Source organism: Populus nigra, chromosome 4 (genome assembly GCF_951802175.1).
Source record: "Populus nigra chromosome 4, ddPopNigr1.1, whole genome shotgun sequence".
Classification (NCBI taxonomy): Eukaryota; Viridiplantae; Streptophyta; class Magnoliopsida; order Malpighiales; family Salicaceae; genus Populus; species Populus nigra.
This window is the reverse complement of record NC_084855.1, coordinates 11,824,440-12,065,406: the sequence shown is the minus strand read 5'-3', so window position 1 is coordinate 12,065,406 and position 240,967 is coordinate 11,824,440. Positions and strand designations below refer to the sequence as shown.

Sequence of the window (240,967 nt, the reverse complement as noted above, 5' to 3'; positions counted from 1 at the left end):
TCAGCAACACACAACGCCCTAGCTTTACCAATATTGGCTGCTACTAGCACTCGTAGGCAATTACACCACCATGAGGATTATGGGCAAAATGACCTCCAAAAGAGTGTTTTGCCTCAATGTTTGCAAAGTCCTTCTAGAGGTCATTACGCCATCATGATACGTTCATGCACAGTAGGAACTCTAGATGTGTCCCTTCAAACAATCATGGGATGAACATCAATTACCAATCATGTTGTTCCACGCTAAAATCCATAGGCTCCTTGGATTTTAACACACAAAAGACTAAGAGACAGTATGTATTTAAGAATACCCAATAGAATGTCTATAGCCCTTATCAGGTGAAGGGTTTTTCCTTGTCCAAATACGTATTGAACACTCAATTCTCTATGGACTACAGTTCTATAAAAATAAGTCTGGACAGCTATGATGGCATTGCTGGCCCGAGAGAGCGTGTGCAAAATGTGTATAATAACTTAGATTTGATCATAAAAAAAAAACTCAATGTACAAAATCCTCCCTATAACATTTCGAGGCTCTGCTCATGCCAGGTATAATAATTTAGAACCAGGCTCCATTAAAAGGTTCGGTGACCTTTGCGCCAACCTAGTCATACGCTTCAACACCAGTATACCTACCAAGAAAAGCTTCACGAAGTTATTTGGTGTTACCCAATAAAAGAGTAAGTCCACACAGATATATTTCAAAAGATTCAATGAGGAGATGCTCAAAGTGGTAAAGTTGCTTGAACCAATAACCTTAAAAGCCTTGATAAGAAGGGTAAGAGAACATATGCTCTAGAGAAAACTTTATGTTGTACTACAAAAAAAGGTGAAGAAAGTCATGGAAAATTATATATAGGTAGAAGATGTTAATGTGTTACGACATAGGCCTCCTTGTTTTTACAAGGAAAACCAAAATGAAAGACCTTTAAAGAAAAATCATTCTCCTAGTAGTAAATGAAAGCTCGAGGAAGAACCATAAGGGACCAACCCATGAGTGCATGATGTATCCTAAGGATCTACCACTCCCTTGAATCAAGACGGGATCACCCATTCAAAATTATCAGGGAAGTTAAGGCAAACACTTACCACCTCTAAGATATATTCCTCATAAGAATCTCCCTCATGTTAGGCACTTAAATCACCTCAAGATACACTATCCTTGATGGGAATAAGTTTATTTTTGAAATAAAGATATTATCTCTGACATAGTATCTACAAATCTCCAGTTGGGCTCTTAGACCTCATGAAATCTTCATGGATTGATCTCAGATCTTTCACCTCTCTAATACAATCTCGAAATGACATGACCCTCTAGTAGGGCTCCCGGATCTCACAAAATCTCCAAGGATTGATCTTAGATCCCTCAACTCTTCAGTGTAGTCTCATATTGGCACGAATCTTTAGTAGGGCTCCCGAGCCTCACAAAATCCCCCGGGATTGGTATCAAATCTCCAACCTCTACAGTGTAATCTTGGACTGGAACGACTCTCTAGTAGGGCTTCTATGCCCACAAAATCTCTATGGATTGATCTAAAATCTCACATCTTCTATATAGTCTAGGACTAGCACGACTTGCTAATAGGACTCTCAGGCTTTACATTATCTCCAGGGATAATCTTAAATCTCCCACTCTCAGGTAAGATCATTCTTCATTGGAGGGCTTCCACGCCATATAACAATACTAAAGAGACCATAAACCTCTCACACTTCAATGCGACCACTCTTTAGTAGGGAGGATTTCACACCTCATGATTTCGCTAAAAGGGTCATATACCTCCTACACTCCAATATGACTACTCTTCAGTGGGGGGCTCTAACACCCTAGGCCATCGCTAAGAAGGTTACATACCTCCACCATTTTAATGTAACCACTTTCTAGTAGGGGGATCCCAAGCCTGACGCCATCATCATGGAAGCTAAAAGCCCCCCACTCTTCAGTAAGACCATTCTATAGTGGTGAGCTCCTAAGTTATATCCTCGTAAAGAAAGCCACAAACCTCCCACTATAGTGTGATCTCTTTTCGGTAGGGGTTTTCAAGCCCCTCACCGTTGACTTGGAGGCCACGAACCTCCCTCTCTCCAATACGATCTTGAATCAGTATGGGGCTTCTAAACCTCACTCTATCACAAGGAGCAACCCTCAATGGGTTACCCTTAGTCTTTTAGAATATTTTAAGTATAGGCTCACCTTCCTTAAGTTTTCTTAACCTTTTAAAAAATTTTCTAAATACAAGCTCCTCCTTTATAGGATTTCCCTCGCCTCTTCAAACATAGGTTCACGCCCCTACACACGGGCTCTCTAGTAAATTACTCTAGAGTTTCCACCTCTCTTCTTATACAAAGAGAATACGATAAACTTGTCATGCTGGGTTTTTTTACAAGTCTTTGCATATAAATGTTACAAAAACTGAGGATACTAGTAAACTAAAATTTAACGGGTCCAAAAAAACTTCATAGGCTCAAATATTAAAAAACACGAGCCCAGACAACGTGTCTAAGCCTAACTACCCATGGGCTCAGCCTCCAAGTTGAGCCTACAACACTGGGCTCAAACCTCTGATTGAGCACGGCGAGCTAGGCTCAACAATAATGGGTCCACGTTATGCCCGAGCACAAAACACTAGGCCCAGACAACATTTAGGCCCAACAACAATAGGTCCAGACAACGCCTCGACCTAAGAACATTGAGCCCATGTAGCGCTTCTGGACCTTTTTTTTTACCTTAACAGGCTTAGGTAGCTTACTTGAGCTTAACACTCTCTTGGGAGTTTTTCCAGGACCCACGCGGGTCTCTAGATAATTTTTCGGGACACCCATGCAAATCCTATGATATTTTATATTGATTCAATATGTATTATTTGAGTAAAATAAAACTCAAAATACCACATTAATTTATAGGAGTGAAATGACTCTTCAACCCTTTCTCTCCACACAAAAAAAAAAACAAGACTTATAGGCTTATAAATACCGCATGAATCCACCAAATTCAAGGTTCACAATCTCTCCATTCTTAATATTTTTAGTATATATATTTTCAGAGCCTATCTCTTTAAAATATCAATACGCTTTTTCTTTCTATAATATTATTGATTTAAGCATCCGAGAGTTCTCGCATCCATAAAAAATCCATTTTGCAGGCACTAACTACAAGTCACTTTAGCTTACTGGGCACCAACTACATGGGCTTTTTATATCAAACTAAACACCTTGGTTAGAAAAAATAATTAAGATTACTAGAACTAAATAATGAATCTATTATCCAATCACATAAACCTTATTCCAAACTACTTTAGATTTTAGCACATCATTACAAAAATTAAGAATAATTCGAGGGATTATTTGAAAGTTGTCGTTCAGTTTGCGTTTATATGATAGATGCATCACACAAATAAAAAGGATAATTAACAAGCAAAACTTATATAGGCCATCAGTAGAACGTAACCAATTGACTGACTCTAAAATTGCAGGAACTTGAAAACAAGCATATAATTGCATGCTTACAATAAGCTTGCAACTTACAGGGGAAGGAAACTAAGTGCTGGAAAAGTCAAAAAGCATAAATCCCAAAACCCTACAACTTAGACATGTTGAAGACATACAGCTAAAAGAAATGACCAATCTTGTTGGCTTTTTAATTATTGATTTCGTTGGCTTTTCTCTTACATGTCCTTGCAATTAAAGCCAATAAAACAAATACCAGCACACTTATTACTGGATGCCCCTAAAAAACTAGAAGGCTGACGTTTGATGCTGCTAAGGACCAATAAAGGTATTCAAGTTGTAAACAAAATCCATACCCTTCCCTCGTACAAACTTGGTTTTCCAGCCCCGAGTTAGTCGGATGACCTGTCAAACCGGGCTAAATTTTAAAACTATTACCCCTAGCAAAATAAATAAAATGATAAAAATAAAAACGTAATGTAAAAAGATCGAGACATAAGGTTGATTCTGATTCATATCGTGTAAATAATTATATAATAATCTGTCCTGTTTTCATTTCATAGACCAGGATGTAAAGTATGCCTTCAATTGTCTTCTATACAACAGGAGGACCGTATCATGCCTTTGTCAAACAAAGCAAGATTGGAAAGAAAGATTAAAACAAAAATGTAATGAAACTTCTTTTACTTTTCAAGAAACGACTATAAACAATGTATTGAACTAAGAAATTGTTCACTGCTGTTGCAGCCACTCCTGAATTGCAGAGCGAAGTGCACGGTTAGGGATAAGATCACGATGTGCGAGCTTAAGGTTGGTCATGGGTGAAGTATCATGTCCGCTGTCCAGCCATCCTTTCAAGGCCTCTGCTTCATAAGTATAACCATCAGCTGCCACATGTGGATCTCGCATTACTTCCTACATGTTTGAGTAAATCATCAATTTGCTGCATCGGAAAATGCAAGCCAGGGAAAAAGGTTCGCAACCCATAGGTGTAGGATGAAACTAGACTTCACAGCTGGCCTATAACAGACATACATGCACTTGCACATGCATACACAGAAATACGAGCTATTAAAACCAGAACTATTACTCTATGATGGAGTATAAAATAATCACAAACTTAATGTAGAATTTCCTTTTGCAAGCTGATGCAGTAAGGGAAACCGAGAACCAAATCATGGAAGAATACAAGGCTAGAATATTTTGTAGCAGGAGGCCGTGTCTAATTATTGTATTATAGAGAAAACAAAAGGTGGACTGGTATGCTTAAGAAGTCCTACTATAAATGACAAATAGCATAATTGCTGTAGATAAATCACTCTTAAGACTTGAAAAGTAAGAGAAATAGATGAACTTACCTGGAAAATGGGGCATATAAAATATGAAGGAGGTTGGAAATGCTCTTCCGAACCAAGCTGGAAAAATGATGAGCCTCCACACGAAGCCTTCATTGGCTCAAGTACCCTCCATACTTCTGATAAAAGATCTGGCCGGTTCTTTCTGCTCATCTCACAGCACCTCAGTGCCAAGTGAGCCAACTGTTCAGCTTGCACAAATGGCCAATCTCCTGCCAAAGGATCCAAGAGGGTTTTCAAGTTTCCTTTATCTAATTCACACTGCACCTCCTTTGTAATACCCAAGGGCTGTCTTGCAGTTAACAATCTTAACAATATAATTCCAAATGAATAAACATCCGACTTTGGAGTTAGCTCTCCAGTGGAAAGAAATTCAGGATCCATATATGAAAAGGTGCCTTTGGGATCAGTTCTGCATATTGCTGTGTTGTTGCTAGAACCTTCCTTGTGATGAAGTAGACGACAGATTCCAAAGTCACTTAGTTTAGTGACAAAATTTTCATCAAGGAGGATGTTAGCAGGCTTAAGGTCACCGTGCACAATGCTGTGTTGTTTACTAGAGTGAAGAAAGATGAGAACCGAGCATAATTCAGCGGCAATGCGTATTCGAGTTTGCCAAGATAAAGGTGGACTGTTGTCCCTGCAGCTCAGTCGGTCTTCGAGGCTTCCATTGGGAAGATACTCATAGATAAGAGTCCAAGCTTCTGGACATGCTCCAATGAGAGTAATAAGATTTGGATGTCTCATCTTGCTCAAAACATCGACCTGATATAAAACCAACAGATGTCGTGCAGCGCAGAAAGTCATAACTAAAAGTGCAGCTGTAGAAACTTAGCAGATAATTATAAAGAGATGTGTCAAGTATAACAAAAATCCTTGATTTTCAGTTCATTTATCTAGTAACTCCAACTCTTATAGAATTTCAACTAGATATAACTTCACACCAGCAGATGGTCCTCTACTAATATTGAATGAAGTGAGCTACAGGGCAAAAATAAACTGAATCAATTGACCAATCATTTATCTAGTATCAGTTGCACTAGCATGCCTGTTGCTAAGATACTACATAGCACAGCAGGACAGTTGTCAACACATGCCGCAATTGCTTTGGGGTGCTAATATTGATGACAATTGCAATGCGGTCTTGCAGGATCACAATGCCAGATACACTCTAAATCTATTGCCAGACCCAGCACAACATAGCAGCTGGGTTGGAATGGGGGAGGCACAGAGAGAGTAAGAGGAGCTGTATAAAATCCCACTCCATATCTCCAGCATCAGAAAACCATACTACATAACTGTAATATTGTTGCTAATTAGCATTTAAATTCAAGCTCAATAGAAAATCAATACCACAACATGCCCTGTGGCTATAAGACATACAGAGATCAACAATTTGAAAAAAATTAAAACAAGCATAGAATGCTACCTCCTGTTGAAATTCCGCAGGACCTTGCAAGCTATTAGAGTGCAGCATCTTTACAGCCACCTGGGTTTGGCGCAACACACCTTTATAAATGCTACCATACCCCCCTTCCCCAATCTTAAGGGATGGATCAAAATGTTGAGTTGCCTCCTCAATTTCTGAGAGAGAGAACTCAGAGAAGAACTGAGACATGTGTGTGCCTGAGGCCTCTGTTTGACTTCTCCTCAGCTCCTCAACTTCTTTCAGTGCATTGTCACGCTCCTTCTGCAGTTCATCCTGTTCTTTCTTGTAATTTTGCAAAAGTCCCACAGCAGAGATGATTTTCTGCTCCAACTCCTTTACCATCTGATCAGATTCTTTGATTTGCTTCTCCAACAATGATTTCTGATCCTCGGCAATGCGAAGTTCTTCCATGATTTCATCACATTCTCTATTTATCCTTTCAAGTTCTTCCTTTTCTTTTGCTAGTTCTTCCTCAACTTCTTTCCTTCGTTTTGACTCCTCTGTATACAAGTTTTCTGATGCTTTGGCCTGTGAATAAGAATCATGATCGGCAATTAGCATGTATTAGTTTAAGTTTATAAAGTCACATTTATGTTTTCATAAAATACAGGCTTAAAACTTTGATTTCTAGCAGATTGATGACTAATTACACAGAGAAACCAATGAGGAAATGGGATCATAAAAATGGTGCAGTTTATCCTGTCAGTTTATCATTTAAATATTGGCTAATGTTTTGGACTATCCAGCACAAACCATAAAATGCATCAACCTTTCTACTACAATTTTTTCAAATTAGAGGAATTAAAATCCATCCCTTTTCATGATAATTAACGTCTAAAATGCAATCATCTTCCTTTAACAGAATGGAGGGAAAAGGTGGTTATGAATAAATTATACCTTGCGTGTGGCCTCAAATGCGTATTTTTCTGCTTTTGCACGCCTGACTGCCTCTTCAAATGCTTCACGCCTTGAATTTTCAGCATCAGACATTGCTTTTTCAAGTTGATCATACAGAGGATCCTCTGTACTACCATCCTGCAAGAATCCATCAATTTCTAAGTACTCAAAAAAATAAAAGCTAAAAATACATAGGAACTCTTTGAGACATTGCATTAACTTAGGTAACTAGCTACACTTGGAACATGGAGAGGTTGCATGATTTTAAATGTGTATTATCATAAAATGATTGCAAGTACCAGTACACTGGGAGGGGATGACTGGCAAAGATCCTCCTTGTGCTGAGGCAGTGTACTCAACTCTGACCCAGTCTCACTCTCTTCAGTTCCTACAAATGGAACCAAAGCAACATTGACCATTCCACGGGAAGTGCATGATGAGAGAGCTGAATTTTGGGAAGCGCTCCTTGACAACACGTCATATTCTTCAGAACTCCCATCTGCATCTGACCTGCTTGATGGAGTTGATGGCCCCCCATCTGGTGAAGCAGGAGTTGATAATCTTCCTCCACGTCCATTAACATTCATAGATCTTACCCTTCGGACTAAATCTTGAGCTGGATTGGTGAGTTTCACAAAATGGTTCTGGCCAAGGGCAATAGACTGTGATCTCATATGACTTAATTGTCCAGCTTCAGTATGTGGACTTGTTTGCTGTGATGAAGATCCAACATCCGTACCAGTTCCATCCGGGGCACCTTCCCTGTTTTTGACAAGAACGACAATTATGGCCATAGATCATCACAACCAAAAAACTGTTCGATACTACAGCATTTTACAAGGATGCTTCAGCTGTTAGAAGAGCCCCTTAAAAAAATCATAGCCAAGAAGAAATTTAAGAAGGTTCTCAGTTATTTTTCACTAAATAGAAGCCTCTCCATTGAAAATTATTTTATTCCATTTTCACATACCAATTTCTAGATACGAAACAAATTACTTAAGAACCAAGATAACAAGCATTTCAACAATACCGTGTGTGGATAAGATGCCCCTTGCAAATAAACCATATGTGACAGGAAGCAGGTGCTTTCAGGCAAACAGAGAAGGCCTTCTTAGACTTGATGTCCATCATATTCCTACAACATTTAAGCATCAAGATAAGCGATTTATAAGCTCTACACATATCCGGAACATATAGTTACTCTCTTTAGGAGTTCCATATTTAGACCCCACATATGCAGACTAGTTTCTAATGGTTCTTAGGAGCTTTACTTTGAATGGCGCTTGTCTGCTGCTGCTCCCATAACAAGCTTCTTGATCCCATGCTTAGAAATGAGTTCTAAAATTCCCTTCTCAATAGACTCCATTTCAACATACAGCTTCTCAGCCCGAACCTGAAAAAATAAATATAAAAAGAAAAACTTATGAAAGCGAAAATATTTGAAAAGGAAATCATGCCAACTCAATATTCCAAATTATATGTGCCAGAAGTTCCTTAGTTTTTCACCGGAAGAGGGCATGAACTAAAATATTTCAAGTTTATTCTATAATACTCTTCAAAACTCTTCTTCTTCTCTAGAATACAAGATTTCCACAGTTCAGAAGCGTACTTTAAAAACAATCCAATAACATAACATATGCAGAAGAAGAAACATAAAAAGAAATTTACCCCCATTTTTCGACAGATAGAAAGGTATTCATCTAGCATCTTATGCATCTCTTGCCTTTCAACTTCCCGGTATGCCCTCACTTCCTGTTCTTTTAGTGCACTGGCCCGGAATTTGGTACCCACTACAATCCCAAAACCACAACCATTAACCAATAACAAAAGCAAAAATCAAAAAATAAAATAAAATCCATCCCCATCCCCATCCCCATCCCCATCCCCATCCTTCTTTAAACAACCAAAATCCTTGAAATAGCAAAATTTATCTATAATTTGCATTAAAAAAAAAAGATGAATCATAATAAAAAAAAATAAAATAATATACCAAATTCGTTTCCTTTCATTTTTTGAACTTACTTAACGGAATCATTTGCGACGGTTGGAGAACATGAATGATGCAAATTCTTTTGCCTCCTGAATTCTGTAAAGCCCACAGAAGCATCGATTTACATTCCTTCACGGATTTTCCCACAGCAACAAAGATCTTATCTTCAATTACTCTTGCAACCGGTTCTTCCACAATCTCTCTACCACTTTCCATGTTCCCTGCCACTCTAATTCCACAAACGTCAATGGACTCGCTTGTTGCGTTATCGCAACAGGCACGACTCACCACAGCCATGTTTACACTTATCAAGCAAATCAATCATCGAAAATACAAAAACAAATCAAAAAACAAACCAAATCAAATAAATAAATAAATAAAAAACGAGACAAACTGAATTCGCGCTTAAAATGGCAGAATTTGACCAAAAAATTCAAAGTTTGTGAATGGAAACCCAATTTTGAACAAAGGAATTTGAGAGAGAGGAAACGACAGGGTGATTGTTTTGAGAAGTAAGTGTTAGCTCTTACTAGGCTTCAAAAGGAATTCCTTGTCTTCATCGGTGATGATTTTATTTTTAAAAAGGAAAACCAGTGGATATTCCATTTTTTCAGAAAAAAATTATAATAAAATATTTTAAGCGAAGTTTACATAGGGTAGTAACCATTGTATAGCTTCGCAGCAGGTTCTAATAGTTGCGTGCAGCAGCAGCGTGATCTCTCTCCCCCCAAACTCTAAAGTCTAATCTCTTGTTTCGGTCTCTTCAAAACTTTGTCTCCCAACAGTTTCAGTAACTTCTTCTATCACTGTAGTTCTAGATTTCTCTAAAATTTAACCTGATATTTGCAAGTAGTTTCAATCTGGCCTCTAACTCTTATATGGCCGGTGGAAGCTAATAGCAGTCAAATAAATTATAAAGAAAACTAAACGGATTGGGTTTTACAGTAGCTCTAAATATAAATTATCGTAAATTATGACAGTAAAATTTATTTGGGTATAATATATAATTAAAAGGATTATAGGGGTGTTTTAGTATTTTTAAGTTATTTTTTTTTATTTGAAAAACTTCTAGCACGTGTTACACACATCCCAACAAATAGGCGGTGTCCAGGCTATTAGGGAGGCATATGAGACGTCTTCCGATGGCCAAATCTGGTTATATACTGTCTCGATAGATGTGCAGATATGCCCCTTCCATATGATGTGGTGCGTGTAGACATATCATGGATGGATTGTCTTTAGCGATCGATTGTTCAAGTCTTTCTTTTTTTTCTCTCTCCCGACAACTAAAATGCACAATTATCATCTTTTTTTATTTATTTGCTAGGGTCTGGCAACAATATTAGGCTCAAGAGCTTTAGATCTAGAGATCATGTTTGGTGTCAAACCGGAGCGCGGGCTGGTAGCCATGTTTGGTGCCAGACAACGAGGCATGGGTCTAACATGGTTGAAGACCCAAGCATGGGTCTACTGAGGCCGCTAGACCCAGGGCGCAAGTCTGGCATAACCCCCAGACCCACGGCTCTGGGATCTGACATGGTCGTCAAACTCAAGGGGCTTAAAACATTTTCTATACTTTGTAATAATTTTTACATTTAAAAAATAATAGTATTGACCCGTTGCGGATCGCGAGTCAATATGTATGCAAGAAAAAATAATTTTGAAAACATGATTTAAAAAGTTTTGAGGAAATGACATAGTTTGTAAAGAATCACTGTTGAGAATCATGATTGTTGAATAACTGCTATTTAGAATAACGATTCAAATAAAAATCACAATTTAGAATCGCAGTTTTAATGTAACCATTATTCGTAATAGCGGTTCTTTAACAACCACAATTCAAAATATTGGTTTCATAATAAAATCACGATTCTAAATCGTGTTTACAATGCATTTATAAAACACTTTTTTTTTCTCCATGGTCACAACTCCCAAAAGGGGGAAAAAACCCTAGAAACCAAAAAAAAAAAACCAAGAGAAAACAACCTCCAATCACCCAAAACACTGTCTAATCCTCCACCAAAACACCAGAATCATCTTCTCCTTGTCTACACAAGTATTTCTACCATTTTTTTATAACCGTCGGCCCCAGCTTCTGTGTCCAGCCTCCTCATCGCCACAATCAGTGGAACTGCCACTTGCACGTCATAAAATCAAGGTAAAACATTAGCATTGTCTGTTAGTTTGATGGTTTTAATTATTGAATTGATAAATATTTTGTTTTGATTTAATTAGGTATTTATGTTATGTTTGATAATTAGATAATTTTAGGTCTTGAATGTTGCAATTATGTTTTTATAATACAATTGAAGGGATTTATGAAATCAATTATGCTTGAATTAGAAAAATTGGAGTTTAAATTGATTATTGGGTTAGTTATGATATTTAATTATATTATTTGAATTTATATAAATTTGATTTTAATTGATGCAATTAGACTGGAGTTTGCATTAATTTTTTGTAAAAATTATCATAGTTGTAGATTTTGTTCAATTGAGATTAATTTCTTTTTATTTAATATTCAATTGTCATAATTTATTTTTTATTGTAAAAATTGTTTAATTGATTAGTTGTAAAAAATATCATAATTGAACTTTTAAAATTAATTATTGTTTTATTGCTATTATTATGGTCTATGTAATAACAATTTGTGTTTGTATTGAATTATGAGATAATTTGTTTTTGATTAAATGAGTATTTTTTTTTTATAAAATATATCTTCAAACTTCTTTATATTATGTCATTATGATGTTACTATTATTCCTGGTATGAATAATAGTATCACTTATATTAGCAGAAGTATCGTATTATTGAATGGTACTGGAGGCATGTCATTTGAAGATACCAAAAAAGTTATCCGTGAAAGACTTGACTTGAATTATAATAATGTTGAAATAGATATCACTTTGAAATATCTTGTTAGGAAACATCAATATTTTTCGATACCGATTGCATGAGATGTAGATTTTAGAAATATAATGAAAATGTTTGTCCAAAATAGAACGAACATAATGGATTGTATGTGAGTAGCCGACCTAAACTTAGTAGCTAATATAATATAGAGCATATATATATATATATATATATATATATATATATATATATATATATATATATATATATATATATATATATATATATATATGTTCATATTTGCTCTGTCACTTAGACAATTATTATATTCAGTTAGTGTTGGTACATCTGGGATATTAGAAGATAGGATTATGGGAATTTATGATGAAAATAGGATCAAAATTGTATATTATGATCAGCGTAGGTATAACTCCTCTAATCCCAGTGATAATGAAGATGGGGGTGTCATGAGTTTAGTTGAAACATTAGATAGTGATGACGACGATGACGACGATGATGAGGCCTCATGTTCCAAGATTTGCTCATGATACTAGAGTTGATGACATGGTTTGTAATGATTGGTCTATTTATCATTAAAAAAAATCATCTCGTAGTTGTGATTTGGTTGTTGGATAAATTTTCAGAACTAAAGATGATTTGGTGAATGTTGTCAAGTAATAACACATTACACATTCACTTGAATATCACATTCAACGTTTAAACCAAACATTTCTTCAACTATAATGTGTTCGTCAATGGTATGTATATAAGGAATACCATAAAAAATCATATTCATTTGAGATAACAAAGTTGAAAGATAATCATACATGTACCAATACATACATAAAAAAGACCATCATCAGCTTGATGTTAAATTTATTGCTTCGGCAGTTACAACTCTTATTCAAGATAACCATGCTTGTATTGTTTCCGGATATAAGTAGAAATTAAATTGACTATAAGTTCAAAATTTCTTACTATAAAGCATAGGCTGCAAAACAAAAGATACTTGAGAAACTTTTTAGAGCGCATGAGAACTCATTTGAAATGTTACTTAGATTATTTGTGACTTTACAAGAATTAAATTCTAGAACAGTTGTTGGGTGGAAACATAATGGTGATACAACTATTTTTTAAGGTGTTTTAGAGCTTGTTGAGATGCAATGTTCGGACCATGTAATGCATCAATTTGGCTTTAAGCAACACATCTTGTCTGACATAAATACAAGCAATCAGTTACATTTTATTAGTCATTTGGGTAGATATACTAACTATAATTGGATGATCCACCATCTCTAGCATGTATCAATATGGGATGCATGGAGAAATTTTATTTTTAGAGAGGCGCATCTTGTAATTTCTGATGAGTAATACATGGGCTGGTACTTGAGTATAACACGTCGAATCATTACACCTAACCCAACGCAAGTTCCTCTACGTGAGAAGATGGAGTATGAGCCACATGCACGTCAGATTTAAAATGTTATAAGTATTTGTTACTTTTTATAGGCTTTGACAAAAAAAAATTGTATTTTATTTATGGATTAATAATTTATATTTGCTTCATATTAGGTTGGACAGTTGTTACATGATGATCGATGTGTTGCAACTGATCTTCATGATCTTGACGACAACGATGAACTTGCTTGTTATAATACATCTTCTTGGTTCGAGACATGTTGTACTACACTTGACCAGTTAAGAGAAATTTTAAGCTTAGATGATGTTGTCTCGAAGGATAAGACCACATAGACATGTAAGTCATGTTATTGATGAAGTTGATCCATCCACTCGTCGTTCGCAGAAGACATAGATAGGCTCAGATATATTATTATATTATATATAATTATGTTGTTTTATTTTTCTAGTTAAGAGTTATTTTTATTATCACTACTTTTATAATATTAGTTTTTGTTAATTGTCATGTTGATTTTAAAGTTGTCTTACATATTATGCACTTTCATACTTAGTTTATATTTGGAGTGAACAAAAAAACTGAAAAACCGATTAAACTAAGAAAACAAAAAAAAATAACTGAAAAAACTGAACCATGAAAAAAACTGATTAAACCGATTAGAATATTTAAAAAAATATTTGATTCGATTCGGTTTCGGTTTCATAAGCTTGAAATCAAAAAACCTAACCAAGCTGAACCAAAAAATAAAAAGCCAAACCAAATCGAAACTAAGCCCTTTGAAAAGTAAAAAAAAAACCCAAAAAACAATATAATTTTTTGTTTTAAATATAAAATAATCAAACCGCGCCAAAATCAAACCGAAACAAACAGAACCAAAACCGATTGGTTGGGTTTCAGTTTTCAATATAAAATAATCACACCGAACAAAAACCAGTCGGTTTGAACCTGTTTTGGTTTTATATTTTGTATTTTACAAAATTTCAGTTTGGTTATTTTTATAGGTAAAAACCGAACCGAGTCGAAAATGATCACTCATAATTTATACAAGCATGATTTAATATCGTTAATTAATAAATGAATATGTGAATATGTTATTTAAAATTTCAAATCATCCATCAATAACTTAAAAATACATATAAATAAAAACAAAGTTTAGAAAACACACGTATTAATTTAAGATTATAATTAACAAATAAAAATATAAAATAGCTTTTGTTTCAATTAAGGATTTGAGGTTTGTTAATTTACAAAAAAAAAAAATTGATCTTTGGTCATGGTGGTTTAAACTTTATGATTTTATTTGGTCTTTAATTATAATGGTTTAGACTTTGTTTTACATAAAATTTTAAAATGATTTGTATTGCTTGATACAACCGATAATATTATTAGCAGTTATTAATAAAATCATATATTTCAATAGTGATTGAGTTAAAAATATATTATTTCCCAGATATTTTTCTCTCCAATGCTATTTCTTAAAAACTTTATCGCTAAAATACCCGCAATCCCTTGACATGCGGTCAAGATTGATACCGGAACAATGGGAGAATTCTAAGCTGCAAGGACTGAAATAGAATATTGATAAATTTAAAGGAATTCACAAAATAGTAGATTTGCCTTCCTTCGTGTCGAAGGATATATGAATTAGCGAGTGGGCTCCATTGCAGTTTGAAAATTTGGTACGGTAAGAGCATGAGAGAGGATGCAGTGAGGGGGCACTCACTTAGTTACCGTGGATTCTTTCCCATGATATAATATTAGTAGCATTTTTATTAAACTTGAATGGAAGTTGACCCGGTCAAGAGGTTAAATCCTGAATTATAAGAGTTAGTTTAAATAAAATAAAATAAAATAAAAGTATTTAAGGTTTTACATTTTATGTAAAAAAATTAAAAAATAATATATATAAATATAGGTTGGATATATGTTGTAAATAATAAAATTTAAAAGATTATTTTAAATAATTTATGTAGATTTAGACCATACATATTATAAATAATGAAATTTTAAATATTATTTTAAATTTTTTTTAATTTTATATTGAAAAGATATTATCTTTTTAAAGTTAAAATATTTAAATAAAAAAATCCTTATTTTATATTAAAAATATATAATTTTTTTCTTATCAACATGAAATATATATACCAATAAGCTTAAATCAAACAGATATCTATTAAAAGTTTATATATAACATCCCTGCTAGAAGCTCACAATATTTTCTTATATCTATTTTTTTATATTGTTTTTTTATAAAATAAATCTATAGTTTATTGTTTGAAAAAAATACGATAAAAGAATTCATAAAATTAATTACAAGTAATATAAAAAAAACAAAATATTTCATGCTGGTTAAAATAAATACCCATCTCATAGTAAAAACGGTTAAGTAAAAAATATAAAGATGTGTGCATATAAATTTATACGGGTAATAAAGGTAAATAATTGGAGGTTATCATATCATGCCCCCCATTCGTATTCATGAATAAAACTCTTCCTCCGTATACACATGTCTATACCCATCGATGATTTATGGATATTAAGTTTTTACTTTCATACATTTAGTTACGGTTATTTTTAATAACTGATGTAATTTATTATGTCTGGCCTTTTTCTCTTGTCGCTCAATCTCCACGTGGTAATCATTTATTATTTCACCTTTCTTTCACAATCCTAGTCAATTTTCTTTCACCATCGCCTCTCCTCTCGTGATAGCGAAACTAATTTTTTTAAAAATATATTATTGTTATAGCTACCAGTATATGTTGTTTTGAATTGTATTGGTTATTATTTTTTAAAATATTTTTTATTTTAAAATATATTAAAATAATATTTTTTTATTTTTACATTAGTATATTGGAAGAATCTAAAATCATAAAAAATTAACTTAAAACAAAAAAAAAATTTACAAAAATATTTTTTTGAACACAAAAATAAACACTTGAATTCCACCACCAGCCTCATCATCTATTCCTTCTCCACCTTATTTTTATTACCATTATTCTTGATGAAATTATTTTTTAATTATTATTTTTCTCATATAAAAATGAGGGATTGAAATTTTAAAATTTAATTTATGTTCCTTGCTACTATTCTAAACCCAATATTAAAATTAAAATATAATTTTAATTCTTCTTTGATCCAATTTCTCCATTTTCATTCTAGGCTTTTCGTTTTTGATTAATCAATTATCTCAAGAAAAAAAGGGAAATAAAAAAAATAAAAACAAGAAGAGGAAACTTTAAAGGGAAAGGAAGAATTGTTAATTGTAATCAAAAGAGGGAAAATCTATATTAGCTGAGCAAGGAAGGGCATTGGAAAGTCCTTATTATATATAAATTAATGGCTCAGAAATCGTGCAAAACTATAATAGTTGATTGATCTCGTTATGGCACGACGTGTTTCATTGTGCTCTACGTATTTCCCTATGAGGCAAAACAATGAAATTGTTCCATGATATATAAAATACGGTGAATAAATTTATTATTATGCCATTTGAATGAAATTGACTATAAACTACAACTACTTATTATAAGATTTTTATAGCTAAAATAACAAGAAAAACAACTATTATTTAAATTTAAAGTATCATATTGATTTAGTATAATTTTTATGTTTGTATTTATTTTTATTCAAGCGTCCTAAAGAGATCTTAACTTGTTTATATATTTTACATCATAGAGCATATAACAAGATAACATGTAATTCATTATAATTCATAAAATATCCATAATTAGATATATATTTAAGATTAAAATAAATTTAGTTTGCTTTCGAAAAGAAAAATTATAATACTTATATATTGGAGTTGTTTTGTTTTAAAACCATGAAAACTATAGTTTTTATCAGGTAAATTTTATACGTGATGAAATCATAAATAAGTTAATAAAATGATAAAAAATATTTGATATAAAGTATTATTTATTTAATAATATAATAACTGTAGTTAAATCTATAATATTTAAATTAAAAACTATCAATATTAATATATATCTTTTTTAGTTATTTTATAATCTCAATTTGAAAAACATATTTAACCAAACACATTAAATTATTTTTTATTTAACATTAATTTCAATCACTATTTTAACCAAATATATATAAATATTAAATCATCCTCAACTAAAAATATTTTTTTTAATTATAACAATAAAAACTACCGTATTACCAAAAATATAAAAACAAGAGCACTCTTCAGCATGATTTCGTTGACACGATCTACGATACAATCAACAGAGATCTGTCTATGAATTACGACGCATGGTAATTCCAGCGAGAGTCCACCATGACAAGGATGCGAGGGCGACCTCATTATAATATTTCCAATTGCTACGGGTTGCTGGGAGGAATATTCTGTAGACGGCGTGAGATACTTCTCTGATCTTGCCATTTGTCTGCCACCATCGCTACAGAGTTCACAGTTAAGTGACGTCCATCAAAACGGCTTATTCCATGATCGTTATACTCGGGCTAGTTCCATTTCAAAATCTTGCGATATTAATCCGGTTAATTATAAATAATTTGAAAGGTTGACATGACCAGATATGATATAAACATGACCGAGTTATAATCAAGAAATAATAAATAAATAAAAATATATTGTTTTGATAAAAACAAAAAATAAGCTAGATTATTCTATTACCTCATAAATTGACCCCACAATAGTTATTCTAGTTTTTTATCTGTCAAACTGTGAAGACAGGGAAAAGAATATCAAGAGTTATTTTATTGTGCTAGCTAGCCAGGAGACACAATGGCAATTCAAGATATTACATGGATGAAGAACTTTACATGTAATATATATATATATATATATATATATATATATATATATATATATATGTGGTGATCAATCGCATCTTTATCATGGAATTAAAAGAGGGAAAGGTCTGATATTTTTATCTATATTGTGTTGGAAGAAAAAAAAAATTATATCTAAAACCAAAAGATATCATACTTTCACTGTCCACACTCCCAATTTATTGTGCTTTGCACCATAAATTTATTATTCTACCCTTACCCTACGTGAACAACTTTTGCTTCCTAGAAGGGTGGTTCGGTCTTTCCATGAGGGTTTAAATGTTTTTGCCAAACACACATATCTAAATATATTTTTTTGAGTTCCAAGGAATTAAAAGGCGGAGTTGTGCAATATTCACACAAAATTTTATATGCTTTATTAACATATTTTATGCAAGCATTTAAATTTTATGCAGGTTTGACATTATATTTTTAATCACCATATTTTATGCAAAGTAGGCGTCTCATTTCTTTTTAATTGTTATTTCTTGCGAACATGACATTGACAATTATCAACTTCTTCACCAATGACATGGTTAGACAGTACTATATTCAATGGTGGGTATCAATGTTCCTTCAATCGTGAAACTCTCTCTTTATGTTCTAATATATATGTGGTTAAGATTTATAAATATCTTGGGCCATAGAATAAATATGAAGACCTTTTCAAGACTCTATATTTCACCTTTTGTATTATTTTTATTTTATTTTATATATTTATTGATTTAAGCATATGATTGTTTCTCATCTAACAAAAAAAAAAAAACTTGTTATTCAGGTGAGCTTTCAGCAACCAATCATGCCCAATAACCTGACCCTAACTCGTAAAAAACTCAATTTCTGTATAAAGTATAGTGGTATTAAATACATTGTCTTCCTCTTCAAGTGAAAGCAAGAGTACCCTTGTACATCTACATGAGAAAAAGTCCATCTAGCAATAGTATAATTGGATTTGTCTTGGTTGTGCTGGCACGTTATCATTCATTCTTTTTATAGCGGTTGTGGTTATCAAAACATGTTGAATAAATGCACCATCATTTCCATGTAGTTGCTTCTTCACTAATATTTTCCAGAAATGAGGAATTAGGCTTTGCTTGTTTCGTCTCATGTATGCCTATATTAAACATTTCCTCATTTATATATATTCAAATGTTGATAATTTATATAACTTGACTAAACAAAATGTGGTCTTGAGTTGAGATAACCTCAAAAAGATAAAGTCAAAACAAATTATAAAGCTCGTTTCTCAATTATTTATATCAGATTTAATATTGAACGATAAAATTTATAAAAATTTTAGTTAAAAAAATAAATTAAATAACCTATATTAGTCGTTAAACACTATTTTCAGATCATGAAACTATGATAACTTAATAAAAAATAAATTATAAAATATAAATAGTGATTAGTGTTGTGCGAGGATGGCACAATAAAACTCTTTCCTCTTCTGTTTAGTTAATAATTTTTCTTTCTACGGTAAAAAAAGATGATGAGGTTTGAAACTAGGAAAGTAACTTGCAACTTTCAAGAGAGAACTTGTTTTTACTATAGTCTACCTTTGACATTCACTCTTGAACTTCACTGCAGGTTAGTTTTTATCCTCTCTTTTTTACATTGTTTTATATATATATATATATATATATATATATATATATATATATATATATATATATATATATATATATATTCAAGCAGCTTTCGTGATCAAACAAGTAAAGACTATTTTAAAAAGTCAAAGCAAGTCCTTTCATTCCCAAATAAAGAATCAAACTGCCTTCAGCCAGTTGTTAGCAATTGACCACGCTATCGATGAGCTGAAGGGACCAGCGAGATGTCAGTTTAGATAAAATATATTTTAACAGATAATTTTTTTAATTTGTATATAAACAAAGGAAGCCATAATTAATAAATTGAGAGAAAGAAAAGCATTTTCCACTCAGACGCGGCTTGGCCCTGAGGTCAACTCAGGAAAGAATTGAAGATTACAGCACACAAATGTGCCCGCATCTTTTCTTGCTCCCTAAGATATCACTATCAAAATCCAAGAGGGCTTCAAATTGGAGCTGATATACACGAGAGTGTTCCCCCTCATTTCATTATCATCTTGTTTGAAAAGAATTCTTAAAGGAACGCAATCCTGCACGCGTCTGCAAAGGTAGAATGAATTTAATATTTTTTTTAAATAATCTAAAATAATCCGGGTCAATCTTAAAACTCATCATTCAAGTTACGAGATTGTGTTAATTCATTAAAAAAAATTAAAAAATAAAATCCTTATTCATCCAAAAGTGTAAAATTATAAAATTCTCAGCTTAAATTCTCCATCTACTTTGCAGGCAGTAACAAGGATGCTTACTACTTCTGGCCATACAGTCTTGACAATGATGTCTGCGCAGGCCATGGCCTGTACATTGCACCCGGCCTTGAATTGTAGGAGAGTCAATAAATACTAAATTCTCCATTAATTACATGTACGAAATAGGAATTAATAGCTAAGTTGAATTTTTCCAAAATCCATCCACCGACTGTGTACGTTGCACTGGGCCTTCTCTTCCACGCCATTTTCCAATAATAAAACGACAAAGAAAAAAAAAAGATAAAGAAAAAACTTCCACGAGAGATACGAAAGTTCAACTGCAAAATGTTCAGCTACCGAACCAGTAGGATTCAAGTGGAGCCCAGCATTTCCAGCCGCATCAATCTAATTTCATACCAATCATCCCAATACATATTATCCATTCTCTCAAAGAGTCTTTTACCGCACGGGTCTTCTTCCAGCATGTTTACGAGCGCACTGTAAATTATATTCTTTTAAATTTTAAATTTTTTTTATTAATATTTTTAAATTATTTTGATGCAATGATTTTAAAAATAATTTTTTTAAAATAAAAAAATATTATTTTGATATATTTATAAAAAAAATACTTTAAATCACAATCACTGCCGGAATCAAAAACAACTAAAGGCCTTCAAAAAAAAATCCATCCTAACTAATTAGGTCAAATTTCCAATAAGATAACGTGTACAAGAAAAAAAAATCTCAGTCCAACTTTCATCAAACCTTACAGTATGAGCTAAAGTACTGATTTCAGTCTTTGAGGAAGATGTTCAGCAAGTTGATATATGCATCGTCAACAAAGGCAGCACGATGAAGCAACTTCATTAAATACACCGTAAGTAACTTACATTAAGAAGCCAGAAAGATAACAAACGTAAATGAATCATTGGATGAATCGTTGCTTGGTCTTCATTGAAAACTTGAGTGATTGGAGGATTTCGAAAGAAATTTACACGATAGCAAACATAACCTTTGGAATTACTGGATGGGTCGGTAAGTGTTGAGAAAAGATATTCACCAAAAAAAAAAAACCATTGAAGAAATAATTAATAGCATACTGGGGTGCAGGTTTAAAACCTGTATCCCAACTCCAAATCAGACGAGGAATCAGATCTGCTTGCACGACGGAACACAAAGGTGAAGGGGATTGATGGGTTACGACCCTCACTGAAAACATCGGACCATAATGAGAACGTGCGAGGGGGGCTACGAGGAAGAATTGAGTGGGGACTTCACGAGATCTCAGGAGGATTATAGGTGTTCTACAGTGCGTTAATAGTTGTTTTTTTAAGTAATTTTTATTTAAAAATATATTAAAATAATATTTTTTTATTTTTTTAAAAATAAATTTTGATATTAACATATCAAAATAATTGAAAAATATATAAAAAATAATATTAAGCTAAAAAAATTTAAAATTTTGAATGTTTTAGCATTAGTATATTCGCAAACGCTAAAATCAAGTAGGATAACTCTAGTAATTGAAAGAGATAAAATATAATAAAAAGTTAATTTTATAGTTATTAAACTCATACTGACCTGGAAGATTAATGTGGGACTCGATGGTTGGACCGGTTCAAGTAAGATAAAAAACAGGGATAAGCAAAAATCAGATGAAACCTGGTTGACCCATGACTCGGGCGACCCGGTAAAACCCAGTTGAGACTAGGTTTATTTTTTTTCCTTTCAAATGTGTTTTTTTCCTAACTAGAGATCCTTCTTTTTTTCCTTTCAAATGTGTTATTAATCATTTTCAAAGTTCACTATATAAATACTATAAGAATGTTTTATTTTTTAAATGTAGGATTTGAAGCCCTTTAATATATATACTATATGTTCACATGAAAAAAAAATATTTTTTCAATATGATATTTGAAGCTTTTTAGTATATATACCTTATATTCATAAGAAAAAAATTATATTTTTTCAATGTGAAATAAAAAATCTTTTTTATTTAAATACTTCAATTTTAAAAAATAACATACTAACATAATATTTTTTCAAAGTGGGATACAAAACCTTTTGAAATAATCTTTTAAATTTCATTATTTATAACATGTATAGTCTATATTTACATGGATTGTTTTTTAATTTTTTTATATGAAATATTAAAATTTTAATTATTTTTTTTATTTTTTCCAAGTTGATTTGGGTCAATCCGAGTCAACTTGTATAACCCAGAATTTAATTTTTTAGCAGGGTCAACCCTTGAACCGAGTAAAATAACTATGGTTAATTTATCTTCTAATATACTAATTATGAATAATCAAAACGGCGTGGAAGTTGGAAAGATGCCGTTACGAGAATCATTACATTTCCTTTATGACTATATGGTACAAATAGGTGAAACTAGAGTGGTGAAAGTATCATAAAATTCATACTCATTATTGTATTTTTATATTTGTTTTCATGATTATGTGTTATTATAACATATTCTAAATGGCGTGGAGAGAATCATTACTCTCCCACACCTAAATTACAATGAATTACAATAGTAATTTACAGTGATTTTTCTCTTTTTCTTTTTTTTGCTAACTTTTCTTTTTTTTTTTTTTTTTTCAAAATTTCTTTTTTTTTCAACTTTCCTATTTTTTTTTCTAAATTATTTTTGTTAATTTTACTTTTTAAATATTAACCTGGTTTAAATTTTTACTTTATAATTTTTTTCTTTAAAATACTGTGGATTGCTGCGATGTTTTTCCACATAGTTTTTCTATTTTATTTCTTTATTTTTTAAAATTATATTTGTCGATTTTTTTTAATATTGAGCTGATTGAAAATTTAGTTTTGTAATTTTTTTCTTTAAAACATTGTTGATTATTACGGTGTTTCTCCTCATGGTTTTTTTTTATGATTTTCTTCGAAATTATCCTTTTTTATTTTATTTTTTAATATTAAGCTGATTAAAAATTATAGTTACAATATGTGAGGAAAGTACTGTAATTTTCCTTGAAAATTATTGTTGATTGCTACAGTGTTTTTTCCCACATGGTTTTTTTTCTGTTTTTGTTATGTTTTTTCCTAAAATTATCTTTGTCAATTTTATTTTTTAAATATTAAGCTAGTTAAGAATTGCAATTACAAGTAAATATAAGTTTTTCCTCACAAAACACTATGGATTGATACAATTTTTCCTCACATGGTTTTTTTCCAGTTTCTTTTGTGTTTTTTTTGTGATATATTTTTCTAAAATTATCTTCGTCGATTTTATTTTTTTTAATATTGAGTTGGTTAGAATTTAACTTTGTAATAAAGTTTAATCATGTGGGAAAAACATTGTAACTTTGCTCATAAAACATTGTTGATTGCTACAGTGTCTCTCCGCATGTTTTTTTTGTGTTATAATTTTTTTAAAATTTTATTTTTTTAATATTGAGTTGTTTGTGAATCACAATTACAAGTCATTACAAATAAGGTTAAATCATGTGGGGAAGCACTGTAGCTTTCATCACAAAACACTGTGAATTGCTATAGTGTTTCCAACATGATTTTTTTTCCTTTTTTTAGTGTTTGTTTTGTTATTTTTTTTCTAAAATTATCTCTGTCGATTTTTTTTAATATTGAGCTGATTAAAAATTTAGCTTTGTAATTTTTTTCTTTAAAACATTGTGAATTGTTGCAATGTTTTTTCATGTGATTTTTTTATGATTTTTTTCAAAATTATCTTTGTCAATTTTTTTTTAATATTGAGTTGGTTAAGAATTATAATTACAATAAAGCTAAATCATATGAGAAAAACGTTGTAGTTTTTCTCACAAAACACTGTGGATTGCTACAATATTTCTCTAAATGATTTTTTATTTTATTTTATTGGAAAAAGCGATATAGTTTTCCTCACAAAACATTGTCAATTGCTACAACGTTTTTTCACATGGGTTTTTTTCCTTCCAAAATTATCTTTGTTGGTTTTAAAAAAAAAAATATTAAGTTGGTAGAGAATTTAGCTTTGTATTTTTTTTTCTTTTTATTGACTGAAAAGCTAAATCATGTGGCGAAAGCACTGTATCTTTCCTCACAAAACACTGTAGATTGCTACAAATCATTTTGTTCAATCTCTAAGTTTTTGATCACCAACACAACTTTTTTTTCTGTCATATATGAAATATTTGCTCCATCATACTTTTAATTTTTATTATTTATCTAGCGCTAGTTTACAATTATAACGCTATCAAGTATATTTATTTTATAAGCCCGCGGTAGCGACGATCATTTAATCTCGTTTGCATTATTAGAGATTTTATACTGCATATTTTCATTTCTCCTCCAGTTGTATTCTATTGATTCTTTTGTTCAGCCATGCAATAACATTTCCTCCATCTTCAAAGGCATGGCAAGATCAGCGAAGTCTACACGTAATATCAATTATATATAGAAATATAAACGAAAAGTATATCAACTTTTATACTTCATGTTAGGTGATTTAATTTAAATGAATGAAATGTTAGGTGAGACTGAGGGAGCTATTATCTGTGTCAAAGAACCATCTCAATTCAAAAGCTTAAGCTGGTAGGTGAGGTCCTAGGATATGATTTATATTATTCTCTAACAGATCCCCTCAAGTGAAAGCCCTTTGGGCTTGAAACTTGCACAGGCCCACATTACCTTTGTGCTTAATTTTTATCAAATAAATAGAGATGGTGAGATTCGAACTCGAGACCATTTGGTCATTAAAGCTCTGATACCATGTCAAAGAACCATCTCAACCCAAAAGTTTAAGCTGTTAGGTGAGGTCCTAGGATATAATTTATATTATTCTCTAACAATCTGGTCTAATGATTTTATATATATATATATATATATATATATATATAAAAGAAAACGAGAGAAAAAAAAAGATCTTGAAGATATATATTCCATATAACATTTGCCACAGAGTTAGTCAGTTTAGTTTAGAAATATAATAATAGTTAATTTTTAAAGTGTTTTTTTATTTTGAAATATATTAAATTAATATTTTTTTATTTTAAAAAATTATTTTTAATATCAGCATATTAAAATAATTTAAAAATATTAAAAAAATAAAAATTTAAAACAAAAATTAATTTTTAAAAAAACATTCAAGTATATTACTCACCCCTAGATTTTAATAAAAATAGGTTAAAGGATGATTTCTTGGGCTAGAGGCATTCATGGATGTTGATTTCTTCTTCAGGCTTAAAGCCCAATGTTAAAGAAGAAGAAGATATTTATATGTTATAGATAAATAGTGTTTGAGAGTATAATATGATTGTTTTTTAAAATATTTTTTATTTAGAAATATATTAAAATAATTTTTTATTTTTAATATTAGCACATAAAAACAATAAAAAATAAAAAAAATTAATTTTAAATAAAAAAAATTAAATTTAGTCAATCCCTGTTTGGAATACAATACAAAACAAGGACAAATAATATATTTAATATTGTGGTAACGATTGCTTTTCAAAATATTTTTTGTTTGAAAATATATCAAAATAATATATTTTTTATTTTTGAAAATTTATTTTAAACATTAATATATTAAAATCATTTTAAAACAAAAAAAACAATTTAATTTAAAGTAAATAAGTAATTTTTTTTAAAAAATTAAATGCTTTTGAACATACTCCAAGTTGCCAGCTTCTTTCCCGCCACGTCTCCTATATAAGCATTACGAATTCATTTCACAACTCTATCCCCGCTCATAGTCTCATAACCGATCTCTCTGTCTTGATACTTCATTTGAATTCAAAAATCAATTTCTCGCTTTACCGCCAAACCTAGGACTTCAATCAATCCAATTAGGTTTTCATCCGTCCTCTTCGAAACCTCAAAATCACTGGCACGATCAAATGAAGTTGAAGATCAACAAAGCGTGCGATCTCAGCTCCATTTCGGTCCTTCCTCCTCAATCAAGGTTCGATTTAACTATCACGACTCGCTTCTGTTGGATTCTTTTAAGATTCTCTAAAACCATAGAAATTGAGTTTCTGTTTTGACATGGTCTAGCTTAGCTTAGTTTTTCAGATTTGAAAAATTGAACAACAGAAACAGCGATGTGACTTTGTTTTCTTTTCTTAGATATTCCTCTGTTTTCGCCGTATCCAAACAGAAGGAATCAATTGTTTGATTTCGTTTTCCAGTTCAATTGTTTTGCTCGTATTTAAATGATCTGAAGGAGATTAGCTGCTTTTGATTTCTCTGTGAGATCTGTTTGGATGCTGAGAAAATGTAAACAGAGGAAATCCAAAAACAGCTGCTTAACTTCGTTAATCTCGTTCTTCTTTTAATTTTTCTCACAGAGAGAAACTTCAATATTTTTCTTCTTCGCCTCTGTGTCTAGCCTTAATTTTATACCGATCTTAAAGACCTATTCTATCTGTTGCGAAGAAAAACTGGAGAAGATGAGAATATATGTTTATGTATTGTTAAGATTTTCATTATGTCAGTTAATTAGGTGATTTTTGAATAGGATATGAGAGAAGGTATTTAACGATGTTTTCATTATTTTGATAAAAAAAAATCTAACTAATTGTACTGTTTGTTCTTTTTTCTGATATAAAGGAGATCAAGGTCTATACCTGTTGGACCACAACAAGCATCACAGATTCGATCACAACAATCACAGCAGTCATTTTCACAGGGGTTTTCATCTCAGCATGGCATGTTTTCTCAGATCTCTCAGACTTCTCTTGATGAAGCTCTGACAAATGATCAGGTTGATTCTCATTTCTGATTTCGATTTAATTTGTTTTATGAAAACATGGAGCATTAGAATAATACTAAATTAGAATTCTGTGAATTTTATTAAATTGTTTTCTAGAAATTCAAATATTTGTCCCATTACATTTTATAGTTTTATCAGTGTTAAACTCAATTGAGTCGAGGCTCTTGGTTATGGAAATGGCTAATGTGTGATTTTATATCATTTTATTTCCGAATCTGTTATGAGAGGAGATGAGCCTGAATTATGGAAGCTTTTGGATTTTGAAATTGTGAATCTTAAGGGAGATTTGTTAGGTCAATCAAGCACATTTCTTACTGTTCTTCTGTTATCATGAAAACAATCGTAATTTACCACCATAGGTGATTAGCTGTCAAACTGGCGATCATTTCATTTCTGATAGATATGACAATTATAAGCTGTGAAGATCTAGTTCCTTTAGCTGTTTTGTTGTTCCATGCTCAATGACTATTTTTATACCTAGGCTTGACCTTGTCCTAAGGGTCCTTCCATCTGTTATCCACTCATTTTGCAAAAACGTGACCTGCTGTGCCGGGAGAGGTACGCAGTCACTCAACCATAGGGAGAGGCTCTTATCTGAATACATAGTATGTTTAGATTCGAGGGGTGAGAACCTCCTTCAAAGTGTGTGTTTTGCCTCTTTGGAAACTTCGTTTTCTGATTCCTTTCCTGGGAATAGTTGCCTGGTCCGAACCCCTTTGTAGCTCTTCTTTGCCAAACCTTCGATGGAATAGTGTCTCATGTAATGGCCTTGGACTGTGATGGCATTTGTCAGACAATGTTCTGTGAGTTATTTGTTTATTGTGTATAAAATACAATTGAATATGTGTTCATCATTCCACTTTGTTTCCTTTGTTTTTTGTTCAATTGTTATACAGAGATTCAGTTCACAGGAGCGAGAGAACTCTGTGAAGAAGCCATCTTGCTTACCAGTAATTAGCTATAGACGTGAAGATAGCCAATTACCAATATCTAGATCGTCTTCCAATCTAATACGCAATTGGAGTGCTGCTCCTGTTCCAGATCTTGAATGTAAGTTTCATATGGAGTGAAACAAACTATCAGAAAAGTCTAGTAATTCAACTCTCCCATTCAAGATCTATAAGCAGATCAATTAAGTTCATATTCTTGCATTCATGAATTCTTCATTATGTGGAGTACTAAATTCTTTATTTAACTAAGCAGATCAGATAAATGAAGAACTTCATCACCGGATTGGAATGATGGAAACCTCCTTAACCAAGTTTGGAATGATCTTGGATTCTGTTCAGAGCGATCTTATGCAAGTAAAGAAGGGAATAAAAGAAGTATCACTGGAGAGTGAGTAATATAAACTTTTAACATTTTGGAAATTAGGAGCTTGTGAGAAAACAATTTGGTGGAATCACGACTTGGGATTGTTGTAAAAACCAACTTGGAAATCTAAATTGTTATATCTCCTTCCCTTTAAGTTGAATGGAGCTTGGTAATCTCTTGACTGTTTGTCAAATAACTTAAATTGATATATGTCCCGTAGGGGTATGCACTTGAATTTGGATTTCTATCCTCATGTTGTTCTGTTTACTCTAGTCTTGTCTGGTAGGATTTGGATTAGAACTAAGATATTTAATCTCATTGCACTCAATGTCAAGGTTTTTTAATGTAATTTTTTAAAGTTGGTTTGTCTTCTCAATTTCCTTCAGCGGAAGGCATGCTACAGAAGTTGATTGTCCTTGACACCTCACTGAAGCTAACGGTAACACTGCAACAGACACTTATTTACAACTCTTTTGACTTTAAGCATTAGCAGCCCAATTTTTTGTGTCAATTCAACACTTTTAAACATTTCCGAGATAATGTAAACCAGAATACGGGGCAAGAAGATGTCAAATTCAGCCTTGAGGGGAGCCTGAAATCTTTATCAGAACAACTAAGCAAGGATAGATATCAAGATAATTTGCAGCAGATATTCTTGGTGCTTTCTACCTTACCAAAGCAGATGGAAATGTTTCTGTACAAACTACAAAATGAGCTATGCACAACCTTCACCAAAGAAATTCAGGCACGTATAGTGTTGCAGCAGCAAAGCTAGAACACCTGCAAGAATTCGGAATTTAATAAAAAGCTGCATTCTATTTCTTTGCTCAATATCAATAATACTGAAAAGTCAAGTCTTCTTAAAAGTTTTTGATTATTTACTTATTTCCTGTTTTAAATACTCAATTATGCCTATCAGCCTTCGCTTGTTAATTCCTTCTCACTCCATGATTTCTATACATTTAGGCAATGGCTTGCAGCGTGAAGACCCCCCTCGACCAAAAAAGTCCATCAATCACTGTAGTTCTGCCAAAGGTCTTTACTCTTTGAAGAAAATTCAGGGTTTCTTCTCCGAGAAATTACCAATTGTGATCGTAATTTCTTAGAAAACCTTGTCTCTATTCAAATTTGCAGGTTACCGGGAATCATGTTACTCCACCGAGAAGGACAGAGCCAGTAAAGAAGTATGCAAAGATCTAGTTTTCCTTTATCCAGCTTGGCTTCGTGCTCTCACTGATTCTGTATTGTTCTATGTTTGTTGATTCCAAGTGCCGCGCATAAAACATTTGAAACCATGAGTGCATCCATGTGTGCGAAAAGTGAGAGAAAAGAAGCGCATGGCAGTTCCATACGATGTCGTTGGCATCCTTTGCTTGGATTTGATTAAATGCCTTGGTTTTTTATTGTGTGTGTGTGTGTATCTTCTAGTTGATATATATTGGTTCCTTAGTTCTTAAACGTAATTTTAATACATTCCATCAAAACTAAGAACTCTGAACGGTTTCTCTTGATTCCAGTCCAGCTTTGCCTCCTAAGGTTTCTGTGCATGCAAAAATAGTTCCAAAGATGGAAACAGGAGGTTGGAAGTCTGTAAAGGTGGAACAACGCTCATTTACACGAGCGGCATCCCTCAGGGAGCAGAAACGCAACAAAGTTTCTTCAGATCAACAGGTAGTTGTTAGTGTGCATATTGTTTTGGTCTTCCCAGTATTGCAAGTGAAACACGCTTTCTAGTTCGGATTTGGTGTATATGCTGGCACTTCCTGGTTGATTGGCATGATAAAAATAGCTGAGCAAGTTATATCACTTCAAAAATGGGGAAAAACATGAATGATGCGTTTCATGGAAAAATTTCTGCTTACTGATCCGAAGAAAATTTTCATCTAATATTCAAGGTCAATTTAAATTATTGATCCACGTTGCAGGAAAAACAAAGTAGAGTTATCATTGATTCAGACGAGGAGATCGAGGGAGGTTTTTCTTGCTTGATTGATGTTAAAGAAACAGGTACTCCATGCAAGAAAATTTTCAGGATTGATTTATACTGTTCGTTACTCTTTGCATTAGTCACATGAGAGGTGCACATCATAGCTGCATATGATATATTTAAAACTTAAAAGCCTTTTAGAAGAATTCTAGCTGTTGGATGACAACACTACAAGAGAGCATTATCAATAACTATGCTCAAAGGGTTATTTTAAGAGAACGTAGCACCTAAAAGTGCAATGTTCTTGTTCTGACCTGTGCCCCTTGCTCACACACAGACACTTTAGAACAGCTATTAGATCTGCTATCATTGCTCTAAATGTTACCTGTTTCCCTGTTCAAGGCATCAGAAACCCCATATTGGATGTGTCGAAGGAAGAGACTGCAAGAATTTTGAGAAAAGCTAGGAGGCAAAAGAGAAAATACTGTAATCCTATCATTATTAATTGAAGGTATTCTTGCGCGTTTGTATTTGCTTTATTCCAAGCACACACACTTCCAGTTGTTGCTGATCTTAATCTTCATTGTTAATTAAAATCCTTGCTGTTCGTTTAAAATATCTTCCAAATTGAAGTGTTGGAACAAGAATACAAAATAAACTTGCCTAAAAGGGAATACAGAGTTCGTAGATTTCCTAAATGAATGGCTCCAAGCACGTGACTTTTATAGTGGCGATGCGTCGTCAGACTCAGAAGTTTAAGCTAGAATTATTTTTCATGAAGTAGGCAAGACACAAGGTCTCCAGTGCCACTGTACTGCGGATAAATATTCTTGGTTAACGAGTCCAATAGTTTTGATTTCTCATGTCCCGAAGAGTCAGAAGTTGCCAAGGAATTATTGCTGAAGACCCACCACCACATAGCTGTTCCAGATCAGTCGTATTTTACTACGATCACCATTGGTTCAGTGCATTTTTGCTTCTGTCTACCGTCTCTTAACAACCTTGTCGCCCCGCGTGTTTTTATCAGTTGCATGTGCAGCATTAATCCGGAGAAAAATAAAAACCCATATGCTTCCAATAAGTTGGCCAAGAAGGAAAGAAAAATAATGCACTTTGTAGGACCACGGATCAAGTTACATCATTGCAATCATACTTGAAAAGCAATTAGTAACCAAATTGGAAGGGAAAAAAAAGCGAAAAGAGAAAGAAGAATAGAGGTTGTGAGTTGGGATGCCCTGTTGCCGCGCATCTGCTCGTATATAGAATTGGGTCTGTCTACAATGGGTTTTGTGTGTTATTTCGTGGCTTGGCAATTCAATGTCCATGGACTCTAAAGCACAGGATGTTGCTAGATGCCTCTGTACGGCCTATGACATTTATGAAAAAGGTGAATACCTAAATGGGTCTATAATGTTACTCTCTCTCTCTCTCTCTCTCTCTTCGAATAAGTATGCTGTATGCCCCCTTTTTGTAGAACAACGATTTTTGTTATTGGTTAATTTATTTCGTTTTTTTTTTTTTTGTAATATTCTTACTAGGAAGGGATCGGATGGGGTGGTCAATCATGTTGTTGATGGAGATTATCAAACCATGAGCACGGTACACAATGTCTTATATAAATTCATATTATTTATTAATTTAATACTATAATATCTGTCTTAAAAAAAGCAGGGCACTGGTTGCTTACACCTTCTTTGCTGTTTTTTAAAAGTGGTTGTTTTATTGTTTTTTTAAGTATTTTTTATTTAAAAATATATTAAAATAATAATTTTTTATTTTTAAAAATTATTTTTAACATCAACCCATCAAAATAATTTAAAAATACTAAAAAACTATTAATTTTAAATAAAAAATTTTAAAATTTTTTAAAATACTTTTAAAAAACAAAAACAAACATATCTACAATAAAAATAGTTTCCTGAAGGTCAAAAGATACGATTCTTCAAAGGGCTGCTTGCAAGGGCAGCTCCTGTGGAATAAAATAATGGGTGAGCATGCGTTGTATTATATTTTTCTAATTCTCAAAGGCTATTGCTACCTTGTCTTGTTAGGGAATCAAAACATTAGAAAATGTCTCTAGTCTTGCAAGTCTCTTTCTTTAATGATAATATCGATGTCGTGAGTGAGTGAGCATCTAGCAAAGCACCAAGCTGCTAACTATTAGAGGATGGTAGATCTTCTGGGTGATTTAAGTTCATCTTAAGATGCATGCATAGAAAGAAGCTCTAACTAAAAATATTTTTTAAAAAAATATTCTTTTTCATCAACACCGTCTACCAATCTTTTGACAACACAAGAATAATATCAAGCTAAAAACAAATATAAAACAATTAATTTATCCAACACCCATTAGAATCTTTCATCAAATCTTAGACAAAGATTACAAAAAAAATGAAATCTCACGTGGTTAGAACGGTAGAACAAGTTCAGCATCACCTACAGTGTGATCATGCATGAAGGTTCAAACTTTATTTGATCATATTGAAGCTACTATTTAGAGATAAAATTAAAGAAAGAAGCGGACGAAATGGTGAGTGAATCAAGAGGGAGGCATAAGGATGTCTTGGGGAGAAAAAAATACCAAGAAAGAGAGTTAAATTCATTTTGTATTCTGTCTTTTATTTAAATATAGTATTGATAAAGAAAAAAAATAATGTTTGTGGTTGTTAAGTGAGAATTGAAATCGGTAAGATTTGTGAGTTTCGTAAGAAACCAACATTCTCAAGTTTTATCATATTTATTTCACTAAAAAAATGCCTTTTGTATTGATTTTAATTTTATTTCCATTTAAGTGTCAGTGCAATTTGATTTAAATTACATATATAGCAACAAAATAACTTTCCTGCGTCGAGTAACATCACCCAGAAGATCTACCATGTATAATTTTGTTCTCTCTGTGTTTTTTCTTTGATGGTGAGTTGATACGAGGATAAGGAACCCAATTGTTTTTTTTTTTTTTTCTTGTATATATATCACGAAGGGATTCGATTGTTGAATCACTGGAAGCGTCACGATTCCTCCAGCCCCTAACTTGGCCAACTAATAATCATTTATTTCGTCTCACAGATGTCATCACTTTCTATATTGCAATAAGAGCTTCTTTACAATATTTAGATATTATTTGGAAATATAATAGCTGTAGATTTTTAAAATGTTTTTCGTTCAGAAATATATTAAATTAATATTTTTTAATTTTTTAAAAATTATTTTTAATATTAAAACAAAATTTTAATGAAAACACACAAAATAAAAATAAATTAAAAAACAAAAACAAACCTCTCCGAGTCATTGGCTGGAATTGTTTTTGAGACATTGGGTGTTCAAAAGAGGGAGCATCCAATGGCTGAAGGGTGTGGTTGGAGTGGGAAAAGCCAATATTCTAGTATGGGACAAAATCGACCCACCCACTTTGATTAGATAAAGAAGTTAACTGGCTACTGTCCGGTAAGTGGCACCGGTGAGGTTTTATCTCAGAATCAGGTGGATGATTGGCCTAATCAAGTACCAAGCATCTTCTAGATAAACACTTCACCTTACAATAGACTCCGAATCTTTAGCAGAAGAGATCTGTCCCTTCAGTATTATTAATGTCAGCCTTGGCCGTCTCGTGTAAGATAGACGACATCAACTGTTTATCCTTCCATGGCAGCCACCAATCCATCGAGTGCACATAAAACCTAGCTTAATGTTTTATTATTTAAAATAAAAATTGAATCTAACGACCTAATAAATCCTTACCTGACACTTCCAGCTCAACGACCTAGTGCCAGACATTGGGGTAGGTTTTGTTTGATAGGAAAACAAGATAGCTTAAAATAAACCAAATATATATAAAAATGTTGTTTGTGGTTCACGGGGTAAAAGATTATCATGGAAAAATTATTAATAATCTTGGATGATCAGAATTTCTTTATGTTCTTTATAGTTTCTCTCTTATTCAAATATTTATTTATAATTGTTTTAGATTTTTCAATATATATATAATGGGATTTTTGTCTGCACATAAACCATGGTCATTTTCCATGCTAGTTAAAATATTCGTCACCAATACTTTTCATCTTGATCGAAAGGTGCGGTAAGAGTCATTGGCAACCCTTCTCTTATTTTTATTATAATGATTTTATTTAGGGTTTGTTTGTTTTTATATTTTAAAATTATTTTTAAAAAAATTATTTATTTTTTTGTTTTAAATTAATATTTTCTTATGTTTTGAAATTATTTTGATATAATATTATTAAAAATAATTTTTAAAAAATAAAAAAAATATTATTTTAGTACATAAAAAATATTTTAAAAAATAATTATTACTATATTGGATTATTGGTAAACATTTAAAAATATATTGTGTTGTGGGATCCTTCCTCTGTGCATCTGCATCCCCTTCCAGACCCTCCTCTGCCGATCGTTTCAATAATCTGGGGTATCTTTAAGGACAAGCGAGCGAGCTGCCATTGTAGCAGCATGCATAAACTTGATTAACTCTCAAGCTATACAAGCTTGATTACATGTTCATGCCTGTGGTCCACCTCTGTGGCGGCACCAACACCACCACTTTAATCCTCTCCCTTCAAGACAAAAACATCATCAATTGCTAGTGGAATATCCCATATCTTGATTCGAACTCAACTGGTAACTTTATTATTAGTAAATGGAGGAGTTAGGCTAAGTTATCTATACAGAAGAATGTAGGAGTAATTATTCTTGGTTTAATTCAGTTTTTATTAAAAAAAATTTAATCAAACTGAATTTTTTTTAAAAAAAATCGAAATTGGTTTAAACTGACTGGTTTCGGTTTGGTTTTTTAGGACAAAAACCGATTTAAATTGATTTGGCTTGGTTTTTTCGGTTTGGATTCGGTTTGATTTTTTTAATTTCAAACTTATAAAATCAAAATCAAACTAGTTAGTTTTTTTAAAATTTTAATCAGTTTAATAAATTTTTTATATATATTTTGATTTTTTAATTATTTTTTTTCTAAGTTTTTTAGTTTTTTTTTAGAAATTTGAGTCGAAATATCTTCTTCTTCTTCGCTGTTGTCAAATCCCACCATTAAAGGAAGTATCATCGAAACATCAATGCAGAAGTGCATGTAGTGACGAGACATCGATGGACATGGTAAAGAGGCAAGAACTGCCTTTGTCTCATATGGGCCTTCATTACAAAACATCACTGTTAGAGCTGGTGAGCTGTGGTCCCAGCTGATTTAATCTAGTAGGACCCTATGCTGAACTGTGATTTTAGGCCCAACCGCTCCCCTCGCGTTCTTTATGGACAGAAACTTTGGTATCCTTCGTGGCACTCTGGCATTCTTCCTCTGAGCCCAGGCAACTGATAACCGCCAGTACCTTCTTGTCCTGTTCAACAGTAAACTATGGGTGTCACACCTAATACAAACAGAAACCTTTTGGTGTGGTTGATGTAGTTTATCTTTTTTCTTTTTTTTCAACTATCATATTAGGAGGCCCGCCTTTACCGGCTCCATTTCTTTCCTGTATAACACAGCATTCAAGATCATTTAGGCGGTGGTATCCAATAATAAAAACCTGAAATTAAAAGATTTTTTTTTTTTATAGTTTTAGATTCGAGCCTTATAATTACTTATATAATAGTCATTGAAAATTTATATGATCGTTAACTTCGAGACCCGTGAGATTAATTGATATGCACGCAAGTTGATCCGGACATCCATATTAAACTAAAAAAAAACAGCATTCAAGTAATATTTAAAAATAAAAATAATTAGTATACAAATGGAGAATTAAAAATGATTTGGAAAAAAAAACCTAACTGAATATGGATTAATATTTAAAATTAGTGATTCAAGTTGTAAGACTGAGATTAACTTGTAGAAGAAAAACATGAAAAAATCAAGAAGTAGAATTTTTAATTATATATAAAAAAATAATTAAGGCAAATAACAATCAGAAGAACGATGACTAAATTTAATATAAAAATTAAATGAAAGAAAATGATTACGAACTAAATTCAAAAGGAAAATAAATTGAGAGAATTAAAAAAAATACTAATTAAAAAAATGAAAACCAAAATTGGATAAAAGATTAAATAAAATAAAATATTGAGGGATAAAATTGAAAGAAAAAATATCAAGAAAAATGATAAGAAAATAACAATTAAAAAAATAAAGATCATTTGGATAAAAAATGAAATAAAATAAAATGCTCGTAGAAGAAATTGAAAAAAAAACTTGAAAAAACATTAAAATCAATAAAAATAAATGAGACCAAAAGTAAAATAAATACAAATTGATAAATATAATTAAATTTTAGAAGGTTAAGTGCAAATCCCAAGATTAGAAGAGATTAAAAAAAAAATAGTTTGTTGTACACTAAATCACTATGAATATCACCGCATGTGCCATCCCATCAGCTACGTTATTACTGGACGCTTTATAAGGCATGATAATTGGATGCCTTAGTCACCGTAAGACATTTCATGTGCTACCCGAATGACATAAAGGACGTGCAACGCATGCATCAATAATTTTTTTAATAATAATTTTTATTTGTTAAATTACTAAATAGCCCTAAAGATATCTAAATATAAAAAAAAAACACATTAAAAAGACGAAAACATCCTCTCACGCTAGCCTTAGATTTTTTTTTATTTCAAGGTTAAATTTATCTTAACTGTACTAAAAATATGAAAAAATGAAAAAACTTTTCTTTTCAAGTTCAATATTTCCCGGCTTTTTAAGAGTATTAACATCGGTTTAAAAGGATAAAAAAAGTCCCCAGACAAATGGTCTCATATTGTTTTTTACTTTAAAGGCAACAAAGTAAGTTGACTGTGAAAAATAAAATATTCAGATAAATTTACTCGCTCATGACCCAGGAAAAAAAAAATTTCACCCTTCATAGTTAGAAGAAGGATATTTAAGAGTGTAATAATAGTTATTTTTTAAAATATTTTTTTATTTTAAAATATATTAAAATAACATATTTTTTTATTTTTAAAAATTATTTTTGACATTAGTATACATTAAAATAATCTAAAATCATAAAAAATATATTAATTTAAAGCAAATAAAAAAATAAAAAAATTATGGGTTTCTCTCTTAGTTCTTCAATCTTTTTGAGGTGGATCTTAGGGTTCTTCTCTCTCTTTTTTTTTTAAAAAAAAAAACACAAAAAAAGGTGTTCAATGATTCTTAACAAAGGAAGGCATGCTGAAGATTACAGAGGAAGGTATACTGTAGAATCATTCTGGGTTTCTTCACGCACTGGTATAGATGATCAGGGGAGCACGTAAACGTGACAGGAGCATGGCTTTTGGTCAAAAGTTTATGTGGGCTACAACATATTAATTATTTATTAAATTAATAAGACAAATTCAGGCGGAAATAGAAAATTGAAGGTGATCTTTTTATGCAGATTTGAATCCAGAATAAAACCACCATCATTAATAGTTGACAGAAGTTTTTTGAGTCAAAAACAAGCATCGATCTCACCCGTAACCCTAGCCAGTGCCATCATTATATATTACCTAGCTAGCCACACCATTATACAATATATAATTCCTGCTCTGAAATGTAACAAACACGACTCCACCATCGCTCGACGTTCTCGAGAGAGAGATCAAGGAAGGGACTTTCTTGCATGCAAAATCTCAAAAAAAAAAAAAAAGCCCTTGTTCAAGGACAGACATTGCTGGTTTCAGAAAAGTTTTTCCACAAACCAGCATTGGATAACACTCGTTGATTTCAAAGAAAATACTTATTTTAGTTAGATTTTTTTTTTATTAACTTGGATGTTTGGATCAGCTTGCGCGCACCTCAACTAATTTCATAAACCCTGAAATTAACGACTATGTAAGCCTCTAGTGACTATTATATTAGCAACCACAGAGTTCGAACCTGAGACCATAGAGAAAGCAAACTCCTTGATCCTAAACACTTACCACTGAATCACCTATTAGATGATTAGTTAGATTATTATACTTTCACAGTTTAGACTACCCTTCTTGATAAAATTTAGATCCTCATTTTTTTTTAGTTAGATTTTCAAATTCTAAATATTGTTTAAAAGAAAAATAACATTAATCAAACTATTTTAGTCAGATTTTTTTTATTAACTTGGGTGTTTGGACCAGTTTGCGCGTATCTTGACTAATCATATTAACAATCACAGAACTCGAACATGAAATTATAGGGGGAGCAAACCCATTGGTTCCAAACTTTTACTATTGCACCACCTGCTAGATGCCTAGTTAGATTATTACTTTGACAGTTTAGACTCACCTTCTTGGTAAAATTTAGATCCCCATGCATTCTTTTTAGTTAGATTTTCAAATTCTAAATATTTTTTAAAAGAAAAACAGCATTAATTAAACTATCCTAGTTTGGTATAAAACATAAATTAGAGAAGTGTAATAATTTATTTGGCTGCTTGAATGAAACTCACGTTAAATTGATAAGATTTCCTGATGTCCGAATAAAGCATGGGAAAAATATATTTAAAATTCAAGGACTGCAGAGTCTAATAGTTTATATTTATTAATAAAAATCGTGTCCATTAATTATCGATATCTTGCATATATTTTAAAAAGACAATTAAGTTTTTTCCCCTTGATCTTGCACCCTCAATGAAAAAGTCAAGTGAAGAGCCTAAATAGCTTTTCAGTTAGCGAAAAATCATTCTCACATATCCATCGAAAAGGCTAAAATATTACTTATTTAATCAATTAAACTTTTATTAAAAAGTTAAATATTACATATATTAAAATATATGTAGGATGTTCAGATGATTTTAGAAAAATCATATTTATACTATTTAAAAAATCATATTAACAATTTGAATTTTTTAAATAGCTTTTGATGCTTAAACCTTGGAATTTTAATTGATTAATATAATAAAATATCGGAGGATCTTATTGGTTTCAACAATGCAAGTTGTTGACATGCATGGATCACGCGATAAATAAATAAAAAATAATGCTAAAATGAAAATCTTAGAGCAGTATGACATTTATTAGAAGAGCTATAAAACAATTACTAAAATTATTATTATATTGTTATACAAAGTCTATATACAAATTGTTTTTATTTATTTATTGGATTAAAAAAATACATAATTTTGGTTTACATAAACTCTTTTAATTTATTTACTCATTTGATTCTTCGGACAAGGTATTTTTTTCTCAACATAAAAAAAATGTGGATGTTGTTAACATTTTTAATCAATAAGAAAATTTTTAATTACAAATAAATATTTTTACACATGAGTTCAATAAAATAAATTGAAGTTATATATATGTTAATTGATGATAACAAATATGTTACTTCTAACTAAGAATTAAGTTGAGAAGCTGTGATAAAAATATTATTTATTAAAAGAAAATGGTTAAATACTTATTTCAATTAGGTTTTTAAAGTTTTAATTAATAAAATTAAATTTTATTTTATCAAATTGACCATTAAACTTATATTTACATCTCAAGAGTCTCATATAAAGCCAACCAAAATTAAACATCAAGTCCAATTTTAAATCAATTTAATGTAAAACAATTAAATAAAAATAAAAAATCAAGGAACAAAAAAATTCAAAAAAAAAAGAAAAATATTTATTACAACTTACAGTGGATTGTATTTTTTTATTTTTTATTTTTATTTTTTTTATCTCGCATATTTATGATTATAAACAACATTTCATGGTTTATTTTGCATTTTTATTATTTTTTTTTAATATTGTATTATTTCACTTATTCATAATTATAACCAAATTATAATGAAAAAAAATATTAAAGAAACAAATACAAAAAGATACAAATAATACATATATTATAAACACATTAATTAACCAATCACAATAACTTTGTTTTTACAAATAAAAAAGGGTGTTTAAGGAATTGTAATATTATTTTTTTAAATTTTTTTATTTAAAATATATTAAAATAATATTTTTTTTATTTTTAAAAATATTGATAATATAAGTAAATTAAAAAAATAAAAAATAATTAAATAATTTTTTTTAATGAAACGCATTGCAAACAGTGCCAAAAAAAATGCTGTAAAAAAATTCCATTTTGAGATTTTATTTTCCTTTTATTTTGTCCGTTACTTAACAAAGTTACAAACCTCTCCCTATACTCCACTCCATTCTCATTTTTTCCAGCACCCAGTCACCATACCAATACCATGGGGGCATACTCACAGTTACTCTCTCTCTCTCTAAGACCAAAAAGTAAAGACATGACAACCTCTCTCTAGCATTTTCTCTGCTACCTTGGAAAGTGCAAAGAGAGAGAAAGGCCGAAAAAGTTTATTCTAGAGAGAGAGAAAGTGAAAGATTGCGACTTTGATGATTGTTGAGCGTGGAGGGAGTGTTGCAGCGGAGAAAAAATGGAGAGGGAGACAATAGCGAAAGCATTTCTTGAATACAAAGCTCCCTCTTTCTCTTTGAGGCAGGCATCAGTATCAATCCAAAACCAAACTGTCACGTATTCTCCTTCTCCTTCTTCTAACAAAAACATTGCAAAGCTTTCAGCTTTCTATCACACCTCCGCGTCTACTTTTTCTCAGTCTTTATTGCCTGCCCATATGACACAATTTTTATTTTCCACTCAAAATTATAATCGGTAGGTGGGTGCCAGATAAGAGTTTTATACCCCTCTCCTTTTAGTTGTCGAAAGATAGTTACCCCCTCAGGGAGAGACGAAAAAAGAATTTTTTTTCCTTGATCTGGATTTTCTTTGTTTATTGCTGAATTGGACAGAATTGACTGGCTGCTCTGAGGTTTTAATAGAATTCGAGGAATCTTGACTTGGATGTCGATGGAGAGATTGGCTTTGTGGTTTTCACTGTGAATTGGAGAGAATTGAGGTTCCATGTTGGTATTTCAAGGATTGGAGATATGACTTTGAAGGGGATAAATCATGGAGCTCTTGATCAATTAATGCATAATTAGCCGTTGTGGAGCTGAGTCTTTTTGCATGCTTCAAGGCAAGCTTGCTTGGATTTAGATAGTCTTTGTTTTTTTCGCCGAGTAAAAGTTTGAAGGTGAATTCTTGAGCTGTGATCCACCTCGTGTGCTTTTTACGTGATTGGTCATTTCGTTTAAGGAAAGACCAAAGTTTGAGACTTCAGGCGCTGGTTAAGGAATTAAGGCTTTTAGAGGAAAAGGAAGGCTTTGATACCTTGTCAAGCGAAGAAAGTTTTAACAAGCTTAAACTTGACTCTTCTGGAAGCCTTTTGAGCTGTTGAAATTAGAATTTTTGTCCGTTATATTCTGGCTGTTTACACGGTATCTGGCTGCATTGTTGTTCTTCTTGGCTTTATCGAATCTTAGGTAATTGTTCTATGTATTCCATTCCTTTTTTTTGTATAAATTTATATGCAATATGTGCCGGATACTGAATCTGCTATATTTTTTAGTTTTTCGGGCAGATGTTAAGTCAGTTGATTATTAGCTTGATCTTCTATCTAAATCATTTGTGGATGATCATGAAGATTAAAATAAAAGAAATATAATACTCTGAGTAAAGTTTTGCTTCTGCATGACTGACGATCAATGATAGTGTTATGAGAGGTTGCAGAATTTCTGTTTCAGAACGCTTGTGAACATCTATGGCCTTATGTTTGCTGATAAAATCTGTCTTATCTTTATCTCATTTATCTTGTTCCCTAGTCAATTGTTTATTCCTTAACATGCTTTCTTGTTTGAAAAATGAGAATGTAGTTTATTGCTGAAGAGGTTGAAACAAGAAGCTATTTCATAGTCTACCCCATGTTCATTAAAACCTTTTTCCCACTAGGTGTTTCAGGCATGGTTTTCTTTGCTGTCACAAACTTCAAGGAATAGTGTTTCAAAACTGTCCACCTACTGGCTCACCTGTAAAAAATTATTTTTGCCGTCTCCTATTTTCTGATCTGATGATGCAATTCTACAAATCATCACTGCTGCTTTCTATCACTAAGCAGTGGTTTTAGAGAGTAATCATCACCATCACATGTGCAATATTATAGATGCATGATGCCATACCATATTTACTACCACTTAATTCTTTCATTGTGCTTTGCATTCATTTCCACGATGCTCATTGTCATGGGAGTTTATATATGAGTTTTTGAATTGGAAACAATTCTGGTTGATACTCACTCATTCCCTTCCACAAATGTATCAGTTATCAAGTAGCAATTCCTTTGAGCAAATTTGGATTACAGTCAAAGAATTAGCCATTCACCATGGCAAAAAAATCACAGAGACACCCTGTACGATATGAAAGAGAACAATCAGGCTGCATGTGGGGTTTAATTACTATGTTTGACTTCCGCCATGGTCGTTCAACACAGAAGCTAATTTCAGATAGGAGGCGTGGGACCAGGCATGCTGTTGGTAAGAACTTTCTTTCAGATGCAGATGAATCTGAATAGTTAGCGAACATGTGGATGCATGCAGGGCACACAAATATATCCGCTGAATCTTTTTTGAGTAGAAGGGATGGGTTTGTGCATGCAACATGCACACACTTTTCTTCAGAGTTCTGTTGTTAGCAAATTTCCTTGAATCGAAGTGTATTTGGGAAGTATCAAACATTGGTTGTATCTGTAGTGTTTCTGAATGATTGTCTTCTTGTTAAACTTGTTAATCTGGCTGGCCTTAGCATTGGTCATTGGTCAAAGATAAATTTGTAGTACTCTTGCTTTGAGCTCATGAATTTGCAATGCATTGCAAATCAGTGAATTTCTCTTTTCTTTTGCAGGTACTGGAACTCCAAAGAATAAGGTTGACAATCTTAGTGAAAATTGTCAAGGCATGATTGTAAGTTTTGTCAACTTGTGCGTCCAAACCTAATGTCTTCCAAAATTTGCTTGATATTTGCAAGGTTCCTTACAACTGAACCTGTTTTAAGATGGGTTGAACTATCTGTACATCACTTGATTTTTCCTATTTTAAATATATCAGGATGGTAAGGAGAGCAGAAAAGTAACAGATGATACCAGTAAGCTGAGTGTGAAAAAGCTCATTGAAGAAGAGATGTTCGGTGAGCAAGACATAAAGAAGGAAATAAACAATCCTGGAGTAGAACCAAAACAGTCTAATTCAGAAAATGGAGACCACAGAAGAAGAAAAAGTCGTACAAAAAGTTGTGATATACACATAGAGGATCTTAATGTTTCTGAAAGCTTGGAATCTGAACGGCCCTGCCTTCATAATTTAGAGAAGCAATCTACAGGTAGTCTTGACATAGGTGAAATAATGGAAGACTTCTGCCGCCAGATCCATCAGAAAAGCTTTGGTAATGTAGAGCATGACCAGCTTGATGAAGTTCACCATCAGCTGAACCAGAAGAATCCTGAATTTGAAGAGAAATTGAGTGAGGCGATAAACCTCATAAACGAGAAACTTATTAACTGGAAACACGTTGCTGAAGATGGGAACTTCCACCCATCCAAAGAACTGAGGGATGCACTTCAGATTCTAATTTCTGATGAGGAATTGTTTCCAAAACTCTTACAAGGTCCAAAGTCCATAATGGTGAATCATGTTCTAAGCTTGTGGAATGCTCAGGTAGAGAAAGATGAAGAGTCCAAGTCACTTCCAGGATCGAACTCGTCGGAACAGGGGCTTCATGGCTTCAGACATTCTAATGAGGCAATCCATGGTAAACAGCACAAATTTTTCAGAAGAAAGACCAAATCTCTGGAAAAGAACCCATCAAAGGAAAATAAGGCATCTCAAGCTTCAAATAGAATTGTTATATTAAAGCCTGGCCTGACAAGCATGCTACCACCTAAAAATGAAAGCATCATTGGCTCGTCGCCAAAATCTCAATTCACCATTGGAGTTAAGGTTCCGAATGAGAGATTTGGTTCCAACTTTTCTCTGACTGAAATTAAAAGAAAGTTGAAAAATGCAATGGGAAAGGAAAGGCAGGATACCTCTACTGATGGGACTTCAAAGAGATTTGCTAACAAACAAAAGGCTGTGGGAAATAGTGAGAAAGGATCCAAGGAGAACCTTGGAAGGAGTTCTCCAAGTAAAGACCACTTCTTTATTGAAAAAATTGCTAGACCTCCCATGTTTAGCAAAACGAGAGAGAAGACTGGCAAGTTGAAAGAATATGAAATAAGCATGGAATGTGAGGCCGCTATTTATCCCAAGCATAGGGCATCTAACATCTACATTGAGGCCAAGAAACATCTTTCTGAGATGCTGAGTACTGGCCAGGCGGATGCGGGTTTTTCAAGTGAACAGGTTCCAAAAACCCTCGGCAGGATTCTCTCCCTTCCTGAGTACAGTTTTTCGCCTATTGATAGTCCCGGAAAGGATTGGGAGCAAGGCTTTCTGACAGCACAGATGAGATTTTCTGCTAATGACAAATTCCAGAAACACGAAACCAATGTCAGCCATTTAGGTCAAATAGCATTAAACTCAGAGCCTCAGTCATCTGTTTCCAATGACAGCACCGATTGTAAAGAACAAGCTTCTTCAAACCCAAATGCAAGTGCCTCAAATGAACTTCATGATAAGGAAGACAAAACCTTGTGCTCTGTTGGAGATGAGATGCCTTCTGAAGGTAGTGTTTCTTTATGGTAGGACATGGATAAATATATCACTGTGCTGATAATTTTTCCTAATATTGGCCTTAATGTTTCTGCAGGTGAGGTGGAGGTTTTAAAGAAAACTGAAACTGCAATTGATGAAGAGAGTGATGTCTTAGATACTCTATTTGAACCAAGTAAATCTCCTCTTGACGGAGATGGCCAAAATGGTGATATGTCTGAAGTTTGTGATAAAAAGGAAAATTCAGAATGCTTGGAACATGTAATTTTACTGGTTGCTTATCATTTCCAGTTCTTCATCACATATCTTAACATTTTATCCTAATGATTTTACTTTTCTTTCTCAGGACTCTGAAGAACAACCCCCAACTTCTCCATTAACATCTCCATCCACCTCTTCAAACACCAAAAAACTGGACTGTCTAGAGGGTCCTTCTGAGATACCAGAGCGGCCTAGTCCTATATCTGTTCTTGAGCCTCTTTTCACGGAGGAAGATGTCAGCCCAGCAAGCAGCAGATTTGAACCTGGTAGGTCTTTATAAGAAAAGGTCAATAACTTTCAGCATTTGTTTAGGACTTCTCATCAAGTGGTTTTCAAGCTAATCTTAGTTCATCTCTTATCTATCAGTTGAACTACCAGTGCACCCCTTGAGAATTCAATTTGAAGAACATGAATCTTCAGCTGCAGATCGAATCCCTCTTAAAGCTTCTATAGATGACAAGGAATCGGTATTTGAGTATGTAAAAGCAGTGGTTCAAGCTTCTGGCATGAAGTGGGATGAATTTTATATGAGGTCACATTCTTCAGAACAGCTTCTTGACCAATCAATATTTTTTGAGGTAGAATTCTTTTCCAACCAGCTTTGTTGTGACAAGAAGCTTCTCTTTGATTCTATCAACGAAGTTCTCATGGAGTTATATGGGCGGTATCTTGGTTGCTTCTCTGGGTTGTCATTTGTACAATCTAACATCCGGCCTGTCCCCGACGTGAAAAATGGCATCTGTGAGGTTTGGGAAGGAGTCTCTTGGCATCTCCTCCCATTGCCAATGCCTCATACTTTGGATCAACTTGTCAAGAAAGATATGGCAAAAACTGGAACGTGGATGAACCTTCAATATGATATTGAAACTATCCTTGTTGAAATTGGCGAGGACATTTTTGAAGATTTGATGGAAGAAATTGTTTTTGGAGATCTGATGGAAGAAAATTTATTCATCCATGTAAACGAAAGTTTGGAGGGTGGAAATCAGTTGAGTTGAAGGAAACTGAGAGCAGCATGAGCTCCTAGAAGACATTTTCATGTATTCATTTCTTGACCGACCTTGTGTCTGGATGGGAATGATAGTGAGTCATTGCTTGTGCATCAGGAGGATGAGTAATGCAAACATGGAAGAGCCTTATGTGGCTCTCTTGTTTGACTTGACATGGCACTTCTTTAACTTCGCTATTGAAATCATGTACATAACACTACAGCTTGGAAGCTCGACTAAACACAAATCATGAAAATGAACAAGGAGCCACACTACTTCATGGGCAAAACTCACAAACCCGATGTGCAAGTGTTTTTTGCTACTGTATGAAGACTAGTTTTCACTTGCAGTTTTTGCAACAAGGGCCAAATCAGTGCCCTGCACTCGTTGGGAATAGTAGTGTTCCACATTATAGAATTTTTTAGAAATTTGTGTCTTATTTCTTATATTAGGCTGTGTGCATTTTTCTTCTTCTGGGACTTGTTTCATTTATTCTTCTGTTGAGTTTGTGTTGATGTTTTTTCTTTTGTATTTACAAAGCCGGGGTTGAGTTGTGACCATTTTAGTGGGGAGGGGATTTGACAGTGAGTGTTGTATGCCATAACAAGCCGTGGCTGTTGTGCTAAAAAACAATAATAAATAATACAGAGTACACACTTGATCTAGTTGATTATTGTACTTTGCTCAGGATTATCCTATCTTGAGGTCCTAGTATAATATTCCTGGTCACACATGCTAAAGAGAGATGACATTTTCTTCTTTAATCATTAACCGATGCAAACCATATCATATCAACTCTTTCCTGTCATTCTTTAGCATTCCACCAAAATTCCCAAATCTTATGGTGCGCATATTTAATCTTCCGTGCAGAAATCGCATGTTTGATGTTTCTTCTTCTTCTTCCTTCCTTGGCTTCGGGCCTTTATTTTTGTAACGTGACTGGCAGGTCACATTACTTGACTTAAAACAATAAATCGCACTCCACCTAACTGAATAGGATTTCTGTGGGAATTCTTCTGTTAGAGAGCCTCCAGAATACAGTGGTTAAAATGCCTCATCATGTGCACAAAGAAGCCCGTGCTGTAACTTGCATGATGCCCTATAAACCATTCAAAAGGATTAGGTAACTTCAGGACTAATCAAGACGCCCATCAGGACTTCTCAGCAACCGTTTGCTACGGCCCGCTATTAGATGAGCCTCACAGCTGAGAAAGATAAATTAATGGTTTTAAATTACATTTGTTGTTCTTTCTCGGCAGCGGCATTTGTGTCTGGATGCATTAAAAGCTCTATACGCATGACCAAAGAGGTCCATCTCCTCTCAAACCAGCAGGTAACTTTTTCTCCAGGCTTATATGATCTGTAATAAGATCAGATTCTTCCATTCATAAAACCAAAGAAGTTGCTTTTCCTTGCACTTTCATCATCATGTGTAACTCACCAAATGACCTCTCACCATCATGTCCGGAGCCCTTATGAGTGCAGGCAGAATGGTACACCAACCATCAATATAAGCTGCCGAATCCTGTTACTCTCCTTGCCTAAACTGCTTTGTTGCGATAAGAAAATCAGTATAGCAAGGATAAAAGAAACTATGTCCAGATGTTGTTGGAACTTCTAAAGAAAAAAAAATACCACTCCCCAACTGTTGTGGAGTTTTTTTTTTGGTCTGTAAAAATGTTTTTTAAATTTTTTTCATTTAAAAATACATCAAATTATGTTTTTTTAAGTGTTTTAGATGATTTTAATAAACTATTATCAAAAATTAAAATTAAAATTAAAAAAATCATTTTAATACACTTTCAAAATCTCCATTTCCTTCGTGGAAAGAAACTTCAAACTACGACCACTAATTTTGTGCCCAAAGGCGTGCTTGCTTCCATGAACATGAGTCGCACGTTGAGCTTTCAAATTCGTGACAGAATCTCTGGATTACAGGCAGAGGATCAATAATTATCTCCAGGAGTGCTGAAGTGCTGTTAAGCACATAGTGCAATTTCCACATCGACTTTGTATCCAGCAAAACCAATCAAGTCAAGCACTTTAAGCCATTTGTGCGGATGTTTAAGCCTTCAGCTTAACTTTGCTTTGGGGACATCAAATAAAGGGGGCACTCAACTCTCCACGCGTTCATCGCCCATTCCAACTTGTTGATATATATTCCTTAACTTTGCAAATTTCGGTACCCCAAAATTCGTTAATAAAAGATTAAAAAATATATGCAAGCTAAAAAGAGATATGGATGATTCTAATTAAGCTAAAATCCCTTTGTCTCATTAACGTGATTATTTTTTTATTTTTTTTTTCAGAAATTTTTACTAAAATTTTTATGTTATGATTATTCCAAAAACCAGTTTCTATTCTTAAAAAAATAATATGTTAATAATTATAATATGAGTGTATTAAAAAAAGATAAGAATGATATAATCACAATGCATTGTTGTGATTAACTATTTGCCAGTATTATTAAATTTAGCTTAGTAGGTTAACATTTAAATTTCTAGACTCAAGTACTTGCTTAGTTTAAGTTTCAAATTAAATTGTGTGGGGGTTGTTTTGACGTGATCCAGTTAACTTGGTAGGACCAAAAACAACTTGGATGACCGGTAAAAACATGGTTTGGTTTAAAAAAATCAAAGATGATTTTAAAAATATATATATATTAGAATGAAAACATATTAAATGGACCTGGATTAACCCATCAAACCCATGAACCAGGTCATGAACTTGACTGGGTTTTATAAGTTTCTTTTTTTGAAACTATTTTTTATTAAATTATATGATAACATTAATAGATACCCATGGTAAGTCAACCGAATAATTTAAAAAAAATGATTATGAAAGGTTGTACAAAAAAAAAATGCTTGCTAATATGATGAAAAAAACCTTCTATAATATCATTAAAAAACATTGAATGCTATTTGATAAAATAATATCTAAAATACATTCTTAATTAATTTTATAATTCAATAAAACAATACATCTAACTTATTAAAAAACATATTTTAAAGAAATTTAATTTAATTTTTTGAAAAAAAACATTAAAAAAAAAGTCAGGCATGCAAATCTAGGTGCCTATCGCGACCGCAAAGATAATCAGAAAATCAAGACTGTATATTTTTTTATCAGAAAAACCTATGTTGAGCTTATTCTTACATAAAAACTCTAGAAAACACTTTTGAAACTTCAAGAAACTAATTCTCTAACTTGGTAAAATCTAAATTAGTTAAAGAAAAAATCAAACAAAAAAATCTCTTCCAATCCTGATTTGCTTTTTTAGACGATATAAAAGCAAAAAACTATCTCAATGACACTCATCTCGCTAAAAAGAACATTTTGACACCAAGCTTGTTTATTTTTTCCAATAAAATCTTACTAGCCAATATCTTTCTTGTTTTTGCTGTTTTTTTTTACAACTCTCTCCTTTTTCTCAAGCTTTTTAGGAATAAAATGTGAATAAAATAAAGTTTTGAACTAAACCAGATATTTTTCAAACTAAAGAAACTCAAAAGGATTTATTGGAGAGAATCTAGGGAAAAATGAAGGAAAAACATGCTAACACCATTTTTTTTAAGTGCTCATCCTTTTTTTTTTGTTTAAATTTTGGTCCCTTCTTTTTTAATATTTTTCAAATAATAAAATTGGATTCTTTTTCATAAAATCAAATATCAACCTAATACTATGATTTTTTTTTCAAGATCAAGGTGACTACATAAAAAGAAAATTGAAACAAATTATTAACCACAAATCACAATCAATACACCACTAAAGAATAAAATCGAAAAAAAAAATTGATGACCAAAAGGGAAAAAAGAAGAAGAAAGAGGAGCAAAGTTAACACAATGATTTTTTTAGAAAACAAAAGGGCTGTTATTTTTTTTTGTTTCAATTTTGATCTTTTTATTTTCAATCTTTTTCAGGTGATAAAACTGAATTTTTCTCTCATGAAATCCAACATTAACCTGATGCCAATATTTTTTTTTCAAAACCTTAATAACCATAAAATAACAACCCCACAATCAGTTTAACTCTACAAAACACTCTTTAAAAATAACCAAAACCAAGAGAAAGAACAAAAACACCCCTACACCCTCCCACTCACCAGCACACACATAAATATTCAAATAAACAAAAACACCAAAAAAAAACATATTCACTCTTTAATTCACTATTCATCTTCTTCATCTCCAAACACTTAAACACCAAAAACCATAACCACTCTCTCACTTAACACACAACTTTCGACCAGCCAGCATCTAAACTACAATACATAGCCCCTGAGTCCCTTCGTAGCCGATGCCAACAACAACAACAACTCCTCATAGTGAAGAGAGAAGAGGAGAGAAAGGAAAAGAAGAACTAAAACTTCAATTTAGTTAATCTCTTTTTTTTTGTCGATGATGAGCTACATTGTCGATACCAATAACGAGAGAAAGAGTTGGTCTACCACGTGAGGGTCACACACCTACAAGTCTTGTTAGTGTATGCGAAAAACATGCCAGAAGCTTTGGCTTTCTCAAGTTACGCATGCTAATGCATTGCCATTGTTTTTATGGATTCCAACAGCTTTAAGGACCTTCAACTCCTCCATTGAAGATTGATTTCTAAGATCCTAAACCATAACTTCTTAACCTTATTTTTCATGTTTAGCTTGTATTTTTAATTGAATATTAGACTTTGATTCATGGATTATGTGTTTGACTATAGTATTTGTTTGAACAAGTTTATGGTTTGAATGTGGTTTGTGAATTTGAAAAACTTTATATTGATTTAGGTTCTTATTAGATTAAGTGGTTGAGTTGTTAATGATAAGCTTTAGGGTTGTGTGACTTGACTTGGATAAGGATATTAGATTTGAACATGATTTGTTATGCTTATTTTAGTTTTTAGTACTCGATGAAGTGTGACATCATGTTGAAGAATTACATGATAATTGCTAATGGTTCATTGAGAAACTTAGTATTTAGTGCTTAAAAAGAACTATACGATATAGCTCATCCGCTTTCAAGCAAAAAAATAATAAAAAAGGCACGATCCTAGCCTGCGTATCCTTTATTGTGTGGCTTAATATCCTTTATAAATAGAGTATCGTGTCTTGAAAGTTTAATTTGTTTTTATTTTATTTTTTTATATTTAAATATTGATTTAGACCCTCTCTTTCTTTTCTTAAACGAATGGAATTAACTTTGAATTCTAATAATTAACCACAAAGCGTGGGTGATTAAACTAGTTTAATTATTTGTGGAAAGATTAGAGGGTTGCTGGATTATGTTCATGTGAAATACATGATGCAATAACGAGGAATAATATCACACAGAGCGTGTTGTTCTAACCTAATAATACGCGGCGGTACCCAAAAAAACACAAACAGACGACAAAAATAGCAAGTAAATCACTCGATGCCGTTTTCCCCAAGACAAATGTGAAAATCTACAAGCTTCCTGCTTTCCATGGTGTTCAACAAAGACTTTTAAACCAGCACACATTCTTCCGTAATCAAATTTACAGAAAAATTATTTTATTTCTTAAAATAATATTATTTTTATTTTTAAAATTTATTTTTTAATATTAATACATCAAAATAAACCATACAAAAACACAAAAAATAAAAAAGTAATTCAAAGTTAAAACATTAAAAGTATGGTTAAATTCAACACCAAATATTATGTTTTTTTTTTTAATTTAAAATTAATATTTTTATGTTTTTAAATTATTTTAATATACTAATATTAAAAATATAAATATTATTTGAATATATTTTTAACAATAGAAGGCTCTCAAAATACCAATGAAGTTCGAATGGTAAACATCTTCTTCAGCCAAAACAATTCTCATCTTCCTCGGAGCGAAAAGGAATCTATCACATTTTTCACCACCTGAAAATGCCTGAAACACCAGCGACACTGCTCCCTGGCATTCCTCTTTTAACCTCCCATTCCATTCCACCCCTCCGAGATTCCTCCCCATAAACACTAAAAGTCCCAAGGCTAAACCAGTAAAACCATCTTAAAAAAGAAAGAGAAAAATAATTTTTTAATATTAATTCTCGTATGAACGAGTAGATCGTTTCTGTTTCTACTCTTCTAATTTGTTACACAGGAGACAAGCAACGACATCGTCTTCGTCATCAGCATCATCAAGACAATCAAGAAATAGCTATAAGAGTCAAACCCTCTCCTCTCCTCTCACTTTCTCTCTCTACTCTACTCTGATATATATATATATATATATGTATATATTTATATACATATAAAAGCAGCTATTCTTCTTTCTCTCTCTTCGAATCTTTATTTTCTTTCAAGGTAAGATTTTTTTCACGTACCCTCTTCCTTTCTCTATATTAATCGCAATATCTTTCCTCTTCCTTCAATTTACGAATTTCCCATAATAAACCTAGCTTCCTCAATAGCTTGCTTATCGTGTCCGAGCTTAAGGAATCAGAGTTAGGTGTAAACCCTAGTTTTTGATTTGTGTTCGAAATTAGGGTTTGTTTACTCGTGGATTATGTGATTCCGGGTGCAATTATTGATTTAGATTGATTAAAGGTATTGTTTTTATGGTAATTTGGATTAGATTCGTGGATGTGTTATTGGGTTTTGGATTCATTTTGTGTTTGTTTGGGGTTTTAGTAGCTTGAGGTTGCTGGGTTTAGAGGGAAAGATTGAATTTTGAGTTATCGATGATAGTTTTGAAGCTTAGGTTTTGTAGATCAAAGTAATCAGTTGTTTTGGAGTTATACCACTAAGTTTGCAAGTTTGGTTATTTGATTATGATTCTGAATCAGAGGAAGTAACACATGCTTGCGTCTTTTGTATTTTAAGTTGAAAAGTATATTACTTTGATGTTCATGTCCAACCTTTTGTTCTTAATATTTGATATTAGAAACCCTAGAAATACTTGTTCTGGGACCATTGGATGTGGTTGGGAAGAAGGGGCCTTGGACTGGTTCAAACTAGCTACTTGGAAAAAAGAGATGCTTGCAAGTTGCAACTCCAAAATGCTGACTTAGGTTTTGAAATTTTCAGTTTACTTGGTTATTGGCGAGAACAAGGATTACTTTGGTTTAGTTACCTGATGCTTGATTGTCAGCAATTTAGAGTTCCCAATCTTTATTTTCCCTCCAAAACACCATTTTAAGTTCTGTCTCAAGTTTGTGTTGATCTCAAGATAACCTAGCATGTGATGAAAGCAATCATTTTTTTTTTTATTTTAAATTATATTTCTAGGACATCTTGATTTTCATGGCATCATTTTTCTGTACATTATCATTTTTCTGGATTCATTTAAACCCTATATTATAGATTCTTCGCTTCTTCTTCTTCTTCATGTTTTCCTTTTCCATTTTTTTCAACAGGTCTGTTGTGTCTGCTATGAAAAATAGTTGGCTTCATAGCCACGGGAAGTTGTGCTCATCATCTTACAGTTTGATGCTCGGGAAAAATAGCCTTTTCAATTCAAATTATATGGATGTTGATGGATTTTTACCTATTAACTTGTAGATTTCATGCTTGAGGTCACACAGCTGAGTTTGTCTTTGCATTTCTTTGAATCTGTAGCTTCAGTGTTCTTTTGGCTTTCTATATGTTTTAAATATGTTTTTCTCTATGCAGTTTAGTTACAGAGCTTGTAGGTGTTCAATGTTGGGAGCAGTATGTGGATGTTAGTTTGGAGAAATGCAAAGGTATCATACTGCCGGCTGCACTAGTGCAGTTAACAATAGCTCCATTGGAGGCACATCTTCTAGAGATAGCACGCGGACTGATTCATCTTCATTGGCGTCCAACTTCTCTATAAACCCTAGGTAAATTGGTTTTCAATATCTTTTTGCCCTCCATGAACTGTTGATAATAATTTTGTGGCTCTCGACTCTGAACACAGTCACATTTTCTAGTTACATGTACAATACAATGCACACATGCCTTTGGTCTGTGATAAGTTTTTAAGCGTTGCCTATACCTTTGTACACACCCATACGTTTGAATTTCCATATCAAAATCACTCCTTAGTTCGCAACGCATCTGTGCATGTGTGCGCTTTGTGCTAGCCTCACAAAGAATGGGGCTAGGTATTCAACTCGTTTCGTTATTACATCAGTCAAAACCTAGTTCTCTCATTTTAGTTCAGCTGCATATTAACTGTTAGACATTTAGATTTTTCTCCCATGCTCCTCATTCCTTCTGCTAGTAGGATGCTTGTTCTTTTTTCTTTACAAATAGACACGATTCATTTTTATTATTTTGAAGGGCAAATTTGCTGTTTACTCAAAGTGACGTTTTGTATTGTGTAGGCGGCCACCTCCTCTGATTCCATACAAGTTGAAGTGTGATAAAGAACCTTTGAATTCCCGGTAATTTCATTATTAGCACCACTTACAGTGAAAAAGAAGTAAAATAATATTTGTTGGCACCAATTTTTATTCAGTTAGCTATTTCTTCATTTGTTTGGAATGATGTCAGTTAAGAATTTAAATACTTTCATTATGAGTTTGGATGCTTGCTGTTTAAACTTTTTTTCCTAGTTGATCTTTATTGATTGGTTATGGTTCTTATCCATCATATAATCATCTCCTTTTAAATCGTAGACTTGGCCCCCCTGACTTTCATCCTCAAACTCCAAATTGCCCTGAGGAGACTGTCACTAACGAATATGTTGAGGCTGGATATAAGGATGCAGTTGAAGGACTTGAGGTTATTTTTCATTCATTAATACTTTGCCACAGACAACATGTATAAAAAATGTGGACAACATGCTACATTTTATTGTCCTTGCCATTTGAACTTTTATCGAAAAGTGCGCACATATGCATGATTCTTGTGCTTAATTAAATTAGCATATGAATCTTGATGTTTTCTCAAAAAGAAAAAGAAAGTTTTGATTTTTTTAACTTGTCATAAAAACTGAAATTTTGAACATTGCCCCAAGAAACAAAGAACTTTATTGCTTTTTTCCACTTATGATTTTATCCCTGCTTACATTTTTTAATCTCAAACCTGCAAGAGGAAATCATATTTCACAGATCCCTTTATATTTCCTCGCATAAATGATTGGAACTGTGAGAATCGCGTTGTTAATATGTGCTCATCAAAATTAGATCTTAATGTTTTCATGCAAATATTTACAAGCCTTGATATCTATAATTTATCAATTTTTTATGTTCTGAGCTCTCAGGAAACCAGAGAAATCTTACACACTCAGGCTCAAAGTTTTACCAGTCCTGTTGTCAAAAAATGCAAAGAGGTTATTCACTTCAATTTGGAAGCTATAATGCCTTTTATTTACTTGTTTTTTTTTTTTTTTGTAATTTTACAGGAAGCTACTATGTTTCATTTTTGTTTGCCCATAAAAAGCTTTGGATACTTTCATGCGAAGAGATGATTAACAGTTACTGATAGTGGAATTTTGCTCTTTCAGGCTATCAGAAAATGTATGAGGGCCATTAATGAGTCTCGTGCTCAAAAGCGCAAGGTATGCCTTTCCCCTTTCTAATTATGTGTCATACTTATGAAAGCTTTTTCTGCTTTGAATGCTCTATCTTGCTCCCTATATGTTCATCCCACCAGTAGCTGAAAATGTGTTTTTTTCTTTACTATCTGATCATCTAGTCTTAACATCTATGCTCATTATTACAGGCTGGTCAAGTATATGGCGTGCCTCTTTCTGGGTCATTATTAACTAAGCCTGGTGTATATCCTGAACAAAGATCTTGTGGCGAAGACTTCAAGAAGAAATGGATTGAGGTATATGGTTTCCAAGTTTCTCTAAAAGAAAGTGTGCATACCTGATTGGAAAAGGCACTTGTCAATGGACCTACTATGGCTGAGTTAGCTTCCTAAAAAAACCATGTGGGTGCCTCGAGGAAATGTGATGCAATGTCATTCTTAAACTTATTTGGCTGTGATACACATTTAATTGTTTGGGGGTGGGGTTGCTCCTGAGTTCAAATTTTTAAAAACAAAACTTGCTACCCTTTATTTTGGAGAGTACAAATAACTACGTGCTTGGCCTTTCTCTCAAGTTACGCGTAAAGTGGGACAATTTGTTTTTTAAACATGGAAGATAGTGCATCATGAGTCGAGAGAGGAACGGGTTTGAAATATCATTTTAAATTTTCATATATCACCAATCTCTAACATGCTTTATTATGTATAGCAGTTCTTGATGGCTTGTCATCTTTCTTAACACTTATAATTGGAATAAACTATAGTAATTGAATGTGGGATGTTAAGTCAATAATTAACCTTGTGTAGGCTAGATGTGCAATTGCTTAGTTATTGAAAAGAATTTGTCAATGTTGCCGAGGGAAATTTTACATGTGCACAAGTAAAAATGCTACACATGAACTGGAGTGCCTTCTATTTCTTTTTATGTCTTTTTGGTTGATACAAATACAAATTTTTAGTAGCACTCAATTGTCTCTAATTGATATGTATTATGTAGTTATATTCATGAAAAGCATTGTAAGTATCAAGTAAAATACAAATACAAATTTTGGAGCCCTGTAGGCAGCTTTTGCTGAAAGAAACTGGGAAGAACATCATATTAGCAAATGTGTCTGCATATGACCTTGGAAATTGCCTGTTGTGCTGCATTTTAACACAAGCTTGAAATTTTAGCTGATAACGGTCCTGTTTTCTTAGTCTTTCTTGTAACATTTTTTTTACTTTGTTCTTTATACCAGGGTTTATCACAGCCCCACAAAAGATTGCGTTCTTTGGCCGATCATGTGCCACATGGATATAGGAAGAAATCACTTTTGGAAGTTCTTATCAGGAACAATGTGCCATTATTTCGTGCCACTTGGTTTATTAAAGTAACTTATCTTAATCAGGTAGAGCTGCTTGATTACTAGCACTGGCATACAGATACACTTGCTTATTTCACTATTTTCAAAAGCAGATTATGGTTATATTTTGTAGGTAAAACCGAGTTCTACTAGTATTTCTTCTGGCACACCTGACAAAAGTCAGTTGTCCCGCACAGAGCTCTGGACAAAAGATGTTGTTGATTACTTGCAGTCTCTCCTGGATGAATATTTATCCAGAAACAATCCTCATTCTGCTCCACACAGCAAAGATAGATCACAACAAATGCTTTATACTGGTTCAGTACAGCACAGAAGTGATCCATCATCAGCCATCCTTGATAGTGAAGAGCCTTCCCTGCATTTAAAGTTGTGGTATGTGGCCCGGCTCTTGCACTGGCACCATGCAGAAGGGCTGCTTCTTCCTTCAGTAATCATTGACTGGGTTCTTAGTCAACTACAGGTATATTTTTAGATTAACCATTTTTTTTTATTGTACTTCTTCCAAGGTACAAGATGAACTTTATGCTTTGCATGTTAAGATCACGAGTACTTAATTGGGTTTCATGGCTTTTGGTGGGCTTTATGTGCTCCTGCAGGAAAAGGACTTGCTTGAGATTTTGCAGTTGCTGCTGCCAATCTTATATGGTGTTTTAGAAACTGTTATTCTTTCTCAATCATTTGTGCGCACTCTAGTGGGGGTTGCGGTTCGTTTCATTCATGAACCTTCTCCAGGAGGTTCGGATCTGGTAGATAATTCTCGAAGAGCCTACACAACCTCTGCTTTAATTGAGATGCTTCGGTATCTAATATTAGCTGTGCCGGATACATTTGTCGCTCTGGATTGTTTCCCTTTACCACCAAGTGTAGTGTCTTATGCAGTAAACGATGGGACATTTCTGTCAAAGGCTTCAGAGGATGCAAGAAAGACAAAAGATAATTCAGCTGAAGTTGCTTGTGTTTTCAGAAGTAAAGGGCTTGATGCTCAATATCAATCTTTGTCCTTTGATCGGGTTGTTTCATCCATTCAGAAGCGTGCAGATAACCTTGCCAAGGCTGTTAGCTCTGGCTATCCAGTTCAAAGTGTGGCTAAAGCCTTACAAGCTTTAGATAAAGCTCTTTCACTAGGGGACATTAGAGAGGCTTATGGGTACCTTTTTGAAAATTTTTGCGAGGGAGCTGTTCATGAAAGCTGGATAAAAGAAGTCAGTCCATGCCTGAGATCTTCTTTGAAGTGGCTGAGGGGCGTGAGCTTGTCACTCATTTGCTCTGTATTTTTGCTTTGTGAGTGGGCAACATGTGATTATAGGGATTTTCGGAGTGCCCCACCTCATGAACTGAAATTTACTGGCAGAAAAGATTTTTCTCAGGTTTATATTGCAAGTCGGCTTTTGAAGTCAAAGATACGAGATCTGCAAAGTCCATTTCGACGGAAGAATGAGAAATCCCCTGGAGTGAATAGCCTCGTAAAAGGTCTCAATCAGTCTAATTATTTTGGCAGGATTCCTGTGGGAAATGGATATGAAATTAAAAGCAACTCAAAAACTGTGAGTGGACAAGGTACTAATATGACAAATATATTTGAAAGTCCAGGTCCTTTACATGATATCACAGTGTGCTGGATTGATCAACACGAAGTGTGCAATGTAGAGGGTTTGAAACGTCTTCAGCTACTCATTGTGGAGCTTATACATTCTGGAGTTTTTTCCCCCCAAGTGTATGTGAGGCAGTTGATAATTAGTGGAATAATGGATGCAGCTGGTCCACCAGCTGACCTTGACAGACGAAAGAGACACTATCGAGTCTTGAAACAACTACCTGGGCGCTTTGTCCATGATGTTTTGGAAGACGCAAGGATTGCTGAAGGGTCAGAACTTTCAGAGGCAATGCGTATTTATTCAAATGAACGTCGCCTCCTCCTTCATGGACTTTTTTGTGAACGATATCAAAACTCAGTTAAATCAAATTTATCAGTGAAGAAGCCCAAGCATCATCCACCTATTGCTGGAAAGGATGGTGCTTCCCCATCCTCCTTTGAGCAGTGGAAAAATACCCAGTCCCGCCCTTCAGCAAAAGTGAAGAATGAAGTGGACATCGAGGAACTGAAGGCATCCATATCAGCACTGTTGCAACTCCCAATATGCTCCACATCTTCGGACACGGGACTGGATGAATCTCAAGGGAGTGTTAAGAGGCCTGCTGAGTCAATAGGCAGCAAAATGGATGTAGTAGAAACACCTGGTTGCGAAGACTGTAGAAAGGCAAAGAGACAAAAGTTAAGTGAGGAAAGGAACTCATACCTTCAAGGACATTCTCCTATATCAGATGATGAAGATACCTGGTGGGTACGGAAGGGGGCTAAACCCTTAGATTCCTCTAAGGTTGATCCACCACCAAAGTCATCCAAACAGGTCTCCAAGGGTAGGCAAAAGGTTGTGCGTAAAACTCAAAGCCTGGCTCATTTAGCAGCAGCCAGGATTGAGGGTAGCCAGGGAGCTTCTACAAGTCATTTTTGTGATAATAAGATAAGCTGTCCTCACCACAGAACTGGAATAGAAGGAGATAATCTCAGGTCAATGGATGGGATGGGAACAATGTATGGTGGAGATATTGTTTCAATTGGTAAATCCTTAAAACAACTGCGTCCTGTTGAGAAGAGGACAATTACAGTTTGGTTGATAGCTGTTGTTAGGCAGCTTGTTGAGGAGAATGAAAAGAGTGCTGTCAAGGCCAGCCAATTTTCTAGATCTCTTGTCAATGTAGATGATAGGAGCTCTGTTAGATGGAAGCTTGGCGAGGATGAGCTGTCTGCTATATTGTATTTGATGGATATTTGCTGCGATTTAGTTCCAGCAGCAAAGTTACTGCTCTGGTTGTTGCCGAAGGTCCTTAGCAACCCTAATTCTACAATCCATAGTGGGAGAAATAGTATGATGCTGCCAAGGAATGTGGAAAACCATGCATGTGAAGTGGGAGAGGCATTTTTGTTATCTTCTCTCCGAAGGTTAGACATGCAAAAGTTATGTGGTTACAAAGTTCCAGTTTGTATTATGCTGTTTCTAATATCCATGAAGTGCTTCTTGCTTGTTAATCTGGATAGAATACATCACAGATTATCTGCTTTAACTGCCTTTTGTTGACGTGTTAAGTCTTTATTTGTGGGATCCTGTTTTTGTTAGAGTAATTTATTTTTTAGTTCTTTAGATTCTTTTGTGGCTAAATATTCTTCATACTCATCTATTTCTGTTTTGAAATGGTTTACAGAAAACTACAATGTTGGTTTTACAATGTACGAGAAATAAAGTTTTAACCGCATAAACCTCAGGGCTTAGAAATAAATTACCATTTATTTACTGTTTAGCTATTTTTGCATACTTAAAAGATGTTGTTTTTAATAATTTGTATATGTTGTCTATTGGTTTTGCTTGAATGCAGTAAACTTCTTCTTCTTCTTCTTTTGCTATTTTCACTAGAGTTTTATTTTTAGGGTCCTTCCATTTTGTTCCCATCTCATCTCTGCAGTTGAAATTCAAGCTTGTAGCTATTCATATTTTGTACTGTTTTAAAAAAGCTATGGCCAAACTGTTTTTCTGGAACAAAGAATTTCTGAGCTCTCCAATTCTTTATTTCCTCATTTTTTTTCTGGGAAAGTCTCTCTGGAATCAATACCAAAGAAGTTATGTTTATATATTTTCTTCTTCACTCTGCTTTTAGGTAGTATTATACATGCATCCAGCACATGCATGTTGAACCATCTGCATATTCTTGTAAAGAGCACTGTTTGCATATGCATGTTCCCTACTTTATTAGTTTTTATCCATGGTCTGGCTTGTAAAGTGATGGTTCTTGCAGACTTTTTATGAAGCAATTTTTGTTTTGTTTTTTCTTTTTTGCTATCTGGTAGGATGTCTTGTTCTCCATTTGTGTATTATTCTGTTCCCTCTTTACTATAAATTTTTCTTCCTAAAAAAAATTAAATTTGTAATTGCTCATCACAATGAAAATTTTCAGGTATGAGAACATAATTATTGCAACAGATCTTATTCCTGAAGTCTTGTCAACCACAATGCACCGTGTTGCAGCACTGCTGGCATCCAATGGAAGAATTTCAGGTTCAGCAGCCTTAATTTATTCCCGACATCTTTTGAGGAAATACGGCGATGTGCTGAGTGTTTTAGAATGGGAGAAGAGTTTCAAGGCATCATGCGACAAGAGGCTTCTTTCTGAACTTGAAATCGGACGATCACTGGATGCAGATTTTGGATTTCCACTTGGTGTTCCAGCAGGAGTTGAAGATTTTGATGATTTTTTTCGTCAGAAAATTAGTGGCAGTCGATTATCAAGAGTGGGTATGAGCATGAGAGATGTTGTCCAAAGGAATATTGACGATGCTTTTCACTACTTTGGCAAAGAGAGAAAACTCTTTGGTGCTGGTACAACAAAAGTTCCTGGTATGGAAAAATCTGATGACACATATCAGATAGCTCAACAAATAATCATGGGACTTATGGACTGCATGAGGCAGACTGGTGGTGCTGCTCAAGAAGGTGACCCATCCTTGGTGTCTTCTGCTGTTTCTGCCATAGTCAATAATGTTGGACCAACTATAGCAAAAATGCCTGATTTTTCTCTAGGCAGTAATTATTCAAATGCTTCAGCTGGGACGGGTTTGCTAAATTTTGCTAGGCGCATTTTGCGCATCCACATAAATTGCCTATGTCTACTCAAGGAAGCTCTTGGGGAGCGTCAAAGCCGGGTTTTTGAGGTAGCTCTTGCAACAGAAGCCTCCTCTGCTCTTGCTACAGCATTTGCTCCTGGAAAGGCTTCTCGAAGCCCGTTTCAGCTGTCCCCTGAATCCCATGATTCCAGCGGGAATATCGCTAATGAGATCTTGAACAACTCTGCAAAAGCTGCTGGAAGAACAAAAAGTGCTGCTGCTATTTCTGGACTTGTTGTTGGAGCTATTATCCATGGTGTGACTACTCTGGAGAGAATGGTGACTGTCTTCCGGTTAAAGGAAGGGTTGGATGTAATTCAGTGTATAAGGAATGCAAAATCCAATTCTAATGGTAATGCTCGTTCATTTACTGTTTTTAAGATGGACAACTCAATCGAAGTTTACGTGCATTGGTTTAGGTTACTTGTTGGCAACTGCAGAACTGTATCTGATGGTCTGATTGTAGAGCTCTTGGGTGAACCATCTATAGTTGCTCTTTCAAGGATGCAGCGATTGCTCCCTCTTAGCTTGGTTTTTCCACCTGCCTACTCTATCTTTGCCTTTGTTATTTGGAGACCATTCAGTGCAACTCGTGAAGACATACATCAATTGTATCGCTCTTTGACAATGGCCATCGGTGATGCCATAAAGCACCTGCCTTTTAGGGATGTGTGTTTAAGAGACAGTCAAGGCTTTTATGATCTTATAGCTGCAGATTCCAGTGATGCTGAGTTTGCTGCCATGCTAGAGTTAAATGGTTTGGACATGCGTTTCAAAACCAAGGCCTTTGTTCCGCTCCGAGGAAGGCTTTTTTTAAATGCTATTGTTGATTGTAAATTGCCACACTCGGTATTCGTGCAAGACGATGGAAATAGGGCTTCTGGACATGGTGGATCTAAGGTTCAACATGCAGAGAATGAAATCAAGCTTCTAGATAAGCTTGTGAATGTATTGGATGCACTGCAGCCTGCAAAATTCCATTGGCAGTGGGTTGAACTCAGGTTGCTTTTGAATGAACAAGCCCTCACTGAAAAACTTGAGACTCATGACATTTCCTTAGCAGATGCAATCCGTTCTTCCTCTCCTGGCCCTGAAAAAGAAGCTGCTTCTGAAAATGAAAATAATTTCATTGAAATCATTCTTACAAGGTTATTGGTCAGACCTGATGCTGCTCCACTTTTCTCAGAGCTGGTTCATCTTCTTGGGACGTCTCTAGAGAACTCAATGTTATTGCAGGCCAAATGGTTCTTAGGAGGCCATGACGTTCTTTTTGGACGAAAAACCATTAGACAACGACTTACTAATATCGCCGAGAGTAAAGGTCTTTCAACTAAAGCTCACTTTTGGAAACCTTGGGGCTGGTCCAATTCTGGTTTTGATCCTGTGATGAACAGAGGGGATAAGAAGAAGTTCGAGGTTCCCTCTCTTGAAGAAGGGGAGGTTGTTGAAGAGGGCACTGAGACAAAAAGGTCTGGAAAAGGGTCCTTTCCAGTATTTGAGTCTGAAGGTTCTAGTCTCTTCCAGCCGAATGTGACTGAAAGGGCTCTTGTTGAACTAGTTCTTCCCTGCATAGATCAAGGTTCTGATGACTCTCGCAATACATTCGCTACTGATTTGATCAAGCAGTTGAATAATATTGAGCAGCAAATAAACTCGGTCACTCGTGGTACAAGTAAGCAAACAGGAACAGCATCTTCTGGACTGGAAGGTCCAGCAAATAAAAGTAACAACCGCAAAGGAATAAGAGGCGGCAGTCCTGGATTGGCGAGACGAACTGCAGCAGCTGCAGATTCTACCCTCCCCTCCCCTGCTGCCCTACGAGCTTCTATGTTACTGCGGTTGCAGTTATTGCTAAGGTTGCTTCCTACCATATGCACAAATGGGTAAGCATACAAATATTTCCTGTTCATTTAATATTTCGTAGCTTGCACATTACTTAATTCAAATTATTATGTGTTGATCCTCAACTATTTTTTTTTCTTTATCAATTGTTCTTTCACTCTGTTCTCACATCAGTGTTTCTAGATATTTTGTTTCCTATATTGGTATCCATGAGAATCATTTTACCATGTGGTGTATCATTCCTTTCACCTTTTTCCCACATGCTAAATCCCATACACATGCGTAATGAAATAATTCCTTGAATGAAGACAAATTGGCTTCAGTAATGATTATGCATAGAATTTTATGCTAGTGTAGTAGACTGCACACTAGTGTAGTAGACTGCACAGGCAGACATTTAATTGTCTTATTAAACTGCTGCAGCAGACACTTAATTGTATCATTTCCATTTTCTGGACTTGTCAGTGAGCCATCTGGGCGAAACATGAGACATGTGCTTGCCTCTGTCATACTTCGTCTTCTTGGTAGTAGGGTTGTGCATGAAGATGCAGAACTATCTTTCTATCCTTTGCAAAGCTTCCAATCTAAGGGGGAACTAGAGTCACCGTTGGAAGCTGCTTCTGCAGATTTATCTGGCGAAAGTCTCTTTGACCGGTTACTGTTGGTCCTGCATGGGCTGTTAAGCAGCTCCCGGCCAAGCTGGCTGAAGCCAAGACCTGCCTCCAGCTCCAAGTCAGTCAATGAATCCTCCAAGGATTGTGCTGGATTTGATCGTGACTTGGTGGAAAGTTTGCAGGTTTGTTATCTGATACCCGTGTTTCAATTGACTGCGATGGTGGTGTCAAATATGATCAATTGACTGCTTTGTTGGTGTCAAATATGACTTTCACATATGAATATAGCTACTCTTAAATGTGGGTACTTAATTTGTGTGTCTCAACCCCCATGTGAGATTGGATAAACTTTTTGGATTTGTTTGGATATCTAGGTGACATTTATATCCTCAGTCATATAAAAGATGACCTGTTGAATCTGACTTGTATAGGGAATCTAAATCAATATCTTGATACCAGTGAAATACATTCAGGCTGAATGGTGGTCTATAACCCAAGTAGAACACCACAATTTCAATTTATTCCATCTCAGTTTAAAAAGCCTGTTTCTCCACCTCTCAAGCTCTTGACCTATCTGTACATTAGGGGGAGAACTACTGCTAGAGTACAAGGTCCGGTTTCCAGTTAACCTGTGAAATTTTACATGCTTATCAAGTTTTATGTAGGGTTTAAAGGAACAATCTAATTGACCAACATGAGTTCTTTTTATTTGCCTGCCAAAACCAATGGATGAAAAACCCTTTCTATGCCACTGACAAGATCCTATGATGTGCCTTTTCTTAGTCATTTCAAGTGATTGCAATGCACAATCAAATTGTATGACAGTAAAGGTAGTTGTTTCAACACTTATTGGAGGTTGAGATGCCCTTGAATTGAGTATCCCACAAAAGTATTGATGTGATATCTTTGCTTTTGTTAATGAATCTTCATTTACACATAAAGGATATCCATCATTTGTTGGGGCTGGTTTTAAAAATGTTAGAATGGGCACAAAAAACTCTTTTCATTCCTTTCTCTGGAATCTACATCCAATTTTATTTTCTGTTCTGCTCATCCAATTTCTTTTTCATTCTGCTCTCTCTACCTACAACTAAACTGAACCGTGTCTGTCCCAAATAAGGTGGGGCAGTTTACGTTGATCCAAAATCTCCATTTATTTGTTTTGGGATAAACTCAGAGGTTCTTATTGCTAGATCTCCCTTCACTTCAGCTCCACCATTTGGTTGATCTCTTCTCTCATCTTTGCAAAATACTTAAATTTGATCACTGTTTCTAGTTATTACTTCTTAAAAAAAATTAAAATAAAGGCTCGCTGTTTCTCATCAGTACATCCATGTTTTGATGTTGGATACTTAAAATCAAATAAAAGAAGAGAAAAGAACTAAATGGTTATTTTAGTTTGTCTATGAGGGTATAACCCAACACCCCTATCATTGCTGTGAATGCAGAATGATTTAGATCGTATGAAGCTGCCTGGCACGACTCGACTGCGTATCCAAGCTGCAATGCCAATTCTTCTACCTTCTGTTCGATGCTTTGTCTCTTGCCAGCCATCACCTGTCCCCACAGCTGCTGTTGCTTCACTTCAACCCAGCATTGCAATTTCAGGGGTTTTAAATGGAAATAACTCTCAGAAAAATCCAGCTCCTTTGGCACGCTCTGCAAATAACATATCAACAAAATCCAAGCCACTGCCACTTCCGGTGCCACTGCAACTTGATAATGATATGGAGATTGATCCATGGACATTGTTGGAAGATGGCACTGGGTCTGGCTTATCTTCAAGCAACACTTCTGTGATTGGCAGCAGTGACCATGCTAATCTTCGTGCTTCCAGCTGGCTTAAAGGGGCTGTTAGGGTGAGGCGGACTGACCTCACCTACATTGGTGCTGTGGATGATGACAGCTGACCTCGACTTCATTCTTGATTTTGTTCTTGGAGAGCTCAAACCACCCCCCACCTGACAGCTGACATGAACTTCATTCTTGATTTTGTTCTGGAGTGCTCAAATCCCCCTCAACAAGTAATTTAATGCTTTCACTTGTCACACAGAATTGGCATCAAGTTCTACCACGCTCTTGCCTTTGATGGAAAAGGGAGCTGTTTGTAGGGGCGGTTTTTCAGAGGGGAGGGGTGGGGGTGCAGGATGGAGCGCCGGTGGAAATAGAGAAAGTGATGACGCTCCTACACAGCCTGCCCCACACCAGGTCTTGGTCCTGCTCAACTACTAACCTTTTAATCACCCACAATCTGGGCTGTATTATCCAGGTGCAGTTCAGAGTATTGTTGTATATATGAGATAACTGTTTTTACTTTGCAATTGATCATGGTAAAATATCCTCAAGAATGACCTGTAGCATTTTCATAGGCATCAATCTATTGTTGCAACTCTCTCTCTCTCTCTCTCTCTCTCTCTCTCTCTCTCTCTCATTGTGCTCCTGTTTATTGGCATGTGTTCAATAATTACAATTGTCTATTTGCATGCTCTGATGTGTATAGTGTATTTACTTTTTGTGTTTTAGAAAGGTTGCAATGTCGTGTTTTTGGAACAAATAGCTTTGTTAAAATTTGTATTTGCTGTCACGTTAATCAATCATGCATGTTAGGTTAGGAAGTTTCTGGATTACGTGTTGGATTCTTGCTCATAATTCACCTCATTGTTTATTATTTTACAGAGATCTGGATGATTGTTAGCTGAATTTAAAATTAAATCGAAAATGTTGATTAATATGATGTATTTGCCAGGTTTTGTTGTTCTGTCACACCAATGATTTTTTTGGTTTGAGTATCGGTTATCTTTTTTACTGTGACGAACTGTCAGCAAAAACAACTGGTCTGATGTTCTGTTTTTCCTCAATGCATCTATTTAAGTTTTTTTGTTAATCTATCGACCAATTGATTAAGGGTACCGAAACTTAAAAAAATGGAGATTGGTCGAGGGGATTGACAAGAGGTACCCGGACCTCTGGAGTTCTGAGTCTCTCTGTTGTGAAGTGCTTAGCAAGACTATTTGCTGGCCTGTATCTATTCCCTCCTGCATAGCGCAGAAACCATGGGTCTCTTCGTTTATTGTTGGTGCTTGTTATTTCATGTGTCATTTGTTGGATATTTATGTTCACATCCATGGTCCACTGATTTGTGGATGTACGTGAATGATGCTATATAAATTGTTGATCTCTCAGGGACTGCCTTGCCAATTTCTTCATAAAAGGTCACTGGCCTTTAGCTTCTTAAAAAATGGAAGAACGAAAATTGTATTGTTTTGAAGATCACTTGATCAGTACATGTGCGATTTGTCCATCATTTTCTTCTATCTCTTTTTTTTCTTTTTTTTTTCTTTCCTGCCTGGTTCTGTCCATCTCGCCATGCCAATGAATATGCAACTGATGTGGATGATTATAGTTCATCGATTTCTGTTAATCATCCTACAGACTGAAATGTTACTGGGCTAGCTTAAATATGCGATGTGGTATTTATGCTCATTCAGATTATTCTCTTATTATCTTGGTCATGCTAGCCAAGATTTATATAGCTATCCTCATCAAACGGTTGAGAGTCTATTGAAGGTGAATTAGGATAGAAACATTATTCTGTGTATTGCTATGAAGTTGTAGGATTTCATAGCCTTGTTTCTGACACCAACATGATTGAGCAACACGATACCCACATCTTGCCTCAATCGGAAAAAAGAAGAAGACAGAAACTGTGTTCACTCCCTTTCTTTTTGTTAATTCTGTCTGTTTGTGTTTCCCGGACAGGTTTAATGGAGGAAAAAAAATCGATCCTTTTTTATTTATTATTTATATAAACGCAGCCTTTCATTGTTGCTTCAACAGCTTTATCTGACACCTCCCAAGTCCTGACGGATACTGGACCGGAAGGGTACATGTAGCGCCTCACGCTTTCTTCTTCTAAGGCCCGCATGGTAATATTGACCATCTTGGGCACTTCTGTTCTCCATTGCCAGAGGCGATCGTGGCAGTGAAGCTCCCCATCTCGCATTAACGGCGGTTCTTTCCATGATGTTCTTCTAACTTTTTCCAAGTCCTGAGAAAATAAGCTTCCAGAAAGTGAAGGTTATAAAATTGTCATTCAGTATCTTCCAGTCGATGAATAACACTCATATCTCGTCTCGTAATTAGAAGTAATGCATCTAACGTGGCATTAGTTCAGAGTGCACCTATATTAATGGGGTTTAAGGGCAAACGATCACAGGTTCTTCGCTTAAGAATTTTGAGATTTGCACATTTTTTTAAAAAAATTTCTTCCAGTTTCATTGGTTTCCCCGCTTCAGATCCCACAAATACAGATTATGTAATATCTTTTTTCATATTAATCTATAATTAAATACATCTTGAGATGAAATTGAGAAATATTCTTAACAAAGGAGTTGTAATTTGAGAAGAAATAGAAGTAAAGAATCTGAGTGTAATACAGAAACTGAGGTGTTATTGCTTGCTTCTCTTGTTTTTAAAGTTGTCTTATTTATACAATCTATTCTCCTCTTTCTAACTAACAACTGACTACTAACTAACTAATTTTCACATGTGATTCTCTTCTACTGCTGACTGCTGCCTTTTGTTATTGGTGTACTGCTACAACCTGTTTTATCCACTCTAAGTTGTTCAATCCTCTCTTCTAGTAATTCAATCATCTTTTCTGGCAATTAAGCTCAAGTCCTGGAACACTTCTCTCCCTGTGTAAGATTCTTTTCGTTAAGAATCAAGGCAAGAATTAGGAAATTGATTTGTCAGTTCCTCCAAATCTTCCCACGTATCGTTATCTTTGAGCAAGCTGGACTATTGCATGCATGGCAGAGCTAGGATTATTTGTTAGAGGGCTAAAAAATATAATATTTAAGCTCCTGAATTATTAAATATCTATTGAAGCTTTATTATGTAATCGATTATTTAGAATTTCTTGAGTAGTTTGTCTCTTAATTATCTTTTTAATATAACATGACTAAGTTTTTAAATTTTTCAAGCACCTAGTAGCAAATTTGTAAACTGAATTTGAACCTTTTTTCATATGAGTAAAAAAAACACACCGCTCCCCTTCATTAACTTTCTTCCAACAATTGAATCATTTAATAGTAAATGTGTCTGATCCTGGCTTTGCAGATGGCTTACTTGAAAATAGATAGCAAGGGAAACAAATGCAGTATTTTTCTCTGAATATTCAAGCCATGGATAACTTTTGAACCAATGAGATTGAAATCAACGAGGATGTTTTTTACTAGTCAGCAAATATTCAGACATCAAAGGTTGATATGATCCTAAATTAATGTATGCCCTTCGAATTTCATCTTGTTGATTAACCAGGTATTTCTAAATTTGAGGACGATTGCTTGGATCTCTAATTAAATAAGCAATGTCGATTCTAGTAGGAGGTGATTCACTAATCAATGTAGGTTCTTCATAAACTGAAGCACATTGGGGCTGCTCAACCATAACTTCAACATTACACATTGGAGTTGGTTCACTAGGCTGTGAGTTATCAATATTTTTCCTTTTTTTCTAAAAAAAAGAATCAATTCTTCTTATTTTGTTAATAGTTCAGCCTAAAATCAAAACATATATTGTGAGAAAAAATTGGTAATTTTGATGGCTCTGCTAAAAACAAAACATAAAAAAAATCCAAGTATAATTAAAACAAACCCATAAAATATATCAAATTAATTAGAAAAAAAACATTACTATAACAAGAATTCAAAATATTTTTTTTGGTAAAACTAGCAGATCTGAGAAAAAAAAAGAAGCAAAAATAACATAATTATAAAGAAAACATCATCAAATTCTTAAAAAACATTCAAAAACAAAATAAAAATAAATTTTAAATTTGGGTTATCAGTAATCAATTACCTTATTTTGTTTGATGAAAGATTAATTAATCGGTGAATTTGCCGTCTGCTTTAGCTTTTCCACCTGCTACTTGTATTCTTATGTCTATCTTTTATTTTATGTTAGGGTTTTAAAAAGTTACGGCAACTTTATGTTCTTCTTTCCACGTAGGAGTTAAAACAAAACATAACTAAACTCTACTAATATATTTACTATGGTGAGGGCCTACCTATTTAAAATAAAACACATTCCATCTTCTCACGTTTAATGTCTAGGCCACTGATTGCATGAGCCCCATTGCCTTAACTCGATTGTCTTTCTTTATAATTTTCTTGTTCGAAATGGCTAATGGATATACTTTTACTCTCCATATTCATTTACCTTGGCAATACTAACGAAACTATTGAATTGTTTCCCATTTTTGTTTTTAGCAAAGATATGGAATATAGGGTGGATAATGGAACCTTCTGGTGGTTGAAGCTTGTATACTACCAATCTAATCTCTTGTACAATTATGCATGAACAATACAACCTGGTATTCAACTTAATAAATTTTTTTAAGACCACATTGGTTTGTTTATAAGGTTATAGCTTAAAGTATGCCAGGTCTTTCGCCTCAAATTCCCTTTCATTTCTTTCTTTGTCTGCAATCTGTTTTATTTTGTGTTTAATCGCTTCTAATTATGTCTTTAATTATTGATCCATGTTGAGCTACATATTTCGCAGCCACTGAAGTAATCTCGTGTAATTAATTCCCTATTATAAGGAGGATAACCATATAAAGCTTGAAAATGACTCATATTAATGGTATAATAGAAGTTGGAATTGCACCATCATTGAACTAATGATAACCAATGAAGCCACTTCTTTGAATTGTGCATAGCCATACACCTCAAATAAGTCTTCAAATATTAATTAGACATTTCAATTTTTCCATCAATCCGATGATAATAAGAGCTCATTAACAACTTAACCCCCACAACTTAAACAACTTTTTCCATAATAAGCTGGTGAAGTTCTTATCTTTGTTTATGATAATTGTTGTTGGCAATTCATAGAACTTGTATAAATGATCTAGGAACATCTGAGCCACACCTTGAGCAGTAAAAAAATGTGTTAATACAGTGAAGTATCCATACTTAGTGAATCTTTCAACTATCACCATTACTGTATCATTTCCCTTTGATTATGGTAGCCTTTTTATGAAATCCATTATGATATTCCTGCAAGTCCCCTATAGTGTTGACAAAGGTTGTAGAAAACTAGGATAAGCTACCCTTTCTAACTTAGCTTGCTTGTATACATTACATTCATTCACAAACCTTTTTTTTACCAAAGTCTTTATTGAATGCTTATATAATATAGATTTGAGATTTTTATAAGAATTATATATGTTATTATGATCCTCAATGTATGAATCATGTATAGTACTAAACAAAATATCTCTTAAATTTCTTTCCTTCCTAATTACTATTATATATTTGTACCTAAATGCCTTATGTAAAAACATAATCTGGCTAGCTACTTATATTTAATATCATCTCAGCAATAATTCCTTGCAACTAGGGATCATTGCTATAAGTTTCTTTGACATCATCATAACATGTTGGTATTACTACAAAAATGATTCATAAACTTCCAGTGCTCTTTTGAACTATTATATATTTGACTGTTAAACTCTCATCATAACCAATTCATTTTTATAAGGAATCAACTGCCACACTCTATTTGCCCTTCATATATTAGACATGTTATCTTAGCCTAAACAATTTAGTCAACATTTTCTTTTGTAAATGAGTATGAATATTTTATTTTAAAAGATGTTTTAAACTCTTATGATCAATTTTGATGATGAATTGTTCATGCTTTACATAATATCTTCATCTTTTCACTGCTATCAATATAACCATGTATTCTTTCTCATAAATTGACAATCCTTGATGTTTAGGACCTATTGCCTTGCTAAAAAGGGCAAATGGCCTCCCATTTTAGCTTAAGACTCACCTAATCTTATTAGGCATGCATTAATCTTCAACACAAAGATTCTTTTGAAATTTGAAAAATCTAACATTAGAGTTTTACATAATGCTTTTTTTAGTTTGTAAAAAAGCCTCATAAGCCTTTTTATTCCAGTTGAAATTGTTTTTTTTAATAGTTCAATTAAAGTTTTACAAATAATTCCAAATCCTCATAGGAACCCTCTCAATTCTTTAATTAAGTGTGTAATGGGCCAATTCTTCACAACTTTTTTTTTTAAGATCAGTGGTTATACCTTTTAATAAGATTATATGTCCTAAGTATTCCATTTGTTGCTGATAAAAAAAAACATTTTGATTGCTTAACAAACAACTGATTATCCTTTAAAGTTTCTAGTACCATCTTCAAATAATTGATATATAATTTTAGGACAAAATTATATTTTAGAATATCATTAAAGAATACTCATACAAACTTGCTCAATAATTGTTCCAGTATGTGGTTCATTAAAGCTTGAAATGTGGTGTATTGGTTAAGCCAAAAGACATTACCTTAAACTCATAATGTCCATGACGAGTTCTAAAAGTTGTCTTATGCACATCTTCATGCATTATCACCTAATGATACCTAGATCTTAAATCTAGTTTTGAGAAGAATTGAGAGTCATGTAGTTAATATATTAGGTCATCAAACAATGGAATGCAAAATTTATTCTTTATAATCTAGTCATTGAGTTGTCTATAGTCAAAACAAAACCTCTAAGTGCCATTTTTTTTTACCAATAAAACAAGAGAAACAAATGATGTGCAACTTGGTTGAATAATTCTATTCTGAAACATCTCATTAACCAAACTTTCTATCTTCTTCTTATGCATAAATGAGCCTTAATAGGGTCTACTATGACCAACTTAGCTCCAAGAATTAGAGGAATCTTGTGATTTAGTTGTCTTGTAGGTATGAGGTGCTTTAATTCTAAAAATACTATTTTATAGTATTTGAATAAGGCCTTCACTTCTGAATTCTGCATAACTTGTTTTAGTTCTTTAAACATCTTCATGGAGAAGAACTGTCCACTTAAACCATAAACTGCTTCATTCAAACACTTATATATCTTGTAATTGAGATAATTTATAATCTTGCTTCTTCTACGATTCCTTTCAATCCAATCATTCTTCTTAAATAATAACTTTATTTTAATGAAGTCTAAAAAGATTGGTAAATAGATACTCAGTCAATCAACCTTTAATACCATGTCACATCTACCTAATTTCAATATTCTCAAATATGTTTGAAATTCATATCCTTACATAGACCATATAAACTTGGGATTGTGGGCATTGCACCTGATGGCATTTATATTAGCTACTATTATAGCAAGTATAACTATCCTCTCTATTACTATCTTTATTTCTTTTATAATATATTCATCAATAAAGTTATGTGTGTTGTCACTATCAATTAAAATGATAAGGTCTCTTTCTTGGCAACTACTTCTAAGTAGTGTTACGTATATAACTATAATCTAAGACATTTAAATACAATTCATATTTTTTAACTTTGTTTTTTTCTACTATAATTTCATTACTATTATCCTCCTCGACACCTAAGAATTCTTCCCTATCATCCTCCACTCCTTATATTATGTTTATTCCTTTCATAATATGTTGTTTTTTCAAGGATATATTTCTCTTCACACCTAAAACATTGTTGCAACCTTTTTATTTCCTCATGTAATATTTTAGAAAGTTGTTTTGAACTACATGACACTTTTTCTTTAGAATGATTAAAAGATTTAGGTGGTACATTACCTAATTATCTTTATGTACTATATGATTAAGTAATTATTGGAACAAATATATTCTTCTTAGCTAAAGCATTATTAGGTTTTTCTTTCTATCTAGCTTGATCAAAAGCATATGTTAAAGTTGTTGGTTTAAGAATCTTGAGCATTGGTTTACTACCATCCTTGAGCTTATCGTTGAAGTTGGAAATATAATAGGATTCTGGCATTAATGAATTGAGGGTATTCATCAAAGATTTGAGTTCTTAAAATCTTTTCATATATTTCTCCACCACTTTATAATGTTTTAATTTATTAAACTTTTCCACCACATCATTTCTGCTACCAAACCTTATATAGATTGCCTTGGAAAACTCTTTTTAATTTGTTAGATCATTGCCTCCTAACAAAAGTCCTTTATACGATATTTCAGTCTTCCCTTTAAGATACAAAATAACTATTTCTACCAATTGATACATTGGAGTGAAGTGCATCTTAAATAATTTTTTACACTTTCTAATCCACCCTTTTAGGTTTCTTCCCAAAAAACTGGTAGTTCCACTTTAGATAATGCCACATCGTATCCAATTCTATAATTTTTATGGTTTTTAATGGCTTTACCAAAATTATAACCTTTTTAGCTAGGATTTATTCCTTCAGAAGTTGAACTATCCTTTCTTGCTCTTTTTGCTTCTTAGCTAACCATGAAGGGCTTAAAAATAGTCATCATAACTTCCATTTACAAATTAATATGTTCATCCTTCTTGGTTTGTTCCAACCATTGCTTCTGGTTCTTAGCTATGAAATATTGTAGTTCTTGGTAAATGCTTTGCATTTGTTCATTAAGCCTTCTACTGTGTTCCTCTAATGCTTTGATTTTTTTTTTGTTTTCCACCATGATTTGTTGCAATTTTGTTACTATTGATCTAGTACATGCACATTTGATATCAATTTATTAATAATCTATTAACAAAGGAATTGTAATTTGAGAAGAAATAGAAGAACAAGAGTAGAAGTAAATAATTGAATTGCAATAACTAGATTCATATTGCTTATTTCTCATGTTTTAACAATTGCTTTATTTATATTATCCATTTTCTTTTTTCTAACTACTAACTCCTTGTATGATTCCACTCCAATTTATTTTATCCTTGCTAAGTTGCCCAGTCCTCGCTTCTGACAATTAAGTTCAAGTCCTATAAAATATATTATTGATAATGGCGGCTTTGACGAGACTGCTGAGCATAAGAGGAGTCCACGAGACAACATATATGGCTTCGACTTTTAGGATATTTGAGAGTGTAGTAGTTATTTAAAGTATTGTTTTTTGCTCAAAAATACATAAAATAATTTTAAATAAAAAATTAAAATTTTGATATCAACACATAATAAAAACATTAAAAAATAATTTTAAATAAAAAAATTAAATTTTAACCAATATCTATTTAGGCCAAGGTTGTTAATTACATTCCGTTTCGTCCGGAATGGCCGAAACATTTCATACCAATTCAAAAAACAGAATAATACGGAACAATTTTCATTTCATTTCAAATCTCGGCCCATTCTGGATTTTCCGGTTAATTTCAGCCAGGATGTTCTGATTTCATTTCACATGTTCCGTTCCGGACTTAAAAAGCCATTAAATCAAATTGATATTTTGTTTAAGTTGAATTACTTTAAGTTAAAATTCTATTTAATCTTGATTATTTAGGAATATTTTAAATTTTAAAATTAAATTTGTTTAATATTATGTTTGTATTGTATAATTTATAATTAATTTATTTTGAATTCAAACAATATTTGTTGAATTATGTGTGTGTGTGTAATATAATCCTGAAATGACACCCCAAAATATTCCATTATAATTTAAAAAATTAATTACTTACTGAAATTGACAATCTTGCTTTAAAGCTCACATCCGAAAGAGACAAATTGTAAGAGAACTGGACACAGAAACAGGCAGTTAACACCTAAACGCGTGGTGTGCGACTGGTTGATAGTCCCTTTCTCTGCTTTTCTCTGTTATATTCTGCACTGTACACCCTATGACTTCACTATAGTTACAGCCCTGAAATTACTCCACTATTTCCTACTTGAAAAACCCTAAATCACAATTCACTCAAATCAAGTAAGTTCACCAACTACATAGTTTTCTGATAAGAAAATTGGTAGGTCGTTGATAATTCACCACCAAGTTCCCTGAGTACTTTGTTTGTATTAAGAAAGAAAATCAAGTAGTCATGGAAGAGTCAGGTTTCTGTATTTCTTTTATTGATAAAAGATCTTTGTTTTCTTTCTCTAAAAAGAAAAATTGTGTACAATAACCTTTCTTGATGATTTTTTTTAATGTGGAATGTGAATGATCATTCAGATACAATGGATGATGAGAAGGGAGAGAGTGGTGGTGATAGTCCTGGAGCTAATGATGGCACAAAGAAGAAATTGTCTAAAGATGGGGCTGAAGCACTAAAGAAGTGTTTGGAAGAAAACAAAGGGGACCGTAACAAATGCAAGTCCAAGATTGATGCTCTGCGATCTTCTTCTGCTCCAAGAAAACGACCCTTGCTACCTTTAAGACTCAAGAGCGGTTCATTGACTGATGTGTGAAACAGAGTGGTAGTGGCGGCCCATTAGCATGACTTCTGTTGATATCACTAGATATAAAGGGCGAGGAGGGTTGCCTGAATTGCAGACTTTTATTGGATTGATGATGTAATATAATATGGGTTTCATTACTCCTGTTTTCTTTTATCATCTTTTGCTCTATTTATCTCCATGGATTGCATATCATTTAATGCTGGAAAAACTTGATCTTTACTTTTCTGTTTCAAATTTGTATGTGGGGGAAAAGAACCGTGAATTGAAAGCTCGATTGCACGAAAACAAAATTCTTGAGGTTTCAGAATGAAAATTATCTTAACTGGATGCGGAATGTACATATCTTGCTCAAAAGATCTGAGTCAATACAGAAAATGTTTCCTATGTAAGAACTACTGCCTTCAACTTCTTACACACAATAGTACATGGAATTTCTTAGACTCATCACTCTATTCCTTACAAAACTTGCGCGTTACAGAAAGTTGTTGGACAATGATCTGGGATAGAGCTCCTTGATTAAGATATCTTATATTTCACTGATGTTTGAAACTCATGCGGTGTCTATTGATCTTGAGTTCTCACTGAGTTGTCCACGAAAAGAACATCTTCGATCCAAGCAACAATGTTGAATGCTAACCCTTCTAGAACTCTTGAGTAGCTCTCTAGTGTTGCTTGTCCCACATCCTGCAATATTTATCTTCCCATTTAATTCTGTATTAAAAATTAATAAACTTGATATCGTGCAGTGAGATTAATGATTACTCAACTTACCCGATTGTACTGGATTTTGCAAGTGTCCAAGGATGTTTGTGAAAGTTCAGGGTATCTCTGCTTCAAGCAAAATAGCAAGGTCTCGGCTCTTTCTGCTAGAACATGATTTTTATCAGTTCGGTCAATGTCAGACATGAGATCTTTTACCATGTCCCAAGAGGATTTTGAGTGGCTTAGGCATGCTTTGCGTCTCCATGTGTACATTGAAGCTTCGACTCGGTCTGCAAGCTCAAGTGCTTCATGTTCTGATGCTAAGTTGAGACAGTCAAGGAGATGGTCTGGGGAGAATCCGTCTGCTGTACACAGGTAACGGTAAATCGTGTCCCCCAGACTCGCTCTTCCACTCTGAAATAAAAACATTTTGATATAACATACTGTCAATACTGGAACATGTCTTCGCCGCTATTCTTTAAAGCCTAAATGAATGAGATAATTTCATAGTGCTTTTTCAGAAAATGGAAGCTAGTCATCACCACTCTGAGGACCTCGAAATCTAGAATCATTACATTTTTGTTAAGTTATTTGATTAGCAAGAAGGCTAACCTTTGGAAGAGATGCCATGTAAGAGTGTGGAATTTCCATCTCGGTAAGAATGCTACTGTTAATGGCCATGGCAGCTTTGTGAATTTGATATGCACAGTCACGTTTGTGTCGCAAGTGCTTCCTCGACTTCTCAGAGAGGCCATCTGGTGGGACGCATGGGACTGGCACCCACCACTTCTCCTCTTTGCGCTGAATAACAACTCTGCGAAATGAGCCCGAACAAGTTGAATTCGATGACATGCTTCCTTGTTCTGCATACCAAAATTCTCTATCTTGGAAACTATCCAGTACTTCCTGTCAAGTAAAATCCAAGTTATAATGAATATATGACACTGAAATGAAAACAGAGTTTGCTCTAATCCCTTGCAAAAGAAAGCTTTTCATACTATGAGCATCGCGTCTAGCTTTGTTAATGCCGGAAGGTTGATGTAAATATCTGATCGTGGTCTACTTTCCATCACCTGAAAGACCAATCAATCATGTTAGAGATAAGCGAGGACAAAGTCCTTTGAAATTTGGGTTATAGTTAACGAAACTTCACCTCAAGAGCTGTCCCATCTCGTAAATTCTGAGACTTGGGGATAAATTCTACTATGTAATCACATACGGAAAGAAGGCAATCCATTTCTCTCTTCCACATCGATTTCTTCTCAGGTTTCAGTGGTTCTAATCTCAAATTTTGCCCAAACACAGTTGCTGCAGGAAGCATCAAAGATAAACAATGATGGAGAACTGGATGAAAGAAAGAAAGAACCATATAATTTAATAAATCAAGGTGATGTCATACATACCATAGAGATTGGTTATGGCATTTGATATAGTAACAGCTGTGCAGACACCTTTGCCACTTCCTGACATGTCTTCGCCAAGCAAGAGCTTTGAGAATCTTTCTTTCATCGTCTCAAGTTCTGCCATAATTAAGCAAAAAATTGTTACCGTCTTGCACATTACATGGACAGATTTTTCAGCAAAAAGACAAACTATCATACGTAACCCCACCTAAGTCAACTGATTCTTGATCATCCAACTTGTCATCCACATCTTGCTTCTGTTGCTTCATTTCTAGTCTTCCAAACATAGCCTGATTTTGTGCTCCAGATTTGGTTACTGGCCAGTGAGAAGGAGAAGGTTCACTTGAATAGCTGTTATCATCTATGGGATCAGAAAAGGCTGAGGTCTCTGAATAAGTCCGACCGAACATGAAAGAATCACCACTCATTGTTGAGTACACTGGAGTTTCCACGGTTGATTGATCATTTTGATCCAAAGAAGAAGGTGAGGGTTGATAACTGGGCTCAGAAATTTCGTCAAAATTCGATGAATTATCCATTTAAAGACTAGTACTTGTGGCGTAATTGCTCAGAAATCTGCAAGATAACCATGAAAGTGTTAAGAACTTTGGTTAGTGGGCTCTAGACTTGGGAAACTTCTTTTGATCATTGCCAAAACACAATCCACAGATGGGAATCTAGGAATACTCGAATCCGATACTTTCACCCGGGATTTGGCTTAAAATTCAGAATTTATGATTGAGAGAAGAAGAAGAAGAAAGGATTACAAAGAAAAGAAACAAAAGAGCAGAGAAAGAAAAATAAGCGTTCTCCTTTCTAGCTACAAAAAGCAAAAGGGCTTAATCATAAGTCGTTACGTAATCATGCACTGAATTTTCTGCAAAACTTATAACAGAAGCCAGTCTTTGATAAATTCCATCTTTTAGAATTGAACCAGCAGACATTTGAAAATCGAAAGACAACGGTATATTACAAAAAGCAACGGTCTCATAACAACTCCTTTGCTTTGAACTTACCTTTAATAGGGAAAATTTGAATTTTGTAATAGCTGATGACACTTGCTAGCTAGTAAGCTGAATATTGATGAGTACCGTCTGGAACACTTCCCTACTTCCTATGCTTCTTCTTCTCTTTATTTCTTGTAGCCTTTTCTTTCCAAAAGGTACGCTTTCGCTGGACAAGCACTCATACCTCCGTGTTCTTAAGAGATCAGGGGAAAAAAAAACTTTGACCGTTGGATTGTTGTGTTTCTTGATATGAGATGAAGATTTATATGGTGGACATGAATATTTATGGGTTTGCGGTGCGTTATTATATGGTGCTGAATACATGGTGAATAATAAATGTTGTAAGAGAAATTCAACGAATCATTTTGAGTTATTTTAATGGCAAGTCTACCATCTTGAAGTGCAGGAAATGCCAGGATGAATTTTGATTCGAATCACCTTAGGGGTTATAAAACACTTTTAGGGACATAATTGATCAATTAGGACCATTTTTTTTCCTTTTCTTTTTGGAAAGCGATTTAGACCGTCTGATCTATAATTCAAAAGGAAAGAAAAAATAGAAGAAGAAAGGACAACTTTTCATTCATAATTTTGGGTCATAAATCTGCCATGTGAACCAGAAGCCATGAGATACCGGCAAGAGTTTCTAAAAAATCCATGTTTCCTCCATCGTTTTTTCCCTCCTTGAGATCCCTCAAAGTTGAAAGCCTTTTACTATACGAACTCTAAATCCTACTCTTCATTTGTTTAATGAACGTGCCCTTTTGAAATTTAAAGCTTTTTTTTATTTAATATAATTTTTTATCTAAAAATCACTGACTTCATTATTTGAAAATCTTTAAACCCCACTAAAAAAGATTATTTTGTAGATGTCAGAACTTTTACCATTAATCATATACTTTCTAGGCTATGAAAAATGAAATATTATTATGTATATGTGATTAACTACTCAAAAACCAAATAACCTCATTCTTAAACATCTACATCATTACAGCTCAACTTTATTCCTTAAAAGAAAAAGAAAAAAGAAGGAAAGAAAGAACATGCAACCCTTAGTTGTATACGTTAGAATTTAATAAGAAATAGTTGTTAGCTCGGTCGGAGGTTAGCTTGGAAGAAATGTGGAATACATTAGCCTCTGTATATAATTCATGAACTCTCGCCATCGGTCTAAAGAGAAGCTCGTACCAATTTGAAAAGAAATCCATTTCCTGATAAGATTTTTTTTATTAAACACAGAATTTCTCAAATGGGTCGTGACTCCTGAGAAAGACGTGCATCCCATTTTGCAAATGTGTTCCCTGTTCCATAAGGTTGGCAAAGAAACAAAATCTCAAGATTATCAGGTCAAATATTTCTTTATTAAGCAAATGCATGAACATACTTTTAGGTGCAAAACAACAAGTCTACCTTTCCATTCAAAATTACCAGAAAAAAAAAAGTATTCCTAAGCAAAATTGACCAACCAAGGACTCAATGAAGGTATTGTTGTCCATTCAGCTATTGAACAGGTGCAGGCTACAATTTTCAGACCCGTTGCCCGTAGTCACTAAAAGAAAGTACTCTTACAGAAACGACTATTCAGAAGCTTCTATGTTGACCATATATATAACACGGGGAGAGAACCTGATGTTGCTCAACTTATAAATCAATATAAATTAAAAAAAAATTATAAAGTTAAATTTTTAACTATTTTAATATTAAAAAATAAAATTGATAAAAGTTTTTTAAAAACAATTATAACAAAGAAAAAGGAAAAAAAAATCATGTGTTTTTTTTTAAAAATTAATGTGAAGAAATTCTGTAGCAATCTATTGAGTTTTGTGAGAAAAACAACATGTTTTCCCCACATGTTTTTTTAGCTATCCCCACATATTTTAGCTTTTCTTATTATAACTTATAATATGAAAACTACAATGAGGAACATATTCTGATGAGTTCTGAACAGATTTCCTGGACGGAAACATTTTCCCCATTGATAACCGAAATATGATCCAATTTCCACAGGCTCAATCCATCTTGATTTCGCGAGGAAGTTTTTCCTTGGACTATGATTCAAGATTATGATCTAATTAATTTACTTCTAATCTTCCTGTATTGTTTTTAGTATTTCTCTGAATATGATAAAGCCAGAACCTCCACCATGAAAATTTCCAGAGATTTACAATGGAAAGTCCTCTCTGGGAGTACTTCTTTCTGCCAAAGATGGTGATTTTATGTAAGATCAGTGATCTAATCCACTGATGCATAATTACAAGAAATTGATGGATGTCACATAAAAATGTTTGCTTACATTAGCAATGAATTTGAGTCCAATCTTTATCTCTCCTTTGTTCCTCTACTAATCCCCTCTTTTATTATGCTTCGTAGGTAAATTCTAAATCACAAATGAAACACAAATTAAAAACAACATCAAAATAAAATCAGAAGAAGACAAACTGGTTAGTGGATTGAGAAATCAAGTCTCTACACTACACCTATGAGAGTATTATTAGATGAAATTCCTCATTGCAATTACTTTTAGGGTAGAAAAAACCACCCTGCCATAGTTCTGCTGTAAATCTTATCTATTATTCCTCAGAACAAAAGTTTCATTTACTTTACGACTTACACAAGTATTCACAGTCAAGTTTAAAAGGAGGAAAAGGAAGTTTAAATAAATAGCACTTTGAGTTGTCAAAGGAGTTAAAACAAAATAAGTAGCTAAAGCTGTTTTAAATGAATCCCTAAATTATTGGGCTACGAAGCAATGAAATCAAATCTTGAGTTTCATAAATTGTTACCTGATGACTGTTATGATGAACAACATTTTGTAGTTTCAGAGCAGAGTGAAACTGTAGCCTAACAGAGTTCAAATTTTATGTTTTAAATCATATGCCTAGTGTGGTCTAACATAGAGCTTCCAGAGGTCTTCTTACCCGACCTACAGTTTAATTAACTTCATAGTTTGAATGCATACTGATTGACCAAAGTTATATATTGCATGATAAGTATTACGTAGATTTTTAGGTTTTGTTCTATGTGAAGACTGACACCATTATAATTAGAACCCTTTTCAATGGTCACATACTCAAGTGGATCATCAAGCACCTTTTAATTAACTAACTCTCCCTTACATTTACAGTATACCTCCTTTCTGAACTGATTACTGAAAATTCACCCAACAGAAATACACAATTCAAACCATTTCAAAATTCTCATGACCAAAACAAATGAAGAAACAGTCCAAGATTGTAATTCCAAAATTCATGACCATCATTTTAATATCAGCATCTGAGCAGCATAAATTATACAATCAGGGTGTATAAGAAAAAGCCATTTAACTCTCATCCTTAGAAATTATGAACCATGTAATGAATAGGGAAGAAACATGAAATCAACTGACCAATTACCTGTTGATATTAATGAATTGGAAATGCTTGTGTGGACAATCATTTATCTGCATTCTGCTCTCTACATTAATCTTTTGCCATCTGCCAACATTTTGAGCCTCACCACATAGTCCCATCTACCTCCTTCGCATACAAGTCTAACAAAATCTCAGGATAAATGGTATTTTCTGGGTCCAAGGCACTAAGCCATTTCCCCACAAATTCTGCCACCACATTGACCCACAACTTCTAGATCTACAAATGGCAAGAGGAGATCCCAGATTCTTTTAAAGGCTCCACTGGCATTTTATTTCAAATTCAAGAGCTTCCTCGACCTTTCCTTGCCAAATTAGCAGATCCACCATGCAAGCATAATGTGCAAGTTTTGGAGTACGACCATACTTTTCCTTCAATGAAATAAACAAGTCATGACCCTTACATTCTAGCCCACATGGACGAAGGGCAGATTGAAAAGAGAGAGAAACATCATCATTGAGCTTTACCCCACAATCCAACATGCCTCAAGGCCCTCAAGTCCTCATCCATCTAACCCTTATCCCTTAATTGGTGAACTTCCATTCTCAAAACTCATTCTCAGCACAACCAAGAATCTACAGTCTTCCAAGAAATCAAATCCTTCTTCCAACCTCCCCTAAAAACCCAAATCCAGCCCTCCAATTCCCCACATTTTGCATACACAATGAACATATCGTACATTTGAGAAAGACAATCTATATCAACAACCTACGAATCTCGTTTCCTCAACACAACTCACTAAGATCATCTCAAGCACCAGTAGCCTCCAAACTTTAACTCTGCATTTCTCCTAAACCAATAAATACCATCCTTATACTTCCCATTCTTGACAAAACTCGAAGCCATAGCACTCCACAACACAACATCATATTTCTGTTCTACTTGATCAAATAATATACAAGAACCCCTATTATAAATAAATAAATAAATAACCAAAAAAAACCCAAGTAAAACAGTCAAGACCTGAACTTCAAGCTCGAAACCACATTTAATCAAGAAAAACATGAGAAACTTTTTTAAATTTTGACAATTAAATGAACAAAAAACACCAATCACACTAACTAGAGCCAATAATTTGGCCTGCGGTCACTCAAAAACATCGTTTTGAATAACACAATCGCCTTTCAGGCCTTTTGTTTTCCTAAAAAAAGGGGAAATCTTACATGTTCATGATGGTAAATTGTCGTAAAAATCAATTGGTTATGCATAATAATGGTATTCTTTAAGCGTGGGAGTGAAATAGTAAGAAATTATAGAGTTATCCAGGAGATGGTTTCGCTTGGTGATTTTATCGAACGGTTTGTGTGCGTTACTGGAAAGTTAGCAAGTAAAGCTTCAAGCTAACTTAACGTGACATGAAATGTGAAATCGTTGTGAAGAAATGAAAAGAAGTGAGTGAGTTTTGAATCTGGGCCTTGAGTTCACTGGGCCAATGCCTCAATGGATTTCTGTGCCCTAGAACTAGAACCTATCACTGCTCATGACGGTCGGTAATTAGTTCTTTTTCTGGAAAATCTTTTTGCCCCCCTGTTGAAGAACGAATCACATCCTAGTCATTTTAACAAGCGTTGAAATCATGGATAATCATTTCAAAAAAATAAATAAATATTAAGGTATAGATTTAACGAACACAATCAATTTTTGTGACTTTATTAACAAAACATGGAAAAACACTATAGATAAAGATGCATTTATACACCTAAAAGTATTATTAAATTAAAATCTATTAGGACATTGAAATCTTTCATAAAATATATTAGTTATTATTAAATTAATCAGAAATAAAAAAAATTTCTAATTTGAAAACACAATGCAACAATCAAAATGCTCTTTAAATAAAAAAAATTTAAAACTGACATTCAAGGATTTTTTGTATTTTTACAATAATTTATTATTATTATTATTATTATTATTATTATTATTAGGTAAGTTAAGAGAATATATATATATATATATATAAAGTGGTTTCCATGTGGGAGGCACTCAGCAATCTTCAACAACATGTTTGGCAGCCAAAATCCTCTTTCCATTGTGTCATTGAAAATTTTGTGATAGGGTATTTCTTTTGAGACAGTATGGGTAGTTAGTAGTGACATAATTTATTGTTAAAGAATTTTCTCCTCCTCTTTTCTCTATTCCCCCCATTATTTTACATTGGTCATGTAAAATTTCAGAGTTGTTCTTTGATTTATGGGATTTTCTTTCCGGTCTTTCTTCTTTTGATTTATTTTTTATTCTTGGCAATTTTATAAAATTTTAATTTATTTTCAATTTCATCATTCAATTTTAATTTGTGATATGTTATTATTTCCAATTTGATTCTCATTCATTTGATTTTTATTCAAAGGAGGTGTTTGAGAGTATAGTAGAGGTTGCGGTTTAAAATGTTTTTCACTCAGAAATGCATCAAAATAATATATTTTTTATTTTTTTAAAATTATCTTTGACATCAGCACATTAAAATGATATGAAAATATTAAAAAAATAATTTTAAGCAAAAAAAATATTCAATTTTTTAAAAAACACGGTTTCAACGGTGTTTCTAAACACCGATTTCACCATTTAATAAAAAATAAAATTTATTTTGTATTTCAATTTTGATCCTCATTCTTTTAATTGTGATTTTGTATTTTGAATCCTTTTGTATAATTGATTTTTTTTTCAATTTCGTCATTCAACATTAAATTAAATGAGAATTGAGTTTCATAGTTTTTTTTTATATAAGGTGTTTCAAATCTAATGACTCAAGTTAATACGAGTTAATATTTTTTTTATAAAAAAAATAGCTTTGTGATTTTTTTTATTTTTTCTATCAGGTTATTCCAAACATATGACCTTAGTTACATGTTTGACAGTATAATTCAGGTTAGCTCGACCCAGATTACCGATGTTATAATTTTTCATGCTAACTAGGGTTGACAAGCTTAATTTTTTAGGTCATTTTTAGCACATTTCATCCTCCTATATTGATGGGTTGAGAATTAAGCTGAATAATTTATCTCATTGAAAAAATATATTTTTAACTAAGCTATCATGATTACTTAAAAAAAAAACAATTGTCCATATACTGTTAGTCAGGTTTATGACCTGAGTCACGAGTTTTTCTTTCTTTTTTAAAACATGTTTGCGACACTTGAACATTATATTTTACAAAAAAAAAATGTCTATTCAATCTTCATGTAATTCTTTGATCAGTGTTTCTTATTTCATCAGTTAATGTAATTATTTGATATATCCCTTTCCTCTTCTAGAATTTCTATTTAATTTAACCACTCTTTGATAAGGCTTGATACTTGTTTAATTATTAATTTGTGTTTTGTGATGTAACTTGGTGGGCAGGCATGAATCGCACGTATAGTTTAATCCCTGTCTTATTTCTTTAGTATATCTTCCAGAACATCTGGTTAATTGTCAATGAATTGCTTCCAGCAGAGTACAAGATTTGGTAACTCAAACCGCACTTCATTATCATCCCCTGTAATTACATCCCGTTTCTTGCAAAGACCCGGCTTGCCTGGATCGGAACCCGCGACACACTCAATCGTATGCAGACAGGTTTCGGAATGGAGAAGAATATTAGGGTTAGTGGTGGCAACAAAATCACGTTTTTGTCTTGACCGGTATTTATTAGTTTTATAAGCCCTAGACTCTAGAAGCTTAATGAACAAGCAGATGTGCTGGTAGGCTTTCTGACCAATAATTTTAAGCTCTAGAACCCATGCAAAAACACGGTATAAGAAAATCATCCCATGTGTTCTGGGCACCTCTCTAACAGTCTGTCATTGGTTTTGAGCCTCCATTCATTTCTTCACTTGACAAAAAATAATACTTAGCAACCATTATCATCTCTTTGTTTATACGTAGTCAAACCTTTTGTGGTAGCCTTTGATTCAAACATTATTTTGGTTGATTAAAGCTTAATTTCTTAGACTGGTCAATCAGTAAGAATCAGCTACTTGTCATTTTCATAACTTTCTGTAACAAAAAAAATCAAGTGAATTGCACCTCTAAAGAGCACAGTTTTTGTAGTCGCATCAGTTTATATATATATATATATATATATATATTTATTAGGTGTTGCCCTTCTCTTCTCTCTCTCTCTCTCTCTCTCTTTTCTTTGTCCATTTTCTCTTGATCAACAAGGTTGAAAATGATTTCCCTCTTTCTTCTAACCAATCATTTATTGATATATAGCTCTATCAAACTGGACAAACCAAACATTTTCTCTCCATGTTCTAGGAAAAATGCCTGAGTGCCATTCTGCAGAACTTCCTATTCTAGATATCTCTCAGCCACTACAGCCGTCTGCTCTGGCTTCACTGGCTGAAGCTTGCCAAGAATGGGGATTTTTTCGTATTAGCAACCATGGAATCTCCAAAGAGCTTTACAACAAACTCTATTCACTTTCACAGCAACTCTTCGGCCTCCCTGCTGAGACAAAACTCGAACTTGGTCCCTCTTCTTCCATAAACACTTACACTCCTCATTTCATTGCTTCTCCTTTCTTTGAGTGCCTCCGAGTTTTTGGTCCGAACTTCTTTGCATCTGCCCAGAGTTCCGCAGATACCCTTTTTGGCCACCAGAGTTTTGAATTCAGGTGATATACAAATTGAAACTTCCTTTTCTTTATGCGTTTATATTTTCTGTTCTTTCCTGATTGATTCCATATTTTTTGCGTTTTGTTTTTCTCGTTTCCTTTTCCTTCCTTACAGAGCGGCACTACAAGAATATGGGACCAAGATGACAGAATTATCGAAGAGAATCGTGGAGATTTTATTGATGAGTTTGGGGGAGGGTTTTGACAATAAGTATTATGAGTCAGAATTCAAAAATTGCCATGGTTATCTGAGGATTATTAATTACAATCCTCCGAAAGGTTTGGTAGATGAGGTCGAGGGACTTGGAATGCATACAGACATGAGTTGTGTTACCATCGTATACCAGGATGAAGTCGGTGGTCTGCAGGTGAAATCCAGGGAAGGGAAATGGATGGATATAAGTCCAGGTGAGGAAACCTTGGTGGTAAACATAGGAGATTTGTTGCAAGCTTGGAGCAATGAGAAATTAAGATCATCAGAACACCGAATCGTTTTGAAGAAGCCAGTTAACCGTCTTTCTCTTGCCTTTTTTTGGTGCTTCGAGGATGAGAAGGTCATCATGGCACCAAATAAAGTAGTAGGAGAAGGAAATGCGAGAATCTATGAGCCCTTTGTTTGTTCAGATTATTTGAAGTTCAGAGAGAGCAGTGAAAGAGGGAAGTTTGAAAAGGTTGGCTTCACTGTTAAGGATTTTGCTGGTATTAGTCTCTGAAAGTCATGGCTAAAAAATCCAAGTTCAAGTTCTTCCCCGTGTATGTGGTCATATTATTGGTAATCTTTTATTTCTGAAGTTAGGATCTTAAAATTGGTAGTTTATGTCAGATAGCTCCAGCAATCGGCTTTCTTAACTTTTAAGCTCTTAGTCAGTGAATGGTTTGTCTTGAGGGATTTCAAGTTCGAGGTGAAGAAGCCAACAAAATAGGGGTTAGCTGAGTCTGAGAGCATTGACCTGTTGGTAGTTAATGTCGAAGAGGTTGTACAGTTGGAGTTCCGACTTCCAATTATGTGTTCGTGTATTTTATATAATTCTTGTATTTATGGGTCTATCAATAAATGGAGATACAATAATGGCCAACTCCAAAAGAATCTAGAAGTTTTAATGGATTTGTTCTTGACAGATCATCTGGATATCCAACTTCTATTCCTTCGCGATCAATTAGGTCAGAAATAATTGGCAGGGTTGCCTTAATTCCATAGAAAATTGGGCATCCAAAACCATAATTTTCCTTTATGACATCAACGGATTAATGTCAGAAGAGACGATGCAACTAATTAAGCAGAGAATGATGCCCAGTTTCTAAAGCCAAACCCTACTGTGATCTTTCTATTAATGAGTGAATGATTATGTTTCTTCACACTTGAAAGCATGCCCTTCCGCTCCCAGCAAGATAATATATACTTGCACCCAGTTCGTGGCCTAGCGGTCCTGACAGGGAACTCCCTGCCTCTGCACTCTAGGTTCGAATCGTTGTGTGTACGTCTGTCACTCTCGCGGTACCTTACCTGTCTCTTGGGCTTGCAGAATGTTTAGTGGGTCCGAGGATTAGTTGTGGTGCGCGTTAGCTAGTCTGAACACCCCGGGTTATAAAAAAAAAAAGATAATATATATTTATATTGCATCATATTTTGTTACAATTGATGTGAGAGCCTCCCAACCAAAGCCAATTCAATATTGGTGATGGCCTCTTGCCAAGGTCATCAATTAAAGGGGATGGCCTCAAAGACGAACCCACCCCTACCTTGGCAGGTTTGTGAGGGCTTATCCCAGCTCATCATTCATATGGTGTGGGCTTGGATTAGGCATTGGGAGACTCGACCCTTTCTATTTCATGTCTTGGATGATTTTGTATTTAATGCTAGCATGACTCCTTAACATGATGAGCATATAAAATGATGTTAAGATATACTCATGTTAGAGCTGCTAATCTAAACGTTCCACTTTACATGGTAATAGCGTGATCACTCATAATGACAGTGCAATCACCCATAATGATAACGCAACTGTCTATAATGACAGTACGATAATCTATAACAACAATGCGACCATCCATAACAAAGATAATCATCCTATTTGATTTTGTAATGAGTAGATTCACATGATTCATGAATACATAAAGATTTATAAGTTACTAGGTAATATTCAACAAGCTATGAGCTCATGAACTCACTCACAAACACACAAAGAGATAAAAGGGAGCTCATATCCTTTCTTTCAGTCCTCATCATCTCTAGCTTCTTTCCTACAAACACACATATCATCACAAAGGTTTCTTTTTGCCTATATTAGTATTAACTTAAGCATCAAAAGGTCCCCTAGACTATCAAGGGATTTGTTTTGCAGGTGCTCTTGAGATCCAAGTTCAACAATCACCTTCAACAACTCAATTTGAAAAGCCCATCAACCAACCATGGAAACACTCCTTTAAATTTTTCCTTGACTTTGTTAGTAGCATTGTTTATAGGAATTGAAGAAAAGTCAGTTCAATTCCCAACTTTAAGATATGGGAAAGAAATAGACCTTCTTATCACAGGTATATCAGCTCCATCAAATTTCTAACAACTAATACAAAAATAAAAAATGCTTATGGAGGCTCTATTAGCCACCTAAAAGTAAGTCAAGGCCTTACCTTTTCCTTCATAGATGGCTCCAACATTATCTCTACTAGATGCACCCCTTTAATGCACACAGACAACTCCAACTTGAGAAAGGAGCATGTCAAAATGATGTGTAGGAGAGAAAAAAAATGCCACAATTCACACATCCCATATGAGATCTCTATCTCTAAACAAAATCTTCATGTTTCAATATGAAATCCCTATCTTCATACAAAATATCTATGTATCCAAGTGAAATATCCACACACAAACTCCACGTCTCCAAGTGAAATATCCATACATAAACTCCATCTCTCCATGAAAATTCTTCATATATCTCCCTATGATTTTTCTTTTAGGCATGAACAACCTCTTTGATCATGTGCAACTACCCACCTGTGTATAATATGGTCTTTATTTAGGTATGGGGATGACCGAACCTGAACTAAAGATAGTCTATATGAAAATGATCTCCATGAAAAATCTTTAAAAGTGTCCATACAATGTCTCCAAATAAAGTTCTTTGCCAATCTCCATGAAAAATATCTATAAATCTCCACAAAAAAGTGTTTCAATAAGAAACTCGTGTCTTCATTTAAGCATACTCTCTATTTACACACTATTAGATAACTTTTATCCTTTTAAAATTAAGTTGCATAATATGGAGAAAAATAGGTAGCATAATTAAGCCCAACATAGAAAAAAATAGGTTGGAAAACGAAGCCCATATCGATGATGGAAAATGGCTTAAAATCAATCCCAAAAGAGATGTTTAGTAGGCTCAAACTTGAACCTATTGCAACTTAAACTAAAAAAAGGATGCAGAATTTAAAAGAGAAGAAAGAAAGAAAAATGTAAAAACAAAACAAGAATGAGGCTCCTCCTCAACCAACTTTTAATTGACATGCATAAGATAAAAATGATCGTTCCTTTAAGAATAATCTAATGCCATGAGAAAATCTCTAATTGGCCGCTAGAAGTAGCTATTAGCGTCACGAGTTGATGAGAAACACTAGTCCTCACACTAGCGCTGGGTGTCATGTTCTTGACATATTTTTTCCCTTTTTATTTTATTTTATGATTCCACAATAGCTCTCCAATTTGATTCTAAATCTTGGCCACCTATCAAAATAAAATAAAATAAAAATCCAAACCAACAAGCAAAGTTGGATTAGATTTCAAGAAATAAAAAAATATTCTTCATATTAAGGGCTTACTTAACCAGGTTTTCAACCAACAACCCACTTGTCAATCTCCTTTAATATAAGCACTGAGTATGAGCTACTTCTTAAATGAATTCATCTCCTCTATAACTGATACTTTTACTTGCCTAATTTGCTATAACATTTGTGACACATTTTAGAACTGGGTAATTATCTTTTACTCTTGTGAACTTAATTCAAATGTGATCCCTAACTCTCCTATGAAACGAATTTCTATTTGACCCAGGTCCACTTATATCAACACAAAGACCTAACATCTTATAAATAGATACACGGATGTACAATTATAATAACAATATACATGCAGTAAAGTATACCCATTAAATGCTCATCTAATGGGGACTTTTTGAAAAATAGTTCATATACAACTTTAGTCTTTACATCACCATAAACACAAAGATTTGAATGGGTACTAATTCGGTGGGTTTCCAAATTAAATCCAATTTAATGATGATAAGCCTTTTATCTAAGGCCACCAACAAAAAAAAGGGTGGGCTCAAACTCTAACCCATTTACACTTTGTTGGGTTCGGTAAGAGCTTACTTAATCCTACCATTCATATGGTAAGGGTTAGATTTAGGCTTGAAAGACCTAACCCTTTTCTTTTCATGTCTTGGACAATTTTATATTTAATATTGACATAACTCCTCAATATGATAGGGTATACAAAATGATATTAAGTCATGTTTATGCCAGAACTACTCGCCTGAATGTCTCTTTTTATAAGGTAATAATGTAGCTTTCTATAATAACAGTGCAGTTACCTATAATGATAATGCCACCATCTATAATATAGATAATCATCATCTATGATCACATAACAAGTATATTCATGTGATTCATGGGTATATAAAGGTCTATGAGTTAATGAACAATGAAAGAAAGTTTTGAGCTTAACTTATAAACACACGTAGAGATAAGGGAACTTATATTTTCTCATTTAACCTTTTATCATCTCTTTTATCTTTCCTATTAGTACACACATCACCATAAATGTTTCTCTCTTCCTATATAATTGCTAACTTAAGCATCGAAATATCCTTTAAGCCATCAAAAGTCTCGTTTTGTAGGTGCTCATAAGGCTCAAGTTTAACAACCACCTTCAATGGCTTAATCTTAAAAACTCATCAACTAGTCATGAAAAGGCCAATAATTATTTGATGTTTTCTCAAACTTTTATCAGTGGTTTTGTTTGTGAGAATTGAACAAAAGATAGTTCAATTACCTTTACTTCCTAGCTTTTTTTGTGGTAGACAACAAAAAAAATCTAAGATATTAGAAAATAATAGACCTTCACGTAGTAAGTACATTAGTTCTTCCATATCTCTAACAATTAATATAACAATTGAGGATTCTCATAAAGACTTTATTAACCACTCAAAAGTAACTTAAGATCTCGACCACCTCCAGACCCTAATGCATGTAAACAACTGCAACTTGAGGAAGGAGCATGTTATAATGACATGAAAGAGTGTCACCATCTTTATATCTCACATGAAATCTCCATGTCTCTAAGCAAAATCTCCATGTATCCATAAAAAATCTTCATGTATCTACCTAAAATCTTTATATCTCCACATGTAAACTCCATATCTCTATGAAAAATCCCCACAAGTCTCCAAGTGATTTTTCATTCAAGTATGAACAACCCCTTTATGCATGTAAAACTACCCATCTGGGTATAATACGATCTTTATTCAAGTATAAAGATGACTTAGCTTAAACTCAAGATATTCTTCATGAAAGTTATCTCTATGAAAAAACTCTAAAAGCCTCCATGCAATTTCTCCTAGAAAAGTCCAACAGTGTCCATGAAAAATCTTCATAAGTCTCCATGAGACCATGTCTCTATTCAGGTATACTCTTCATTTAGACACTATTCATTTAGGTAACCTCCATCCTTAAAAAAAATATAAAACCAAGTCCAAGATGTGGGGGGGAAGTTGCAAAACTAAACCCAACATTGGGAAAAGTGATCTAAAAAACCGAGCCCAAATTTCTTTAAAAATAGGCCAAAAATCATGTCTAAATTGACAAAAAAAAATGCCCAAAATAAGTGTTTAATCGACTCAAACCAGAGCTCATTGTAACTAAAACCAAGCCTAAAATTAAAAAAAGATCGCTAAAAATTCAAGCAAGTAAGAAAAAAAAGACATGACCAAAACAATAATGATCTTCCTCCTCCGTTGACTTTTTGTTGACATACACCAGACAATAAAGATTGTTCTTTTAAGAAGAACCTGACACCATAAAAAACTATCCAATTGACCACTAGAAGTAGCTGTGCATTCCATAAGTAAACAAGGAACACTTCTCAATGCATTAGCACATGAGTGGTCATGAGCTTGACATGTTTTCTTTTTCTTGTTCTATTTCAATCCCTAATTCTATAACAACCCTCCAATTCGGTCTCAGATCTTGGTTACCTGTCAAAATCACCTCTATAAAAAGTCCAAACCAAATCAGAGAAAAGCAAAGTCAGCTCAAATTCCAAAAAACAAGAAAAATATTCTTTATCCTGAAGGGCTTCCTTAATCGGGTTCTCAATAAACAATCCCTATACCAATCTTCTCTAGTATAATCACCAAGAACAAGTCACTCCTTAGATGAATTTCTATCCTCTACATCTAATACTCTTATCTACCTAACTTGTTATAATATTAATGACACCTCCTAAAACTGAGTAGTTATCTCTAACTCCTAAGAACTCAATTCAAATGAGACATTTAACTCTTTTATGAATTAGTCTCTTGTTTGGATTGTTTCTTGGACCTAGGTTTAAGTGGATCAAAATAAAGATGCAACACCTCATAAAAAAGTATAAAAAGGCACAATACAATGACAATATACATAAGGTAAAATATACATACTAAATGCCCATCCAAGAAGCACCTTTTGAAAGATAATTCGGATGAAACTCTAAGTTTTTCTATCACCACAAACACAAAGACTTAGGGTTACTAATGTGGTGGGTTTTCAAAATGAAGCCTACTCAATAGTGATGGGCTTCTTGCCTAAAACAACCAACTAAAGAAGGGGGCTCAAACCTGAACCCATTCCTATCCTAGTAGGTTCGATTAAGGATTATCTAAGCCCACCATTCCTGTGGTGTGGAATCAAGTTAGGCCCTAAAAGACTTAACCCTATTTTTCCGTGTCTTGGATGATTTTGTATTTAATGCTAACATGACTCCTCAACATGATGAGACATACAAAATGGTGTTAAGGCATGCTTATGCCAGAGCCACCCATCTAAACACCTGTCTTTACAAAGTGATAATGCAATCACCCACAATGATAATGTGACCATTCGTACTGATAGTACGGCCATCAACATGAGAGTAATCATCCTACATGATTACATAACAAGATTCTTGCATATATAAAAGCTCATGAGTTCCTAGATGATTAACAATAAGTTATGAACTTAATTCACTCACAAAAACATAGAGAAACATAGAGATAAAAGGAGCTTGCATTCTCCCCCAACCTCTCATTATCTCTTGTATCTTTCATGCAAATACACATATCATTGTAAATGTAAATTTTTCTTTTTATCTATATTAATACTAACTTAAATACTAACTAGAGGGTCTCCAGAGCCATCAAAAAACTTGTTTTGCAGGTTCACATAAAGCTCAAATTTAATAACCACGTTAAAACAGCTCAATCTCAAAAACCCAATATATAACTGCCCGTGAAAAGTTTCATATCCTTTGAAGAAGTTTTCTCCACCTTCATTAAGAATCATTTTAATTATTGTACTTTGTTGATCTTTTTAAGGTCCATACCGGTAAAGCTACTCATTGAATTTATTTGGGGGGTCCACGGTGTGGGAACGTGGTGTTTCCTTTTTGTCGACATTTTTGCTGTTTTCTTGAAGAATATGAATGCTTGAAAGAGATGTTAATTATGAATGCTTGAAGTTGGCACTCAGCAACTTGTCTCTGGTTGGGGAAAGCAAATAGAACAATATACTCTCCTACATCAAATTTTAAATTCTGCACCTGGTCAGGTGATATAGGTTATTTACATCTTATTTTACAGGAATATCTGAGATATAATGAATTTTATTTTACTTAAGAATTCTAATTACAGCATTAGTCAAGGTTCCATGTGCCTCTTGTAAAGTAATGTGTTTCAAATGGCTACTAAGATGCTGAAGTGTTGAAGATTTTGGTGCAATGGGATTTCTTTGAGTGTGATTTAGGATGACGATTACTCGAATTTTCTAGCCTATTCTAATTATTCAGGATGTCATCTTGGTTTTTTTTTTTTTTTTTTTTGCCATTTTAACAGGGATACTAGCTCTTCTGATGATGGACTTGGAGAATCAATCGGCAGCACAACAGATAGAACGGTTTCATAAAGAACAACACTTTATTGAAATGAGATCCAAATTGGTAGGAAAATTACGCTGAAAGATTTGATTCCTCCACCACTTCTAACAAGTCACTACTTGATCTAATTAGCAAGCACTAAGGTTGAACATTTGATAATGAAAAGAAGGTTAAGAGGGAAATTGAAGTTATGCAGTTACGAGGCCATGCAGTTACTGCTACATGATACATGAGAATCTAGTAACTAATTTGTACTGAATGGATAAGCCATCCAAGTACTATTTGATATATGACGACTCAAGTCTTGCCGGCAATTTTCCAAAGTGCTTGTTCGATCATCCCTGCTGGTGCAACTGCTGCCCCTCTAAACTGAAACCAAGTTCATAAGAGTTAAGCATTTTTCCAACAAAAAGGCATTGATGTATGTATCAGAAACAACTTCAGTGACAACTGGCTTCTTCTAAAGGCCGTATTTTTTATAATGGTAATAATCTATTTCAGTTTTGGATTATAATACTCATTAGACATCATATTTAATCTCATCGGGAGTCAGTGCACCTCACATTTCTTAGTTATGGATTTCTTAATGCATCTGAAAGACAAAAGATAAGCAGAAAGGTAGCAACTGGATTGATCTTCAGCACAAACCTTAGATTTCAGGGTCAATGCGAAAATGCCATCAAGAGTGGATGACTGGACTGAGTGCACGTCCAACTGCAGTTTGTTGATTTCATCCATGATATCAAGCAACATGTACTCCCTGTAAGGACATCTAATCTCAATAAGAACCTCCTTCTCTTTCGTGCATACTTTCAAATCTAAGGACATCCCATCCTTGGGAGAAACCCCATCAAGCTCTAGTTCAGCTTCATCAATGTCAAGGGCCTTCCTCTTGTTTACCCAAGACCTCTTTCCATTGTCAATCTTCTTGATGTCGTCATTATCTGATGTCTGGTCTCCCATGTCCATGTAACTCCTTCTGTGTCCTGCCTCGTGATCTATCCAGCCTTTGCAAGATTCTAGTTCTGCTACTCTTGATTCAAGCTGTTTCAAGTAATTAATGGTGTCGCTGAGGATTGATTCTTTGTCAATCTGAACAATTATGATCGAGTTTATTAATGAATAGCAACAATAAAAATTCATGTATCAGAATTATGAACTTCTCAGAAATAACATTATTTCAGAGCCAGTTTACAGAATTCAGCATAAAAGTTGTTGAGGAGAAAAGAACATAAATGCTTTGTAGCTAATTAGAAAAACCAGCATAAAATCAGTTGAGCATACATATTTAAAAGTTGGAGATTGGTTTCCAGCTCTCCAAAAATGTATCGCAGTTTCTTACAGCAACACAAGTGTAAAGAATTATGAAAACTCCAATTATTATCGAAGTCTCAATAATAACAAGATTTCCAACAAAGGCAATTTAATTACCTCACTAATAGAAGGAACCATCGACCTCAGTACTATAAATTTGTCATTCACTCTTTGTTTATCTGATTTATAATGCTCCTTGCACGTTTCACAGCCTTCCAATTTCTTGAGGCAATCTGTTCCTCCATTTTCCTTGTCGAACCTAAGAGAGTGGCCACCATATATCAAAGGTACTGCAAATAAAATCTTCTTCAACATATTCTGTTGTACCCGTGGCATAACGCCATCAACTGCTCTTTTCTTCCAGCTAAAAAAACTGGACTTGTGATCTCCACTTCGGAAACATGGATTTTCAATTGATTGACTTGAACTTTTCAGAATAACACACACAGCTCTTCTGTAGTGCAAGTCATCATCAGCTCCAAGATCGAAGGAGCTCAACTTTGTGTGGTTTCCTTCTTGAAATACTTGCGACTGAAGGCGGGTTACATTTTTTTCCTTGGAAGAGAGTACGGCCTTTCCTTGTTTCACTACAGCCTCTGATATGCACTCACTCGAATTCATAGAATCTAGAACATCATCGCTGAATTCATCATCCATGAAATGCCAACTTTGAACTTGAGAAACACCTCCATTTAAACCTTCATGCATGGAGTCTTCAGTCTGGTGATTGCACTCACAGCCATCTGAACAATCATCAGGAGAGTTCCTTTTGAATTCTTCACGCAAATTTCCATGTAAATCGTTAATTCCCTCTTGCTCAAGTTCTATATCGTCTGTTGGGGAGTACAGGTTCTCCAAAGCTAATGAATCAACTATCTCATGGCTGATCTTGGTAGACATTGGGTCTTCATCATCATCTCCATTATGAGCAGCAGAGGAAGATTTCTCAGAGCAATCAGGCTTTGAGAAATCTAACAAGGAAGCTTTGATATGTTGAATGAGACTGGGGTCTTCTGTGACCTTGAAATAAGCCAAGAAGAGAAGCAAGAACGCAATTAAGGCATTTATAAACTGTTTCATTCCATGCATGCTTATATACATATATTCTGAATTAGAAAGTCATTGATCTATTTTTCCAGAGAGGAAATTACCAGCTCAGTTACACCTAGCTCCATCACTCCCTCAAGATAGGGAAAACACACCACGGTCTGCAAAATTGAGGTCACAAGCCCATGTGATGTTAGAGCAGAAAGATAGCACATCTGTATTTGATAATATATGAATTGGGCTATGGGTGTTGAATTTCAAAGCAGGTGAAATGACGGTTTTTAAAAAATCCCCATCAAGGTACATAGCTTCCTCCTTAAATTAGCAAGCAAAGTTGTATATGACAGCAATGTTGAAAGCACTAAGGACGAGGGAAATCTTATCATATGCCAGCCAGGTGCAACATTGCTTCTTGAAGTTTATACTTCAGAAAAGGAATGCATAGCAATGTAAAAAGAATGCACATCTTATTATAGCAGGTTTGAGATTGGCTTATCATGTGACCGCTTGTCTTACTTCAGTAACATGCAAAAAGAACGCATAGCAATGTAAAGCAAAGCAAAATGGCCAAACAGAGAAGGTCAATGCAGGGACATGTATGGGTGGGTGAGTGTGTGCATAGATTAGAATTATGTTTTCTTTTATACGACGACCTTCCCAGCAAAGGCCAAAGCAGGGGCAAGTCTGTGTAAGTGTGTCCATAGCATTCACATGATGTATTCATAAAGAAATAGATCTGTTGTTACCTGAATAGATGCACTCTAAGGTCAGTGATGGTCCGGTCATAGAGAAAACATAACACGGAAAAACAAAAGGTCAGTTTTCCTTCATAGAATATAAGACATTACAGGTATTACGATCAGTTGAAATCTGCATTAAATGTGAAACAGATCTCAACCAGGGAAACCAACCTTTGCAAGCAAAGAGCGAGAGAATACTTTGCTATCTGCATATTGAGCATTGCACAACCAGATGGTCTGTTTATTGGCCAATGCTCTTCCTGGCAACCTGTGCAGCAAATAGAAATAAGAACGACCATCTAATAGCATAATTATATGACAACATTACCCAAATAGAAAATGAGAAGATCCTTGGATCAGTGAAAGACAGATTAGTACCCTTCACCAGGATTGAATACAAAGGACATGCACACCAAGTAATACCACTCCTCATCTGACAGATCCTCAGGAGACAATGCAGGAGAAGACCTCTTAGCCTGCTGGCCAGCATCGCCTCCAAGGAGAGACTTGTAAAGTTCTCGCAATTGCTCACTCCTCTGTAAGCCTATTTTATCAGCTTTAAGTTTCGTGGCTTGAACTTTCCTAGTCTTGATGTCCCCATTGTAGTACCCACCACCCCATTCCAGTACCCTAAAAGAACATGATCACGTTGTATTTTCTCAGCATAAGCATTGAAGGCATAAATGAAAAGCAATCTCAATTAACTTTTCAATGCTGCATTGTGTTACCCAAGAGAAAGGAGGTGTCTTTAAAACTATCCTAGCATTATCTATTTAAAAGAAGAATACTTTCACAGCCCTAATTCTCATACATTCTTCAACAATAAAATCGTTTCTTTTATCAAATTTAAGTAAATGAGGGGTGGGGAGAAAAAGAAAACAAATCTAACGGTTAGTCTATTCACTTCTAGTGGTCAACTTCTACTGCAGCAGCCGATGAGCATATAGCTCAGCTGACAGTAGGATCCCCTCCCTCTGGAGTTCTCGTGTTCTAGCCTCTCCTCTGTACAAAAAAAAAAAAAAAACATCTGCTGCAGCAAACCATAATCTTCTAAGTTCTACTGCGGACAAGGGAAATTTTTTTCTTCTTCTTAATCTTGGATAGGGTATTTTTATCATTAAATGTGAAAACCCAGATATGGAAATCGAGAAATAAGAATAGAGTTGCAACAAAGAATCGTCTGTAAGAAGAAAAGAAGTAGTTTAAAAGTTTAAAGTGAAATAGTTCAACTAATGTACCCTTTCTGTCTGGTTGACAGTGACCAGAAAATTGCGTAGCTCCACTGTACACTCCTCACAGCAATTGCAAGCTGTTTCCTCAGCTTTTCTAGTATTACCTGCTGGCTTTGGACAACATGAGCCATTGCCGAACACAGACCCAACCTCAAACTTACAGAAGTGAAAACACTTCTCTCCAATACATTAGTCAAACAAGAAAGCCTGACTGCTCACTTTTTTTGCGGACCCCAGATGGTTGTTTACTTCCAATAATGCAAAATATTGTTTCGTGGAAATTTGTCAGACAATCATGGCCTTATAACCAATCAAGCTCTTCTTCTTTCTTCTGTTTTTTTATTGGCAAATATGTCTAAGCATGCCAGCAGCACTGTCTTGATAGGTGGCAGTGCCACTATTGTTTTCTTCTCATAAAAAAAAAAATCCCAAAAACTAATAAAAATGGAATGGACTGTGCGTTGTTTTTATCTCAATTAAGGAGGAGTGCCATCTTCTGTGGTTAAAAGATGGCCACAGTGCTGAAATTAATGAGCAATTAATGAGAAGAATCTATCGGCCAAGGTAATTAATCTTTTGTTTAATCTAGAAAAGATCTCCCTTGCCCTTGTTGTTCTTTGATGCGCTATCATGGCATGGAAACGCCATTAAAATACTACCCCACGAAATAAAATAGCTTGTGCTCCGATTACGAAAGGATTTCGCTTGTATATGTTTATCGATTTCTGAGGTTGCAGATTGGATTGGCTTTCTAGCTCGATACCATTGATGGATTTTATAGTTCTGCCCCCTGAGATTCTTCATGGAGTAACTTGTGAATTTGTTTTGATTAAATTAACATTGCTGGTTGCTGTATGTCATAAAATATTAAACCACTACTCTCTCTTTTTTTAAAGATAAACTCAACGTCATAAATCAACTTATTTAATAACTAAGATATTAAATTTTGTATCCAAATTAAAATATATAGTAGAAGTTTTAGAATGTGTTTGGTGCTGTGATAATGGTTGTTTTTTGTTTGAAAATGTATTGAAATTATATTTTTTTTATTTTTTAAAATTAAAACATTAAAACAATATATATATTATTTTTAAAAAATATTTTTAAAACATAAAATAAACAAATTCTTATTATACAATATCTTTTTTATTCGTATTCAGACGTATGAAATAAACTTACTAACAACATCAATGAGTCTCATGAGTTTTTTTCCTCTTTTTTTTTATTTTCAAATAATGAGCAAATCTTTCCTTGATCCTTGGTGCCGATAACCATAACTCGGCGAGTAGTAGCTGAGCCATGTTCATGTGAATTACTATTTTAATGGAGAGACGTTTGCAGATTGATTAGATCAGTGACGCAAAGTCAAAAGAAGAGAAAAACTATTTCCGACTTATTGTGAGTTTCTAAGTAAAAACAAAATAGGTAATTAAACTATATATATTTTCTCCCCTTTACATTTACATTTAGTAATGTTTCACTTCAATTTGTGTAATTTATAACTAGTTTATATGTAAACCCGGTTAATCTAACCGATAATCAACTATTACTATTTTAAAAGAGAATTTTTTATATGAGACTACATGTTTGGTACAACAACAAAGGACTATATCTAAAGCTCAAGAATTAGGTAGGCGATTTACACTTTTATATTTAAGTTGTTCGAGGGTCTAGCTTTGAAATAATTAAAATTCTTTAATTGCTTTTTTATGCATATATATCAATTGTGATGTAATTATCGAACAATTAAAAAGAAAAATCTAAATATTGACTAGTGCTTGAGTAGTACTAGAGGTATCAATTTATCTGACGACTGAGAATTTAAATGATAAATTTACCTTCAAGGAATTAGAATCATCAAAGTGATAGATAACCCAAAAGATGTAATTGGGATAATGAATTTAAATGATATAAAAGAATTAATGATACTATGAGTTAAGATATCATTGGATAACTGAGGATATGAAATTTCTTAAATGTTGGTTAGCGATATTCATAATTTAATAATTATTATACCAAATAGACATATTAATTGTTAAATAGTATTTTTTTTATTGTAATTATTTTTAGCTATAGGATCCTTACAAATTCGAGTTGAACAATAGACTTTTTTGTTATTATTTATGATGGTAGACCTTAATGTTGAATTTAGGAATACTACACACTTATTATGTAATGTAATTTTGATATTGTTTTTTAATATGTAATTAAATCTATTATTAATCATGCTCATATTAATTTAAGTTTTATAGATCATTGTGGTATTTTGTATAATATTATTCTTTTATGTATTAATTAGAAATGTATGGAATTTAATTTATTAATCTATTACAATCTGTTTATATTAAGTTTATAAGATAATTGTACAGAAACCATTTTATGAAATGCAATAAGGGAAAGTCGAAAAAAATGGACATAATCTGCTTTAATCTTGTGTAAAATTAAGATTTGTTCAGGTAAATAATGATGTCGACACTTATAAACATTAAAATTTAATGGAAACTTCATTGAAATTTCAATGTATATATATACATACACACATAAAAAAAAAAGTTTATTTGGTTTCATGTTATTTTATGATCTTGAATGTGTTTATTTGTGTTCTAATTATAGGGTTGTTGTTACATTATATGCTTTTATTGTGGACTGGACATAAATTTTTTGAAATATAAAAAAACACGTTTAATTAAAAATTTTTTGGCATAGTCATTAAACTAGATATAATAGTTTAAACTTAAAAAATTCATACCCAACTTCTTGATTGATATTTAGTTAATTTACTAGCCCCGTGAACAGAGTTATGGACTCTACTAGATCGAATTAGTTTTTTATTTTATTATATGATAGAAAATATCAAAATTAATTTATCATTAACTCAATACTAAAAAATAAAATTCAATTTAAACCCAACACTAAATGATAGATTTGACAAAAAAAAAAAAAAAAAAAAGAACTCCAGAGCTTATTTATGTGTGTGTGTAATATGTTTTATTCAATAATGACATAGTACATGCATGTGTTACTACCATTATCTTCTGTATCAACCCTTTTTTTTTTCTTTCCTTGTTCATCAGGTTTCTCCTTTTGTCATTCTGCAAGGGTATTCTTATCCTTTCATGACTAACACCACATTGTCCAGGGCCTATACCATTAATTACACTTTCCTTTTTGTTTTCATCTCCTGTTTCATTCATCTCTCTCTCTCTCTCTCTCTCTCTCTCTCTCTACGCTCAGGTCGCGCTTGTTTCTCTATCTAAGTTGTTCAGTAGCTATTTGGTTGCTCAATTAGTGATGTTCTCCTACACGGGTTCACCTGGGAATCGGTAAGGAGTGGCCAGATAGGAGCCAGGCGAAGCTATTTTGAAGAACTAAAACAAAAGGAAGGCCGCGCCTGTTAACATCCTCGATGTACATCAAGATTGTAGGGAGGGAAGTGTACCCATGTATTCAGAGATATTGTTCATCGGAATAGGATATATAGTGATGGTTTTGCCTAATCATTTTTCTTTTTAAACTTGATCCATCTACTATCTTTTTCTATTTAATTGAAATAAAAAAAAAACTTGTTTGACTCAGTTGGATCTATAACTTGAATCATATATTTTTCTTTTAAAAAAAAATACATTTGCGATACCTGAATATCATTAATTTCTTATAAAAAAAAAATCCAGCTTTACAGCGAAGCGCAAGCATTAGGCCAAGTAATTTACTAAGAATCTTAGCTACTATTCAAGTGCTTGATATATATTAAAAAGATGACCAAAGAAAAAAAAAGAGTGGACTTACTTTGAATCTTCTATAATTTAGTTATTTTTTATGTTATTTTTATTTTTTAGAAATTACAGTTTATATTTCATAGTTTGTAAGTTGTATAACACTTTACATCTATTTTTTAATTAGTGACTAAAGAGCTTTTATCATGTTAAAATTAAAAAAAAAATACCACTCTTTTTTTACCAAACATAAAACCCTAGCTATCAACCTCCGCCATACTCGTCAAGGTCTAATCTCCCAAAACCAACAAAAACAATTAGATCATCATCAATAATTTCTAAATCTAGCTATGTATCTATTCATCTTAAATATTTGATCAAAACAACAATTGTTTCCCTTAATTTTGTTTTATCTACCCTTAAGAAGTGATCTTTTTCCTGTCATGGTTTCAAAGAAATTGGATTCAAATTATATAATGACTTTCTTTCATGGAAATGTATGATCTTTAATGGACTTCAAATTCAAAAGCTTGAAACTTTAAAGCAAAGATTGAGATTTTTTTCAAGGAGAATTTTGTGGGAAAAATGTATAAATCAGTGGTGTATAGAGGAGATGATATACTGGGAGAAGCAGAAATATATGCACAAGAACAACAACAAGAGAAGAAGAAGAAGAGAACAAGAACAAGAAGACGAGAGTGATTGATGAGATACTGAAGGGAATCAGAATAAGGCATTTCTCACAAACAAGCAAGAGATTTCCATCACTTGCTGAGGCTGGAAGGAGCTATGGATACATTAATTATTGGAGAGGGGCCAAGAGGCTGGAAGAACATGACCATTTTTGTATGCGATATGGTCAAACTCCGAAATAAATAAATAAATTTTGAATTCTTGCAATTAAATTATGAAAACCATATTTTGGCTGCAAGTACGTGTTTAATTGCAAGGAGCTATGGATACGTAATCTGGAGAGGGGCCAAGAGGCGGGAAGAACGTGACCCTATTTTGTGAAAATCGGTTTTTCTTGTCTTTTACCTTGTTTGAACTTGGGACCTCAACAACAATCTGTGTGATCTGTCCCAGTCACGGACGAGGGATTTACGTTTGTGGTCACTTGCACTCCTGGACTTGCTGTTCCTCCTGTATTTCGTATATTCTGTGTTTTTGAAAGTATGTTGTCGGTTATTTTATTTAAAAATATATTAAAATAATAATATTTTTAATATCACTAGATCTAAAAATATTAATTTGAAGTAAATAAAAAAATATTTTTTTTAAAAAAAAACGTTTAAAATGTAAAAAATAAACTTCTCGCGTGAAAACTCTCTTTTTAACGGAGGCTGTGTAGCCAGCTGTCACATTTTCATCATAAGGTTATTGAAGAACGTTCCCACATGAATGCCCAGCTTGTGGGCTTGTCTCCCATTTCAACTCTCAACTGTTGGATTCTTGCCTTTCGCGGCCATTAATCAGCGTTGCATGCCGAATCTTCGGCTGCCCCCCCCTTTTCTTTCTTTCTGGGATCCCACGTTTATGTTTGGGCTCTTTTTTAGACTCGGCCAATGTTTCTCTGGCTCCTTTAATTTTTAAAATTTAGTTGTGATTAAGTAAATTCTCTTTTGGTGTGTTATTTTTTAATTTTACCTCCATTCTTTAAAGAATTAAGTTTTAATATCCTGTATATCTCCCTTTCACATGTTAAAATAATTAACAAAAAATATTAAATTATTTATATTATATTTTAGTTAGCAATTAAAGAGTTATTATATTAAATATTATGTTTTTGCCATCCCTTGCCACCATCCTCCTCCCCTCCTAATATGGCAATCCAATCCAAACTCAAACCTCTACAAAACTTAAAATTTACCAATGAAGATTAAGAATTTACAGCGAAGCTGTGGTTAGCAGAGACAAAGATGAAATATAGAATTCAAGTGACTAAACTACTTATGGCCTGCGTATATATATAGCTGACATATAGATACAGACCCAACATGTGGTTTGTACGCGCCAACACTATAAGCTATATATCTTCTTCTTTTTTTTCAGTTTAATGTGGTTGTTCGAACTAGTTTATGTGTATCTCGATTATATATCACTTTTTGTTCTAGCTGCTTCGATCCGGATCTAGCCGACTCTTCGGTTTTGAACTTCATTATGTGATTTATTTGTTCTTAGAATTATTTGCGGTGTATGTTTTGGGTTTTGGTCAGTGAATGTTCATGTAATTGTTTAGTGTTATTTTTTTTGTCTTGAGTTATTTTCAATGTGTGAATATTTTTTTAGGTTAGATTAAATTTATTTACATTAATTAATTGAGTGATGCTGAGTTATTTGTAACACGTGAATGATATTTTTTAATTTATACATGGACATATTTTTTAGATTATGTTGATACTTGAGCTTCGTTGTGTAATATTGATCTGTCATTCTAGACTTGAGAAAGGTATATTTCTTAAAAGGGTTTGATAAATTAAATTTTATCATCCAAAATATATAGTGATTTTATTGTAAATAAAATTTTATTTTCAACAAAGAGTTAACACGTGAAAGGTATAATTCTTAAAAGGATTATGTGTTGTTTTAGAATTAAAACAACAATAACATCTAAGGGAGAGTGAATTAGGTGTTCTATTAATAATAACAAATATTTTAATTAACTCAATTAAACATAATTAACCAACAATATAATTAAAGTACTTAAATTAGAGAGTATAGGGATAAAAATTACAAACTTGGTTTTTCACGTGGTTCGGCAAGTCTACATCCACACCTCAAACACCAAACCGGTCTTGAGTATTGTATTCTTTATTAGTCAAAGCCAAATATTACAATGTCCTTGATGAATCGTCACCAATCTTTTGTTCAACACTTGAAGAAATACATTTTTCAAGATTTTTTACCTTAATGATATACCTCATCAATGATCAAGAGTTTTTCACTTAAATTCTTGAAGGTTATTGTTACTCATTTTGCGGCCCCACAAAAACAAAAAAAAAACAAAAAAAATATTAGAAGAAAATAAAAAAAAATATATCAATGAGAAGAGCATACAAGAACGCCCAGGAAATTGCCAAAAACTGGTTGAGAAAGATCAAATATACAAGGTTAGAAAAAAATCCGACAGTGTATTTTTGACCGATAAAAGCTCTATTAACAAAGAAAATTCAATTTGAGGAAAATTCAAAATTGGATGTTGAAGGATCCAATTAGAATTTTCAAGGTTTATTTGAATTTATTGAGGACTTAATTGCATGAAAAATTGATTTTTAAAAGTCAATTTAGGCTTTAATTGGAAGAGATTAAAGTCTAGGGGTCGAATTGCAATTTTTAAGAGTTAATTTGGTCAAATTAGAGGCTTAATTACATAAATATTGAAGTTCGATGGGCAATTAGAGACTTGATTAAATAAATCTAAAACCAAGGATCAAACTGGAAAGACACGTGAATATAGGGCTGAAATTGACCAAATCAGGGACTAAATTGAAGAAATTAAAAGTTTGTTAATCAATTAAGAGTCAAATGCAGAAATTCAAAACCAATGACTAAAATGAAAAAGGTAATCAACTTAAGGGCTGATATTTGAGTCTAACAGGGGTTAAGTTTTTTGTGTCAATTAAGAATGAAAGTGACACAATAGGAAGAACAATGATTAAATTAAAACTTTGTCAAATCCCAAATTAAAAACCTTAATTTATAGGGTTTACCCTAGACTGTTCAGCCTCTGTTCATTTTCTTTCTTAGCAGTTCACGATGGTCAGATTGGCACCTTTCAAGAGCTCATTGTGGAGTTTTAGACCTCTAAATGACATGAGATTTTTTTCAAATGGAAGAAAAACATCCATTTTACAATCCTATTTCCATGAATTAGACGTTTACATCACAATTTTTCCATGGAAGTTCCCGACATCTTGTCCCTGATCAGTTATCACTCGATTTTCAGATTTAAGGCTAATCAGGTTGGCACCTTTGAACAAATGAATGTGGAGTTACATAACTTTAAATTGAGCAAAAATGGTTCCAAATGAAAGGTGTGTACCCCTTCTACCAAATTCAGGTAGTCTCAAGTAATGATGACGTCATAATTGCTCCGACGAAGCCTTAAAAGTGAGCAACTCAGTCAGCCCTAACAATGCAACTATCTTGCAAAAAAGGATTTGATTTTCATGTGTTCACATACAATGGCTCCTCAATGGATCCTTATTATGGTTTCACGACACTCCTCTCAAGATTAATAAAGAGAAACTTTATCTCACATTGAAAGAGTATGAGGTTTTGTTGTGCCTTATAATGTGAGGGAAACATAAATGATTTTTATTATTATTTTTGGAATAAAATAATTTAAGTTAATTAATTAAATTTTTAGAATTAATTAATCTAATAATTATACATGACGTCTCTTGCTAAATTGTTCAAATAATTTGAATGAAGAGTTGGCTTTTAAACTCTATAAACATATTGGTCTGAAGAGAAATGCTTTTAAACTCTATAGACATATTGGTATGAAGAAGTGTACCTTTAAACTTTACAGATACATTGGTCTGAAAGAGTGTTATTTTATTTATAAATACCAATTTGATGATTGTCAGAAATTAATTAGAAACAATCTTCTTTTCTCTTTAATTTTTCACTACAAACTCTTTATTTATGTTTATCAGAAATAAAACATAACTTCTTAATAAATTTATTAAAGTTACTGTTTATAAGTTTAACGCTTTGTTGTATCCTAAAAGTATATTACTTTAACCCTCAAAAAAATATTGTGAGAATAATTAATATCTTAAAATTACAGTTTTTATGCTTCAAACCCTAGTTGCTATACCCACTAATATTATAGTTTGTTCATAATATTCAATGTAACATGTTTCATAGTGCAGCTCAATGTAGGCTTTTAATTGTTCTAAATATCCATTTTTTCCATTAAACAATAGCTGCCATTTATTCTTGCGAAGAAGCTCATCTAGTTTTTTTTTTTTTTTTTTAAGATAATCATCCTATGAGTCTTTTTTGTGTTGCTACATTTGACTTCGACAATCTGATTTTATAGATAAAAGAGATAGAAATAATAAAAATAAAATGAACATGTCTTTTTTGTTTTTTCTGTCTTGAAATGATAAAGATTTCCTTTAAAATTATCACATAGACAAATTGAATTTATAATCTTATCTTTATTCTTCAACAAAATAAATTTATGTTATTTTTTATATGTTTTTTTTATCCTATGACACTAACAAAATATAATATTAAAGATTAATATTATTTATTATGGATTAGTTTTGTAAATAATTTCAATCACGATATGAAAATGTTAATAGGATTTGCTAAATTGAATTTGACTAATCATTGACATTATTAGAATGTATGGACATTTCCAGGTGAATAGTGTTATTTTTTATTTTGTTAGAAGGTATTTGAAAGTATGGTAAATATTATTTTTTTATTTGAAAATATATTAAAATAATATTTTTTTATTTTTTAAAATTTATTTTTAAAATCAGCATATTAAAATAATTTAAAAATAATAAAAATTAATTAAAAATAAAAAAATAAAAAATAATAAAAAATAAGTGACACCGCAACTGAAAATAGGTTCAAGTGTCCTCATTTATGATTTATCTATGCAAAACATAATAACCACCTTGTGTTATTTTTATTCTTACCATCATATAGTAACATTGAGCGGAACGGACTGACCGCGTAACTTTTCAGACAATTGTATAAACGGTCTGTAACCATTTTACCACAAATGTAGGTCACGTGATGGGGCCCCTTAAGAACACACTAACATCTCGTGTGTAGTCTAACTCGGCCAACTTTCGGCACGTGCTACTCGTGTCTCCCGCACCCCCTTTCGAGCTTAACTACACACGCCCCATCCGTGTCAAACCAAAACACACACACACACAAAACACGCTCGAGCCTCTCCACACGCGCGAAACCCTAACCCTCGCACGCAAACACACATCTCCACACGCGCCGCCTTACTCTCCCTTTCACATTCACCGTCAGCTACCTCCACTCGCCGGGAAAACCTCGAATTTCTCGCTTTCTTGCGGAACTCTATGTTTAATTAGGCTTTGGAGAGTGGCCGCGAAACGCACCGGAGGTTCTCCGGTGGTCGGCGAAGTTAGGGTTTCAAGAGAGGTAGATGGATCTGTTGTTATGAAGCAGATATAAGGTGAGAAGGTTTGTGAATTTGTTGGCGTAAAAGCTGGAAAAGTAAAATTTGAGTTGGAAATGGAGAAATAGAGGGGAATTTGAAGTATTAGCACGCAAAAGGCGAAGTTTTTGCGGGATTTTTACGCTGAAATGTGCGGAAGACTGTTACAAGAAGGTGATTGTTGAGTTTATTTGTAGTTACAAAGTGCTAATTTTTTATTGAAGTTCTGCTGTTAATTTATAGTGAGACAATTGGTCTCTACTTATTTGGTTGCCGAGAAAGAAATTAATTTTTTGATTATTCTGTTTTTTATTTCTATTTTTCCCTTGACTTGAAGAAACAAAAATAGTTGTCAAAAAAAATAAAATTATTGAAGAACAGAAATGAGAAAACTGACATGTTTATGCCAAATGTAGCGTTAAGGACAATGTAGCGGAGGCATTTGTCTTCTTGACTTGTATGCAGTTGAAAACACTATAAAAGTTTCAAATAAAGGCTTAAATTGTAAAAGAGAACATTCTTTTTCCTTCTTTGTCTATTAATGATTGAGTATATTTGGGTCATAACTCTTTAAGTTTTTCATTGTTGCCAGGGAAGTCGAAAATGAGACTAGCACATGTTTTTTTTTTTAGTTTACTGTCTGCATTATTTGAAAAACGGTAGCTTTTCAGATACATGGATAATCAAAGTGGAAATGATGGCCTTTGTCACCGTAGAAGTATTCAATGACTAAGTCCTAGACATTTGGTTGTGGAAGAGAGAGAATGGCAACGGATATCCAAAAATTAATAGGAACAAGTGAAGAAGATGATGATGAAGAAATGGACATGGACGTTAAAGAGGAAGATGATGAGGATGAAGAAAATGGAGGGAAGAATATTGCTGCACAGATTATGGCAGGAGGGGGTGGAGGGATGACATCAAACAATAGTGATAATCAGTTTCAACATCAACAGCAATTTCAAGAGCAGGTTACCACTCCAGCAGGAGGAGCTCGGAGGTCTAGACCGCTTGAAGAAAAGGAGAGGACGAAGCTAAGAGAGCGACACCGGAGGGCAATCACAGCAAGGATCTTGGCAGGATTAAGGAGGCATGGGAATTACAATCTTAGAGTCAGAGCTGATATAAATGATGTAATTGCTGCTTTGGCTAGGGAAGCTGGCTGGGTTGTTCTTCCAGATGGAACTACCTTCCCTTCAAGATCTCAGGTGCTTATCTCTCAAGTACGAAGCCTTTGTTTGATTTGGTATTTAGATGTTAGTGATAACTGATGAGAATGCGCATTAAATTGTTATTACCCATGGGTTTGAAGAGGTTGGGTTGATCATAGTACCTCTTTTTCATTCCTTGATTCTTGCTTCAAATGGATCTTAGTAAAATCTAGAGGGAATGGCTATGTTCTTTACTTTTTTGCAGCAGGGCTCAAGGCCTGCGGGTGGCACTTCTGCTGCAGTAACATCATCTTCTTCTCATCTGGTGTCACAACAGACTCCACCGGCTTCCCTTAGAGGAGTCTCTCCTGGTTATCAGACCTCAGTTGAGTACAATACATGCAGTATGAAAGGTGTTTTTATGCCCAACCCCTCACCTTATGATCTATCAGCAAGCACTCAGCCACAGATCCCAGCAGTGGCGGGGGAGGGAGGAGAGCAAACAGGGAGCAATCTCCATATTGGTGGCTCCATGGACATCATAAATGACAAGCAGGTACTATGGAATTCTTTTGTACTCTATTTGTGCTGAAATATCCATCTCTGGATATTCTAATAAATGTTGTTTTCAAGTTTAATGTTTGTAACCTCCTAGTGAACTTTGAACGCTGAAAAAATTTGTTCTGCTGCTTTTTTTTTACTCTACGTATATCTTGCACATTACACGTTAGACATAACTAAATTAACCAACCTTTCGATTAGCAGTGGAGCACAATTTTGTACATATGTAGAACTTGTTTTCAGTCAAGGAATCGAGAGTACAAGTTAATTTTCTTACAAAACTTGGTTCTTCTAGACGAGTTTAATTTCATGCATTTTTCAACTCTCTACTCTCTCTTTTTTCATATAGATTGTTGACATACCTCCAATTCCAAAGCTACCAGAGCGAGATTTTGCTGGCACTCCATTCATACCAGTTTATGTGATGTTACCAGTGAGTTAATCAATCCTACTTTTCGAACAGTTAATTTTGGAGATGGGTGCTGTCCTATTTTTATTTCTGCTCAGAGTTAAGACTTTTTATGAAAGATACAATATTTTCACTGATATGTTGTTCTCAATCTAACCTTGATGCCAAATGTGAGATGTATGCAAGTTCTAATCAAATTCATTTTTGTTTGCCATAATTTGTTGGTGTCAGTTGGGTGTCATAAATATGAAATGTGAGCTGGTTGATCCAGATGACCTACTGAAGCAGCTCAAGGTCTTGAAATCTGCCAATGTTGATGGCATTATGGTTGACTGCTGGTGGGGCATAGTAGAGGCTCACACTCCTCAGGAGTATAACTGGAGCGGGTACAGTAGGCTCTTCCAGATGGTGCGTGAACTTAAGCTTAAGTTACAGGTGAGTGCTTTTTGAAACTTGTTATCCTGTATCGTAGCTCATGCTCTCCCTCATTCTGGACATAAAATTAATGCTAATCATTGGTTTTTCTTAGCAACCTCCCTTTCTATGGTACACCACTTCATAGATTGTTTATGAATGCATCCATACATGTGGATGTTGGTGATGTTGATACAATGCCCTGGATTCTGCAATATTATGAGATCAGATATTTTTCAAGTGTGTGGGAAACTGAGCAAGTTGTTGCTGTTGATCATACTGTCAATGATGTGAGCATGTGTGTGACTAAGCATGTTGATGGATCATAGCTGGGAGATTATTCACAGATCAAATTTAAGGACCTTACTATGATGATTTTGATAGGAGCCAATTTCATTAAATTGCAAAACAATATCTTTGGGCTAATGAATGGGCGATGGTTGGGGGACTTAGATGCATAAGACTGAAGTTGTTGAAACTGTCATGAAGCCAGGCACTAATGAAGGTGTGGTCAAGTATACATCCATGTGTTTCAGTGACTTCCTGTCTATGAAGGGAGATGGTTGATTCATTTAGGTTTGAGATTGCAAATCCCCACAGCTTGGGAGCTGATATTGGCTGTGGAGTATTTCATTCTCTTTATTATTATTCCCTGTTTTTTTTTTTAATGTTACAACTAAACAATAATTCTGAGTACAGCCAAATTTATTAACAGGTTATATGATGTTTCTATTAAGAAGGGATGGTGTTTTCACAGGGTTTATTTAACTTTTAAGATTCTAAGAAGCATTGAAATGTTAGTTATGAGTGTATCTTCATCTAAACATGCCATAGCAACTCATTGCTGATTGAGCTGTAGTAGTTTGTCTCAACACTCTTGAAGATTCCTTCTGGATGAGGTCAACTTGTTTTACTGATTTTTTACCTCAGGTTGTGATGTCATTTCATGAATGTGGAGGCAATGTTGGTGATGATGTGTGTATTCCCCTGCCACATTGGGTGGCAGAAATTGGACGAAGTAATCCTGACATTTTCTTCACTGATAGAGAAGGCAGGCGCAACCCAGAATGTCTTTCATGGGGAATCGACAAAGAACGAGTGTTAAGAGGCCGTACTGCTGTTGAGGTACATCCTGCTGTGTCTGTCAGGCCTTATGGAATTCTAAGCTAGTGTATGGTTGATACATATAAGCTTTTCTGTCACTCTTTGCAAGTATCCACATGAATATCTGCTTCTGTGATAATCATTAAATTTTCTTAGACACCTGCATAAGCTAAATACAATGATAAATTGTTCCATTTAATTATATTTTTTAAGTTGCTGTTTTGTTTATGGCTAACATTTTGAATGTATATGATGCTGAATTCAAAACTGGATTTTATGTGTGTTCCTAATTGCAATGATCAGAACATAGGAGATTTGATCTGTTGCTTTCATGTAATTTGGGAATTTGAGCCGGATTATTTTTTGAGGCTAGTAAATTTCGTGTTTTATCTCTATGGTTAACTAATGTAGGTGTACTTTGACTACATGAGAAGCTTCCGAGCAGAATTTGATGAATTTTTTGCTGATGGTATCATCTCCATGGTTGAAGTTGGACTTGGTCCTTGTGGGGAGCTACGGTACCCAGCTTGTCCAGTGAAGCATGGCTGGAGATATCCTGGCATTGGTGAATTTCAGGTTATCTTTTAGCTATGATTTTAGCGATCTTCTTTCTTACTGATGTAAGCTTTCATCATCCACATTTGCTTGCTACAACTTTAGAAGTTACTTTGATCTTTGAGGTTTGCAACACACAAAATCCATACATGCAAACTTGCTGATGGCTTTCAACATTTGCGCTCACAATGCTTCTGGCCTTGAGAGTTGCTGCTCAGGCAGTATGCTCCAGCCACCTGTTTTTCCAACACCATGCAGCCTTTCTTCTTTTCTCTTCTTCAAAATGCAAAAACTGAAAATAGAAGTCAATTTACAATGTCTTTCCAGAGTTCACTTGGACACAAGTTGATTTTCTGATTTGTATGCCCATTTTGTCAAGGTACTTCAGAGAAGTGGAGTTGGACTTGAATGTTAAGCAGAGTTTATAGGTTTTAAGAAAACAGTTGTCTTTAAAATATACTTTGCGATAAGGCTTGTTTTCAATTTTTTATTTTGTAACTAGTAATGAGAAAACAATTATTACCATTAGGTTAATTGGTTGCTCCACGTTATGTGAATTGAGTGCTTGATTCTTTCATCTATTTTCTCAACTTGTCATGTCAATTTATCTTTTGTTATCTCAGCATGGTTAAAAAAAAGGCCCTTATTTGCAGTGTTATGATCAGTATTTGCTGAAAAGCTTAAAGAAGACAGCAGAAGCAAGGGGACATCCTTTCTGGGCTAGGGGACCAGATAATGCTGGTTTCTATAATTCCCAGCCACATGAAACTGGTTTCTTCTGTGATGGAGGGGACTATGATGGGTATTATGGCAGGTTCTTCCTTAATTGGTATACTAGGATTTTAGTTGATCATGGTGATCGGGTACTTTCTTTGGCAAAGTTAGCTTTCGAAGGCACTCAAATTGCTGTGAAGGTGAGTCAGCTTTTCAGAAATTTCTTCTAATTTTTAGGCTTGTTTATCTAAGATTGCTATCTAGAATTGTTTCTGTCTTTCTCTGTTTAACTGCTTTGGTCCTAATTTTATGCTCATTTAAGATATTTGTTCATGCTCACTTCAAAATGCTGAATTTGAAAACTACGTCCAAAAGTTATTTAAATAGCTATGCTTGATCCACTCTGTTTGCTACATTTTAATTGGCGAGCAGCTATCAGGTATTCATTGGTGGTACAAGACAGCCAGTCATGCTGCTGAATTAACTGCTGGGTTCTACAACCCATGCAATCGTGATGGCTATGCTGCAATTGCAGAAATGCTAAAGAAGCATAAAGCTGCTTTAAACTTCTCGTGTTCTGAATCACGGATGGGAGACCAGCAAGCGGACTTTGCAGAGGCACTTGCAGATCCTGAGGGATTAGTATGGCAAGTAAGAAACCTACTGCTCAGCTTCAGCATTTCCTAAATTGAGCCTGTCATTTTAGAAAAATAGGTCGTCTTTATAAAAGCCTGTTTTTTTCGCCTGTAAAAAAATTTTGGATGAACATAATGCTACATCTTTCTTCAGATACGCTGGTTTGAAAGTGTGTCTATGAGCATTCTAACTTTCTATTCAGGTGCTGAATGCTGCGTGGGAAGTTGGCATTCCAATTGCCAGCGAGAACACTCTTCCATGCCATGATAGGGTCACATATAACAAGATTCTGGATAACGCCAAACCATTGAATGATCCAGATGGAAAGCATTTTTTGTCTTTTACTCACCTTAGGCTCAGCCCACTTCTAATGGAGAGACAAACCTTCATGGAATTTGAACGCTTTGTCAAGAGAATGCATGGTAAAGTATTAGAGCAACATGCAATTATTTTTTAAATTTTGACTCTTTTCAATGCTATTAATTTTTTTCCAATGAGTCGTGTCTTCGCAATGCTGTAAATTTTAATCCAATTACCCATGCTAATAAAAAAGAATGAATCCGTTTACCTATTGTGAGCATCTATTTGGTGGGCAGGGAGCTAATAACTGAGGGAAAAGGGTGAAAATAGAGGGTGACTGATTTCTTTATGTAAAGGTTCTGGATGCTTCAATGCTTGCCAGAATCCGAGGAATAACAAATTTGGTGCTACCAGCATGAGTTTCACTGATTTAGGTAATTTGCACCAGTTTTCTGTTTCATAAACCGTGAGATGACTTCAAAAGGTTCCGCCAACAGTGCCCTGTGTGAAGAACAGACAAGTCATAGCCTGGTCTCATTTTCTGGCTAGTAGAACGAAAAAAAAAGAGGGCTTTATTTTCAGGCACAGCGTTCTAGATGAATCTGTTAGATGTTGATAAATAACCAGTCCTTCAAGTTAATGAAGGTTTATCTAGTCACATAAATTCAAAATGGAAGTGGTAGTGAGCCATTTGGTTAGCTCGCTGTTGATGATATTTAGCACTGATGGATGCATTTTCAGTCGCGATTCAATCTGAATGTGTTTGATTTCCATTGCAGGGGAAGCAGTTGTCGAACTCCGGGTATAGCAGGAGGAGGAAGGGCATCCAGATTGAGTAGCATTTGTTTTTCTCCCACATAACAGATGGGGGTTTACCGTTATGTATATCAGTGTAGTAGTAGTTTTTATATGATAACTAGGGAATAGTATTGAAATAGTTCTAACACCTCTGTAAATGAAATCTCAAACTCAAAACAGTCAGGTTCTCCGCTACCGCTAGATTCGAGCTTCCTTTTATGCTTGTGTTGAAACTTTTTGGATGGACAAAACTGAAACTTCTGGTGTGCAGTTCAGAAGCTTGAAATTATTAATTCATTAGCGGTACATCTTTTCCCTTCCCCTTCCATTTATTATTTCCTTATCATTTTCTATCGCATCTTCAATTGTCTTTGTAAGTTCCTCCTCAAGATCCTTCTAGCCAGCTACTGCCAGACCGTCACATTTGCTGAAGGCCAGGTATCTTCGTAATTTCTAGACGTGCTCGCACAACAGGCCGCCGACAAGTTTCTGTTTACAATGATCTCGCCACGCCTGAAGGTGGGCAACATATTCTTTCCTTGTATATTTTATTACCCGTGGTTTAAGCAGACAATCCCACAGGCCATCAAAATACAATCGAATGAGGAATTGAACCTATTTGGTTGACAAATGAAAGAAAGAAATTTGAAGGTAAATTACAAAGAAGAAGAAAAGGAAAGTCTAGGTGGAAGACTTCTTGAACACCATTCGACCTGATTCATCCACATCAAAAAGACGCTCTATAAAGTTGTCCCAACGCTCCCTCATTCTCTTAAACGACAACAACGAACCTGATCCACCTGAGCTGCCAGAACTCTCTCCTTCTTCCACTTCAGCAAAGGTTCCATAAGAAGGAGAGTAGGATGCCTGTGGGATGTCCAGAGCAATAGCTCTCCGAAGTGCTGCCTCGTATTCTTCACTGTGCTCACGTGCAAGAGACTCCTGCCGCTGCATCCGTTGTTGTGCTGGAATTTCCATGATCCGATCCTTCTCCAGCATCAACTGACAGGGAAAACGGTGTTTCAGTTTTGTCAGCAAACGTAGAAGTTAATTCTCAATCCCCGATCATCTAAAATAACAAAGTGAATACACAAGAACCACATGACTGACTGCCTGACACTGCCTTTATAATACATAAACAATGGAGCCACAAGATCCACTTGACTGGCACAGCCTTTATCATATACAATGGAGCTATAGATATGGCAGGTCTCGGGGATTTCATGAGAAACTTGCCACGGATTGGCCTCTACAAACATTCCAGATGCTGCTATTTTTAGCACTACAGAAGTTGTGAAAAAGCTGACTAACCTCCCTAGGCTGGAAACCAAGGTTTTTTTTCTTAAAAATTAAAATGGCTTTACGAGTTTGCTTCATGACTCAAACTAGACCAGTAATGAAAGTAGAGTCTCAATCTTAGCCCCAACTCACACTATAATTGCCAAGGAAGAAGTTAAGACTTACATCAACAGCCCTTTGAGATTCCCTCTCTAACCAGATAATGGTGTGATCAGAAGTCGCGTTGCATGAAAGAACTATGTGCTCGAAGCGCCTGTCCACAGGGACTGCTGTTCTGACAACTGGAGGAAATCTTCCTATCCTGAAACCAGAGTGTAAAGGTACTGTCATTACAATAAGATAATAGTCAATAATCTAAACACAGAACTTCTCATAAATAAACCTCCAGAAATCAAAATTGAGTGGCAACCAGCACATCATGGTGACAACTGACCACTCTTTTGCTCGTGAAGTATTCAATGCTAATAATCAGTTACTCTTTGAGCTACTGTTCCTAGCACATGAATGAAATGCTCCCCTGCATCGGGGAAAACAATGACATCTCAAATGGAAGAGTGCATGCACAGCCCTCAATGAATGTTGGTTTCAGGATTCCTGAGGCATTTTTAATCCATTTTGGCTTTGAGGAAGAGCCTAATAAGTCTGTCTTTGATTGCCTATCAGTATTGCAGGTCAAATTGGTAAGCATAACCCATACCATCATCAAGACTCCTTATTTCTATTTTCGCTCTTCCCCTGCCTATTACTCTTATTTCCCAGCAGGAGAATCCTTCTTTGTATACCCGCATCATCAAGAAGTTCCTTCAGCAAAGGGCATAAAAACACCTGGCCAGCTACTTTGTTAGGTGCACGTAAAATTGCAACAAAATACAGCTAAATTTACCTGAAGGGCTTCCTCTCAACAATATGGTATAGGCGGCCAGGTGCGTATAGCCGCCTTGGATCCTTAAGCATCTTCTCCTCGAGAGTGCAAGTGTCCTTCAAGCACATTAGGCAAAGCAGGCAAGGCAAACTGTCCAAACCACAAAAAATCAGCTTAGTATCTCGTCTAAAATGAACTCCTTGAGAATACATGATCGTTGTAACAAAGACTACATGTGCAAGCATAAGAGTCCATAGATGACTATCAGCGGTTTCCTCAACTAGCCCAATGGAAAAGCTCTGTTTAAGTTTATATGCACAGATGCACTCGTTTGCGAAAAGCATATTGACCAGTTTGATTTTTTCAAAGGTCTCAAATTTCAACTTCTTTTACATTAGAATATATGCCAGGATACCAGATGCCATAAAAGAAAAAAACAATATAACTAGTTATGAAAAAGGTGAGTAAGACATACTATCTTTTACCAGAAAATTGATTTGTAAACATCTTCCAGAGCAGTAGTTGTCCGAGGTAAGAAATCATCCTGGTTCATTCAATAACTCATATTAGAACAGAGCACATACCACTATTCCTAGGCACAGAGAAAGAGAAACTGACATGCTAGAAGTCTAAAGTATTAAGCTCTTTGCTTGTTCCATCAAATTCAGAGTTTGGCAGCAGGTTAAAATTGTAATGAAAAAGACAGATTAAAATGTTAATCCTTCACATAATTAGTTTTCAAACCAGCAGGGTTCCTGATTCTCATAATAAGCTGATGATTTCAACATGCTTTGGTAGCCACTTTGACCAGGTTTTATTCATTTCAGTAAAACCAGAAAATGCTCCTACCACCATTCCCATCAAGACCACTCATCATCATCATTTTTGTTGGTGTTTCCAATCGACTGATGAATTCAAAATTTAAACTTCACCACAATCCATTTAGACAAAATTTAAGCACCTTTACTTGATTTCAAACATAGCTGGAAGCACAGGGAAGTCCTACCTGAAGCACGACAGAATTGATAACATCAGCATATCTCACTGCCAAATTCAGTGACACGCATCTAGCAGGAGCCATGGCAAAGCATCTGATCCTCTTCCTCTCAATGGTCCCCAATTTCTCCCGATTCTGAACAGCATACATTGCTATCAATGACACTATCCCTGCACCTAACGAATGTCCAGCAAAAGTTAACCTATAATCTGGATTCATCTCAACCAAATCCCTCAAAAGCTCACATTCTGCATCAAAAATCCACTTTGCAGCCTTCAATAGCCCATTATGCACGTAACCACCATCAAACTTGGTCTGCCCCAATTTATTATCAAGTAAAACTGCATAATCACTTTCCTTTGCCAAATTAAGCCCTCTAATAGCCAACACTATTTCAACATTATCATGATCCAGGTAAATCATATAAGGAGTAGCACATCCCCCAGTTTCTTCGTAAGTTCTCTTCACAATTACCCAATCAGGGTTAATACCATAGCCACCTGGCGGTGCCCAAAGTGGGTACCGAAGATCATCTTCATAGACTGATAGGATTAGGCGACAAAGACGAGGCACGGGCTCAAATTCTTCAGCTGTGGCTAAGCCCCAGTTCTCACTTTCATGACCAGCGGTGTAAAGGCATTTTTGCCATAGCCAACGAGCACAGCCAAGGCAGTACACACATTCAAGGATTGGAAGGCCACAGAGGATTGACATGGAGGCCTATGATTCAAGAATGATAATATATCCATCAAGAAACATGACTCAAGTGAGACCGACACATCAATGAATACAGGGAACTCAAATTTTGAGGAAAAAACCCAAGTGGGTTTAGAAAACAGTCAGATTATACTTCTTATTGAAGAATCAGTGATCAAAACAACAATATGAAGAAAATATACATACAAGACATATCTCAAAAGCTTAGGAATGAAGTTATTCATCTAAAAAAACTAAGAATATGAGCGACCATCATATATAAAACAAACAACAAACAAACTTAAAAAAAAAACATAAACCCTTATAAAAAGAACACTAAAAAAGTGTTAAATAAAAAGAATTGGTTGGTGTTAGTGTATCATGAGCTGCAAAGAGTTGGGTTCTTTAGAGATGCTACTTTTGATTGGTAGGTTTAGACGACAAATGAAAGGGAGAGAATTAGTAGAACTAAGAAATAAAACACAGCGATGTAGATGGAGATATGAGAGAGACTAGACATCTTATTGGATGGTTTACCAGCTAGTCAAACCCATTTCCCTGTAGAGTGAGTTGGCCTTGCAAGAATCTACTCTGTTTAATGCTTTTAGATGCCCAGTTTTTATTCAAGTTTCATTCTTTAATCATTGGAGCCTGTCCGTCTAGCTGTTTGACCTAACGACCGCTGCTCTTACAGCATTGACGGTTAGGAGGTTCAAGTATTTGGGCATGTCCTAAAGAAGAGGGCCTGATTGATTTGTAACGTGATTGATTTTTTAGAGTGTTTTTATTTAGAAATTAATTTTTAATATTGGTAAATTAAAAGATCTAATAATATTAAAATAAATTAATTTGAAGTAAAAAATAAAATAAAATATTTTAAAATGTTTTCAAAAATGTTTTTAAAATATAAAAACAAACACTATCTTAGTCTAACTAAATGTATTTATTGTTTTTAAAATTAATTTGTTTTTTTATTGAAAAAATAAATCATTCATACTCTAACTAAATGTATTTATTATTTTGATAATCTTCTCTTGTATTTGACTCCAAGATTATATTTGAAAAACAAATGTGAGAGCAACTGTGAAATAACTTGTTAATTATCATATGAGAATCTATATACTTGTCTGGTCTTGATTTATCTGCAATATGTCAATATAGGAGGTGAATAGCATGAAGAACATGTCTTTGATATATCTAGTCGATGTAAGAATTTCAAATTTCTTCTTTTTTACCAAGTGAAAAACTAGGTTAGGAAGAAATAAGTTCAGCTTAATTATCTGGTTGTTAAGAGTTGGATTTAATCATGGGTTTATCCAAAACAAAATAAACTTGGAATATTTTGGTTGAAATTTAAGTGAAAAATCTAAAAAAATCCTATATTCTGATCAATATAAAATTTATTTCACTTTGTTTTATTTTTTAAAAATAATACAAGGTATATCGACGTATTATTCTCACCAGAACAAAATAAAATTAATAACATTGGTTGAAACCATAATCTCACTATTAATTATCATGATATGAGGGGTTGAGATTACTATTTCAGGGGTATATTATATATTTTATCCAGAAATTAAGCAATACCCTCTCAATTTTGACCTTAGAAAAAAAATGAATATTGAATTAAAAGTTTCATTAATAATATATTATCTCCTACTTTCTTGCTTATCTAAATGAATTAATTTTCATTTACTATATCGTAAGAAAATAGTATTTCAATATCCAACAAGTTGAATTAATCATATTTTAGGTTTGAAATCTACATTGAAAAAAAATCAAAATAAAAAAATTATTTTTAATGCATTTATGCATATTTTATAATTTTCATCGTCTTAAAAAAAACTTCAAAAAACAAAAAACCTAAAAATATGCTTTTGAGGCATTTTAGCCATTAACACATCTATTTCATATTTCTTGATTATTTTTTATTATTATTATCAAATTGACGTTGACATTGTTCTTTCAAGAGAAAAAAAAATACAAAACTAAAAAAATAAAAGGTCAGAATAGGGACCAAATGGATAAATAAGCTAAAGTGCAGAAAAAAAAATAAAGAACCAAAATAAAATTAAGTTATTTACAGACAGAGTAACTAAAAAAAGATGACAAAAATATTTAGATATAAATAGAAGGAGAAACCTTAGCCACCATAGAAAAATATAAAGAGGGAACAAAAAAGGGAATATGAAAAACCTAGCTACCCACGACACAAACCAACCCAACAAAAAACCTACCCTCATCTTTTCCACTTATTGTTTTCAACACAAAACCTGAGCCACCATAAAGGACAAAAAATAAAGAGAGGGTGAAAGAAAAAAGAGAAAGTGAGGCTGAAATTTAGAAGGAAAACAACCGTAGAAAACCCTATTCATCTTCTCTCATACCAAAACTCAAAACAAAACCAAGAACCCTAGCCATATCTCAACTAACCTCACCAGATCTCGACCACCATAACAACAACCATGACCAACCACCACCATTTCAGCAACCTTAACCTCTCTCTCTCTCTCTCTCTCCCCTTCATCTATTCACGCTATCTGACCAACTTTTACAACTTCCTATAACGTAAAACATCAAAATAATGAAGGAAAAAAAAATTGTCAGAGATAGAAATAAAATATTATTGAAATTTTCTGGTGCTAAATCTCTCTCACCAATTGACGATGATTAACACCGCTACCACTAGGAGAAAGAAGGGGAAGTGGCGCAGCATGCAAACATATTCATGTGCCTTATCTCCCCACCATTAAGCCTAAAGACATGTCCAAACAATACAACATCATAAGCAAAAAAGGTCAAAATTTCCTGGCCATCAACCTCCTCTTCTAAATAAAGGTGACTTGTACTGTCACTACCAAGAGAAAGTGGTGCATCCTACGAATATAACCATACACCTCCTGTTCCTGCCATTAATTTAAAAGACTTGATGTAATCTGAGTCGTCGCTACTAACTTTTCTAGCATTATTTCACCATTTCCATCTATTGCTTCAACAATTTCTTACCCATCTTAGCCACTCTAAAATATCCATTTCGAATCCTAAATGATTTTCAAATTATTATTTTGGTTTATGATTGATTTGGAGGTGTATTATGAATATTTTTTTTTAGATTGATTGCATATATGTATGTGGGCATTCGAATTGCCCGTGCGCTTAATTTTCATGTATAATGAATGTATATGCATCACAAATGTGTTTTTAAATATTTTTTATTTTTTGTTGTATTTATGCATTTAGGCTGAATCCCTCAACCTTACATCTTACTGATATCTAAATTCTTTGTCATTTATTTGTGTTATTCATGCATGAATTTCACACTCATACATACATTTGCATTAGAATTTATAGCTTGTTTATAAAATTCAATAAAGGTTTAACTCGTATTACAAGGCCTTTTAAAGGTTGATATTCAAATGCTTTTACATGTACTTTTTTTTCCAAACCATGTTTGTTTAATTTCCAAGTAAAACTTTTAATTATCAATATGAACTTATAACAATTCATTACTTTATATGTTGATTGAGAGTAACACCTTATCCTATATTTGGTTTTTAAAAATTAAAACCTTTTTTGTTTTTAAATGCACAAGTCAAATATGCATCAATAATTCCTAACATATATGAACCTTTAAAGTCATTACTTGTAGGTGTTGATAAAGGGTAACAAAATGTTCCATTCATGTGATATAAATAACTTGAATCATGAATAAATTGTCCTCTAATAATACTTATGCATATATAAGTCTTTATCGATTGATATATATATAAGTATTGGTTGAGGAAAATACTTTAAAATTGAATAATAAATATGATTGTTAATACAACAATACATTCTAAGACAAATAAACTCATAAAAATTATTGTCCAACTTTTAGTCCACAAAGGAACATTCGATGCCATTAAATCAAAGATACCCTTGGAATTGAGAATCATAATTTTTTTTTTAGGTTTTTTAATGAGTTCATCATGATTTTATAATTCGAGTCATAAATTTAGCCAATTAATTTGGGTTTATCCTTGTTAGTTTAATATGTTACCATCTCAATACTTTTATAAGAAAATACCATCCAATATATGTCATATTTTGAATTTATGATTACATTTTTCTCTTTTAGAAAACACATTATCAATTCCTATATATATAAATCGACATAATTCCTTCAGATTTATCACTTTTGGTTTTTGTCTATTCAATTATCTTGTACAAACATTCGTATTTCTGTAATTTTTATTTTATTTTAAGCTAACATGAAGCTGACTCTTTTGTTGGGAACAGAAACATAGCTATCTTACACATTATTACACTGTGATGTTATGCGCAGGCACTGGCTGCAGCATCAAAAACAGTTGATTGCCTTAAACTTGTCCATAGCTTGCATGCTTGTTTTCTTCTTGCGGGGGATCTTAACAGTAAGTATAACCCGTGATGCCTAATCTTTGGATAAAAACCATGTGTTACCCTTAGTTTTGTTATGCTCAGAGGTTACCTCCGTTCAATCTTCATGATTCATGATTCATGTAACAATTGCAATATGTCCAAGTAGAAGCAACCACTATTTGTCATACTCTGTTATCCCTTCCTGCTTGGTAGGCTCGTCTTCTCTCTAATAGTATGTGCCACAAGAAATTAGTGAAAATTATCCCACATCCAGTCTCCATCTCAAGTTATCAACAAGTTCTGCAAGAAGCAGTGAAGCAACCTTGTTCTCTAGAGTCTAAAGACAAATTGATCCTATAAGTTCTTCAAATTTCTGACTTTCTTCTTGTTCAGAAAAGAAGAAAATATGTATAACTTACGAAATAAAGGAGAATATAAGTGTACAGTTCAATTGAAATGTTTCTTCGCAGTTCATTGTCAGGTACCGATGATGCTTTTGTTTGCATCAATAATGCCTTTCCCTTTAAAGTCAATATATGTGTGTGTGTGTGTGTGTGTGTGTGTGTGTGTGTGTGTGTGTGTGTGTGTGTGTTTAATCAAGTTTTAGATCATCTTGTCTTACCTTTTCAGTCCATCATCTTTAAGAGAGAGACCTTTATCAAGTTTATGTAGTGATATGTTCAGTCATTACACATGTAATCAATTTGCAATTCCTGTATGCTTCACCATATGCTATAGGTGCTCTTTGAGATGGGTTGGGCATTCTTACTATAGAATACATGCACAAGCTCAGTGGAGGTTTTGAAAAAACCTGACCCAGCATTCGTGGTTTTGAAATGAAGCATAGAGGATAGCGGTAGTAGATTGTACCCTGCCAAGTCAGTTATTTGAGAAGAGGGAACCTTGCCATAAGTTCTTCTTTTAAAGAGAAAATAAATGGGTTGCATAATATATTTCCTTCTTCTGACGTTTTTTTGGGCTCACTTTCCTGCTGATGGAGCATGACAGCTAAACTGATATTACATGTGGTTTATGTTTGTCCATACTCTTTTATTGCCAATTATATACACAGTTCAACGAATACGTGATGGGAAAAGCTTTGCTACCCGAAAAGCTGATGCAGTACAGAAAGGAAATATTGCATTCACATTGATGGCTTCATTTCAGGTTAATCCTGCTGTCTTTGTTTTGCACCTAATCTGTATTCTGACAAACATTTTCAGTGAGATGGATTTGGCAATGGTCATCGATTCTGTGGCCACAATGCGAATTGTTAGGTTGTTACTTGGGTATGTTTTTGAAGGGAAGAAATGCAACCTATGCTAGAAAGTTGGTGGATACAATATTGAAAATACCGGATAGCTACATTAGCACTCTGCTATGTTCTTCAAGAGCTTTCGACATTTATTGAATTTTCTGTTTTAGCATGGTAAGGTTTTTAAGCTAGCTGAAATCACCCCCTGTCCAAACTTGCTTGAAATCGCGAATAATTGGAAAAGACAACCGAGTTGAAGCTGTTAAACTTTGATCCTGAATCTTTGATATTAGTTTTGTTATCAATAGAAACTTAAAAGGAAGATTTAAGCATCATTACTTTCATTAATTTATAAGGAATTAAAATAGAATTAGATGTATACCGTGTTAAATAATAAAGAGTCCCTGTGGAAGAGGGAATGTTACTCATCTCCACCGCACCAATCACTCCGTTACTTATTTCTAGCAACCATTTTCTTTGCTGAGCTTGCCGCTCTTGCCTAAGTTTGTTGTTGTGGAGATGTGGCAGAACCGGCTAATTTCGTGATTGGGACTAGAGGAAATCTTTTGTTTCTAGCAGGGTTTTTTTAGTAAGATGATCCGCCATGGGGTAGGTTTTAATTGAATGCTAGAATCCTAAGGGAAACTTTTATGCCCAGTGGTTATGGCCCTGTGGCACCATAGTGATTCTAAAGGTGTGAGTGTAAATCTGGGATCAATGCTTAAGATTCTGAAGCTGAAACGTGGCAGATTTTTGAGGAATAAACCTCGCTCGAATGAGGAAAAACATGATATTTACCTTTAATCAGTGATTTGGAAGTTATAATTGAAGCTTTTCGAGATTTGTAATTGGATTAGCAGGTAGGAGAAGTGATCAATCAGTGGCAGGGAAACTAGACAGCTCCTGATCTGGGAAACTAGGATCTGAAGTTGTATAAATACTGCATTTTTTATTCATTTTGTAGTATAAATTGAGGGCTTCTAAGTAAATAATTTGTAAATACTGTCGAGTTTAATGAGTTTCTCTATAACAACATATTGGGAACTTCCATAAATCTCTTTGATGGTGTCTTAAAGCTGCTATTGGCTGTGTGTTTTCTTCTTGTTCTTTCGATAGCAATCTCCAGCTCAATTCTGCTGATAGCTGCCTCCACATGCAGCTTGCACAGAGGCTGCACACAACAGGTGCTAATTACATCTTGAACTTGGACAGGACAGTAAACCCTCCCCTGAGAAAGGTATTTCTTTTACGCCTATGATGAAAATTGATTTTATAAGAATTGTTCAAGCTAATATTTCATTATCAGTCATACCTGGTGCAGTTCTTTGCTTAAAAGACATTGCCCTTTTCCCTTAATTTCTGCCTGTCTTACAAAACTTTCAGCAAATAAACTTATATTTCTGACGTCCTTGATTACGAGCTTAAGAGATCGCCTTGTAAGATTTTTATTTTTTTTTGCAATCATTCAAGAATGAAACTGATGTTGGGTTAAGTTAATTTTACAGAAAGAAGAACACATGTTTGTCCACCAGCTATTACCAATACCAGTTGTGCCAGAACAGGAGCTGGTAAGTTGAATGTGCTTGTACGTTATTAAACTTTTCCCCTCAATGATTTTTTAAAAAAAACAACAAAAAACATTAATATTAAATATATTAAAATACAAATAGATTGTTAAAAATAACTTTTTTTCATTGAATACATTAAATATATATTAATATTAAATATATTAAAATACATAAGAAACCATGTTTATTACACTATTAAAAAACCATATCAACAATTTAACTCTTCTAAATAACATTGGCCAATTAAAAATGCTATTATATTTTTAAAGTTATTTTGGAATTGCCTATGATGTCTCGGGTATACAGCCAAACCAACTACACAGACTACAAGAATGCATTCAATCCGCCATTTTTCCGACAGGCAAATCAATTGTTTGAAGATCACAATCATGTCCAGACAGCCTGAATGTAGCTGATAGGTAAATGAGAATCTTAGTAACACAGGTGGCAAGTCAATAGCTTATCCCATCTTGCAATTAAATAATTATTGCATCAAGTCGATGCAAGATGTCTTGCTGGAAAGCTATCAACACCTATCCTCCACATTAAAATTGATGCTTTCGGGTAATTGTAGTACAGGGAAAACACCTAAATCCAGGACTGTTAGGCTACTTTGGTTAGCAAGCCCTTCCTTTCCGCAGCAGGATCATGGATCTATTGTACAAATAGAAGACAATCATACGCAACTCTAGTCATTCACCTTGAAATTAACACCAAATGCTAAAACTACAGCAAACTCAGCTTGTCTTTTTCTTTTTAAAAGCCGGATGTATGCTTCCATTGTAGGAATCTAGTTTGTTAATCCTAGAAATACAATCTTTCATCCTCTTTAAAACTACAGGCATTGTAGAGACATTGCTAGAAATTTTCTCTTTCAACAAATGTACTTTCTCGGCAGTCTTCCGGTCTTCTTTTGTTAGTAATGCCGCTCTACTGGATTTGTCCTGTCCTCCTGAATCTCCATAATGTTATGATATCGTCAGTGCAACAATCACAATAAAAAATCTATAAATTTAGAACAAGGTGTCAAAAAAGATCTCAGTATTTTAACTTGAAATTTACATAATCTTATACTATGTTATATTATTAACTAATTTTAATTAAAAATAAAAAGTAAAATTCAAACTTATGATTATTTAATCATTAAAAATTTAATATTATGAAAAAGAACCATCTCAAATAAAAAGCTTAAACTATAAAGTAGATAAAAAGTTTAAACTATAAAGTAAGGTAGTTTAAGCTATTAAATAAAATATAGATTATATTATTCCCTACCAAGATAGCTCTAAAGCCTTGAATGCAAACATCGTCATGTCACTTTCTCAAGTTAAAAGTAAAGGAACAAGGAAAACCGGAAAACACAGTTCGTTCTTTAGGATGAAAAAGAATTGCAATCAAACAATTGCGCCGATGAACCTCCAAAGAGTAAATATAAGTGCAGTATTGGACGAAGACAACAAGCTTCAAATTATATCATTTCCTATCATGCTAGTGTTATATTCTATACTTATCACACTAACGAACCAAAGATGTGAAAATCTGACTACCTCTATTTCCATAGAAATCAGCAGAAAACCACAAACTTCATCTTCATTCAGCTCTTAGAACAATGTCTGCCTTCCTAGCTTCCTTAGCTTTCCAATTTACATAGAATCCCTCTAAAAATTATTTCCTCTTGATTGGAAAAAAAAGGGAAGAGCTGAAAGAACCACAGTGCATTGCTCGATATAATTCAACACAGCTTGTAGACGGCACATCCATTGGCCTAAAGCTAAAATTATTCATTAACGTTAGGCAATGCAGCATGAATTAACTGATCTCAAATATCAACTTGAATTAATTAATTAATTAAGTCGTCGTCAATTAAATTACACGACAATCATAATAATAATACTTCCATGATACTTGTAAATGGCATATCATTCGAGTCCATACCTAAAATTAAAATCTTTAACTGACCTTGAGCAACGGTTTACGACCTAATCTTTTACGTACTAATACAAAATAACATTAAAATTAAGCTGGCCCAACAACACATTAACACTTCTAATCAACAAATTTTGCAATTAAGTTAAACTTCAAAAGAAACAGCACACAAATCACCAAATATTTGAGCACCCAAAAACACTAGCACACAATTTTCACTTTCTTAACCCAGATTACATTTCAAACCCTAAAAGAGAAGACGATAACTAACTAACCTGGGTTAAGTTCACCGGAGGGCCCAGGATTCGAGCCGGAATCGCAATCAGGTAAGATGGGTCGTTGCGAAGAAAGAAGCAAAGCGAGAGTAGTTTTCAGTTGATCAGGTAAAGTGGCTCTGTACTCGAGAATCTTCTTTGCCATTTGCTTCACTTGTGTCTCCAACTGCTCCAATTCCTCCGCTTCCTCCTCCTCCTCCGCCTCGTCTTCGAATTTAGATTCGGGTTTTTCTGGGCTCCGAATGGTTTGGTTCGGATTGTTAGACGACATGCTTGTTTGGATCTGTAAATGTGGAGTATAGAAGAAGAGCGAGAGGAGGGTTTTGGAGGGTATTTTTTGGGTTTTTGAAATTTGAAACAGTTTTTTGAGCTTCCTTTTCTTCTCGTAATTTTTTTGTTTTGGAGGGGTGGGGTTGGGTTTTTCATTTTGAGCGTAGAATATAATACTGGAGCAGAGAAGCGGAGGTCTACACTGACACTGACTGCACCACCCAGCCCGATCCATATATGGACACTTAGTTAGTTAGTTGTATAAATTATTTTTTAAATTTATTTTTAATATTAATATATTTTAATTTTATTTTATAATTAAAATTTACATCCTATTAAAAATTTGTTGTTACATTAAAATAAAAAATATTATAATTACATGATTGTCATTTTATTCTTACCTTTTATCAAAAAAAAATATACGTGGGAATTTTAAAAGCTTCCATGTGCAAGAAAAAAAAATATTTTTTTATTGTTTAGATTTTATAGGTTTAAAACTTATTTTTTCTTATAATAAAATTATCAAAACAGATCTAAAGATATTTTTTAATTACATCCTGAACCATAAATTCTCTTCGTAAAACAATTACAAGCTAAATAGAGTTTTAATATTTTAATTTTATTTTGATCCAAACTGGACAACTCGACCGATACTTTACCTTCCAGGAACAACCTGTCTACCTCGCAACAACCCACTACAAAGATCTTCAATGAATCACAACACCCTTGTTCAACCTTATTTCTACAGCAGTCTCAAAAAGTCTTATCTTCGCTGTCCTCGTATAGAATCATCATATGACAACTAGATCCCACAATAACATCTTCAAACCCGAGCAACTTCCCCTGATTTTATTGCTTCGGGCAAGCATGCTCTTTTTATTGTTACTGCACCTCCCCTCACTGAGCCAACTGCTTTCACTGCTGCTTTGAAGTTTCCAGAATGGCATAGTTCCATGAATAATGAATTCTCTGTACCTATGAAGAATGACACTTGGATTTTAGTTCCCAAACAATCACACATAAATATTTTTTTTCTGCAAATAGATCTTTTATATTAAATAACATGTTAATGACACCATTGAATGTTATAAGGCTCGCTTTATTGCTAAAGGTTTTCATCAATAACAAGGAATTGATTATAGTGACACTTTCAGTGCAGTGGTTAAATCAATTACGACTCGGATTATTCTATCCATTGCAGTTCAATCTCAATGGCCTATACATTAACTTGTTAAAAATTGAGTTCCTGCATCATGGTGATCTCAATAAAGATGCTTACATGACTCAACAACCTGGATTCTCTCATATATACTTTCTTGAACATATTTGTCATTTACAGAAAACCTTATACGGCCTCAAACAATCTTTGCGAGCATGGTTTTCTCATCTCGGTTCCAAGCTTCACTCATTCGGTTTTGTCAGTTCTAAGACATATGCACTTTTATTACTCAACTTCACTATGAATTTGTACTTAAAGATCTTAGCTAGTTAATTAAGTTTCTTCTTAGACGTTGAAGCCTCTCCTGGTTCTTATTGCCTAAATCTAAGCCAACAACTCTACATCAATGATCTTCTTCACAAGACCAATATGTATGATGTCAAACTAGTTTCCTTACCAATGGCCTCCACCACAAAGTTATCACAATTCACGAGACCAATATGATGTCAAAATATGGTACTGTTGGCGCCTCACTTCAATAACTATCATTTACTTGTCCTGATATTTTCTATGTTGTTAGTTAAGTTTATCAATTTATGTAATATTCTCCCACCACTGACCATTTGAGTGTTGTTAAACGAATCTTACGCTATTTTGAAAATATAAACATCTCTCAAATAAAAGCACTTTCTGATGCAGATTGGGTTGACTCTACTAATGACAGACAGTCTACCGGTGGTTATGGCACCTTTGTTGGATCAAATCTCATTTCTTGGAGCTCCCGCAAGCAACCAACTATCTCTTGCAACAACACTGAAGTTGAATATCGTATTGGTGCCAACACCACTGCAAAGCTTCTATGGATACAATCTCTATTACAAGAACTTGGTTCTCCCATCTCCTTATCACCTACCTTATGGTGCGGCAACATCAGCACAACCTACCTCACCAGCAACCAAGTGTTTCATGAATGAACAAAACACATTGAAATAGATTTTCACTTTATCTATGATAGTAGCTTCTAATGCTCATCTTAAGTTCATCTCATCACGTGATCAACTTGCAACACCTTCACCAAAACCACTTCTTGATCCCAAGTTCAGTTTTCTACGAAGCACTCTCAACGTTCGTTAACTCTCGTTGTGACTGCGGGGAGCTATTAAGACATCATCTATTTCTCAGCAATCAAGTGCTAACTCAACACCTCATTTAGCAGAAACCACAACAACAAATACAACTGATAATCATGCACAATTCAAATCAAAATAATTTGCTCAATCAAAAATCAATCCACTCGAAGACAATACTAATGTGTGATTGTGTTTTCAAATATTCAAATGTATTCAAAATATATATTACAAATGTAAAAAATTTATCTATAAATAGAAACACTTCATACATTTAAACTCTATTAAAATAGAAGAGATTTCATTGCGAATACATTAAATTTTCACTTTTTATCTTATGAGTTAGAACAATGAAATGACTATTTTAACATTCTCAATAAAAATAAATAGCCTTAATATAATATGGTTAAAAATGTTAAAATCTTATGCATAAAAAGTGAAAAGCTAATGCATTAATAATGTGATTTCCCCTTAAAAAATCAATTTAAAATGATCAAAGTTAAAGAATACATAATCAAATAACATAAAAATTGACAGAATTTAAATTATTGTACTTAATTAAAAGTTCTTAATGTCAGTAAATAAAAAAAATTAAGACCAATATAGTTATTGAGAAAAGATAAGAGAAGAAAAGAGAAGAAGAAAAGGAAGGTTGTATACTAACGCGTGTGATTTTCACTTATTTAAGCTTTTGAGTTATGTATATTCATGGCTTACAACCTTGATCTTTATGTAGTATAATCATATCTTTATGTAGTATAATCATAAGGGGAAGAGTGTTAATTTTTCATACCCGTGATCTGAGTCGTTAAACCAAAATCACCTCACCTAGAAAAATCATAAAACTCAATTTCCAACAAATCAAATGTCAAATGATAAAATTGAAAAAAAAAATTATACAAAATGATCTAAAAAAAGGAATTAAAAGAATGAAGATCAAATTTAAAATAAAAAAATAAATGAGAGGCCAGCCTAAAGTTTTTAATTGAAGGGGAAAATTGAAAAGAAAAAACAAATTTACAAAAGAATCCAAAACAAAAAATCAAAATCAAAAGAAATGATCAGTACCATATTTTTTAAAATAACAAATTACAATTATGGATTCAAGGATGTAATTGAAAATGAATCAAAATTTAATATAAAAAAAGCAAAGAATAAAAATTAGAAATCAAATAAATAAGGATCAAAGTTACAATGTCAATAAATAAAAGGACAACTCTAGCATTTTAAATGGCTAGAGTGAATCTTGAGGGGAGAAAAGAGAAAATAAAAAAATAAAAAAGAAGAGGCCACCGGCGACACACTGTCACCTCATGTGGAAGGAGACACCTCGATGCTTCCAATGTCATCGTGGAAGTTGTCGTTTAGACATTAAAAGATGCAACACACATTGCTAGAAGACCATAGACACCTTCCACCCATTGGTACATGCATGCGCTAGCCAACTTTGATTTTTTAATTATATTTTGTATATATTAAAATATCTAATTTTTTCTCAATCAACCTAATAGCAACTAAAAGATAAGATTAAAAAGATAAAAAAAAATCATTAATGTGAGTTAAATAAGTTTTATTTTTAAAGGTAATTTAATTATTTCATTATATTTTTAAAATACAAAAAAATCTTAGTTATTCCCTATTAATCTAATAATTACTGATTAGTATTATAAAAAAAATTATAGTACTCTTAATAGCTGGTTCATCTATTAATTTGTTTGTTTTGGAAAGATAAATTGGTTATTAAACTGTTTCAATAAACAGTGAATTCTCTAACAGTAAACGTGTTTTTCCCTCCCAATTCGCTTTTGCTAATGTAATAGTAATAAAAAGCCAAGACTTGAAACAAAACGAAACGCTACCGTTTAATTAAAACAGAAGAAAACCCGCCAAAAACAAACTTCCAACCAAAACTCCAAAACCCTCATCGCTCTCCAGATAAAACAAGAGGAGGGGAAAAAATTGTTTGGTCGTCGAGAAAATTTAAAGAAGTTATAATTCTCAGTTTTCTCTTCAACCAAATAGTATTTTTATACCTCCTTCCAATCCAATACCTGGAGACGTAGAAATCCAAGTGAATCATTATTTAGACGAGACAGGACACGATAGTAACCCTCGGTTACACCGAATTCAACAAAAAATAGATTTTGGATTGTTGTTGTTAGTGTCATTATTTAATCGAAAATGCATTAAATGTCTTCGCGTCTATTGTAAGCTTAGCTGGGCTTATGCATGTATTAGTACTATTACATGTAATAATCGAAAATGTACTCCGCTCCATGTATTAGTACTTTTGTTTGGTTTTATTTTCCTTTTGTGTTGAAATTGATTTTCTTTTTTTACTTCGTGTGTTTATTTATTTATTTTTCTGGCCAGAGAGATTGCTTCCTCTGATTGTTTTTGATTCATGGAAGGTTGCAATGGTTCTTCCCTCCCCTCAAAGGTACTTACTTCACTTCTTTATGTCTTTTAATGTTAATTTATGCGTATTTGGAGGCCTGTTTGATATTTAATTCGATTCTTGAAATGAATAGAGCTTGTTATCTTGAGTCAGGTACAGATTTTTCCTTTTTAAATTATGTCAAGGGCTTATAACAAGTATTTTATTTATTCTATATATAATAATCATCTCATTTTGTGAGTCAAGTTATAATTTTCTTCATTAAATAGACTGAATTCTGTGATATTTGTGACTTAGTAGTGTTTTGAGTATATATTTCAGATAATTTTCGAATCATTTCGAGGATAAGCATTTACTATAGTTTTTGGACTAGGTTTAATTTGTTTGCATGGTCTATATTAATAAGAATCGACTTTTTATTTATTATTAACAAGAATTAGTTCTGCATCGAGGAGAGAAAAGGGTTTGTGTTATGGCATTGATCTTTGCAACTGCTGAATCTAGCTTTATCCATCCTTACGTACCTTCACGGAAATGGGGTCTTATGAAGGATTTTCTGTGTATTTTCAAGTTTTATGACATTTACATGCATGCAGTTATGTAAGGCACTTAAAGGAAGAATATTAATTTAGGGAATCATTTTTTCTTTTGTTCAAGTTTTGACGGTGGAAGCTCATCATACATCCAAGTGATGATCAATGAACTAGCTTTCTTTGTTGCTTTATATAATCTTTGTGCGCTTTATTGAGATTTTGGGTACGATGAAACAAAGCAGCTGATGATCAATGAGCTTTATTTCTGCTAAGTTTTTCATTACAAATTAAGACAATTTCACTGTGGTTTTGTATATCAGAGGATTCAATCACAAGCAATCGACTCCGAAGGTCCATACCGGCTGCTTTCTTGTTCAAGCAAGGGTGACAAAGCTGGAGTGTTGCAGGAGTTAGAAAAAGGTGTGGAACCCAATCTGGCCGATTATGATAAGAGAACAGCTCTTCATTTGGCGTCTTGTGAAGGCTGTACAGAGGTTGTGATACTACTTCTTGAGAAAGGAGCAGATGTGAATTCTATTGATCGCTGGGGTCGCACTGTAAGTTTTTCTCATCTCTAAACTTGATATCTATTTGCTTGCCATGCATTAAGAAGAAGACACATTGGCAACTAATTAATGTGTTTAGCTGTGGAAGGTATGTGCTAAATGGTAAGGTCTCATTGCTCAGAGGCAGTCAGAGCTAGCGGCAGATATATTAAGAAACTAAAACTATGTCTCTATTTTGTTATATGGTTGATAATCATGCTTGCTTGGCACGTTTCAATTGATGCAGCGGAAGCTATAGGGATGATAACAACATAAAAACACAACAAATTTGAATGAGTGAAAAGAATTACAGATATGAATTTTAATGAAAATTCTTCTTACTATGAACTTTGTATTTAAACTTTAGTCTTCAAGCGAGTGTAACAAAAAACATATTCTGTGTATCGCATAACTGTACTCTCACATACAGGGTTTCCCTAAATTTCTGTCAGATTGCTATTATTATCACATCCGTAGAGTAGTAGTCAGATTTTTGGAATTCTGTCATTTTTATTCTGAAATTAAGTGTAGTTGACATTAGAAAATCTTCAGCCTCTGTCAGATGCTCGTAGCTTTGGTCACGAAGGTATTTGCAAGATTTTGGAAGCTCGAGGCGGAATAGATCCGGTATCGCACTTCCTTTGCATATATGCTGTACTAATTTATGTAAAGGAGACAGACCTAATGCTATATATATATATATATATATATCCATCATATGCTTTTTTTTATCTGCATTTCTCCTTAGATAATTGGTATACCTGGCCAAGATTTTCAGGTTAACTCAAATGAGAAATATCACTTTACGTGTAATTTTCAGGATATTTCTAACGAATTGAAAAATGGAGGACACTTTCTCAAACATATACCTATTTTAATTAACTTCAATATCGTATATAGCATTCAGCACTGACCTACTGTTTATTTGCACATTGTGTATACCTACTGTATGCACTGACCTACTGTTCATATGTTGCATGGTCAATTAAAACTATGGACTTAATGGTGTAGTGCTGTCAGAATTGCAACGATTAAGGCTTTTTTTTTTTTAGTTTAACGTGGATGTCCGGGTCAGCTTGCGCGCACCTCGACTAATCCCACAGAACCTGAAGTTAACGACCATGTAAGCCTCTAGTGGCCATCATATGAGCAACCACAAGGCTTGAACCTGAGACCATAGAGGGAGCAAACCTCTTGGTCCCAAGCTCTTACTACTGGCCCACTACCTAGATGGTTCAACGATTAAGGCGCTTGTTTATATTAGTGATGGATAAATAAGTGTTTTTCCATTAGTTCATATGGAATGTTATAGGACCAAACTATTTTGGGAACTCCATGGGTGTAGTAATATTGATCAATCAGTGTTTCACATTCAATTTCCCTATCATGATCTGCTTTTATGTTGTTATTTTCACTGGGACAGGTAGGACTTGACTCCCAGACTGCGTGCTATGAGATTGATTACTCTGAAGTGGGCATGGATGATGCAATACTCATTGGAGAAGTAATTACTGGATATCCCGATTTCTAAAGGCAAACTTAGGGCCCATGAAAACCTTTTTGATTGCCCCACGTCCTTTGGGTCGTAGGAGCTCCATTGAGATATTTAACCTTCACCACCAATATCGTCTTCACTTAATAATGTTATTGTGATGATCCCATTGACTTAGATCAAGAAGGCATTGCAGGGATCATATGGTGAAGTTTACTTAGTCAAATGGCGTGGTACAGAAGTAGCAGCAAAGACGATCCGTTCCTCCATTGCATCAGATCCAAGGGTGAGGTAAGTTTCATACCTGAAGTTGTGTGGCATGTTCTCTCTCTGTTTCATTGTCCTATATCTTATAAATATTCAAATTATACACATCTTAAAATTTAGGACATTAAATCAAAGTTTTTCTTAGTTTAGAGAATGATCTGCCTACCAGAAAATGTCCTCGTTCAAGTAAAAAAAACCGTGAAACTATTTCTCTAAGAAATCAAGAGAAGAAAAGAGAACAATGAAGAAGGTAGTAAATTCAAGATAAGAATCCATGTTTTTCAATATGTTCAAAGAATGATCTTACTATCTGAAATGACCTTTTTCAAGTTGATAAAACTATGAAACTACTGCACCAAGAAAAAACGAGAAGGAAAAGAAAACAACGAAAAATACAGTAATGATGTTAATAAATGTAGATCAACTAGGTGGCTATTGAGTATAGACTGATTCTAGCAACTTTAACTATTTTCAGATTTTATCTTAAGTTCATCTTCTCAGCACGTTAATTTCACAGGAATACCTTTCTGAAGGAACTGGGGCTGTGGCAAAAGTTGCGCCACCCTAATATAGTGCAGTTCCTTGGTGTTCTAAAGCACTCCGATCGGTTGATCTTCCTGACGGAGTACCTTCGCGATGTGGGTTATCCAATTTTCAATCATGACTGGACCTTTTTGGTATTTGTTTCGTTGACTCCAGACTAGAATTTGCTCCACTGATTTTTTCCTCCGATATGAACGTGTTAGGGAAGTTTGTATGACATCCTAAAACGGAAGGGAAGACTTGATCAGGAAACAGCAGTTTCGTATGCTTTAGATATTGCAAGGTAAGATGTTCAAAGAATGCTTCCTGTACTTGAAGTTTGCAAATAAAAGCTTAAGCATTTTCTTCGAACAAACTTGAAAAAAAAAAGATTATGTCGTTAATTCAACTCCAAGAGCATCCTGAAATGTATTTTTGTTACAGCAAAGATAATGTCGTTATAGAGGAGATTTTGCCAAGTAGTTGAAATTTAGCTTTCTTGAGTTGATTAGATCATTATAGAATCTATCTGACAAAAACTCCATTTCTTTCCATTAAAGCTGCCTTCTTGTTGAATTCTCCGAAGAAATTACAAGCAATTCGATGCAGTAGCATTTCCTGTTGTGTATTACCCTATTAATTAATTATTCTGCTTCTACTCATTTGAATCGAAATCATGTGGCCTCCACACGCTAAACCCTCTGTCATTGATCATGAAAACTTGCAGGGGCATGAATTATCTGCATCAACACAAACCACGTGCTATTATACACCGGGATTTGACACCAAGGTATATTGCTATCTGGATATTTCTGTTTCATGCTGATTGTGTTCGATACTTGGCTTGCATGTCAAATTACAAGAGTTTCTGACTCGCTTTTGTTAGGAAAAGAACATCAATCTAACTAAATTCATAATTTACAAGTTTCAATTCTTTTTACCTTTTTGCACAATTAAAATTAGAATGAATCTATTAACAAAATTAAACTATTAATAATATAAATCAACACCAAAAAAATTTATGTGAAAACCCCGATGATATAGAAAAAGTCAACTGTAGTCCACGTAAAACTTTCACTATCAACAAATAATAGGATCACAAAGTTTTTTCTTATTAGCTAAAACTAAGGGCTACAATATACAAACTCTTGTAAACTTACGTTGGAGCTTACGTCAACCCATACAAACTCTTCTTTAGCTTACAAACTAATTACTTTATGCCTTTCACTTTAGACTTTTAAGGGTAATCCATGTAGATCTCCTAAGACAAGTCAAAATAGCAGTTAAACCGAGCATAACTCGGATTGAAGATATCTTGAGCAAGGGTAAAAAGATTTCTTTAAAATCAATAGCTTTTTTCTAACCGAAATCTTTTACAACCAATCTTTCATATCTTGGTTGTGAGCAATTTTTATCAATTTTCAACATGAACACCCATTGATTCTAGAGTGATCTCTTGCTTTTAGAAAGTTTTACTAACTCGAAAGTGTGGTTTCCACGCAAGAATTTCATCGCTTATTACATGGCTATCAACCACTCAATTTTCTTCTTATATGACATAACTTCATCAAAAAATTTTAGCTCTCCCCTATTAGTAACTAGCTCATACTCACGAGGAGAATATATAGTGGAAGCTTAGTGAGTTCTAATGAAACTCCTTAATTATGGCTCAATTAGAGCTTCTTGAATAACATGTTTAAAAATAACATCATCATTATCATTAGCTGGCTCAGGATCATCAACTAATAGTCCAAAAGGCAAACTTCTATTATCATCATTTTACAAATCTCCTTCATGATTAAATGACATCAAAAAAAGACATCAAATATAACTATGGACTAGTTATTGAATTTGAATTTGCAAGAATAAAATTAGTAGATTCTATTTTTATCTTTTTGTTCAAAATCTTTAATAGTTTGATATTAAAAAAAAACACCTTTACTTCTCACAACTCTTTTTTATATATAACGTATAACCAAAGTCATCATCTTTAAAACCCAAGAAAACACATCACTTTGTCTTGCTACCAAGTTTAGATCTTTCATCTTTAGAAATATGTACAAATACCCTACAACTAAACACTCTTAAGTATGCATAAAAAATATCTTTTTCTTTTCATATTTTTTTGGAACATCAAAGCCATAAGAAAATTATAGAGAAAAATTGATCATGGCAATTGTCTTCAAAGTAAGCTTTCCATTCAGAGTAGAATTATTACGTGACACCACCAATATCTTTCAACTATCTAATAATAAACTCAATAGAACTAATGTTTTTATCTCATCAGCTATCTCAAGATTCATCAATGACATGTAATTCAAAAACCCTTAAAATTTATTTATGTGCACTGAAGTATCTTCACCATCTTTGCTCTTCAAATTTACAAGATCTCAAATCGCAAAAGCTTTATTTTATGTAATCTTCTTAGCAAAGGTTTCTTCTAATATCTTTAAAATTTTACAGTAGTTATGTTCTTGAGAAATATAGTCAATGGAATTAAAAGACACTCAATTTAGAACATTAGCAGTTGCTTTTCTATTAAGCACATTTCATTTTACCTCCTCCATATTGTCAGTGTTTTTTCCTTTGCACTATAGCGATAAAGCCAAATCATTGCAATGAAGGTGATCTTCCATCATTGTTTTTGATATAAAATAATTGAAGGCAGTAAAATCTTCATATTATATTTTAACTACACAAAAAAAATAATCTACACAACCAGTACTCTGATACCACTTTATTGGAAAAACAATATCAATCTAACCAAATTCACAATTCATAAATTACAATTCTCCTTTCTTGATGAAATTAAAATTAGGATCAACCAACAAATAAAATTAAGCAATTGATCACACAAATCAACAACAAAAAATTTTACATGGAAAACTCAATGTGAGAAAAACCACAAGACTATAATCCAACTAAAAACTTTCATAATCAACATATAATAGGATCATAAAGTGTTTTTTTCTTAGCTAAAATCAAGGGCTACAAAATATATATATATATATATATATCATGAATAACAACCTATTCTTGGAAATGCAACAAGATTAAAGAGGAAAGAGTCTAGAAAATCTTATAAAACCAACAGCCTTGTTTTATAAAAAAAAATTAACCAACCTAGGTACATCTCTAATTTTCAATCCAATCGTACAAAATGAATCGTCATTGCAATCTTGTTTCAAAGTGGCAAGTGATCTACATATCATAAAAAATTCTCCCACCTCAGGCCCAATCTCCTCACGTTAGTCTTCCTTTTCATCATCATAGATAGGCTCTTAAGAATCATCAATGCACTCCTCACCTTGTTCTGAATGAATAAGGTTCACTCGATGTTTTAGGCACTCGTTTGCAAGATGGCCAACTTGACCATATTTGAAGTAAGTTGCTGACCTATGAGTGCGGTTATTTTTCCCACCATCTTGCTTTGTGGAGGCTAATTTGTTCTTTCATATATAGAACTTCCAAGTTTTGTTTCAGAGTTTCCAGCCTTGGATGAGGAATTATGATTTGTACTTCAAAATGTTTATTTGGCCCACTTCGTGCAAGTTTAGCATCCAACTTTAATGCTAATTGCTAAGCATCATTCAACTTCTAAATCTTGTGAATTGAAAGTTTCAAACCCACCCCCCACAAATCTTGCAGCCAGTTGTTCTTCAATTTCTTGAGTATCATTGTGAGCCATTAACTTTTAAAACTCTTTAGCATAGTTAATCACTCTCTTATGTTCTTGTTGAAGATTATTAAACCGAGAGAAAATGCTGTGTAAATCAGAATGAAGGAGTTTCTCTTTAAGTCTGGACTTTATTCTCCCATATTCTGTAATTTTTGCTTTTCCTTTTCGAAGTCGCATCTCTTGGACTTACAATCTTATAGCTACCAGCTTCATTTTTTTTGTTTTCAGGAATTTCTTTGTAATCAAAGACTTTCTCAATAGCACTAAGCTAATCAAGAAATTTTTCAGGTTGAAGATGGCCTTAAATTAAATTCTGGTAATTCATTCTTTATATCATCTGAAGATTGAAAAAACATTTCAATCAATTTGCCTTCTTGATCTTGACAATTGACGAAAGGATCAACGTCGTCGGAGTCACTTTTAGAATTTCCATAACTTGAACCTTACTCTTCTCGAGCTTGATAACGTTCAAGCTATAAAGAAATCATAATCTGCCACCAACAGTCACAATAATAGAATATAAACTAAGGAAAAGTAACTGTCAAACTTAAAACATAATGTAAATAAAACATTAATAGAAGTTGTCTTCCAAGACAACTAGAAAGTTCCTAATATAGCTATAATTAGCCTTTTAGAAGAAAATAACGGGAATACCGTCAGCCAACATAAAAAATATAAATGATTGCTCACTGCATCACTTTACCTCCCTCCATGTAAGCGAAAGGAGAAAATGACAAATGAAAAAACTCAAAGGTTTTTTTTCAACTTAATGTTGCTAGGAATGTGTTACAAGATGAGTCTGGACACCTTAAGGTTACAGACTTCGGCTTAAGCAAAATTGCACAGGAAAAGGATGACCAAGGTTACATGATGACTGGAGGAACAGGTTCATGTAAGCCTTTCTTTCTTATTGAATTAATGTATCTGTTAGAACTAAAGATCTTTTGCCATGTAAAGATCACGTCATTTGTTGTGGCCAATGTTATGGGATATTACAGATCGCTACATGGCACCTGAGGTATATCGTCGAGAATCCTATGGGAAAAGTGTTGATGTCTTCTCCTTTGCCCTCATAGTACATGAGGTAACCGAATTCAAGCTTTGGGTTCATTTGAAATCAACATTGTTGTGACTTGTACATGGAACAATAAAGAGCATGATAGTTTTCGTATTCTGATTATATCATGATCTTGTTCATGCTGGTTTATATTTGTTGACAGATCTTCCAAGGAGGGCCATCAAATAGAACAGCACTCCCTGAGCATATTGCAGACAAGCGGGCATTTGAAGATGCTCGACCATCTCTATCCTCATTTGTTTACCCAGATCCAATTAAGATGTTAGCTTTCCTTCTCTTTCATTGTGTTTTATTTACCAGCACAAGATGAACTGCAATTCAGCATAACAACTGCAGCCCTCACGGTGCCTTGATTTATTTGAAAAGGCATGCCGCTAGATAGAACTATTAATGAAAACAGTAGTGGGGCTCTGAGGAGTTTTAGGTTGGTTATAAATGCTGGTCAATATTCTGTTCTGAGAATGGCATTCTGCAACCAGGTCTCATTATTTCTGGAACTCTTTGGTTCTGGACACACGCACGCCATACTGCCAAGGCTTTATCTAAAACTCTACAATTTAGTTTGCTTGATTATGCTCATGACTGCTTGCTTTCACTTGATTTAGGCTTCTTCGAGAGTGTTGGCACAAGAATCCTGAAAGTCGACCAACATTTGAAGAGATAATATCAAAGCTAGAGTCGATCCAGGAGAGTTTCCAAAGCAAGAAAGACGCAGGGGGCTGTTGTTCCTGTTGCATCTTATAGAGATTAACTGAACAGCAACACATACACATCCCGACTCCAATTTTCACCATACTGAATGTGTGTTCTCCTTTTCACCCTGTATTCTCCTTTCTGTATTTGATTTATGCCTTCCCTTTTCACCATGCACTTGTGTATCTGCTGCTGCATGTTAGGCCCTACATATCCTTGGGGAAGTCTTATCTCCAGATATCATGTATAAAAGTCGTTTGGGGAATTCTTATGGACACTCTGTCATTCACAATTTTCCATGTAATTTTCATGCACATTTGTCTCTGAAATGGTCCAAATTTGTCAAGCCAGAGAAATCTGACGCTCCCTGCACTGCAGCACTTTCATCATTATTGCCGCATCCCCTGCCATGACCTCAGTTTGGCCTCCACAACCAGATCACAACTTAAACAGCAACAAGAGCACAGGTGCCTGAAGATATCATTATTTCTTCTAAGTTCATGGCTACAGTGTGGCCTGAGAGGTTATATGGATTGGAACAGAATCTTCAGATTGTATTTACTTGTTTCATTATCTTGGATCAAATAAGCGCATGGGGTTCGAGAATATAACAGGCCAACTAATAAAAATTCAAAAAAATAAAAAATAAAGAGATCAGCTATATATTCACTGTGCACTGAAAGCTGAATCACTGTTGATTTACTTGGTGTTTTCATTATTTTATTTTGTTGTCATTCTTTTCGGTTACTTATGATTTTTTTAGTGTGATCCTATCATTTAGGTTTACATAGGATTGTGATTGATCATTTATTTAGGTTAGATTTTTAAGGGTAATTTCTCGCAATGTTGAAAAAAGATTCTAGCGGTGAGCAAAATCAAATTTAATTTTTTTTTATTAAACATAATAAAAACTATGAGGATTAAAATTGACACCGTAACAAATTCCCAACCACTTTGTTTTTCCTACTACAACTCCTGCGTGTTTTTAACATTTTTTGTTCCCAAAGTTTTTTTTATTTTTCATTCTTAATCCTTCTTTTTATGAGATTTTAATATTTTGATTTAAAACTTTAATTTATTTATTTTTTTTGCATTTAAATCCTTAAGTTAGAAAGAAAAAACAAATCATCAAAAAAACAGTAAAGGAGAGAGAAATTCATATGTTGGTCACAACCCAATAGCCAAAATTATAATTCTAAATGTTAATGGCTTCCATTTATAAAAGGAGTTCTATTTAGCTGTGTTTTATCTTTTTTTTTGTCAAAAACAAATTAGGGTTGAGAAAAAAAAACTTAATTTCAAAAATGTTTTTAAATTGAAATAGATTGGAAAACCCACTAATTAATTTTTCCCACCTCATTGGTGGTTGGAATTTGGAGATGTATAGTTTTTTTAAAAAAAAAAATAAGTAAACAAGGTAGTTGAAATTTAGAGATGCAAGTGATGCTTTATCTATTTTTTTATTAAAAAAAAAAGATGTAATTAAAATTTGGAGATGGAAATAATGTTTTATATATCTTGAGGCATGAGATGATGCCTAACCTCCTTCCTTATAGGTAAGGAGTGATAGCCCATCCATGCCTATGTACCTAATCTATTTTATTATTTTTTGTTTTTTCACCTTAAAATCTTGATTTAAATCCATTAAAATAGATTAAATAAAATTTTATTTGAGGCTTTTATAGTACAATTTAATTTATTTTTTACTTAAATCATAGCTATTTTTTTATTATATTAGCAAGTGTTCTTTTACACAACCCTTTATAATGTTTTTTCTTTTTTTTAAAGAAAATTTTATTTGATCGCTTTTCTACATATATCTATTTTTATATTTTTGTGATTAAATAAAAAATTATTTTATAAAATAAAGTTGCTAGACTCAATTGAATAATGTGTTTAACAAGTAACTTATATCGATTTAAAATATTATCATTTTAATATTTAAAAAACAAAGTGAAAACACTATTGCCTTAATATTTAAGGTAAATTTTGGATTTTGCTAGGTTGCTAAGTCGTGTGTTGATTCATTTAGTCAATCAGGTTATATAAAGGTTGACTCCAACCTAGGTTGCTAGAAAAGATTTTAATTCAATGAATTTATAATTTTAATTGAAATTTATTAAAACATAAACAATAACTATTAATACTAATTTTCAATTTAAATTAGTTTTTTTATCTAACTCTTGCAATTTAAATTAACTTTTTATCTAACTCGTATTAGAACGTAAGTGAATTCAATGTGGATTGTGATAATAATTTTTTTATTATTTTTGCAATTTAAATTAGTTTTTTATCTAACTCTTGTAATTTAAATTAACTTTTTATCTAACTTGTATTAGAGTATAAGTGAATTCAATATGGATTGTAAAAAAATTACTATTTTTGCAATTTAAATTAGTTTTTTATCTAATTCTTACAATTCAAATTAACTTTTTATCTAACTCGTATTATAATATAAGTGAATTCAATCCAGATTGTGATAATAATTTTTTTTTATTTGCTTTAATATTTTCTACTTTGGATATTTTTTTTTCCTTTCTAATTTCATTAAAATCTTTCTTGTCGTTAAAAATCACTTTAGCAACATTTACACATTATATATATATATATATATATATATATATATATATATTAAAACAATTTTGGTCTGAACCAAAATAAAACGCAATTCAATTATTCAAATAATATCCGTATCCGATTAATTGCTACAATTTGTTGTTTATATATACCATAGTTCCAATCCAACGAAGCTGGTCTGATTAGTCTACTCTAAGGGGGTAGTTAAAGTTCTTAACCAGTAAAGAAGCTATCCGATTAATTATGGTTAACAGATACAAGAAACAAGATGGTCATAAAAAATTGATTTTCCTAAATTCTACAGTCCATGAAGCACTGATTGTTATTATTTTATTTCATTTTTTTTATTTTTTATTTTTATCATCTATGGCATGTTAATTCAACAATCAGACAGATAGTCGAGTTTTTCACTAGAATACTATAAAGTTATAAAATGAAACACGTTTCATTAACGAATTGTCTGGGTGGTGTAGTCGGTTATCACGCTAGTCTCACACACTAGAGGTCCCCGGTTCGAACCCGGGCTCAGACAACCATGTTTTTGGTCTGGAATCCAATTTTTGGTCTGGCCTCCTCATTCAAATAAAACTCACGCGTTGTCTACCTTGGCCCTTTTTTTCTGGTAAGAATATCAGTCGCCCATAAAAGGGCCTGCTTCCGTGCTTGCTCTCTGCCAGATTCTTGTCCAAAAATGCCGGCTCACACACTGACTCTCCCATATCACCCTCCCACACCACTCAATTTCTCTCGCTCTTCTCGTACTCTTCCTTCTCTGGCATCACCACAATACCCCTTGAATCTGACTCTCAGAGACCATTCAAGATCAGTTTTTTTCAATCCAGTCAATAGGATGTCTAGTTCTGGAAAACATGGAATCTTGGTTACGGTCAGTTGTGTGGCAAAAGAGGGTGGTACTGATGACGATAAAGATGATGGGTTTTATATGAGGAGGTGTGTGGAGTTAGCAAGGAAAGCAATTGGGTGTACTAGTCCTAATCCTATGGTGGGTTGTGTTATTGTTAAAGATGGTAAAATTGTTGGTGAAGGTTTTCACCCTAAAGCTGGCCAGCCTCATGCTGAGGTAACAAAAACCCACTTTTCTTTTCTTGTCTTGTCTTGTCTTCTCTTCTTTTATCTAAAGCTTTATCTGGTAACCTGATGAAAAATATTGGGTATTCTTACAAAATAAAAGGAAGTGGTTAGTCTTTTGAGCCAAATTGATGAATTAGGATTAATTGATTTTATTGTATTGATAATGTTGGCCATAGGTGGAGTCTGAAGTTTGCTAATGTAGCTTCTTTTCTTTTTTTAAATATTGGGAATTATTTCTTGCTTCTGGGTAGAAATGATGAACTTGTGCCTCAATTATTGATCTTTTTTGGACTTTTTTTAATGATGCCAAAAGTTCTTTGCCACTCACCTCTTTTGGTTTTTCAAGGGGATTTCCATGCGGTCTAGTAATATGTTTTACATTCTTGAAGCAGTATTATCTATACTTGGAAAGAAAAGGAAGCACTTCTGAAATCTCACTACAAGATGTCTTAAAGTGAATTCTATTATTCGGCTGTTAGCTCATGCAGCTAGCATTCTTCTATCTTTTTCCACGAGCTGTACTGTTCAACTTGCCATGTTTGTTTGACGAACTGTTTGAGAATGATTTGATTTCAGGTCTTTGCCCTTAGAGATGCCGGGGATTTGGCTGAGAATGCAACAGCTTATGTGAGCTTGGAACCATGTAATCACTATGGGAGAACTCCACCATGCAGTGAAGCCCTGGTAAAAGCCAAAGTGAAGAAGGTTGTTATTGGGATGATTGATCCAAACCCAATTGTGGCTTCCAGAGGTGTGCAAAGATTGAGAGATGCAGGAATTAATGTAGTTGTTGGTGTAGAAGAAGAATTGTGCAAGAGGCTCAATGAGGCCTTTATCCATAAAATGCTGACAGGGTCGCCCTTTGTTACGCTTAGGTAATTTACTCCCTACTATTATTTCAAAATAGAAAGCAAAACAATCATCAATGGACATCTTTATTTAGTTTTTTAATTGATTTGCTTGGGTAGTAATTCATATTTAGCCTCTCTTTATTTCAATGATCAAGTTTCTGAGTACCTTAGTTTTGCGCAATCCAATTGTAAAAGTGATCTAATTTAAGGCATCGCATAAACGTGCAGGTACTCCCTCTCAGTCAATGGCCATCTTGTAAACCAACTTGGGGAAGGAGTCACTGACTCTGGTGGATACTACTCTCAATTGTTACAAGAATATGACGCAGTTATACTTTCTGCCTCGTTAACTGGCAGTTCCCCATTTCCTGCATCACAAGAACCTGGTGCCAATCAACCCCTTTGGATTCTGATGGCAGGAGGCCCTAGTTCTCCAATCCAAATTCCTCTACTCACGGAAGAGGCAGCTTCTAAAGTTACGATATTTACAGACAAAGAGGCAAGTGAAGAACCAGAAACTTCTAAAAAGGGTATTGAAACTGTGGTTTTGGATAAGATAAATTTGAATGCAATTTTGGAATATTGTAAAAGCCGGGGACTATGCAGTGTTTTGATGGATTGGAGAGGCAGTTTCGTTGAGCTTGAAGAGCTCCTAAAAGATGGTACTGAGCAGAATTTATTGCAAAAAATTGTGGTGGAAGTATTACCTTTCTGGGATGAAAGCAGTGGTTTAAGTTCTCTCACGGCATCAAAGAGCATTCGACGAAGGCTAAAAGTCAATAACTTACAGCCCAAGATCTCGGGTGATCAGAGCATTGTACTGGAGGGTTATCTATAGTGCTATAAGACGTAGGAACTTATGGCGGCAGTACTAGTTTTGACAAGTACTTCGGCTACTGGTCTATCCCATGAGGGCATAAATTTTGGCGATTGATCTATGCCAGCCAGGCAACCTCGCCAATTCTTTTACTGGCCTGGGAAAGGTGCAGCCCACCCCGCCAATATCTTTGTGCGAGTCATGGAAACTCTTACCTGTATTTCAAATTGACAATAAAGTGGCATTTCCCGATTGTTTTATAGTAAATATATAACTAGATAGTTGTACCGCACAATGGCATGGGTGACCTTTCAATGTATTAACTATGTTGCGGGTGACCTTTCAATGTTTCAACATATTAATGAATTTATATATAAGCAGTCTATTAATATAAATCACAAACAAAATTCGCAGCATATAAAGATTCATTAGAATGACAAACCAATGCAAAAGGGCTATGGATTTTGATTTTTTTTGTACAAAGAGTATAGGCAATTGGCAAGCAAAAGAGAAAAAATAGTGTCCAAAGATCAACAATGTTGTTAGGCCTACCAAAGCCATGAGGTGAGCATATTTACAATTCATATGACTAAGGAAATTATTGAAAAAATTGCAAATGACACAAAAAAAAGCTTACTGAAATTTATATTGACAACTTATCAGTCATTGCATTAGTAAAGAATCCAGTATTTCATAATAGAAAGTAAGCATATTGACATAAGATTTCATTATCTATGGGATTGCATTGCAAAAAAAAAATTGAAGTCAAGTATATAAAGATATAAGACCAAGTTGTGGATATATTCACAAAGCCATTCAAATATGATGTTTTTATTAAGATAAGAGATGTGTTGGAAGTTATAAAGAAATCAAGTTTAAGGAGAGATGTTAAAAGTAAATCAGATTTTGGTTTTGAAAAACAGAAAAACTAGTTTACTGGTTAAGAACCAGTCAACCGACTAGAATAAATTGAATTGGTCAGCCGATTCAGAAACAATCAATCGGTTCAGTCGATAAAATATAATTCATGTTCAGATTAGAATTTTCTTACATTAGTTTCATTTCTTGATTGTCTAGGACTTTATGCTTATAAAAAAACTTATAATTTAGCATTATGTAGAAAAACAAAAGAGGGAGAATAACTAAGAGAGCTTAAAGAGAAACACTTAATAAAAATATATCTTCCTCTCAATTTTCTTCTTGTTCTTAAGTTTTTGACTTTACATTACTGTTTTTTATCTTCTACACCATGCTCATCTTTCTTCCAACAGTCCCGACCCATGTGAAAATGACCACTGCTTATAAAGGAATCACGTCTATATAACAGGTTTGTCTTTTATTTTTTTAGGGCTAGCTGTTGCAACAAAACAGACAATGAGAGACAAAAAAAAAATGAGAGATTCATTGGAGAGAAATTTTGCAGTTTGAGTATAGTTTGTTCAATTTCTACATTATAACTCATTCACTTTTGGATAACCTAAAATTTTGACACCAAGTTTCAAATATATAAATCTTGATTATGCATGGTTAGATTAAAGATTACATTTTTAAGTCGATTGTTTCATTATAAAATAGAGTTATTAATTTTTGTGAGGATTTCTCACCTTTCTCACTTTAATCTTGTTATATTTGAAGAATAAATTGTTCTTAATGATTTATTTGTTGTGACATTTCTAAGAAAGAACACTTTGTGATCCCATTATTTGTTAACAATGAAAATTTTTAAATAAACCACGATCCCGTGGTTTTTTTCACATCGAGTTTACCACTTAAAAAATCTTGGTGTTGATTTGTTGTGATTGGTTACTTAATTTTATTGATTGGTTGATCATATTTTAATTGCACAAAAAAGGAAGAGGATTCTAACTTGTGAATTTGGTTATATTAATGCATTTTCCAACAAAGTGGTATTAGAGTACTCGTTATATAGATTTTTTTCTCTCTCTCCTCTCTTTTCAATATAATGATATTGGAGGCACATTGAAACTTTGATTACAACATCACCGGTATTATAAAAAAGATCTCAACAAGATGAATTCAACAACATCAAAAAGGTCAGTAATGATGACTGGAGTGGGTTGCACTTACAACCAAAGACAAGTCACTCGATATATTTAGGGGAAAAAATACTTACCACCAAAGAGACGAGTCACCCGATACATTTGAGGAAAAAAAATATGGTCTACTCTAGTCACTATTAGTGACTTTTCTTGGTGTCGTTTGATTCATCTCATCGAGATATTTTTAATGGTACTAGTAGTGTCATAATTGAAGTATTGGTATACTTCTAAGATCTTTTTTTTTTCTTTCATCTCTTCTCGTTGTAATTTGTTGTAATTTATACAACTCATTTCATAATTTCTTTGAAATGTTATATTTTTTATGTCACAGTTAGCTTGCCAAGAATCCGATGGTTGATTAGCAACAAGATTAGCTTAATTATATGCAAACTGCTATTCATGCCACAGTTAGATGTACAAATATCTCAAGCAATTCATTCTTTTGTCCAGATAAATAACTATTATTATTCTGCCACTGAAGTATATATACTGCTCTGTTGCTTCTCTCTTCCACTTTTTTTTTTAAAAAATTATTGGACTTCACTTGCCTAACCAAGCTACACCGAAAAGTTTAAAATGCTACAAAACAACATAAGAATATAACTTGTTGTGGGTATTAAGCATTATCTTAAATTAAATAGATGCTTTTTAAAATAATTTGTGCAATAAGAATAAAATATTTATTTATTTAGTTTTTGAAAGAAAAAAAATCCTCCTGCCTCTGCCTTACGCGTCCTCTAAAGTCTAAAGTGAAAGCAGGGAAAAATCAACCAACCAAATAAGGTCCATCATAAAGTATATAGCATTCACTAATTACCTCTAATTTGTTTCCTTCATGTTTACGTACCGAATAAATTCCAAAATTGTCAAAATATCATTGGACTTGTACAGCATGCGTACCGTGATAAAATGGCCATTCTTGCTTATTTACAATGGAGTTTTCCACGTTCCAAGAAAGCTACTAAATTGCCCTCATTTTGTGTTATGCTTTGATCTATATAAAGCTTGGTAGCTAGAGATTCAACCTCTTCACACCAAATCATCACTGAACAAAAAGAGAAAATATAATATGAAGAAGCAAGTCTGTTCAAGTGCTCTCTTTGTCTCTTTTCTTTTTCTTGCTACGTTATGTTTAAGCATTGAAGCTCAGACTTGCAAGCCTAGTGGCAACATCAGAGGGAGAAAGCCTCCTCCAAACCAATGTAATCAGGAGAATGACTCCGATTGCTGTGCAGATGGCAAGCTTTACCCCATTTTCAAATGTTCACCTGGAGTGACCGGCCGCACAAAAGCAACCTTAACATTGAACAGCTTTGAGAAAGGTGGAGATGGCGGAGCACCGTCAGAATGCGACAACCATTACCACTCAGATGATACACCTGTGGTGGCACTTTCAACTGGATGGTATAATCATGGGAATCGATGCTTAAACTTTATAAATATCCATGGAAATGGTAAGAGTGTCAGGGCTATGGTAGTTGATGAGTGCGACTCTACGATGGGATGTGATTCTGACCATGACTACCAGCCTCCTTGTGCTAACAACATCGTGGATGCCTCGAAAGCAGTTTGGAAAGCATTAGGAGTGCCTGAAAGCGACTGGGGTGAGATGGATATTTACTGGTCTGATGCTTGATTCACCCTTTTCTGTTTTCTGGGGCAATTTGTTGTGGCATCAGGTTGATCCAGGCCTTATACTATTTAGCTTTATACTATATATGTAATCACAGCATGTGTTTAAGACTTTGTGTGAACTAGAAAAAGCTTTGAGATCAAGTATCTCTTTGATCGACAAATTTCTCAATTAAATTTTAAATTCTGTGCCTCATTTATTCGACTAAAACAAGCTATCGATCTTCCTGAAAAACTGTGAGGATTACTCAGAGAATTAACTGATTATTACATAATGACGACAGTGATATTAATCGAACGATGGCCATTAAACAGACATTCTAAAAAGTAAGCCATATGTTAGAAGATATTGCAGGGATCTCTTTCCCCAGAATGTTTATCTTAGTAACAGCTAGCGCTGTGGCCTTTGCTTTTCTGATCAAAGAAACAAAAACAAATGCTGCCTAAATCTTATCCTATGCCACTAGTTTCCTCATTTTAAGCAATGAAAAATGAGAAAACCTTATTGGTGCAGATGCTATACATTGATAAGCATCTGTGGTTCTATTAGTTCTCGTTCAGTGAACACTGCCACGCACGGTGAAGTCAAATTCTTTTAAACCCATACATCACCACTAGTGCATGCTATTATGATTTCCAAGCATGTGAGCCAAAAAAATCAGGAAAAAACTAATCAGATGTTAAATCTTTAACAACTTTTTCAGAAGTGTGGCATTAAGCTGACACGCTTATTAGGGTTCTTGGTTTGAGGTCATAAAAATCCTCAAAACCTCGGAAATATGCATAGGATTAACAAGTCAAAAGGGGGCGACGTACGGCAGTGGATCGAATCTGTGGGTTTCAATAACATGGAAAAGCACCTATTTGATTGCAGATTGCGTTGTTGTTATTACTTGGAAAATCAAAGATACGTTGTTTAGAACTTTTTTATTGAAAAGTGCACATTTTTCCTTTTAAATTAGGCTCAAAGAAAAGAAGCGGTTGACTTTCAGGTAGCAAATCATCAGGGTAGCTAGAGAAGGATAAAGACAAACTCAGATCTTATGGCCCAACTTATCAGATTAATTAATGACTGGAATGTGGCTGAAAAGTTTATGGATCAGCTAGCTTGATACACAAAAATCTAAGAAGGTATTCTCACATGGTAAACATGCAATTGTTTTAGATGTCAAAATCTACTTTGAAAAAATATGAATTACCACTACCAAAAAATTCATATTCACAAATTATGATCTGAATAAAGGTATTCCAGTATAATATTTGTAAAAACAGCTGACATTCTTAGTTTCTTGTGAAACTAGTCTTGTTATTCACTGCTAAACTGCTCGTACATTATAAAATTGTAGCATTGAACTCAGTGATCTACATTATTCTAGCTGACGAAGTAGAGATCACGATGATGTGACATGGTGACCCTTTACAGCAACACTAGCTGAGTTAATTTTTACGGAATCGAGTTCCTGCTTTGGACGTTGAAGCAGAATAATTCGGGATTTTATCAGCTCATGACCCTTTAAGCAGCCATACATCAATTAAATAACCGTATAAAAACCATATAATTGAAAGCAGGATTGGAAGTTCCTGACAGTATCAGGCTAGGAAAGTTATGTAGGAAAAAAGCCTATTTTCCCAGCGTGAGGCGGACGCTATAGAAATGCTACCACAATTTCGATATGCCTTTATTTTGTTTTTATCAGCAAATTCAAGTCTTGTAAGTTGCAACCACTCGGTGTGTTCATCTATCTTAACACAAGGGAAACAAATGTATATGGGTATTCTGTAATATTTTGAGAATCATATGGTCAAATTCATAAAGTCATTGTTATAAATATGGCTCTTAAATATCCTGTCTTGCACCAAACACATTACAGAAGAAGAAACACAAAGAAGTGCGAGAGGATGAGGACTTTTAGCGTGAGATTTTCTGCTCCCCTCCTGGTCGTTCTCGTCTTAACATATGCTTTACACATTGAAGCCCAGCAATGTCGTCCTAGCGGCCAGATTAGGGGAACGAATCCTCCTCCGGACCAATGCAACCAAGAGAATGATTCGGATTGTTGCAAAGATGGCAAGTACTACACGACTTACAAATGTTCACCACTGGTGTCCAGCCACACAAAAGCAACCCTTACCCTAAACAGCTTTGAGGGAGGCGGAGATGGCGGTGCACCGTCAGAATGTGATAACCAATACCACTCAGATGATACACCTGTGGTGGCACTCTCAACGGGATGGTACAACCACGGGAGCAGATGCTTTAACTACGTAAACATCCATGGAAATGGTAAGAGTGTGAAGGCCATGGTAGTTGATGAGTGTGACTCTACAATGGGATGTGATTCTGACCATGACTACCAGCCTCCTTGTGCTGACAACATCGTGGATGCTTCAAAAGCAGTTTGGAAAGCATTAGGAGTGCCTGAAAGCGACTGGGGTGAGATGGATATTTACTGGTCCGATGCTTGATTTTCTAATGTAATTTGTAGTAGTGGTATATATATATGGATTTTCTATCTGTTAAATTCTGGAGAAGTAGTTGTGATGCTGTGACATCTTCATTTGATGAAAACAAACAAAATCTAGTAACCAAAACCCAACAGAGAACAAGGGTAACAACTAACAAGTATCTACGTCTAGCTAGATGCCATGAACTGCGGTATATGGTAAGAACCATGGATATTATCTGTTGTCCATTCCTGTCAACATTTCAGTGTGCCTCTCAAAAGCAACACATCTACGATACCAGATTACGAGATGGTTTGTTTTTATTTTTTGATTTTTTTAATTTTTTAATTTTTTTAAATTAATATTTTTTTTAGTATTTTCAAATTATTTTAAATTATTAACGTAAAAATTAATTTTTTAAAAATAATATATATATATATATATATATATTATTTTAATATATTTTTAAAAATATTATTTTAAAATATAATTATTATCCGCTTTCAAATACTCCCTACATGAACATATATACGTACATGGGATCTCTATCTTTATCTCCTCCAATTAATCATTAGACTGAATGATAGAATCAATTAATATCCGAACCTCCCCTCAATTTGGAATCGATTCAAAATCAAAGCAATTTTTTACTATTATTTTTTTTATTTTTCATATAAATATAATATTTAAATATAAATTTGGATTATTTATCATTAATCATTTTAGATGGTTTTCTAGTACGTATAGTTATACTTTACTTTAACTTTATTTATTACGGAGTTTTAACATAAGCTTTCATTTACTTACTTGACTAATTCATCACAATCAACTTTATTTGTTTAAACTTTCTTTCACTGAGTATATATCTTTAACTATCCTTTTATATTTTGATTTTATCTTTATAAATATTTATTTTTTAAAAAAAATAAGATTCAACTTTGAATTGCTCTTTTATACACATAGTTTTTAAACCCGATCCGGTCCAAGACCCGAGTTTCAAGTTTTAACCGAGTCATTGAGTCGCCCGGGTCAATTTTTATTTTTTTAAAAAAATCAAAACGATGTTGTTTTAGTTAAAAAAAAAAAAACAAAAGTCAATGGATTGCAACCAGGTTTTGCCGAGTCACCAGGTCATGACTTTTTTTATTTTTTTTTCAATTCAGTCTGATTCCAGCCCCAGGTTGGTCTAGTCCCAGATCAACCTATCGAACCGGACCAAGTTTCAAAACTATATTTCTACGCGCACATAAATAAAACTAGATTAAGTTTAGTAGGGATTACTAATTCCGTTCATTACCTCTTTTTATTTTATGTTTTGAAATTAAATTCTCATTATTATATTATTATAAATATGATAATGTATTTAAAAGATAAAAAATTATTTATTTTAAATTTAAATTTCTAAAAAAATAGAATAAATTAAATATTTATTTAGCAATACGATTGCACCGGCATTTTGCAAACAAAAACATAAAAACTATAATGTTTTTGCCTTGTTGCAATCTGCAATGCCTCGCGTTGTAAAGAGAGTGTCTAAAAACAATTAAGAAAAAATTATGAAAATAAAAAAGAAATCCAAACAAACAAGGTTTCAGGTTTTGATTGACATTTTTCTTTCCCAGCAAATCTTTTATTTATTTCCTCAAAATTCCAAAATCACCACGCGGAAAACAACATCAAATCAATGGAAGAACCACAACCAGTCCAGGACCCGCCAAATCTCCAAAACCTACCCGTTCAAAACCCAGACCCGAATCCAAACTCAGACCTACCTTTCACGGCACCATCTGACCCTCCACCAGCACCGCCACCAGCAGCAGTACCGACACCACCACCTCCTCCTCCTGTCCTTCCTGAAAGCAAGAAGAGATCACTTGACAATTACGGTCCAATTCAAGAATGCAGATACTTCAAGATGCGCGCTATTGTCAAAGATATCAGATCCCATTTTCTCGAGGTACATTTTTAGACACGCATCATTAAATTTTAAGTCTTTGGTTTTAATGTAGGTTTGAATTCATTGTTTCTTTTTTGTTTTGTGTGTTCGAGGTGATTTTATTTCTGGGTTTGAGTTATAAAACATTAGTAGTGCTGAAGTTGTATTCTATCATAATTATTGCTTCTTGGTATATGGGGTTCCTGTGATGTTATGATCGTGTTTTCCATTTTCAAATTACGGGGTGTTTTTAATTTGTTGATCTTATAAAAAAAATCTTAATTTAAGATTGAATTATGATCTTCTGGTACAAACTTCACTTTATGCAAGCCCTTAGTGGAGTTTATTTGCAAAAAATCTTTATTTTTGCCTGCATGGTCACATCTTGAGGACTAATCTTTACATTTGTTTGAGACTATGAAAACCTTGTCTGCGAATGTGGCTGGAGTGTGGTAAGTGACAAGGTATACACTAGTGAGTGGTTTTTTACTACCATTTGGAGAGTTGCAATGACTTGCAGTTGGTCACTACATGTCTTCATTTGTTAGTGCGTCAATCAATAGTAGTTGAAATTTTGATGTTAAGATGTGAAGTTTTTAAAATTCTTCTGTTTTGTTGAAGATTCTTCGAACAGTGGACTTCCAGAGTTGCAAAGGAGCCGAGGAACTTCAAGAAAGTAAGTTCATCAATTTTCACTTTGTATCATTGAATGGCACATAGTTAACCAAGTACAGTAGTTGAATGCAAATGTGACTTTTCTCTCTGTGATCAATTTACCTCATGTGGAAAGAATGCTAATAGCAGTACAATACTTAGAATTGATACGCTGAATCTAGGTCTTCTCTCTGTGTTCAATTTACCTCCTGTGGAAAGAATGATAATAGCAGTACACTACTTACAATTCATATATTGGATTTAGGTCTGTTTTGTTGTTTTTTTCATTGCTTAGCTATGATTACATTTGCAGCCTTTTCTATCTTGAAACTCTATCATAAGTTTCTCTGCAATTCTTATGAGAGTCATTTGAGCCTGATTTGATGGGATTGGTGGGGTTCTAACCTCTGATGACATTTAACGTTTCTCATAAGCTGGTCAAATAACATTTACATTATTCATTTGCAATAATCCAAGCCACTCTTTGATGGTAGATTTAGTAATCTGTTGTTGGCTCATAAGACGTACTTTTGACCGTGTAACTTGTGTTTTGCAGAGCTGAAGCTGCTTATGGAACTATACAAGCAGATGACAGCAGAAAAGCTCAGTACAACCAATTGGAAGACTGCACCCAACTCTGGTGAAAATGGGGTAGGACTAAAGCCCCAGGAGCAGCTTCATGACATAGCAGATCAGACCCGACCAGGCCAGGTTTTTGCAAAACCATCTGAAAAGCAGCAAGCCGAACATGGTCAGAATCAAGGGACACATATTGTTGGAGGATCAGCATTTGGCTGGAATTTTATCACCTTTACTGGCAGCATGCCAATCTACTATGGAAGAACAAAGGAATCATTCCGAGCTGCTCATGTGACTTTGTAGGCTACCATTCTCCTCGCTCACACAATTTGTTAGTCGAAAGGAAAGCATGTAACAATAAGAATATTCAGAGCCTCACCCATGAGCTTTGCACAAGGGGGTGCTTTCAATGATTCAACAGTTGTAATGTGTGTAACTTTGGTGGAATGATTGCACAATTGTAGGTTTTACAAGAAATATGATGAAATCTCCATATTCGTGTCACAATGTTTTAATCATTTCCTTGCGTAGGCTGTATTTGTTCTGGCAAGATGAAAATGGTGCACAGGTGCTTTGCCAGGATGCTGAGCTAAGTGTGGTGCACATCCAATGCATTTTGGATCATGTATTTCAATCGGTTCATTTTCAACTTTCTTTTAGTTTCTTAAAACAAAACAAACCGTACAGAGTAGTGAGTTTTCAATTATTTGTAACTACATAAAACTAGAGTGATAAATATATTTTGGTTGATTTGGTTTCATTTAGTCGTTTGGCTTTATTGTGATAGCTGGGAATTTCGAATTTCTTTTCTGGGACTTAATATACTCGTCGTCTTATCCTATGCTGGATTAACCCTCTTGAACGGCTATTGAAAAGGTATAGTCCCACTTGCTTAGTTTCTGACTGGTTCTTCCCATGGTCAACTGATTTTGCCTCTCATTGTGGAATTACAAGATTTGTTTTCCATGGAACATGTTTCTTCTCTTCATGTGCCATAGAATGTGTGACATTGTATCAGCCTCACAAGATGGTATCATATGATGACACGGATACTTTTGTCAATCCAAATTTTCCAAGCGAGATCAAATTGACAAGACAACAACTACCGGATTATGTTAAATGAAAGCTGATCATTACAGGAAGGTTTTAGGAAGAAAGGCATGGCATACAGGCCCCGTTTGGCTATGGAACTGTGTAGTTGAAAATAAGGCAAAGAGATGTAAAGAAGCCTCAATCGATGAACATGAGTGTATGAAATGGCTCAGTTCAAATAAGGCAAATTCAGATGTTTATGTATGCTTTGAAGTATAGCCAACTTCGCTTCTTCACGACTTCTGGAAATCGTAACGTCTTGTAGATTCTGGGTTGCAATGCATAGGAGCATGGGCACCACAAATATTGATTCTTGAACATGAAGCATTAGGAGGATTTGTGACACATTGTGAATGGAATTCCCCACTTGAAGTAATAATTGCTGGAGTCCCAATGGTAATATGGCCTGTTTCTGCAGAGCAGTTTTATAATGAAGAGTTGGTTACTGAGATTTTAAGAATCGAAGGGTTGGTGTGCAGAAGTGGGCTGCAGTGGTTGGTGATAGCTTGAAGAAAGAAGGCATAGAGAAGGCAGGGACTCATATTATGGAAGGTAAAGAAGTAGAGCAAGGAAGCTTGGAGAAATGGCAAGGAGATCTGTTGAAGAAGGCTGGTCTTCTCCTCCTGATTTCAACGCTTTCCTTGAAGAAATGAAAAGCGAGAATTGCAACTAAAATTTAAGAGACCTTGTCGTAGACTAAAATCAGAGTCTGCTTCCTCTGCCTCACACGTCTTGTATCTTAGGCCATTCCTAAAGCACACCAAAGATGTTATGCGAACTTCCAATATTCAAGCTTAGCAAATCAATACCTTGTTCTTTCTTTGAAATGTATATGAAATATAATATGAAGCTAGAAATGCCGAGCTAATGACAATCTAACCTGAAATATCAACCTAAACCAACCCAGATAAATAAATATTTTTAGATAATTATCTTTCCTAATGAATAACGAATAAAATATGAATATTATCAAACTCAATCCAAACATCTACTTATATTATATATAACATTCTTATTTTTTTTAATCTAATATAATAAATACATATATTAACATTGACATAATATACACATATTTATAACATTTATAGTTTTATCATTTAATATATATATATATTACTATTTTATTTTTTATTGAATAATAAATTATAATCGGTCAATGAATATCTATATAGATACTTGAAACCCGATAGATAGGATATGTATTTCTGAATTTCTTACTTGGTGTATAATAAATGGAGTATAAATATAGAAAAATCCAACTAAATAGATATCCATTGACATCCCTGCTAATGACAGCAAACTAAGTTCATTGCCTAAAACAATCAACATCATTTAGCAAGAAATAGCTAGGGACTGGATGTATCTTTTACATGAATTACATTGTTAGAGATGTTTTTCCACTGTCTCATCAACTTCCTTTTAAAAAAAAAAGAAAAAAAAATTCTAGTTTATAATAAAAGTAGCAGGAAAAAAAATTTGGAATCAATACATGCATAATGGAGCAAACCACACAAAGAATGAATGAACTTGCATACCTACATGAAAGAAATGCCAAAGCCTACCAAAAAAAACCATATATTGAGACACCTCAACTCCAAGATATCATCAGCAAGAAGAATTGCTTTCACTACCCTGATGTCCATGGAAGTGAAGATCCCACAATAGGTGCCACATGGTTATCTTCAGAAATATAAAACCACAAAAAGATGGGATTGAGGAGATTCATCAACCACCAGAAAGCATGTTACGTCTCACTTTTGTCCAGAGTTTGCATTCCTCTCAGCTTCAAGATTTGTACCCTCCTTGAGCGCAGCATGTGCTTCATTTTCCATTCCAAGTGTAGCAAGGGCAACAGCCTGAAGATACGATGCCACGTGCCATACAGGGGAAATGACTTGGGCTTGCATTGCATCACTTAGAGCTTCCTGAGGCAGGTCACTCATGAGATAGGACAGACTCCGCCGGGCAAAAACAGTTGGGGAAACCATGGTTCCCACATCAATGAACTACAAGTCATAGAAGAGTCTGTCAAATACAATTTGTATGCTTGCTGTTAAAACAAGTGGGGGAAAAATTAAAATCAGGTAGCTTGGTATGATAAGGAGATTGTATTATTAGCCAAGAACAGCACAAATTAATGAAAAAACAATTCCTGACATAATTCATGAATGAAAACTGAAAACTTTGAAATGAGGAGGAAACCTGAGTGTAACACTCAATTGCAATTCTATAGTCTTTCTGCTTGAAAGCAGAATCACCCTTTTTCTTTGTATTTAAAGTCTCCTGCATTTCATCTGTCCACATTTGGAATGAGAGCTGCGCATAGGAAAAAATTTTGAGTTCCAATCTTAGCTGGGTTCTTGACAAGTTAGAGAACATGCGAATAGAATGAGCCAGCCAGTGAGCATTTGCAATTTATATGAGAAAAGAAACAGCAAAACACTTTGGTAATGAATAATTGCTTGAAATGTGAATATAACAAGAATAGCAGATAAGCCCAGAGTGAAAAGCACACAGTTTATAATACGGTTAAACATCTACTATTTGAAACCTACTGAGAGCTTTATTATGAAATAGAGAACCTCATTTGCCACTCCTTGATCATCTTTATAGCCAATATTGTCTAAGATCTCATTTATGGCTGTCAGGTCCCTTCTAGAGCAAGCCTCGCCAAATGGTGACAAAGGAGAGGATGAAGCACCATGTGGGATACCCATCAAGATATGAGAAGGAACCTGCACAGGAAAGGAAATGGAAACATGAAAACTATTTAAGACTCGCTTCTAATGTCAAGTTTAGTTACAAGCAGTCCCTGATGGTTTAAGTGTATTGACAAATCAACTAGAAAAACAAACTCCAATGCTATTTCAGGAATTTATATATCTGTACAGTCATCCGCAACCAATTTTCATTTTTGCATTTTTTTTAAAACGAGTTGTCTCTAAGAAACATTCTCACAAAAATTCCCCTCTAAAATTCCTAAAGAATCCTTGCCCAACAGAAGGCACTGAACTCAAAAAAGTTTCACTGCATGATGAAATTATAACACGGCAATCTGCAGGCACCAAAACAAGAAGTCAACAAGAGGTATAGAAGATATGACAGTCAAATGAACAAACATACATCATTTTCCTTCTGAAGAGGAGTCAAAGCAGCGACTAAAGATTTCAGACTTGGCCGCTCTCGGAGTTCATACTGTAAACATCGAGAAGCCAGGCGTACTAACTCAGTCCCATCATCACTGGAAAACTGTCCTTCCAAACAAGAATCTGTCAACATCTGAAGATTTCTATCCCGTATCAAGTCAAGGGCCTGGAACAATTTTCTTTTGAGTGTTAAATTTATGTGGACAGGCTTGTATAACATGTATTTGTAAACATGGGGAGGAAAACACAGTTTTTTTGTGTTTGGTAGCTGGATCTAGAATGTCAATCAATGGATCCAAACGAGAGTTATACTAGTAAATTTACATTTGAATGATGTGCACTCACATGACTTGGGGGGATATGCTTTCCACTGAGAAGGTCAAGCAAAAGAGTGCCAAAACTATATATTACACTCTCTGGTGTTACTCGCCCTGAAACAAAAACAAGGAACATAAGCAAAGTCTTGGATTAACTTATATAACAAGGATTAAATAATATGAGTGCCCAAATACATTGGAGGGCAGGAACACAATTAGACAGCTATGATGACACAAAATTAGCACCAGTACAAGATATTATGCAGACAAGTACAATTTAGTCAAAATTGATAAATATGACCGAAATCTCATACTCTATACAATGCAAGAAAAGCATGCCTAACAGGGAAATCATCAAAAGATCGCACATCTCTCAAAACTATAATAAAATGCATCAGCCTAGATAGTATTATAAGAGTTCCATTATATGAATCTAAATTCTGAAAACCTTTTGGGCAGGTCAGAAGAATAGTAATGTTATGCATCAGAAGTTTTACAAGCATGAACACAATATGGGAACTACAGATTTGTGGTGCTTTGAGGATCTAGATTATATAACACCTTGAGCAGGCCAGTCAGCAAGGCCCTTAACGGGTGGTAATGTAAAGTGATCTCACCATTAGATTTAACTACATAAATCCATTAGTTGTTCATAGATCTTCTGATTTCAATTTCAGAAAATCACAAAATCAAAGCAGCAAGAAACGGTACTGTGAACAAGAAGCACCAACCAGTTCTCAAATACTCTGGAGGAGTAAAAGCCAGATTCGTACTATAACTTTTTCCATCCCTGCTGTTTTTCATGAGGCCAAAGCTGGAAAGTTTTGGATTACCATCCTGTATAATTCTAAAATATAAATAAAGAATGCAGGTAGAATCTAACTAGGAATTGGTTTCAGAGAAATGGAGACAGAATTTCATACCTCATCAAACAAAATTCTATAGGCATTAAGGTCATGGTAAAGGGCACGCCCTTTACTTGTGCAGTATTCTAAAGCTTCTGCAAGATGCAGAACAACTCTTAATCTCATCGGCCATTTTATAGGTTGAGTTTCCCCTGATTCAAGAGAGAATTGATTTGCTTATATCCCCTATAATCAAACTTGTAGAAAGACAGTCATGCAATTTTACAGAAAAAAGAAAATTGGTGCTATTATGCCATATTTAGGATGCAGAATTCAATCAGAGCCCAAAAATACAATCACAAATATGCAACAAAACTTGTATCCAGAATCCTTGTCCATGCATGAGAAATAAGCCTTACAATGGAAAAGGTGTTTTGCAAGTGTCTCATTGAGCATAAATTCTGCCACAAGCACCCTTTCATCACCTTCACAACAGAAACCAAGCAAATTTACCAATCTATGACTCCGTAGCTGGCCAACAGATCTCGCTTCCTCCTATTATTGTAACAGAAAATTATCTTCAAGTTATGACACAGTAAACTCAAACCAAGGTATTTCTTCAAGCAGGTCTTTGTGACCTCAATGAGAATACATAAACAGATTGGCATTCATCAGTTATGCAAGGCTTGATTCACGAATAGACCTCAAATTGAACAAAGAAATGCCAGAATTTGTCTTATTGCTAACTAAACAGGGGATGTAAATAAAGGGATTCGATCCTAGTCATACTAATTCGTTGAAGGTAGTCCATGCCTCTTAGTATAATTTAAAACATGGCACCTGCTCCAATGAAGAAGAAAAAAATTTGTCGAGTTGTTGATGTTTCCGAAAGGGCACTCTGCATAATGAAATTAAAAATGCAAACATAGAATCCAAGTACATTAGTGGATGACGTAGAAGTAGCGCACCAAAAATTGTCGAGCATCAGGCCAGGCCATTTTATTGAATCGCTTAACAGCAATCCTCCTCTGATTTTCAAGCTTCCCTTTATAAACAACATTGGGAGCCCTCTCCCCATGCTCAGACACAATATTTTGTACTGCAAAACCAGATGTTGCATTTTTCAGCTGCTCAAGTGTGAATTCGCGGAATGTAGGCAAGTCATTAACCTCACTCTTATCTTCATTTCCTGGGGGAGAAAAAAGTTACGACCCATAAAAAAAAAAAACTTTCTTTTCCCAAAAGAGAAGAAAACCCAATTATTTGACCCACCAACATCAGGAACTTCAACAACAGCTGCCTTGAACTGTGAATCTACGCAACAATGTGTAAGCTTAGTGCACTGACTCCCCATTTCTAAATAATCACAAACCAAGGCTTTAATTTACCAGATCATAAAATAACCAAACTTAGCAAATCTAATCAACCCCAACAGAACCCACTGAAGCTAGACAACTGCAAAAACTCAACAGCCACTCAAATTTGATAGAATCAAGATCAAATGGCACAAAGATTTGAGGAGCAACCAAAGAAAGATAAAAGATGAAAGAATGTTGAAACCAAGATCAGATCATGCCATGTCATGTCACATCAAATTCATATAATGAGCGTGATGTGATATAATGGTTAATATTTGTATGAGTAACTTTTTAAAAAATGTGAATTATGACCGACAGGGATAGAATCTTGCATATTATTTTAATGGTTTTAATAGATATTTTCATGTAGCAGACAGGTGACTCTTATTACAGGAACAAGATAATTAGATTTTTTTTTTTTTTTAAGATTGGAACTGGTCTTTGTTCGGAGAATGGAACAGCTTCAAGAGGTCCAAAAGAAAACATGTCATCATTTCTCTTGCTCTCCCGCCGTAATCATTTCAATTTTGCCACCTTAATTATCATGTGTTAGGCAAACGGCGCCGTTGGACTTGTCGAGTACACGAGATCACGCTTGGGTCCCAGGAATGAGGTAATAATGATAGTAGTCAAAACTTGACTCAGGTCCGCAATTTAACTTGGAAGTTGGAAATATGATATATTATAACAAATATAGTGATGAACAGTGCTGAAAATAAAATTTATGTTCTTTTAGTTTTTGATGGATTTTTTTATATGATTTTACCTTTTTTTTTAATTACATACAAAATATTAAGATATTATTTTAATATATTTTTTATAAAAAAAACTTGCTAATGAGATAGGTTTTTATTTAAAAATAAATACTTAAAATAAAATTAAAAAAATACCTTTATTAAAATAATAAAAAGATGCATTAATAAAATAAAAAAAATTAATACATTTTACCTCAATAATTTTACTTGTTGTCTTTCTAACAAATATTTAATTAAATAAAAAAATTCAAAATAAAAGGTTATTGAACCGGATCAAAATCATGATCTAGGCCAGGAAGTCACGTGTTAATCTAGCTTATCACAAGTCAATCAAAAAATATTATTATTTTTATTTTTTTGATAAAAAAATAAATTGATATTTTCTTAGTTTCTTTGTTTAAAATATTGAATTGTATTTTAATTTGATCAACCAAACTTGCGGTGATGGTTGGCCCACACTAAATCAACTCTTATCGGTTTACTTTGAAATCCAACCTAGATTAAAAAGTCGAGCCAATGGATCACACTGTCAGGCTTAACTAGCTGTAATAACATTGTAAAACAAATCTCAGAAGGTGTTTGTTTACGCGGTCACTCCTTCTTTTATAAGCTCACCGCGTAAACATATGTTTGGTAACATCAAAATATAACTGACTTTTCGTGTGGGATTCATGTTTTTTTTTTTATTGAAACATCGGTTCGTGAAAAGCACTTGAGAATTGCTTCCCACGTTTGTAAACCAGGTGAATTTCACCTGGCATTGTTCACGTGAACAGTCCCATGATTATAATAATTTATATTAAAAAAAATTATTTTTTTTAAATTACATTTTACTCGAAAAGCTAGTGTTTAATATTATTTAATAACACTACATAAATTAGAAGAACATTGCATGATGACGTAGTATTTGTGGAATTTAATCGCAATTTCAATTTTATTTGTGATGATATTTTACCTGATTTTGTTGCACGCTCAAAAAACCATAGAAACTATAGTACTTATCAGATGAATTTCATACATAATGAAATTGTAGATAATTTAATGGAATAATAAAAAATATTTGATATAAAATATTATTTATTTAATGATAATATATATAAATACTAAACTAACCTCAACCAAAAATACTTTTTATATAAACAATTTTTTTTAAACCACAACTATAAAAATTACCAAAATATCTACCACACTCAGAATTTGTGAGCGAAGGGAAATTTATCACTTAAGCTAAATCTGTAAACCTATTGTCCACTGTGAATTTGTGAAGCAAAATCCAGCCCATCAGCTAAGAGAACAAAAAATAATATTTGGGACGGGACGGGTCGGGTCGGGTCGATCTGGTTTAATTTCATTAGAAAGAAATCAATTTGATCTATGTGATTGGTTAATTGAAGCCGATTAGGGACCAAAATCGAAATAAGTGAAGTCTGGGGGGGGACAAAAAATAATAGCTGGGACGAGTCGGGTGAAAGAAATCAGTTCGATCTATGTGGTATGTAAAAGGTTAATTGAAGTAAATGAAGTTTGGGGACTAAAAATAAAAATAAATGAAGTTTGGGGGGTAAATGTAACTTCATTAAAGTTTAATTATTTTTTAAAATATTTTACTAACTTCTAAATATATTAAAATAAATTTTTTAATAAAAATAATATATTTTTATTTTTTTAATAAAATATTTTATATAAAATATCAAAATAATATAAAAATATTTTAAAAAATAATTTAATTTAAAAAAAAAAACATAAAAACAAACAGATATAAAACAAAACCAACTACCGTTACACCGATTAAAAATCAAAACCTTTCCAGTTCTAGGGTTAGGGTTTAAGCGCACCTGAAATTAAAACACCAACAAGTCCCTTGGCTATCCGTACGAAATGTCGAAGAAGAACGATTTAGGTCGTAGAAAGAGACAACATGAATTCGAGCTTCAACGTAAATCTCAGTTTCCGTTCTCCCAAACTCTATAAATCTTAGCTTTTTGATCTTTATTCACTGTTGATTTCTGTTTGGTAATATTAGGAGAGAAGGAACTGAAGGAGAAGAAGCAGAAGAAGCTTCAAGCGAAGAAAAACAAGATGAAAGTAAGCTTCTTTCTCTTATTTATTCTTTCTTTTTTAATTTATTTTCTAATTTTTGTTTCTACACAAAAAAAATCCCATATTTGAATGGCTAATTGCATATTTGAATTGGAATTAAGGTTTTTGGTTTTTTTTATTTGGGGATATTTTTATGTTTAGGTTGATGGTAAAGACAAGAATAAGCAGAAGAAAGGTGGAGGTGGGTTTCAAGTAGGGAAGAGAAAGGTGAAGACCAAATTGAGCGCATTGGCAAAAGCTAAAGCTGATCAAGCAATGCAGCTTGATTAGTGAGGTTCAAGCTTATATCTTATCTCATCTTTTCTTTTCTTTTCTTTTCTTTTGAATTCTAATTAGCTGTAATAGTTTAATGGTGCTAGATTTGCAGCTTCAATTTTTGTTATTCAGACGGGGAGCTATATATTTAATGTTGTTTTTAGGATATCTGCTGTTTGTTTTGATAAATTTGCTTCTCAAAGATAAGCAAACGCATTAATCTGGGAAACTTTGGAGTTTTCACAATACAATGGTGTTATGCACTTGTGACTGTGGAAGTGGTTGGAGTGACTGCACTTTAGAGGGTGTGGTGCACTGGAAAACAGATATATTATGAAGTGAAAATATGGTTTATGATATCTTTGCCAGTCTTTGCCACTCACCTATTATGTTTTGCTTTAAGAGGGGGGGTAATATTCTTCCAACCGATTGAATGAAAAACCTGACTGAAAAAATATATTTTAAGATAGGTGGATTCGTTTATTAGGTTGTTTCCGTTCTTCATGTTTGTATGCGAGTGAGGAATCATTATTGCCCAGGTTTTGAGGGTTTTGGGGAATTTGGTTGAATTGATGTATTAGCTATACTATTGTTGTTTCTGGGAGGTTAAGGGAGACCCAGATTTATATTGATGAAATTGTATGGTTGGGATGTGTATTGGTGCATTGTTGGTATCGTTGGTTTTGCACATCCTGTGATTGGAATTAGAATGATATTTTTTTTAATCATTTCCTTTTCAAGAGAGTCTGTGTAAAGCCTCTGACATAGCTAAATTAGGTGTTCTTAAGATTTTATGAAAGCTTGAAAGATTTTTCAAAGTGCAAATTCAATCATGGAAGCTAAATAGAATTTCTTCTTTGTAGCAAGATTTTATGTCAGAACTGCTGTGATGCGGTCATACAGCTAACAAGAATCGGTACAAGTTCTGTGAGATAGTTTGCACTGACTTCTGATAAATTGTTTAATTATGCTAACCCGAGGCTCCTAACTGGGAAACAAGGTATGAAAGCCTTGTAAATAGAAGGCCACGGGCATCATTTGTGGCTCCTAACTGTAACCAGAGTTCATAAGAAAAATATTCGGGTGTTTCTGTGGGCAGAAGTCCAATTGTTGCTTATGCTTTTCCTCAGTGTGTCCCTATTGATCGACATTTTTTCCATGGTTTCTTCTTCAACAAAATATTTTTATTGGAAATCTCTTCAACAGGAAGGATCGTGTGCATCATGGAGGACCTGCTTAATGTTATAGAATTTGTACGTCTAGCAAGCATTTTTGCTCTCATGTTACAATGAGCTTATGAGTTTTGCGTGGTTCATACAAGTCATGTTGATCAGAGTGCAGTTGGGCTGATTAGGTAACTTACAAACTGCAGCTCTACCTCTGCTCCACCTCATAAGAGACCACGAGTCTTTTGAGAATCCATTGTTCTGAAGGGAAATTAGAAGGGGTAAACGAAGCAGCATAGCACCTTGGCATGGAGTTGACTGGTTTGATGACCCTGCCTCTTTCCAAGGCTGACCTGGTTTGGATCGGAAGCCCCTTGAAGGCTCTTGTGTACGTGGGAAGATACTTAGGATAGTGCAAGGCCCATGTCAGCCCTGAGTGGACCAAAAGATGAAAAGAGCAGTTTCATGTCTTTCTAGGCTAATTTTAGCATATCCCTGGAATTAAAATAAAAAAAAAAAAAAAGAAGCTAAAAGCCATCGTTGAATTGCTTCCGAGGGCAAAATGGTTTTTTTTAATGGTATTAATTTGTCATTATAGAATTTATAGTGGTCATTCCATTTTCTTAACATAATAATAAAATAACATAAATGCCCTTTTAAAAAAACTAAAAATGTTGTAAGGGGTTTTTAAATCATTTTTTTAATAATAAAAAAGTAAAATTAACTTAGAACCCTTTTTAAGGCAAAAATTGTAAAACTAGTTTCTAAGTGCTCTTCTGTTCTTTTCAAATGTTTTTTTTCCACCTCTCCATTTATTTGATTAGAGATTACATTCTGTTTTTTTATTTTTATTTTGTATATGATTATTCAATAATTTTGAGAATATCCAAGTTATCTCGGATATTTTTATTTATTATTTTTTAAAAAATTTATCTTTTTTAAAATAATGTTTTTTGAATTATATCCAATTATTTGATTTAAATATGAACATGGACACTCTCTTCACAATAGTTTATTTGTTTTTCTTTTTAGATAGTTGCTTTGACTATTCATGCAGTTTTTTTTGGTGTCATCTTGGAGTTTTTTATAATGACATTAGACTTGTTTCGGTGAGCTTATTTAGATGGTAAAGCGATGTCCACGATAAAATATGACAATAAATTTCAACATGCTTTTCTTTCCTTTCATTCCAGGTATGGTATTAACATTTTAGTTTTTTATGGTTAATTATTGCCAGGTTTTTTTCCTTTTATTTACTATCAATGTGTATTTTTAATCTTATTTTCAAATCAATTAGACTTATTAAACTCAATCACATCAATAACTGAAGTGTTAGATTTTTTTATTTTTTAAAAAAAATTATATTAAGAAAAAAATAACCTGGCCCATCTGCATAGTATTCTTTATAATCAAACACTCCTTTCGCTTTCAACAGCCTTGTCATCTCCCACCACAAGCGTCTTGAAGAAGCAAAGAGCACGCATGACTTTCTGCTCAACTGGGAAGAATTTAAATCCTTGGCCCGTCAACTCCGTCCTGTTCGAATATCAGATGCCCTGACTTTTTGAGCAAAGACACCCAGACACATAGTGCATTAGCTGCACCGGGATTGAATTGATAATAAGCTTTTTTTTCATAGTAAAAAAAAAAAATCCCAATTACCAGCTGCTACCAATCTTCATCGATGTCGCATGCAGCATAATTTTCATGAGTGCTTCAGCCATAAAAGAAGCGGCATACCCAATGGCCGGGCCTGGCCTATCGAGTTATACAGATTAAACCGCAGACCTGGGAAAACGAAAAGCAATGGAAGTTTCTTTTGTATTTGTAATCAAAACAATCGTTTTCGTCTTTGTGACTCTGACTGTGACTGAGATTGTCGCCGGGTTCATCCATTTCAGAACAGCGTTATTCATGCCTGTGGTTTCCATCTTATAGCTGTGAGAAATTTTCCTAATTCAAATACAAGTCTGGTTAATTTTCTCTTGCTAATTCGTACGTATTTGTTTTATTTTATGAATCAACCATTGATGTTATCAAGGAGATCAAGAACCCCTCATTTGAGCATTGACGTTCCTCGTCCATTAAAGGGGTTACTTGGCAAATTGTTGAAGTGAAAGGCAAAGAAGACATGGATAGGCAAGGAAACAAGTGGAGTTTCTTAGTCAAAACAATACTTGTTTTATTCTTAGAAAACACAGTAAGAGAGGTTGAGGGTTGATCCACCAACCAACATAATCTTTGCTGTTCAACTCCTTCATCCATTTCTCCTCTCTCTCATTATATTCCTTCTCCACGTTCAGAGAATGGATGTCAATGAAAGGCATTTTCCCTTTTCCCATTCAATTGCTCCTCTTTTATCACAGTAATATCCAACTTCAATTTGCATCTACTGCCCTTCCCTTTTTAGTTTTTACCGACGACTATGTAATTGTTGTCCCGCGCTATGATGCGAGTAGTCTCAAAGAAAGTATAAAGATTTTGTTTGGCTGTGCATTTTAATCTGTGTTTTGTCAAATTTTGAATTTTTGTTTTTTTGTTAAAATTAAATGTAGTTTTTATTTTTTGGATCATTTTGATGTGCTGATATTAAAAATAATTTTTAAAAAATAAAAAAACATCATTGGCATGTATTTTGACACGAAAAGCTATTTAAAAAGCAACCACTACCATACTGTCAAACACACTCAAAGATGTTGATAACATGTTTTATAATACCAAAAAAATCAATCATAAACTTAAAATCTGATGTATAGCGAAGGATGCACTTCAAAAATACTGAGATAGTGATATTTTAAATGATATTTTTAAAATATTAAGATAATGATATTTTAAAAAAATTTGGTTTAATTTTAGTTAACTTGAAAGACCTACAACTCGAATTGTGAGACCCTAATAACATCATATAAAATAAATTAAAAAACTTAATTACAATAAATTAAATATTAAATGATAAAAATAAAATAAAAAATAATTTTAAAACCTTTCATAAGCCTAGTTCAACAAGCAATTGGTTTAGAAACCAAAAGTTAACCTAAAAAAACTTTTATGAGTTCAAATCTATCATTTTAGGTAAAATAAAGGGCAAAAAACAACGTATTGAAAATTTTCTCATCAAATAAAACTTGTCAATATTATAATTGATATTTTTTATTGTTAGAATTGACACCTATCAATTTTTTTTTCTTTTTTTCACTAGAATTCATCAACTTCCTCTCTATTTTTTCTTAAACTAGGTGCTATAAAATTAAAAAAATAAATTTTTTTACTGTAATTGAATTTTACAAAACTAAAGGGACTAAAAACTAAAACTTAGAAAGTTTAAGGATTAAACTAAACTTTTCTTGCAAAATTTTAAATTGCCACCTATTTCCATTACTTTACACTTTGGTCCAATCTTTTACTTTTGCCATTTCTTAATATATCTGAGTCAGATAGCCATCAATTTGGCCATAAAGAGTCTCCATCAGGGAGAGAAAAAAACCAATGACCAGAATAAAAACCAACCACCACAGGAATCCACATTGAATTGAATTATGAGAGGGTGCACCATGTATGTGTCCACATTCTTTTTCCCATTTTGTTTAGTTTTTCTACTAGTTTGGTGACGTGGTGTTATTTGGTGTAGAAACAAATTTTAAATTTAATTTTAAAAATTATAAAATCTGAATATTTATATTAAAAAAGTTTAAAATATACAATTAATTTTTTTAAAAAAATATAATTTTAATATAGTATCATTACTTCCAAAGTGAATCTCTCAAACCCTTTTGGTTTTTTTTCTAACCTCCACTAGGTTGTACTATTGTCGAATCTTTTACTTGTTCCAATTGCCTTGGGTTTCATGCTTGACAATTATGTGCAACTAGGCTGGTCAGTTCAGAGTTCAGACACTGGTGTGGCCTACTTAAGAATAGCTCGTACTCTCTGGTTTTTTTTTTTTTTTTTTTTTTTTTTTTTTTTTTTTAATTGCAGGGCGAGCTCTGCTAGTGGAAGTTTTGGTACTCGATCAATTTTCACTATATCCATGTCTCAGCTAAATCTTTCATTGAACGGAAACTTTCTTCAGGCAATGATCTGAACAATAAAATAATTATTGACAATCATCGCAACATGCTTTCCTTTTCTCTTTGAAACTAAAGGTCAACAATCCTCATTAGCACCAAGAGCCTTTTCTCGTAGTTCAATCCTTCAATTAGTGTTTGGCAAGCAGGAAAAATTATGTCACGAGAGACTCCAGTTTCAGGCATCAACCCCATGTAAACCCTTTTTTCTTCGAAACACAAGGATAATTAATCCAGGAGTGTATTCCGAAGTAAGTATGGAGGCAATCATAATCAACTAGCTCGAGAAGCAATGCCTGAGAAGAGATCTTGAGAGAAAAGGTCCGATTCAGCACTGATATAAAACAGCTATCCAGGTAGGCCAGAGAGCACCATAAATTCACTGCTGGTAGCCCTTTGCAGTCCCATTTCGTTGAAAGTTCGAAGCATTCTGGGTGGTCGTGACTTTTATCGAGAGTCCATCTATGTGAAGTCAACATCAACAAAAAAGCATTGGTTTTGATGAAGAAAATTGATGTCTTGAAAGGGTTATTTGCTGGTAGCAGTAAAACCAACCACAATTATACCAGTAATCTCCTTGTCAAGTTTATTTGCATTGACCAATCAATCATTCACAAAACATTATCATCCCATCATGCATCATTGTTGTGGTTCCTCCGTCTGCAATTTAATTAATTTTCTCCGTAAAAATTCACTGTGAAATATTCATTTTGTCACAACTATAAAACTAAGTTCTTCAAGGTAATTTAGTAATTTTATAAGAATTTATTGGTGATTATCAAATTATTAAATAGCAATTAAATACTTTCACTCTTATAAAATACTGTATAATGATTATTCCACCCTTTAGATTCAATTTTTTTTAAAAGGTGCTTTCATATTTTTCAATTTTAAACATAATAGAATTACTTAAATGTTCTTAAAAGTGAAATTTACTTTAGCATGGGTATTTTTTTTTATTTGGGGTTTTTATTATTATTATCATTATCATTATCATTATCATCAAGTTGGTGCACAAGTAATTTTGAAATTAAATAAGCATAAATAATATTTAAAAAATAATAGATACATGTATTGTACTCTCGTTAGAAAATGACAAGTTCCTACACACGACTCTTGAAAGGTTATTTATTGATCAAACATTATTTTACACTATAACTATTGAATTATCTCGACATCTCCCTCGTGATGAGATAGAAGTTGGTTTGGTTTGATTTTTTTTTATTATTAATAATTTCTTTTTTTCTTTGATTTTTATATTTATCCTTTCAAAATCTCAAATCACCCTTGAAAGTTTATGACAATGGGACTCAGATTGCTATTTTTTTTTTCTCCAGCAATAAATAGTTTTATTTATCTGATAAACTGGCCTTTAAGATCTGAAAATGACATGAATTAATTCTCCATAGTAGGTCCTGAAGCTGTCAACAATCTGTTACGAGCATGGTGGTGGCTTTGCTTGGCTTCGTTGTCAAGAACCAACAAATATCTCATCTAATAGGAATTTGCCACACAGAGCTCCGAGTTCCAGTCCTTGTAAAATATTCTTGGTTCCATGCATGGCCCAGAGAATAAATCTCTCGAAACTCATACTTTAATCTATTAAAATACATCCCAGAGGAAATTAATACAATATAATATCAGCTTCTTCTTCTTCTTCTTCTTTTGTTTGCGCTCGGCATGGAAAAGAAGGCGAACTTTATAGAGATCTGCTAAGTATTATAATAACCCTATCTCTGTTCAAGTCAACCTTGACCCACTAGCACATATTTTTAAAAACTAATAAATAAAATTTGCTCGGAAACCGTTCTCGAATAAAAAAAAAGAAAAAAGGCAACTCCTGCAGCTACTATGATTAGAGAATCATCTCCCAAGTGTGCGTGTATTAAAAACTTTGTCTTTAGTGATCCAGGAAACATAGTTGAAACTTGTTTTTTTAAAAAATTAATTTTTTAAAAAAAATTATTTGTTTAATGATTTTAGATGGTTTGATATATTGATATTAAAAATATTTTTTAAAAAATAAAAAATATTATTTTAATATATTTTTAAATAAAAAACTTTAAATCACGAATGCTACCATATTTATAAATCTTTTTTAATTCTTCAAGATACAAAATTCTGCTTTTTCATGATTCAAGATTTGAATTGAGAAACAAAATTGTACCTCCATTCAAAGAGGGAGTTATTCTTTTTGGGATTCAAAATCACATTTTAATTAGTTTTTATAATTGAATAGAATTTTATGTGTTTATTTGGATTGGGCACGAACATAATTTTTTATATTTAAATTTTTTTATATATTTTAAAATCATTTTAATGTGTTGATATTAAAAATAATTTTAAAAAAATAAAAAAATATTATTTTAATATATTTTTAAATAAAAAATATTTTAAAATATAAATCATACTTTAAAATATAAAACCATCAAATCATATTTGCCGTTGATAATATTAAAATTGGATTTGATGATTTAGCTGTGTGTACTATGTGGGGTGGTTTTATCAGTACAGGACACTGCTTTAGATATTTTGGATTGATGCCGGGCAAAGTTTAGTGGTAACAGAGAAAAGTCACGTGCAGACAAAGTTCACGCTCTTGCTTCCGGGCCCAGACCTATTTCTATCAGCTCAACCACTCCACGCGATTCACTGGCGCGTTGACAGACACCGCCGCAGTTCATGCCTTGACATCTTGCAAATAATAAAGCTTCCAAAATCACTCTGTGTTATGACATTAATTTATGAGATAAATATGAGTGATTTAGTTTAACTAGTTAAGTTTTAAATTTATTTTTTTAAAATAATAAGTTTAAATTTTATAAATTTCAGGGTTATTAAAAATTTATATAATTATTAACTTTAAAATTTATAGAATTAATCGAGTTAACCGGGATATTTATATTAATTTAAAAAACAATTACCGAGACAAGAAGACTACGACGACAACCACGTGCTCCTACACCACAAATAAAACAAATCGAGCACTTGCCAAGCCTATAATATTTGTAAAGACCATCAGTCCATTTGATTTTCAAACCAAGAAAAAAAAACAAGAATTAATATATTATAATTTTATTTAATTATTTTTAAAGACAAATCAAGTATATATAAAGTTTTATTTCAATGCAAGTATATATTTTGCCCTTCTAAAAATTAAATATTAATCTATAACAATAATTAGTTTAGTTTTATTTCTTAGTATCATATATTTTGCCCTTCTAAAAATCAAATATTAATCTATAACAATAATTAGTTTAGTTTTATTTGTAAGTATTAATCATTTTCGAGTGGTGTTTTTTCTATAGAAATCCTCTTGACAGGGTAAATTTCATTTTATGTAAGTGAACAATAAATGCATGCTTTTTTTATTATTAATATTGGTATCCGGACCAGCTTATATGTACCTTGATTAATCTTATGGGTCTTGAAGTTAACGACCGCATAAACCTCCAGTTATCATCATATTAAAAACTATAAAACTCAAATCTGAAAGCACATAAAAAACAAACCTTTTAACTCTAAATTTTTACGATTCTACCACTTACTAAATGGTTTGCATTTCTCCATTCTTAAACGTATCACAAGTACTATCCATTTTAGTATTTGATTCTTCCTTTATGGACGAGATGAATTTGTTCCTAAGTACATCAAGAAACATCCTAAAAACATCTAATCAGTGAAAATCCCTTAGGCACCAAGCAACCTTAGATCCTTTTATTTTCGCTCATATATATATATATATATATATATATATGATTCCTTAACGTCAAGATCGATCTAGATTAGGAAAGAGTACGAATGGGACTAAGGGACCGTTTGGGAACGCGGCTGCGGCCGCGTTCCCAAAAAATTTGAAAATTTTTTGTTTTGCTAAAATTTAATATGGTTTGTACGTTTTGGATCGTTTTGATGTGCTGATGTTAAAAATGATTTTTAAAAAATGAAAAAACATCGTTGACATGCATTTTGGCACGAAAAGTTATTTGAAAAGCACCCGCAACCACACTGCCAAACACGCTCTAACTATAGTGGTGTGTGTGAGAGACTGGAATTGTTTATGGGTTTTATCAGCAAACTCCATCCACTCCTCTCCAGCCAATCCTGGGGTATAAAGTTGCTCTCATTCATGCATATTTCAAAAAAAGAAAAGAGGAGTGGTGTTTCACGCTCCTATGACTGCGAGTTGGAAAGAAGTTATGGCACGTCAGTTTGATGCAGATACAGAGCCAGAAGTATTTATAGTTTTGAAAGATATATCTATACAGTATTTTCCAAGAGTAACAACACTTCTTTCTGTTCAAGTTTTTGTTCTTTCCTCCAAGCTCTCTCTATAAACCCCCCCCAGTGTATCAAATCATAATCACTCAGTCCAGATATAGATAAAACTCTTGAGATAAAGCTTTTTTATTTACTAGAACTTGAGAGAGATAGAGAGAGAAAGGTCCGCCATAGAAGGATGCATTCTGATAAGGACTCGTTTTAAATATAGCTAGGTTCATGCCCGTTCTTTCTTTCTCTGTACATTTCTCAGTCCTCGCCAAAACTGTTCTACCTTTAGTGCCCTCTCCTCGTATGTTTTTTCCTCTAGTATTTGAAAAGTGTTCGACTTTTAACCCTGTTCATTATTTTGATTTATCATATTTGTCTCTGTCAGTGTTCAACTTCTTTTTCTGAGAGAGGAAAAAAGGGTTGTCTTTACAGCTTTCAAATTCTGGGGTTTGGGTCTTGTTGGGGTGAGATTGTGAACAGTTCTTTATCTTCAAAACGAACCTTCTCTATTTTCTATGTTGTTTCTTGTGGTTTGGTTTTGTAGGCTGAAAAGCATTCTTGTCTTTATCTCTTAAGGTCCTAGCTTTTTCCGATTTCTAACTTCCTTTTTTTTTTTTCCTCTCTGTCTTCTTCTTGCTAGCTTTTGCCTCGAGTTTGTTTGAACCCCAAAGTTCTTTTCTTGTTTTCCATCAGAATGGAAGTACATTTTTATTAGAATGTTAGCGGGCTTCAAAAACTTCTCCGTTCAGCTTTGTCGTTGGTTTTGTCAAGGAGAAACTAGTTTTTGCGAATAATTGAAAATTAGGTTCAACTAGTAAGCAGTAAATGCATGGATAGAAGGGATACTATGACGATTTCGGGCTCTGCCTCCTTTTTTATGCAGGGTAGTGGTACACATCCTAGTTTAAATGTTTCATCTGGCATCAATACTTTATCCAATATAAATGCACCATTTCAACCAAATATGGGAGCCAATACCATGGGATCTGCATTACTGATGGAACATCCGGCAGCAATTTCTGTGGGTGAACTATCTACAATGGTATCCGGTCAACCTGAGAAAAGGAAAAGAGGGAGGCCACGGAAATACGGACCTGATGGGGCTGTATCATTGGCGTTGTCTCCCTCACTGTCTACTCATCGCGAGTCATCAATCCCATCCCAGAAGCGGGGTAGAGGGCGGCCACCAGGGACTGGGAGGAAGCAACAATTAGCTTCTCTTGGTAAGATTTCTTTGGAAATTTTGTCTTCTCTATTTCATTTGGATGGACTTAAAATGAATTGATGACTGTAGCTGAGTTCGACCAGAAAGGTTATTGCCTTCTGTAAGGGATTATGTTATGTAAGGGATTATGTAGACATGTATGAGCGCAATATTACTGCTTTGTGTAAGGGATCGTGTTCATAGGCTTTGATCGCATCTTGATGCATCTTTGAAATTGCACAGGAAGAATTCAAAAACTGTTACATGCGTTCGATGACATTCTAAGCTAGATCAAGTAGGGCCAAACAGAGCCTAAAACAGGTTAATTTAACTTTAAAATGATGGTTTAGTAATTTAGTGTCAAACAAAAAGATAAAAAGGAAGAAATGATTAGTTAGTAATGCAACCTTTAGTCGACTGTAAAGCGCATAATATAAGCAGCTAACACAGCTTAAGTCTATAAACAAGTCTCAAAGGTAACCATTAATATGATGAAGCTTAAATGAGAAGCCATAGCAGCAGTGTGAAACTACTGAAAGGAAAAATTATGTCCTTGATGAAAAATTACTATCTAATTATAGTGCTCAAAGGTCCTGACAATCTCACATGTAGCCGTGGTTTCTATATTTATGTGTGTATGCACATGTATTACAAAAAAAGAAGTGATATTCTTGTGTTTCATTATTTTTAACAAAGGTATCTAGATTTGTTTAATTCTTGGATAATTTCAAGTTCCTTTCACCTTCTGAGATTGTGAAGTCAATTAAAATAAGATCAAGTAATGGTGGATTTATCCAAGATCTATAATCTGAACTTAATTTTGTTTTTTCTGCTCTTCTGTTGGTTTTTGAATGATGCAAACTGTAATTGTTTTGCTAGGTGAATGGCTGTCTGGTTCAGCTGGGATGGGTTTTACTCCGCATATCATCACCATTGCAGTAGGAGAAGTATGCTGTTTCTTTTTTAATACCCTGGTTCTTTTTTGTCTAGCCTGTAAAATTTATATGGAAAGGACCAATAGTTATAGCAAAACGCTGTTCCCTCTATAATTATTCTGGTCAACTATTGTTTTGTTCGATGGAGCAGGGCTGATGCAACATATTGGCTAGTCAAGTGTTATAACAATCATACTAGTAAATAGGATTCACATTGTATTCCGATGATGCTCCAGTTGCCTATTTATTGTATTATGAGAGAGATCTTGAGAAGGATGAAGCAGGACGATACAGATCACATTGGTATGCAACAAAACTTAGATGAAAATGTAGTGGAAAAAAAGGAAAGAAAGAAAAGAATCTACTCTTCGTTGGTGGTGTGATAGCATTTGATCGCTCTGATGACCACTGTCTATATCATTCAGTCTTTCCCAAAGAATGCGACATAGTGCATGCACCCAAGAGCAATCTCCAAATGGTTAAAAGAAAACAGTAGTGCTTGATTTGCTGTTTGTGTTGCCCCAACATACTTGCTTCATTAGTGTCCTTTGACATTGACACTTGTTATTTCTTTCCTATTAAAAGTTTGAACTCCTGCAGGACATTGCGACAAAAATAATGTCATTCTCACAGCAGGGTCCAAGAGCTATATGCATCTTGTCAGCAAATGGTGCTGTCTCTACCGTTACTCTGCATCAGCCATCAACTTCTGGAGGCACTGTCACATATGAGGTCTGAGTTCTTGATCTTTTTCTTTGGGTTTATCTGGCAGTCATGGATGTGTTTATATTATTAGTTAATTCCAGATTTTAATGGAGAGTTTATATGTTGAAATAAAAATGTTTAGATGTGTGAGCTTTATACCTGGACGTGAAGCTTCAACAATATGCTCACATCCTCAGAAGCCTGTGACTAAGGTGTTATCCTAATTGACATTTGTTGTGCATCTGAAGCACGAGCCTTTGGGCATTAATGAATCCTCTCTTCTCAGTGACTGATATGTGGAGTTATTTTAATTTTAGGAAAGTTAACCTGACTCATTCGATTTAGATAAAACATGCCATGTGAAGTAGTTGTGCTTCTAGAACTTGTTAAACGCTCACTCTGCATGAGTCCTTTGCTGGTTGTTGAGGGGATTTCTATGATAGCTAGATAATTCTTTCTTTCTGACTAGCGAATCTTGGAAACAAATTTAATCTGACTCATTTGATTTTAATAAAACATGCCATGTGAAGTAGCATGTGCTTCTAGAACTTGTAAAATGCTCACTCTGCACTAGTCTTTTGCTGGTTGTTGAGGGGATTTAGGCTCTCTGATAGCTAGATACTTTTTATTTTCTGACTAGTAAATCTTGGAGACCATTCTGGCCTTAAGTGAGCAATGCATAGTTCCCCCACCACCCAAATCCATCATATACAGACGGGGACTCAGATTGACATGAACACTTATTTTTTTTCTATTAAAACTCTCCCCTTTTAACTATTCAGTTAGATGAGCAGAACTGTCTCCCTGATTTCAGGCCTTTGCTTCGAGATATTGTGCTGTTCTATTCTCTATTTTTTGCATTTCTTATCAGCTGATATCCCCTTTTTGTTTGTTTCTACAGGGGCGCTTTGAAATTTTATGTTTATCTGGCTCTTACCTGTTCTCTAACGACGGTGGCTCTCGCAATCGAACTGGTGGTTTGAGTGTCTCCCTAGCTAGTCCTGATGGTTGTGTTATTGGTGGACGAGTTGGTGGAGTTCTTATTGCAGCAAGCCCTGTTCAGGTAACTTATTGGTCGTTCTGGCTCTCCAGTATATGTGGTTTGCACTCAAAATTGCAATCCTTTTATTGCTCACTAAACTTCTCAATGGTGAGACAATGGTGAGACTGTTAACTGTTTTTAATGCCATTTTCATAGAGATGCAGTTTTATCAACTGGCATTCAGTAATTGTAAAGAATTAGATTATCTACTTTGTCAATGAACTTTCAGCCGCGCAAAATAATCCATAGAACGAGGCAGGAAATGTTCTCTATAACTGCGTGTTGCAAATTAGTAATGTTCTCTTCCCTTGTATCGCCAAGCACTGAGTCCCTTCTGTTTTGTGCTAGGTAATTAGGTGTTAAGTTCATGCCACAAGTCCATGATAGAAACAGGCATGATTTTTTTCATATTATTTTAAAATGCTTTACTAATTGATCCATGACTCCAGGTGATAGCCGGAAGTTTCTTGTGGGGTGGTTCAAAGACTAAAAACAAGAAAGTGGAAGGTGCTGAAGTAGCCAGAGACTCGGACCATCAGACGGTTGAGAATCCAGTAACTCCAACTAGTGTTCAACCAAGTCTAAATCTTACTCCAACCTCTTCTATGGGTGTATGGCCTGGTTCTCGGTCAGTGGATATGCGTAACACCCATGTTGACATTGATCTGATGCGCGGATAAGGATTTTCTATTGATTATTCTGTGAGCAATGTATATACTCTCCTGTTTCAGTACAGCTTGAATATAATCTTCTGAAGTCCAATGATGAAGATTGAAGACAGGCTGATTCTGCTCGACATTTCTCACTTCATTTACTTATGATTGACCATGGGTTGAACTCATCTCTTGTAGCTCAATGACAATGCAATTCCAAGTTTTAGTTCTCGTGATTCCAACTAATCTGTTTTTCTGTGAGTTAAAAGCTTTTTCTATCCTACAGGGCAAGTAGGCATATGATTCTTCGTATCTTCGGAAAGTCACTCTTTCTGTAGTTATAGGGCATGCCATTTTCCTGTACAAATCAGCAGATTGCCTTTTTATGATTCCCTCAATTTTTCCTCAGAGATAGAAATTTTACTTTGATCTGGTTTTTATCTCAGTTATATTTTTTTAAATGTGATTTATAGGCCGTGGTCATTGAGAAGCGTAGAATATGAATGCATTATTTGTTATCTTAGAATTTCCTGTAAATTTGATCCACAAGAAAAATAATCATGCAAGATGCGTTAAAACAAAAGACAATTTGTTAAAAAAACCAAAATCAAGCATCGGCCCAGGTAATATTCAGATGACAGAAAATCGACTTTTGGATATTACATTTACCTTGACTCATGTTTGATTTCTTGGGCTGCCAATAAACAACCAGTGACGGCAAAATCAAGCACTGAAGCTGAATATTAATCAATGGCACATACAGTAGTCAAGCTTTATTGGTTGGGGATGCTATTCAAAGAACTTCATATACCTTTACCAACTGCTCTTTGTATTTGGGTTGACAATATTAGTGCTTTAGCAATATTATCTAACCTAGCCTTTCATGTGCGAACAAAGTATATTAAGGTAGATTACTATTTTTTTCGTGAAAAGATCTTTAACAAGGATATCTAAGCTAAGTACATCTCCACCATAACACAACCTTCAAATATGTTGATACGGAACAATAAACAAAAAGAATTAAAGTAGAAAAAAAAGAAGCTTAGAATTAAAAGTAATGAAGAGAAAAGCCAGGAAGAAAAAAGAATTCAAGAAGGGAAAAACCTGTCATTTTTATTTAACCATAAAAAATTATCTCACAAACTAAAAGAGAAACATGTAAATATCACAACCCTAGAACATCCAACTATTAGGTTCAACCCATCAATTAAAATTGTCTAACATTAATGACTCAAATAAATAAAATAAAATAATGAAAGAGACCCAAATGAGCTCAATCTCTTAATCAAAGAGTGACAAGTTGGGTCATCTTACATCATCTTCATCTATATACTTGTATAATTTATAATGTGAGTTTGGTGTCCCCACCAACTCTTATAGGGTTAGAGAAACTCGACCCTGTTAAGTGTAGCTTTGGGCGACTCTAATAGTACTTCTAAAGATTTGGATCAATCCGCTGCAAAGTATCTTTAGTGATTTAAGTTCAATCTAAATCAGGTCAGCCCACCCAATGAACTAGAAACCGTTGAACCTCACCATTTCTAGTAAAAACAACCTGTTCATCTAGAATAACATCAATATTATCCTTTTGTGTTGAGGTCGAAGTGAAAGGGGTAGAGGGTTCAATATGATTATCAGAAAGGAAGTTAAATGGCATCTCAAAGGGATCATTTGGAATATAATGTGGTTTCTGGTATTCAACTAGATCTTCAACGCTAAATATAGAATTAATGCCAAAATCAAATGGTAAATAAAAAAAACATAAGCATTTTGACTAACCCATTATAACACTTTGAATGGCCTCGCACTATGTGCATGCTATTTTCAATTATTTCCCAAAAGAAACTGCTCAGGTATAATCCATATCATACAGACGTTCTCCATATTAAATTTATTATATCGTCTATGTAAATTAGCTCAAAATTTATATTACGCATTGCTTGCTTGAATCTATTTAGTGATCTTAACATGCAAATCCTGAATTCTATGGGTAAAAGACTCGACTAACTTAGAGATCCTAGCATAAAGCGACATGAGAAGAAGGTCTAAAGGTTTCCTGGGCTTGTAACCATGTACAACTTCAAATGGACTCATGCATATTGACCTGTTGACAAAGCTATTATATGCAACAAAAAACCAAATCCTAATTCTTATTATGATTACTCACTAGACACTTTAAAAGGTTACCGAAACTCCTATTAACCACCTCAATTTGATCATCAATATAGGGGTGGTAGGTAGTAGAAAACTTTAACTTATTTTCCACTATATGCCAAAGGGTTTTTCCAGAAATAACTCGTAAATCTAATATTCATATCTAATTATATAGTTTGGAAAAAGACCATACAACTTGAAAATCTTGTTAAAATAGAGTTTCACAACTCTATAAACATTTATGGTTTTAGTACAATGGATAAAATAGGCTATTTTAGAGAAGCAGTTGATAATCATAAAAATAAAATCATGCTTCTTTGCAGTACGTGGAAGTCTAAACATAAAACTTATACTTACATCTTGTCAAGGGCAAGTGAGAACAGGCAACAAGATGTAAAGATCAATATTTTGTTTTCTATACTTAGTTATTCATAATGACAGTATACTTTTTTCTTTGTTTTTTGTTTTTTTCCCCTCATACCTTTAAGATTTGCATCTTTAGTTAAAACATAATATAAATATTGTTTCTAATGTTTTAAAGAGAATAGGTCCAAAATATTTGGAGATGTTTTACTTACAACTTTTGTGATTACATTTATATATATGTTATTTAAATAAGTTCATATATTCTTCTTCTTCTTTCTATTTTTATAATTACATTTATATATGTTGTTAAGTATATGCAATTATCTAATCTATTTTATGAATTTATTTTGATTTTGCCTCTTATCCTATAAAAATCAATTGGATTTGACCATAAAAAACCTCAAAACCCCATAAAAGCCCATTAAAAAACGATAGGTTTTGCTAGTTTTTAATTTTAAAAAACTAAGCTGATTAGTTTAAACCAATTTCCAGTTAGGTTCCTCTCTCTCTCTCTCTCTCTCTCTCTCTCTCTCTCTCTCTCTCTCTCTCTCTCTCTCTCTCTCTCTCTCTCTCTCATATACATACATATATTTGACCCACGTTTCACTGTGGATTAAATATTTTTTTCTCAATAAAAAAAATTTATATATAAACTTTTTCAACATGTTTTTGCATTTTAAAAAATTCTAAGTGAAAATAAAAAAATTTATGCATACATGTAATTAAATAAATTGAGAATTATGTGTGTTAATAAGTGAAAAACAAAAACCATAAACGATGACTAAAAATAAAAATTAAAAAAATCAAGAGACATATATAGATCAAGATATTTAATTTCGCAAGATGTGATATTTACACGGTTGTGTATTTGTTAATTTTTTTATTCAATCAAATGATAATAAAAATAGACACACATATTAAATTGATTGAATAAAATAAAAGAGAAAAAATAATATGCAAGGCTCCACATATTAGAAATATTATTTGAAAATAAATTTTCATTTATTTTCAAAAATAAAGTTCATCTATACAAAAGATGATGTAGATCAATATATTTAATTTTGCAAGACGTGATATTTACACGGTTGTGTTTGCTAAATTTGTTAATTAAAATAATTTTTTTTATTCAATCAAACAATAATAAAAATAGACACACACATTAAATTGATTGAATAAAAAAAAAAGAAATAATATGCAAGGCTGCACATATTAAAAATATTATTTAAAAATAATTTTATTTTTATTTACAAAAATAAAGTTCATCTATACAAAAGATTAAAAAAATATAGATTAATTAGAAAAACCTCCTCAAAAATTAAATGTATAATTAAAAAATAATTTGTTATTTCAAATAGTCTTTCTAAATAACATAAAAGAGAGAAGATATATTAATTTAAATATAAATAAAAATAAGATTAAGATTAATTTTAATTTTAATTTTAAAAAATAGAAACTAAAGAAAGAAAATATTTTTTCTCAAACAAAAAATAAATAAATAGTGTCATCTACAGTAAAACTTGTGGGGCAAACTTAGATTATAAACTCAACCGGATCTAATGTTTTTTTCCTCTTAAATTTACAGTAAACCTAAAAAAAAATATACAAATAATACCACCAATAATAAAACATGAAAGGGTAAACAGGCAATGTTTTTCTCATTTTCCTCTTTTATATATATATAATTCTGTTTGGTTTGTTGTTGTTATTAAAAACTGAACCGAAACCCCTAGCTCTGCCACTGAGAGCTACTTCTCGACCAGAAATGCGATCGGACAATTTTCTGCAAGAGGCCACCCCCTATTCCCAAAACAAACCCTCTGCTGTTCTAAAGAAACAGAAACATACCACATGCACTATCCTAACGCATCCTGCAGAGCGTAGAAGTATTTCATAACACCAATCCGCAAACAATGGCACAAAAATTAACTAAATAATTCTTCTCAGGAACCCAGAAGCAACAATGGCATCTGATGCCGAGCCAAGCCAATTCCATTGCATACCATAAGTGAAAATAATATCTCTATTATTAAACTTAATCTACTGTCATGTATGAATTTGTACCGATTTTCAGGTAAACAGAGCATTACACGAAAAACAAGATATCCAAATATTTACAAGCGCTGCTGTGAAAAACCAGAGTCTGACACATTGGCAAGAGAGGCTTTGCCTGAACACGCCATTTACAACTTCACAACATACTATCTGTCCTCGCTGGCAAACGACGGAAGAAATTAACAGGTGCTGATGGAACCCTGTGACGAAACCTAGGATGCCTCATAAAGTAAAACCCCCCAAGAAGAGCAAGCACCTGAAACGGTGTTGCATATAGAACAATGGCAACCACTAGACAGAAAATCAAGAAAATAGTTGTGGCACGAGGATCCCTCCAGCTTAGTAGCGCTTGAACCCTCTCTCCTTGGGTAGCCATATCACCCACAACAGTCTGGATCCTCCCAGCAACACTCCTTAGTCTATCATACCTAAAACGAACAACCTCCGGACTCACTCTGGATGGAAATGTGTCAAATTCCTCATCAAGCTCATCAGGGCTCACTGCATCTGCATAAGAAATTCTTGTGTTCATGTGAGGAGGGTAACGCGGTCGGAAATGATAATTCCAAACCCCTATTAGAAACATGTATACAAACACAGTTGGCAAAATCAGTTCTGGAAAACAGACAAGCATCACAAAGAGGACTTGTACTAGCACTGTAGTGATGGGATTTTTCCACATGCAAACTTCACCAAACCATTTTCCTACGGAAAGTAATCCGGAGAAAACTGACATCAGCCTAAAGAAGTTTGCCTTGCTGCGCCTCATGCTCCAAAGATGCGAGTCTGCATCAGACATGTATTCTACAACTTCTTTCCTAAGAGGAGGTTCAGCCCGACCAAGACGAGCTGCTACTAAATTGACAGCCTGGAAACGCAGCATGTCCTGCTGCATTACAGTCAATGGCCTTACATAGTGCATCTTTGGCAAAAGTGGTCGTGAGTATAGAAACATCATGTTCAGAAATGATGTGTATGAGAATCTTATGGCCAGATGTATCTCGCCCATCTTCTTGACACCAGAAGGGTGAAGAACCAAAAGCGGATATGAGTGTGTATAAACACGACCAGTTTCAAGGGTAGATAATCGTATCCGAACCTTGCCGATTTTTGTGTCTTTATTACCATTGGAACCACCGAGATGATTGTTATCGAACACCCCCACAATGAGAACTGTTGCGGGATCATAAACCTCCCACGTGTACTGCTCATTGTATTTTGGACTGAGGCTGTTGATTATGGTTCGAGTCCGAACCCATTTCTGACCATACTTTACCACACAGTATGTATCTGAGGTACCCTTCCCCTCTCTTGTTTTCATTGGGTGGAGCCCATCAGCATTTAAAATCCCTAGCTCCAAAACACCTATAGATGGTCTCCACAGCTGCTTTGCTGTTGGTCGAAGATCACTACTATAGTGAGTTGACTCATCAAGCACATGATACCCTCCATCAAGCACAACTCGAAGATGGAGTCTACTAGAAAACTTATCCTTCTTCGACTGATGCTCGTCCATGGAAGCTGACACGGACTTTTCAAGGCCGAACCACCGACTACGAATAATGCGATCATCAGCACGCTTCTCAACAGTGTTCAATGGTATAACAACCTTCCCTATGCTCTCATCTTTGTTGGGTCCAGTGCGGTCTTCAACCGAAAGGATCAGATGATCATCAAAGGGTTCAGCAGCAACAAACATTAGATCCTCATTCCACACTGGGCTCAATGTCTGATTCTGAACCATCTTTGTCTTCAAAACCTGGTTACCAATCTGTACCTTAACATAAGCATGTGGGAAACGACTCTTATCAGATGCCACAAGATCTTGCGCCTCAATCACATTAACACGGACATACCATAGTCTTGGAGAATGATATACTTTAGAGCGGATGAGTGTGGAGATAATGGAAGAACTATCAGGAGAAATTGCATCTGAGTGCCAAGCATCAGGGAATGCCTCGTCAGCTTGTGTACCATACCAGACAGCAAGCATCAGTTCAGCTTTTGATTTCTCTCCTTTCTTGTCTTCAAGTCGATACCATTCTGAAGCCAGTGGACTATCAGGTGGAACCCTAGTGGGAACCTCATGCAGGTCAAACCTTACAATCCCAACAAAGTCATCCTTGATCAGATCCTTATCCTTGACCACAACTTCCAAGACAGAAGACTGCATTCTGTCCCTTGCAAAGGCAAACACCTCATTCCACTCAGGGTTTTGCTTCTTCTCAAAGTGTTTTGTGGTTCCTTTATAATTCCCGACTTTTACTTCAACATATGGATCAAGGCTCCCAGTCACATCCATGGTAGGAAGGTCACGAGCCTTCACAACTCGCACAAAAAGGTACTTCATCTGTTCAACAAGATCGTAAGTGCTGGCAGGTCTATCTCCAGGTATGACTCGCCCTCCAACTATTTGCCCCCCTCCAAGAAAAGGGCTCGTCTCTTTAGGTGTATAGTCAACAGGCTGTGCTGACAAGCCTGGGAACATGCGAACAACTCTTGGAGCCTGAGGTTCAGATTTCATCTCACGTATCCCATAATCCACTGATGGCTGAGTTGCTGATGGTGGAGCATGCTGCTGTTTCTGTGACTGGCTAGGTTTTGGAAGGTGATGAAATGTACGTCTTGACTCAGATTTTCCATCAGAAAACACCTTTTGAGCCACGTTTGGAGTCTGGTGTTCTGGAGCTTGAGCTTGAGTAGCACGAGAGCCTGAAAACAGAGAAGATTCCATAGCAGGAAGTGGATTTGAGGATCTTATTGAAGGATCATTCGTAACAAATACTTTCAAACCAAGCTCTCCTTTGACACGAGATAAAATGCCTTGTTTTTCAAGAGGGTAGTGCAAAACAATAGCATCCGAGTAGGGTACAAATGATGTCCCAGTGAGACGAACTTTTCCGAGTGAGGATTTGGAGTTTTTCTCTCTTTTATGGTGGTAGACATGGGCCTCAAGAGTGAGGTTAGAAAGGCTGCTTGGATCAGAGATGTTGAAATAGAAGTTTTCATTCCAAACAGGACTAAGATCTTTGTCTTTGATAGTAGTGCGAAATTTCTGTTGGTCAAAATGGAGCTCAACAAAAGCACTGGCTGAGCCCTGACCATCTTTTGCCATAAGGTCATGGGCACCGACAACCTCCACTCCCAGCTTGAGATTACTCATCAAGTCTCTCTGTCAAATTGACAAAGGATTACTTAAGGGGAAATTTAAGTAGCTTTCGCAGGAATTGACAGGAAACAGCTGATACCTGAGATGAATGAAACAAAGAAATTACGTTGTACTCAGATAATAATACAGAGCAATACAAATGTTAGTCCTAACACGACATTGATTTGAATGCTTAGCAACCTTTGGACCCCAAAAGTAAACGGAAAAGGATATACAAGGCAGAAGAAGACTTTAAATTCATAATGGCACCAAATGGCAAACTAGAAGTGAAAAATTTCAAGAGAGAACTCAAAAGTGAAACGACAGAACAGATGATCAGTACATATGTGCATGAGCAGCCACGTGAAAACAGAAACACAACTTGAACCAAACATTTGCAAATTAACCTAATAGACAACCACTTACGAAACTTCAATCTAAAATGATGGTAGACTACTTTATACGCGCAAATTTATTTCATATATGTGTTCCAGCAGAGAGAGTTTTAACCTTCTTTAACCCCATCAAAATCCTCTAATTCACATGAATGACCCTCCCTCCAAAAAAACAAAACCTATAGACCACATAGAATTTGTTTCACAACTTATCTTCCTGAGATTATTAATTAAGTAATTAAAAACTAAAAGAAATACCTTTTCACAAGTTACACGGAGAACAATAAATACATTCAAAAGAAGCAAGGGAGGGGGTTCTCTTATATAAAGTCTAGAGACCTTTTAGCTTCTTATCAGAAATTACGAATCAAAAAGTTAAAAAGGAGAACCGACAGGCCTTTGGCTGTCCAAATACCATAGTTGACTTTACAAATGAATCTTCCCTTTTCTTCCGCATACTATAGGCAAAGAGGTGGACCAGAATATTTGGAATCCTCACATTTTGCTTTTGCAATTTCTAAGCCACCAAGCAGAGCACAAGGGAATTTTTCATGAACCAGGAATATCTTTTTAATTTATTGAGTATATACCATTTATCTCAAGGTCACAGAAAATCAACAAGGATTCGCTTACTCTAGGCAAACGGAGAAACACACAACTCGATCATCTGATCATTAAAAAAAAGAGAAAGAAAAAGCCAGAAACTTATCAAGACAAAACTCTTTCCTTTATCGCACAAAACTCAACCTTTCTCTAATTCCATCAGCGATCAAAGACGCACAATCCCACAAAAAAAAAATTCCACACAAACGTGAAGCAAGGACAAACAAAAATACAAAACGTGTCTCACTTAAAACCCATTAAACCCAACCAAAAAAAAAAGGACTGCTAAACTCGCCGAATAGCTGAAAAGAAGAGAGAAAAGACCCATTAAGATTAAAGGAAAAAACGATAGGGTAGCATACCTCTTTTGCTTCAAAAAAGTCCCTGGAAAGTTGATGGGTTGAGGAAATGAAAAGAAGAACAGTAGAGGAAAGTCACAAAGATTTTTGATATATTTGGCCAGTCTCAAAACAAGAAACGAAGACTTAATAACGAAGTCGCGGACATGATTGATATAATTTCTGCGATGCTTCCCTCGCAGAGAAAAAGACTGCAAAATAGTCGTCGAAAACGAGTTAAGAGGTTTTTGTTATTTTCATTTCATTGACGACAGAAAATAGCATGTTTAGGTGGTGTTTGGTCTTTAATAATAGTTATTTTTTTGAAGTGTTGTTTATTTATAAATATTTTAAAATAATATTTGTTTATTTTTAAATTTTTATTTTTAATATTAATATATCCAAATAATTTAAAATAAAAAAATAATTTTTTTAAAAAATACGATAACACTGAAAACAAACACAGCCCAAGGAAGGCAGGAGGAGAGGAGGGGTATAATTGTTGTCTTGCCGGGAAAGAAATTAATTGGTTTCTTGTGTTTGGGTTTTCATGTAACGCAACCGGAGATAGGAATCGCTTTCCCCTGTTAGACACGTGTTCCTGAATGGTAATCTTCGCTGTAAATAAGGTAACGGGAATTTAGTTCTTCATCTCTTGTTGACTAGTATCCGTTGGCTTTGAACTAGTTTGACTTTCAAAACTTCGTATTTATCTATTATATTTTAATTATATTCACTTCATTTTCTTCTATGCTGCTGTTCTACGTCCGTGGAGTTGCTTTCTTAAATTTATTTTTTTATTTAATATATTGCTGAAAATAACTTTACCGTGCATTTATCAAATTCTGAAAATTGTTAAAAACTCATGTTTTGTATTGGGTTTTTCTTTGTTTTGGTGGGAAGAGTATAATAGTACTGTTTTTTTTATATCAATTTTTTTTTAATTACGTTTTAAATACATTATCCACATTCAAATACAAATAATTTGAAATATTCAAATTTCAAATATTGGATTCTCATACTTTATTCCATGTTACTTCTAATGTGTATTTATGTTACTTCTAATGTGTATTTGAGATTATGAGATGAAATGTTTTTTAAAATAGGTTTTTATTCAAAAATATATTAAAATAAATTTTTTATATTTTTTTATTTTTAACACTAATAAATCAAAACTATTAGAAAACATTAAAAAAAAACATCAACTTAATATTTTTACAAGTGGAATAAGCTTTTAAAAAGTATTCAAAAACATAAAACAGAAGATTTTTCAAGCACATCATAAATTTGTATAATCAATAGCAGCTGTGTGCCACTAAAACTTATAAAATGTGAATTGATTAAAAATAATTTTAAAAATTAAACATTAAAATATATATTTAATTCATGAATTATAATTCTATTCCTAAAATAAATAAGTATGAACCTGTGATGAGCGGAGAAAAATAAATATTATTGATGGAATAATTGATGCTTTTACTTTATACAGAGAATTTATGTGTGGAAATGCGTAACTGTGCACAAGTGAGTGATGTACGAGGAAACTCTGGCTTTTCAGAAGGCAAAAATAAGTTAAGATGTGTACATTTTCTTTCGGATCCTGAAGGTTTCGAAGTAAGAGCATTTTAGGGTGTGTTTGGTTGGAGAGTAATACTCTATTTTGTCCAAGAAAAATAGAAAAAGGAACATGGAAAAAGAACTTCGTGTTCAAATGATACACTTTCACAATTTGAAAAAAGAAAATAAAGATTTTGGTTTTTCCATCATAATGCATAAAGTTGGAAAACTTATAAAAGATGTTTTTTTTTTGGAGTTTTCAACTAATCATTACAAAGTACAAAAAGAATGTCTCTATCTATAAATAAAAAAAATATAAAATTAATTATCTAGATTGTAGTTCAGTACTAAAAGACTGGGACCAAAAGATTTATTTTTTCTGTGATTTCAGATTCGAACCCTATGATTGCCTATATGATGGCCACTAAAGGTTTATATAATTATTAACTTCAGAATTCATAAAATTAATTAAGGTATACATGAATTAACCTGAACACCTCTACTAAACTAAAAAAAATAAATAAATAAAGTTGGTGCAATGCTAGCCTAATTATCCCATTAAGCAATGACGTGCTTGAAAGGTCGGTGTGTGTTATAAAAGGAAACTGGTGAAGCATGATGAGTTTATGCGGACATTGTCAGATTACGTGTTACGCGGGGGTTGTTCGTGAAAGCCATCACTAGAAATATTTGTTTATTGTTGAAGGTTTGTTCCGAGGGGGTGTGCTGTCACTTTGACAGCTGCTTGATGGTTGAACTTTTTTTTCTTTTTTTTTTAAGTTGTTTTTTTATTTAAAAAATTATTAAATTAACTTGTTTTAGTATTTTTTAATGACTTTAATGCATGATATAAAAAATAACTTAAGAGTATTATTTGAATTTATTTTTAATTAAAAATGCTTTATAAAAATACTCTACACCCCAAACACATTAAATTGTTTTCGGGTTACAAATTAAAAGTATTTTAAAGTTTGTAAATATTTTTTAATGTGTTTTTTTCTTGAAAATATATTAAAATAATATATTTTTATTTTTTAAAATTTATATTTAATATCAATATATATATTATAACAATTTAAAAATAATTAAAAAAAATCCATCTCAGAATCCCTGGAATGAACATGGACTCCTGTACCCAATGACTAAAAATCACCTCCACCACCCAGTCAATGAACGACACCCAACTCTGTCTTCAACTTGCATAACAACCAAATCAATGAAAATCACCCAATTCATGGAAAAACAACGAATTTTCCAAGTAGGTATTTTTAAACTCAACCCAACATCTAATACCAAATGGAAACCAGATCTAGGTTTGCATTTTCTTTTATCAAAGGATCCGATTGTAAAATTGCTCCAAGAACAAATGTTGTCTCCTTCTAATGGGGAAATAAGTCAACGGGTTAGAATATGGTTGAGTTTATAAAAAAATAAAGGTAGTTAAAAACTTGATTGATACGATCGAATCAGTTGACCTGGTTAAAAACTCAGTTGTAATCTGTTGATTATTTTTTTATTTTTTACTAAAACGATATCGTTTTGATTTATAAAAAAAAAATTAGAGTTGACCCGAGTGACCTGTTCAAAACTTATAATCCGGGTCTTGGACTGGGTCGACCACCAGATCGGGTTTAAAAATACTGCTACGGAGAAAACTCAATGTTTCGAAGAGATTGTTTGTTTTTATAATGAAAAAATAAATTTGAAAAAAATAAATTTTTATTATTTTAATGTATGATGTTAAAAATAAATTTTTAAAAATAATAAAAAAATTATTTTGATATATTTTTAAATAAAAATAATTTAAAAAATAATTATTATTAAAATTCAAATAACAAGAATGAACCCTTTTTTTTTTAAATGGTTTAGAAGTCACTATGAGGAGAGGGAAGAAAAGAAAAGAAAAGGATAAGACCTTTACCTATCAAATATTTTAGTTCCCATTTTGTGCGGTCCTAAAGCCACGTCATCTATAACTCACGCGGTCAGTTACCTAATACATCTAGAATACTCTTCTTTTTCATTGTTTATATAAACATCGAAGGAGAGGAGGTGATCTTTCTTTTTCATTCCCTTTATTTTTTTCCTGCTTGTTGTTTTCCTTTATTTTATTATTTATTATTTATTTTATTTTAAATTTTTTTCATAAATTATTTAGGTTTGCCTTTTGTGATGTTTTCGCAATCTTAAATAAACATTCTGATATTTAATTTACGCTTGATTTTATGAACATATATTTTTGTTATCATATAATTAAGTGGGATATATTTTAAAAATAGCATAGTTCTTAAACTAAGTGAAGTTCACTCAGATCGTGAATTTAGCGGATTAAGCTGCGAAACCCGGATCGATCTAAAATGTTAACATCTCAATATTAAAAAAAAATCATCTTGAATTTCTTCTTACTTAATTGATATGACCTGATATATAATACCATAAATAATATGAATATTGATTATCTAATTTATTTTTCTTGCCATTTATATTGAGCCTAGGCATTCAAAGATTATGTATATACAAAACATCTATATAAGTATTAGATCCATGATAAACATCTTTATTATAAAAGGAACAATATTTGCCCTTAATGATAAATTTAAATTCATTCAGAAATGGATATAATGTTTCTAGAAGGTGCTAGAACAAAATAATAATTATCAAGTTCTAGTATCAGTCCACTTAACAAAGTTAATTCAACAATCCCTGTTTCATTACGAACACGCAGATCCATTTTACCTTTATTCAACATAAACACATGCAAAGCAAAAGTTTCAATAAGCTTTTTAGTCTTCACAGTTGTAAGATAGTATTTGTAGAATCCTTCTCTAGTGTTTTTCTTGCCACAATAATAATAAACACATTTGTCTTTCTTGATACTTAAATTGAGATTTCATACTTAGACTGCAAGATCAAATCAACGCTTAACTCGTGATCTACGACAAAATCTAATTGGCCTAATTTTCTAAAATAACTAATCATTCTCAACACATGAGTGTTTATCAAGGAACCCTCTATCATATTGCAGCGGAATAATTTATTAGAAGTCTCATACATTTCAATACTACTAGTCACATTAAACAATTCTTTGAGATGCATGATTATTATAAGGGCATCCTTATTTCCATGTTGTGTTTGAAGTTCAAACGACATGTTGGCTAACATCACACTTGTAGCCTCCTCATCAACATCAATATGACATTGATAATTAGTCCTAACTTTGTTATCAGTGTCCTGATCAATGACAAAAGAAATCAGATTTTGAAGAACATATAACATTCTTTCTTGTTTGAGAACAATTCTCACATTTTGGTCCAATCTAAGAAGTTTTGTTCAGTTAATTTAGTAGCATCAAGTATGCTACGTAAGGATATATTTATTTTTACTCATAGTAATCTATCAACATATTCATGTAAAGATAACGAGTATTGATTTTATGTATAATTTAGATAAGATTTTTAATAATAATTTCATATATCGCTATTTTTCTTCAAATTAATAGCCTTCACTATCAATTCAAGAAGTCTTACTTAGATCTCCTAGTGAGATAGGATCTCATTTAATTTATATGATCTTAAGTACTTCAACAAATCAAAATAAAATAAATTAAGTAGATAATATAACTTCTATCTTTATATAACTTCTAGATTAGTTAGATGACAACTCTTTATCTAAACATGTTATAAATGTTTCATCTAACTACTGCTTCTAATCTTATATAGTCATAAGTAACTCATCTAAATTATATAAGTTAGTTAAGTAGGACTCAATTTTATAGCATTAAACATAATCAATTAATGGTAACATTAAGTAGCTCAATAAATCATCCATGAATAAGACTCTGGTTTTATGTATATAAAATTGAAAGATAACAAATCATGTTCTCAACATGTATTTAATATATTAACGAAGGATTTTTTTTATTTGAATTAAGTTTTATTTCATAGCATTAATGATATATCATATATAATGATTATATAGAAACATATACCCCTAGTATGCCATTTTAATTGGATAATTATGGACATATCTGAACTAATTCGCTATCGAATAGAATTAAATGGTGAAAACCTGGGTAGCTACTGCAAATCTTCATAGTGATTCTATAAACCATCAGTGAAAAATCTCCTAAATTCTTTTAAAAGAAAGAGACTGTTATGCTTTTGAGTGCTAACTCTTTTCTTTTATGTTTTTCAGATGTTATGTACTATGTTTTGTATATAAAATAAGAGGCATAACATTCTATTTATATATAAACTTGAAAATTCTAAAAATATTAAAATATCAATTTACCTCTTAAATAATATTACATATAATATTTGAGGATAATTTTATAAATTTATTCATTCGAGTCTCTATTTAATTTTTCTAATTCTAAAATTATAATTCACTATATAAATTATATTTCACTTCTCGATTCCTAAAATTTATTTTATCTAAAGTTGATTAAAAATTAAAGAATTTCATAGCTCAAAGATATCCTAATGATAAAACCCAAAAAAATTATTTTAAACTTTAGAAAATGCAAGCGACAGTTGTATAGAACGCTACTTGAATTTGTCTTAAGTCGAGTAAAAAAGGAAATAATGACATGTCAATTAAACATTTGAAACCTTAACATACTTTTTTTTATTGAATTGAACTAAAATTTTATCAAATAATTCTATTACCTAATTATATAAAGACATTTAAGCATTAGCGTGCTGTTAGCTACTTTAGAAGAACTTTCTTTATTTTTCCTATATTTTTTGAATTTATTTCTATTTAGATTAGGAGTCTTGATTTTATTAATTAAAATATTTTTTTATATTTAAATAACTTTGTAGGATGTTATTTTAGTTAAAAAAATAAATAATCAATAAATTGTAACCGAATTTTTAACCGGGTCTTACTGGGTCATCCAAATTTTTAGCTTTTTTTATTTTTTCTTAAACCTAACCTGATTTTATTTTTAGATTAACCGAGTTCTAGATCAATCTATCATGTCAGATGAAGTTTTAAGACTATGCTACGTATCTGGCCTTTCATTATTAAAAAATTGTGTTATTCATGGACTATAGTTGTTGTAATATAATAGCATAGGAGGTATTACTGCTGAGATTGTATTACGAAGTTAAATTAGATATTGGGGTCTAAAATTATTTTTAAAATGTTTTGATTTTTTTATTTTAAATTATTTTTTTTAATTTTAAAATTATTTTAATGTACTATATTAAAAATAAATTAAATTTTTTTTTAATATATTTATAAATAAAAAATACTCTAAAAAACAACTACTCTAATTTTTATTAATAATGAGCTAAAGCCCCACTTACCGGCCCCAATGAAACCAATCCAGCCCTAGGACGAGGAAACGTAATTGAAAGGGTAAAACGTGTCAAACTCATTAATAGTACTATTGGTGAAGAGTGAAATAGTATTTGAACAGATCATCAAGTGTCAATCGTCTGTAAATAGAGCTTCAGATTGATGAGAAATCCAACAGGTTACTGTAAAAAAGCTTGGAAGTCAGACATGGAAGATTCTGTCAACTCTCTATTTTACTTAAAAATATATTAAAATGATTTAAAAATATAAAAAAATAATTTAATAATCAGGCTTAGTCTAACAAGAAATATGAAGCATCCCTTGGGGACTTGGATTTTTGGATTCAAACAGAGGACATGAAAGAAGAGATTTTAGAGTAGGAAGGCCTAATCCCATGTGTAACCCAAAACTTATAGGGCTTCTTATTGGATTGAAACACAGCTTTGGGCAGGATGCCAGATACTGTTTTTGGAGCTCTGTTCTTCAAAATGTTTCGTTGTTCAGTGACACCATCCATTCAAAATGTAAATGCTATGCCCGTATCAGAGATGAAGAACCTGCTGCTTCTTAATTAATTTTTTTTCCAATTTTCTTTCTCCCACCTCTCCACTTGCCTTGTAACAGTCTCCTTGCTCTCAATAAAAGCTTCAAGTGTACGAGACTCGTAAGGAGGCGGCATTGTACATGGGAGTGTATCGCTAGGAAAGTTCACCAGAGTCTCTGCCATGAATTTCTTCCATAAACCTCTATGAGGGCGTGCCACAGTCTCTGAATACACCTCAACTGCCCCTTCAGGAATTCTCGGTTTGAATTTTAAGAGCTTCGCATAATTTGTTAATAAATGAAACATGTAATCATACACATATTCCATTTTTAGATTTTCTTGAATAAACTTGCTCCCTGCCTTCCCGATAGCCTGTGCCTACAAAATTTATGAGCAACAAGAAGTGCGTTTGCATTAAACTTCACTGGTAACTAAAAACCAGTGAAAAGAGAAAAAAATGAACATCAGGCACATTTTTACTACCTTATCAGTATGGTTGTTGCCCCATTCGACAGCAAACTTAATATCTCTGCACTTGTTTCTGGCACTAACGGGCCAGTAGTGCTGCAACGGTACCATGCTTCTACTGAAGAAATCATAGTACTCGGGCTTTACGAACAAAGTCATGGAATCGCATGCTAATATATACTTGTCACTCACTGACCATCCTCTTCCTTCTATATAAATCTTGTACCTACACGCATGCAAAGATTAAATTTTCTTTCACTAAGAATAAAAAACGAGTGTTTAATTTATGTTTCTGGCACTAACGGGCCTATACCTGTGTGTGCATTGGTCTTCCAATCTTGAATGTTCATATCCTTGCTCACTCTCTGTACGCCAATCCTGAACACGGATAATGAAGTTATTACAGTGACTATAATTACCTCAACAAGTCTTCATATAATCTTAAACTATGTAGCTTGCCTGTTTGTAGAGACGAGCATTCCAGTCATATTTGTCAGAACCATTGCACCACATGAGTTGTCTCCTAGATGCAGCCACGTTTGGGTTCCCTCTCCAATAAGCATAGGGTACCCTATCCATCCACTTGGTCCTTTTGTTGGCTTCTTTTAAGTCCTTGGACAGGGTTTTCCATGGGCTTACATTGGTCTCAGCCCTGACCAAAAATGAAATGAAGTGTGTGTGTGTTAGTAACAAGGAGCTTGAGATGAAATGACTAATATTGTCTTGGATCCATTCAAAAGGGAAATTTGACCTTCAAGCTAGAAGAATGCAAAAGGTTCCGAGGCATTACCAACCCCAAAAGGTCCAGTCAGGAAAGACAATGCCCAAAGCATCCTCACGCCCACAATATTGAAATATGGATGGTGACGAAGTGGCATTTGTTCCTTGGTAATCTTTCTTCAGGATCACAGGCCTGTCTTCACACCAGAACATAAGTTCCAGGTCTGGCACCTTTCCAGGATACAACCTTAGCAGTTGCAAGATACCCCATATTGTAAACACATCTCTTGTATGAAATGACTTCTTATATTTCTCCACATAGATCTTTCCCTTGAGAATCACCAATCTAAAATGTGCATAATCTTTAGCTCTTTCCACCATGGCCCTTGAGATTCCCGTGCTCTTCCAGATCCGTAGATCCTCGTGTATCCACCGAAAGTACTCGGGGCATGCTGTGGATGATAAGTTGTTGGGCCTGAATATCACTGGATAATTGGACACGCGTGATTGCTCCGTGCTTCCATCGAGGGAGCGTTTGAGCGGGAGCTCAATTATGCTGGGGGATTTCTTATGTCCTTTGATACTTGTAATAATAGTCTGAAAAAATAAAAATTGAATTTATCAGGGAAGTGTTCAAATGGAAACAGAAATATATATATAGCTATCTAGGGTTCGACTTACATGATCAACCCAGTGAAAGAAAGCTCCAAGCAGTAGGACCAAGAAGAAGAAGAAGAAAACAGTTGGCGAACCCCATCTCTTCATTAGATGACAAACTCTACGGAACTCTTCTAAGAACTGATTATGCACTAGATCAAGCTCCTGCTTAACCCAAGAAACACATCCTTGACCAAACCATGGCAATCATCCAGGCTCGAGAGGAAGAAGGGATCCTAGAGACCACATAGGTGACTATCTTACGTTGACATTTATCTAGTGGATCGAACAGTTGGCGAAAACATCTCTTCAAAATAAATATTCCTAAATATAGTTAGGAATAAATATTTAACTATATATGTAGATATAGTTATTCTCTCCCTATATTTCCTTTATTATCATTTCTTATTTTCCAAGTTTATTCAAAATAAATATTTAACTATATATGTAGATATAGTTAGGAATAAAAACGGATTTTTTTTTTAAAAAAAACACCCTTAATTAATTATTCCTAAATATTTGTGTTAAAATCATTATTATAGGATTGAGGGAGTATTAGCATGGTAATAATAATAATAATAATAATAATAATAATAATAATAATAATAATAATAAAAGGAATCAACTTCAAATTAGAATAAAAAAACCAAAATTAAATGGCGCGTGTCTCATAAAATTCCCCATGTACGTAGGGCTTCTTATACTTTTTGAATCTTCAAACCTGAAGCTCTTAAGTTCGAAAAAAACAAGTTCTTGGATATTCTTTAGGTTATTTTTTTATCCCATTTTATCCCTCATTAATTGAGAATTAAACTATATTATTTATCCTATTTTGTTTTTCTAAGTTTTTATGATCATTTTTTTTTTAAATTTAATACATCTATTTTTTTTTATTATCTATTCAAAATAAAACAAACTTATTTAATCATTCAAATCACAAATTTTTCTTTTAAAACATCTTTATAGAAACTAAACATATTTTTTCAAAAAAAAATAATTAATCTGCCAGTGGCATAGTCCACACTTAGCCCTTGTTTGGGAGTGTGACCTAATCGATTGATCAAAATTTAAATTTTTTTATATATTTTTAAATTATTTTAATATATTAATATAAAAATATAAAAAATATTATTTTAATATATTTTTAAATAAAAAATACTCTATAAAACAACTACCCTCCCGTAACAAGTCGGAGTTCATGTTTTCAATCGAGATATTCTTTGCAAGTCAACTTTCCCGGAGTTAATAGAAAATTTCTTCATTAATTGACAAGCGCGGAACTCAATTAGTGGGCTTGACATTTAGGAATAATAATAAATAAATAAATAAAAAAGAAGCAAAATGTTGCTCACGATGTTGGCTCTCCCATCCAATCCGCTGTCCAAAATATATTATGATTATATTTTGTGATTTGAACACTCAGAACATTTTAAATTTACAAGAATTTTATGAAAACACAATCAAGAAAGCTTGTGCTTGTTAAGAAGGGTGTAGGGCGTCGATACTTTGCCATTTTTCTTGTTATAATTTATCGTTTTTAGAAAAAAAAACAAGAAAAAAATTGCAAGAAATGAAGCAAACAAGAAATATGGGTGGCTATACAGAAAAGTTATAAAACTTTTTTATTTTTTTAGATTAACCTAGATGTTCGAGTTAGTTTGTAAATAACTCGATTAATTTCACGAGCCCTGAAATTAATGATTATGTAAATCTTCAATGATTATCATATTAACAATTATATGACTCGAACTTAATACTATAAAAAAAATAATATTTTTATTTTAAATTTTTATCACTGCACCATCTACTATATGGAAGTTGTAAAACTTCGTTCATTCAAGGGTATGCAAGTCACCATGTTAACCTAACTTCTAAATAAATGAATGTCCATTACAAATCCGGGAAATTTTATAATCATATTTACCCCATAAAGATATATATATATATATATATATATATATATATATATATATATATATATATATATATATATATATATATAAAAGCATAAAAGAGAAATGAGAAAGAATAAATAAATATTTTATAATAAAATATTCTTATCACTTTTTATAAATATCAAAATTAACCTTATAATTTATCCACATCTCTCTTCAAAATATACTCAAAAAAGAACTACTCCTCACGCTTCCTCAACAAACGCCATAAAATTTCCCAATACAACCCATGTATTTGAGACGGAAATCCTAGCGGTGGAGAAACAAACAGACCAGATGCTGGTCTTGCCTGACATGGCTAACTCGGGCCTGGCCTGTTTTGCATCGTTTCCTTTTTCGAGAAATAGAATAAACCATCGAAAAGGGAGAGAAAAAACGTTTCTATCCTCTATGAGCCATATCAGGAAAGACCGGTCACGGAGGCCTTGCCGGTTGCCTGAGATCAGGAATCGGAGTGTGGAAGTCTGGAAGAGGAAAGGAAAAAAAAAAGGGAGAAGTTTCCCAGCAAGGAAAAAGGGAATCTTATACACGACGCTTTATCTAAATGGTTGCACAACACTATCGCTTTACTTGGACGAATTATGGGTGAGTTTCTGAATAATTCAGATAAAAATATATATATATATATAATTTCGAGAATTTTTTCATTTTTTTTTCATATTCTCCCATTTAAAATGATTTTTTAAATCTTTAAATTTATATTTTTTTAAATTATATTTGATCCACGTGAAAATAAACTTAATTGAGACCATAGACTAAAAACAATTAATGTATGCGTGAATTCATATACACATACTTTTGGTAATTCGGGGTTCTCCAAAATAATTCTGAAAATCCATTAAATTTACTATTCTTCGTTTTTTTTGTGTGAAGATGAGTGAAAAATGAAAATAAAAAACAATTTTACTCACAACTCACTACAAGATTTAACAGTTTTACCGATGGAATTTTTCCGTCGGCGTAAGACACATATTCTGTCGGTAAAATAATTACCGATGAAATCACTGATGGAAATGCTCCGTCTGTGAATCTTTCGCCGGTAATTTTTTTTCCGTCGGTAAATTTGTTAGTAATAAAAAAATAAATTTATCCGCTTTATTTCGTCGGTATATCCCTCGGTAATAATTTTTTTATTACCGACAGATTTACCGATGGAATTTCCGTTGGTAATTCCGTAAATAATTATTGAAAAACATTTTAAAAAAAATTAATTTTATAAAATTATAAAATAATTAAATTAACATACATTAACACTGTATAATAAATACTCAAAATGCTTGGAAAAAAGAATAAGAAAATCAACTCAAACAAATTTGCAACAAATAAATAAAATAAAAAAATAAATTCAACTAAAAAAATTCATATGAAAAAAATGAAGTTGCAATTGCTAAAAATTTAAAAATCCTAAATAAATATACTAAAAATTGATCTCATGTGAAAAAAAATCTCACAACAACATTTATACAATTATTAAGAAAAAAACAATTAAAAATAAAATAAAAAACAAATATAGTGAAAAAATCATGAAAAAAGAAGAAAAAAGAAAAATCTTACCTTAATGTAGTTGCAAGTGAAGCTAAGGAGAGAGAAAAAAATTTCATTAAGCATATTAATAAAAAAAATCTAAGAGGATAAAAGAAGAAAGAAGAAGAAGACATCCCCAAGCATGGAAAAAAAGAGAAGGAGATGAGGAGAGAAAAGAAGAGAAAGAAATAGATAAGAAATGATGTTTTTTATATATAGTGAAGAAGAAGAAGAAGAAATACCTTAATGATGTTTTTTACATATAGTGAAGAAGAAGAAGAAGAAGAAGAAGTAAAAGAACAAGAAGAAGAAGAAGAAGAATAAGGAACGAGTCTGTCTCTTGTGAAATAAAGGCATTTAGGCTTTTTATTGGGATGCTTTACCGACAGATAATTAAATATTAATATTTTTTAATTATTCCGTCGGTAATTCCATCGGTAATATTTAATTTAAATTTTTAATTTCATAAATTTTTTTCAGAAACCGCCAAAAAATTACCGATGATTTCTCAATCCGTCGGTGATTCCGTCTGTAATATTTAAATGAAAATTTTAAATTAATTGAATTTTTTCAGAAAACCGCCAAATAACACCGACGACTTTTCAATCCGTCGGTGATTTTGTCCGTAAAGAACAACAATTAACAGTGCAAGTGGAAATTGAACAGTTCTGGAGCTCTCTGGAAAATACCAACGGAAAATTTCATCGGTGATTTCCTTTGTAATTGACATGATGAACAGTGTTCATTCCGTTGGTAAAAATGACACGTCATCATTTTTTTTTGCTTTGTTTTAATTTTTTTTTTCCCACGGTAATTCCCTCGGTATATACCGAGAAAATATTTCCATCGGTAAAATCCCTCAAAAATTTACCGATGAAAATATTTCCTCGGTATTTCCATTTGTATTTATCAATTTTCTGGTAGAGTGTACTATAGAGAAAATTCTTTCACATTTTATCTTTCTTTTTTCCCCATTACATTTCTTTTGTATCCTTGCTAAAATTGGTACTGGAGAATCTCATATCTTATACGTTGAACTTGTTTTACAGAATATCTTTTGAATCAGTAGCCAATCCCTTCTCCAAAAAAGTTTTTGAAGCCAATTAAATATCGTATAGGAAAATCCAAGATTATTAGAAGTTTACTTCATGCATTGTCAGATTCCTTCGATTCTTTCAAGAAATATAACTTCATTATTAAAGGAGCTTCTCTACCTCCGAGCAGGATGGATATCCTACAAAAATACAAGGGAAAAACAATATGGAATGACTCCATGTTAATTATATTTCTATTCGCTCCCTTCTAGGGAGGAGAGGCTTCTACTGTTTCTTATTCAAATTTTCCCAGTATTCATCCCCCCACATCTCCACCTGCCTCCTCACATTCTCCTTCCTCTGAAATAAATCTTGAAGGGTGTGAGCATCATAAGGAGGAGGCGCAGTGCATGGAACAAGTGCATCACCGGGAGACTTCACCACTGATTCCAAAACGAACATTTTCCATAAACCACCCAGAGAACTTGCCGTAGATTCAGAACTGACCTCGACGGCGCCTGCCGGTATTTTTGGCTTGAATCTCAGGAGTTTTGCATACTCCTTGAACAAATGAAACATATACTCGTACACATATTCCATTTTCAGGTTTTCCTGAATAAACTTGCTTCCTGCCTTCCCAATGGCCTGTGCCTGTAATTAATCAAATTAAAGGACTGATCAATCAATTCCTGCTGGTTTTCATGAATCAATAGAAATTATTAGAGGGAGTCTTGCATGCATATACATACATCAACTGAGTGGTTGTTGCCCCATTCTACAGCAAACTTGATATCTTTGCACTTGTTGCTAGCCCTAATGGGCCAGTAGTGCTGCATTGGCTCCATGCTTCTACTGAAGAAATCGTAGTACTCGGGCTTTATGAGCAAAGCCATGGAGTCGCATGCTAAGATATACTTCTCACTTACTGACCATGATTTCCCTTCTATATAAATTTTGTATCTTCACCAAAATCGGTACACAAACCGAATATAAATTCCATCATTAAAACAAGCAGTAGTGATTTTTTTTAATGATAAAAAAATTAGTAGTGATCTTGAGAAGGATTAGAAAAAAATAAATAAATACGAGAACAGTTAAAAAAAAGAGAGAGTTTGAGACATACCTGTGGGTGCATTGGTCTTCTAGTCTTGAATGTTTATACCCTTGCTCCCTTTCTTTACCCCAGTTCTGAACACAAATAACGGGAAATTTTATACAATTATTTCGGGAAATTAAATTATGATGACAATTAAAGACATAATCACAGTGAAATTAATGAGTCCAATGACCAAGAAAACTTCTAAGAAGAAACCCTTTGAAGACTATAGTAGATGAAACGCAAAAAAAATAAAGTCTGGGACCGAGAAGAAAAATCCAAAACCAGGATGGACCAAAATTAAAATTTAGGGACTAGAGTGTAGATTTAAGCACCTTCTGAACAACAAACATGGACAAAGCTGTCAATTATTGGCAATGTCAAATTTAATCCCGGTTCTTTTAATTTGTCTTTTGAAACATTTTAAAACCTTCTCAAATCACCATGAAATTATATCCTGGAACAATTTCCGACTCCTCAGGTATGTGTAAAAATGAAAGCGGAAGAGAACGAAAAAACCTAGGATAAAAACAAAAAATTAAGGACCAAATTGAATGAATCCATAGCTCGAAGATAAAGGAAAAACTTGAGGGACCAAGAAGAAAATCAAGCACATGTACAATGCTTATGAATAAGAGATTTGAGAGGATGAACAAAGACAACTACGTAAAAGGCCTTCCTGCTTTAGCTTTTTTTTTTTTTTTTTTTGATAATGTTAAATATTGGGTTTAGTCTACTTAAATAAGTTTACACAATAATTTCTCTATTTCATATCTAGGAGCACATTAATTATATGTTCTTCTATTAGTTTTTGTGAATTAAAAACCTTCCAATCGGCTAAATTCATAGGGCTATGGTCAAGAAAACTTGCCTGTTCATAGAGGCGAGCAAGCCAGTCATACTTGTCCGAGACATTGCACTTCATAAGGTCTTTCCTATTTGGAGAGACATGGGGATTACCCCTCCAATAAGCATATGGTTCCCTGTCCTGCCACATAATCTTCTTATTGCCCTCAACCATTCCTTCTAGCACAATTTTCCAAGGTTTTATATTGGTCTCGGCCCTGCCATAAACATAAAAATGAAAGTTAATTTCCAAAAACGTTTTCCAGGAAAAAATCTATATATTTAGGGAAGAAAATTTCTAAATGATTCAATTATTGAATCTCAATTATTGGAATAATTCGTGCATGATATGTTGACATTCCATGTGCCTCTCGGTCACGATTGTCCAACGGTGCTTGGAGAGATGTGAAGAGTGGAGCATGTTTAAAGCCTCACCAGCCCCAGAATGTCCAGTCAGGGAAGACGATATTCAACGCTGTGCTGTGTCCACAATATTGAAATAGCACTGCGGGTGACATGGCATCGCAGCCCTGGATATCATGTTTCTGTATCACAGTCTTATCTCCGCATTGAAACATCAGCTCCAAGTCTGGTATCTTTCCAGGGTACAAGTTGAGAAGTTGCAAAATACCCCATATTGTGAACACATCTCTTGTTTGATAGGGCTTGCTGTATTTCTCCACATAAGCCTTGCCCTCAACAATCACCAGTCTAAAATGTGCATGTTTCTTAGCTCTTTCTAGCATGTCCCTTGAGATTCCCGTATCCTTCCACGGCCGTAGATCCTCGTGGATCCATCGGAAAAAACCTGGACATGCCATGGATGATGATTCATTGGCTCCAACGTATGATGTGGTTGTGCTTTGATTGGAACAATTGAGTGAGAACTCGGTCGACGTCCTTGGTCTTCCGGTGAAACGATTTCTCAGACTGAGAGGCACAGCAACTATAACAGACTGAAAATCAAAGAAAGATTAATGTGTAAAGTACATTTGTAATAATTCAAACCGAAAACTAAAGCAATTACCATATGGTTTTGTGTTGTACGAAGATCTGTTAATCTCGTTCATTATAAGATTTATTTGCTCGTAAATATTTCTGAACTTTTTTATTCAAATCTTGGAGTCGACACCAAGAAGAATTTATTAAATTCATCCTAATGTACTATATGGAATACATTCTTAAGATCGTTAATGAATGAAATTTAATTTTTTTATTATTATTAATGTAGGTGTCTGGGTCAGTTTATCTGCACCCTAACTAATCCCACAGCCCTTGAAATTAATAATTATGTAAATTTTCAGCAGTTCTGAGATTTATAAGACTCGAACTAGTAATTTAATAAAATTTTATTTTAATCAATATGTAAACCGGTGTGCAAACACCTCTTACTATGAAAAATAATTAATTAAAAAAAACATATTAAAAAAATATTTTTATATATAAAATTAACTCCATCCCGCCTCTTGTTGGCCTAACTCTTTTCTAATCACTAATCGAAACAATTAAAAACAAAAGGAATCTGTTTTATAAGCTCAATTATTTGTATTATAAATTAAAGTCTTTTTTATTATATACATATGAAACTTGTACCATGCATAAACATGGCAAATTAAGAATGAAATGCTGCCAAGTGTGAGAAATTAGGAATCTTGTACAAATTAAACATTGATTTGGATTTAATACCAAGTTACATTTTTTTTTTATCATAAGAGAGGTTATGTTGTGCAAAAACCACACAATTGACCGACAAAATTTACTTCATAAAAAACTTCACTATCAAATATAAGAATTATTGCCGGTGATCAATTATTCATACAAATATTTCACTATCTAAAATCCAATTACATAAAAATAAAAAAAAACATTACTTCTTTCATTAATAAAAATACTTCAAGTCCAGCTCTAAGAATTTTTTTTTTAAAATAAAATATGTCAGCACATTCCATTCTTATTTTATATATGTAATTGAATTCTATTCTGTATTGCAAGACTATATTAATACACCATATAATTATCAATCGAACCCAAACCACCTCACCAATTTAAACCACAATTCAACATATTCAAACTTAAGATAACCTTTAGGTGGGAGGAAGACACGGATGCCAATAAGTTACGTACAAGGCTCATGCCAAACTATTCATTTGATTCCAAAACATGACATCACGATGATTTCATATGTTCTTCAAAGAAAGAAAGAAAGAAAGGTGTCGAGATTAGAAAGTAGATTAGTATTTCAAGATAGGTTATCATATTGATGCAATAGGCCTTGCAAATTAAAACTAAAGTTTTTGAGTATTGGGGTGAGAATCTAACATAATTAGATGTAGACATGACCTAGTTAGATTACCTAACACATGTTTTTATAAATTATTAAGATAGGTTTAGGTTTTAAAAAGAGGTTTGATTATTCCAAACTAGATTAATACCTTAAAACAACATTAACAAGATATTTGACCATTTAATTGGGCTTATACTCAAAATTAGAACTCGAAGTTGTTGTTTGAATCAATTTTGTTATTTCTTTTAGGTTTTTTAGATTTATTAACTTGGATTCTGTTTTAATTATCTTTAGACTTTCAGATTTTTAGTTGATTTCTAGTAGAAGTAGGGTTTTATTGTCCATTTAAAGATCTTGTAAACGTATTGAGGAGATTAGAAAATAAAATAGTAAATTCAAAGTTTATATTTGTAATTAACTCTTTTTGCTCGTCATATTAGCTTATGTACGTTTGCATCACACATGCACAGGAAAAAAAAACGGAGGAAAAATACAAACTATAAAATATCTCCATAAAGGAGTTATAGGTTCAAAGCTAATCCCCTCCACTAATTGAGACATCTAATAGGATTAGGATTGGTTATCATATTTTTTCATTCCAAAAACATGAGATGATATTTATATATGTTAAATTCATAAGAGAGATGAGGACAGAGCAGGTGGAAAATGGACTGAGAAACTCACAACGTCAATCCAAAAACACAAAGCACCGGCAAGGAGGACGATGAAGAAAAGAAATAGAATTGTTGAAGCTGATGATCTCTTCATGGCTCGGAAAGTGTTTATAAAAATCATACTCTTCTCTATTTCCTGCAAACGATGAACTGTATCACCCTAAAAATTCACTAGATGTAAGGTTCTTCTCTCCTCGGTGCTGATGAGCAACAGCCATTCCCCCCCATGGATATTGATGTCACGTTGTCATTGCGTTGGGTTTAAAATCAAGTATAATTGTGCTAGGCAACAAACGAAAGGTGGAGAATGAAAGATGTGTGATACGAATTCAATTCATACTGGGATTGTGTGGGCGTGCATAGTAGTTGAGACGGAAAAATGCCTACCTCATTTTAGTTTATATATATATATATATATATATATATATATATATATATAATTAATTAATTAAATAAATAAATAATCTCTCTGATGTAAGAAGTGAATGACCAACTTGAATCCGATACCGTAGGATGATAGAGCATCCTTCTTGGGCCTCTAGCGCGTGAATCAACCTACTGGTCAGGATGTAATAAAAGACGGTCCAACCCAAAAGTTAGGTATCTTAGAGTTCAAGTTTTAAGTCGCAAAGCTCGGTACAAATAACAGCCTGGCATAAGTTCAAACATTTATTGCAGTTCTTTTAAAAATATTTTTTGTTTAAAAATATTTTTTTATTTTTAAAAAGTTATTTTTAATATTTTCATGAAAGGCGATTTTGAAATGCAAATAAAACGAGGCGGCACTTTTCGTCGTTTGTTTTTTCTGCCGAGTCGTTGAAACCCCCAACAATTGTAGATGGCACAAAGTGTTTAAGATGGATTTCTTTCGTCCTGACCTGACTCCCGGACGTCGAGGACAAAAACCTCCACCCACCGTGGATAAACAAATAAAAAAAATCGGGCATGGATGTTGTTTCTCGAGTCTGAATGATACTTCTGTCTTTCGAACCATTAAAACTCCATTTGGGAGGATTTTAATTCCTAGATTTGAATGACAGGCAATTGTGTTTCGTTTATCCTCGGGGAAAAGGGATATCTTGTCAAATTACAACGACTCTCGAGGAGTACCGTCGATCATAGTAACAGAGCATGAGGTGAGGTGCAATGTTTCTAATTCTAGTTTGTCGAGCCAAACAAAAGTCCGGGAGTGGGACAGGGCCACTGTACTCGTGTCGAAAGTCACATCAATGTGCTCACTGCAATTCAATAAACCCACCACCGTTTCTCTACCAAACTCTTAAAACATTTAACATGCGAATTATTATTCTTTCTTTTATTTTCCACCATCGTCAGTCCTTTCACTTGTAAGTTTGCAACCGGTCTTCTCGCTAGCCTTAGAGTGGTCTATGCTACCCTAATTAGTAAAACCATGTTATTTTACTCGACACATGCTGGAGCATAAAAAACACCACATCTACTCCACTTGATTTCGGAATTCAACCCTAGCTAGTTGACGAGCTAAGAAGAGAAATACATAAATAGGATAGGCTCGACTTAGCCCCCAATCCATTACAGTTTCTCAATTGGATCCCAAGATATTTATTTCACCAATTGAGTCCCTAATTTACTAAGAGATTCTCGATTCCATCCTTCTGTCAGCAAGAATATCTACCGTTTTTTGTAGGTTGGGAATCAATTGAGAAAATGATGGGGTTTATTTTTTGAAGAAAGGGTACAAGTAAGGATCCTTGGACACATTTGAGACCCAATTGGTTTAAAATTTAGGTTAGGAGCCCAATTGAGAAAAGATTTGTAAGCCGGGGACAAATATGAAGTTACCCAGTAGAAAACTGTTAGATTTTATGATTATAGTTGCATTCCCAGGCTATCTTAACAATCCAATTAAAGTATATATTCCCCAAAAAAAAAATTCAATCAAAGAAGATGATTAAGCATGACAAGGCAGTAGGGCATGCAAATTAACATCTTTGGTCTTCAAAAGCGGATTCAATGCTGTGCTTTGCCAGTTAGTCATCACTCATCGGCATAATCCTCCACATGACAGCAGTGAAAGCAACCGCCCAATTTGGGGTCCCATGCCGCACATGCTCGCCAGCCAGCAGGCATCCGGTGGCCTTTTGTTAGCACCACGATTAACGATCATAATCTAAAAGAGATTGAAACGGTAACATGCCACTTGGAAAACCCCATATTATTAATCTCACGACATACCAAATCTACGAGGAGAAATATTACATGGGTAATTCTACAGTTGTTGTCAGCACTTTGCAGCAACAGAGTGAATTTTGGACCCAGGGCGTCGAAGACGATGAAGCATGGGGTGCAAGCATACAGGCAATATATTCAAAAGTATCCCATCAAGATAGTTTTTTTGGGTCTCTGACAGTAGAGGTGTTGGCAATAAAACCATGACACTTGTCATATTTTATTTCCAATCAATGTCTTCAGGCTTCTGCTTTAAACTGGGCCCCGCTTCCTCGGACAATCATTTCGCCCGTTTTGTATTTATCCGCTCTACGTCGTCGTATCAGGTGCCGACATCACTCCTTGTTATGCGCCTCTCTTTACCTGTTTTACCTGTCGCCCAAAAGCAATTTTTCCACGCTTCCTACGCGAATGTTTCTTTATGCCTGCTTTACACACCCACCGCTGGATCGAGAAAACCCCCTCTCTTGTGTTCTAATCAACGGTTCACAAATCAACAGTAAAATAACTGGCAGTGATGCGACACACGTTGTTTGCAGCTATAAAGGACACGAGAAAATATTATTGACGTTGCCAAATAGAGATTTTTTCGAGCTAGCTGTATAGTTGAAGAGAAGCTGAAGAGGAAGAGATGGCAGAGCAAGAGGTGAAGAAGGTAGAGGCTGTAACGCCCGTGGCTCCAGCTCCAGTGGAAACTAAAAGTGATGTGGCCGATGGGAAAGTTACGGCTCCACCACCACCAGTGGCTCCAGCCACTGCTGCTGAGGAATCAAAAGCACTTGCTGTTGTTGAAAGTAAGTTCTTTGTCCCTGATTCTTTATTTATTTTTTCAGGAGAATAATGAGAAACCAAATTAAACTCATGTTCATTTTCTCTTGAAATGATGGATGTGATTAGGAGTTTTTAGTGAGGTTGGAATGGAAATGGCTGAATTTGGTAGTTTTTAATTTTATTGATTTTGTGTTTAGAAGTTGGTATAATCAATATGACATTGACTTGAAAACTTCATTTTCAGAAATAAATCGATCAATTTCCGATTCTGATGTTTCTTTCTTCCTATGGCTATGTCTGGATAACGCTACATAGAGTCTTTTTTTTTTTTTTCCTCTTTGTTTTGGAATCTTATCTTCTCCTTCTGTGCTTCTCCGTCTTGGCTTTTGTTTTTTAAGAACAAAAAATTGTAAGTAAAATTTCTAAATAGACGTGGCTAGCTTAACTTCTAGATTGAAATAGTTTTTAGTTTTTTAAAATTAATTACGGGATCTATACAAGTTGCAGGGCAAATAATTTTTACTTGATATATGTATTAGAAAATAATATTAATATTTTGAAAATAATATAAATATTCTGGAACTTAATTAATAGCTTAAATTTTTAAATTGAAAGAATTATTTAACAGGTTTTTTAAGGGATTAAATTTCTTACAACCTTTTTTTTTTTCCTTTCTGATTTAATGTATCAAAGACAGGACTCGCCAACGGGATTGAAGCTCATGGATGCTTTTGAGCTTGAGTCCCACCTTTTGTTAACTAGTCCATCTTTAATCTCAAAAGAAAGAAAAGGAAAAGGAAAACTCTCATGATTGAATTGATATTTTAAAAGGAGAATCCTCTTTTAGAGAGAGCTAATCCTCGGTTATCCAAAGCAATCCTAGCTAATATGATTTTCGTGTCAAATTCGTATCTTGATTTTGAAGACTTGATAAATGCAATACAACCTGTATGTACTGGATACTTTATTGGATAAACATATTTCTTTTGGTGGCATGTACCTGTAATTCAAAGACTTTTAGACTGTTTGTTCTCTCTATCTCATGAAATTAGCTGTTGTTCACAACCTTGCAAGTTGCTTGCTCAATTATTTTACATTTTGTGAGGATAAGTCCCTACTAAGCACAGTGGCATTACAATAGTTAACTTTATTTGGAGAAAAATGGTATCTCGAATAAAAATTTAGCTGGAATACAGTCCCTACTTGGTAGATTTGCCCGTATCTTGGTATAATGACACCCAAAAAGGAACTAATTGGGTTTGATATACTATCATCCATAAATGGTTTTATGCTTTTATATGGCTTGATAAAGGCATACATGAAGTAGCATAGATCATGCAATTCCAGGCTCTTGAATAGGAACTCCACTCTCCCATGTGAAAATTGCAAATAGCTTAGACGAAAGTTGTTGCCTGCTGTGACCCTTTTGGGTATGACTTTCCTCATCAATCTTTTTACTGTTGTCTTTTGGCAGAATAAATTTCTTATTAAATAATAATTAACTCAAAAGTGATGGTGCCTCGGCTGTAAAACAAGCTATTTTATGATGAATAATGAATGGGATCAATATAAGTGGTATTGAGCACTTCCTCTATACCAATTAAGGTGTTAAGAATACATTTCATGACTTAATGTATCCCAGGGTTGATCACGAGGTCTAAACCCTGTTGCTTTGTCAAAAATTTCTTTTTTTCCTTGTAATTTGATTAGTGTACATTGCTTGTTCGAACTAAAATAGGGTGTTGGTGACTGAAAATTAAAAAAAAAATTCTTTCTATATGAATCACATCCTCAACAACCTAATTTTACCATCCATGCAAATCTTTAGCTGCTTCTAATTATTTTCTGTTTTTTGGCAGAGACAGAACCTGCTCCGAAGAAGGTTTCAGGCGGATCAATTGACAGAGGTACTTGTAGTTGCCAAGACTCCTTCTTAGTCCTATTCCCATCTTCCATGACATGGTAGTTACTAAGAGTAATGGAGCATTAGGATGTTCTTTGGAAAATGAATGAGTTTATTTCTGGCTGGATTCTTGTACTGGCTGAGGGATTTTGTCCAGTTTTAGTCCATTGTCATCTTTTGGGAATTTCTTACGGGCAGTTTTGAGGTTGTTTATTGTATATATATATCCCAACTTCTTGAGAAGAACACACTAAGAAATTCATTTTGCATAGGGAGCGTAGGTTTAATGTTCGCCAAGCAATGACCTGACGTTTGATGTTTTGTTTTTCAGATGTAGCTCTTGCTGACCTTGAAAAAGAAAAGAGACTTTCCTTTATCAAGGCATGGGAAGAGAGCGAGAAAACTAAAGCCGAGAACAAGTAAGGTTTTCTCGTCCCTCTCACTCTTTGCTTTGAGTATACAGAATACTTTGCTTGCTTTGTGCGTGCAAGTGGGGTTTACTGTAATGCTTTATTTAATCTCATTAAGAAAACCTCTCGAAAAACATTTAGACCTCAATTCCTTTTTCAGTATGGCTTTTAAAACACACATTATATATGTGTGTGTGTGTGTACAAGTAGAGCAAGGATCAGTCCTCTATTTGACCTAAAAATACTGAAAGTTGAAGAATTGGAACTGATTTTGTGCGTTAAACAATTGACCATGTCTTTTTTCTGGTGCGGCAAATTTTGAGGGGTACTGTTTAACTTTTTCTCTGTTTTCTAAATGATTTGGAAGAAGTTGATTGCTGACAAGTTGCACGTGCTATAACTGATTAACAGGTCTCAGAAAAATCTCTCTGCTGTTGCTGCCTGGGAGAACAGCAAAAAAGCAGCTCTGGAAGCCAAACTGAGAAAGATGGAGGTAACTGAACTCTTGTCATCTTGGTTCTTTGTTAATTTCTGAAATTCTTTTGATGTTATGGTGCATAGTTTTCCAAGTGATTGACAATCCCTCGCCCCACCCAGTTAAAACATCCTTGTAACAATCTCAGGATGATTGAGGCTTTAAAATTAAGAAATTAACGGGTTATTATCCTGCCATTTATACTGTGGTTCTTTTAGCATTTTGGAATCCACATTAACAAAATAAGTGGCTGACAGGAAAAACTGGAGAAGCAAAAGGCAGAATATGCAGAGAGAATGAAAAACAAGATTGCTTTAATTCACAAAGAAGCTGAGGAAAAGAAGGCAATTGTTGAAGCCAAACGCGGGGAAGAGGTCTTAAAGGCAGGGGAGACGGCTGCAAAATACCGTGCTACTGGGCAAACCCCAAAGAAGCTCCTTGGTTGCTTCTGAAGTCGCACTTTAGGAGCCTAGCATGGAAGCGGAAAGTTGAATCATCATTCTTCCTCTGCATATAGTGTTTTTTAACTCCTTGTTTTTCTTGCTTGCTTGCTTTTTCTTTTTTTTCCCCACATGGTTTCATGTCTTCTTTCATTAAACATCGGAAAATTTAAATATTCAGTGTGTTTATGTATAGGAATACAATATTTGATCTGTGAGAAACAAGTTTAACATGTTTGTGAAGTTGGCTTCTCTTGGCATACTAGTGAGGTTGCCTTGTCGAGCACATCCTTTTCATATTTTTCGGTATCTTCTGAAAGCTAATGACCGATGAGAAGTCACAGTGAGAATTTTTCCTTATATTTGGTGACAGTAATTGCCAAGATGATTTCAGAAACATTATACCACCACAACTAGGTCTATACAAAATCGAAAGGCTGTGTTTTGGTCCTTCAGCAGTATCCTTCCCTTTCGGAACATAACACTACTAATCTACCATATTGCAATGGCAGGGTAAAGGGCTAGCATCAACTGCTGATTCCTACACGGTACAGTTTCCACGTAAATAAATATCATCGAGTCCAAAATCACATTAACATAATCATGCCAATATCTTCACAAAACAGAGTCATAACCTGGTGCAGCTTGGTGCAGATTGGATAGTAGAAACAATTATCCTGGCAAAATATGATTTTAGCATCGCATATATAGCATAGTTGCGAAACTAAACCTGGAAGTTTAGGTCGCAAAGTATATATGTATCTTCGATATATAATCAGCAAGGTACCGAGTAAATAAAACTAGGAAAGGAAATTCTAACATCACCATCTGTAACTGTAACTGTAGGCTGAAAAACTACCCACAATTGCCGCTGGCTTGGTTCTTAACTTTCTTTGCTCTCAAACTAGCTTCAGAATTGTAGTGCCAAAAAAGAGCATATGAACATCCTGGCAAAAGAAGATTCATTATACACAGCAACATTTTCGTGCATGCTTCATAGAGGGCATATCATGGAGGGTCCAGTCAACATCGCAGATGAAGGGGCATAGCTGTCAATATTTTTATCTAAGAAGCTCATGTCGTTGTTAATGGGGAAATCCAGCAGAAGTTGTAATGTGGAGTCTGTTAAATCCTCCAATTCAGCTGAACTTGAATCAGACCCAGCCAGCACATCTTCTGCATAGGATTTGGGGCTTTTCCACTCCATATCTTCATTTTGATTGCTTGCTGTGGCGGGGGACCGTGATAAGTTGGGGATAATATCTGCAGTGATAGCTGAAATTGATCCACATTTTGTCGATGAAGATGCCTGAGAAACAGGACTTTGGCATGCAGTTTTATTGTCTCCCATATTGATCCTTCGAAAGGATTCTCCAACTTCAGAGTTCCATATGCGCAGAAAGTGATCACAATCAATTTTTTCCACCATCGGTGGAAGGAAGAGTGAGGACTCCCTTGAAAGGCGTTTCTCGGCTTCCAGCCGAGCACTCTCCCACTGCGCCATATGGCGAGTAGCTGGGGATGCAGGTCCTTTATTCACTGGTCCACGGGATGAAAAGGGCTCATGAGTTTGGGGATCAAGTCCCAAGCAAAGAAGGCGCTTTTTCAGGTGTGTATTCCACAAGTTCTTGATCTCGTTATCTGTTCTCCCTGGTAGTTGAGAAGCAATGGCCGCCCACCTGAATGTCATTGATGCAACACTTGCAAGAGTTAATTACAAAGTGCAAAAGGGTCTATACCGCATATAAGCAACCAAACTCACTAAGAAGAAAGAAGAGTTCCAGGATTCAATTATATCCCATTTGCATGAACAGAAACATAAATTCACAGAATACTTGAACCAAACAAATCGATAAATCGAATTTGCGTGAACAGAAACATAAACTCACCCTAGCTTGTATATATACGCAAACATCTATAAGGGGAACAGTCAGCTGAAAAAAGGTAGCAAGAGTTCAAAGAATGTAGCTGAAAGGATTATGAAATCACCACGCTGCCTTTTCTGTGGTACTCTAGTTTTATTTATACTGGAGTTGTAGAGTTATAGATATAGCAAAACACATTTAAATAAATACAAATTCAAATCTAGCTGTCTATGGTTATCTCCTATAATCAAGGAGTTGTTGCAAACATGATCTGAAGAGGATTTTGTTGGTCCTTCTATAACAGAACATGTCTGCAATCTAAAGATCAGTTGGAACGTAGCAAACCTGTAGTTTTCCCAAAGCCACCCGTTCTCTAACAAAGTGATAATATAAATCAATGTGTTTAGAACGTTTAAGTGTTACGGAATTGACAACAAGAAAAATAGAACTTTTATTATCACAAAACAGGACAGGAGGCAAGGATGGAGATACTCTGAGGTCTTGAGGAAGATTAATTAGCTACTTGACTTCAGCTGCAGTAAGAGTCGTTGCTCGATATTCAGATTCACAACTTGATCGAGATACCATTGGTTGCTTTTTAGAACTCTAGGACACAAGATATCACTAAAATAAATTGCATAACCAGAAATAGATCTTCTCGTGTCAGGGAAACCATCCCAATCAGCATCTAAATAAGCAAGAAGAGCTTGAGAAGAAGATGCAGTGAGAGATAAACCAAACCAAAAAGTCCCTTTAATGTAGCGAAGGATTCGTTTTACAGCCTGAAAGTGAGCAACGGATGGCTTGTGCATAAATTGACAAACAGCAGTGATGGCATGAGCAATGCCCGGTCTGGTGATCGTCAGGTATTGAAGACCTCCAACAAGAAACCGATATAACTATGGACCATCAAAGCCAAAACCAGTGCTAAAGAGATGTTGATCAACTACCATGGGACTGCCTACTAGTTTACAGTCCAATAATTGTGCACACAGCAAAATTTCGTATGCATATTTAACATTACGAAAAAGACCAGTAAAATGTTGATGTGCTTCCAGGCCTAAAAAATAGCTTAGGAATCCCATGTCTTTGGTAGCCTAATAAAGCCATCAAGAAGAATCAAATTGTTGCTAGTCACAATAATATCATCAGCATATAATAATAAATAAATTAAATTATCACCTTTGAAAAAAACAACAATGATGAATCAACATGACTAGAAGAAAATCCAACATCCATGAGAAATGAGATAAAACAAGGAAACCAAGCCTGAAGAGCTTGTTTTAGCCCATAAAATGTTTTATGGAATTTACACACGTGTGGGATGTTAGGAATCAATATAACCGGGTGGTTGTTCTATGTATACTTCTTCCTATAGAAAACAATTAAGGAATGCATTTTTGACATCAAGTTGACATAGAGGCTAATTGATGATTTGGAATTGCCAGAGATAAAAAGACTCAAATATGAATGCCTTGACAACAGGGCTAAAAATATTAGTAAAATCTAGACTCAGTAGTTGAGTGTACCCTTATACAAACCATTTGATAAATACTTAACTCGAGAAACTCATTTAGAACCCACAACATTTTTATGAGTTTGTTGAGGTATCAGATTTAATGTTTGATTTTGTTGAAGAGCCTGAATTTCATCATCCATCGTAGATGTCCAACCTGGGTGTTTAGTGGCTGATTTGAAACCTTTAGGATCACGCATGGTAAGCAAACAGTGAAAAAGGCTAGAATCTAGAATAGTGCAAACATGAGTTTGGTGTTTTGGTTTAAAACAGCCAACTTGAACTTGAGTTTGCATAGGTTAGGTACCTAGGAGACTAGAGCCAGCAAGAGATGATCCAATGATGATAGAGCCATGTAAATTGATTATGAAGAGGATCTAAAGTCTTGTTCATGTGCCAAAGATGGCTTTGCAATTGAATCCTGCAAAATAGATGGTGACACAAAACTTGTAGATGTATTAGTTAAACAAAAGCAACACGGTAGTGATAAAGAATTGTGTTGCTGTGAGGAATGGATCTCAGAGTCTGTGGTGATGATTGGAATTGGCTCAAAAAATGCATTAACAAAGAAACTAAATAGAGATCTAAAGTAATGAAGTTCTGAAAAAGGACATTTATGTTTATAAAAAATAGCATGTCTAAAGGCAAAGACTTGATTAGTTAAACGATCAAGGTAATGAAAACCATGATGAGACATATTGTAGCCAAACAAAACACATGAACAACTACATAGATTCAATTTGTGAGGAGCATAATCTATAAGTAGGGAAAAACTAAACATCCAAATGGATGAAAATTAGAGTAAGATGGTGGTTTAACATATAATATCTCAAATGAAGACATGTTATAAAGTGTAAAAGCTGGTAACCAATTAATTGTGAAAGTGGCAGTGTTGAAGGCATCAACCTGGAATTTTAGAGGGACATGAGAATAAAAAAGTATAACAAGTCCAGTTTTAGTTATATGTCTATGTTTATGCTTTATGTGACAACTTTATGATGGAGTATATAGACAAAACATTCAATGATGAATTCCAGATTGAATTAAATGGTTTTGGAATTTGTAAACTGTAAATTTAGTTCCTCTATCACTTTGAAATTTCTTAATTTTAATCAAAAATTGGTTCTCCATAAATTTTTAAAAATGAGTAAAAATGCTAAAAGAAATCTGATTTGAGTTTCAAATGATAGAGCCACATAAATCTTGAATAATCATCAACAAATATTATATAAAATTTAAAACCAAGATTTGAAGAGATTGTATATAGACCCCACATATCACAATGAATAAGTTCTAATATAGATTAAGCACATTTATCATTAAGTTGAAAGGAAAGACGATGACTTTTAGCAAGCTAACAACTAGAACACACAGTAGGATTGGGAAGCTATGAAGTCACATATAACTGATGATATTTTAAAAAAAAATTAATGAAATTAGATATATGACCTAAACAAGCATGTCAAACATCAAAATAAGCTCATTGACAATGAGTAGAAGTAATAGAAATTAGAGAGTGATTGATGCGGATCCATGAACAAAAGGAATTAAAGCAAGAAAGAAAAAAGCTAAGAATTAAAAGTAAAGAAAGGTAAAAGCTAAGAAGAAAAAAAAGTCCAGGAAGGGAAAAGTCTGTCATTTTTATTTAATTATCAAAAATTGTCTCACAAATTGAAAAAAAAAACATATAAACTGCATTACCCTAAAACATCCATCTATTGGACTCAAACCATCAATTAAACCTATCTAACATAAATAAGTCAAATAAATAAAATAAAACAATAAAATAGGACCAAACAAGCTTAGTCTCCCAACCAAATAGTGACAGGTTGGGTCATCCTATGTCGTCTCCATCTATATACTCGTGTAATCTGCAGTGTGGGTTTAGTGTCCCCACCAACTCTCACAGTGTTAAAGAAACTCAACCTCATCGAGTGTAGCTCTGGATGACTTTGATAGTACTCTAAAAAATTTAGATCAATCTGCCGCAAAGTATCTCTAGTGATCCAAATGCAATCTGAATCAGGTCGGGCCCCCCAATGAACTAGAAATCGTTGAACCTTACCATCCTATTATAGACAACTTATTCATCCAGAATAGCATCAGTATTATCCTTTTGTGCTGAGATCAAGGTAAGAGGGGTAAAGGTTTTAATAGGATCATCAGGAGGGGAGTCAGGTGACATCTCATAGGGATCATTTGGAATAGGATGTGGTTTCTAGTATGCAACTAGATCCTTAATATTAAATGTAGAGCTAATACCAAAATCAAGTGGTAAATCAAGAACATAAGCATTTGGATCAACCCGTTGTAGCACTTTAAATAGCCTCACACTATATGCATGCAATTTTCAATTAATTCCCGAAAGAAATTGTTTAGGTCTAATCCATATCATAACATTCTCCTATATTAAATTTATTATATCATCTTTGTAAATCAACTTGAAGTTTATATGGCGCATTACTTGTTTGAATCTGCTTAGTGATCTCAACATGCAAATCTTTAACTCTACGTGTAAAAGATTCAGTTGACTCCGACACCCTAGCATGAAGAGATATGTGAAGAAAGTCTAAAGGTTTCATAGGCTTGTAACCATGTATAACTTCAAAGGAACCCATATCTATTGACCTATTAATAAAGCTATTATAGGTAAATTAGGTCGTAGGAAGAACCAAATCTCAATTTCTATTATGATCACTCATTAAACATCTCAAAAGGTTGCCTCAATTTCTATTAACTACCTAGTTTGACCATTAGTCTAGGGGTGGTAGGCACTAGAAAACTTCAACTTATTTTCCACCATATACCAAAGGATTTTCCAGAAATAACTCATAAATCTAACATCCTTATCTGAGACTATGGTTTGGGGAAGACCATACAATTTGATAATAATCTTGTCAAAATAAAGTTTCGCAACTTTGGAAGCATTTGTGGTTTTAATATAAGGGATAAAATGGGTCATCTAAAAGAAGCAGTCGACAACCACAAAAATATAATCATGCTTCTTTGCAGTACGTGGAAGACCAAACACAAAATCCATACTTACATCTTGCCAAAGGCAAGTAGGAACAACCAATAGGGTGTAGAGCCCAGTGTTCTGTTTTCTTAGCTAGTTGACAAGTTTGACATTGACCTATCAACTTAGCTACATCTCTTTTCAAACTAGACCAAAAAAACTAACGTTTCACCTCTTCAATGGTTTTATTTCTTTCATAGTGTCCTGAAAGACCTCTAGTATAAATCTCTCATATAAAAAATTTAAGCATTGCTGTTTTCGGGATACAAACCTTATTATCCTGAAACAAATATCATTTGTAGAGGTGATAACCATCTATAAAACAGTTCTCATTTGAGTCTCTAAATTCTAGGCAAGATTCATACTTCTCTTTAAGTCTCTCTAATCCAGTATCTTCAACACTCATTACGGATAGCATCGTCACTCGGTGACTCAAGGCATTTACTACTTTATTATCCATTCCATATTAATGTTTCAAACAAATGAATAGGCTTACAAATACTCAACACAAAGACCATGCATATGGTTGAGCTTCTTTTGGGAGTTGAGATAGTGGAGGGCCTCATGGTCGGAGTAAAGAACAAACTCCTGTGGTAGAAAATAATGGCACCAATAGCGCAGGTCCTGAACCATCGCATAAAATTCTTTATCATAGGTTAAGTATTTTTGTTTGGCCTTGTTAAGTTTTTCACTAAAATAGGCTACAGGATGACGCTCCTGACTAAGTACTTCACCTATACCAATTCTTGAGGCATTACATTCTACTTCAAATACCTTAGTAAAGTCAGGTTGGGGCCTCCATCATCTTCTTCTTAACCTCCTCAAATGCCTTATTAGCTCATTTACTTCATTGAAACTCACCCTATTTCAAACAATCTACAATAGGTGATGTGAAGGTGTTAAATTCCTTGATAAAACGATGATAGAAAGTCACAAGCCCAAAAAACTACGAACTTAATGAATATTCTTAGGCTCGGGCCAATCTACTATGGCTTGGACTTTTTAGGGATCAGTAGAAACTTCCTTATATGACATTATAATCCCTAAGAAAACCACTTGATCTGCAAAGAAAGAACATTTGTTGACATTGACAAACAAACTTTCCTTTTTTAGGATGGTATAGACTTGAATAAGATGACTTAAAGACTCTTTCTTTGTTTTGTTATAAATAAGGATATTATCAAAATACACCATTAAAAATTTTCTCATAAATGACCTAACTATTTGTGTCATTACTCTCATAAAAATATTTGGTACATCGAAAAAGCTAAAATACATTACTAGTCACTCATATAATCCATCATTAGTTTTAAACATAGTTTTCTATTTATATCCCTAATGGATCTTAATTTAATAGTACCTACTCTTTAAGTTAATCTTAGAGAAAACTAAGGTTGTGTCATTATATTTAGCATGTCATCCAATTGAAAAATAAAAAAATAATAATTGATTAAAATCCTATTGAGAACTAATTATCTACACACATTCTTCATGATCCATTTGTCAAGGTGATCAACAAGTCTGCCCATAACAGCCCCTGATCACAGGTAGCTTTGAATTCTCTAGCAAGTTCTTCAACACTACGTGAGTTCTTCTTCATGTTTTACAAGTCACCTTTTAGACGTAGCTCATGAGATTTGGAACGATGATTGAAAATGGTCTCCAACATAGACTGAACTTCATGATAAGAATGTAACCAACCTCAACAGATATATGGCTTCCTCGGTTAAGGAAAACAGTAAAAGGCTTAGCACAAATTGGTCCAGTTATAGCCACTTAACAAGTTGTGGATTTTTTGAACCAGAAGCATCAATTGCAGAAGGCATAACAACAAAACCATCAACATATCCAAAGAGATGTTGGGTCTACAATAGTGGTAGTATTTGACTGCGTCAAAGGAGATAGCTAGAAGAAGATAATTTAATGATTAGGTGATGAAGGACAGGGAGGAAAATGATGTGTTAGAGGCTACAGGATTAAATGATGTGTTAGATGGCATAATCAGGGAATTGTTATAAACATAATCTGAAGAGGATTCTGTTGATCCTTATATATAATAGATTCTAGTATAACTCTATTCGTAGCTCACCTATATTTAGAGAATCGGTTAGCCAAGAAGTGTTTCACTGCACACACTCTATTCAGTCACAATCCTAATGCTTCATTAGACGAAAACAATTAATCTAAGCCACTTTTGTCCATTAAATTAATTATGAATTACTTGAGCATTATATATTTTCATATAGTTAGAAACTACCTGTTTCCAAGAATGCCATGAAGCTGAATGACAAGCTTCTCCTCCTCGAGAGTAAAGGGACCCCGTTTTATATCAGGCCTGAGGTAGTTTGTCCATCTAAGCCTGCAACTCTTTCCACAGCGAAGAAGACCTGCAAAACAAAGAAAAGAGTTACAAGGGATCAGAGTCCATTTAAGATGAATGCGGTTTTTGGGAAAATTATAAATGAAATCTTTTAAAATATTTAAGAAATATTTTATTATTATTTTTTATATATATCTAATAAGTTACTCAAAGATTATTTTTTTTAAGTGAAGGTAATCTTTATTTTATAAAATATAATTAACAAATATACATTATATATTTTTCAAGATTTTTATTAAATAAAAGTTTTGTACCATTTTCTAAGTTACCTGAGATTAAGCAGATTTTGCATGGAACTTATTATTTTTGCAGATATGATCGATCAAGCAGGAAATTCAAGTACAGAAAGTTAAGTTTTCAAGAAAGAAAATTTCTAAAAGGTCAAAATCCTCTCGGGAGTGGGCAGATTCCTATCAACACAACAGAAAACATCCCTATAGCAGACAAGTTAATTTCGTACAAGTAAGGAGTTGATAATTACGAAGATCAAGACAAAGAAAGATATCAATAAATTAATTTTAGTTTTGAGTGTTAAATAGTCATGTGAAGTAATCAATTACCACCTGGTTGTGAACATCCAGATAAACATTGCCCAGGCAAACAGCGACAACATCAATTCATCAGGAAGGAATGCAATACTGTGAAGTAGCTTGTAGAATTTAACCACTTGAATATTCAAAGCATTTTACAATACCATAATAGTTCTACTATCCAAGTCCAACAAATATTCTATTTGACCCTACAAGTGCAACACGTTATCAGCACTTTTGAAGCTGGTGATCTCACACACACACACACACATATATGTATATGTATATGTATATGTATATGTATATGTATGTAAGTATGTATGTATACAACTCCATGAAAGCTAAAAACTAAGATCAATGCAACTTCAGCTTCCTAAATCAAAAGAAAGCAGTGGCTAGAGTTTAACTATATGAAATACCTGCGAGCTTAGGGAGAGAGCGCCAGCTGCCATGTCCATTCTTCTTGATGTAAGTAACAAGAAGCTCATCTTCTTCAGGTGTCCATGGCCCTTTCTTCAAACCCTTCTTATCACAACAAGGTGTCCTCCCCATCTTCTTGACCGAATCCTTCACTTTTTATTACAGCAACAATGTTCCAACAAATGCTAGGCACTCACTCTTAATTTACCATGAATGTAAAAAAACAAAAGCAATAGCCTGTAAAGTCCACACACGCATACAAAGACATGCTTTTTCAAAGAGAAAAGCTTTGTACTAGAGAGAGAGAGAAGCTATAAATTAAATGCTTGAGTGATCTTATCTAGGGAAATCGAAAGTGATAATTTAACGCGGGTTGTGCAAGAAAGGATTATCAGCAAGTTTCAAGCCGGCAATGCAATAAATACATGTATATTGTAAGTGTGAGTATTTATGCATGGCAATTACAGGTATATTGTCCCATTTGAGAGAGGTCCTGTATCATCATTGAACCAAAAACATGTACTAAGAACTAAGAGGGAATTGAAGAGAGTTAATTAATATGGGGTTTCTTTTCTGTTTTTGACGTACATTTTTCATTGAACAGAACAGGCAAGTGAGAGGGGCATACAGTGAAGGTGAAAGCGAAAGCATTAATGGTGAATTCTTGACAGCGAGAAAATTTATGGGGAAAGAGAGAAATGATGGCGCTCACGATGACCTACACTGTACGGACAGACCATGATATGTTAACCCGCTCATCCCCTCTAATTACTTTCTTGAAAACTGTAAATTGTAGTATTATATGTTGGAGTTTTTTTTCTTGTAAGATTCAAGAATGAACCGAGAAGGATTCTAAACATATATAGCAAAGCAGAAGCGAAGCAATTTCAATTAAAATAAATTAATCATTCCATTGAAATATTATACTGACAGCTAGATTGTTGACTAGGATAGACCCGTTTTATTTAATGTGTGATAAATTCGTATGGATATGTATTATGTGGACTACTTTTTGTGATAAAGAAACACGATAAATCTTATAAAAAATGAAAATATCATAAATGAGGAGCATATAAAATTATAAAATAATAAATCTTCTCACAGAGTTAACTCATCAGGATTGCTTCTCGATCACAAAAGTCAACGTAATGTAAGAATTTAACAACCGGACATGATGCTACTGCACCGAAGTATGGAAGAACATGCAAGGAAAGAAAACTCACCTCCCTTTTTTTTTTTTTTCTTACTATTTGGAAAGGCTGGCTAGCAGAGACTACTAGGTTTGTGGGTTTCAGTTTTTTTCTTTTGCCTCTTACACAAAATTTAAGAGTTATCTGATAGCCTGGCATTTAAGTAGGGGCATGTGGGGCCCTTTATTATCACTCGTTTATGATCTTACCATAAAGATCCTTTCAGAAAAAAAAAGAAGAAAAGGATCATAAATGATGAATGCTTGATGGCTTATTTGTCTGTTTGTTGGAAAGGATGGCGAGAAGCCCATTTAAAAGATGTCAAAAATGGGGGCTGTGGCATGTCCTTTGAACTGCAATAAATACAGTCAGCAACAAGTCAAAAGGTCTCGCGGTTTGAGGTCCATGGCTCCCTGGTTTTTGACTGACAGCTGCTGCAGTGCTTCTTCCGCAAATTAGAACTTTCATACGCCTTCACATGCATGAATGCTGTGGCCTTGTATGTGTTTACAGACTGAACAGTAGAGGGTTTAGATAACTTACAGATTTTGGTATCGCTTCTCTCATTAAGATACGTCTTTTCAGGATAAAATCTATTGTGAGTCTATGAACTCAAAATTTAAGGTCGGCGTCTATGGAAGATCTCCGCTTCCAAGCCTCTCGACTAGACGACTATAATGATGCCAGTATTCCACATTAGCAGGAGTAAAGGCAAAATATCTTACTCTTAGCATATGTTCTAGTGCTTCGTTGTTCTTACTGTGGATGCTGCATCATTACAAGCTTCAAACCAAGTTCAAATGTCGTTTTGAACTGTTCTTCTTTTTATTCTCTCCTTTCACGTCAAATCAAGTGATCGTAAAATCTGATGGGACACAACAAACTGTCAAAGACTCCAAAGACTTGATTACCATAAACTATATGAACATGGGTCTATGCTCCATTGGTTTAAAGAAATTCTTTTACAGTGCCCAACAAATCACAGAAGAAACTAGCTACGGGCCCTGCTATACGCGGACTACACTCGAATTTCTTCTCTCTTTTTTTCATCCAAGAAAAATGTTCAAATAATGAAAAAACAAATTATATGGTTAATGGGAAAATACTGAAATCTCCAAAGTCCAAACTCGTCTCTTTATTTATATTTAAGAAAACCAAAAAAATATTATGAAATTAGTATTTCATATCTATATTTAATCCATTCATTCATTTAATTAAAAAAATAAAATATCCTTAAAAAATAAATTTAAAAAAAGAATGAGAAATAAAAAAAACTCTAGATAACCCGAGTTATATTCAAAATCAATGAAAAATCCTATAGAAAACAAATAAAAAAATTAACAGGACCCAATTTCTAATTAAATAAATACTAAATGGTGAAACTAAGAAAATATGAGCTTAAAGAAAAAGAAAAAAAAACTAAGCAAACTCGGATGAATTTTCTAAACTCGAGTTAATTTCCTGAACCCGCAACCTATAAAATCCTAGACTCATATTCAATTAAGAAGCTAAATTCTTAACCAATTTAATATAAAAAGATAAAATAAAAAAATATTAATTTAAAACATCCAACAAAGTTTTTTATCAAATAGGAAAACAATTGAAGGATAGTGAAATTGTATTCAAACAAAACAAAGAGCAATTAAAAAGAAGGGAATCAAATCTGACATACAAAAAAATTAAAGAATGAAATTGAAAAAAATATCTAATTTCATAAATTGTTTTAAATAAAACAAATAATAATGAAAAGAGTATAGAACAAATCCAAAGAAAAAAGAAAAAGACATTTTAAAGATTTACTTTAAGAATTTATACGAACAAACTTGAAAATAAAAAGAGAGAAACGAAGAGAAAAATATAATCCGCACCAAATCAAAGATTCATTAACCATATATACTACCCAGAAATGAAGGGGTTGTCGTTTCAAAAGCTAGCATTTTGATGCTAGGGGATGGCACACACATAGCTTAAATAGCGCCGCAACCATTACACACTAGCCCATGTAACGCACTTTTCAATTATTTTTTAATAATATTTATATTTATAAAATTATAATAATGCTCATCTATCAAACCTAGTAATAACAAAAAAAAAAATTCGAATGAAAATACAAAAATATCTCTTAACACAAGTTAAAGAAAATTTCTACTTTATTTACATCATTTTATTGAGCTGAAAAAATTGAAAATACAAAACGTCCATAGACATTAACTTTAAAAAATTGATTTTAAAACTAACTATTTTACACATTAAAAAAATATATAAAAATTAATTTATCCTCCATCAGCACGGAATGACTGGTTAATACCTTAAAAAAAAAAAAACAATATTAACCGGGCAACTAGTTATCTGGTTGGTTTTCAAAATGTACTTTTATTATGAATGGCTGCTACAGTAGTTTTTCCTCTCCTTTTAGATTTTTTTTTATAATAATAATTATAATTATAATTATAACAAGACTAGCGGTTTTGCCATGAAGAGGGGTGAAAGGTTTCGTATTCAAGTGATCAATCTTTCAGTTATGATGTCGGCGATTAACAGAGCACTTTTAACCCCTCTAGTTCTTGCATTTATTAAACCGTGGGCCATTTACACGCAACCCGCCGGGAATAGATGCAGATCTGAATTGTCCGTACATTTCTACTTCCATCATAAATGATAGTAGAAAATACTGTCTTCAGTTCCCAAAAAGGTCTCCAGTTCAATTTTCATTTCATTTTCAGTCCTTAGCGTTCTTTACATCTTCAGACGAGCGCAAGAAGAACAGCATCACTCCCACTAAATTGGTGTGTACAATGGTAGAGGTTTTTTTTAAAAAATAATTTTAATTAAAATTATGCTTTTTTTAATTATTTTTTTGTTTTTCATACATGCAACGTCAAAACTGTCAAGAAAATTAATTTATTTCTTTTTCACCAGTGCCAAAAAACACACTAACCAGCCAAATTGCAGCCACTCGCTTCCCGGTTCAACATCCAGACCTTTGCATTGCTTTAATACCATATAGCTGGAATCAAAACCCAGAACAGTTTTTGGCTGCTGTGGCGACTCAGCTAGGTGCTTCTGCTGTCATCTCATGATTGTAGTCATCAAAGCAGCAAAAACAAACCATATTAGTCCCTGTGGGGGAAGGATGAAAGTGATGATTCTGCTCATGTAGAATGAAATCCAGGAGCATGCATGGGTAGGATAATAATCTTGATGTTATGACTCCATTGCATGACATACCAAAAATATAGTGCTCGAGATTGACAACTTATTTTTATCCAGGCGTCTCATGTCGTGAAAGAAACTTGGTCACATTGAGCAATCATCAAAACCTTTTCACAACCCAAAGACAAAAAAACTGGAACCAAGTACCAAAAAACACGCTCCAGGGGATTTCCTAGGTTAATGACTTTATTAACGGAAGAAGAGTCCAAGAGAGGAGTAACTGATCTTATCTCCATGAAGTACAGCCTTCATTTCTTCAACAGTAAGAAAACTAAGAGCAGATAATATGAAACCAGAGCATTAATGAAATCAAACGCAACACCAGAACTGGACCAAGCATCTATCTATCTGGGATTTCATAATCCGTTAAAACTCCATCCAGAAACTAACTAAAGCATTCCAGGATTAAACGCATAAAGCAATCATAAGCCTTCCACAATTAATATTTAGTTCTTAGAAGTTTCCCTCGGATGCAGAGCTATTTCATCTTGAATTGGACAGCTTGAACCCTGTAACATCAAAGTTCATTCAGGTTAGGTGACGTGTCTCTAGTGGGATATTTCCCAGTGGCCAAAGAAACATCGCGACAGATTCAAAACATTTTATTGTTATCACACAAAAAGGGGGGTCCAATACTTTTATGAAATTCCATTTGAACCAATTCTTAATCAAATAAAATATCAAGGATGTGTAACTAAGTCTTGTAATTCATAATAACAGATCTTCCCCTTTTGAAACATGGAATATATTGGGTGGGAAAAACAATGGACCATAATCCAATTCGGCTTTATCTGGTAAACTCACCAATCAATAGTCAACATAGATCTGATTATTCTATCCAACACCTTAACTAACACCATATTCCAGAGAAACATTGCTTTCTGTTTCTAACAGAAGAGCATCAATTTAGTAATTGATATTCTAGCATGCAGTTTCATTTCAAGTTGATCTATGAAAGCCAATGTTCCTCTTCTTCATTCTTTGAAGCAAAAATCATAGAATCAGAACAAGATTGATTGCAATTGATCTTAAGAGTCAGTTGATCTATATCTTATCATCATGAAAGCAAAAATTTCTGATGTTACTCACCATTGCTAATCACTGATGCTACTCGCCATTGTTGAATGCAAAGAGAGAGGCATCTAGCACAGGTTATTGGCAATATATTGCCTGATCAATATGTGGAGGAATTTGTTTAATTTCAGTTCCTAGTTCCTGCTCAATCCTATAGCTGCAGAAAAATAAGAAGACATTAACTAAGTCAGGGAATTCCCGAATAATAGATGCAAAGTTCAAGTGGAACTGTGGGAGGCAGAGGAAAAAATGCATACAGGTTAAACCGGTCCTCATAAGTGATCAAATTCACAGCTAAACCAAGGTGTCCAAACCTTCCTGATCGACCAACCTGAGAGTGAAACAAACAAAGAGGTATTAAAAATAATAAGAATATAAAATGATATAATGTTCACAAAAACAGTATACAAAACAAACATAAGAATATAAAAATGTCTGCCATAGTGTTGATTGGATAATTCAACATACCCTGTGAAGGTATGTCTCTGAGTTCTTGGGGAAGTCAAAGTTTATAACAACATTCACTGCTTGGATGTCTATACCCCTGGTAAAAAGATCTGCAACAAGCATAGTGTATCATCAGGACTTGATCAATGCATATGCAAAGCACACATTACCACTACTTCAACTAGCAAAAGGAGGAAGTCATGAAAGTCTACTAGCAAAAAGAAAAGATATTCATGAGTGCTAAGAACACAAGTACACACCAGTACAGACAAGATTCCTGCATGCACCATTGCGGAAGTCATGAAATACTCTGTTGCGATGGTCCTGTAACATCTTTGCATGGATATAGAAACATGAATAGCCAAGTTCAGTGATCTTCTTGGCCAGTAATTCTACCCGGTTCACTGAGTTGCAAAAGATGATTGATTGGTTTATTTGCAGCTGCATATACACCACAATGGCATCATATTCAAAAAGAAAGCAGGAATCATAATAGCTGTTTAGTTGAGATCAAACCTTAGAGAAAAGAGTGTTCAGGCAATGGACTTTCTGTCGTTCTTCAACGAAAGCATAATATTGTGTAATACCCTTGAGAGTAAGTTCATCCATAAGATTGATAACATAAGGCTTCTCTAGATATCTATCTTTAAAATCCTTAACAGTAACAGGAAATGTGGCCGAAAACATCAAAATCTGACGATTTGAAGGAAGAAAACGAATAAGCTGCTCTATTGAAGGTTGAAACTCTGGAGACAAAAGCTTATCGGCCTGGGGAACATGAAGCAATAAACTTTCAGATGCTTGTCCGTCAAAAAATTAAACTCAATCATAGCACTTATAATAATTAGATAGCACATTAATTTCTGATTAGGTAAGAAACTGCAAGAAGCAATTGGTGAACTTGAAGATTCATGAATGTGGCTGGAAGCCTTCATCTGGCAAGTGCAAAATTTCTAAGTAGAAAATTAAAAGAATAAGCGATCATGTAATTAAAGGTCCAACAGCACTTTACAAGTGAATGCACATGCATACACACACATCATCATAATGCAAACACATCTACCATTTGAGGAAAACTAAAAGACCCCAGATAGTTCACAGCTTATATGTATATCACAGCACTGAGCCAGATTTTTTTATGACAAAATATATCATTTTTTACACTGAAAAACAGCAATAAAGGTTTTTTTTTTTCATTTATGTTTTAGAGCATTTATTTCCTAGAGCTCAAACAAACACATCTTCCTTCTCCCTCAACAACAAGATTGCTAGGCAGAGAGACAAAAGACCCCGATTTCATTGTCTCTCTCCCCTCGCTCTCAATTTTCATATTGCAATGTTAATTTCATTCTCTAGCCAAAAAAAAATCTGAACTAAACCAACACTAAATAAATAAAGTTGGCTAATTGAGTTTAAATATATTTACATGGCAAATAGCCAGGGAAGAATAGTTTCTCAGCCAACATGAAACAGAGAAAAAAATCCCCTCAACCATCACCAAAATTCAAAGTCTTCAAAAGTATATTGAGCATTAAAAACAGCCAGATAATATTATCTCAACCAACTTTTAAGAGTTCTTTTATATATTAAAACAGTCAATTAAAATCATTTGTGCATTTATTTGTATGTCCTATGCTAATTAACACAGCCAACAACAACAATCCTTCAACCATTTTGTACATATACAAACAGTTGTCATCTATCTATAAATCCAAACAGTTGTCATCTGTTTATAAACAGTTTTGATAGGCTTTGGCTCAGTGTTCCAGTTGCCATCTATCTATATATAAATGACAGCCAGAACACTGAGAAACCTAAACAAAGCTCGTGTTCTTTAAAAAACCAAAACCAGCCTCCTGTACTATCAATATACCTATTTCAACAACTTTTAAAAGTTTAAAAGAAATAGAAGTCGAACAACAATTATCACACAAAACTATCATGCAGTGATATTACTAAGGACTAGCTGGGTTGAAGTGCACCTCATCCAAAACAAGCATTGAACAGTTTTTCAATATACACACGCCCTTTTTTGCAAGATCAAGTATTCTTCCTGGAGTTCCGACAAGTAAATGGACTGGTTGATATAAACGCATAATGTCATCTTTTAGACTGGTACCGCCAGTGGTGGCCATCACTTGAATTTTCAAATGCTTCCCTAGCTCCTTACAAACCTGTGATGTCTGAAGAGCCAACTCACGTGTTGGCACAAGTATCACAACTGCACGCAAATGCATAATTAAGTCATCAAATACAATTTTCATAAATATATATCCAGAACTAATAAGTAAATTAAATTTAAATAGCTTCAAATAAAACCAAGAGCTAAGAAAGGCTGCTATTTGTGAATTGTTTACAAATAATCAGCTCATGTTTGACATTGCTTGAAAAAAAAAACATTATGGCTGTAAATTAAAAGGAAAGCAGAACTCCTTCACACTCAAAACATCATCCCAACCTCCTCGTGGAACAGTTCTTATATTCCTATCTTCTCATTTATTATCAATTCATATCCATAAACCCTAAAAGTAATATGCTCCTAAATGCCATGGTAGCCACTGGAAGTTATTATTACATGTCAAAGCAACAAACCATACACATACAGTCATCTTTCCATAACTGGATTAAGACAGGTTGAATTTGAGGCAACCAGAAAATATCCCAATGCAAACAACAATAAAGAAGATTACATGATGTACAGCTATCATAGTCCAATCACACAACTAAATAATCTCAATGGTCGTTATATAATAAACGTGCATGTACATAGTGAATAAGGAAGTTTAGTGATTGTGAATATCAGACCTTGAATAAAATTGTTGTCTTGGTCAATTTTTTCCAGGGCAGGGACGCAAAATGCAGCTGTTTTCCCTGTCCCGTTTTTAGCTCTAGCAAGAATATCGCTACCAGTAAGAGCAATTGGTATGCTCTCTTCCTGAATAGGAGATGGTCTTTCAAAACCCTTCTCGTATATTCCCATAAGCAACTCACGCTTCAGAAAATAGTCCTCGAAATCATTCCCCTTAGTGGCTGTCACATCCTGCAAGACATTTAAATAGTGAAATGGGATTCATATAGTCATTCCCTTTTAAAAAAGTTTACTAATGAAGTTCAACAGCTCATTTTTTAGACAGTACTTCCATCGTTCTTTGAAAGTAGATCTTTAGAAGGAAAACAAAGGATCTACCAGACTACAACATTAAACCATTTCAAACATCGTCATACAATATTTAAGTCGCATGAATGCTCTTTACATGTGCAGAGCTATCTTGTTAAGACAAGACAACCTAAGGTTAAAGCATCATTGTTTGAAGTCCAGAAGTGTGCATGTAAAGGACATTCATCTGCTATGGCTCATGCATGAAAGGAACAGATATGACTCAAAAGATGATATGAGAGTAAACAAGTGATTCAGTTTCCTAAGCAAACTCGTCAATTTACTCAGAGGAATCCTGGATGCAGTTAACAAACCATAGGGTACAAGTTTTAACTTTAACCTTACATGGCCTGCACTTGTCATGAAGTTAGTTATCAATCTCCTAATTCAGAGTCAATGTCAGACTCCATAGTCAATCTTACATAATTTGTAGTTTCCATGCAGCCAGGTGCTGAACACACAATGCTTCCTCTCCAAAAGAGAGAAGAAAAATATTGGTCATGGCTCCAAATACAATAAATTTATGCGTACAAATTAACATACGTGTGACAAAATATTACAGCATCCATGACCATGAGAAAGTAAATATCTGATTAAAAGCCCTACCTCAGTTCTGTATCGCGTATCTGCTGGTGGTATCTTTAGCTTTGCCTTCCAATCTTGTGAACTAGATAGAAGAAACCAAAAATACAAGACAATAAGACTTCAGTCTACAACAAGCATTGCATGGTCGCAAAAACTCAAGGATCAGACTTGAACAAGCATAGATTAGCGCCATGCATGTAGAGCAGGGTAAGAAATCTAGAAATCCCAACAAAAGCCCATGATCTGATGATGCTCTTTCATGTGAGACCATTTTGTAAATAGAGGGTGCCAAGTAAATCTTTGTGGTTCATTTTGATGGCATGGTCACTTCCTTGTCTCAAATCCATCAGATGACTGGCACTTAACAAGATTTTGTAATCAAATTAGTAATTTTTTTTTAACTGAATACTCCCACAATAGCTACTGATACATTTTAAATTTCTGAAATCTCGATTCACAATAGAATACCCTTGAAAACTTGCTACCAATGTGCAGATTTTAAGAAAACTACGTCAACAGAAAATTAATAGTCTTACAGTAAAATCACTCGTGAAAAGCACTTCCCATTGAATATTAGCAAGCTGCTACCATTTAGAAATTTTAACGAGTAAGGTACTTATTGTGTTCTAGATGAATAATCTTTATCAAAACAAACTTTTAATCATAATGGAGAGTCTTGATCCAAAAATGATAATAAATCTTCTTTTACTTATTAAGACAAAAGGTAGTTCTGCTCATGCAGCAAGCAGGGCAATCATTATAGCAGGAGCACATATGGTGTTCAAAATGGACCAAGATATGATTAAAAAAGACAACAAAATTATGAAAATATTTGAAAGCGAAATTACGATCAAACAAGGTTGAAATGCTGCAAACTAGTGAAACACCTCTAATAAAGTACCCAAAGGATGCATCAATTATTGCAGAGGTAGTTCAAAAACTGAAATTTAAATCAAACAGGAACAAGATACATCCATCAAACCACTTGTAGCGGTAAGAAAACCCATGAACTTTCCTTTTGGAATCCTCCGAGTGAACCCATGGGTAAGGATGTGGAAACTTGTTAAGTTTGCTTCATAGTTCCCATACAAGTAAACAACCACTGCCTCTCAGAGCAAGCTGTGGCAATTTATTAAATGCGAACATTGACCAGCCCATCACACCAAATCACCAAATACCAAGCCAAGCTCACATCCAGTCCAAGGCTTTCCAACCCCTCATCCTTTTATGATAACTTATAATTATAGGCTTGTAGCGAACAATCTCTGTGCAAATCTTAGAATACTCCAGAATCAACTCTTTTCCAAACAATAGCAAAGCTCATGCGACACGTTAACATTTATTTAAGAAAAATCACACACGAGTAATAAAATATCAATATCCACGTGTAAATATTTGAATGAATAAAGGCTGACCTCGAGTCAACAGCCTCAGACTGAACAGTCTTCTCGACCTCATCAAAACTCGAATCCGCAGCAGTTAACTGATTCCTCCTCAACCACTGCTGCTGCTGCTGCTGCTGCTGCTGCTGCTGCTGCTGCTGCTGCTGATTGTGATGCTGTTGATGCTGATAGTATTGTTGTTGGTGATGATTTTGACCGAAATTTCTCTGCACATACTGCTGTTGCGGAACCCTTGATTGAAAATTAGGGTTCGCGTTCATACCTCCGCCTCTACCGGCACCGATCCCCGGCGGATATCTTCCTCTATTGTTGTTGTTCATCACAAAATAGAAGCCTAACCCTAACTAGGAAACTAAATCACCGATTCAAATTCCAAAATTTGTACAGAAAACTAGAAAACAAGAACGATCTGAGCCTAGGGTTTCAAGGTTGCGACGGTTGGAAAAAAAATACTTACAAGGATCAATGAGATTCAAACGGAAACGTTTTGGTTCGAAGAATTAAAGACTGGAGGTTTCTTCTGTAAGTTGGAAGTTGAAATTTTATACAGTGTGGAGGGAGAAAAGAAAACCCAGGGTTATCTGACGGGGTGAAATAGTAAATTAGAGAGGAAAAGGAGGGTATCACTGGTTCAGTGAGGGAGTGAAGAGGTGGGGTTTCCGTTGGGAGGACATGTATAATCGAGGGTCAGAATGGTACGGATCTGAGGAGAAAACGAGAGAATGGAGTGATTTTAGAGAAATTGAATGGTTCCGTTTTAAGAATTCTACAGAGAGAGGAAATGAATAGGATGATTCGTGGCGATTGTACTGTGTCTGTGTTTTTTATATGGAAAGGCGAGAAAATGGGGAGGAGGAGGAAACGGCTCCTAGGGCTTCAAGATTGTTTGTTATTTGCACTTGGTGCCCTCCTTGTTCTTGAATATTGTGTTCCGCCACCACCTTTATTGAAATATTTTTTATAATGATCGCACAAAGATGTTTGTTGCTCTTTTTGCTTTGCTTATGGCCCTTGTTTTTGTTTTACGAAAATCGGAGGATTTTTCTTTTTAATTGTAAAGCTTGAATGTAAAGTTAATTTAAATAAGCAAGAACGAGAGAGGATGGCAGGGCAAACCTTGGTTGTGGTTTGAATGTTTCTCAGATCCTAATTTGTTTTTGTCAAGGATACCGTTCAAATTACAAATCATAATTAATTAGTATATTATTCATTTTTTTTTTACAGTTGGTTAATAATATTTTTTTAAAAATAAAAAATTATTATAAAAAATATTTTAATTTCTTAAACCAATAGTAATTTCAGACTCAAGATCTTAGGTCTGGTAATCAAGCGAGATTCTATAGTTTTAGATCTGGTGGCTATGTCTAATTATTTTTATGATTATTTTTATTTGTTATAAAACAATATTTAAAGTACTCTTGAAGTACTATAAATCGAAATGCTAATTAATTTTTATTTATTTTTTTATAAAAAAACATTTAAAGTATCCTAAATTTTTAAAATACTCTTGAAGTACCAAGCTCGTGACCATAAAAAGAAAAGTGAAAAATATCACAAAACTCAATCTCCAATCAACCCAATATTAAAAGATAAATTTTTTAAAAAAAACCTAAAAAATACCAAAATTAACTCGAGATAATCTTCCAGACTCGTGTCCATGGTCACAAGGTCAAGATTACCTAATAAAAAACAAAACCGAAAAATTCACAAAACTAAATTCTAAATCAACCAAATGCTAAGAGATGAAATTGAAAAAATAAACAATTAATCAAGAAAGGTTTTTAAATAAAAAAAATAAAAATCATAAGAATAAGGACCAAAATTAATTAAAAAAAATAAATTAAAATTCTAAAGGATAAAATTGAATAAAAAAACATTTTAAAAAGGATCCAAAATAAAACAAATAAAAAAATAATAATAATCAAATTTGATATAAAAACTAAAAGAAATTAAATGTCGAGGGATTGAATTAAAAAAAATCAATTAAAAAAAAGGACACAATAGCAAAAAATAGCAATCAATAACCATGGTCAAATTTAAAACAAAAACAAAATAACTGGATATCTTTTATTTTTGGCAGAGCAACACAAAATCCTGAGGAGAGAAGAGAGAAAATAAGGAGAAGAAAGAAAAAAAACAAGTCGCTACACTCTTCCAACTAGTACATGCAAAGCCTCATCAGGAAACTTTTGTCGCGAGAAATCCAACGCAACAATGGATGGTCATGTTCCGTAACTAGAATCCACCACTTAGGCCTTTAGAGTGTGATGAACAACTTTCACACTTTGGTTCGTGCAACACACATGCCAACCAAGTTACCATAACCATTTATCCCGATCCGCTATATTTGTTTCAGTTTTTATTTTAGTCTCTTAGCTCTCAATTCCTTTACATAAACATAATTTTATTTTATTTTGCCAAATCAAGCACCAAAGTTTTTCAAATATACTTGATTGTGCAAATCAACCACTAATATTAGTAAACAAGAAAAACTCAATATTGTTTGAAGTTTCAAATTTGGTTTCCAAAACTCCAATTCTTATAAATTAATAAAATTAAATATTATTTTATCAAATCGAGCATTAACTGAACAATGAAATATTCCCTTAACATTGTGAGGGCTCCATGCATGGGAATAAAAACAAATTACCATGACTAATCCCAAAGAAATACAATTTTAAATGATCAAAATAAAATAAAAAAAAAACCAATTGAAGAATCAAAGTGACAAAAAGTAAGGGAAAAAAGATATATTATTATGCCAATCTATAATAAAATATCTTATATGGCACATTGAAATATTTATGCCTTTTAGATTTTTCTTAATTAAGGTATCTATTTTTATGCTAAGGATGATATTCCAAGCTAATTCGCAATGCCAAAGAAGAAGGCTCTAGCATTATGGATATGTTTTTTTAGTATCATGAAATTTTTAATTGAGAACTTAAGAGAAAATGTTTGTATTTTATAAAATGAATTGAAAAATATATTAATTGATAAACTATAAATATATTTTTTAACACTAATTAAAGATTAACAAGAAGCAAAAGATAATTTATATGTAAATATTTGATCAGTGATATGGATAACTTTTCAAAATTTTATTTAATTGTGCAACAATACAAATGGATATTCATAATAACAATAATGATTTAATTATGAAACAAAATTGTTTTTTAGTCAAAATTTCTTTTTATTTTTATTTTTTAAAATATATTTTTTAATAGCAATATGGTTTATTGAATAAACAATTAATGGAACTCCAATAAAAAATTATATTTATTTGAAACAAGGAGTAAAAAAATGTATATCCCTAATCGATTTTTTCTTATTCAAGTGTTTTTCTCTTTATTTGTTTTTATAAAAACATGTCAGTTTTAGAAATCTTGTTTTTTTAAATTAAAACTTATTATACTCTTAAAATAAAGTTTGAATAAAAAACAAAAACAAAATAAAATCACAGATGAATAATTTCTATGTGAAATATTAAAAAACATAAAATCTAAGAAAAAACATATAAAGAATTTATAATAAAATCTAATTATATAAATATTTTATCTGCACTTAATATTCACGAGGGAAAATTTTTAAAACATTAAGCATATTAGGTTCATATATAATTATTAAAAAAGCAATGATTAATATTATCATAAAAGTTTTTTTTATCATTTAAAAACTATGATATATAAAATCAGATAATTATTTAGATATCATTTGAATAGATTTATTTAAAGCTAATCCTAATTATAAAATGTAATAAAAAATTAAAATTCAAGGCAACTTAAAAAAAGCTTGGCACACCTAGGCTAAAGAGATCGACACACATGCATATCCTAAAACTATAAAGGCTGACACGTAGGAGCTTGAAAGGTGAGGCTTACACCCTTTTTTTTTTCTTTATAAAAAGCGAAGGATATGTTGTCCACGCGTACGCGCGTGCACACACATATTCAAATGGCTTGACGACTTATTATCTATCCGTGATATTTTTTCTACCATTTGAGCTAACTTTGATAATTGAAAAATAAAAAAACAAGTTTTCTAATCCAAAAAACTTAAAATTAAACCTTTTTTAATTCAAAAACATGAAAAAAGCATCACATGTATCCATAAAACCCATTACTAACTATAAAATATATTTTAATGGGATAATAAATTTA

The 240,967-nt window shown here is 33.7% G+C and overlaps 23 protein-coding genes, 1 long non-coding RNA gene, 1 other non-coding gene and 1 pseudogene across 40 annotated transcripts; 14 read left to right on the top strand and 12 right to left on the bottom strand.

Annotated features, from left to right (window-relative positions):
* Positions 1 to 3,939: 3,939 nt before the first annotated feature.
* Positions 3,940 to 9,975, bottom strand: LOC133692027 (U-box domain-containing protein 33-like). Of its 3 annotated transcripts, none has more exons than XM_062112685.1 (10): positions 9,645 to 9,975; positions 9,147 to 9,343; positions 8,793 to 8,914; positions 8,396 to 8,517; positions 8,155 to 8,259; positions 7,424 to 7,886; positions 7,125 to 7,262; positions 6,228 to 6,755; positions 4,802 to 5,563; positions 3,940 to 4,358 (listed from the first exon to the last, which is right to left on the bottom strand). In XM_062112685.1, exons 2-10 carry the CDS (start codon positions 9,328 to 9,330, stop codon positions 4,176 to 4,178), a joined length of 2,607 nt encoding a protein of 868 aa, XP_061968669.1. In that variant the 5' UTR covers positions 9,331 to 9,343; positions 9,645 to 9,975; the 3' UTR covers positions 3,940 to 4,175. The 3 variants fall into 3 exon arrangements, with proteins under 3 accessions (XP_061968669.1, XP_061968670.1, XP_061968667.1); XM_062112686.1 differs by having other exon boundaries at positions 9,779 to 9,975; XM_062112683.1 differs by having other exon boundaries at positions 9,147 to 9,975.
* A 16,215-nt stretch (positions 9,976 to 26,190) lies between these two features.
* LOC133690509 (putative recombination initiation defects 3) lies at positions 26,191 to 31,143 on the top strand. Its single transcript, XM_062110733.1, has 11 exons — positions 26,191 to 26,394; positions 27,042 to 27,195; positions 28,101 to 28,254; positions 28,408 to 28,542; positions 28,905 to 28,957; positions 29,069 to 29,263; positions 29,485 to 29,553; positions 29,653 to 29,702; positions 30,036 to 30,189; positions 30,444 to 30,525; positions 30,848 to 31,143. Exons 1-11 carry the CDS (start codon positions 26,330 to 26,332, stop codon positions 30,952 to 30,954), a joined length of 1,218 nt encoding a protein of 405 aa, XP_061966717.1. The 5' UTR covers positions 26,191 to 26,329; the 3' UTR covers positions 30,955 to 31,143.
* A 9,441-nt stretch (positions 31,144 to 40,584) lies between these two features.
* LOC133692080 (uncharacterized) lies at positions 40,585 to 46,882 on the top strand. The gene is made up of 7 exons (XM_062112762.1): positions 40,585 to 41,748; positions 42,584 to 42,795; positions 43,163 to 43,221; positions 43,366 to 44,980; positions 45,065 to 45,228; positions 45,314 to 45,494; positions 45,595 to 46,882. Exons 2-7 carry the CDS (start codon positions 42,645 to 42,647, stop codon positions 46,224 to 46,226), a joined length of 2,802 nt encoding a protein of 933 aa, XP_061968746.1. The 5' UTR covers positions 40,585 to 41,748; positions 42,584 to 42,644; the 3' UTR covers positions 46,227 to 46,882.
* A 5,163-nt stretch (positions 46,883 to 52,045) lies between these two features.
* Positions 52,046 to 66,591, top strand: LOC133692020 (mediator of RNA polymerase II transcription subunit 12-like). 4 transcript variants are annotated; one of them, XM_062112674.1, is made up of 14 exons: positions 52,046 to 52,519; positions 53,572 to 53,738; positions 53,828 to 54,018; positions 54,505 to 54,564; positions 54,799 to 54,904; positions 55,386 to 55,454; positions 55,629 to 55,682; positions 55,847 to 55,954; positions 56,896 to 57,045; positions 57,134 to 57,481; positions 57,618 to 60,022; positions 61,030 to 63,618; positions 64,043 to 64,373; positions 65,640 to 66,591. In XM_062112674.1, the coding sequence occupies exons 3-14, from the start codon at positions 53,891 to 53,893 to the stop codon at positions 66,099 to 66,101; spliced, it is 6,810 nt and encodes a 2,269-aa protein (XP_061968658.1). In that variant the 5' UTR covers positions 52,046 to 52,519; positions 53,572 to 53,738; positions 53,828 to 53,890; the 3' UTR covers positions 66,102 to 66,591. The 4 variants fall into 4 exon arrangements, with proteins under 4 accessions (XP_061968658.1, XP_061968659.1, XP_061968657.1 ...); XM_062112673.1 differs by having other exon boundaries at positions 52,047 to 52,519; positions 53,572 to 53,730; XM_062112675.1 differs by lacking the exon at positions 53,572 to 53,738.
* Positions 66,592 to 76,677: 10,086 nt separating this feature from the next.
* LOC133691088 (rop guanine nucleotide exchange factor 3-like) lies at positions 76,678 to 79,783 on the bottom strand. The gene is made up of 8 exons (XM_062111422.1): positions 79,509 to 79,783; positions 78,701 to 79,068; positions 78,493 to 78,609; positions 78,243 to 78,397; positions 78,088 to 78,162; positions 77,702 to 77,995; positions 77,159 to 77,503; positions 76,678 to 77,071 (listed from the first exon to the last, which is right to left on the bottom strand). Exons 2-8 carry the CDS (start codon positions 79,029 to 79,031, stop codon positions 76,949 to 76,951), a joined length of 1,440 nt encoding a protein of 479 aa, XP_061967406.1. The 5' UTR covers positions 79,032 to 79,068; positions 79,509 to 79,783; the 3' UTR covers positions 76,678 to 76,948.
* Positions 79,784 to 81,620: 1,837 nt separating this feature from the next.
* LOC133691907 (uncharacterized) lies at positions 81,621 to 84,421 on the bottom strand. Its single transcript, XR_009841757.1, has 2 exons — positions 82,892 to 84,421; positions 81,621 to 81,876 (listed from the first exon to the last, which is right to left on the bottom strand). It is a non-coding gene; the product is annotated as an uncharacterized LOC133691907 (long non-coding RNA).
* A 2,585-nt stretch (positions 84,422 to 87,006) lies between these two features.
* LOC133691323 (gibberellin 20-oxidase-like protein) lies at positions 87,007 to 88,621 on the top strand. The gene is made up of 2 exons (XM_062111779.1): positions 87,007 to 87,503; positions 87,619 to 88,621. The coding sequence occupies exons 1-2, from the start codon at positions 87,151 to 87,153 to the stop codon at positions 88,214 to 88,216; spliced, it is 951 nt and encodes a 316-aa protein (XP_061967763.1). The 5' UTR covers positions 87,007 to 87,150; the 3' UTR covers positions 88,217 to 88,621.
* A 7,061-nt stretch (positions 88,622 to 95,682) lies between these two features.
* LOC133692715 (transcription factor EGL1-like) lies at positions 95,683 to 100,370 on the bottom strand. Of its 2 annotated transcripts, none has more exons than XM_062113837.1 (8): positions 100,001 to 100,370; positions 99,141 to 99,392; positions 98,934 to 99,030; positions 98,769 to 98,783; positions 98,127 to 98,183; positions 97,093 to 97,995; positions 96,310 to 96,753; positions 95,683 to 96,025 (listed from the first exon to the last, which is right to left on the bottom strand). In XM_062113837.1, exons 1-8 carry the CDS (start codon positions 100,123 to 100,125, stop codon positions 95,906 to 95,908), a joined length of 2,013 nt encoding a protein of 670 aa, XP_061969821.1. In that variant the 5' UTR covers positions 100,126 to 100,370; the 3' UTR covers positions 95,683 to 95,905. The 2 variants fall into 2 exon arrangements, with proteins under 2 accessions (XP_061969821.1, XP_061969822.1); XM_062113838.1 differs by having other exon boundaries at positions 95,683 to 96,030; positions 100,001 to 100,359.
* Positions 100,371 to 109,580: 9,210 nt separating this feature from the next.
* LOC133690810 (beta-amylase 7) lies at positions 109,581 to 116,832 on the top strand. 8 transcript variants are annotated; one of them, XR_009841508.1, is made up of 12 exons: positions 109,581 to 110,044; positions 110,542 to 111,093; positions 111,287 to 111,577; positions 111,932 to 112,015; positions 112,223 to 112,426; positions 113,336 to 113,530; positions 113,921 to 114,085; positions 114,718 to 114,978; positions 115,211 to 115,429; positions 115,617 to 115,836; positions 116,011 to 116,148; positions 116,494 to 116,832. XR_009841508.1 is itself a non-coding variant. In XM_062111077.1 (11 exons), the coding sequence occupies exons 2-11, from the start codon at positions 110,635 to 110,637 to the stop codon at positions 116,520 to 116,522; spliced, it is 2,040 nt and encodes a 679-aa protein (XP_061967061.1). In that variant the 5' UTR covers positions 109,581 to 110,044; positions 110,542 to 110,634; the 3' UTR covers positions 116,523 to 116,832. The 8 variants fall into 8 exon arrangements, 7 of the variants coding, with proteins under 7 accessions (XP_061967061.1, XP_061967060.1, XP_061967059.1 ...); XM_062111077.1 differs by lacking the exon at positions 116,011 to 116,148 and having other exon boundaries at positions 110,542 to 111,078; positions 111,359 to 111,577; XM_062111076.1 differs by lacking the exon at positions 116,011 to 116,148 and having other exon boundaries at positions 110,542 to 111,078; positions 111,290 to 111,577.
* A 166-nt stretch (positions 116,833 to 116,998) lies between these two features.
* Positions 116,999 to 121,085, bottom strand: LOC133690812 (uncharacterized). The gene is made up of 5 exons (XM_062111079.1): positions 119,680 to 121,085; positions 119,159 to 119,217; positions 118,695 to 118,823; positions 117,977 to 118,112; positions 116,999 to 117,514 (listed from the first exon to the last, which is right to left on the bottom strand). Exons 1-5 carry the CDS (start codon positions 120,382 to 120,384, stop codon positions 117,194 to 117,196), a joined length of 1,350 nt encoding a protein of 449 aa, XP_061967063.1. The 5' UTR covers positions 120,385 to 121,085; the 3' UTR covers positions 116,999 to 117,193.
* A 6,929-nt stretch (positions 121,086 to 128,014) lies between these two features.
* LOC133691928 (uncharacterized) lies at positions 128,015 to 130,226 on the bottom strand. 2 transcript variants are annotated; one of them, XM_062112555.1, is made up of 2 exons: positions 129,771 to 130,226; positions 128,015 to 128,527 (listed from the first exon to the last, which is right to left on the bottom strand). In XM_062112555.1, the coding sequence occupies exons 1-2, from the start codon at positions 130,039 to 130,041 to the stop codon at positions 128,307 to 128,309; spliced, it is 492 nt and encodes a 163-aa protein (XP_061968539.1). In that variant the 5' UTR covers positions 130,042 to 130,226; the 3' UTR covers positions 128,015 to 128,306. The 2 variants fall into 2 exon arrangements, with proteins under 2 accessions (XP_061968539.1, XP_061968540.1); XM_062112556.1 differs by having other exon boundaries at positions 128,015 to 128,521; positions 129,771 to 130,220.
* A 5,032-nt stretch (positions 130,227 to 135,258) lies between these two features.
* LOC133690785 (serine/threonine-protein kinase VIK-like) lies at positions 135,259 to 143,584 on the top strand. Its single transcript, XM_062111048.1, has 11 exons — positions 135,259 to 135,294; positions 135,578 to 135,814; positions 136,334 to 136,429; positions 137,226 to 137,306; positions 137,473 to 137,585; positions 138,079 to 138,238; positions 138,308 to 138,387; positions 142,542 to 142,654; positions 142,761 to 142,846; positions 142,983 to 143,101; positions 143,446 to 143,584. The coding sequence occupies exons 1-11, from the start codon at positions 135,259 to 135,261 to the stop codon at positions 143,582 to 143,584; spliced, it is 1,260 nt and encodes a 419-aa protein (XP_061967032.1).
* A 2,984-nt stretch (positions 143,585 to 146,568) lies between these two features.
* TRNAV-CAC (transfer RNA valine (anticodon CAC)) lies at positions 146,569 to 146,642 on the top strand. The gene has a single exon. It is a non-coding gene; the product is annotated as a tRNA-Val (tRNA).
* A 69-nt stretch (positions 146,643 to 146,711) lies between these two features.
* On the top strand, positions 146,712 to 149,247 carry LOC133690479 (riboflavin biosynthesis protein PYRD, chloroplastic). Its single transcript, XM_062110698.1, has 3 exons — positions 146,712 to 147,191; positions 147,779 to 148,077; positions 148,282 to 149,247. Exons 1-3 carry the CDS (start codon positions 146,802 to 146,804, stop codon positions 148,889 to 148,891), a joined length of 1,299 nt encoding a protein of 432 aa, XP_061966682.1. The 5' UTR covers positions 146,712 to 146,801; the 3' UTR covers positions 148,892 to 149,247.
* A 2,623-nt stretch (positions 149,248 to 151,870) lies between these two features.
* On the top strand, positions 151,871 to 155,028 carry LOC133690643 (putative ripening-related protein 1). Its single transcript, XM_062110881.1, has 2 exons — positions 151,871 to 152,560; positions 154,543 to 155,028. The coding sequence occupies exons 1-2, from the start codon at positions 152,000 to 152,002 to the stop codon at positions 155,026 to 155,028; spliced, it is 1,047 nt and encodes a 348-aa protein (XP_061966865.1). The 5' UTR covers positions 151,871 to 151,999.
* A 1,477-nt stretch (positions 155,029 to 156,505) lies between these two features.
* On the top strand, positions 156,506 to 158,683 carry LOC133691282 (uncharacterized). The gene is made up of 3 exons (XM_062111714.1): positions 156,506 to 156,964; positions 157,565 to 157,619; positions 158,154 to 158,683. Exons 1-3 carry the CDS (start codon positions 156,692 to 156,694, stop codon positions 158,477 to 158,479), a joined length of 654 nt encoding a protein of 217 aa, XP_061967698.1. The 5' UTR covers positions 156,506 to 156,691; the 3' UTR covers positions 158,480 to 158,683.
* A 313-nt stretch (positions 158,684 to 158,996) lies between these two features.
* Positions 158,997 to 159,941, top strand: LOC133690782 (probable UDP-glucosyl transferase 73B6; annotated as a pseudogene).
* A 573-nt stretch (positions 159,942 to 160,514) lies between these two features.
* LOC133691430 (serine/threonine-protein kinase BSK3-like) lies at positions 160,515 to 165,329 on the bottom strand. Of its 2 annotated transcripts, none has more exons than XM_062111936.1 (10): positions 164,849 to 165,329; positions 164,545 to 164,756; positions 163,996 to 164,131; positions 163,655 to 163,788; positions 163,463 to 163,568; positions 162,760 to 162,845; positions 162,392 to 162,580; positions 161,851 to 162,003; positions 161,471 to 161,584; positions 160,515 to 161,274 (listed from the first exon to the last, which is right to left on the bottom strand). In XM_062111936.1, the coding sequence occupies exons 1-10, from the start codon at positions 164,928 to 164,930 to the stop codon at positions 161,020 to 161,022; spliced, it is 1,467 nt and encodes a 488-aa protein (XP_061967920.1). In that variant the 5' UTR covers positions 164,931 to 165,329; the 3' UTR covers positions 160,515 to 161,019. The 2 variants fall into 2 exon arrangements, with proteins under 2 accessions (XP_061967920.1, XP_061967919.1); XM_062111935.1 differs by having other exon boundaries at positions 164,545 to 164,765; positions 164,849 to 165,328.
* Positions 165,330 to 167,466: 2,137 nt separating this feature from the next.
* On the top strand, positions 167,467 to 168,212 carry LOC133691826 (uncharacterized). Its single transcript, XM_062112427.1, has 3 exons — positions 167,467 to 167,625; positions 167,713 to 167,774; positions 167,931 to 168,212. Exons 1-3 carry the CDS (start codon positions 167,568 to 167,570, stop codon positions 168,057 to 168,059), a joined length of 249 nt encoding a protein of 82 aa, XP_061968411.1. The 5' UTR covers positions 167,467 to 167,567; the 3' UTR covers positions 168,060 to 168,212.
* A 9,333-nt stretch (positions 168,213 to 177,545) lies between these two features.
* Positions 177,546 to 182,331, top strand: LOC133692472 (AT-hook motif nuclear-localized protein 9-like). The gene is made up of 5 exons (XM_062113447.1): positions 177,546 to 178,769; positions 179,630 to 179,697; positions 180,286 to 180,417; positions 181,292 to 181,453; positions 181,882 to 182,331. The coding sequence occupies exons 1-5, from the start codon at positions 178,376 to 178,378 to the stop codon at positions 182,110 to 182,112; spliced, it is 987 nt and encodes a 328-aa protein (XP_061969431.1). The 5' UTR covers positions 177,546 to 178,375; the 3' UTR covers positions 182,113 to 182,331.
* A 4,227-nt stretch (positions 182,332 to 186,558) lies between these two features.
* On the bottom strand, positions 186,559 to 191,401 carry LOC133690476 (multiple C2 domain and transmembrane region protein 5-like). Its single transcript, XM_062110695.1, has 2 exons — positions 191,166 to 191,401; positions 186,559 to 189,905 (listed from the first exon to the last, which is right to left on the bottom strand). Exon 2 carries the CDS (start codon positions 189,818 to 189,820, stop codon positions 186,794 to 186,796), a length of 3,027 nt encoding a protein of 1,008 aa, XP_061966679.1. The 5' UTR covers positions 189,821 to 189,905; positions 191,166 to 191,401; the 3' UTR covers positions 186,559 to 186,793.
* A 6,816-nt stretch (positions 191,402 to 198,217) lies between these two features.
* On the bottom strand, positions 198,218 to 200,682 carry LOC133691623 (uncharacterized). The gene is made up of 6 exons (XM_062112207.1): positions 200,416 to 200,682; positions 199,805 to 200,331; positions 199,474 to 199,666; positions 199,328 to 199,392; positions 199,030 to 199,240; positions 198,218 to 198,924 (listed from the first exon to the last, which is right to left on the bottom strand). The coding sequence occupies exons 1-6, from the start codon at positions 200,497 to 200,499 to the stop codon at positions 198,574 to 198,576; spliced, it is 1,431 nt and encodes a 476-aa protein (XP_061968191.1). The 5' UTR covers positions 200,500 to 200,682; the 3' UTR covers positions 198,218 to 198,573.
* Positions 200,683 to 205,040: 4,358 nt separating this feature from the next.
* LOC133691270 (uncharacterized) lies at positions 205,041 to 210,160 on the bottom strand. The gene is made up of 6 exons (XM_062111701.1): positions 209,815 to 210,160; positions 207,282 to 207,802; positions 206,872 to 207,064; positions 206,028 to 206,092; positions 205,654 to 205,864; positions 205,041 to 205,555 (listed from the first exon to the last, which is right to left on the bottom strand). The coding sequence occupies exons 1-6, from the start codon at positions 209,923 to 209,925 to the stop codon at positions 205,190 to 205,192; spliced, it is 1,467 nt and encodes a 488-aa protein (XP_061967685.1). The 5' UTR covers positions 209,926 to 210,160; the 3' UTR covers positions 205,041 to 205,189.
* A 2,258-nt stretch (positions 210,161 to 212,418) lies between these two features.
* LOC133692570 (remorin-like) lies at positions 212,419 to 216,254 on the top strand. The gene is made up of 5 exons (XM_062113619.1): positions 212,419 to 212,806; positions 214,643 to 214,690; positions 215,018 to 215,105; positions 215,508 to 215,589; positions 215,829 to 216,254. Exons 1-5 carry the CDS (start codon positions 212,644 to 212,646, stop codon positions 216,021 to 216,023), a joined length of 576 nt encoding a protein of 191 aa, XP_061969603.1. The 5' UTR covers positions 212,419 to 212,643; the 3' UTR covers positions 216,024 to 216,254.
* Positions 216,255 to 216,689: 435 nt separating this feature from the next.
* On the bottom strand, positions 216,690 to 225,870 carry LOC133692569 (transcription factor MYB17-like). Its single transcript, XM_062113618.1, has 3 exons — positions 225,738 to 225,870; positions 224,666 to 224,795; positions 216,690 to 217,690 (listed from the first exon to the last, which is right to left on the bottom strand). Exons 1-3 carry the CDS (start codon positions 225,868 to 225,870, stop codon positions 217,006 to 217,008), a joined length of 948 nt encoding a protein of 315 aa, XP_061969602.1. The 3' UTR covers positions 216,690 to 217,005.
* Positions 225,871 to 230,309: 4,439 nt separating this feature from the next.
* On the bottom strand, positions 230,310 to 237,719 carry LOC133692054 (DEAD-box ATP-dependent RNA helicase 8-like). The gene is made up of 10 exons (XM_062112725.1): positions 236,820 to 237,719; positions 235,426 to 235,486; positions 234,468 to 234,702; positions 233,645 to 233,883; positions 232,179 to 232,430; positions 231,923 to 232,103; positions 231,684 to 231,772; positions 231,473 to 231,546; positions 231,231 to 231,372; positions 230,310 to 230,650 (listed from the first exon to the last, which is right to left on the bottom strand). Exons 1-9 carry the CDS (start codon positions 237,125 to 237,127, stop codon positions 231,294 to 231,296), a joined length of 1,518 nt encoding a protein of 505 aa, XP_061968709.1. The 5' UTR covers positions 237,128 to 237,719; the 3' UTR covers positions 230,310 to 230,650; positions 231,231 to 231,293.
* Between the last annotated feature and the right edge of the window lie 3,248 nt (positions 237,720 to 240,967).

Excerpts from the sequence above, each read along its gene's own strand:
- LOC133692027 (XM_062112683.1), bottom strand. The coding sequence starts at position 9,411 with ATGGCTGTGGTGAGTCGTGCCTGTTGCGATAACGCAACAAGCGAGTCC. Across the intron at positions 8,518-8,792 it reads CTATCTGTCGAAAAATGGGG|GTTCGGGCTGAGAAGCTGTA; the intron begins GTAAATTTCTTT and ends TTATTTTTTCAG. Across the intron at positions 6,756-7,124 it reads CATTTGAGGCCACACGCAAG|GCCAAAGCATCAGAAAACTT; the intron begins GTATAATTTATT and ends TCTTATTCACAG.
- LOC133690509 (XM_062110733.1), top strand. The coding sequence starts at position 26,330 with ATGAAGTTGAAGATCAACAAAGCGTGCGATCTCAGCTCCATTTCGGTC. Across the intron at positions 26,395-27,041 it reads GTCCTTCCTCCTCAATCAAG|GAGATCAAGGTCTATACCTG; the intron begins GTTCGATTTAAC and ends TCTGATATAAAG. Across the intron at positions 27,196-28,100 it reads AAGCTCTGACAAATGATCAG|AGATTCAGTTCACAGGAGCG; the intron begins GTTGATTCTCAT and ends ATTGTTATACAG.
- LOC133692080 (XM_062112762.1), top strand. The coding sequence starts at position 42,645 with ATGGCAAAAAAATCACAGAGACACCCTGTACGATATGAAAGAGAACAA. Across the intron at positions 42,796-43,162 it reads TGGGACCAGGCATGCTGTTG|GTACTGGAACTCCAAAGAAT; the intron begins GTAAGAACTTTC and ends TTTCTTTTGCAG. Across the intron at positions 43,222-43,365 it reads AAAATTGTCAAGGCATGATT|GATGGTAAGGAGAGCAGAAA; the intron begins GTAAGTTTTGTC and ends TAAATATATCAG.
- LOC133692020 (XM_062112675.1), top strand. The coding sequence starts at position 53,891 with ATGCAAAGGTATCATACTGCCGGCTGCACTAGTGCAGTTAACAATAGC. Across the intron at positions 54,565-54,798 it reads AAAGAACCTTTGAATTCCCG|ACTTGGCCCCCCTGACTTTC; the intron begins GTAATTTCATTA and ends TTTAAATCGTAG. Across the intron at positions 57,046-57,133 it reads AAGTAACTTATCTTAATCAG|GTAAAACCGAGTTCTACTAG; the intron begins GTAGAGCTGCTT and ends TATATTTTGTAG.
- LOC133691088 (XM_062111422.1), bottom strand. The coding sequence starts at position 79,031 with ATGGATAATTCATCGAATTTTGACGAAATTTCTGAGCCCAGTTATCAA. Across the intron at positions 77,504-77,701 it reads ACATGGCATCTCTTCCAAAG|AGTGGAAGAGCGAGTCTGGG; the intron begins GTTAGCCTTCTT and ends TTTTTATTTCAG. Across the intron at positions 77,072-77,158 it reads GCAAAATCCAGTACAATCGG|GATGTGGGACAAGCAACACT; the intron begins GTAAGTTGAGTA and ends TAAATATTGCAG.
- LOC133691323 (XM_062111779.1), top strand. The coding sequence starts at position 87,151 with ATGCCTGAGTGCCATTCTGCAGAACTTCCTATTCTAGATATCTCTCAG. Across the intron at positions 87,504-87,618 it reads CACCAGAGTTTTGAATTCAG|AGCGGCACTACAAGAATATG; the intron begins GTGATATACAAA and ends CCTTCCTTACAG.
- LOC133692715 (XM_062113837.1), bottom strand. The coding sequence starts at position 100,125 with ATGGCTCATGTTGTCCAAAGCCAGCAGGTAATACTAGAAAAGCTGAGG. Across the intron at positions 99,393-100,000 it reads CTGTCAACCAGACAGAAAGG|GGTACTGGAATGGGGTGGTG; the intron begins GTACATTAGTTG and ends ATGTTCTTTTAG. Across the intron at positions 96,754-97,092 it reads TGGTTCCTTCTATTAGTGAG|ATTGACAAAGAATCAATCCT; the intron begins GTAATTAAATTG and ends ATAATTGTTCAG.
- LOC133690810 (XM_062111072.1), top strand. The coding sequence starts at position 110,635 with ATGGCAACGGATATCCAAAAATTAATAGGAACAAGTGAAGAAGATGAT. Across the intron at positions 111,094-111,286 it reads CTCAGGTGCTTATCTCTCAA|CAGGGCTCAAGGCCTGCGGG; the intron begins GTACGAAGCCTT and ends ACTTTTTTGCAG. Across the intron at positions 112,427-113,335 it reads AACTTAAGCTTAAGTTACAG|GTTGTGATGTCATTTCATGA; the intron begins GTGAGTGCTTTT and ends TTTTTACCTCAG.
- LOC133690812 (XM_062111079.1), bottom strand. The coding sequence starts at position 120,384 with ATGTCAATCCTCTGTGGCCTTCCAATCCTTGAATGTGTGTACTGCCTT. Across the intron at positions 119,218-119,679 it reads TCAATTCTGTCGTGCTTCAG|GATGATTTCTTACCTCGGAC; the intron begins GTAGGACTTCCC and ends TGAATGAACCAG. Across the intron at positions 118,824-119,158 it reads GTTTACAAATCAATTTTCTG|TTTGCCTTGCCTGCTTTGCC; the intron begins GTAAAAGATAGT and ends TGGTTTGGACAG.
- LOC133691928 (XM_062112555.1), bottom strand. The coding sequence starts at position 130,041 with ATGTCGTCTAACAATCCGAACCAAACCATTCGGAGCCCAGAAAAACCC. Across the intron at positions 128,528-129,770 it reads CTCCGGTGAACTTAACCCAG|ATTCAGGAGGACAGGACAAA; the intron begins GTTAGTTAGTTA and ends AACATTATGGAG.
- LOC133690785 (XM_062111048.1), top strand. The coding sequence starts at position 135,259 with ATGGGGTCTTATGAAGGATTTTCTGTGTATTTTCAA. Across the intron at positions 137,307-137,472 it reads ATGCAATACTCATTGGAGAA|ATCAAGAAGGCATTGCAGGG; the intron begins GTAATTACTGGA and ends CCATTGACTTAG. Across the intron at positions 138,388-142,541 it reads TATGCTTTAGATATTGCAAG|GAATGTGTTACAAGATGAGT; the intron begins GTAAGATGTTCA and ends TAATGTTGCTAG.
- LOC133690479 (XM_062110698.1), top strand. The coding sequence starts at position 146,802 with ATGCCGGCTCACACACTGACTCTCCCATATCACCCTCCCACACCACTC. Across the intron at positions 147,192-147,778 it reads CTGGCCAGCCTCATGCTGAG|GTCTTTGCCCTTAGAGATGC; the intron begins GTAACAAAAACC and ends ATTTGATTTCAG. Across the intron at positions 148,078-148,281 it reads TCGCCCTTTGTTACGCTTAG|GTACTCCCTCTCAGTCAATG; the intron begins GTAATTTACTCC and ends ATAAACGTGCAG.
- LOC133690643 (XM_062110881.1), top strand. The coding sequence starts at position 152,000 with ATGAAGAAGCAAGTCTGTTCAAGTGCTCTCTTTGTCTCTTTTCTTTTT. Across the intron at positions 152,561-154,542 it reads TGGATATTTACTGGTCTGAT|CAATGTCGTCCTAGCGGCCA; the intron begins GCTTGATTCACC and ends ATTGAAGCCCAG.
- LOC133691282 (XM_062111714.1), top strand. The coding sequence starts at position 156,692 with ATGGAAGAACCACAACCAGTCCAGGACCCGCCAAATCTCCAAAACCTA. Across the intron at positions 156,965-157,564 it reads TCAGATCCCATTTTCTCGAG|ATTCTTCGAACAGTGGACTT; the intron begins GTACATTTTTAG and ends GTTTTGTTGAAG. Across the intron at positions 157,620-158,153 it reads AGCCGAGGAACTTCAAGAAA|AGCTGAAGCTGCTTATGGAA; the intron begins GTAAGTTCATCA and ends TGTGTTTTGCAG.
- LOC133691430 (XM_062111935.1), bottom strand. The coding sequence starts at position 164,930 with ATGGGGAGTCAGTGCACTAAGCTTACACATTGTTGCGTAGATTCACAG. Across the intron at positions 164,766-164,848 it reads TGTTGAAGTTCCTGATGTTG|GAAATGAAGATAAGAGTGAG; the intron begins GTGGGTCAAATA and ends TTTCTCCCCCAG. Across the intron at positions 163,789-163,995 it reads TGCAAAACACCTTTTCCATT|GGGAAACTCAACCTATAAAA; the intron begins GTAAGGCTTATT and ends CTCTTGAATCAG.
- LOC133691826 (XM_062112427.1), top strand. The coding sequence starts at position 167,568 with ATGTCGAAGAAGAACGATTTAGGTCGTAGAAAGAGACAACATGAATTC. Across the intron at positions 167,626-167,712 it reads ACATGAATTCGAGCTTCAAC|GAGAGAAGGAACTGAAGGAG; the intron begins GTAAATCTCAGT and ends TGGTAATATTAG. Across the intron at positions 167,775-167,930 it reads CGAAGAAAAACAAGATGAAA|GTTGATGGTAAAGACAAGAA; the intron begins GTAAGCTTCTTT and ends TTTTATGTTTAG.
- LOC133692472 (XM_062113447.1), top strand. The coding sequence starts at position 178,376 with ATGGATAGAAGGGATACTATGACGATTTCGGGCTCTGCCTCCTTTTTT. Across the intron at positions 178,770-179,629 it reads GCAACAATTAGCTTCTCTTG|GTGAATGGCTGTCTGGTTCA; the intron begins GTAAGATTTCTT and ends TTGTTTTGCTAG. Across the intron at positions 181,454-181,881 it reads TTGCAGCAAGCCCTGTTCAG|GTGATAGCCGGAAGTTTCTT; the intron begins GTAACTTATTGG and ends CCATGACTCCAG.
- LOC133690476 (XM_062110695.1), bottom strand. The coding sequence starts at position 189,820 with ATGAGTAATCTCAAGCTGGGAGTGGAGGTTGTCGGTGCCCATGACCTT.
- LOC133691623 (XM_062112207.1), bottom strand. The coding sequence starts at position 200,499 with ATGAAGAGATGGGGTTCGCCAACTGTTTTCTTCTTCTTCTTCTTGGTC. Across the intron at positions 200,332-200,415 it reads TCTTTCACTGGGTTGATCAT|ACTATTATTACAAGTATCAA; the intron begins GTAAGTCGAACC and ends TTATTTTTTCAG. Across the intron at positions 199,241-199,327 it reads GAAGACCAATGCACACACAG|GTACAAGATTTATATAGAAG; the intron begins GTATAGGCCCGT and ends GCATGCGTGTAG.
- LOC133691270 (XM_062111701.1), bottom strand. The coding sequence starts at position 209,925 with ATGATTTTTATAAACACTTTCCGAGCCATGAAGAGATCATCAGCTTCA. Across the intron at positions 207,065-207,281 it reads GACTGGACATTCTGGGGCTG|GGCCGAGACCAATATAAAAC; the intron begins GTGAGGCTTTAA and ends TGTTTATGGCAG. Across the intron at positions 205,865-206,027 it reads GAAGACCAATGCACCCACAG|ATACAAAATTTATATAGAAG; the intron begins GTATGTCTCAAA and ends ATTTTGGTGAAG.
- LOC133692570 (XM_062113619.1), top strand. The coding sequence starts at position 212,644 with ATGGCAGAGCAAGAGGTGAAGAAGGTAGAGGCTGTAACGCCCGTGGCT. Across the intron at positions 212,807-214,642 it reads AGCACTTGCTGTTGTTGAAA|AGACAGAACCTGCTCCGAAG; the intron begins GTAAGTTCTTTG and ends GTTTTTTGGCAG. Across the intron at positions 215,106-215,507 it reads AAAACTAAAGCCGAGAACAA|GTCTCAGAAAAATCTCTCTG; the intron begins GTAAGGTTTTCT and ends ACTGATTAACAG.
- LOC133692569 (XM_062113618.1), bottom strand. The coding sequence starts at position 225,870 with ATGGGGAGGACACCTTGTTGTGATAAGAAGGGTTTGAAGAAAGGGCCA. Across the intron at positions 224,796-225,737 it reads CTCTCTCCCTAAGCTCGCAG|GTCTTCTTCGCTGTGGAAAG; the intron begins GTATTTCATATA and ends TTTGTTTTGCAG. Across the intron at positions 217,691-224,665 it reads CATGGCATTCTTGGAAACAG|GTGGGCGGCCATTGCTTCTC; the intron begins GTAGTTTCTAAC and ends AATGACATTCAG.
- LOC133692054 (XM_062112725.1), bottom strand. The coding sequence starts at position 237,127 with ATGAACAACAACAATAGAGGAAGATATCCGCCGGGGATCGGTGCCGGT. Across the intron at positions 233,884-234,467 it reads AGACAACAATTTTATTCAAG|TTGTGATACTTGTGCCAACA; the intron begins GTCTGATATTCA and ends ATTTGCGTGCAG. Across the intron at positions 231,373-231,472 it reads TATGAGGACCGGTTTAACCT|CTATAGGATTGAGCAGGAAC; the intron begins GTATGCATTTTT and ends ATTTTTCTGCAG.